At 41.1% G+C, this 288358-nt stretch overlaps 5 protein-coding genes, 1 long non-coding RNA gene and 1 other non-coding gene across 26 annotated transcripts; 4 read left to right on the forward strand and 3 right to left on the reverse strand.

Moving 5' to 3' along the window:
- Positions 1-22245: 22245 nt before the first annotated feature.
- Positions 22246-53510, reverse strand: LOC140845202 (uncharacterized). Of its 3 annotated transcripts, XR_012123973.1 has the most exons (5): positions 52950-53510; positions 49893-49955; positions 29174-30470; positions 22935-23022; positions 22246-22440 (listed from the first exon to the last, which is right to left on the reverse strand). It is a non-coding gene; the product is annotated as an uncharacterized lncRNA (long non-coding RNA). The 3 variants fall into 3 exon arrangements; XR_012123972.1 differs by lacking the exon at positions 49893-49955; XR_012123975.1 differs by lacking the exons at positions 29174-30470; positions 49893-49955.
- On the forward strand, positions 51471-57190 carry DUSP26 (dual specificity phosphatase 26). Of its 6 annotated transcripts, XM_073219015.1 has the most exons (6): positions 51498-51638; positions 53517-53671; positions 53819-53977; positions 55346-55560; positions 56388-56573; positions 56892-57190. In XM_073219015.1, exons 3-6 carry the CDS (start codon positions 53859-53861, stop codon positions 56927-56929), a joined length of 558 nt encoding a protein of 185 aa, XP_073075116.1. In that variant the 5' UTR covers positions 51498-51638; positions 53517-53671; positions 53819-53858; the 3' UTR covers positions 56930-57190. The 6 variants fall into 6 exon arrangements, with proteins under 6 accessions (XP_073075117.1, XP_073075115.1, XP_073075112.1 ...); XM_073219014.1 differs by lacking the exon at positions 53517-53671 and having other exon boundaries at positions 51478-51638; positions 56388-56494; XM_073219011.1 differs by lacking the exon at positions 53517-53671 and having other exon boundaries at positions 51479-51638.
- A 17706-nt stretch (positions 57191-74896) lies between these two features.
- On the forward strand, positions 74897-91461 carry RNF122 (ring finger protein 122). Of its 5 annotated transcripts, none has more exons than XM_017655269.3 (6): positions 74897-75322; positions 80070-80226; positions 88630-88675; positions 88978-89019; positions 90034-90113; positions 90376-91461. In XM_017655269.3, the coding sequence occupies exons 1-6, from the start codon at positions 75298-75300 to the stop codon at positions 90488-90490; spliced, it is 465 nt and encodes a 154-aa protein (XP_017510758.1). In that variant the 5' UTR covers positions 74897-75297; the 3' UTR covers positions 90491-91461. The 5 variants fall into 5 exon arrangements, with proteins under 5 accessions (XP_017510758.1, XP_017510757.1, XP_073075119.1 ...); XM_017655268.3 differs by having other exon boundaries at positions 74898-75322; positions 90031-90113; XM_073219018.1 differs by lacking the exon at positions 74897-75322 and adding an exon at positions 75363-76927.
- A 17635-nt stretch (positions 91462-109096) lies between these two features.
- TTI2 (TELO2 interacting protein 2) lies at positions 109097-121247 on the forward strand. Of its 3 annotated transcripts, XM_017655276.3 has the most exons (8): positions 109110-111096; positions 112176-112362; positions 112885-112977; positions 114687-114874; positions 114959-115102; positions 116821-116983; positions 117888-118013; positions 119670-121247. In XM_017655276.3, the coding sequence occupies exons 1-7, from the start codon at positions 110471-110473 to the stop codon at positions 117990-117992; spliced, it is 1506 nt and encodes a 501-aa protein (XP_017510765.1). In that variant the 5' UTR covers positions 109110-110470; the 3' UTR covers positions 117993-118013; positions 119670-121247. The 3 variants fall into 3 exon arrangements, with proteins under 3 accessions (XP_017510764.3, XP_017510765.1, XP_073075121.1); XM_017655275.3 differs by lacking the exon at positions 117888-118013 and having other exon boundaries at positions 109097-111096; XM_073219020.1 differs by lacking the exon at positions 119670-121247 and having other exon boundaries at positions 109117-111096; positions 117888-119153.
- Positions 109635-109741, reverse strand: LOC118969295 (small nucleolar RNA U13). The gene has a single exon (XR_005057253.1). It is a non-coding gene; the product is annotated as a small nucleolar RNA U13 (small nucleolar RNA).
- Positions 115544-126533, reverse strand: MAK16 (MAK16 homolog). The gene is made up of 10 exons (XM_017655277.3): positions 126417-126533; positions 124603-124652; positions 124403-124512; positions 124229-124293; positions 123888-124039; positions 123104-123158; positions 120440-120514; positions 119595-119714; positions 118750-118815; positions 115544-118577 (listed from the first exon to the last, which is right to left on the reverse strand). The coding sequence occupies exons 1-10, from the start codon at positions 126429-126431 to the stop codon at positions 118386-118388; spliced, it is 900 nt and encodes a 299-aa protein (XP_017510766.1). The 5' UTR covers positions 126432-126533; the 3' UTR covers positions 115544-118385.
- A 4598-nt stretch (positions 126534-131131) lies between these two features.
- FUT10 (fucosyltransferase 10) lies at positions 131132-238687 on the forward strand. 7 transcript variants are annotated; one of them, XR_012123978.1, is made up of 7 exons: positions 131132-132296; positions 145488-145839; positions 147961-148255; positions 199019-199854; positions 221948-222063; positions 222257-222351; positions 223759-223896. XR_012123978.1 is itself a non-coding variant. In XM_073219023.1 (6 exons), exons 2-6 carry the CDS (start codon positions 145759-145761, stop codon positions 235835-235837), a joined length of 1389 nt encoding a protein of 462 aa, XP_073075124.1. In that variant the 5' UTR covers positions 131133-132296; positions 145488-145758; the 3' UTR covers positions 235838-238687. The 7 variants fall into 7 exon arrangements, 5 of the variants coding, with proteins under 5 accessions (XP_073075126.1, XP_073075124.1, XP_073075123.1 ...); XR_012123977.1 differs by having other exon boundaries at positions 221948-222054; XM_073219023.1 differs by lacking the exons at positions 221948-222063; positions 222257-222351 and adding an exon at positions 235819-238687 and having other exon boundaries at positions 131133-132296; positions 223759-223916.
- The last annotated feature ends 49671 nt before the right edge of the window (positions 238688-288358 follow it).

A 288358-nucleotide genomic window follows, 5' to 3' on the forward strand; every position in this document is an offset into this window, starting at 1 on the left:
CTGCTTTTCTGAAGCAGACAGGGCCAGCCCACACAGCGCCACCTATATTACTACCTGATTTGAGCTATAAATTTCCTTCTCCACCTTTGAAAAATGCCTGCCCTGCTGGCCCACTAGAAAGCTGAGCAATGACCCCTGGAGTAATGCATTTGGTTCTTAGGACAGAATTATATTGTACTATAAACACCTCAAAGGGGAAAAAAATGAATAACAGCTTCTAAGCGTAGATTAATGAGTTATATTATCTACTTAAAGGCAAAGTCTTGAGAGAACAGAACGCAAAATATGCAAGGTTTGATAAAGGGGGTTGGTAGAAAAATCTGAAAATACCTGGAAGTGTGAGGCACTGCCTGGAAGATAGATTTCGTTCAGAAGTTCAGAATGAGCAGTCCAAGGGAAGCATGTAAGGCAGGGGCACCAGACTAACAGAATAAACCAATCAACAAGCAGGCAACAAAGACAAGCATCTGCACTGTGCCAGCCACTGGTCCAGGGATTCAGAATACATCACTGACCCAAACAGGAACTCATGGACCCTCCATTCTGAAAGGGATAGACTAAAAGAAAGAAACATAATAATTAAGTTTAATAGTATATTAAAAGGTAACATATCCTAGATAATATATTCTATAGAAAAAAGAAATGGCAAGGATGGTAGGGGGAGTAGAGAGATGGGGAATTCCATTTTAAGTAGGTTGACCAGGGAAATGTAAATTGGGAAGACGACATTTGAGTGAAGAGTAGAAGGTGAAGAGGGAGTCTGCCCCACACACCTCAGTGAGGAGGAACTTTCCAGGCGAAGGGGGCAGCGGGAACAAAGGCCCAGGATGGCAGTGCTCTGGGCTGTTCCAGGAATAAAAAGACCCGTCCGGCTGCGGATGAATGAGAGAGGAGAACCAAGGGAAAGAGGTGGAGAGTTTAAGGGACCAAATCACGTAGGACCCTGCAAGCCTCTGTAAGGACTTCACTTTCACTCTTGAAACGGGGAACTAATCCCAGGCTGTGAGCAAAGGAGTGGCATGATCTGGGTTCTGTTTCAGGCGGATCACCCTGGCTGTTGTACTAAAAGCAGACTCAAGTGTATGGGGATGAAGGTGGAAGCAGGTAAGCATCTAAGAGACTCTTGCAGTTGAACTTGTCAGGTGAGTGTTGACAGTAGTTGGCCCCGGGTGACAGCAGTACAGGCAAGAAGAGTCTTAGATCTTAACTACCTGCTGAGGACAGAACTGCCCGGATGGCCTGCAGGAGTGAATGTGCCAGCTTGGCCGCCAGCTGCTGGGAGGATGAAGGGAAGGCTGCCCCTGGAGCAGACCTGAGGGAAGATAAGGAGTTTGGAGGAAAGCGGGTGAGGCGAGGAGTGAACACAGAGGGGATGCTGAGAGCTCACACCTTACATCCCATCCATCATCTATCAATGCCTTTGGCCTTCAGGCCAGGTTCCGAAGCATTTCCTAAGGCCTCAGTTTCCCCAGTAAAATAGAACAAACAAATCTAAAGACATAGAGATTGAAGGAAGACTGAATGTATTTGGTTGCCCTCTATATGAGGGTTCCCCCATCCCATGCCCACCTCAACCACCACTCCCACCACCCTAAGGCACAGCCAGGAGACTCCAGGAGCCATATTCAATTAGATTATGAAGTATTTCATCAGTCCCCCTAGAGAATAATGCTACTTATCTCCTAAAGAATCCTCCTGCGCACTGGCTCACCCCTCAAACCACAGTCACAGGTGATCTAATAAACCAATATGTAGTTGGGTATAAATGAGTTTTTAAAAAACTGAAAATACTCCCTCCCTCAGAACTATTGGAATTTTAAAGTGGCCAACACCCTAAATCAAGGAACAAAGTAATGAAACGTCAGTCATCAGATTAAAGCAGGTAAGGGGCAGTAGCCATGGATTCACATTGCCCTGTAGCCCCTAGTATCCTGAGATAATAGAGCCACAGGCATCAACTTAAAGTGGCTTCCTTGACTGTCCTTGTCCCATCTGTCCCCAAAGAAGGAAATCACTTCATGCTTGCCCGTATGTCATTCCTTTGGTGCAGAACACCCCTCTGTTGCATGAGTCTGCTCAAATAACTAATAAGTAGCTAAGAGTGGTGTCGATCTCTGGACCCCTGCCCTGTGAGAGCCCAGCAGATACGACTTGTGTGTGTATGCATCTATGTACCCATGAACATGTGAGTGTGCATGTGTGTGTTGGCTGTACATTAACCTCCAGAGTTCTTAAACTCTCCGGTCACTGAGGAGGTCTGTCAACTTGACAACAGCAGTGCTGGAAAAGCAAGAAGGGAGCCCTCTCACCCTGAGACAGCAGGAGCCCCACCAGGGAACTCTTGGGCACCCGTCACTCACTCAGCGTAAAGCTGACAGGCACCTCCAGCAACAACAACAACCCCTGCATGGTCGGTGCAGGCTGTAATGTTAAATCAATCAATCTGGTGTAAGCTCAGGCCGCCAACTCAGCTAAGAGGTGCAAGAGAAGCAATCACCACATAAGCGCCTTCGCCTTGCAATTTTGCTTGAGTCCAGTCCCCTTTGTGGAGCTATTACATGTCAGTCCTCGGGAGAGTTTTTCCTCCCTCTGTGGCTTTGTGCGGCACTTGGCAAATCAGTTACTCCCCGACATGCCACAAACATTCTGAAATGTCCCCACACAGAAGCACAGTGCCCAGGGCGGGAGTGCCCTCCAGCTGACACAGAGAAAGACCCCCGGGTCCTGGGCCACTGGCATCCATGAAGCTTTTCTGACCAGGTCACATGGCTCAGCCCCAAAGGGTAACCTGAGGAAATACCCTGTCAGGAAAGGAGACCAGTCCCCAGTGTCTTCTGTCCCAAACACACAGGCCACTGCAGACAGAAGGACGATGGTTTGTTTAGTTTGTTTTTGTTTTCATAAAAAAGAAACAACAAGGCAGTATAACACAGAGAAGACAAGTAGTGATTCTATAGCATCTTCCTACGCTGATGGACAGTGACTGTAATGGTGGGGGGGGACTTGTTAATGGGGGGAGTCTAGTAACCATAATGTTGCTCATGTAATTGTACATTAATGATGCCAAAAGAAAAAAAGAAAAAAGAAACAACAGACAAGCCACAAAGTTCCCATGTTCCACTGCTTCGAGCTGTACTGGTACCCTCTTCATTTTAGCCCCAGTTTTTTATGTCTTTTCAGAGGTAACTAATCTTGAATCTTATGTTCCACTCCTCCCAAGCCCACTCTAATTCCCTATTGTGACTCACCTGACCGTCCATTCCCCCCCAACCCCCCCACCCAATGCATCTGCATTTCAAAACAAGTTCAGCATCCTTCTGGAAGAGAGCAGAGACAGCCGGATCTTGTAAAATCCTCTTGACTAATTCCACTGAGGCACAGAGGGTATATAATAAAAATTAGTGATAAAGAAGAAGAGGGAAATCTAGACTTTAAGTAACTGATAGGAAAAAATGCATATCCAGAATGAAGTCAGACATGAAGACACATATCTATGGAAACTCCGCATAAATAGGCTGTATGCACACAAATAAAAAATCAGAGCACCTCGCTCCATGCAGTGAGCTCCATGCCATGTCTGAAAACAGGTAAATGGCATGTTCAGGATTCCAGCTTCCATATTTAATTTGTTAACACACAAGACATCAGAGGCATCACTTTGAACTGTAGACATCAATATGATTTAAACGGCTGCCACTTAATGCGGTAAAGAGGAATCAATTGTGCCCTGAAAACAGACGACAAGGAGGAGGTCATCCTGTCGGTTTCCTGGGAAATAATGAGCCCTATTAATAGCTGTTAACATGAATCAACGACTCACTCCTCTGCCAGCGGCTGTCGGCTGTGCCCTGAGTCAATCGGGAAGAAACTAATGATTCAGGAAAACTCTCAGCGAGGGCAGCAGGCAGGGCACCGGCTCCTCCCCTAACCCCGGCGGCCCCTGCGCTCAGTAGAGCCTTAAGGAGAGGATTCAGCATAGCAATGAGCCCCGCCCCCAGGGGATGTGCACCCCCAGGGGATGTACACTAGTTGGAGATGTAAATGTCAACCAGAAAGCCCCTATGGCCTTATATATGAGAGAGGGACTTCTCCTTCCATAAAGCTTGGGAATTTAGAACTTCTAATATCATGCTAATGAAGGGGGTCTATGAGCAAGACTAACAGGTTATATTTGGGGTACAGCTTGAGTGATGATGGTATGTCACCCCCAACCCGGTAAGTGACTATACCAGTATGTTTTTTTTCTCCTTTTGCTATCAGTTCAAAATATACTCAAACAAAACATTTTTGCAGCATCTATGTCAAAGGATAAATAGGCTTAATAATTGAAGTGCTTATGAGCTCTTGCAAATCAGAAAAAATAAGCAAAGATCTCATTAATAATAACTAATATTATGAAACACTTTACTACATGCCAAACTAGGAGCTTTATCCAAATAATCTCCTTTAACTCTCTCAGAAACTTTAGAAGGTTAAAAATTGGTATACGCATTTGACAGGTGAAAAAACTGAGGCTCAAATAATTTAAATAACTTACTCAAGATGGCACAAGTAGCAGATGATAAAACAGTGTGTTTCAGAACCAATTCTGTCTGTTGAAAGTCTATACTTTTAGCTTTGCCGTATCAGTTTCTCACATGCAGCCCACAAAGGAAGAAATACAAGTGACCAGAAAATATTTTTTTAAACCATATTTAATTTTGATAGAAGCTCAAAAGCCAAAGTCAAAAGAATGATTTATTTATTTATTTGTTTATCAGGTAGAAAAGATTAAGAAGACTAATAAAGCCTAGTGTTAATGAGTTTATAAAAATATTGACTTGCTTATGCATTGTAGTTGAGAATGTAAGTTATGAAACCATCCTAAAGGGAATTTTTTTCAAAATATATAAAAATGTAATTTATTCATACTCTGAAAATCTTCACTGCCAAGAGTTACCTTTATGGAATATTTAAATGAGTAAGATAAGATAAAAAGGCATTAATCACAATATTGTTTTATAAAGCTAAATATTGCAAACAGCATAAGTGTCCATTTATAAGAATTGCTTAAGTAAATTATGAAACATCCATGCAATAGAATATTATTCAGTCACCTAAAATAATGGTGTTGATCTATATTTACTGACACAAAGATGTCTATGAAAAATTGTCCAGTCAAAAAAGCAATTACAGAAACATATAAAAAGATATAAATATTTACCATACATACATGCAAAGCAAATTTTCAGGAAGGATGTTTGTGAAAATGATGTTAGTGCTGATTTTAGGTTATGGAATTTCTGGGAGCTTTTACTTTCTTTGTGTATTTTTATGTGTTGTTTGACTCTCTTTGAATAAGATCTATTGTTTTTACAACAATAAGATAATTTCCAAAGGAAAAAATGTCTACATCTTCTATTGTCTAATTTAACTTTGTGTAGGAAAGTGCTGGACTGGGAACATTTCAAAATGATGGAATATAATATAATATGGAGGGCACATGGGCTTTAGAATATGACCTCAGGTGCAATCTTGGCTTTTACTAGCTGTGTGACTACATTAGCTTTCTTTTGCTGCCATAACAAACTATTACAAGCTCAGCAGTTTAAACAACACAAATTTCTTATCTTACAGTTCTGTAGGTCATTCCTAGACTCATTGGGTTAAAATCAATGTGTTGGCAAAACTCTGTTCCCTTCCAGAAGTAAGAATTCCTTGCTCATCCAGTTGTTGGTAGAGTTCAGTTCCTTGTGGTTGTAGGACAGAGATCCCGTTTTTCTTGTTGGCTGTGGCTAAGAGCTGCTCACAATTTCTGGAGACCACTACATGTTTTGACTTATAGTTCCCTTTCCCCATCTTCAAAGCCAGCAACATGGAGTTGAGTTCACGCAAACCTGCCCCACCTTCTGTATCCCTCTTCCATTCTGAGGGTTCACGTGATTAGATTGGGCCCACTCAAATAACCCAGAATCATTCTCCCTTTAAGCACATCTGCAGATTCCCTTGTGCCTTGTAAAGCAACATATTTACAATTTCCAGGAATTAAGACATGGACATCTTTGCAGAGTCACTATTCTGCCTACCACCGTGATTTTGGCCAATTACCTGATTAACTAATCCTCCCCTCTGAAAGGGGTGTGGCAGAATGTCTTATTGACTTACTTCTTTTGTTTTCTTTTGTTGTTGTTGCATTTTAACCTTCTCCATTCTAAGAAGGTATCCAGGCCTCCCTTTTGGGGGAAATTTCTGATGACTGAACACAGCTTCACTTCCTGGCTATTCTCCAAAAACCTAACCTGGCAAGATCCCAAGCAGGATTCAGTACTTAAAAGGGGATGGCTGCATGGTTCACAGGGAGGCTGGACCCTATGCAACTTTGGGCCCAGTCTTAACAAGGATGCCTTCAAAATCCCATGTGGATGTGAGAAATGAGCATATGAGCTGTGATAAGCATGGAGAGAAGAAACCAAAGGGCTTCCTCCAAAGCTTCTGTTTGAGGTAAGACCCTTAATACCTTTTTACTGTCCTGAGGGAGGCACTGGTAAAATAATCTCAACAATGACAGACTGAATTTCCTGCCATTCCAGCTAGGTAGGGGTACCCAAAGTCATATGGATTTGAGTTAGAGAAAACAACATGACATCTTTGGCATCTGTCTGGGGTATAACAAACATATCTATGTGGGAATAATAATAGATGCCATGTGGGAATTTGGGCAAGATAAATATGTGCAAAGCACCTGGCACATAATAAATAGGCCCCTAAAAATTGATATTGATCTATGATGATGTGACAATGAAAGAGTAAAAGACATGCAAACATTATCCCCTAAAGAACTATAAGTAAATAAATACTATGCACACTTTTGGTATTTTGAGCCACACCCAAAGGCCACACAGTGTTCAGCATAAAATACCCTTACACATTGGAAAAGGGAGGAATTGCTCCATGTAGAAATTTTGGAGTCATCTATCTCCCTTTCCTCTTTCTCATCCTCTATATCCAATTGGCCACTACCTACCGATAATCATTCCAACCCGAGAAATACCTGTAGCACCCCTCCCTGCCTTCCATTCCCACTGTCAGTGACATGGCTCAGAGCCCATCTTCTCTCTCCGAGAGGATGTATGACCTTCCCAGTGGGTCTCCTTGCCTCCTGCCTCAGTCCCCTCCAACCCATCTTTCACTTTCTTGTTTAAAATTCTTCAGTGATTTCCCTTTGGCCATTTATCTTGCCCAGTATCCCAGACTTCACCTCCCCCCGGCCCACAACTTTGTACAGGCTGATACTTCATGCTGGGACCATCCCACCCTTCTCTCTCTACTCATACTTCAAGAGGAGAATCAGATATTAACTCCTCTGCTAGAACAGTCCAGCTCCCCCCACCATCAGTTCCATCTCCCTTGGTCTTGACATGCTACAGAATACAATGCCCTTCCCATGCAGCTTTGGTGTGTTTGGTGTGTTTGGGATCCTGCCAATAACCCAGGAACTTACCAAGCACAGGTACTGTGTCTTGTTCAGCTTCAGTCCTTAGCAGCAAACCGTGGTCTATCACACAAGAGGCACTCTCAAGCATTTCCTTAAATAAAAACCTGGGAAGGCACTGTAAAATTGTGAGACCTTTGGTGGCTGTGATGAAGTGGAGAGGACAAATGATGCCCAGCATGGTTCTTTATCCTACAGGGACTCCTCAGGGGACAAAGACCCTTATTTTAAAATCTTTGTCTCTCCCTCAAATGCCAAAACAATGAAAGGGTGTTTTTGAAAAAGAAATGGCAAGTAAATCAAAATGAGGAGAAAGTGAGCAGTCAGAATTCAACTCAGCAAGCATTTTCTTAGCACCTATACTCTGCCAGGCACTGTACTAGGATTACATGTATGAAAAGATACACAGCTCCTCTCTCCAAACACCTCACAGTCTGATGCATGGAAACCACACAGATGGTGCAGGGGATGGAGTAGGCAGTAGAGGCATTTTCAATAGATGTTTAAAAGGCAATGAAGGTACCCATTAGGATGGCTATTATGAAAAACAATTCTTGGTAAGGAAAAATTGGAACTCTTAGGCATTGCTGGTAGGATGTAAAATGGTGCAGCTACTATGCAAAATAGTTTGTAGGATCCCTCAAAAAGTTTAACAGATTTATCACATGATCCAGCATTCTACTTCTAGGATCTAACATTTCCATTTTCAAAAACTTTAAAGTAGGAAACGCAAACTGATATTTGTACACCAAAGTTCATAGTAGCATTATTCATAATAGCCAAAAGGTAAAACAACACAAGTTTCCATCAAAAGATTAATGGAGAAACCAAATGGATACACACGTGTACACATGCAAACTTGAATATTATTCGGCCTTAAAAAGGAAGGAAATTCTGATACATGGTACAACACAGATGAACTTTGAAGATATTATGCTAAGTAAGATAAACTAGACACAAGAGGACAAATAGTGTATGATTCCACTTCTGAGATACTTAGGCAAATTCATAGTCAGAAAGAATAATGGAGTTTACCAGCAGCTGAAGGGACAGGAGGAAAGGGGAGTTTAGTGTTTTATAAGCACTGGGATGATGAAAAAATTCTGGAGACGGATGGTAGTTGCACCATGGTGTGAAAGTACTTAGTGTCACTGAACTGTAGTCTTAAAAATGGTTAAGATGGTCAATTTTAGGCTATGTGTATTTTACCACAATAAAAAAAAAGTGATGAAGGAAAATGCTTATTCTATAAGAATGGGATTTAGGAGGGCACTGACAACAAAAGTTACTGAGAAGTCATGATGGGTGAACTGGGTCCTGATGGGTGAATAGGAGTTCACTGGATAATGAGTAGAAAGTCTGACTTTAAGTCCTGGAGCCACTTACTTTTATGTGGTTCTCTTTGCTCATCTATAAAAGTGAGGGAAGACCTACATACACTTGTGATGAGGATCTCATGAGATAACATGTCTGAAAGGGTTTTATAAACTACAGAAGGAATCTCTGACATAAATTCACTGCTAACAAGCAACTGAAAGTATCATTGCAGCAGGCAGAAACTTTATGATTACAGTAGATCAGTATTGGCTGGCCCAGGATATTTTCTAAAGTCTAAACATGATAAGCACTCCTTCCTGTCAATGCAGGATGAAGTAAAGACGTAAGGGCAGAGGAGGAATAAAGCCTAAAGAGAAAAGTTTTGGAAGGAATGTTCTTATTTTAATATATGAACATTATCCAGCTCTTAAAATTGAGAAACAGGAAGATAGGAAAAAGAAATATGGGAAGGCATTTAGCATTCGGCTCCCCTCACCTAATGTATTATGAATTGCAGCTCTGATTTATAACAGTGTAAATATGCAGATTCAAGCACAAGAACTGGAAATCAATACTCAGAAGTGAAATAGTTGCTGTGCACAGATGGGGGGCCCATGGGTCACGGCTTCCCTTATTTAAATTTCATTTTTTGTTGTTTTGTGCTAACAGATGAGGATAAGAGAAAAGGTATTCTCTTTTTAAACATTTCTCAGCTGGTTTCTTTGCTGACTACTTACCCACTGACCCTGCTCCCATCAACTTTCCAGAGATGCTTGAAGACCCCGTACCCTTAAGCCCTAGGGGCCCAGAGGGTAGCCTTTGCCTCTAGCAATGACAGAGGCATGCACAGAACAACTGGAGAATGCTCCAAGGCCCCTTCAGGGTAAAGAGCTGCTGCCTTCTATAGATTTGTGACTCAGGGCTCCCAGGGACACTGAGGGCACTGGAAGAGCCATCAAATTGTGTTTGGCCTTGGGCTCTGATTCAAAGGCTCCAGTTTCCAAAGCCCTCACCCTTCCCATTCTGAAAGAAAAGGTACTGACTCCACATGCTTGCAAACCCTGGTTTCGATTAGCTCAGATACAGGCTGAATTAGGGGCAGGGCATGATTTCCCACAGCAGGGTTCCCCCAACAGCTTCTCCAGACAGGACTGAGCCGTAAACTATTTTAGCTGCTAAGCTCATAACTAGATCAGGCAGAGAAACTAGGAATGGCAGGTTGATTTTATGCCCTCACGCTCTCTCTCCAGTCTATCAACCTGGAGAACCAAACAAGTATTATCACCCCTGACATACATCAGAAGCCGCAGCCTATAAACAGGAGAAACAGAATCAGAGAGACGTCTCAATTTCGCTTTGCAGATAGAAGGCCACTCTCACAGATGGAGAAAACTTAACTCTGTAGCTACTCGGGCTGCTCTCTCAGCCAAAGCTTTTGGTTTTTCCAGCATCGGGGCCCCTATTCCCAAGGCAGAGGCGTGGTCACACCAGTTGTTTTTGCACCAGACTAAACAGGAGAGCGGAGCTGACCCCCAGCACAAGGCCTGCTCACCCACCACATCCCTGGTACAGGGACAGCTGCCTGGAAGGAGCACCTTCCTCATAAGCACAGGATCTGCTAAGTTTGTGAGGGGACTGCCAAGGGGGCTGTGCCTGCCCTGCTGGGGGTTTCTTTCTAATTCACACAAAGCCCTATGTGTGCTAATGGTGTCAAGCAGCTGTGTCTGGGGAGGTCTCTCCCTGCACACCAGGTCTCTCCCTGCAACCCGGATCGGGAGAGGTCTTGACTCTGATCGGTAAAGAATTCTCAATCAGGTCAAGCAAGTGCCTGTGAGGCAGGAATTCATTAAAGCAAGAGCAGAAGTAAATATCAGCAGCCATGCAGGCAGTAGAGAGCAAGGAAGAACAGAGGGAGAAAAGGGGAGTTCATTGAACTCCTGCTCGGCACTGGGCAAATCCCTTGCCAACTCCTGAAGCCTTGGCCACCTGGCACCCAGTGTCTGCTTGATCTGCACAGCATGGAAATTATATCCCTACACCCCAGAATTTGGGGGAGCCATGGAGCACTGGATAGAGTGAGTTTATGTTCTGAAAACTCCCACTTCCCTACTGGTCTGAAATAAAACAGGGAAAGAGAAAAGGATTGTGTTAAGACTAGAAACTGAATGAAATAACAAAGTGACAGAGACATTTACCACCAGAGGTGGAGGTTGGAGAGTTCTCATTTTTATCATGGAAAAGAGTTCAGAGACAAGTGCAACAGGCTTATGCAGCAAGAAAGTTTATTTAATATAACACAGTATACACTCAGGGGTGCGGGCGACCTCAGAGAGGAGATAAACTTAAGGATTTAGGGTTTGGGGTTTTTAGGGCCTTTTGGGTAGGAGTCAGCATAAGGCATGATGTACACAGGTGATTCATAATTCCTCTGAAGCTTTGTCTTAAGAATAGTGTTATTTAGGTGACTGTGTTGACCCAGATCTTGGCATTCTTTATCCACCTAAGTTCACTTACACTTCAGAGGTCTCTCATTCTGGTTACAAAGTTAATTGATGCAGGGGCTGGAAGAAGAGGAAGAACAACATATAGATTAAGTTAAAGAACAAGCTGGGTCTTTTGCACAGCTTGGTAGATTTTATGATGGCATGACCCTTGTCCCATTTCTGTGCTCTGTCTCACTAGCAGTGGCCCTACCTGAGCAAAAAGAGAAAGTCATCCTTCTTGTGTCTGTGTGTCCTGTATCTGAATAGAAATCTGCCTAAAAAGTATACATCAACTATCCAGGTAGAGAAGCCTAGCATTTTATTTTATTTTCTTGCAAAAGTTCTTTATATGCCAGCAAACTACCCTATGCTTCATTTAACCTTCAGATCAGATTTCATTTTTAGGTCCCATAGTCAACAAGTATTTCACTTTGTGAGATATTCAGTAGAGTTCCCTTATAATTTCCCTGAAAAATGCCAGCCCCTACTTCTTCCTCCTTGACTATGCTGTTCAGATCCTTCTCCATTCATCTTCCTAGCCTAGTGCCATCCCCCAGCCTTAGTAACCCTTTGAAATTAATGTCATCATGGGTCCTAATCAGGCTCTCTTTCTGAATTCACAATTTTAGAACTAGGTTATAGAGTCCTCAGACTATATGATAACTCAAGAATTTGCCTAAAGTGATTATTTCTGTAGAATTAAAAATCCAGTTTCTGGAAAGGGTCTTCATCTGATGTAATTCTGTCTTTTAAAAAGAAAATGGAGCAACTGAGTTTAGAAAGGTGAATGACTTACCAAAATCACACAAGTGTTTGTTGCAAAAATAGGAATAGAAGACAACCCTAAAATAAGAATAGAAAATCCTTGCATCCTGCTCCTCCCCAGAACTTGTACTGATCCATCTACCAAAGAGAGACCAACCTTCCATAGAAAGAAATTATCTCGGATATTCCCCAGAAAGGCAATATCCAACAGACTGTGATAACAGAGATATTGTGCCTTCATGTATGATTGTTAACACTTAGCCATTGGGCCCTTGCTAGAAAACATAGTAAGGACAGTGACATTGAATGCAGACTTTTGAGTCCACTGGCAGAAGAGTCCCTCCTCTGCTGTTCCCTAGCTTCATGACCTCAGGCAAGGGCTGTGGTTTGGAATAATAATAGTCTGAGCACAAAGTGTTAAGGTGAAATTAAATAAGATAACTTATAGAAGTGTTTAACACAGTACTGACACATAGCTTAAAAGAAGTCCTGCCTTCTGATAACCTCCCAAAACACACCTATTTTGTACACATGCCATGCCTGGGTGGGTCATGTTAACATGAGAGCCTAGGACTTGGTCTGATGTTCGTGACTGCTGGCATCATGTAGTGAGTTCACAAATGTCCCAGGAAAAAAACATGCACTGGGCACAGCCAATAAATATAAAAATTGCTTAGTCAAGTTCACTTAAAAATCACATAGTAATCCCCTAATAATTCTGGGTTAATTGAATATTAATTACCACCTTGTTCTAGCATCAATGAGTCATATATTTGATAGGAGAACCTGTAGTAGAGATTAAATGCTAAAATGGACTTTCTCCTATGCTGCAAGAAATGATGCCTGTTCACTCCCTATCACCAAGGCTTTCCAGAAAAACCTCCTATACTACTGCTCCTTTAAAGAGCTCAATAGTTACCTACATTATCTTCCAATGAAGGCTTCTCCAAGTGTAAGTACGTAAAGAGTAGCTAGTAACATCTTCCAGGAGTGACCAACTGCTCCCACCAATCCATGGCTAAAGACTTCTTCAGTGACCAACCCCAGCTTACTGACCACTTCTGGGGTGATGGTTTAATTGACTGCAAGTGCCTTGAGATGTTCCCAAGGTCCTTTCCTCTACTTCCTTCCCAGGCCTTTTGAACTTGACTTTTCTTCATTTCCTGCATTTAAGTATGATCCCCCAAAATAAGTCATATGAGCCCAGCTAAATTTCTTGGTAGAGGAATTATGTATGATAAGGAGGTTGGCAAGGTTATATCACTCTATGAAAGCTGTAATTTCCCTGCAATTGATTTCCTAAAGATAACTCACTGTTTGCGTGCGGTGAAAGCTAATTTAACAAGAAAGATGAGTCTCTTCAGAACACCTTGATTGGCAATTGTGATAAATTCCTATAATTACTATTGACTCAGAGGAGGATTTTCATTTGTTAAGATGTTACTGCAATAACAGACCAGTGATAGTTTTAAAAAGGGGAAATAGGAATACCACGTGCTGCTCCCACCTTCACAAGAGAAGCTTGGGGACCAGCATGGTATTTCAGAGCCCATGAAGACATTGTTAAATCTCAGAGAGACCTCAACATCCTCCTTGGCATTTCCTACAGTTTCTCATAGGAACCATAGTGCTTAGACCAGCGAGTCTGGCTTGTGTTCTCCCACCAGAGGAACAAAGTTGGGTCTGGATCAGTAGTTCCAGAGTGAAGGCAACAAAATGTTAGTATTAATACTGAAAGTTGAACATTATTGAAAGTCCAACTTTAGGCAATTGGTTAAATTAGTTAGTATAAATCCAAATGACACAATATTGTGCAGCCATTAATATGAGTTTACAGAGAGTCAAAGACATAGGAAAATGCCTAGAATAGGTTTTTAAACATAAAAAGTGGGATGCAAAATTACATAGACAGCGTGAGCTGAGCTATAAAAATTATGTATAAAAAAAACAGGAAGAAAATGTGTCCTAGAATGTTAGCAGTCTAGGTGGTGGGATGAATTAAAACAATGAGAAAAGAAAAAAAGAAGATCTACTTTTTAAAAAGTCCACACCTATAATAAGGGATTATCTCTGATATGCATTTGGGTTGGCTTACTAAAGAGAGTCAGACTACGGATATATCTATATAGTAAGTAAAAACTGTCTTTTGCTGTTTGGAAATAATCCATGCCTAGCTCAACTATCATTGATTGTCAGCACCACCAAAAATCTGCCCATATATTTGTTGTTTGTGTTTCTATATGACACATACAACAACTAAACAAGAACTACTTCTTGCCTTCCAGGCCTTCACAAGCTAAGACAGTCTACTCTGACATAAAGTACAGATTTTCTATAAAATTTGCCATATAAATGTAAGGCATTACTAGTATTGATCATCATTTTATAATTACAATCATTAATATTCCTGAGTGCTCTCTTGCCATTAATTCATTCAATCCTTTCAATAACTCTAGGAGATATAAAGGATTACTGTTATTATTATTATTAAAGATGACAGAACCATGGCTCAGAGATATGGAATAATTTGCATGAAGTCACAGAGCAAAGTCATTGTTTAAATGCAAATCTTCTATTTCAAAGTCTAGGACTCTTTCAACTGTACCATATTTATGGCAAAATTTTACAAACTAGGGGTTCTTAATGAATTACTACACTGTGCCTGTAATGAGACTTTTCCTCTCCTTTTAAGAACTGTCTATTAATGTCCGTACTAACCAAAGAAACCTACAGATTCAATGCAATCCCTTTCAAAATCCCAATGGCTTTTTTTTTTTCAGAGATAGAACCATCTGAAAATTCATAAGGAATTTCAAGGGACCCCGAATAGACAAAACATTCTTGAAAAAGAAGAATAGAAGTCGGAGGCTTCCTACTTCCTGATTTCAAAAATTACTACAAAGCGACAGTAATGAAGATGATAGTAATGGCATAAAGACAGACATATAGACCAGTACAGTAAAGCAGAGAGCCCAGAAATAAACCTCTATGTATATGGCCAAATGATTTTCAACAAAAGTGCCAAGATACTCAACAGGAACCCTCTTCAACAGATGGTGCTCAGAAAACTGGATATCCACATCCAGGTGAATAAAATTGGGCCCCTACCTTATTACCCCATATACAAAAATTACTTCAAAATGGATTAAAGACCTAAACATAAGAGCTAAAACTATAAAACGAGAAGAAAACATTGGGGTGGGGAAGCCTCAAGACATTGGATTTGGCCATGGTGTTTTAAATATAACAACAAAAGCACAGGCAACAAAAGTTAGACAAATGGGACTACATCAAACTTAAACACTTCTGTATATCAAAAGAAATAATCAAAAGAGTAAAAAGGCAACTTACAGAATTGAAGAAAATATTTTCAAATCATGTATCTGATGGGGTTAATATCCATAATATATAAGATTTTTACACAATTCAACAACAACAACAAAAGCAACCCAATTTAAAAAATGGGCAAAGAATTCTCCAAAAAAAGACCTAAAAATGGCCAACAAGCACATGAAAAGATGTGATCAACATCACTAATCATAAAAAAAATAGAAATATAAATACAAACCACCTCAAACCCATTACTTTGATCACTAACAAAAGAACAGAAAATAACAAGTGTTGGCAAGGATGCAGAAACACTGGAAACCTTATATATTTTTGGGGGGAATGTAAAGGGAAATGGTACAGCTCTTACAGAAAGCCATGTAGAGGTTCCTTAAAAAATTAAAAATAAAATTACCATAGTCTAGCAATCCCATTTCTGAGTATATATCCAAAAGAATCCAAAGCAGGATCTCAAAAAGATCTACACACCTATGTTCATCTCAGCATTATACACAATAACCAAGAGGTACAAGCAACTCAAATACTGATCAACAGATAGATGAATGGATAAAGAAAATGGAGTATATGCATATAGCGGAATATTATAAAGCCTTTAAAAAGAAGGGAATCCTGTCACGTGCTATAGTATGAATGAACTTAGAGGACATTGGGCTATTCAAAACAAACCAGTCACTAAGGGACAAATACTGTATGATTCCATCCATGTGAAGTATCTAAAGTGGTCAAAATCAGAGAAACAGAAAATAGAAAGGTAGTTGCATAAGACTGGGGTGAGGGAATTAGTGGTTAGTGGGTATAGAGTTTCAGGGCTGCAAAATGAGAAAGTTCTCGATATTTGTTGCACTACGATGTGAATATACTTAAAAGTACTGGATGTACACTTAAAAATGGTTAAAATAGTACACTTAATGTTACATATTTTCTACCACCATAAAAAAAATTTATTAACTCTTCTTACCAAGAGCTTTTGGCTTTTTAAATGGATTTTTTTTAGTTCATTGTTAGAAACATTTTTTAAATATCAGCAAACATGCTACTTTGCTTCCTGGTCTAACAACTATGATTTTAATGTTTTAAGAGCTTCAAATGAAATTTTAATTAACTACAAATGGAATTCACTACATAATGAGAAAATATGATTTGTTTTGTTTGTTTCTCTTGAACAAGTTTCTTTCTTAATTTTTAACTGTGGTAAAAAAAAAATAACACAAAATTTATCATCTTAACAATTTTTATAATTCAGTTCATGTTAAGAATATCCTCATTGATGTGCAACAGATCTCCAGAAATTTCTTGTCTTACAAAACTAAAATTCTTTATCCATTAAACAACTCTCCATTTCTCCCTCCCCGCAGCCCCTGGCAACCACCACTCTACTTTCTATTTCTATGAATTTGGCTACTCTAGATAATTCATAAAAATATAATCGCACAATATTTGTATAAATGACAAATACAATTTTTAAAAATAAGTTAAATGTTGCCTGGCATCAACTTTTAAGAAACTCACACACTTAGCATTCTGAGGGATACTAAAGTAAAACCATTCAGAAACCAAAAAGTAACACAGATTACCATATCCTGAAATGTTTCTACAAGTTTAATTGCTCTGTACCTCAATTCCCTCATCTATAAAATAAAGATAATAACAGTATATTCCTTAGAGCATTATGATGATAGTTAAATGTGTTAATACATGCAAAGCATTTGTAACAGTAGCCGACACATAACAAATGCTCAATAAATATTAAATATCATGACTTTTATACATATTTTATGGGTATCATGAATATGCCATATAGTAAGACACAATGGCTACTCTGAAGGAGCTCATAATCTAAGAATTTATATGGTCTGCATAAAACTCAGAACATGGTAGAAACTTGCCAATTATTATTGTTTAATATGAAGGCATTATTCAAGAAACAGAATCAAGAGAATAAAATATATAAAACAATATAATTTCTCCAGCTGAAAACTAAGAGTTGTGGCATTAGCCAACACAATGAATATTTTCAGACTGTAAGCTCTCCAAGATCATTTTGTAGATAAAATTAAAAGAAGTAAATTTATTTTCACTATGGGTAGGAGTTTAATTCTTACCTCTAATTTAAAAATAGCCGCCCAGGAACTTATAACACTACTACCTTGTTTGTCTGCTCTGGAGACATACTGAAAAATGTAATATGATTGTAACAGCAATAAGAGTGGTCTTTCTCTTCTTAATGAAATTCTAAAGAGCTGCAGTCTCCTGTAATGCAAACAAGCGTTTCTGCCGTGGCGGATTCATCACACAAACTCAGCCAACCGTGGCTGAGCAGTGATTGTGGCCCGCAATGCTGCCATCTGCTGTATGGAAGTAAAATCGCTTTCCTCAAAGGAAAGGAAAAACAAATCGATGTCATAACAAATTGGTCCTCCTCGGTTTAGATAAATAGTTGTATGACCCCAGCAGTTCAGCACATTATTCAAGTAGGTTACTTTTCTATCTATCTAAACTCACCTGGCTCTGTTGCTAACTCACCCCTTTACTCATGCTGTTTAACTAGCTTGCCCCATTATACAGCAACTTAGCTGTCTTCTTAAATTTCAGTTACTGATGAATTAATGTTAGAACACTGTTGTGTCAGAAATTATAACAATGAACCCCGTAACCTGCTGTCTTGGGACAGCTTGTAGGCAAAGGAGCAAGATAATATGCACACAGCAAACCTCCTTCTCCTCTGGGAACATTAAATATGCACACATCACATATCTTTTCTCAAGTTTGATGTATGCACACACTTTGGCAGACTGACTGGGAGACTATTTTTTAAGAACATACAGACATTAAAAATATCTAGTTGAATATAAACATCTATAATACAGACCTTCTATTGAACCTGCAATGTACATGCTCTGACCTCAGTACAATTAAGCAAAAGAGAGATGGAGATGGATTTCGGAAAATGTATGGCATAGCAAAGTTGATCTTTAGCATTCTGTTCATCTTTTGGAGATGTATTTTCCTTTCCTCCTGCTTTCCATGCCCACCACCTTTCAATGAGCCTTAGTTGTCCAAGTTATTCTTCTGAGATACTCAGTGAAATATCTACAAAACCTGGAACCTCTCAGACTAGAGACCTTTCCAAATTCCTCCCCAGCCACCAGCCACCAGCCACCACCCTTTCAAAACCTGCTATTCCAGTTTTCTGCTCCTGAATGATATAGTTGTTTCTGGCAAATCACATACACAGAGAGCCAACTTACTGTGGCTAATTATTTAATAGACTAACTACGCTCAAATGTTTGCATGCTGAAAGAGGTGTCTGTCAGCCCATCACTTAATTAAAAGTCTGAATAATTGACAGAATTTAAGGTGCCATGAATATTGACAGAGCCAGTGGAGGATGTAGATGGGTCAGATGACAGGAAACTTTCAGTATCAGCCTTTAAATCACAAAATATAGATATCAGCCAGCTGTTCTATCTGTATTTGTGGTTTCCTAAACACACACACACCTCTTTATACTGTATACCTATATATATACATACAACCACACCTCTGCACGTGCAAGGACTCCCCCAAGGGGAGAAAACACCTATAAACATAACCATCCTAAGTGTCCCTAGACACCATTCACACAAGAGAGGAGAAGCAATACCTGGTCCAGGTCTTTCTTAAAACTATAGCCACCTTACACCTGCATAGTGGCTCCCATAGCAAAATGCGCAGACTTGAGGGGAAACAGAAATCATTCTGGGCATGAAACATCAGGTGAGTGCCTTCATCATCCTGGGTAAATGCTCCCTGGCTTTCTCTTTTTCTCCTGCTGAATGCAGGAAGTTGTCCCTATATGTCCACAATGCCCCTTTTAAAAGACTTATTCCATCCAGCAGAAGGAACCCCCATAACAAAAGAGATCCCGACTTTAATAGGAAAACCTTGTAGAAGGACCCCTTGCCAGATGATTTTTCCTTATAGCTATGGCAGAAGTCAACCAAATGGTTTCTCATCAAAAAATCGTATTACAGTGTGTAATTTCAGAATTTGCTTTCCTAAGCTCAGAAATAGATATTCTTTGGCATATTCATGCTTAGTTTTTCCCCCCAAGTAACCATTTGCTCACCCACTTGGACTAGATAAGGATAGGATTCTTATAAAGTGGATTATGTAGTTAAAATAAAACTTTATGCTTTGAGATTTAACCATGGAGTTACTAGTACTCCAGAAGAAAGCATCACTCTGCATACGGAAATATTTCAGACAAAAACAGCATGAACAAGATGAATGTAAAATCCAAGGTGTGGATCTGGGCAATAATCTGTAACACTATTTACTTGCTATTCACATTCTCTTTGGCTTTTCTGCTGAGTTCAGTGAGAACAGAATCTATTTCAATATGTATATGGCAATACATATAATCTACATTTCATGTGGGGAACACAGAGAAAAAGGAATGGAAATCCTTAACTTCAAAACATTTAGCCTTGGTGTAATAACCTATTTCCCCAGTCCCCATCAGGCTAAAATGTAAAATTCCAGAATCATAGCTCACACTCATGGTAAATGGTTGACTCATAGTGCCCACCAGAGAAATCAGAGCCTACTAATTCTCCTTCAGCGTTCCTCCATATTTTTTTAATTCAGCCTTGCTAGAAAATGTCACTGAAGCCAAAGGCTACAAATCCTAATTAGCAGCATAATGAGAATCCTTGAAAAGAATTGGAAGACTGTTGAATGAGAACTTTGAAAAGACAAAGTATGCAACTAGATATTCCATCTTGTTAGATTTGAGGAAAAACAGAGCAAACATTCACATACAACATACCATGAAACTTATTTTAAATGTAGACTCGGTCTGTGTCTTGTCAACATCAAGTTGAGTTTCTGCCTAAGAATGTTTACTAAGAATGGCAAAAAACTTTCCTGCAATACTGAAATATTTGTTTTAACAGCCCCAAGAACTGTTGACTTATAATTCTGACACTATAACCATTTGTTACAGGGAACATTTGTTAGAATGTTTTCTGTAGTAAACTGTAAGATCACTAAGGTTGTAAACTATTTTTGTCACAGAAGGCTTATTTTAACCACCTACCTTGTAACAACTGCCTCAGTTTCTGTGACCTCCCTGTGTCGTTAGTTCATTAGTGGCTTGGCATGCCTTGCTTCAAAAAAAAATTTTTTTTTTTAGGCTTTTCCCTGCCACAATCCCTTTTGAACAAATCTTTAGTATTCTAAAAAGTTTTGTCTCTAAAATAGAGTTTAAATTCTTTATATTTTTCAATTTTTATTTTTATATTTTTGTTTTCCTCATGGCCTATATTACTGCTTTGGTAATATTCCCTTTCATCCTCAAACGAATGAAAAGATATTATTCATCCCAAAACACTAGATAAATCAAGGGGTACTTATTGAGCACTGAGAATGTACTGTCTGAACATTTGGAAGGATAAAAATAAGTATTCTTTTTTACTTTAGACTTAGATGCCGAGAGTTGATTTAATCATACTCTTCAAGCATACAATCATAATTTCCTATAAAAAGGCTCCTTTTTACTTTGACTTCCATCGCCCACATAGCAAACATTCTAAAGAGCTTAATATATATCTTTCTGTCTGAATGTAATGTAGCAAAAAATATACTGTTGTTACCTGACTGTGTGTGTGTGTGTGGTGTGCATTTATAAAGTACCATGTTCTATGTCTCATTGGGCTTCTTCCTTTATTCCCTCAGCACCTGGTTTTAAATTCTATCCATGTTGCTTTATATATATCCTGTGTGTATATATAGTCTTTTGCTTCTAAACACCAACTTGGTTTAAAAACCAAGGAAAACTCTAACGTGTGTGTTTAGCCTCCTCCAAAGTGATGTGCTTAGATTATCCCAAGTTCAAATCTGGGGAAACTTGGCCTTCAATTTACCCATTTAAACTAAGTCAGAGGCCTGACTCGCCAATCTTTCCAGAAGAGAAATATGACATTGAGAAGTGGTTCTGTAGAGCAGAGCAGCAGACCCCGGCCTCCCTTGGGGCGAATTGTAACCCACAACATAACTATACTCCACCCGAGCCACCCCACCCACTGCTCCAGGGCAAACGTTTCCCAGACTTGGATTTGGGGCAATCTGAGCACATCACCTTGGAGAAAGGATTTAACACTCACTTTCAAGTTTTTCTTGCTTTTCAAACTTCTCTTCCTCTTCTCCATCTCCCTTCCCTTGATTGAAAATTGTGAGCTCCATTGCCAAGAAGGCCATTAAATAAAAGGAAACAAAAAAGGCAAAGAGACGGAAGGCAATGGGAGAAATTTAGTGCAACCAGCGAAGGCTTCATTAGGCTCACAAAAAAGACAAGCTCAATTTCTTTCTTATTGACATTGACGGGTTTGATAAGAATCCAACATAAAAGCCAGGCAAATCTGCTTGCTCTTACTGGCGGGGCGGGGGGGGGGGTTCCCAGGATCTCTGCAGCTGCTCGCAAATTGCTTAATTCCACAAAAGGTCATCTCTCTTGATTGGTTTTCATTCCTTTCTATGCCCAACCAATCAAGTGCTAGCGGAGCAGATGGCTCTGAGCTGTCCAGCTCGACCAGGTCAGCAGCTGCAGCCTCCCCCACCCCACCCCCCGGAACCCGTGCTCCCTCCCCATCATGGAAATCCTCCTTCCCAGCAGCAGTTTTTGAACTAGACACCACAGGGGCCCAACTGGTACTTCCAGAATGAATAAATGTTGCTGAACAGACTGTGCAGAGCACCATAGTAGGGGCTGGGAGTGAAACAAAGTAATGCAACTTGAGGAATACAATGAAAACAGCTTACACAATAAAAAAATAAATAAACATAGCCAGGGGCAGGGCTGAGATCAAAACTTCCATCTTTATTACATGAGTGTGTAGATGTGTCAAAATTCATCAAGCTGTACACTAAGATTTGTGCATTTTGTGGTATGTACTTCAATTTAAAAAAAGAAAAAGTAATAAAAATAACATTTTGAAGTCCATCTTTATATCCAGAGTTCTTTAACCCGTTGACATGACATCTCTCTGGAATGGAAAAAATGCAAGAAAGAGGAATCTAGCAGAGATAGAAAGAAAGAGATGTGGGGAGGCAGAATTAAACACAGGATCATTTTCTGGTTTTCTTCCATGTGCAAATACTAAACCAGACCTATCATTTATATTTTATCTTACTTCTTAACAACAATCTGAAAGGTAGCCATTGTTAACTCTATTTTTACTGATCAGGATCCCAGAATTAAAAGAGGTTAAACAATTTTCCCAAGGTTATAAGACTTACAAGTGTCAGAGATAGAATTAAAACACCATTTCATCCAATTTCAAAATCCATATGCTTTGAATGGCAGATAAGGCCATCTCTTCCCACTCAAGTGCATCAGAGACCTAAGGGCTGTATTTGTTGTATGATAAAGACATGGTATTGTGCCCATTCTCTGCTACAATTTTTTTACATTTCAGAAATGTTGATGTAAGCATCATTTTATCACAGAGAAACAGATATTTATTTAGAATCTACTTTATTCTGGATATGCATTAAATAATTCAGCATACCTTTACCAAGAGCCAGGCACTCAGTTAGGCCCCAGTGATGTGAAGACAGTCATGACATGGGCCATTCCCTCAAGGAGCTTCGAGATGACTGGAGAAAACAGAGAGAAAAATAGGCAGTTACAAAAGAGTGTGTTCACTGCTCTTTCATTTTCCTAATTTCATAAGCCTCTGCTTTATAATCGGGCCTACTGATATAATAGTATCCACCAAATTGAGTTGTGAGGATAAAATGAGAAAATGCACATAAAAAAGCACCTTGCATAGTCATGCATGGTAAGACTTCAATAAATATTAGTTATTGTTATTATCAATAGCAGCAGCAGCAGCTTAAAGTGAGGAAATTATTAACTAAAGGAAGTGAAAATGAAAAAATATTTATGTATAGAAGCTGAAGATGGGTTGTATGTAAAGAATAAGAAATAGGAACTAAAGACAACTACAGGTTTCTGACTCTGGCAATCCTGGCTATAGAGGAGTGGTAGTTGCTGATTGGCTACATATTGTCCATTTTCCCTTTCATGTATGGCAACATAACTTCAATTTTATCCAGGGTGGCAACATTTCATCATTAATGTTCACATATTTCAGCCTTCCATATAGCCTTAACTGACCTTCCTCATTTCCTCCTTCCTGCTGCCTAGAATCCCACACAATGGTAGGATCTCTGGCAGCTGCACTGGACCATGAGTTAACCCTGAAATCAGATACTATGTTCTATAATACTGAGGCAGAAAGATAGAAGTAGCCTGGATATGTGATTGCTAAGGAGCTACCATACCAGCCTTGATGGACTAAGTTCTGTATTTCTTTTGTGTGAGAGGCTAACATCTATTTTAACCCACTGTTATTTGGTGTTCTCTGTTATTCAGTCTAAATCCTAGCTAAGGCCGGGTGGATAATGATGCTATTCACAAATAGACCTAGGAGAGACTTTGGTGCAGTAAATGTGGGACAGCTTAAGAAAAGTTCTCCTCAATGTTTCTGTGGGACCAAGTAAGGACAAATGTTCATTAAGTAATAACAAAGAGCTTTATTTAAAGACTTTGAAGGGGATTAGATACGCCACCCCAAAATATGCCACTTTGGCATAAGGATTATTTTGAGCTAAATGCAACTGAGAATCAACAGATGTGGGAAGAGTTCTCCGCCCTCCCTTCCTCTGCCTTAAAGCAGGGGATACAGTTCCCTGTGACCGTGTCTCTTTCTCCCATACCAGGAAGAGGAGAGCAGCTCTTGTCACTAGAGATGGAGATGCTTCTGCATGAACAAACCTTACTAAAATCATCTTTATCTTCCATTAGTTTCCCTCACATCTTTCCTATCTACTTCCCCTGGATTTATCATACCCCAAAACCCAAACCCCTTTTCCTTTGTTAAAATTGATATATAGGCCTCCACATTTAACCACTTCTTTGAGTTTGACGTCTATTCTGTGAACTCCTATACAAAAAATAAAAATTTATTTAATTTTATGTAATAATTTTTTATATGTTGCATTTTTATTTCTAGTAATAGTAAAAATATGTAACAACACTAGTAACACAATTAATCAGTTCCAGTTAATAATATGCTGTAAGGCTAACTAATGAATATACATTTCATTTGCCATAAGACACAAGACAGCCAGCCTCTTTCCAACTAATTCTAACTACATCAAGTTAATTAAACTTTTAATTAGTTAGAGTTTGGATTTAAGTGCGGGGCACCCCACATGTGCCACCTCCAGGAAAATGATATTTCCACTGTGATAGTATTAAATGTTTTTTAAAGGAACTACTGGTGTTTATTTTTAAATTTAAAAAATCAGCTGAAGATTTTTTAATTTCTAACTCCTATTTTAATTTCCAATTCTGGTCACTCAAAGACTGTAGTACACAGTCTAGTCAAATAATATTAATGGTATCATACAAACATTTGGCCAAATGTGGAGGAGCAAATTTGTTATGAACTATTCCGGCCATGACAGGTATCCCTAACTGATCTTGGTTCTATTTCTCACTAATCCAGGAAATAGTATAGGTACATTTTGCTTCCAACAGTTACTCTCAGTAGAATAGAGTTCATTTCTGAGATGAAGCGTACTGATTATTGAAACCCTAGAGGAACCACAGAAGGATGAGAAGGAAAATCTTATAGCAGAAGTTGGAGAATGGGAGCTGATGTCCCTCACCCACCGCTGAGGCCAGGGCACAGAGCCCTAGTTGAATGGACTGGTTCTGTACAGACAAATATCTCTGTGGATTCTTGGTCAGGCGGAATTCATTGTCTAAGCGCAACACTTGTAATCTACCCAAACTCCTTCACACAGAAACCCCATAAATTTTTGTGCTGCGTATTTCTGACCGTGTGCTGGCTGGCCCTCCGTCAGGCAGAGGCTGGGTGGGGTGGGACACTGGCCGCAGTGCAGAGCACCCTGCTCCCGGGCACGATGGCTGCAAACAGTCCGCAGCCACTAGGCAGGCCCCTGCTTCAGGGAACCAGGAACGTCCTCCCTAGAGCCCTGCCCACTCCCAACACCTGCTTTCCCTCGACCTTTTCTGATTTCAATAAAAGCCACATCCTATCAGCCACATCCAAAGAACAGGGCGCCATCGCCCTCTTCCCTGTGTGAATCCCAGGCTCTCCAGAAAGGTTACGCCTTTCATTGTCAGACAATGTTCAATATCAGCTGCCGCCTGCTGCCCTTTCTTAAAGTAAATTATCATTTGTTCACTTAGATAGCATTTAGTTTTCTGACTTCCTTCTGTGTCTCTCCTGTCCTTTTAATTCTTTTCATTTTCTTTATAAACTGTTGCCCGTCTCCCACGCCCTACCACTACCCTGCCTCCTCACACACACACACACACACACACATGCACACATCTCTTACTTACAAAGGCTCAACTTGGCAGCTCAGAAAAGGAGCAGGATGATGCTACTCACAGCTTTTGTGTTCCCATTAAAGGTGAGCACAGCCACCATTGTATTATCTGCCTCAAAGCAGAGCTGAAGGACACCTACCTTCTCCCGCCACACCCTTTCTCAGCATCACCAGGCCCAGAGACTCAACCACAGCCACAGGTGGAATAACCTCAGGCCAGGTCTGCACAGCACGGGTTAAGGAGGGAGTGACCACAGGTTCTACTCCCGCAGCAGAGCGAAGCTCCTGGCCCGGTGATGTTCACTGAGACCCACATCCTAGTACAATATTAGGAGAACACCACTAACAAAACCTCATTCAAAGACTGAGCTGGGCTGCATGGCAGCAAAGCCTGGAAAGTGTCTCCCACACCCACAGGTGGGGGGCTGGTTTAAAATTCATATTATATACACTATAGCGGGCTGGGGAGGGGGGTGAGACTGCCTTTACTACCTAACCCTCTGAATTCATTCATTCTGCATTACAATATGAAGGGGTTTAGTATTTGCATGTCCCATATCTAGTTGACAAGATGAGAGAAGGTCATATTTGCAAGAATTTCTCTACAAATAACGATTTTTGGTATAGATAATATTTGTTCCCATTTAATGAAGAGGAAAAATAGGATATGCACACCACTATATTTTCTCTTTTTAACCTATATTTTAGGCCAGAGACATTTAGTGTGTCACTAAAACATTTGATCCACAGAAGATAACTCAAACCAATGATAAAGATCTCCTTAAGGGAATTTGCAGAAATACTTTCAGTTTCTGCTTCTAACTTGTTATGTTTTCAACTCTGTGTTTCTTACCTTTCCTTTCTTCAACCTATGGCGCATTATTGGAATATATTAAGCATTAATTGACTGAGAGTAAAAATCGAAAGTATATAAAGATCATCATGGTAGCTGCTGGCACTGAACTGAGTGGTAACCCACCTGCCATGTGGGGAATCACAAGACATTCATTTAAAACACATTCAGATGATCTCATGTTGTTCCCTTTTTAAAGGGCAAAACATATTCAAATACTATTATATTGAAACTGAAATGCACTACTGCTGCCTTTAATGATGTGGTCAGCCTAGAACACCTTGGCACATCATGCAGCTAGGGGCACTTAGCAGGTGGCAGATCTCACTGTTTCCTCTCTGCCGGTCAATAAATGTTCTGAGCACATCCTGTTGCCTAAGAAGTCATCCATTCCATCCATTCTAAAATCTAAATGGGAAACTACTGCTCTTGTTTAAAGTCTTTCCTTAGCTCTCCCAGAGATCCAGGAATGAAATCCAAACCCCTTTGCAAGAAATTCACACCACCACACAACCAAACAATTCCATCTACGCTTTTGTAGAGACCATCCTGCTGTGCATCTCTCTGCTTTTGCTGGCATGTATCCCCTGCTCCTGGGAATTTTCCCCACTTTTCCACTGAGCTAACACCTTGATAAGTTCACTCTTCAAGGAAACTCCCTGATCAAAATGGCTGACTATCCTCCTCCATTCCTTTCCTCTGTCCCCATGTGTGCTTCATTTTCTGAAAATCATTCACAACACTAATTCCTATATATATAAGGTTATATATAAATATATGTAAGGTTAACTGAGATGTGATGAGTGACACGTTCCTTCTCACCCCCTCTTAATCATAGAGCTATGTGGCAACCACCAAGACTGGAAACTCAAATTCTGGGAACCACAGAGACTGTTCTCACTACCTGTCAGAGGAAGTCAGCTGGGGGTCCATCCTTATGTTCTAGGGCCTAGGTCAGAGGAATAGTCTTCATCTGGGACATAGCCCTTGGCTGAAGGAGAGAAGCAGAAGAGGTGGAGAAACACTCTGGTGGGTTCTAAAGCTTCTACTGGAACCAGGTACGCGGCCCTTTCCAATCATATTGGTCAAGTCAAATCATAGGGCGAAGCCTAGCAGGGGTGAGACAGAGAAGTGTACTCCTCCCAGGACAGGCACCGTAACTCTCTTGACAACAGGCAGAGAGGTATACTCCTCTTACAGGGAAGGAGAGAGAAAATAATCAGGAACAATATGCAACCTGCTACAGGCCAATAGCTCTCCTCTTCCATCTTCACTGATAGAAACTACATCTGTGTGTTGTGCTGTGTTGCTGAGGCAGAGCTCATGGCGCCCACCTCTGGGTAAGCACCTCCAGATTCCCCATTTTCTTGTACTGGGCCCCAAGGACTTACATCTTTATTTTTTCCAATTTCTCTTCAAAATGGCAGCTTGGTTTGATTTCATAGGACCCCATTCCCTATTTCTCCCAAGATTTACTGTGTAAAAGTACTCACTCTTCTCTTCTAGCTCCTTCTTTAAGGTTTCTACCAAAACAAACACACTAGCCCTTCCTTATTCTTGCTGAGCATGAATGTGAACAGCGCAGGGACAAAAATGACCACAGGGGAAACCAGCCAGACTCAACAAGACCACAGTCCCTGGCCTTTGCCCTTCCCCCAGATGCCCTTCTGAAGATGGGCTCGCCCATACTCCTGGGTCTGCCACTCCACCTATCTTCAGTCCAAAGCCCTAAAACATAAAAACAGGTGGATGTGGTGTGAAGCTACTAAAACTTAAGCTTCAGGATTGTATTATTTTCCTAGGCTGTTGTAACAAACTACCACAAATTGAGTAGCTTAAAACAACACACACTGATTCTTTCACAGTTCTGAAGGCCACAAATCTAAAATTAGTATCAGTACACCCAAATCCAGGTGTTGACAGGGCTGTTCTCCCTCCAGGGACTCTAGGGGACACCTGTTCTTTGCCTGTCCCTGCCGCCAGTGGCCCCCAGCATTCTTTGACTTGTGGCCACATCATCCTATCTCTGTCCCCATGGTCACACTGCCTTCTCCTCCTCTGTGTGTCACATGCCTCTGCCCCCTCTTGTGAAGATACATGTGATGGCATTTAGGGCCCATCCAGATAATCCAGGATCATCCTTAATTTAATCATATCTGCAAAGATCCTCTTTCCAGATAAGGTTATATTCACAGGTCCATGGATTAGGATATGAATATCTTTGGGGGGACCATTTCCAGCCTGCCACAAAGGCCCCCACATGTGCAGGGTCTTCTCCATAAGTGGGAGAGGGGATTGCCAGAGGCTCCCCCTGACTTGTGATACCTGCTGGGTCAGAAACAGTGCAGGAACCCAAGAAGGGGAGCTGCCAGTGAGGGCTTGGCTAGGAGGAACCCTGAACTCATTTTTAACCCACTAACTATAGAAAATAAGACAACATTCTCGCCATATACAGAGGCAACTCACTAAGCAAGACCCAGACTTGTGAAAAAGTTTTCAGTCTGTCATTTAAAGTAATAAACATACTGTTTGTATTTTGGATGCATGAATTGTTTCAGTTACAGTTTTGTGACGACCTGGGCTTTGTTGTGATTCTTGGTCTCAGGATGGATCAGAGCGCGCCGTCTCCTAGTTACCCAATGGAACCCTCACTGAGATGCAGCTGTCAAGGAATGTAGCTGAGATAACTAATTTCCAAATCCTTGAGTTAATCAACAGGGATCAGGTGCTGGTCAGGCGTGGCTCAGCCAAGTGGAGGCCATTTAGGTAGCGCATGGATGTTCAGCCCTTCAGGATTGCAGACCGCGGAGACAGGATACGGAAATCAGGTTCTCATTCCCCAGCGTCCAGCTCAATTCAAGCAGCCTCCGTGGAAATAAGAAACTGCAATGTTCCCGTGACAGCTGGGAGCTGATTGAGCCAGCACTTGGGTGAGTTGGATCAGAAAACGAAGGACGCTGAGACAGAAGCTTGTGAAGGAAGAGGCAAGTGGAATTTCTCTGGCCCGTCTTCACCACCAGAAATCTTTCTACAGCTTCAAACTGTTTCGTAGGCAGAAAGCCATCAGCCGAGAACTGCACAAACACTGCCTGGAAGAAGACCAAGCAGATCCAACCCAATGTTGTATGATTTCATTTTCACCTGATTGCCAGGTGGACAACACAGTGTCCTGAGAATTTGTACTGCCTCTGGTACATTTGGACTCTAGGATGCCAACTTCTGAAGCAGCAGCATCTCCCAGCTTCCCCAAAGCCAGGGGAAGCAGGCAAGATAGTGGCGTATGTGTCCTGTAGCTGCAGGAGCTGTTCTGATCCCAGTCGCCGCAGCCTGGATGCCTGGCCCGCCCTGGGTTTCAAACTTCAGTGATGGCTGGGGCCGCACAAAAGCTCTGCGCTCTGGAAGTGATCTACGTTCATGATGTCAGGACCTGTTATAGGTGCTCTGACCCCTGATGAGCCCTCCGTGGTCACCTCCTTGCTCGTATCCCGCGCCTGTCCCAACACGCCCCCAGCCCTCCCCAGCAGCAGTGGCAGGCTTTGGCCCCCTCTGTGCCAGATCCAGAAGTTCAAGACAACTGGGACCTTGATCTCGGTTCCACTGAAAAGACAAGGGGAAACCACAGTTCCATAGATACATGACTCCTTCCTTTCCTCAAATCCAATGTCATGAAGTAGTCGCCAGGAAATAAACACTGACACGTGGCACTTTAGCAACTTCACTTGCAGGAAGACAGCAATCGAGGAACTTGGAGCAAATGCCAAGTTTAAGGGAAGAATCAACCGCGTGCTTCCAGATTCCTGCCACCAGGCGGCGTGTGCTGGGCCTTTGGAAAAAACAAGAATTTAAGATTTTGCCTAAGTGAATTGCATTTCCTTCCAAGTTCAAATAAGAATTTTGCTCTCTAGGAATGTGAAACTAAGCCCAGGAAAAAGGAAACTGAATCCGGGTCCAAAATTACGGAAGAATCTTTTCCTTTGGCCAGCTTCTGCCTTCTCGTTTCCCTCTGGAGCTATGACTTCTGAGTGAGAAGCACAGATTTTCCCTGAACCTTCCTGGTCAATGAATGGCTCAGCTTCACAGCAGTGAGTCCCCTCTGTTCTTGATGCCCTGCAGTAGGGGGTTGGGTGAACTGGCCACTCTTAATAGGTAAAAGATTACTGCTTTTCATCAGCCCTAAATATTCATGCTTGAAACAGAAAGCCTTGCCCAAAACCTTGACTTATACCTTATCATGTAAAAATAGCATTAAGATATCCTCATATTGTAAGGTGCTTAACAACTTACAAAATCAGAAAGGGCACTAGACCCAGAAGTCCTGAATTCCCATCCTAGCTCTAACTCTTTGGGGAAACTTTGATCAAGTCACAATGCGTAAGGCGCCTCAATATCCTCCATACAGGGACACCCATGGTTGTTTGGAAAACCAAGTAAGAAAATGTTTGACTCCTAAGGCCTGAGATGCTCAAATCACTAGTCATTAGGGACAGGCAAATCACAATTAGAGCAAGATACTACTCAACACCCATTAAGGGCCTATTATAAAAAAAAAACAAAACAGACAACAGCAAATGCTGGTGAGGATGTGCAGAAATTGGAACATTTGTGCTTTGCAGGTGGGGATGTAAAATCATACAGCTGCTGTGGAAAACACTTTGGCAGTTCATCAAAAAATTAAATATAGAAATACATGATCCAGCAATTCCACTGCTAGGTATATACTCAAAAGAACTGAAACATGTACATCGGTGTGCATGGCGGCAATATCCACATTAGCCAAAAGGCAGAAGCAACACTAATGTCCATCAACAAGTGACTGGCTAAATAAGATGTGGTGCATTCATACACTGGGATATTATTCAGTCATAAAATGAAATGGAGTTCTGACACGTTACAACATAAATGAACCTTGAAAACATTATGCCAAGCCAGACACAAATGGACAAATATTGTATGATTCCATTATATAAGTACCTAAAATAGGCAAATTCATAGAAACAAAGTAGAATAGAGGTTGCAAGATGCTGGGGGAAAGGGAAATGGAAAGTTATCGCTTAATGGTTACAGAGTTTCTGTTTGAGGTAATGAGAAACTTCTGGAAACAGATACTGGTGTTGGTTGCCCAGTATGGCAAATGTAAGTAATGCCACTGAATTTTACTCTATTTTACATTATGTATATTTTACCACAATAAATACAAGAAATGATTAGGTAGATTTAGATCAACTTAGCATTCAAAATCAAGATCGGATTTGGGATTGGCCGGAAGATTGAATGCTCAGTAGGGCTAGTGAGAGGTTAGGGATGTAAGGCAGAAGGCAGACCAGGAAGGACTTCCCTAGGTTGTTAAAGGAGATAATATACAAAAAGTATAGCAACTTGCTCCGGACTGTATCTTATGCAATGGGGAAAATACTCTGCAGTTGGAAGCTCTTTCCAGTGAGGGATTTTTGCACAAAGACAATTGCTAGCTCCTTGAGGAATGGAAGTGGGCTGTTATTAATCTTTTAAGTGTGGTGCTATATTGAATTGAAGCCCGAATCCAGGCTGTTTTCAGAGTGCCTTTCCTCAGATCATCTCCCCTTTGGTGCCATTTACTTCTCATGTTCTCAGGATGTGTTAGTGTGCACTTAAGTTTGGGGTTTTGTGGTGGTAGCATGTGAATGTCTTGGGGGAAGAGCTGATAACAGCTGTGATTACAGTAAATAAAACAGATGAAGAGCAATTGTTTGTGAAGAAAAATACTTGGCATATCCCTCTGCTATCAGATTGCAGTGAGCTTGAATGGGGGCACGGCAACCTTTTCCTAAAACTATTGCAGATGCGTGGGTGAGAAAGGAGAATGACAGGAGGTGGCAGGGGAGGGGGAAAGGAAGGGGTTAGAGGACGCCCCTTGCCCTTCTGTCCTCACATGCTGAATGAGATGCATGCAAATGTAACCTCTACTTGAGGGCAGATTGTGGAAATGTCTTAGAGAGGCTTGAAAATAACAGATATTCATTCTGAGTGAGGGATCTGGGAAAGCGCAGAAGCGCAGAGGTAGAACTTAGACTCCAAGGAGGGATCAAAAAACACAAGCAAAATGCTTGGCATACAGGGCAGTCACTCACTCACCGAGTGTTCTCTTCTGCCTTTCCCTTCACAGTCTTCTTCCTGCCTTAATACTGCCTTAAGATGGTCCTCTCTGCCTTAAGGCTGAGCAGTGTTCTGAAGGTACCTGTTACCTCTTGTCTCCAGTCCTCTATAAATGTGTTTCTTCTGCCGGACCCTCTGCCTCTGTCACCCCCCTGCTGCCAACATTCTTCTACCTAACATCCACTCATCTTTCACATCACTTCAGATTTCAGGATTAGGCCAGGATTGGAAAAAGGGGAGCTGCATTCCTAGTAAAACAGGAAATCCAGAAGGTGTGGGGAGAAGAAATAAATCACTGTGGCTTGGAGTATTGCATTGCATTTGAGTGTTTGGAAGATAAATACTAATATAAAATCTTCTCATTAGTTTGGGTTCACTGGGCAGAGACTAATTTGAGTTAATAGAAAACGATACACTTTATGTGAAAAATTGTGATTGTGTTATGTTTTCATGTTGTTTTATTTTCTATTTTTATTTTGCTTTGTTTTGTTTTTATTTTTACTGTCTCCTGTCTGACCTACCTTATTGAATCTTCTGCAAACATACGAGAATTTTATAACTGCATGAATTTAAATGGTTATTTTCAAAATGCTTAAGGTACTAGAAAACTTCTTTTCCTGCATATTTTCTAAATGTCCCCTTCTAATTGGTTACATGATGATACATTCACACAGTGAAATAATGCATACCCATTTAAAAAATATTTAATGAATAGGGAAAGAGTCGTGAAATACTAAGTGAAAAAGAGTAGATTACAAAATAGTATGTACAATATGATTCTAATTCTCATAAAAAGTGTATCTATTCACATGGGGAAAATGGGAGGCAAAACAGCAAAAGAGCATTCTGTCTGTCTCTGAGTGTTGGGGGTTTGGAATGATTTTTTATTTCCTTATTGTGCCTTTATGCATTTGCCAAACTCAAAACAATGAATATTTAATATACTAGAGTTTAAAAATTAATATTGTTTCTAACTGTTTAGTCTTATAAATTTATTCTATACCTATAGTGGCAAATCTTAAGATGGAAAATAAATCTACCAAATCAGCAAAAGTTATCCCTGGGTTGTGGGAATACAAGCAATACGTTTTCTTTATAGTCTTTTGCATTTCTTTTTCCCATAATGGAAAGGTTTATAATTAGAAACAAGTTTTTAGGAGGAAATAGATTTACTTCCTTCCTCTGTCTCATAAAAGTTTGCTGTCAGGAAAAAACCTGATGTTAGTCATTTGCACCTCAGTGTGAATTTGACACCTCTCAGTCAGAAATATTTACAGTCCCATTATGCTCTCTAATTAGGAGGAAATCTGAGCTGTAGAGTTCCTGTGCCTTGTGGCTTAGCCCACCTTCTGCCCCACCAGACTTTCACGAGCTTTGCCCTCAAAGGAAATCCTTTCTTCCTGATTTGTCCTTCTCCAGCCAGGGGTGAAGTGCTCTGTTTCCAAAGTTTCCACCTTTGATCCCATTACCCTCGTATTTTGGCTCTTCGGTGTTCACTGTGAGATTCCTTGGCTAGCAAAGCATGTTGGCTGCATAAAGCTACTTAAGAGAAGTCAGAGCAGCCTCCAGTGGCTGGAGAGATGAATTCCGCCTACATCCTTTTCCTTCTCCCCACCTCAAGCCCCTTCTTTTTGCTCTTTTGTCCCAGTTCATCTGCCCCTGCATGTCCCAGATTTTCTGCAGTAGCCTAGTTGCAAATACCCTGACCCATGATCCCCTAATGTACACCCACACTTTTGGCAGAGCGTGCATTCTGATTCTTGGTTCAGATTATGTGGTCACCATGATGACCTCCATTTATCCCTAATACTCCTCTGGCTTCTTTTGTGCCCCCTTACACAAGAGAAGCCTCAAGCATGATGTTATAAGCACACATATTTGAAAAATAAATAAAGGAATGAATGTACAGTCTTTATGGGGGAGGGGTTAGAACATGCTTTACACACATGGAGAAATAATAATGGCTATTTGCCAAGTGCTCACCATGAACACTTGCTGTGTAAGCAATTTACATGCTTTACCTCATTCAATCCTCACAACAGATCAAGTCAGGTATAGATGAGCAAGCTGAGATGAAGAATTTGAAGTAGCTTGTCCAAATCACTCAGGTAGAAAGCCAGGATTCACAGCTAGATATTTGATGTCAAAGCCCATGCTCTTAGTGAATATGCTCTAATGCACTGTAGGGTGATTTGGGAGGAGTCTGGGAAAGGCATCCTAAGCCCCTCCATTCAACTTTAAAAAACCCTTCAATTTGCATTGCACTTCGTAGGTGTATGTGTGTGTGATCTTTGAGCCTCACAACAGCCCTCTGAAGTCAAAAGAGCTTGGCAGAGATACTCCTACAGTGTCTACAGTGAGGAACTAAAGCTTGATGAGATTAAATGATTTGCCATGAACAGTAAAAAAAGACCTAGAGCCAATACTCAGTCACGTGCCTTTGTTTACTCTTTTTTTATGGTCTGAAATTCCGAGTAGATACAAAACCTTCATTCCACCACTGAAAGTCCTAGGTGCCAGCTGAACTTGAAGGAAATGACCCATGTGAACAGCTGAGTTTTCTAGATAGTCAAGGGCTTGCTTGCTTCCCTATCATCCATTCCCACTCCTTCCACCTCCCTTTATCCCCCTTCCTCTCCTCTGTTCCCCTCAATTACTTTTCAGCTATTTGGGATAGTCTCTCTGTAGCTGCCTTTGAATAGGAGCTACAGCCCCCACCCTACCCAGATAGCTACTATGCACTGTGATAAGCCCCCTGGCAGGCCACACATGTATATAATAGCAAGTATATAACACCCAGTTGGGGAGAGGGGGAGACATTGGGCACTGAGTTTTCATTAGCTTCTTCAACAGTTCATCCAGCATTGCAAAGCTTCTTGCCTTTCTGGGAATAAAAGAGATGAATTTACCCTTTGTAACAAGAGATATCAACAACACAAGAATATCATGATAAACCTAATAATAACTAAGATTTATTTAGTGCTTTCTATATGCCAGGCTCTGTTCTAATTGCCTTACATATATTGTTGGATTTTCCCAGAGGAGGACGCCGCCCCAAATCACTCACGAAAGGCGTCTCTTGATGCAATAAGCAAGAGGAATTTATTCAGGAACCAGCTAGCTGGGGTCCAAGTTAGCCCGACGCAGCGGGTCTCAACAAGGACCCTGAGCACACAAAGCCAGAAGGTTTTATAGCATTTTCAAAGGGGGCAACATTTTCCACAATCACAATACAGTGTTTTTTCATAGACACATAAATCTTTGCCTGGGGCCACATCCTGGGGTCTGGTTAGATAAGATTACCTTCGGAATGTTTAGGGTGGTTCTAGCAAGATAAGCTTGGTGTGTATGATTAACTGATTTGAGGTCAGCTAATTAAAGGACACTACATTTAACACTGGCTGACTAACTTGTTTTTCAAGATTCTAATAATTTTCCTCCTTCTAGGTTAGGGGGTGGTATTTAAGCCTTTAAGATGGCTGTACTTATGCTAACTTTTGATTCTTCAGATCCTACATTATGAATCCATTAATAAACTCATTCATTCAATTATTTTGCAGTGCTGTGCAACATTAATTGAAATGTTGAAATACTGGAGACTATTTGTCTCTAAATTGTTTTAGTTCTTGGATTTTTCCCTTCCTTATAGCCCCCATTGCTATTAGGTCGCTAAACATCACCTCTCTGGATTTCTGATTTGTTTTCTTTAATCTCCTACAGATTCAGAAAGATAAACCAAGCATGTTGGAATTATATCCCAAGAAAGGTAAATATGCTTTGATAAGGGCATATAAGTAAAAAATATTAATAATACATGTGTGGTACCCAATAGAAATATACTTGATATATCTATTTCATTCATTTTAGGTGCCAGGGCCATAATTTTTTACTTTTCATGTTGAAATAGTTTCACATTTCCCAAAAAGTTACAACAGTACAGGGAATTCCCATACACCCTAAATCAACCTTTCACTAACTCTAACTAGAAGTGTTAAAGTAGGTGGATTGCTACATATAAGGAGGGAGAGGGAGATGAGCTTCTGGCAGATGCTTGCTTACCTTCTACACATTCCTGGCAAGCTGTCCCCACTGGACATGGAGTAAGACTATCGATGTCAGACTGCCCCAAACCAGCTGGTTCCTGCATAGAGGAGAAGCTGGCCCAAACTTAGCCCCAAAATACATTATACACTCATAAATACAGCAAAAATCACCCCTCTGTCATTAGCATACTAAAAATCACACTGCCCTGTGCCGTGACTGCTCTGATGGGGATCAAATAGAACCAAAAATCCCTTCGCCTGTTGTGAGGGTGGAGCAAGCCCGAATCCAGAGAAACTCCACCTGTTTCCATTGGTACCTAATCCCACTTTGTGTAAAAAGGCTCCCTGTTGAACTGTCCCATTTCTGCTGGCATGTATGTTCTCAGAGGAGCTTACTGGGGTATGGCTGACTTCCCTGGGGGGATGTCCCCCATCTCCACCCCATTTTGCCCACTTCTCATGGGGTTATAACTCTGAGAAACCTCTAGTGTTGACATTATGGCCACACATATTCTTTTCTTTGGCTGTGCTTCCTCTGACCACACACACACACACACACACACACACACACACACACATTATTGTACTATTTCCACATTACTCCAAAGAACAGTACTTGCTCTGTAGAGCTAATAAATTACAATGATGTTAAAAAAAAAAAGGCTCCCTATTGTTCCCTTGAGGTGATGCCCTCTGAGTGTGCCCGTACTCCAACTCTCAGGCATGTCCTCTTGTCTTTCTCTGAACTTTTATTCTTCAAATGAACTCTTAATGCTCAGTGGCTTTTTTTTTTTTTTTGGTATCATTAATCTACAATTACATGAAGAACATTATGTTTACTAGGCTCCCCCTTTCACCAAGTCCCCCCGACATACCCTTCACAGTCATGCTCAGTGGCTTTTTGTGTCCAATCCTGAATTCTTTTTCACAAAGAGACCACAGACCCGTCTCTGGGAACAGGAATACCCCAATGAGTTCATGGGATATAATTTCTCAAGATCTCTGGTAAAGAATGTGTCCTTTATAAGTACTGTTCACTCTATATAACTCTTAACTTTGCCTCCCCTCATGGATAATTAAGAATTGGGTAAATTAATTTTTGTTCCCTATTTTGAACCTGAAATCAAAAGTATGGAAAAGCCCTAAAGATATTGTTGAGACCATTGACCCAATGTACTATAGAAGTTTTCTTAAACCAGTTCAGATTGAGAAAAATTAATCCTGGCTTGAAGCAATTCTATTTATTTATTCATGAGAAATATTTATTGCTAGGAACATTTTGTAACAGTTATAATACTGCTAGAAGCCCTTTTTATCTACCTGTGCCCTCTAATAGGGAAGCACATCAGACCTCATCAAGGATAGAAGATACTTGGATAAACTAAAAAAAAAGGGGGAAAAAGACAAAAAAGTTTCTCTCCAAATCTTCTCTTCTGCAGCCAAATTACAGATCCTTAATCTTTTTTCAGTGATCATATTTTCTATCTCTGGAATCTGTGTTGCTGAAATAAATGATGAAGACTGACAGGTGAGGGCTGTCTGTTTCCCATGCCTAAGTTAATGCTGAATTAAACACTAGACTGATTTGAATTAAATGCTGAATTAATGCTAAATTAAACAGCATGGGGGTTTGACCATTGGTGGGAAAAGTGATCCTCTTACTGGTTTCTCTAGACTACACTCCCTTCATACAACCCAGCAGCCGGCCCACCTTCTCAATTTGTATTTACTCATTCATTCAATATTTATATTGCCAGACTACCTTTTCTCTTTTAAAATACAACTGTGTTGCAGCTATAAATGATGATTGGAGCACTGAAATCTTACCATTCCTACCCAGCTCAAAAACATAAATATGCAAAACATAAATTACATTTTAAAAGTCTATAGCCATCTCTAATGTGCTGTAATAGGAAACATACAACACCATTTATGAAGTGTTCTTGCCAAAAATGTTTAAGACCAATCACAGCTTTTGACATAATTGTAAGTTTACAGGGAATATAGGGGTAAAAGAAAAGTTTAAATGACATTATAATGAAACATTCAAACAAGTCTAGTATGTGGGACATGCTTTAAGACAACTGATCCAATATGTCTAATAAGCCAATGTAATGGAGGGAAATGATGGAAGCATTATATTCTAAATTCAGAAGGCTTAACAACCAAATGCAATTCATAACCCTTGGCTGTGTCATTGAGTAAAAAAATAAGCTATAAAAATCTCTCCCCAATTGGAGAAAGTTAAGATTATTAAAATATGTTAAAGAATTATCATCAGTTTCCTTAGGCATCATACTGACATTGTGGTTTTACATGGGAACGTGTTTATTTTTCAAGAGATATATGCTTAAGTATTTGGGGCAAAAGTATTTGGGGTCCACAACTTAACTTTAAATACATACAAATATACTTTGTAAATATATAATGATAAATATTTAATGATGTAATGTAAATATATAATGATAAATACAAATATACTTTGTAAATATATAATGATAAATATTTAATTATATAAATTTATATATCAATGTGTATTATATATAAATATATGATTGTTATAGAAATATTATAAAAAACCATTTATAATAAATGTATAAATAACATATTCATATTTATTTATAATATTTAAGATATATATATATATATATCTTAGTATATATATATATACCAGGAAATTTTATCTGTTTGTTTATTATAAATGCAGGAAATTACAAATGAACCACATACATGTTTACATTAACTGAACTAAGCTAACATTCCACAATTTGAGGTTGTAGAATGTTAGCTTTCCAGAAATGCTAGCTTTTCAGAAATGTTAACTTTTCCCACTATCCAGAATTTTTAATAATATCAGAAGAAATATATTACAGTACGATTAATAGTAGCAAGAAATTATAAACAACCCATGTGTTCATCAATGGAGTATTGGTGGCATATGCTAGAGTACTAACACACAGTAGAATAAGGAGTATTTTCTATACTGCAAATAAACGATCTCCAGGGTGCATTGTTAAGCTTAAGGGAAAAATATATATATTTTGGAGAAAAATACAAATAGCAAGCTACCATTCATCAAAACAAAAGATGGGGGAAATAAATATTTTTTCTTATCCTAAACAATGGAAAAATAAACCGTAATTTTTTTAATCATTACATATAGTAGGATGAAGGCACAATGAAGGTGGGGATGAAGACAGAAGCCAGACTTCCCTGAAAGCGGTGATTTTGAAACCATGTCCACCAATTCTTTGAATGCTCTTCCCTTCACGAGAAGGAAATTAATTCCCTCCATACAGGGTGGGCTGGACTTAATGCCTGTTTTCAAAATAAATACAATACAACAGGATTAATGGTATCTCTCTCCCTCCCTCCCTCCCTCCCTCCCTCACTCCCTCTCTCTCACTTACCCACCCGCGCCCACACAGCACTTGCTGTAGGGGAAGCCAGCACCCTCATCTTGGAGACACTCAGGCCTGTATCAGATCACATCTAAATATTTCTCCATAAAACAACAGAATATCAAGAATGAAAACTAAAATAATCTGCTTCTATGTAGCTTGGTCACAGAGAACCTAAATCATGTGCTCCTACCCAGCTCACTATGTTAACATGACTTTACTTTCCATTTTCTTCATTAGCATGACTTTACTATCCCAGGTGACTCTTGTCCACAAAAGGAAAAGTTGCAAGTAATTGTTCATCTGGAATTTATCAAAAGACCTGACAATTCTAGAAAGTATCAACATACAGTTTATACCCCAAGCTCTTTGAACTCCTCATTTCAGAATCCTCACCTTGCTGTTTCCACAAATCCTAGACTATGTCACTCGCCCTATCCTAATCAAGGTCCCAAGATTAAAGACCTGCCTTGAACCAGGCTTCAAAATCTCAATTAATCTGACCTTCTCCTTCCCCATGAGAGGCCTTATCAGGCTCTGTCCAGGAAGCATTATCTTACTGCAGTTAAGCAATAAATCTGGGGTTGTCTTATCTACAGGTTGTCCTTGGTGATATTTACATGCCTGGCCTTGGACTGCCTTGAAGCTGCACTGAGAACGCACCAAGACCAAGATGTCTTTTCCATGAAGGTCCAAGACCCTGGGCTTGGAAACATGTCCCTTAAGCTTCCCATTGGAGGACCTTCTGGCCACAGTGGTGGGGTAAGTAGGTCTCACACTGGGTAGAACCCTGATTTCTTTTTGTCGGGCTCCCCAAATGTTGAGTTTATTTTGTCTCCTGAGAGTAAGAGACCCCGTTAAGGAATCTTTTGGTCATACGATTAAGGTTGAAAAAAGAAAAGTAACTTTTATTTTGGTGGTAAGCTGCTTTGGTACTTGCAACACTAGTATTTGTTTCTGTTTTTATTTTGTTTGTGCATCTATTAGAGGAAAGCTCACAGGGAAAGGATGTGCATAGACCCCAAAATAAACTCATTCATCAGACTAGCCTTGGACACTGAGTTATTTAGAAGGTTTCTTCTCAAAGTTTGTTGTGGACAAACTGTCTTGGGTCAAACAGGCCCTGCACTTTTCCCGAGGTCGCTACTCTTAACTCAGACCCTTTTTATCCTCACATGCTTTTGCCATGATTCTCCACTCTTCATCAAACCTAGCATAAAAAACACTCAGGTTTAACCATTTCTTTGGGTCTTCATTGCCTTATAAAGGCTCCCATATCACATAAATCTCATATTAATACATTGGTATGCTTTTCTCTTATTAATCTATTATTCCAGGGGCCCCAACTGAGAACTTGAGAAGGGTGGAGGGAAAAGGTATCTTTCTTCTCCGACCTTACCCACTCAAGGGGAACTCCTAGATTGCTTTCTTTCCTGCCCAAGTCTCTTCATGTTTTACAAAAGGCACAAAAAGTAAGGCAAATCCTACCTCGGAATTTTATCAGACATACAGAGAAGATATAATACCCATTCTCCTTAAAGTTTTCCAAAAAATAGAAGAGGGGGGAATACTCCCAAACTCATTCTATGAAGCCAACATCACCCTAATACCAAAATCAGGCAAAGACCCCACCAAAAAAGAAAATTACAGACCAATATCCCTGATGAACGTAGATGCAAAAATACTCAATAAAATATTAGCAAACCGAATTCAAAAATATATCAAAAGGATCATACACCATGACCAAGTGGGATTCATCCCAGGGATGCAAGGATAGTACAACATTCGAAAATCCATCAACATAATCCACCACATCAACAAAAAAAAAGACAAAAACCACATGATCATCTCCATAGATGCTGAAAAAGCATTTGACAAATTCAACATCCATTCATGATTAAAAACTCTCAGCAAAATGGGTATAGAGGGCAAGTACCTCAACATAATAAAGGCCATATATGATAAACCCACAGCCAACATCACACTGAACAGCGAGAAGCTGAAAGCTTTTCCTCTGAGATTGGGAACAAGACAGGGATGCCCACTTTCCCCACTGTTATTTAACATAGTACTGGAGGTCCTAGCCATGGCAATGAGACAAAACAAAGAAATACAAGGAATCCAGATTGGTAAAGAAGAAGTTAAACTGTCACTATTTGCAGATGACATGATATTGTACATAAAAAAACCCTAAAGACTCCACTCCAAAACTAATAGAACTGATTTCGGAATACAGCAAAGTTGCAGGATACAAAATTAACACACAGAAATCTGTGGCTTTCCTATACACTAACAATGAGCCAATAGAAGGAGAAATCAAGAAAACAATTCCATCCACAATTGCATCAAAAAGAATAAAATACCTAGGAATAAACCTAACCAAAGAAGTGAAAGACCTATACCCTGAAAACTATAAGACACTCTTAAGAGAAGTTAAAGAGGACACTAACAAATGGAAACTCATCCCATGCTCTTGGCTAGGAAGAATTAATATCATCAAAATGGCCATCCTGCCCAAAGCAATATACAGATTTAATGCAATCCCTATCAAATTACCAACAACATTCTTCAATGAACTGGAACAAATAGTTCAAAAATTCATATGGAAACACCAAAGACCCTGAATAGCCAAAGCAATCCTGAGAAAGAAGAATAAAGTGGCGGGGATCTCACTCCCCAACTTCAAGCTCTACTACAAAGCCATAGTAATCAAGACAATTTGGTACTGGCACAAGAACGGAGCCACAGACCAGTGGAACAGATCAGAGACTCCAGACATTAACCCAAACATATATGGTCAATTAATATTCGATAAAGGAGCCATGGACATAAATGGGGAAGTGACAGTCTCTTCAACAGATGGTGCTGGCAAAACTGGACAGCTACATGTAAGAGAATGAAACTGGATCACTGTCTCACCCCATACACAAAAGTAAATTCAAAATGGATCAAAGACCTGAAGTCATGAAACCATAAAACTCTTAGTAAAAAACATAGGCTAAAATCTCTTGGATGTGAATATTAGCGACTTCTTCATGAATATATCTCCCCGGGCAGGAAAACAAAAGCAAAAATGAACAAGTGGGACTATATCAAGCTGAAAAGCTTCTGTACAGCAAAGGACACCATCAATAGAACAAAAAGGTACCCTACAGTATGGGAGAATATTTTCATAAATGACAGATCTGATAAAGGCTTGACATCCAAAATATATAAAGAGCTCACGCTCAACAAACAAAAAGCAAATAATCCAATTAAAAAATGGGCAGAGGTGCTGAACAGACATTTCTCCAAAGAAGAAATTCAGATGGCCAACAGACACATGAAAAGATGCTCCACATCGTTAGTTATCAGAGAAATGCAAATTAAAACCACAATGAGATATCACCTCACACCAGTAAGGATGGCCACCATCCAAAAGACAAACAACAACAAATGTTGGCAAGGTTGCGGAGAAAGGGGAACCCTCCTACACTACTGGTGGGAATGTAAATTAGTTCAACCATTGTGGAAAGCAATATGGAGGTTCCTCAATATGCTCAAAATAGACCTACCATTTGACCCAGGAATTCCACTTCTAGGAATTTACCCTAAGGATGCAACACTCCAGTTTGAAAAAGACAGATGCACCCCTATGTTTATTGCAGCACTATTTACAATAGCCAAGAAATGGAAGCAACCTAAGTGTCCATCAGTAGATGAATGGATAAAGAAGATGTGGTACATATACACAATGGAATATTATTCAGCCATAAGAAGAAAACAAATCCTACCATTTGCAACAACATGGATGGAGCTAGAGGGTATTATGCTCAGTGAAATAAGCCAAGTGGAGAAAAACAAATACCAAATGATTTCACTCATCTGTGGAGTATAAGAACAAAAGAAAAACTGAAGGAACAAAACAGCAACAGAATCACAGAACCCAAGAATGGACTAACAGTTACCAAAGGGAAAGAGACTGGGGAGAATGGGAGGGTAGGGAGGGATAAGGGTTGAGAAGAAGAAAGGAGGTATTATGATTAGCATGTATAATGTGGGGGTTGGGGGAAAAGGCGGGGCTTTGCAACACAGAGAAGACAGGTAGTGATTCTACAACATCTTACTATGCTGATGGACAGTGACTGTAATGGGGTTTGTGGGGGGACTTGGAGTAGGGGAGAGCCTACTAAACATAATGTTCTTCAAAAAAATAAAAATAAATAAATAAATTTTAAAAAATAAAGAAAGAAATAAAATAAAATAAAATAAAATAAAATAAAATAAAATAAAATAAAAAGTAGGGCAAATCCTAGAGCAGAGCAGATGAGTTAAATAATGCCACCACAGCTATGGGACTTCTCACCTGAGAGGCTCATGAAATTAGACCGTGGTGCAGAATGGAGCTGCATTCAAGAGATAATGGCCTCTTGTCGGGGGATAGGTACTTTTAGGGGAAGAATGGCATACTTACATGCCTGCAGACCTCTCTAGAATCTTAAATGTTACTAATGTCTAAGAAACAAACAAATTAGTAGATAAGATAGTTTGGCTAATAATAGCAAGTCTGATTTGGAGAGACCATATTAGGGAGGTGGCCTCTTGGCTCTCGGTGAGAAGTGGACCTACAGACTCAGAACATGACCTTCCTCTTAGCCTGTATTGTGGGGTTCAGAAGCTTGGTCCCCAGAGCTTCAAACGCTGCAGCCCAACAGCCCTCCCAACAAATAATTCAACAAATAATCATCCAACAAAAAAAGCAGGAAAGTCTTATGCGTACACTTAAAAACAAACCTTCAGAATGGTGGGGGTTGAACCAACCATTCTCAGAAACTCGATCGGGATGCTTCAAATAGCAGTGACGATCTGGACTGATCACATACGCACATACTCACAGCCTCTTCTCTTCTAGCTCGGGCTTAAAAATGGCTGCAAGGGAGGACAATGAAATCCAAAACCATCTACCCCATATACTTCAGTGTCTGCATGAGCATGAGTTCACTATTCCATTGTCTTTGTTAGCAGAATTTTGCTACCCTGGGTGACTCTTGTCCAAGAACAGGAAAGTTGCAAATACCTTTATAGTTCACTTGGAACTTATCAAAAACACCAGCAACTCAAGAAAGTATCAACATACAGTTTATATTCCAAGGCTCTTTAACTACCTCATCCCCAAATCCTCACCTTGCTGTTTCCACAAATCCTAAACTCTATCAATCAAGTCCTTGCACTAAAAAACCCACCTTAAAACAGACTTCAAAAATCTCAGTAAATCAGACCTTATAGTTCCTTCTCAGATATCCCTTCCTCCCTTACTCTAGCAATGATCTCAGTTTTGTGTGACCAAGAGCTTATTCAGATACTGTTTGGGAAGCCAGTGTCCTACAAGGACAAAGAGAAAATTCTAAAGCCAACAAAGAGGCAAATAACAACAAAGTAAAGGCAAAAGCCCTGAGAAAAAGATTTCTCATCAGCAAAACTAAATGCTGGAAGGCAATGAAGTAATATCTTTGATGTGCTGAGGTGACAGAACAGGGAACCTGAATTTCTAAAATCAGGCAAAATACCATTTACAAGTCAAGGCAAATTAGACATTTTTTGACAGTCAAGCACTTAGAAATTTACTACTAATAGTTCCTTACTCAAAGAACCACTAAATAAGAAATAAAGGAACCTAGAAGGGATGAACAGGGAAAAGAAGCAAGAGTATGCAAAAGAATTGTTCAAATATGCTGGTAAGTCTAAATAAATATTGAATGTGGAAAAAAAATTAGAATACCAATCATTTTTTGTGTGTTTTCAAAAACCAGCTGGCAGTCCCAGTTAAAGATAGCTTATTAAAAACAAGTGTTTAATTCTGCTTCTTTCCAAAACCCCACAAAATGACAGTTGAAAGAGTAGAAAAATATATATATATATAAAACCTTCCAGAATGAAAAGAACAGGAAATATTTCAATAGCAACAAAATGTTGGATGCTGAGAAGCAGAAGGCAAGTCAGTTGAGAAATATTGGTGATCAATCTGTGTTACACTGCAGAACACCCAAACGGCCAGGCGACTGGCAATACTAGGTGCCCTGGATGTAAGTGTGAAGATGGACCAAAACACAGACTTGATTGAAAGTTTGGTTAAGTTAAAATCCCCAGATGTGTTAGCACTGCACAGCCAGGCTACTGCTCCTTCCCTACCCCAGCACAAGATTGAAGGCCTGTTTCCAGAAGAGCTAAACCAGAGGGTATCTGACTGAGGGGAATTCCAGGATAACAGCTCCACATAGTACGGACAGCAACCACTCCCGATGGGGATAAGTCAGAAGGCTCCAGAAAAGGACTTACAGAAAAAAATGACACTGAGAAAAAATTGATTATGTTTACTGAGAGATTTAGGCCATTGTGGAAAAGCACAGGGCTGAATTAGGGAGATGCCCATTGAAAATTAAGCAACAAAAGAAACAAAAATAATTAGTAACAGAAGGGAAAGAAGAAAGCTGGGCAACAAAAGAAAAGTAATCATGGCATAGTTCGAGCGTGAGTAACTATCATATAGTTTTCATATCTTAAACACGGACTACTTACATAACAAAGTTATGATATAGCATATAAGAAAAATGCATCAAGAGCAGATGTTTACATATATTTTGTGGGGGACGTAATAAAAGAGAAGCAAATTCTCAATGTTTATAGTGAGAAATAAATAGATAATGCCTAAAAGTGAAAAATCAAGAGATAGCCATCATAAATATATTACTGAGAGATACAAAATTAGGGAAATATCTGCTCAATATGTTTGGTTCCAGGGAATGGCACATGTGCGGAGAGAGGGAGACACAGATGGAGAACTACAGGCAGAAGATTGTTATTTTTTTTTTACAAGAATTGCAGAATGCATCGATTCTTTAAACTATGTGTGTTTATGTGACTCATGATGTTTAAAACAAATTTTTGGAAAGCTGGCTTCACAGTACTGGATAATAATAATAAAGAAGATGGGAGAGAAAATATTTTGGAGAGAAATAAAATAAAAACCCTTGTCTCATTCAGGGAGAGGGTAAAAGTACCAATCAAATTTAGACTCCATTTAACTTTCAAATCAACAGAGCTCAATAAAGAGAATAAAGAACACTAGATAAATCCAACCAAAAAGAGAAAAGGAGAAAATAAAAAAGAGAAAGCATGATAAATTTTTTAAAAAGGTAGCAGAGATTATTTTCAATACACCAGTAAGCACAATAAATATAAATAGAGAATCACTATTAAAATACTCTTTTTTAAACCTAGCTATGAACAGTTTGAGTTATACTTAAAATAGAAATGAAGTGTGTATATATATATATATATACACCAAAGAGAGAAACTTTACAGAGTCTTACACTGCCTAGTGACTAAAAAAGGTTTAAATAATAATTTTTTTCAAAAAATAATTTATGTATCTAATGACACAGCCTGGTACTATACCAAACAAAAATAAACAGAATTAGAGGAAGAAATTTTAAAACCCACAAACGTAAGAGATTTTTATCCCTTTCTCAAAAGCTGGTCAATCAAGATTTAAAATTTAAGGACCTAGGATATTTTAAAACTTTATATAGTAGGGAAATAAAGATAGACATTTGTATCCCCAAAGCAGAGATTGAATATTCTCTTCAGGTACATGTAGGACATTTACTAAAATTGCCACATGTGAAGCCACTAAGGAAATCTTAAACAATTTTTACAGACCTAACATTTAAAATTAATTCATACTGATGGTAGAAAATTTGGAAAAAGTAGATATTTTAAAGTACAAGATAAAAATTATCTGTAATCCCATTCTGAGGAGGGTTTATCTCTTTTTATATTTGGCATATTTCTTTTCAGTCTTTTTCAAATGTGCTGTTTACTTTCTTCCTTTTTTGATAATAGTGAGATTTACTGCCTATTCCTTTCGCATCCTGTTTTATTTGCAAATAATGAACCTGGTTTATTTCTGCTATAGGAGTACTAATCTCTAGTTTATTTTCATTACCAAGTCAGGCTAATAATACCTGCTCCTTCTGAGAATGTGCGGTTCTCAGAAGAAAATTAATAATCACAGTGGTAAGATGTGTTCCCCCTTAGATAAATCCAGGGGACTATGGCTTCAGAATGCATTGGCAGAAAGGCAGAGAAGGAAGGTATTAGAACTGAAGCAAAAACCAGATTCTCACTCTACCCAATTCAGGGCCAGCAGGAGCCCAGACAGGGAAACCCCCACTCACACCCGGCTGCCATCCGAGAGGCCAGGCACCCAGATCACTAGTGGAGGACCTTGGGGAGGAGATGCTAACTAGGGGCCAGGAAGAAGCCAAAGGGCAAGGGCTGGAGGGTGGAGATGTAGCAGGTAAATCATTATCCATCCTGGGCACCTCAAAGGGCATCAGAGTCGTTCTCTGCCCCACCTCCCCTCACCACCCTCCCATCACTAACGTCACAATTCTTCATCCTCTGTCTCTTGACCCTTTAGTTTTGTAAAAGCGCTGTTTAGACATGTAGCAGAAGTCAGAATGGGCCAGTTCAGGAAAGAAGGGCACCATGGTCCTTTGGGCATGGTTGGGAGGGAGTGGGTTCCTGTCCATCGGCATTCCTCCATTTAGGGGAAGGATCACAGCACAGCAGGAGGGAACCCCCACACCCATAGAAAGGCCGACTGTCCCACCTCCAGCATGCACACCGCCCCCTGACAGATCCTGCCACTGGGAGCCTAAGGCACAAGTACCCTGGGCTTGAGAATGTCTTCCTTCCCATTCCCACGAGAAACTCGTCTAATTTCTACCGAATGTCTGGCCCTCAGTAGGGCCTGATACATTGTAACTATTACCCCGATTTTTCTTTAGGTACAATTGCCACAGTGGTTTGAGGTACAGTTTTTACTCCAAAACGGTCCTAGGTTTAAATTCATGCTGAAATCCCACTTATTAGCTATTCGGTTGCTATAGTGTGGATTTACCACCACTCTAAACCTGTTTCCTCACCTGTCACATGGAATTAATAGGACCTACTTAATGGGATAGAATTAGTTGATACACCGTATCAACTATGCCATTAACAGCCCATAGTTAATGGCAGCAGTTAGAATTACCCTTGAACACATATTTGTTGTTCTTTCTCGGGTTTTTCCCCCACTCTACTTCTCCCACTCTGTTTATTTAAATATGGGGTAGGGGCAGGCTTTTGAGACCACTAGGAAATCTGTTTCCAGCTTTCAAGTAGCCTTATTTTTCCATCTCTGTTGACCCCGGTGTAGCGATCCATTCATGACTTCTAGCATTGGGAACAGAGAATCAGTAAATAGAGAAATAAGTGAAGTGAAATATAGCTTATAGGTCCTTTGACAGAAGTCTATGCAAGCACAAAGAAGGAAATGGACGAATAAAAGTAGATCTAGAAAGGCCTTACAGAGGAAGTGACTCTCCAGATTCATCTTGAAATATACAAGTTTGGACTCAGATAACCCTGGGTTTGGACCTGTGCTCCACCACTTACTAGCTGCAGGTGAGTTAACTAATTTGGCCTACTGTCAGTTGCCTCCTGTATTCAATGAAAATAACACCTACCTAAAAACTGGGTGGGATTAAATGAGCTGATAAATGCTAACGCCAAACTTGACAGGTAATCGACTTCAGTACATGCTACTTCCCTTCCCCCTTTCCTGGCTCCCCCATCCTGTCTTACCTTCTTCCTGCTCTTCCATCCATTCTCCTTTCCCCTCTCCATCCTGGCTAAGTTTGGTGTCACCTGGAAATATAACAGACCTCCTACTTACAAAGAAAAACATAAAGCCACTGAACTAAGCCTTGGTAAATAATGGTCCTCATGAACATATTGATCCACTGACAACTCGTAAGGTTACCCATAGATTTCTGCCCAGTTTGTCCACAGTATGTTTTAAAGAATATTTACCCAGCTTTTTTGAGAAGAGTGGAATGCAGGACTGAAACAGAAGTCTTGCTAAAGATTGAGTTCAAGTCCATCTACAACATCATCTCAACCCACCAACCCTAAAAGACTCTGTCACTTAAAATGAGGTTAGTCTGATAATAGGTGCTCCTTCACCATTTGACTTGTGACAGTTTTTTTTACCTGAATTTTCCTGGAACTACAAATTGAAATTGCAAATTTCCCAGGTCGAGACTTTATTTTCAATGGTGAGGCTTTTCTTTCTTCATGTAAACTGCCATACCAAGAAGGCAGAAAGAAAAGGAATTGAGTTTGCTTCTCCAGAGAGTAAAAGGCCAGGAGGAGGAAAACTGATCTCGGGTGGCAGCCTGTGATGGCCCTCCTTTTCAGCACAGAACTGACCTGGGGATTGTATCACTATGACCAATACCTTCTCTGACCCCAGATCAAAGCCTGATCTACCACCCCCGCTGGGAATGAAGTCAATAAACAGTTGATAACAGCTTCTCATCCTAAACCAGGTCCAGCCTGACCTTATCTCTTTCCTGCCTTCCTCCTGCCAGACAGATGCCCTGGAGTGCAAGTGGGCCTGGTTCTCAACAGCATGGTCCAGTAACATTCATTTCTTCCCACCTCCCCATCACACAATTTGCTAGGCATGTGGGACAGCCACGCAGTGTTCGCCTTCAAAGTGTTTGCAGTCTTGGCGCTGTCAAGGTGACTACAGCAGAAAAGCAAGTGAAGGGAAGCATCACTTAATAGTCAGCAGAGGTGAAGGGGTACCCACACGAATTTCTTCCAGAGTCCCGGGAAAGTGGCGTTCACTGTGAGCTGAGCTGGTGGAAAGAGCTTTCTAGAAACCCATTGCCTGGGTCCCTGGTTTCGAGAGCAGTTAAGAACATGAACTTGGGGGCCAGACTGCCAGCTGAAGCTCAGCTCAGCCCAGGACATGCGCAAATCACTCAGCTCCTCTGTGCCTTAGTCTCCCCGGGAAAATGGGAACAATAATGCTACCTACCTCAGACACTTGTAGTGAGGATAAAAGGAGTTAAGGTATGGGAAACAACACATGAACTGTGGGAAATACTAACTAGTGTTACCAACCATTATGTATGGCATTGGTGGTGCTGGGAAAGAGAAATACACGAGTGTGCATGCGTCCTGTGTGTCTATGTAGTTAACGCTCTCTGGGAAGGAACCCCAGGCGTTTAAGGCACCGTCTGGGACGACGTGTATAATGTCATCTGTGGGCAACCTGCCCTGTAACTGGCGCGGCTCCGAAAGTGCCCGTGCCCGCGGGCGTGTGTCTGCGCACGGCCGAGCCCCGCTGCGTGTCCGCGCGCGCACACACACACACACACACACACACACACACCGATAGGAGCCCTGCTTCGACGTGCGTGTCATGGCTTAAAAATAGATGCTGATCCGTCAGCCGGCCTGGCGGCGGCGCGGGAAGCGCTCATGGCGGCGGGGCTGCCCGCACCTGCCTCCGGCCGGGGCGCCTGAGGCCGCGCGCAGGTGAGGGGCGGCGGCGCGGGGGTAGCGGGGCGGGGGGCTGCGGGGGCTGCGGGGCAGGGGCTGCGGGGCGGCCGCAGAGCCGCTGGACCCTCCGGGCTGCCTGCGCTGCGCGCCGCTGGGCGGCAGGGGCCGGACGACCGCCGCGGACGTGTTACAGCCGCGCAGCGCGGGGGACCCGGCCGCTCCGGGCCCTGGGGGCGCCCCGGGAGGTGCCGGGCACCGGGTGGCCGCTCCGCCCGAGCGGCGGGAGTCCTCCGCGCCTGCCCGCCCGCCCGCTGCCTGGTGCCACCCGGCGTCGCCCGCAGCAGGATCTGCTTCCAGCAAGGGCCGCGGGGAACAGAGGGACGAGGTCTCGGGGCCTGAGGAGACAGGGGCATGGCGCTGGGGGTGGAGGTGGGGGTGGCTGTGGCGCTGTTCCCGTGCTGCTTCCGACCCAGACCTGGAGGAAACATCTCTCCCTAAACACCCCAAGACCCAGTCTCCGCTCACCAGTCCTGATCCTAAGCCTCTGCTCCTGAGCCCTGGAAGTGCCTGGTCTCCCCTGGCCTGGGGGAAATGGGGAGCAGGGCCCTGCCTCAGAGTGTGGGGGGGCGGGGAGAGTGCAGGGTCTCGGGGGGAGTGTGGGGTGGGCAGCACAGAGTGTGGGGGGAGTGTGGGGTGGGGAGCACAAGGTGTGGGAGGATTGTGTGGGGTGGGGTGCACAGGGTGGGGTGGGGAGCACAGGGTGTGGGGGATAGTGTGGGGTGAGGGTGCAGAGCATGAGGGTGGGGGCAGAGTGTGGGGTGGGTGCAGAGTGTGGGCAGGACAAAGATGGCCTCTCACTGCTGGGCTTTCAGTTGAGGCCCATGGGCAGAAGACAGGGACAGGAGTGGGTGGGGGTTTCCTGGGCCAGCCCACCTTCTCAGATGTGCAGGCCGGGAGTGACTGTGTGTGTGTGTGTGTGTGTGTGTGTGTGTGTGTGTGTGTGTGTGTGCGCGCGCGCGTGTGTGTATGGGGGAGTCCTGCCACAGTCTGCTGTTTGAAGGTCCCAGGACTAGCCCTCCCCAGCTCTGCAGCTCAGCACCTTGTTGCACCTTCTGAAGGGCCCCGCTGTCCACAGAGGCCCATGGCTAACCGCCTCACTGCTGACCGCATGTGCTGTGCAGGGTCCCTTGGCTCCAACAGCATGACTCTAACCGCAGGCTCTGAGCCCCCGGGCCTGGCAGGATCCCCATCCTGCCCTCTCCTCCCCTTTCCAGCCCCCAGACCCTCTGCCTCTCCCTCACACGCAGACACAATACTCCAGCCCTGCTTCAACTCACAAATGCTCACCTTAGAGATGGGTTTTAATCAGTGATTTCTGTGTGCTGAGCAGGGGAGGATGGTCGGCCCATTGTGCACACAGGTTGGCATCCTCTTCCATTAGCTCATGAGTTCTGCAAGTGTTTCTTAAACACACTTCCTCTTTATTACTATTCCCGACTCACCCCATCCCCCAACACACACTCCCCTAGCAGGCTTCTCTCTGAGGCGGCCGCGGCCCTAATGGGTTAAAGCAGCCCATCTCCCTGCACTGAAGAGGCAGGCTGGGCATATGTCACGGCCCCAGCGGCAGGCCCCAGCTGCCGCTGTCTTCCTGCTCATGTTCTCTGATGGGTCCAAAGCCACCCCCGGCCCCGGCCCAGCTCCCTGGCCTCTCTGCACGTAGCCCTGGGCAGCTGAGACCCAGATTCAGGCTGGCAAGAGCTGCAGCAGTAGGCATTGCCCCCCAAATACCAGATGGGTGTGTGCATGTTTATGCACTCGTGCTGGGGGTGGGGGGAGCAGAAGCCAGCAGCTGGGCGGCTCCCTCTCCTCGTAAACAAGGACATGTGACTCTCCCACCTCCTTGCGTGGCAGAGCCCAAGAGCAGGGAGAGGAGCTACGGCAGCTTGAAGGAGAGACTGGAGGCCGTGACAGGGCCCCCTTTCCCAGCCCTCCCTTGAGAGTCTTCTGCCCCCCCGGGGCCCAGCCCAGTTGGCAGAAGGGGAAGCAGTGGCTCTGGCCTCGCTCAGGTGTGTCTCACATCCCTTCCTCTTCCAGCAGCCACCTAGAGACGGAGCCGCCCTCAGGGCAGCCAGGGGTCCTGCCACCCCTAAGATGTGTCCTGGGAACTGGCTCTGGGCCTCCCTGACTTTCATGGCCCGCTTCTCCCGGAGCAGCTCCAGGTCTCCTGTTCGCACTAGGAGAGCCCTGGAAGAGATGCCACCCATTCAACACCCTTTCCTCAACGTCTTCGAGTTGGAGAGGCTCCTGTACACGGGCAAAACGGCTTGTAACCATGCCGATGAGGTCTGGCCGGGCCTCTACCTCGGAGACCAGTAGGTACCTGGGGCCACAGCTGAGAGTGTGTGTGTGTGTGTGTGTGTGTGTGTGTGTGCACATGAGAAAGGAAAAGTGGCAGAGAGGCACTGAGTTATGTTGCTCCCCCAGGTTGAGGATTGAGGGGCGGGGTCCATGGGCGGAGTGGAGGCGGGAGAGTTTGGGCAGAGTTATTGATAACACCCAGTTCTGAACAGAAAGACGCTGTTCAGTAGGTTCATTCATTTAGCAAAATTTATTACGAGTGCCAGAGCTATGTGCTAGACATAACAGAGACTTCTCTGACCTTCTGTCTGCTGGCATATGGCTCTGGGCAAAGGCGGGCACTGGGATCCAGGACCAGTGGGTCGTCAGCCAAGGGATGACCAGGCAAAGCCACAGTATATGCAGAGGTTTGCAGGATGGGGGCCTTGGAGGCAAGGCCACTGGGGGAGGAGTACCCACCCCCCTCTCTAAAGGGCTTTGAAGTTAGCAAGTTTTCACATGTGATTTCTCTCTTCACAACAGCCTTGTGAGGTAGGTACCCTCCATCCCCAGGTTACAGATGAGGAAACTGAAGCTTAGAGAAGCTGTGACTGGCCCAAGGTCACACAGGTCATAAATAGCAGAGCCAAGACCTGGAGGCTCAAGTTCAGTGACCTTTCTACTTGAGGGGTTTGCACTGGACAGGGCGCTTGCCCAGAGATGTGACCATGTGACCCGAGAGGCATCTCCCACTAAGCCCAGGGCTGTTGGCCGGGTGAACACCTGAAGGTGACATCATGACACAGGATGGTGTCAAAAGCGAGCAGGGCGAAACTGGCAAAATGTAAGATGATTTGGGGCATCCAAGACAGTGTAAGGCACCAGGGCAGCTAGAGAGGGGAGCAAGGTCAGCAGCATGCGGTCTCAGGGTGACAGGGGCATTAGAGGTGGCTGGGCCAGCAGCCCACCTGATGTGTGAATCCCCTCTGCCATCCCAGCTGGCATGTGACCTCCCCTCTCGGCTAGAGCACCCGCGACAGGACAGTGACTCTCCTCCAGGGTGCTCCAGTCATCCTTCAGCTAGACCCCACTGTTTGCGTGGAGTGCCCTGCACGCGGTGCCAATCCCGCAAACCCCTGCGGCAGGTCAAATAAGATGTGCTGCCCCAGGGCAGGCTCTCGGGATTTTATCAGGGCTGCTGTTCACCCAGCTCCTTAGTCTCTTCCTGGGCAAAACCCCCCAATACTCTCAACCCCTTCTCAAGGACTAGCCTGCGGGGCACCGCCGCCCTGGCGCTCCCTCTGGGTCGTCAGGATGGCGCCAGCGGCGTTAGATCCCAGCAGCAGGCGGGCCACTGACGAGGGTTGCCCGCCGCCACCACCAGTAACCTCTCCTCCGCACAGGGACATAGCGAACAACCGGCGGGAGCTCCGCCGCCTGGGGATCACCCACGTCCTCAACGCCTCGCACAGCCGGTGGCGGGGCCCGCCTGACGCCTACGAGGCACTGGGCATCCGCTACCTGGGGGTCGAGGCCCATGACTCGCCGGCCTTCGACATGAGCACCCACTTCCAGGCGGCCGCAGACTTCATCCACCGGGCGCTGCGCCAGCCGGGAGGTAGGAGGGAAGGCACGGTGGCCCCCGCCTGGACACGGGTCTCAGGGACAAGACACACAAGGCCAAGACACAGGGTTCAAGGAAGAAAAATGCTCTCTGAGCCATTTTTTTATATCAAGTTCAGGTCTACAACATAGCACCTCAACTGCTGCATCCATTACGGAATGCTCACCGCAGAAGTGCAGTTAGGATCTGTCACCGCAGTGATGACGATGTTGCAGATGTATGCCCTGTGCTGTGCTTTTCACCCAGTAGACCTATTTATTATCATTGCAAGTTTGTACCCCTCAATCCCCGTTTTTAAAGGACAATACATTCTAAGATAAGGAGGAAATAACCCGGAATGTGAAGAGAGAGGCAGTTTGCTTCTTTACATATCTCTGTGGTTTCCAATTATTTTTACCTTTAGTGATCAGAACAATATATTTACCTGTATAAATAAGGAATATATTAAATACCCCTTCAAAATGGTTGCTAGAAAGAGCAAGCTAGGAGGGTGGGAGGCCAGGGAGGGAAGGGCCTGTTGAATGCACTTAGCAGGTATCAGCCAAGTCCCTACTGGCCCGAGGCTGGGTTTTACATCAGTGATGAGCCTCTCCCTCTGTGCCCTTTTCAAGTTTACAGGCACTGGGCCGCTGCGCGTTCTCTGCCTCATTCTGTCCAGCCCTCGCCCGCTTGCCGAGAAGCCACACTGTCACCACCACTAGTCCACCCCCCGCCCTGTCTCCGTGCGCTTCGCTCGCCCTTCTTGCCCCTCGCCTGTCGCTGAGCCCTCCTGCAGCCCACTGCAGACAGGCCCACGCTGCCTCTTGCATCTGTCCCCACAGGGAGGATCCTGGTGCACTGTGCTGTGGGAGTGAGCCGGTCCGCCACCCTGGTACTGGCCTACCTCATGCTGTACCACCACCTCACCCTGGTGGAGGCCATCAAGAAGGTCAAGGACCACCGAGGCATCATCCCCAACCGGGGGTTCCTGAGGCAACTCCTGGCCCTGGACCGCAGGCTGCGGCAGGGTCTGGAGGCGTGAGGGGAGGGCGGGGGAGGTCAGGCCAGGTGCGCGGGGCCCTGGCTCCCCGCTGGGAATGAGGCGCAGGGGGCAGGCAGCAGGAGGCCCAGATGACACATCCTGTCCAGTGGGCAGCAGAGCGAGAGGCCTTGGGGGCGAGTTTGGGCAGCATGGTGGGTGCCCAGGAGGGAGCTGACCGGGGAAGAAAGCCACTAGGCCGTAGACAGAAGCCAGCCTGGGGATTCAGAAGCCAGGGGCTCCCGGTGATTGGCAGCCCCCTTCCCTGCTTTGTGCCCAGTGTCCCCTCTCCCATTCATCCAAACAGAAGGACCATCTCTGTCCTCCCTGTGCGGGCAGAGCTGAGGGTGACGGGGACATGTGTGTCGAGATGGTGGCGTAGAGACAGACGGTGAAACAGAGAGTGTGAAAAGCTGCAAAATCAGAGACACCCGCAGACTTGTTACTCCAAGCACATGAGGAGGAGGTGTTGGGGAGTTGGCACTGTGTCCGTGGCTGCCAATCGTGGCCAAAAACCGCAGAGGTGCCTGCCCGGGGGGTCTTCCGATGATGGCTCGCTTTCTGGATCCAAGTGTCTCCAGGAAAAATAAACATCACGAATAAAAAGAGAGGCTCCTGAAGTCATTGGCAGCTTGTATGAGTTCTGCACCTTTCTCCTGAACCCCACAGAAACAGGTCCTGACTCCCTCCTATTCGCCATAAGCCTCCTCGGGTTCCTCAGGCAGTTTTCCCCCAAGTCCCAAGTACAGTATTCTTGCTGCAGGTGAAATCTTGCACTGTAATTTCCTACTATGTCCACACGAGGGCAGCAGAGGACCAAGAACCATATTTGCTGCTGCTCTCCAGCTGCTCAAAGGGGACACCCTCCACCTCCCAAGGTTAAAACAGGTCTCTACTCACAAGTCCAGGTGTGTAAGAAATATAACTTTATTGTCCCAAAGTCAACCTGATTTCTATATCAAGTTCCCATTCTGATGGGATAGCAGAGTATCTTAAATCAATCCCAGCCCTAAATTCTACATCCAGGGGTTTGGAATTTGCCCCATCCAGGGCACCAAGGAACTGGAGGGACTGCAGGAGAGGGGATGCGATCGCTTCCTCCTCTAATCTTTCCAGGTTGGCCTCAGAGTTGTGTAACAATCTCCTTAGTTAACTAGTCAAAAACTTAGTAAAAAAAACTTAGTCAAAAACTAGGCTTAACAACCAGAGAGAAGAGTATGGACTTTCTCTCATCCCAACTGCCAAACTGCCAGCCTGCCAACCTCCACAGCCCTTCCTTTAAAAAGGAATGTTCCCAGAACAGAATACCCGCCTGAAGGAGAGAGGGGCGTGGGATGGAAGAGGAAATGGAAAATACAGGGGGAAATACCATTTTATACCCAAAGTGTATATCCTACCCAAAGCATAGAAGCCCAGAATCTCAAGGCTGGAAGGTGCCTTCATAGATGAGTCCCTCAAGGCATAAATAAATCACCTTCTCAATATCTTTGACAATAGTCATTAAGCCTTTGCTTGGATATGTCTGATGGTCAGAAACTACTACATAACTCCCACACCATTTTATGGGCTCTAAATTTAGAAAGCTCTAATATTACACATGCATCATGAAATTTTGTTCCAGTGGTAGTGAGATGAGGCCAGACGGTCTTCTAGTCTAGGAACCCTGGCCCAGCTGCAGCACACAGCAGATAGGCCATGTGGGCAAGTCCCTGTGCTGCCTCCCCACTTAGTTTCTTGCAATAGTCTGTCTACTTCCAGGGGATTGCTATGGACACCTAGTTAGATATGATACACAAAGCTCCGAGCACAGTCAGGAGTGACTGTGTTCCTTCTCTTGGTCCATCTTACACGATGGCCCTTCCCATGGACTGAAGCCAGCTCTCATGCCTCTCCTGTGTCCTCTTCCTTTCAGCCTAATGGCACTGATTGTCTTCAAGAGCCTGCATTTGTCATGTCTCAAGATTCCTCCCCATTCTTGCCAGTATTGGCGTCTCTAATGATGGCAACTAGAACTGGTCTCAGTGTTTCAAGCAGACCTATAAGAGAGGTGAGCAAGATCTCTTGATTGGGACCTCAAGTTTTTATTACTGTTAAGGGACACATTTATTTAAAGGACAGAGTGAGGCTTTCATTAGGGATGTTGATTCTAATTAAAATGAATAAATTCCCTGTCAGACCCATGAGCAATAGAAATTAAGTTCAAAAGACCAAAATAACTCAGGCTTTTAGCGGGATTGACAGGATCTCTGACCATCCCAGAACACAGAACTATCAGCTCCTTTGTTCTAATCTAGTAAGCTTATTACAATCTACATGTCCTATAGCCACAGCCTTATTTCTGCAATCCGGATGTGCCTGAGATAAACTCCCTAGACACATTCAAGTTGAATAACTTGATAATTTAATTTTAACTTCTAGTAGGGAAGTATAACTACCGAAGAAAATTTGAGCAAAAGATAGACTCCCAGATTATGTATTTTTTATTATTTAGAAATAATACATCACAATATAAGCTGATAATGAGGGGAAAAAAAGAAAATAAATAATATATTTTTACAGTTCCTGATTCTTCCATATTGCTCATAATCCTCCACCAGTTCTTAGGACTGGTTTCTCCCAAATTCAATTTCCCACTGGGACTGCAATCCAACCATGAACAGTTATTCCCCGCTGTGCCCACAGGAGGGCAGCAGAGGACCCAAAACTTCAGGTTTGTGGTGCCCAGGGGACATTTCATTCATTTGTTAAGAAATAATATATTGTTACAGTTCCTGAATCCTTCTCATTGGTCAAATCCTCCACCAGCATTTAAACCTCCACCAGTTCTTGGGGGAAGTTTCTCCCAAATCAGATTTTACACTGGAGCTGGAATCCAAACTTGAATTGTCATTTCCTCTTATGTTCACAGAAAGGCAGCAGAGGACCAGAAATTGCAGGTTTGCAGCCACTTAGTGCAGCCGGTCAAAGGGCATTTTATATATTTTAATTATTAAGAAATAATATTATTTTTTAGTTTCTGACTCGTTCCAATTGGTCATAAGTCTCCACCGGTTCTTAGGAGAAGTTTCAGATATTTCAACTTGGGCTGCTCTCTATATATTGAAATGCCATTCCCCATTATGTCCACAGGAGGGCAGCAAAAGACAAAAAACTTCAGGTTTGCAGCCACTTGGTACAGCCAGTCAGAGGGCAGATATATTTTTCAATTATTTAAAAATAAATATACATACAGTTCCTGACTACCTGGTATTGGTCACAAGCTCCCACCAGCCTTTAAGCATCCATGAGTTCTAAGGAGAGGTTTCTTCCAAATTAGATTTCCCCGTTGGGCTGCAAGCCAAATCTTGAACTGTCATATGCTGCTGTGTCTACAGGAGGGCAGCAGAGGACCAAAAACTTAGGGTGTGCAGTTATTTAGTGCAGCCGCTCAGAGGGTATTTTATATTTTTAAATTATTTTTAAATAATGTCTTTACAGTTCCTGACTACCTGGTATTGGTCATAAGCTTCCACTAGCCTTTAAGCATCCATGAGTTCTTAGGGCAGATTTTTCCCCAATCCTATTTCACCCTTGGGCTGCAAGCCACATCTTTAACTTTCATTTCCTCCTATGTCCACAGGAGGGCAGCAGAGGACGCAAAAACTTCAGGTTTGTAGCTAATTTGGTACAACTGGTCATAGGGTAGATTATATGTTTTTATTATTTTTTAAAAGTACATACATATATATACATTCTGACTCCCTCTGACTGATCATGATCCTCCAGCTGCCTTTAAGCCTCCACCAGTTCTTAGGAGACTGGGACAGCTGGTCAGATGGCAGGTATACACTTCAAAATAATATGCATACACAGTTCCTGACTACCTGGTGTGGTCATAAGCCTCCAGCAGCCTTTAAACCTCCACCAGTTTTTAGGGGATGTGTCTCAAAAATCCCACTTCACACTGGGGTTTCAAGCCAAATGTTGAACTGTCATTTTCTCCTATATCCAAAGGAGGACAGCAAAGTAGCAGAAACCAGGTTTGCAGCCACTTGGTACAGCCGCACAGAAGGCATTTTTTAAAATATTTCTTAAAAATGATAGAGAGACAGTTCCTGACTACTTGGATGTCATCAGCCCCACTAGCTGTTAAGGCTTCACTAATTCTCAAATCAGGTTTTTCTTAAACCCAATTTCACGTTGGAACGGCAAGCCCTATCTAGAACTGTCATTTCCAGATATGTCCACAGGAGGGCAGCAGAGCACCAAAAACTGCAGGTTTGCAGGTACTAAGTGCAGCTGTTCAGAGATCGTTTTATGTATTTTAATTCTTTGAAAATAATATATTTTTACAGTTCCTGGCTCCCTCCTATTGGTCATAAGCCCCCAATAGCTTTTATGCTTCCACAGTTCTCACGGGTTTTCCCCAAATTCTATGTCACACGGGGGCTGCACGCCAAATCTTGAACGGTCATTCCCAGATATGACCACAAGAGGGCAGCAGAAGATAAAAATTAGGGTTTGCCGTCAGTGCAGCTATTCAGAGCATTTTGTATAGTTCAATTTTAAAAGAATATATTTTTGCAGTTCCTTACCCCCTCATATTGGTCATAAACCTCCACCAGTTCTTAAAAGAGATTCTCTCAAATCTGATTTTAAATCTGGCAGCAAATCGGTCTTTTTCTTTTTAACATATCATTGATATACACTCTTATGAAGGATTCACATGATCAACATTGTCGTTACTACATTCAACCATATTATCAAGTCCCCCCCACACACCCCATTGCAGTCAATGTCCATCAGCGTACGAAGATGCCATAGAGTCACTACGTGTCTTCTCCATGACCCACACACACACCATGTGTGCCAATCACAATGTGCTTTATTCCCCTTCTCCCTCCCTCACCACCGGCCCTCCTCCACTCCTCACCTTTGGTAACCGCTAGTCCCTCCTTGGAGTCTGTAAGTCTGCTGCTGTTTTGTTCCTTCAGTTTTGCTTTGTTGTTATACTCCACAAATCAGGGAAATCATTTGTACTTGTCTTTCTCTGCCTGGCTTATTTCACTGAGCATAATCCCCTCTAGCTCCATCCATGTTGTTGCAAATGGTAGGACTTGATTTCTCCTAATGGCAGAATAATATTCCATTGTATTTTTGTACCACCTCTTCTTTATCCATTCATCTACTGATGGACACTTAGGTTGCTTCTGTATCTTGGTTATTGTAAATAGTGGTGCGATAAACATAGGGGTGCATGTTTGTTTTTGAATCTGGGATCTTGTTTTCTTTGGGTAAATTGCTAGGAGTGGAATTCCTGGGTCAAATGGTATTTCTTAGTTCTGAGGAACCTCCATACTGCTTTCCACAATGGTTGAACTAGCTTACATTCCCACCAGCAGTGTAGGACGGTTCCCCTTTCTCTGCATCCTCGCCAACATTTGTTGTTCCTGCTCTTTTTGATGTTGGCCATCCTAACTGGTGTGAAGTGGTAGCTCATTGCAGTTTTAATTTGCATCTCCCTGATGATTAGCGATGTGGAGCATATTTTCATGTGCCTGTTCGCCACCTGAATTTCTTCTTCGGAGACGTGTCTGTTCATATCCTCCATCTATTTTTTAATCGGGTTATTCGCTTTTGGGTGTTGAGGCATATGAGTTCTTTATATATTTTGAATGTCTCCCATACTGTAGGATGTACTTTGGTTCTACTGATGCTGTCCTTTGCTGTAGAGAAGCTTTTTATCTTGATGTACTCCTATTTGTTCACTTTTGCTTTTGTTTCCCTTGCCTGAGGAGATGTGTTCAGGAAAAAGTTGCTCATGTTTATGTTCAAGAGATATTTGCCTATGTTTTCTTCAAAGAGTTTTATGGTTTCATGACTTACATTCAGGTCTTTGATCCATTTCAAATTTACTTTTGTGTATGGAGTTAGACAATAATCCAGTTTCATTCTCTTACATGTAGCTGTCCAGTTTTGCCAACACCCGTTGTTGAAGAGGCTGTCATTTCCCCATTGTATATCCATGGCTCCTTTATCGTATATTAATTGACCATATATGCTTGGGTTTATATCAGGGCTCTCTAGTCTATTCCATTGGTCTGTGGGTCTGTTCTTGTGCCAGTACCAAATAGTCATGATTACTGTGGCTTTGTAGTAGAGCTTGAAGTCAGGGAGTGTAATTCCCCCTGCTTTATTCTTCCTTCTCAGGATTGCTTTGGCTATTTGAGGTCTTTTGTGGTTCCATATGAATTTTAGAACTATTTGTACTAGTTCATTGAGAATGCTGTTGGTATTTTAATAGGGATTGCATTGACTCTGTAGATTGCTTTAGGCAGGATGGCCATTTTGACAATATTAATTCTTCATATACATGAGCACAGGATTTACTTACATTTATTGGTATCTTCTTTAATTTCTCTCATGAGTGTCTTGTAGTTTTTGGGGTATAGGTCTTTCATATCCTAGGTTAGGCTTATTCCTAGGTATTTTATTCTTTCTGATGCAATTGTGAATGGAGCTGCTTTCCTGATTTCTCTTTCTGTTAGTTCATTGTTAGTATATAGGAATGCAACAGATTTCTGTGTATTAATTTTGTATCCTGAAACTTTGCTGAATTCAGGTATTAGTTCTAGTAGTTTTGGGGAGGATTCTTTACAGTTTTTTATGTACAATATGTCATCTGCAAACAGGGACAGTTTAACTTCTTCCTTGCCAATCTGGATACTTTCCCCTTTTATTTCCTTGTGTTGTGTGATGGCCATGGCTAGGATCTCCAGTACTATGTTGAATAAAAGTGGGGAGAGTGGGCATCCTTGTCTTGTTCCCAATCTTAAAGGAAAACTTTTCAGCTTTTCGCTGTTAATTATGATGTTGGCTGTGGACTTGTTGTATATGGCCTTTAATTATGTTGCAATACTTGCCCTCTATACCCATTTTGTTGAGAGTTTTTATCATGAATGGATGTTGAATTTTGTCAAATGCTTTTTCAGCATCTATGGAGATGATCATGTGGTTTTTGTCCTTCTTTTTGTTGATGTGGTGGATGATGTTGATGGATTTTCAAATATTGTACCATCCTTGCATCCCTGGAATAAATCCCACTTCATGATGAATGATCTTTTTGATGTATTTTTGAATTTGGCTTGCTATTATTCTATGTTCATCAGGGTTATTGGTCTGTCATTTTCTGTTTTTGTGGTGTATTTGCCTTGTTTTAGTATTAGAGTGATGCTGGCCTCATAGAATGAGTTTGGAAGTATTCCCTCCTCTTCTGCTTTTTCGAAAACTCTAAGGAAGATGGATATGAGGTCTACACTATATGTTTGGTAAAATTCAGCGGTGAAACCATCTGGTCCAGGAGTTTTGTTCTTAGATAGTTTTTTTATTGTCAATTCAATTTCATTGCTGGTAATTGGTCTGTTCAGATTTTCCATTGCTTCCTGGGTTAGTCTTGGAAGGTTGTTTTTTTCTAGAAAGTTGTTCATTTCCTCTGGGTCATCCAATTTGTTAGCATGTAATTTGTCATAGTATTCTCTAATAATTCTTTGTATTTCTGTGGTTTCCATTGTGATTTTTTCTTTCTCATTTCTGATTCTGTTTATGTGTGTATACTCTCTTTTTTTCTTGGTAAGTCTGGCTAGGGATTTATCTACTTTGTTTATTTTCTTGACAAACTAGCTCTTGGTTTCATTGATTCTTTCAATAGAAATAAATAATGATTATTTCTGCTCTAATCGTTATTATGTCCATTCTTCTACTGACTTTGGGCCTTATATTTTCTTCTTTTTCTAGTTTCATTACTTGTGAGTTTAGACTGATCATATGGGATTGTTCTTCTTTCCTGAGGTGGGTCTGTATTGCAATATACTTCCCTCTCAGCACAGCCTTCGCTGCATCCCACAGATTTTGGGGTGTTGAGTTATTGTTGTCTTTTGCCTCCATATATTCCTTGATCTCTGTTTTTATTTGGTCATTGATCCATTGATTATTTAGGAGCATGTTGTTAACCATCTACGTATTTGTGGGCTTTTTTGTTTTCTTTCCATAATTTATTTCTAGTTTCATACCTTTGTGGTCTGAAAAGCTGGTTGGTACAATTTCAATCATTCTGAATTTACTGAGCCTCTCTTTGTGCCCTAGTATATGATCTATTCTTGAAAATGTTCCATGTGCACTTGAGAAGAATGTGTATTCTGCTGCTTTGGGTAGTGTTCTGTAGATGTCTGTTAAGTCCATCTGTTCTAGTGTGTTGTTTAGTGCCTCTGTCTCCTTACTTATTTTCTGTGGTTGATCTGTCCTTTGGAGTGAATGGTGTGTTGAAGTCTCCTAAAATGAATGCATTGCATTCTATTTACGCCTTTAATTCTGTTAGTATTTGTTTCACACATGTAGGTGCTCCTGTGTTGTATATGTATAATGGTTATATCCTTGTATTGGATTGACTCCTTTATCATTATGTAATGTCCTTCTTTGTCTCTTGTTACTTTCTTTGTTTTGAAGTCTATTTTTTCTGACACAAGTACTGCAATTACTGCTTTTTTTCTCACTATTATTTGCATTAAATATCTTTTTCTATCCCTTCACTTTTAGTTCGTGTATGTCTTTGGCTTTGAAGTGAGTCTCTTGTAGGCAGCATATAGACGGGTCTTGTTTTTTTACCCATTCTGTAATTCTATGTCCTTTGATTGGTGCATTCAGACCATTTACCATGATTATTGATAGATATGTACTTATTTCCACTGTATGCTTTAGATTCATGGTTTTCAAAGGTTCAAGGGCTGCTTCTTTATTATCTAACAATCTAACTTAACTCAGTATACTATTTCAAACACAATCTAAAGGTTCTTTCTTTTTCCTCCCTTCTTTTTTCTTTCTCCTCCATTCTTTATATATTAGGTGTCTTATTCTGTACTCTTTGTGTATCCCTTGACTGATTTTTGGGGGTAGTTGATATAGTTTTGCATTTTCTTAGTAATTAATTCATCTACTTCCTTTACTGTGGTTTTATTTTTTCTGGTGACAGTTATTTAGCCTTAGGAGCACTTCCATGTATAGCAGTCCCTCCAAAATATACTGTGCAGATGGTTTGTGGGAGGTAAATTCCCTCTACTTTTGCTTATCTGGAAATTGTTTAATCCCTGCTTCAAATTTAAATGATCATCTTGCCAGGTAGAGTATTCTTGGTTCGAGGCCCTTCTGTTTCATTGCAAGCTGGTGCAAGCCAGGAGATAGGAGCAGCAGGCTGTGTATTGCAGTGGGAGGCCTCAGGGCTGCATTGCCAGCCAGGGGGGTGGCATGCCTGAAGCTCCCACAAGTTCCCAACCTGCTGGGCTGAGTATTCCAGGACAATTTTGTCCACCTGTCTTTTCTCCTGAGCAGCAAGCTCTCTGCAATCCTTACCCCTTTAGCAGCCCTCTCACTATTGGGAACTCTCTGAGTGCCCGCCTATCTTTTGTCCCAGAGTGTCTGGTTGTGGGTACACCTGTGCTCCACAAGCAGCTGGAATCTCAGTCTCTCTGAGTATTCTGCCTGTCTTAGTTTTCCAACCCCACTAATCTCCAGAGAACCATGTAATATGGGTTCCTGCTCCTATAGCAGATCTCCAGGGCTGGGTGTTCAGCAGTCTTAGGCCTCCACCCCCTCCCCGCTGTTTCTCTTCGTCCCTCTGGTGACCTGGGGTGGGGGAGGGCTTGGGTCCCACTGGATCTTGGCTTTGTTACTTTACCCTTTTCTGTGAGCTCTTCTCTTTCCCCCAGATGTAGGCAGCCTGTCATAGTCTTTACTGTCACTATTTCAGGATTAGTTGTATTTGCTATATTTTCATGTTATATGTGGTTTTTGTCAGAGGTTTCTGTCTCACTTCTCATGCCACCATCTTTAATTCCCAATCTCTTAGATTTTTCTCTTAATGCACATACTGTAATCATGTCTTATACCATATGCTTATAGAAGTTCCAGAAGCTGGAAGTCCCAGACCAGGGTGCCAGCCCAACTGATTAATGGTGAGAACCCTGTGCAGGGTTGCAGGCTCCTGACTTCTGGTATTGTATTCTCCTCCAGTGGCAGGGAGCAGAGTGAGCAACTAGTTGGTCATTTCCTACTGCGTCCACAGGACGACAGCAGGGGGCCAGAAACCAGATTTGCCCCCATTTAGAGTGGCTGCTTAGAGGTCAGATTATATATCTTTTTTATTATTAAATAAAGCCATATTGTAGCTATGCCCAGACACCCTTCTTTCTTTACAGATATTAACTTATTTAATCTTCATAAAAACCCTGTGAAGTAAGTTTGTCATTACTTGAGAACAGGGAATTTGAGGTAAAAAATTTTCCTAAGGTCACCCAATAGGAAGAGTCCAGATTCAATCCTGGGTGCTCTGGCTCCAGAATCTGTGTGCGTAACCCTCCTGCGCCTATGCCGTGCCTCCCTCCAACTGTTGTGAGCTTGGGTGTGCATGTGTGGGGACCTATTTGGTTCAAGCAAGAGAGGCGGGGGCACAGCCTGGTCATCACACATCAATCCCTTGGAGGAATTGATCCTATCCTCCAAGGGAGGAGAGGATGACACCTGTCACAGGGGCGAGGGGCGGCTCCCTTCTGCCAAAACCGAGGTTACAAGTCCAGTCTCTCTCATCCTGTACTTGACAGTTTGAACCCAAGCAAAGGACTTGAAACTGAACAAGCATAAATGACTCCTGTTAGAGTCAGCCTGTACTTCCGGCCGGCTGAGCCTCTGCCCGGGAACTGAGGTCTGGTCCCCCTCCATGCTTCTGCCCTGGCCTCCTCCAGCCTTGGCCTCTGGGACGTTGACTCAAACCCTAGAGGCAGGCAGTGGAGGCTTGGCTGGCTCTAGGGAGAGGGAGGATTGTTCTCTCAGCCTCCAGCTCCTAATTAATCCCAGATGAGAAGTTCTCCAGGGAGCAAGCAGCGAAGGGAAAACTGCGGCCTCTGGGCCGCGAGGAGCAGGTGCTGGAAGCAGGTGGCCGTCGAGAAGCGCGCTGCGCGGAGGGCGGTGCTGGACGGGGCCTTAACACACAGGAAGCCGCAGGAGCAGGAGCCGCTCAGTCTCCAGGGAGAGAGGGGCCCTGTTTATCATGGGTTTATATCCCCTGAGCTTTTTTTTTGAAAGGAGCAAAATATCCAGGAGTTTAGGGGAGAGCCCTGTTCATGCGCAAATCCCTGGACCCGGCGGCGGCGGCGCCTCCCGTGGCAGAACTGGTTTCGCAGACGTGGTTAAACTAGAACCGGGCCTGGTGGGCCTGATCGCATGAATCTTTTCCAAACTAATGAAAGATTTGGTGTCAGGATCGGACTTTGAGGTCAACAAAGGGGTTTGAGCTAATGAGCACGCGGCTTCTAGAAGCTGGAAAAGCAAGAACGTGGGTTCTGTGCGGGAGCCGCCGGAAAGGAGCACAGCTCTGCGGACAGGCCTTCAGCCCAGTCAGGCCGGAGTCAGACTTTGACCGCCAGAACAGTAAGCTGATACATTTACGTTGTTTAAAACATTAAGTGTGTGGTGATAAGTTACAGTAACAATGGGAAACTAACAGAAGCCCCGGGACTCACCGTGAGGATCTTTGCCAGTGAACAACTAGCCACTTTGTAAAAAGCCAGGACTAATAATCTCTTGCATGGTTTTTAAAGTGAGTCCTGGTGCCGTACCGCCAGGAAGGAAGATTCCTTTGGCAAAGGCTTTGCGTCAGGGAAGCAAACTGGCAGGCTGACAGCAGAACCCTCAACCCACCAGCAGAGGGCGTGTCGGTTTTTGTTTTTTTTTAATGAAATGTTTCCATCAATAATGGGGAACATACTCCGATTGTAGATTTTCAGTTTCTCCTGAAAAGTTGAAAGAAGTGAGCACCCACTGGCACCTGACAGCAGTCTTAGTAAGGGCTGCTCCAGAGCCGGTCACCGCACATCACCATCTATTTTCTCGTGTGAACCTGGTTTGCTGGTTACTGTCATTTGTCTACACACCCTGGAGTAAACTCCCCCGAGCCCTGTAGCCTAACGTCGTACCCAGAAATTTCAGGTAGTCTTTATTCCAAGAAGCCCAGGGGAGTCCACCTTCCCTGCCTCTCCCAATCCCCACCGCACCCCCAGCCATTCTTGGAATGTTCTGTTGGGGCAATGGTCCCTGGCCTCCCAAATGGCCTGGGATTGCTGCCCTGATTCGGCAGACACTTAAGCCCTCTGCCAAATTCCCATTCAGCCTGGGGAGCAGGCGGCCTCACCACCAGGGGCTCTGGAAGGAGCGCCAGATCCGCCCTCAGCAAGAGGGTAGGGGACCCGTTGATCTGCAGCAGCCGCTCCCAAAGGTCTGCGGTCCACAGGATGGCAACTCCCTTCCCCTAGGTAACTTTCCCTGGGGCAGGGAATTCCTGAGAGTGCTGAGGTTAATTTGGGTAGGGAACCACTGGAGAGGAGAGGCATAGGCCCTGGGGCTCACCGACAAGCTGGATCAGGGTTGGGCCGGGCCACATGCGCGCCTAGGACCCTAGCCCAGCGTGAGCCTTCATCTCCGGGGAGGCCAGTGGCAGCCCAGGGGAAGCCAAGGCTAGCGGCGCAGTAAAGTATTTTTTACTCCGCCTAACCAAGGGCGGAGACAGTCCTCTCCAAGAATCCACGTCCCCACCGAGGGGTGGAGCACACGCTAAATTGTACCATCAGCTCAGAACAAGCTTGGCCTCTGGTCCAGAGACGGGGATCCTCGCTTGCATTAAGAGAAAGGAGAGATGTGTCACAAGATCAGGAAAGGGACACGAGGTGAGCTGGACAGCGCAGCCAGGGCCCATTCCATCCCCTCCGCCAGTGGACGGCGGCACCACCCGCTCCCAGCTGAGGCCGACAAGGCTGTGGTCCAGCTCAGCTCGGCGCCCACAGGTGAACGGTCACAGCCCCTAACGCGCCAGGCCTGGAAGGAACCCAGGAGGACTTCTCCTAGGGTGGTGTTCTGACGGTTCTTCTCGGAGCCCTAGTAGTTCAAATACCTTTCCCTGAGGCCCTGATGCGGAGGGGGTCCGGGGAGAGAAACCCTGTGGAGACTCAGAGCAGCTGTTTTCCTCTCTCTTATGCATGCCGTTGCTGTTTTAAATATTTAATATAATAAAAGAGATTCTGCTACCAATGAAGAAGAGGTTTGAAAATCACCGGTTTTATCAAATCCTTCACTTGTACACGAGAAAGCTGAGCGCTGGAGAGGTGACCTGGTAAAGTCACAGAGAATGCAGCAAGGCCAGGCCTGGGGATAGGGAGACTGTCCCATGCCCGCCAGAGGCCATCCTTCACCTCTTCCTGCTGTTAATAGACGCCCCTGAGCTAAAGTAGGACTCATGACAGGCCCCATAAAGACCCCAGCCTCCAGCTTCCTTTGCAAATAGGACCATGTGACTTTGCAAACCATGTGACTAAGTTCTCACCAATGGAATGGGAGCAAAAAGAATGCTGTTTCCTACAAAGAAAATGCTGTTTCTCACTCTTTCGTACCCTCCCTGGGTTGGAACACAAGCTTGGTAACTGGCAGGCCAGCTTCTACCGTATGAACAAGAAAAGAGAAAAGAACCTGAGTCTCTGTGTGGCTTTGTGGGGTTTCTATATGGCTCCTTGTCTTGCACCTCCTTTCCCTGGAATATTTATAAGACACAAATAAACTAGATTGTCTGGGATTCTGTATTTTTAAGTCTCATTACAGTACTTGTGTTATTTAACTATTGCTAAACAACAAATTAGCCCAAAATTCAGGGGCTTAAAATAGCAAACATTTGCTGTCTCAAGGTTTCTGTGGGTCAGGAACTCAGAAACAGCTAACCTGTGTGGTTTTTGCCTCAGGGTCTCCCATGAGGTCGCAGCAAAACACCTCCTTCCACGCTTATCCGCAGGGATGTTATCAGAGTCCTCCAGGCCCCACGGCACATGTCTCCATAAGCTGGTATCTTTGCAGGCGTTCAGCCCAATCTCAAAGCCGTGGGACTGAGGCTCCACATCTTGAAGGGAGGACAATCAAGGAATTGGTAGTCCTATTTTCAAAACCACCACAATGATTCAGCCTGCATTGTAATTAATACACTAGAGGTATGGGTTTCTTTCTGGTCCAAGGCTGCTTCTGAGCCACGATGTTTCATGATGTCGTTTGATGATAATAAACATGAACATTTACTGGGGGCTTTTTGTATGCCAGGTGCTTATCAAACCTCTTGTTCCTATGTGACCCTCTGCAGTAGATTCTGCTACTGGCCCTCATTTTCCCACCAAGGAACTGAGGCCTAGCATAGTTAATACTGCAGAGCCTTCACTCCTACCACTGCACTAGTGTTGGGGAAAGAGCATGTTTTGTGGGGAGATTTGGCTAGACTTCTGTCACCAACACTAAAGAGCTCTGTGCTTTTGACTAAGACCTAACCTTCTTGGGCTTCCATTTTATCTGATCAGAAAGTAGAAAATACTAATACCTGGAAGCCTGTGATGCAGAATAAATGAAAATATGTGATGCATTAAACACAGGTTTCGGAATGCAGTGGGTGGGCACTTAAAAGACGGCTCTCTCCCCTCTGCTTGATTCTCGAATCTCCACTTCCACACATGAACTGGCTCAGCTCTAACCTAGAGTACAGCTTCGTTCCAGAAATCCTAAGACATAGCAGGACTCTGCAGAATTCCTGGGACACCAGGTTAGCCTGAACCCCATAGCCTGTGTTTCCTTCCAGCCTCCTCTGATACATAAGAAAGGCATCAGGGGATGTGTAAGAGATACTTAAGGACAAACCCCTGGCATCATGCCAGAACTGGCCCAATGTCTGGAGAGAGAAAGGGAGATATGGCCCCTGCACCCCAGCATTGCCTTCCCTGCTCCTGGACTTCCCCCTAGGCTGGAGCTGGGGGAGGAGGCAGGGAAAGTCTGTCTCACTTTCCTGGAAAACCACGGACCAGGACCTGGGGGCACTGCCGGGAAGATTTTGAACACATTTGGCCAAGAGTTGCGTCAACCTCTGAAGACCTCCTGGGACAGAGACCTGCAGGGTATCTGGGCAGAGGAAAGCCCGAACTTTAAAGAATCAAGAATCAAAAGAGGGAAGGATCTCATTTGTCCAAATGTACAATGAAAGCTCTCAACCCCTTCAAAGAATTGCCATGTTCCTCTCATGAAAACTGTTCTATTAAGAAATGAAAAGGTTTGGAGTAAATGTTACAACAGTCCGTGTAATTTTGAAGTGTGATATGCTCAGTTGGAGTTGATTACCACTTTTTAATTGTCACCATGGTTAGCATTCTTTTCCCAATTTTTAGGGCTGGGTTTGGAGGCACATGGAACAGAGTCTCTTACCAAAGGTGAAATGGGGCAGTTTTCACATCCGGGCCCCATGCTCCTCATGAATTAGCTGTTTCTCCCCCAGGCATTTCTCTGGCACCTGCAAGGCTTAAAGTGAGGGGGGCTCGGGTGGGATGGGGAGGCAGTAACAGGATGTGGGGTGGGGGCCAGTGGAAATGGGGAGAATCCTGGCTCCTTAGAACTTTTCCTGGAAGCTTAGTATTTCCTTTCCCTCCTCCTATGGAAGATTTAGAAACAATTTTACTTCAGATTTCTCAAGTGCCTTTAAATATACAATCCGTCATCTTTTTTTGACTCTTTCAGTGTCTTCCTCAATAAAATAACCAGAATTGTCTTCCTGACTCACAAGAAGCGGGGATTTTAAACCATCATCTGGTTGGGGGCCAGTCGGGGGAGACTTCTCTTAATCGTGTTGACATGATGTGGGAACTGAGCCTGTCTTTGACAGGACTTTTCAGTCTAGAAAAAGGCTGGGACTGAATTACCCTTTTCAAGGTTGCCCGAGACAGAAGCCCTTCGGCCTCATCCCCAATCTAAGCCATCATCGGAAGCATGGCCCTGCAGCCACACTGCCCAGGATGGGTGGTGGTGAGGGGGGAATATTGGGAAGGGACACGTGGGATTTTCCAAATTTTAGTCCTTCCGTGTCTCAGGAGATTTTATTGAATGCTTCATATGTCATCTTAAAACATAAATTGTTACAGAACATTCTGTCTGACAATAGTACTTGCAGGACCCCGGACGTTCATGGTCCTGATTGTGCAGCTCCATCTCCATGAGAACCTCCACTGTGCCCCTTCAAGGTATCTTCCCACCTTGGGGCTCTCTTTAGTCTAAATTGGGGAGGTAGTTAATTCCTCACTTCCTGTCAATTTTTCCTTCAAAGGTGGAAAATGTGTGCCCTAGAGGCACTTAGCACCTGTGAGGAAGTCCTTAATGTTAAATCCTCACCTATTAACTTTTCTCCTGAGCCAATGAAAAGAAAGAACAATTGGTTAAGTAACAATTATACACATTTTGAAATCTTCAACACTGTACCTAGACCATGGCTTAATATGGTAACTATGCATATGCACATGCAAATAGCCATTCCGAAAATGTTTCCTGAACCAGACACCGAAAGGACAAAAGTAGTTCTTGTCCTGGAAAAATCTCTAATGAGGAGGGTTAGTGAGGAGAGCAAATTCAGGAAGTCATACAGTTATAAACCCATAACGAACCCTTACATTGTACATGAGAAATGTTGAAAGACACACAGAAAGGGAAGTGATGACAATGGTGAGCCACTGAAGACGTGAATTTCTAGCCCAATGTTACAGAATGTCAGGCACAGAAAGAAAAAGGGCGTTCCAAATGTAAATGATACCATGTACGAAATCACAGTCAAGAAAGAATATTCTGTGTTCAAGGAACAACAAAACTTCCTGGCTGGCCACCAGTGTGTATGGAAGGAGAGTGCATTGGCGTTAGGGAGACAGGCAAAGGCGGGACTGAAAGGGTGGGAATGCCACCCTCCAGAGTTAGTCTTTATCCTGTAAACACCAGAGACCAATAAAAGTTATCCAGCAAGATAAATAATGATCAGATTTATGTTTTAGAAAGACAACTCTGAGCCCTCAGAGAGGATTGATTTAAGAGTAAGATGAGAGCATTGTTTCTCTCAACATAACTGCATGAGACTTTATGGAGAGACAGGGCTTGTTAGATTTAATGAGGCCCATGCTTTGCTTTAATGATTGAATCAGAATCTCGGGCTGGAGGCCTGGGAGTCTGGGGAGGTAACATCTCTAACATAAAGTGATCAGACGGACTCGAGTCAGAGGCCAGTTAGGAAACGTTTGCCACTGTCCAATTAAGAGATGAAGTGAGTTGGGTCTGTATGTGATTCCAATCCTCCAGACTAGCTCACAAAGAAAACCATTGTTTTAAGACAACTATCTAATTAAGTCCTAAAGTATGTGATAAACAGACTGCTCTGTGATCTGCGCCAAGTTGTCTAATACCGTAAACATAATGCTTTTAATTGGCGAAGTACCATATCCCTAATGTTATTTGATGTCAAGGATTAGGGAAAGCTGTCACTCTGTTAACAGATTGTTTCACAGGAAGATGAGACCAAATCAGTCTCATTTGTTTGCTGGCTTGTTTGCTGTTTCCCCGGGCTCTGTAAATCCCCGGAGAGTAGAAACCTCGCTGACTCCCGACCGCGCTGATGTCTCTGGTGCACGGTGAATGCATTCTGAATAAATGACAAAGGAAGAAAGACAGAAATAAGCAAAGGAACTTCAGGTACCAGAAAGCGCAGAGGACGGGCAATTAAGAGCTTCAGTCTTTCTTCCAACTACTTTTATTCGACACCTCTGCGGAGTTGGATGCTGAGGATCATGCCCTTAAGGCACTGCCTATGTTGATTTCTAGTTTTGATTCTGCTACTCAGGAGCGTGGCGCCCTGCCAAATGTCTTAAGCTTAAACTTCAGGCCTTAGATTCTTGTTTGTAAAACAAGGGGCTGGCCAAAAATGAAGTGACAACTAGAGCCCTTTCCAGACCTCACTTTTGGTGATTCATCTGCTTCACCCTCCCGCTAAATGCCCCTTTTGCACCGAGCAAAGGAACATTCTGGTGGCCACCCAGTACCAAGTTCTCGTCTTCCGAGCAGAAGTGTAACCCCTCCCCAGAACTGGCTTCTCTAAGAGCTGTAGAAATGCCAAACGTCTGGAGGTGGAAAACAATGTGGCACTAATTGTTCGGTTTCCTCCGGGTCCCCGGCGGGGGAGGCTGGCCCCCGGCTGTTACGGACAGCGCTCGCGCAGCGCGCTTCACGGGATCGGAGTTTCCCGAGTCCTGGGAAGGTGACGCGGAGGCGCCCCCAGCGCACCGAGGCTCGCTCCTCGGGGGGGCGGGCCCGCAAATGACACCCGAGGCCAGGAGGAGGCTCCCATTGGCCGGAGGGCGGGCGACAGGAGGGGGCGGGGCTTCCGGGGGAGGAAAAGGGAGGGGCGTGCGCAGCCCATGTCAGTTTCGGAGCCAGTGGCCGCACACCTTCGCTGCCCGGGGCTGAGCCGCGTCTCCAGCAAAGGGTTCTCCTGCTTCGCGGGCCACGAGCCGCTGCGGCCTGGGCGCCCCCGTCCCTCCTGCGGCACCCGCGTCCCCTCCGGCCCTGGGGCCCTTCCTGCGTTTACTCCGCGGCGCTTTGGTCCGGGGGACTTTGTTTTCTCCTCTTTCCTCTTTGTTGCTCTAAAACCGAAGCCCCCCACTCCGGAGGGAGCTGCCTCGCGGAGAAAGGCGCCGCTGCGGACTGGTACCACCGGCCTTTCCTGAGGACCCCGCAAGCCGGTGCGCCCACCCCGCCTGCCTTACTCGCCTCCTGCGTTCGTTCGCCTGAGGAAGGGTGCCGAGAACTCATTGATGCACCCATTCCAGTGGTGTAACGGTGAGTCCCGGTCCGAGACGCCGAGGGGGCGCCAGGTTTCAGACCGGACGGAGGGCTCGTGCCCCTCCTTGAGCCAAGTTTCTCGTGAAATGGGACCGGCGAGAAGGCGTCCCGGCGCCCGACTCTGTTCTATACTGCGCGGAATTGGGGGGGGGCGGGGAAATCCAGGTTTCAGTCGAGGGCCAGGAAGGGTCTCCGAACGCGCGGCGGGCTGGGGGCGGGAGAGCCGACGGGTTCGCGGCCTTTGTGTAGCGGCCTCACTCTTCTACCCCCTTCCCCTGCCTTTGTGCGCTCAAACTCCCGTCTTTGTTGTGGTTGTTGGATGAGAAGTAAATCCGCGCTCGGGTTAGGATCTCCTAGAGGGAGCTCAAGTTCCCGGCCGAAACTTTGCAGGCTATTTTAAATATGTATACAATGTAGCGTGCGGGACGCGGCGCGGGGGCGGATTCCCCTGTGTCTTTGTTGGTCTGCTTTGGCTGCCGGGCAGCGTTGTGCCTGCCCAAGACGCCGCATTAAAGAGCCTGGCTTTATTGACTTGATAGAGCCTTGCAGATAGCTCGGCTCCCGGCTACCCTTGGGTGTACGGCTAAGCTGGTGGGAGCCGTGCTCTGTGGTCGCCCGGCCAGACACCGCGCTCGCTCCCCGGGCTTCGGCGTTGGCAGCACCTCCGGACCCAATCGCCCCACCCACCCTTTTTCCTACCCCCGCTTCCTGGCCTGGGTGATGCCAGATTGATTCATCTTACCTGGGGCCTTTTAGCGGTTCAGGTGATACAGTTTGGGCGTGAGTCTGATTCCTCACCCAAGCTACCAAAAGGGCATTTCTTAATGGGTCAATCCAAAACCTGGACTACTAATATCCTTCAATGACCCTAGGGTCAACTGCGTCCTAACGCTTGGAGAGTTTCTAAAGAAGGGGGTTAAAAGTATGGTGGGCTGGCAAGTTAGGGGGGAAAATCCATGCTTGAGAGCAGATTCCTACCATGTCTTGGATTAATTATTTCAAGACGCTTGTGTTTTAAGGCAGAGTTTGGGCAGCATGTGTATGAGCGCCCCCCACCCACCTCTTCCTCTTGCTGGTAGGATCTAATTTCCTGAAAATGAACCAAACTGTGTGTGATAGGCGGGCATTTGCGGGAGAGGCGGGGAGCAGGAGGGTGAGGGCATGCCTGCATCTGGGAAAGATACCCGTTGGCTGGGAAGGAGGACCATTTCCCAGATCCGCTGGTCTTTCTTGGCGGGCCCTTCTCTTGACGTCATTCCAGCTCCCAGGCTGCTACGCTGAGATGAGACATTCTGGTGTCAAGTCTTTCATAGGTCTGCTGAAACAACGCAACGGACCCTTCAGGAGAAGAACCCGGGCAGCTGTCAGTAACCCTGGCCGTTCTACTGGGTGGCCCTCTTTCATATGAGATTTATGAACCCAGAGGACTTGCTGCTGGTGTTCTTCGCTTCTTGAAGTGGCTGAGAGATTCTTCTCGTGTAATTCCAATGAGGAGCCAATACCTACCCCCTATCGCTCTGAAAAATGTTTGGAGCCCCTCTTTCCTCGGGTTGGTATTGTGTTTAAGAGGAAAAACTACATTGTCAGCTTGTGCCAATTCAGGTATTTTTTTCCATTTCTTTTTAACTGTAACACAAGCAAATGGATTGTCTCCTCTTGGCTACGGAGCTCTTCTTAACCTACACCCCCTCATCACATGAAGTCCCAAGCTCACTGACTCAATCCTGGAGCCCCAGGGACAGCCTCTATCAGACCAGATAAACTGGTCAAGATAAACTGATCAGAGGGCTGCTGAGGTGAATACGTACACGTACCCTCTGCAAGGTCCCAGAACAGGAATCCAGATTAAGTTCCTTGCGACCCTAAAGACACCTGGACCCAGCTCCTAAAAGCTGCACGCAGAACCAAGGCAGAGTGGGGGTTCTGCCCTCCTAGAGCACCAAATGCTGCTGAGACAGGCATGGGGAGCCTAAAAATTTGCTTCCCGCCGGCATAGCAAAGTTTAGTAGCTAATTGTTTAAGTTTTTTCAACTCAATTGAAGCCTTTCACAGTAAGAACTACTGCTTTTACTTTTTGTTGCCCCACAATGTCTAGGTCAGTGAGCCAGGCCCTCAACAATACTTGCTGGTTGACTGGCTATTCATTAGCTGAGGGCAGTTTCTGGGCAGTTTTCCCAAACATCAGTCTCCTTTTGGAGTGGGAACTTTTGCCAGGGGTAGCAGGTTGTCTTGAGAAACTTGAATTACTTATGTGTTGACTGGTTAATCGAGGACAAGCTGAATGCCAGGTGAGGTGCGGGGGAATATGTAAAAGTCCAAGCCACCATCCTCAGGCCTGGGAGCATGCAGGCTTGTGAGGGCTCTCATCTCTGATACGTGGACTGTGGATGCACCTGCACTATGGTGCCTCACTTTGATGATGAAAACCTTTGTCTCTCTTCTTCCCTAGACCATAAAATAGTCCAGTCATTCTTCTTTTACATGTCCCATGTCTATCATGGTACTTGTTATATAATCAAGAATCCAAAATGGATTCTTGGAACAACTGGGCAGCGTTAAGACAGTTACTGAGCGTGCAGGAGCCGGACGTGAGATCCAGGCTCTGAGCACTGTAGACATCACGGAGGAGTAGGGTCACTGGAGTATCACAAAGGCTTGGTGAAGTTAGGGAGCAGAGAGGGAGTTTCAGGCAGGGAAAGAGGCGTGATCATAGGTACAGAAGCCAGTAAGGACACGGTTGGGCAGGAAATAGACTGCCACATGCTGGTGGACCCTGGACAGGGCAGTGGAGAGGAGTCCTGTGCGTGCATGTTCAAGAGCACTGGAAGCCGGCACGAGTCTGGGAAATACGTGATAGAAACCAAGTGGGAGGATATGTCAGACATGTCTGCTAAGTTAGAGGAGGGCCTAGACCTCAGTTAGGTGTCTGGGATACGGACTTGGAATAGAATTGGGCCCCAAATCTGTTTGGAATAGAGACTTGACAATAGAATTGAGCACAAAATCTGAACGAGTTTTGGAGGGACACTTATTGTACGGTCACTAGATTGATGTAGTGGATGACGAGTGACGAGGTGTATGGATGTCAAAGATGACTTCCAGTCATTCAGGCCACTCTTCTGCTGAGTTGTGGCAGCACTGATAATCATCATGTGGAATTCTGAAATATATTCAAGGGTTCTGGCTTCTAACCAAGATGTCAGGAAAGCACTTAAAACTCATGTTGAAGGCTTGAGTACCCAAGTCTTTGGACCAGGACTTCTTAGCCGTTTGTGGACAGGTTATTTCCTAATTGAGTCTTGTCCCCATTGTTGGGGAAAGTAATGTTTCATCGTGACATTTCAAAGGTTAAATCAGTGGCATGAGAATGTGCTTGGAATGTAGCAGGTACATAGATGATAAATTCTAGTTTTTCATCTCACCACTTTCTGAAATTCAAGAAATATCAGCTTATCTTCAGGATCACTATGATTTTTTTGCCAGCAAGCAGGAAAAATCACTCAACTGGCTTTTGTTTATATCCTGGTTTGTTTTATTCCCCTTATGGTTTAACATTGTAGAAAATGTAGTGACCATCAGAACCAAGATAGAGAGTGGCTCCAGGATTGGTTAACCCAGCAATTTAACTGACAGTCTTCCCTCTTTTCTCCTTTCCCTATGCCCTCTGCCACCGTCTGCCATTGACTTTCTATTGAACTGCTCTCCTTCCAGCTACGACTTGGCTGCTGCTCGCTGTTCAGGTGTTTCAGGGAGATGTGACCCCCCACCCCCCTGCAAAAAAAAAAGGATAAAAACCTTTCTTTGTCTAGCAGACCTGTTGTTTATTTGCCAGAAACCGGTCATATACATACCTCAACACCAAACCCTGGCCGGGGGAACTACCATGATTGGTAGACCATCAGGATTTACCCTGAGTCATATGAGAAGGGGAAGCATCTGCTGGCTGGCCCGTGCTTCCCACACATACAGCAATTGCTGATCCTACAGCAGTTTGCTAATGACCTCGTTAAAGTGTGGGTTCGAATTCATTTCATTTGGGGTGTTTCTGAATTTCTAATGCTGTCACTATGGGACTGCACATCAAGGCTTTGAGCAGAAAGGGGTAAGGTGGGCACTAAAAGTAAGCTGCAAACTCCCACCTCCTTGCCCTCCTGCCACTTTCTGGAATGCTGGCTCAGCTTTAGAGGTGAACAGTTTCTATCCTGGTGAAGCTTGTCTTCTGGAGCAGGTGGCTTAATAATGACAGAGAACCTTTCTGACTGCACTTTGCAATTTACAAAGCATATTTCTCACACCATCATTTTCAGTCCTCTCTGTATTTGGCTTGTTTTCATATGGCAAAGTGATGCCTAGAGAGGTAATTTCTTAAAGGTCACATAGCCAGGGAGAGGGGGAATTGGGATCCAAATACACGTGGCTGTTCATTTCACTGTTGGTACTATATGGGCTTCATTGGAATTGAATTTTCCATTTTCTGCCCATTGCCTGAATGTTGGATCCCCTAGATAGGGGTGCTGTTTTAAGGCCTATGTGTAGTATCCCATTTCATATATTGGTTAAGAAATTTGCCCAAGAACACATAGCTGGTAAGTGTTAGAGCTAGGAAATAAACTTAAGCCCCTGAATCAGGTTTTGGAGCTCCGAGCCTGCCCTTTCTCTCTCCGTCCTTGATGACGCAGACTACCACCAGTCCCCATGGTGAATTGCCAACTCTAAAATTCTTTTTCTTCCCCCTTTCTTGCAGGGTGTTTCTGTGGCCTGGGACTGGTTAGCACCAACAAGTCCTGCTCGATGCCACCCATCAGTTTCCAGGACCTTCCTCTCAACATCTACATGGTCATCTTTGGTACAGGCATCTTTGTCTTCGTGCTCAGCCTCATCTTCTGCTGCTATTTCATCAGGTGGGCGGCTCACTGGCCAACCTGTAACGGGAGGAGTGGGGAAGGAGGCGGCCAACCCACCACGGCTCCCATAGTAGAGTCACCAGCCTCATACCAGGGCCACTGCTTCGAGAACAGGACTCAGCCTGCCCTCCGCTGGGCCCCTGAGGCCTGGGGTTTCTGGGGTTTCTATTTACATCAGCCTATCAAGTTGTCCCAGAGCATATAAGGTCACCACGGGTTGGGCTGCATCCTGCCTCTTGGCCAGTTATTTTTATTCTAAGATTGTGTAGAATTACTGCCTGACCGAGCTACATCATTGGTGGCCCCCCAACTGTCACTCTGCCCCTGACTCACAACCTCTGGGTGACCAGAGATGGGTGGGCACCAGTTAAACCACTGACGTGTTCCTCTGCTCTCCTGGGGAATCCTGTTCGCCCTCCAGATGCTAATATTAGCCGGCTGGTATCTGGAGCACTGCTTGTTTATTCTGCCTTGTAAGCTCTTATTTTTGAGAGTCAAAAAAACCTAAAAATGTCATTTAATTCTTACTGCATAGAGATCCAAAGAAGGACTTGAGCTTGGCAGGGCTAGCCAAGCTCCAGGACCTGTTACTTTACATCCTGTTGAAAGACACAGGGACCAATGCCTGTCTTGTATGAAAAACTGGGGACATGACTGGTATTTAGAGTGTAAATTAAAGCAGTGTTTCTGACTAGGACTTGCTGTTGGTGTTACCAGTTCCCATTGTTCAGGACTGCCCTGCATACTGGGGAAGCTTGAGCGTCCCTGGCTCGGTCCTTGGGGCCACGGTGATAACCAGTCCCCCTCCCCACCACCACACATCACCAAGGCTGAGCTGGGGTCCAGGCTATGGTCTGATCAAAGCATTTAAGATTAAATTCAGATGAAGGAGGAAGGGGTTCTGGCTCCCACCTGAGGTGTCCCACTGGTTTGGGGGTTCACCTGGAAGGAGGCTAGTGGGAAGGCAGACACCTGTCCCTACTCCTGTGGCTGGAAGAGGAAGCCCCTCAGCCCCTGCTTCCCAGCATTGCCATGGGCTGCCTTGAGCCTCTTCTTTCTCAACTTCAAAAAGTCCCTAGGACTGGAATTTGCAGACGGGATAGTGGTTTATTTTCTCTTCTGTACAGATGAGTCTAAAATTTGCTTCTAATTATTCAGTGGGGGTTAGGGTAGATTTCTGGTTTCTCTCCACCCCTCCCTTTTCCCCAAGTCTAAGTTTCTTCCTGACCACAAGCCACCCCCATCTCCCCATATGAAGCAATTTATGCAATTCCCCAGAGACCAAAGATGGCCCCATATCAAATACCAAAGATTTATGTATGATTCTGGGAGGACTCTATAAAACCAACTCCAATACTTGGTACACACACACACACACACACACACACACGCGTGCGCGCGTGCATGCATGCCAAACTACAAAGGTAGTCAAGGAGAAAAAAATCTAGAAAATCACTCTGGGCCAGTAAGTGGGCAACCAGCGTTCATGCCCTGTTTCTGCCACTAATAGGTGAGACTGTAGGTTTTAACTACTCTTTACCTGGCACACACTTTCTGTGTGCCAGGCATGAGGGGTCAGCATTCTTAAGCTCCCTTAGTCCTCAGAACATGCAGTTTAGGTATTAGTCCCCCTTATAAATGAGAAAATCCATGCTGAGCAGCGAAGGATTTCCCCACAGTCCTGTTTAAGGGAAGATACGGAGGTGGGCTAGCCTGGTGACAGTCGTGGTCTCCCAGCTGCCGTCGGTTCGCCTTCTCTGATTCTTGATCCGAGACTGGGAAGTGGAGGAGCAGCTCACTGGCCACCCCCTCACAGCTAGAGTGAGATAGGGGCCCTGCAGAAGGACAGACTGAGGAGCTGGGTAAGGCCAAGTTATTTTTGTTTGTCTGGAGTAAGGGAACAGGAGAGTAACCACGTGACACCAGCAGCTTTCCCCACTGTGGGGCTGCTGGGCACCACCTGTCCCTTCTGCAGTAATCTGCTGCTCACTCCCACCCTCTGTTCTGCAGCCTGCCTGAGCCAATGACCCCAGAGCCTCATGGTTCCAGAGGCCCACTGGTGTGTGGCAGCCTGTGGGTGTCTATATATAGAAAGACACACAAGCCCAGAAACCACTTCCTTTCACTGCCTCTTGGTTTCCTCCTCAGCCAGAATAGGACCATGACCCCCTCCCAGCCAGTGAGCTCATGGGCCAAGGCCAGCTTCCCCTTCCCAGCTCCCCCTGCTCACTCCCCTCTCCCCTGAGGAGCGGACCTCTGCCCTACACAGGATGGAGGGGCCAGGGAAGTATGAACAGGCAGGAAAGAAACAATGACTTTCAGGACCCAGCTGCATTGTTTGCTCCAGAAGGGAAGAAGAAGTCAGGGGTCGCCATTAGCAGTGGCTAGAAATGGTCTCATTGAAATCAGGTTATTTTTAGTAGCTTTGCTCACCCAGCAGCTGAGAAGGCCACCTGTCCCCTGTCCAAAGTTGTAGGCACTAAATTCCTCACTGCGGTGGCCCTGGGTCTGAGCTTTCTGCTTTTGTTTCCCTTGCAACCTTTTGGCCCCATGTTTTCAGGAGCTCTGCCTCCCTGATCTGGAAATGTACATTCAGGTGAGGGTGCCACTCTGAAACCTGTCACTGTTATCATAGTCCAGGGCTCTGCAGGTCAGCCTTCTGAAAGATCCTTGACTCAGACCATTAAATGGAGCCCGGCAGACAAAAGGGACAAGAGTGGGGAAGGGCATACCATGGACATCCATGATACAGCAAGTAGGAAGTACAGCACATGCTGCATAGTTATAGCCATGTTGCAGGTGAGGTGGTACAGGCTCAGAAGATGTGTGGCATCCCCTCATTCTGGGTTAAACAGCAGGCTGCCCACTTCCTCATTCACTGCACATACCTGGTACCGCAACAGGGTCTCCCTGGGAAGGCAGCTGTGAGCACCCTGACAGTGAGAACACTTTCTTCCTTCCCCAGGTTAATTCCACATTGTCCTGGTCGCATGGTTCATTTAAGCTCTGGATGCTTCCTTCCCTGCCCCTCTCATGTCGAAGTGAGGACAGAGATGTATGTGTATACATGAAAGCCTTTTTTAAAAAAACTGAAATGTAGTTGATTTTCCAATGTTACTAGTGATTCCACAATTATATGCATTACAAAATTCTCATGAGGATAAGTATAATCTGTCACCATTCATAGTTATTACAGTATAACTGACTATATTTCCTATGCTATGCTTTATATCCACATGACTTATTTATTGTGTAAATGAAGCATGTACCTCTTTGTCCCCTTCACCCATTTTACCCATACCCCCATTCCTTCTACTTTGGCAACCACCAGTTTATTCTCTGTATTTATGAGTCTGTTTTCTTGTGCATTTGTTTTGTCTTTTTTGATTTCTATTTCCCTTAGCGTAATACTCGCTAGGTCCAACCATGTTGTGAAAGGCAATATCTTATTCTTTTTATGGGTGAGTAATATTCCATAGTAGATATGTACCACATCTTCTTTATTCATTCATTCATCAATGGACAATTTAGGTTGCTGCCTTATCTGGGCTGTTGTAAATAATGCTACAATAAACATAGGGGTGCATGTATCTTTTCAGATTAGTGTTTTTGTTTCTTGGGTATATACCCAGAAGTAGAATTACAGAGTTGTATATTATTTTCATTTTTAGTTTTTTGAGGAACTTAACATACTGCTTTCCAGAATGGTCTTTTTTGCACGTAGCTATCCAGTTTTCCTAACACAATGTATTAAAGAGACTTTTTCTCCCATTGTATATTCTTGCTTCCTTTATCATAATTGTCCATATAAGCATGGGTTTATTTCTGGGCTGTCTATTCTGTTGCATTGATCTGTGTGATTTTTTTTTGTGCCAGGACCATATTGTTTTGATTATTTTATCTTGTAGTATAATTTGAAATCAGGGAACATGATACCTCCACCTTTGTTCTTCTTTCTCAAGATTGTTTTGGCTATTTTGGGTCTTTTGTGGTTCCATATAAATGTTAAAATTATTCTAGTTCTGTGAAAAATGCCTGTGGTATTTTGATAGGGATTATATCCAATCTGTAGACTGCTTTGGGTAGGTGGCCATTTTAACAACATTAATCCTTCCAATGGCTTAGTATTTTTTTCCATTTATTTGTGTCATCTTTGATTTCTTTTATCAGTGTTTTACAGTTTTCAGAGTACAGGTCTTTCATCTCCTTGGTTAAATTTATTCCTAGGTATTTTATTCTTTTTGATGCAATTGTAAACGGGATTGTTAATTTCTCTTTCTGGTAGTTTGTTATTAGTATATAGAAACACAACGGATTTCTGTATATTGATGTTGCATCCTGCAACTTTACTGAATTCATTTATTCAAATAGTTTTTAAATAAGACTTAAGGGTTTTTGATCTCTAATATGTCATCTGCAAATAATGATGATTTTAATTCTTTCTTTTACCAAGTTGTATACCTTTTATTTCTTTTTCTTGTCTGATTGCTATGGCTAGACCTTCTAGTACTGTGTTGAATAAAAGTGGTGAGAGTGGGCATCCTTGCCTTGTTCCTGATTTTAGAGGAAAACTTTGTGCTTCTAACCACTGACGATGGTGTTAACTGCACAGTTGTCATATATTATGTTATATTCCCTCTGTACCCATTTTATTTTAAGTTTCATCATGAATGGATATTGAATTTTGTCAAATATTTTTTCTATACCTTTTGATGATCATATGGTTTTTATCTTTTTGTTAATATGGTATATCACATTGATTGATTGCTGGATATTAAACTCTCCTTGTTGCAGTTCTGGAATAAAGCCCATTTGGTCCTGGTGAATCATTCCTTAATGTATTTTTTAATTTGACTTGTTAATATTTTGTTGAGGATTTTTTCATCTATATTCATCAGGGGTGCTAATCTATAATTTTCTTCATAGTGTCTGGTTTTAGTATTGGGTGATGGATTTGGCCAGCCCCATAGAATGAATTTGAAAGCATTCCTTCCTTTTCTATATTTTAGAATAGTTTGGGAAGGATAGGTATTAACTTTTCTTTAAATGTTTGGTAGAATCCACCTGTGAAGCTATGAAGTCCTGGACTTTTGTTTGTTGTGAGTTTTTTGACTACCAGTTTGATTTTGTTACTAATGATTGGTTTGTTCAGATTTTCCATTTCTTTCTGGTTCAGTCTTGAAGATTCTAGAAATTTACCCATTTCTTCTAGATTGTTCAATTTGTTGGCATATAATTTTTCATACTAATCTCTTATAATCCTTTGTATTTATGTGGTATTGGTTGTTATTTCTCCTTTTTCATTTCTGATTTTGAGTCCTTTTTCTCAATGAGTCTAGCTAAAATAAATAGTTATCAATTTTGTTTAATACAAACAATAAAATTTACAATACAAAATTAATAAAAAATCTTTTAATTTCTTTAATCTTTTCTGATGTTTTATTTAGTCTCTATTTCATTTATTTCCACTCTGATCTTTATTATTTCCTTTGGCTTTGTTTTTTCTTTTTCTAGTTACTTTAGATGTAAAGTTAGACTAAGAGTTTTATTGCTTCTTGAGGTAGGCCTGTGAGCCAAAGATTTTGGACTATTGTGTTTCTGTTATTCAATGTCCTGGGTATTTTTTTAAATTTTCTCATTGATTTCTTCACTGACCCATTTGTTGTTTAGTAGCATGTTATTTAGTCTCCACGTGTTTGTGTTTTTCTTGTAATTGATTTCCAGTTTCATACCATTGTGGCTGGAAAAGATGCTTGATGTGGTTCTTAAATTAATTGAGACTTGTTTTGTGACCTAACATGTGATCAGTCCTTGAGAATGTTCCGTGTGCACTTGAAAAAAATGTGTATTCTGCTGTTTGGGGATGGGATGTTGTATATATATATATACAACTTAAGTATATATATATATATTTAAATCCATATGGTCTGATGTCTCATTCAAAGCCACTCTTTCTTATTGATTTTCTGTCTAGATGATCTATCCATTGATATAAGTGGGGTCTTAAAGTCTCCTGCTATGATTGTGTTAATGTCAAAGTCTCCCTTTATGTCTGCTAATATTTGCTTTAAATATTTGGGTGCTCCCTAGTTGTGTGCATAGATATTTACAATCTGGTTGGATTGATCCCTTTATCACTATGTTATGCCCTACTTTGTCTCTTGTTATAGTCTTTGTTTTAAAGTCTGTTTTGTCTGATGTAAATATTGCTACCCCAACTTTTCTTTTTTGCTTAATTTGCCTGAAATCTCTTTTTCCATCCCCTCTCATTCACTCTGTATATCTTCAGATCTGAAGTGAGTCTCTTGTAAGCACCATATAGATGGTCTTTATTTATTTATTTTTTCAGTCACCCACAGTCTTTTGATCAGAACATTTAAACCATTTTTCATGTGGAGTAATTATTGGTAACTATGTACTTATTGCATTTTGTTCACTGTTTTCTGATTGTTTTTGTAGTTCTTCTCTTTTCCTTTCTTCTCTTTCTTCCTTGTGATCAATGACTAACAATTTCTTTAGTGTTAGGCTTGAATTCCTCTATTTTTTGTGTATCTATTCTAGGCTTTTGGTTTGTGGTTACCATGAAGTTTATAAATAACATCCTAAGTATATAGCAGTCTACATTAAGTTGATGATCTCTTATATTCAAGCATATCCTAAAAGTACTGCCTTTTTATACTCTTTCCTCCATGTTTATGTATATGATGATGTCACAGTTTACATCTTCTATTTTGTGAATCCCTTAACCTAAGGTATAACTGATGTCACTACTTTTGTCTTTTAACGCCAAACTAGTGTTTAAGTGGTTGATCTACTTTTACTATATGTTTGCTTTGTCAGCCTGTCCTACCATGCTGTGGGGTTGTATGGTTTTGCCCCACCTCCTGCATCTTCCGCCTCTCTGGTAGTGGGTCCAGCTTTGCAAGGCCCATGATGCATTACCTCACTCCCCTTGACTGAGGCTCATGATTTTGAAATTGTCTTCTTCTAACTCAGGTCAGCAATCTTTTTCTGCAAAAGGAAAAATATTTTAGGCTTTGTGGGTCATGAAATCTGTCTTAACTACACAACTCTACTATACAAAAGAAGCCATAGACAATAGGTAAACTGTGATTGTGGCTGGCTTCAGTAAAATGTAACGGGCACTGAAACTTAAGTTTCATATAATTCTTGCATGACATGAAGCATTCTTTTGATTTCTGCTTTGAGCCATCTAAAAATAAAAACGAGTGGCCTCTAAAACAAGTGGCCAGGTGGCTTTGGCCTGCAGGCCATAGTTTGCTGCCCCTATTGTGACTTGATGAACTGCCGGTGTTTCCTTCTGATAACCCAGATTTGTGGTAGAAATGATCAATGAGAGAGAAAGCCCCTGTACACTGCAAAAGTTTTCTTTCACTGAAAAATAGAAAAAAAAATTAATGCATAATCATGGTCCAGCCATTTGCATAGTAAGCCATTCAGAGAATTGTAGGCTTGTTGATAAAAAGGTGCTTCTTCCCATATTCTCAGGTTTAGCCCATCATAGTCCTATTTGGTGAAACAGCCCAAATTATGTGTGACAGAGATCAGGCTCTCTAGTCACATAGACTTTGATTCAGATCTGGACTCTGCTGCCAACTAGCTCTGAAGTTTAGACAAGTTACTTATTTGGACTTCATTTTCTTCATCTGTAAGGAGAAAAGTCTATCCCTCTGAAAGCTGTTGGGAGTCATCCGGAACATACAGAGTGTGTTCGCGCAGGGATCAGTGTCTCGCGAGTCCTGGGTAACTGCTGTGCTGTTGCCGTTAGTCACAAGCTGCTGTGTTTTGGCCATTGAGAGTCAGGCTGCATGCAGGCCACCGGCTTGAAGCAAAAAGGAGAAAACAAAGAAGGGCTCGCCCATGTTTGCCACTGTGAGTGGGAGTGTGCTTTGGGTCCAGAGTACTCGTGCTCTCTGGGTGGAAAATTCCCCAGGGTCGACAGAGACTTATTTATCCTGCTACCCTGACTCAATGGAAATAGCCCTTTTAAGAATATCTAACTAATCCTTAGACGCAGTAAGCAGATTTTTGGTCTATATATTTGGGGAGCCTGAAGGAACTGACCTGCTGGAAATGGTGAGGAGAATGAGTGAACTATTCAGGGTACTACTATGCCAAAGAATTCCCTCGTCTGTGGGACCTGACAGTAAGTTTTGGGGTGGCTGAGGCTGAGTAAGAATCTGAGTCCTTAATCCATTCTGGGTGATCTGCATGGGTCCAAAACTATACCCCATGGCAGCTATGGGATGAGAGACCCCTGTGGGGAGCACCCCATCCCCAGAAGAATGCCCCTTGCAGCTAGCTGGCCTCTCCTGCCTTGAATGCCTCTGTTTACACAAAGCATAGTAACCTCTTCTCTCCTTTCCCTTTCTCCCCCAGCAAACTGCGGAACCAGGCGCAGAGTGAGCGATATGGCTATAAGGAGGTAAAGGGCCACATCTTCCCTGGAGACCTCCATGCTCCTTAACTGTAGGTGGGGGGGAGCAAGCCAGCTTAAGAAGTCCCGGGCCTGGAGCTGCCCTTGGCCTCCCCTCTGGCTCTCCGAGGCAAACTCCTTGCACTGTCCTCAAGCCAGGCTGGGCACAGGCAGAGCCCAGAGCCCTCCCTGTTGACGGGAGGGAGAGGGAGGTGCTCCCTCATGGGACTGGGGTCTCTCCTCACTGGTCGATGCCCCCTGGCTTCTGTGGCTGTTTCCTTCTGACACCTTGCCTCTTCTTTTCTGGGCAGGTGGTGCTTAAAGGTGATGCCAGGAAGTTACAGTTATATGGGGTGAGTGTCCTGGGGCAGCATGTGGGAGGCCCCAGCAGGTAAGGCAAACAGCACCTTCTCCAGCTCCCAGCCTGGACCCTTTCAGCAACCTTTTTAGTCCCTGCCTTCATATCTTCACATCAGAGTGACTCAGTTCAGTAGGTTATCAATAAATGGAATTCTTAATGTCTGGAAGCAGTACAGACAGAAAACATAAAGGGATCCCACAGGGTAAGTGGTGACATGTGGCCCCAGGAAGCCTGTTGTACTTTATCTGCAGGGAGAGGGTGGTCGCACCAGTCCATGCCATGGGCAGATTGCAGCTAACTTTTCCGCGTTCAGACTCCATGTCTGACATAGGCTGTTTCCTCCTCCTTTCCTACCATTGCCCCTGAGGTTGCCTGACTCGTCTCCCAGGAATTCCTTCCATGACCAGGGACCTCCTTCCTGCAGGGTGCTTCTCGTCTGCAAGCTGGGAGTATCTCAGATGTCACCAGGCACGAAACAGGAAACATGCCTTATTTTGTCCCTCTTTTTAATGTCCGCTATGACATCTCAGCAAGTCAGGTGCTCTCCAGGCCCTCCTGGAGAGGAGTAAATTCAGCTGAGATCCAAGAGGCTAGTAAGAGGGACGTGAAGCTGGATTTAAACTGAATTAAACCATATACATACCCCCACCCTTGCCTCTAATTATGGATACATGCGTCCTTGCCAAATCCACCATATAGACCAGATTAAAAACCATTCTTCTAGCATAGCTCTGCCCAATGGAAGTTCTGTGATGACAGAAATGTTCTCTATGTTCGCTGTCTAGTTGGAGGGCCTCGAGCCACATGGTGGCTGTTGAGCCCATGTGTGGTTAATGATTCCCATGCTGTCGGTGCTATTTTATAAAACAGGACTAACATCTCTGTGGCTGGTACGGAGAGCATGCTAGAGCTCGGTCTCCTGGGGTGGGGGTGAGCACGGGGTGCCGATGAGTCGGGAGGGTCTGCCCGGCTCTGCTCTCACACAGCCCCCTTCCTTCCGCAGCAGACCTGTGCAGTCTGTCTGGAGGACTTCAAGGGGAAGGACGAGCTAGGGCTGCTGCCGTGCCAACATGCCTTTCACCGCAAGTGAGCATCCACTGGGGGGATGTGGGCCCAGGGGTGCCTTTTGAAAGAAATAAGAGGGAGGAAGCTTCTAGAACCTCTAGGCCCTGCCCTTTGCCAGTGATGCCCTACATCCTGCCTGGAAACCAAGCAAGCCAGAGGGGTTAGATCAGAGTAAGGATAGAGAGGTTCTTGGTCAAAGAAGCTGTTGGGCTTTATGAATGAGACCCCTGGAGCAGGTTGGGGGGTCTTCTTGGAAAAAAAACAGGTCATCCTTTGCCCACAGGTGTCTTGTGAAGTGGCTGGAAGTGCGCTGTGTGTGCCCGATGTGTAACAAGCCCATCGCCGGGCCCTCAGAGGCCACCCAGAGCATTGGGATCCTGTTGGATGAGCTGGTGTGAGGGCTGCCTCCTCACCACGGCCTGGAGACCTCCTGTCATGAGTTCCTGGTCCCTCTGCACAGCCACAGGGAACAAGACCTTGGGGTGGTGACGCTCATGCCTCACCTGAAGGCCGAGGCAGTGCAGGGCTGGTTGCTCACCGTCAGGTGCCACCAGACTTGCCCCTCCTTTCTGCTTCCTGAAGCCTCCTTCCCTGCTCCTCTGAACTGATGGGGTGGCAGGACCCCCCCGAGGCCATTGTGTCCTCGTACTGGACCGTCTGCCTGCCTTGTCCTTGAACTGGGGAAAGCAATCCACCCCACTCTGGCCCAGAACTTGAAGCGTACCCTGAGCCTGCCCCTGAGGAGGACCTGCCGCCATGACCTAGAAGGGATGAGATGGGCTTCGCCCCCGGTGACCTCCCCCAGCCCGCCAACCCCTTCCAGAGGAAGGGCAGATGGGAGGGAACAGGCGGGAGCCCAGTGCCCCCAGTGGAAGCAGGAGGCTCTGCAGGCAATCCGGAAGAGCAGGGCCACGCAAAAGAAAGTCGATGTTTACACGGACCTATGAAAACCCAGGCGGGCTGCCGCCGCTGACTGCAGGGTAACAGGGGCAGATCCCTCCCCCTGCGAGGACTTGAGGTGCTATCCGTTCCTGTCTTGTTCTTCCTCAGCTAATCTCAGAGCCTCCTGCTCCATCGTGGGGTTGGGGTACCCCCTAAGGAAAGGCTGGGTCTACACACAGATAAATTCCCAGGGGCTTTTTCTAAAGGAGCAAAAGGGGCCTGGGGATGGGGTGTCTGACGGTTAAGGCAGCAACAGATACCCTCTTCCCCTTTGTAAATAGTATTTTTGTACTTCCCACCCCCTCAGGCTTTATACCTGGAATCCCCTGAATGGAGAAGATGGGGTTTTCCATTCCTCCCCCTAGTAGGTGAGGGTGGGAGAAAGGTATGTATTTAAGGAAAATTAAATTTAATAAGTTTCTCTAAACTTCTGCCTATTGTTGTGGCCTGTGTTGTTGGCCTTTTTTTTGCCAAGAGGGAACACAGTTCTCTCACCGCCTCTTCTCACATCCCCAAGCTCAAGTCACATGTGCACAAACTTCCTAATCCTTAAAAAGAAAAATTGATATCGCATTCTTTCCTTTATAGCATAGGTTAGGACTAACCTCTAAGTACTTTAAGACCTGATTAAGCCAGGCTCATTCATCTGATTTCTAGAATATTTTTAAGTTGATGGATGCCCATGCAGCATGTCATCAAATGCTGAAATTAATAAGACTTGAAATTAGTAGAATTCTACCTGTGACTCAAGCAGCTGTGTTCATAATACAGCTAAAGGTCCAGAGACTGCCACAGAGGCTTGATCATTCCCTTATGACACCTTTTTTTTACCTACTAGCTGACAATCATGGATACATCCTACCCCACCCACGCCACATCTGAAAGTATTGCTTCATTAACATTTCATGCACCTGTGGGCATTCTGCACCCATGCCTTTCAGCTTTGCTCTCTCAATGTCTCGGGCCATGGGGAGTGCTGAATCAATAATGGGTACGCAAAATGGCTTGAGAGGGCTGGGAGCAGTTTTCTTGGCCATGATAAGCATGGAGCAGCTGGGTTGTGGGTACCCCTGGCTCAGTGACACAGGGCAGTGCCAGTGGTCAGCCCAGGAAGCAAGGCCTGGCTGCTGGGCACAGTAGGAGTATTTGTTGAGGAACATATAGTGTAGTGGAGGGTCAGAAATGTGCATGAGATGCCCATGTACCCAGAGGAGCCAGTCTTGAAGTGCGATGCCATCCCTACCCTGCTGTTGTGCCCAGTCTGTTGGTGCTCATGCTGGACAGACCCGAGGTGCAGCTGGGCTCCCTGTGGGTCCTGGTGAAGTTGCTGGCACAACTTGGTGGAGTCCTTTGTCTGAGGAGGTGCCTATTCTTGGCTCTACCTTCTCTGCACCCTGGGGGGTAACTCCTCCTGAAAACCTCTCCCCCTGCTTGCTGCTGTCAACCCTACAAGGCCTTCTCTTCTCTTCACTGGGCACTTCTCTCCTCTGGCTCTGCCAGCTTGCTTTAGGGTGGGGAACAGAGTGCATTTCCTAAGCAAAGCAAGAGCCCCCCTCTGGCTCCTGCTGTGACCCATGGTGGGTGCTGTTACTGGGATAAGTTGGGGAAGGCAGGTGGTCTATAGATTGGTTTCAATCTTTGTGCTCCTACCTCGCCATCTTAGGGAAAATTCATCAGTGTTGGCTTATTCTGATTAAAATGTTGGCACTAAAACATTTGTGTTTGCAGAGTTGAATAACATTGTCAAAATGATGGTAAAGATTCCTTGTATTACTTCGAGCGCTTCAGCAGGGAGATGGTTCTCCAGCACACGGAAGGGAAAGTTGGTTTTTTTTTTCACTGATTGGCAGTAGCTGGCGACAAGTTAAATAGTCATGAGTCCCAAATTCATAGTCATTAGTGTGGTCTTGTTACTCAGTTCTCTGTCTCCAGAGCAGCTGTCACCCGGGCCAGGCACGGTGCCAGGTGCTGGAAGACGGGCCCGCCCTCACCCCGGGTTGTGGTACAAGCACTCTGTATTGTGGGTGAGCAAGCTCGTATGGTAGGGAGACTGAGCTCCACTGGGGTAGAAGTGACAGCAGGGGTGCCTCTGGGCAGATGAAGCCTGGGCTGAGTCCTGGGAGTCACAGGGACAGAGGTCCCCAAGAACTAGCCAGCATGTTGGGTGGCAGGGTACAAACCATTCAGTGTGAAATCAAGGTGAGGAAAGGCTAGGGGTGAGGGGGTCCTTTGTGGGGCCAGGAACCTAGGACTTGAGAGAGAGAATCCTGATATTTTAGATCAGGCTTTTCAAAGATCTAGGTGTCATTTGGGAGCCAATGTTTTTCTTCTCTGTGCTTGAAATATTCACGGGCAGCTACAGTGTTCTCAGTACTATTCCCATTACTGAAGAAGAATTTGTACCCTAAGTATGTTTCAAAGGGTAAAAAACTGAAGGAAGCTGGGTAATAATCATTCTTACCAGGATTCCAACTTTGACAATCCATGGTGAGCAGACGCCATTTGATCAATCAAAAGATAATGAGCCTTTAACGTACCAAGTTCTTTCACAAAATGTATTTTTCTCTCCTTTCTGTCTGTACCTCTTTTGAGTTTAAGATAGGAAAAGAGTGTTGAGGAAAGTGAATAAATGGCTTACTCACAATTACACAGATAATAAGCATGAGAACCAAGGCACAGACCCAGACTGTACAGATCTAAGTTCGATGCAGGCTTCACCACAATAGTTTTGGAGGCAGGTTGCCCTCCATGAAGTGCCATTAGCTCCTGGGCCGATGCAGTCATGGAAGACCAACCCCAGATAATTTATGGTCAAATGATTGGTGTGCTTGCCTTTATCTAGGACCCTGGATTTTTTCTTTTAAGCTCTAGAGTGGATTACATCTTTTAAAGAAATCTTATATGGATCGGCCATTTACAAGACGTGTAATTGAAGTGGGGTGAAAGACATGGAGCAGAATTTGAAAATCACTGACTGATAAATTGGGGCAGTGGGTGCCTTGCAGCAGGATGGTGCCCACCTGTTGCCCCTTGTCCTCCATGGATTCTTCCATTCCAACTTTGCAACTTGGAGTCACCCATTCCCACCAGGGCCTCTTATGCCTCCCCAGTTTGCCATGTTTCCCCCCACCCCCACAAGTCTAACCCAACTCTGCCTTCATTCTACCACCCTCTTCTGCCTCTCCAGGCATCAGAATAACTTCTTGGATGTCTTTGACCATGTCACTCACTCACTCAGGCGAATCTTCTGTTGAATCCATATGCACAGATTCAGAGCAACAGATGGATTCAAATTGGAGACAGGAAGGACAAATCGGTGTCTAGTCATGCAGGCTGTGTACAACAAATGCCATTCATGGAAAAATACCAATCTGTTTGCCATGCCTCAGACCTTCAATGGCACTGGATTCCTACTGGTCCTGTTTTTTTTTTCTTTAAATCATGCCCATTAATTCCTCCTTTGATAAACTGACATACTGAACAGGCAGAGAGGACATGACCAGTGTCACCTTCGTGTGTTGGCATGGCGCCTGGTTCTGTTCCTATGTGACAGTCTGTACAACAAACTAGGGCTCTGTAGTTAAAGGGGAAACAGTACTTGGAGCTCAAGAAAACATTTCCAATGACTCCTGTGTGCTCTCTACATCTTTACCTGGGCTCTACCTCAGCACATTTTTCTTACCCATCTCCTCTCATTTCTTTTTCCTCCCTGTTCCTTTCTTTACCCATTTTTTCTTCATCCCAGCCTGCTCTCTCATCTTACTGAGAGTGTCCAAACCATGGGTAATAATCATTCTTACCAGGATTCCAACTTAAATGAACCACAGTGAGCAAACGCCATTCAATCAATCAAGAGCCCTCCTATTGGGTGGTGATAGCCGTGCATGGTTCAAAAGATACACCAGTTCCTAAGTGTTTTTGCCCAAATGATAGAAGCCCCCCCAGGGACCAGCTCTGGGTTTCTAAATATTTAATGTTTATACATGTTCACTGAGTCTTGAAAAGGTGGCTGATATCCTCAAAGACAAGCATAGACTCCATTTGAGTTTGCTACATTAAAGACATGATTCAGTGTGAAAGAAGCAAATAAACTGAAACCTGAAGGGAGGAACAACCTAAAAGAAGATTGGGGTCATTTGGTGTGAGAGACATTGACCTGGAAGCATGGTGAATGTCATGTTGGGCATCAGTCAAAAAAAGAAAAAAAATCCAAACACATCAAAAGTGCAGTAGCACAACTCCACCCAGCTGGGGAGTCATCCTCTCTGCTTTCTTCAGTATTGACCACATTTCTCTTGCATTATTTAATTCAGATTTTATGTCTGCATAAAAACAAATTTTAGAAAGTCCCATGAGGAAGAAAAGGAGTATTTTAAATCTGGATGGAGAAAGACCCAGGGGGCAGGCTACTGAGGGCAGTCGCCAGTATATTGTATGCATAAATCTCCATCATGAACTCTCATTCCAGAAGTGGTGTTTTCTTCCCTTTAAATTGCCTTTGACCCTGAGCAAACAGCTTTTTTGCACCTGCAGTGTTTGCCTTCCTCCCCAGGTTATTCATGATTCTCAGTCACACAGATCCACCCTCTACCCGCATCCTGTACACACTACTTAAGCACTGAGTTGTCTGTTCTCTGGGCCCTGAAGATACCGTGTCTGCCATTAGTGCCCAGTATGGAGTATGGGAAGGTTGCCAAGGTGTTTAGGGTCTGGCGTGCCCAGGTCTCCCACTGCCTTGGCCTCCACTGAGTGCTGCGACCTGAGAGCTCAGTGCAGGCCCCCACTCGCCTTGGGACCTGCCACCTTTATCCTATTCAGGTGCAAGAGTAGTGGAAGGAACCACTTGCCTTCTCCAGGGAGTATTTTACTGTATTGTTTTATCCCATATCTATCCATCTACCCAGAATCAATGTATTTTTCAATGTACTTGAAAGCAAGCTTCAGATACCAGAGCACTTGTTTTAAATTTTACAGTTCAACTTCTCTTTTTGCAAGTGTGATATAATGAGTCATAAGAAATACATAATTGGTCATTCATGTGACTGAACACATATTTCCCAGGTATATTTGGTCTTCATCCACAGTTCCTGAAAACACTGCAGTCTTAAAGATGGAATGGCATTTTGTCATGTTAATGAGAGACTTTTGCACCCCCCACCCAAAGGCAGGGGCTGGAGGCTGAATCAGCCATTGGTCAGTAATTTAGTCAATCATGACTATGCAATGAAGCCCTCACAAAACTCCTCGAGAAGAGCTTATGGCTCTGCTCTGCTCGGTTGGATCCTGTTTCTCAATCGGATGGAGCTTCTATGCTTGGGGAACCAGAACGCCTTCATGTGCCGTCAAGCCAGGACCCAAGCTCCACAAGGATAGAAGCGCCCTTATTTGGGACCTTTCCCTATGTACCTCTTCATCTGGCTGTTACTTGTATCCTTTATTAAACTGGTAAAGGTAAGTGTTTTCCTGAGTTCTGTGAGCCACTCTAGCAAATTAATCGAACCTAAGAGGGAGGTTGTGGGAACCTCCAATCTGTCACCGGTAGGTCAGAAGCACAGCTAACTAACTGCCAGGGGCTTGCGACCAGCATCAGGAGTGGGGGGTGGGGGGTGGAGGGCAGTGTTGTAGGACGGAGCACTTAATCTGGGGAATCTGGTGCTGTCTCCGGGCAGATAGGGTCAGAACTGAGTTCTCGGACACCCTGTTGGTGTTCGAGAAATGCTTGGTGTTAATATGTGTGGGAAGACCCCCTTCCACGTGCTTAAACATATAGGAATTGGGTCCAGGGACTTGAATAGTTATACTACTATTACTGCTGTGTATAATATTGTTATATATGTATGCAGGAAAAAAGGACACCATTGTGTTTGGTGTCAGAGGAGTGGGATTAGCAGCAGGTGAAGTGAGAATGACCAGAAACATGCTTGACTATGAAGAAGATAAGTATTTTCTGATAACTTGCTGGTTTAGAAGTAACTGAAATATGAAATCATGTTATATTTAAAATGTGATGGTGATAAAGAGTTCTTCACTGCCTGGGGTAACTTTTAACCTTGCTAAGTTATGTGTGTGTCAAGTTAAAAAGAGAAGAGGATGTGGGAGGAGGTAGGGGAGAAATTCATCAAGAGTAGGTTCCTCTAAAAACCTAAAATAGAAATACCATTCGATCCAGTAGTTCCACTCCTAGGAATTTACCTGAAGAAAACAAAAATCCCTGATTTGAAAAGATACACGCACCCCTATGTTTATTGCCACACTATTTGCAATAGCCAAGATACGGAAGCAATCTAAGGGTTCATCAGTAGATGAATGGATAAAGAAGATGTGGTACATATACACAGTGGAATATTATTCAGCCATAAAAAAAGAAATCCTGCCATTTGCAACAACATGGATGGATCTAGAGGGTATAATGCTCAGTGAAATAAGCCAGGTGGAGAAAGATAAATGCCTTATTATTTCACTTATTTGTGGAATATATAAGCAAAATGGAACAAAATAGCAGTAGACTCACAGACACTGAGAAGTGACTAGTGGTTACCAAGGGGGGAGGGGTTGGGCAGGGAACGGCAAGGGGGGAATAAAGGGGCACAATAATTTGCAATCACGGTATAAGTTGGTCACTGGGACAATAGTACAGCATGGAGAATATAGTCAATAATTCTGTAACGTCTTTCTACATTGATAGTAACCACACTAGCGGGGCTGAGGATTTAATAGTATGGGTAACTGTTGAACCAGTGTGTTGTACATATGAAGCCAATATAAAATTGTATATCAATGATACTTTAATAAAAAAAAGAATAAAAGTGAGTATAGGACATCCTTCCCTTATGGCACATATTAACATTTGCACAATTACACACAGAATATTCTTGCTTTGGATTTTTTCCATACCCTAAATTTAGCAAGCTAGAATTATCTTTTAAGTAAGTATCACTTTAAGCCACCTTTCTGAAAGGAAGAAATGCCAAAGAAGGGGAAATCTACATTTCTTTGTGGTTTGAAATGCAATGTCCTTAGTGTAATTATTCTGCAAAGAAGCAGATTCCTCCATTCCTCCTTTATTGTATGCTGAAGATACAGAAAGACAATAATCCAGCAAATTCATTGCAGGTTTGTAAGATTACAAATGTATGTATTCTGACTGAGGGACAGGCAGTGCATTGCAAACATTCTTTATATGTTCTGGCAATCATCCACAGTGAATTGAATAATTGCCTTAAATGTGCCAGACAGATTTCATTACTTAAATAATTATATGTTTGTGTCCTTTTATGACTAAAAAAAGTCTTTAAAATGAGATCTAATGACTTTTTCACCTTTTAATTTATAAACAGAAACACTAAAATCTTCATATAACATCAATTTTTCTTAAAATGAGACATTCCTATAGAGTAAACCTATTAAACATAATTTAAGTCTGGCTTACAAAGAGAAATGTGTGAAGCTAGCAGAGATGAAGAAAGAGTAGCTTTGAATGAATGATTTTTGTTCATAGTTCATAGTTTTAAAAGGGGGAAGAGCTCAGTATTTGAGAAACAAGTTTCACAGCAATGAACTGTGTCTGTTTGTTGGGAAATTTTTAGTACGTTCCCTTCTCATTATGAGGTTAATTTTACAGTGAAATAAACAAAAGTAGCATCACAATCCAAAGAATGGGTTTTAAACCCAGCTCTGCCTCTAATTAGCTGGGAGCGCCCAATCTTGTTCCTTAATCTAAACCTCACTTTTCTCCTTTGTAAAATAGAGAAGATGCCTCAGAATGGAGTTAAGGAGAATATGTAAAAGAATGTAAAATAAAGACTCGATGTCATATTCAAATATAAGCTATTTTTTTCTAAAGTTGTAAGGATTTAGTTTCCCAAATAAGGAGACTATTTTTTCCTAAAGCTATAAGGATTTAGTCTCCCAAATAAGGAGACTAAATGAGAGGTCTGTAAGAAACAAGAGGCTTGTGTATTTCCCCTGACTGTCCTAATTAGTGCTTTATTGAACACTTGTGTCACGGGTGCAATGAGGATTTGCTTACTTCAATTGGTATAGCTATATCCATTGAATATGCCATCTGCAGAGAAGTCTGCTGTGGATAATATTACTTAGAGTCAAATACTGAGAAATACATATTTTGGAACATTTTGAATTTATTCATCAGCAAATGCACATTAATTGAGTGCTTGCTACATGCCAGTCACTGTGCCAATGAACAAAAGCCAAAATGGGCCTACTCCTAAGATGTTTATGGCCTAATGGAGAGAGAGGTACTAAAGAAACATACCCTATGCATGTGCCATCCATGCTAAAGTATGCAATGCCCTCCTAAATTAAACTTTGGTTGTGGGGGAGTCCAGGCAGGCAGGGCCTTTCTGATTAAAAGCTGAAAGCAAAAGCATTTAGGCTGAAACCAGAAGAATGACAAGAGTTGAGGAAAGACCAGACAGAAGAGCACACATGAGAACTTCGAGGCACGTAGAGCCTGGATGACTGGAGAACAAAATCGGTGTGGATGAGGCTCAGGGAGAAAAGGGGAAGAGGTACAGGGTGAGGCTGAAGGAACACAGGTCAGAGCATATAAGGCTTGTAGCCACAGTAACAGTTTTCACTTATGATAATAGAATTGAGGAAGAGAAGTGACACTATTTGAGTGAGGTTTTCAGTGGTGGACGGGATGGAAGCAAGGCCAATTGGAAGCATATTGGAGTGGTTCAGGTGAGGGAGACCCGGACTGAGATGGTGAGAGTGGTGCCAAGAAGAACTGATGAATTCAGGATGTGTTTTTGGAGATAAAATTAATAGGACTTGCTAATAGTTTGCACGTGTGAAGGGAGAGACTATCAAGAGTGACAGATCTCTGGCTGAATGACCTGCTGGATAGAAAGGTTATCAATAAGATTGAGATTATAGGCAAGCTGTGAAGGGAAAGACTTAAATTTCAGTTTAGAAATAGGAAATTTACCCATGAGACATAGAAAAGGAGACACTATGTGGTAATCTGAAGGCATGATCCCCAAACTCAGTCATGGGCTGGGCTGGGTGTCCACAGTGGGGGTTGAATGTGTAGATGGGATCAAAGGCCATGGGAAGCATAAGATCACCTCAGGAGAGGGGGCTGGCAATGATAAAAGAATCCATGAACAGCCCTGAGGAACTACAACGTCTCGAGACCAGGAGAAAGCAGAGGCTGTGGGAAAGGAGAGACAGAGGTGGAAGGAGAACCAGGAGGGGGTGGGCTCACCAGAGAGAAGAGAAGAGGTTTTAAGGAGAGAAAGATCAAGAGTCAAATCATTAGAGATCAAATAAGATGAATCAGAAAATGTCCATTGACTATCTTACTACACTGATGGACAGTGACTTCAATGGGGTAGAGGAGGGGCTTGATAATATGGGTGAATGTAGTGACCACAATGTGTTTCATGTGAAACCTTCACAAGAGGGTATATCAATGATACCTTAATGAAAAAGAAAAAAAGAAAATGTCCACTCACTTTGGCAATGAGGAGGTACTGGTGGCCTGAACAAAAGTAGTTTTGCTGATTTGGTAGTGGGGAGGCAGAACTGAGTGGGTTGAAAAGCGAATGAGAAGAAAGAAGGCATTCCTAAAAAACTGAAAACAAAAATAAGTGAATCTAAATGTGTATCAAGTTGGTCAATAATCATAAAGAAAAAACATTTTTTTCAAGTGACTTGAAACAGAGACTGTGATTGCAGTTATTTACCAGGTGTATCCCAAAGACAAAAAAGAACAGCAAAGGAATTTGAAATTGTGTTTAATCTTAATGTTTAGTAATAACACTATTGCTATTTTAATACCTTTATGTGTATATTTAAGAGAAAGCAAATATGTAATTATGTTAATGTTAGGAAATGAGAGTTTCAGTAAAAGAGAACAGAGATATATGTCTCATATTTTTAAAGTATAAGCCTGAATCTTACATTTGAATTGGAAATATCAATATGAATTCATTATTATTTTCTTTTTCTAAAGAACATGTATTTCCAAATGTGTCTGCTAAGCCTGGAATTTTAAAATCAATAAAAACTCAGGCGCAATGGCGTCCCACGATTTGGATTGTAGCCTTTAAATAGCATTCCCCCTTAGAAGGAACCATGGTTCTTTGGAGAATGGTTGGTTCAATCTTGCCATTCCAGAAAGAGGAAGAAATCCAAGATTACTGGATCATGTCAAAAAGACACAGGGGCCAAAATACATGTTCCCATTGGGCTAGGCATGTATGAAGGCGGGAACATACGGGAAATCTCTGTACCTTCGAGTCAATTTTGGTGTGAACCTAAAAGTGCTCTAAAAATCAGCTGTGTTTTTAGAGAAATTTTAAAGACTCTCTTTGGCAAAAGATAGGACAATTCAAGTATGAAAAGAACAGTAATAATGGAATAAAACTTATCAAATCCATAAAGTTCCTTGAGAGTGTATGAACCTAATAAGAACAGCAAAATATCAGGTATTCATTGAAGGCTGCTAGGGCATATAGCTCATTATTCTAAAAATTGGAAATAACAGAAGAATCAAGCATTTTTCCTCTACAAACTGGATTTCAGTGTGATCAAATAACTAGTCACTGAGGGAAACAAAGTTCTATGCAATGCTGAATTCCGGGTAAAAAGTGCAAAAGGAATAGTAGATTTGAAAAATTGCCGTTTTGAAACTCCTGATTAAGCAATGGAATTAAGCAATGATCACCTATTGTTCCTACAGCTGCCTGATTGATGGAAAACTTTATATCAGATCTCTCTATCAATAAAAGTGGACATCACATGCCTCCAGTGATAATCAGAAGTACACCGCCCCATCCCCCGAGACTGACCCTGAATGTAATCCTGCCTCTAGATCTAACTTTCTTCTGTAGAAGATGGAGGAGAGATCGAGAAACAAATCAAATGACACCAAGAAGCAACCTGCCAAATCCAGAGTTTTAGTCATTTTGCAGGACAAATAACCTTGTTTTTTCCAATGGCATTTTTAAAAAGAGAGGAGACCTATTGTAAAATTTTAAAACCTTAAGAGAAATAACCAGATGCAAATTTCGCATAATAAAAAAAAATTCCAAGTGAGTGATAGGTGGGGAGTTGGAGACAACATGTGTGGGTCTGTGGTTTTGGTTTGAGTATGTTTTGCTGAGCAGAGAAATAGGGTGGTTTTGCTGCAGAGGACTGAGGTGTAAAGGAGGACATTTTAAGTGGAATACAGTGAGCCTTTTGGAGCACTAAGGAGAACGGTTAAGCACAGAAGGGGAATGTCATTGGAATGAGGGCTTCAAAGAAAAAAAAATCAGTGAGCAGGACCCACACCTCCTGTGGAAGCAATTGCCACTGGGTAAGATGCTTTTAGATCTGTACTATCTTAGTTACAAAATACTTGTAGAAATATTAAATTGATGGTATATACATGAAAGGGAAGCTAAGTGAACCTAGAATTTTAGGAGGGAGAAAAGGTATTTTGGAGACCCAACGGACTTCACACCGTGAAAGCCAGCTCATTTGGTCAGATTTTTAACATGGCACTGACTTTGTTATTTTCGTGGATATACCATGTATATAAGATTCTTTTATTTTTAGCTGTCTTGACACTGTTTCAAGGAATTTCGGTTCATTAAGAGCCATTTGGTGCTTGTTCTACAAAGGTTACAAACCTGTGAACCTTCAAAATAGTATAGTCTTAGCCAAACAGCCTTCATAATCAGTGTTAAAATTTTATAGCCTTATATGCAAAAGGATTTAGTGATCACCTCCTCCTCCACAGGCCTTCAAAGATTGTAAATATTGTACTATCAGTTTTCCACTTGGTCTGTAATCGGAAAAGTCACTCTGCTGAAAGCAGTAATAATCTTAGTGTGTTTCAAAATCCTATTATTCATCATGTTTAGACCATACAAATCTTGAAAGACATAGTTGGGATACTGTTAGGCTGTAATCATGTCAGTTTCTACTCTTAAGAGAATGAAAGAGAACAAACACTTCTTTTTTACTTTTTCTCAATTTTGTTTTTCCTTATGAAGAGCTTTTCACCCCAAATCATTAATCATATGGTCTATGCTGAGAACCTGGGATGTGTCCTCCCATATCTTCTCCTAACTCATGTATTACTCGATCTACGCATAGGTATGTACCTGCATGTACAGGCATTGAGTTTTTAAAGCATTGTCTAATGAACAGGTCATAACGTCTCTTGCATCTTACAATCACCATTGAACACACTTGTGAACAACCCTCCCTGTCCCCTGGATTAGCTCCACTGCATTCTTTTAATAAATGGCTGGAGGATTCCCCAGTGTCCATGAATGAACCATTGATGAGCCTTCGCTTTGTTTTCAGGTTTCTGCGGTCGCGTAATGAGCCTACTTTTTATCCTTGTGGCCTTGAACCCACATCCTTACATACAGTTATTCATATTTGTTAAAGTGGCAGGAGCAGTTGCAGTGAACTCATTTATTCTTTTGAGAGATGGTGCCAGATTACTTTCCAAAAACTGGAGGAAGAGAAAGAGTCAAGCAGAGGGAGGCAAATACAGATGAAACATCTGCTGTATGAATTTCGGCTGTGTGAACTGAATGAGGGCCAGATGCACTGTAAAGACCAATCCAGCTGACATCAGTACTTCCTCTTCCAAAGACTGTGGGTTCCCCAGGTCACTGCCGGGACCTCTTTTGAGGGGGGCAGGTCACAAGGTACAGAGTGAGAGTGAGGTTCTGAAACCATGTCCCTGGGGGGTTTAGAAAGCCAGGGTAGATCTGTGAAGAATACAAGCTTTGGGAGTCCAACGGAGCGTAGCTTTAAGTCACAGGTTTACCACTTCCCACTCTGAGGTCTTGGGCAAAGTAGTTAACTTCTCAGAGCCTTCAGTTTCCTCATCTGCAGAAGGGAGATAATGACACCAGCCTCCGAGGGTGGCTATGAGGAGGAAGGCTACATATGGCCCTGAGCAGGGGGCCTGGTGCTGGTTTAAGATGACATTCATTCTCAAATGCCTTCATTATAAGCTCTTTCCTACACCACCTACCACTGTGTCTCCAGAAGATGAAAACCTGTTGAAGGCAGGAACTGTATGGCTAATTCATCTTTGCATGTTTATTTATCAAATATCTAACTTGGTTTCCCTCCTACCAGCTGCCGAGAAGTCTTTCGCTCAGTTAAACCAGCATTGATTAAAAATAAGAGCAGTAACAGCAATTTGTTATTATTACGGAAAATTTTGGAATTACACTAAAGTAGAAATTAGTATAAAGGCCACTCAAGATCCATCACCCAGATTCAACATTGTTAACATGTTGATTGTCTTTTTTTCATCTACCTCTAGATCATTCCTTCCCCCACCCCTCCCATGGAGTATTTAAAAGTGAATTCCAGGTATCAAATGGCAACTGTTATTATCTCTTTGTGTATTTCTAATATCAGTTCTCAAACTGTGATCTGGAGACCTTATCAGGAGGTCTGCCGGGTCAAAATGATTTTTATAATAATATCAGTATGTGGTCTGTTTCATTCTCATTCTCTCATAAATGTGCAGTGCAGATTTCCAACACAGATTGAATGCAGCAGCAGATCTGAGAATCCAGCTATCTCCTATTAAATCAGAAACAAAACAGAGCTCCAAATTTTTACAAATCTGTTTACAAAAATGCCACTCTTCTCTGTTTTTTTTTTGTCTTGGGAAGTACAGTTACTTTTCATAAAAAGTACAGTATTTAACATGGATTTGTTGTGATTTTTAAAGAATTAAATAGATATTTTTTAAGTTTATCAATTTTAATTTCTAATTTAGGAAAAATCTATCTCTATTTATCATATAAAAGAAAGCTCTTTGGGGCCCTCAATACTTTTTTAAAGGAGTTTTTAAATTGAGATTTAATTCACATAATATGAGATTCACCATTTTAAAATTCTGATATAATTCAGTAGTTTTTAGTATATTTACAAGGTCAGGCAATCATCGCCACTAGGCTAATTCCAGAACATTCTTATCATCCTAAAAGGAAAGCCGATATCTGTTAGCTGTCATTCCCAATTCTCTGCTGTCCCCATCCCCTGACTACCTAGCATCTTTCTGACTCTACTGATATACCTATGCTGGACATTTCATATCAGTGGAATCTTTTGTGTCTGGCTATTTCATTTAGCATAATGTCTTTACAGTTCATCCATATTGTAGCAAATGTCTGAACCTCATTCCTTTTTATGGATGAATAATATTCCATTGTACTTATATACCACATTTTGTTTGTCCATTGATCAGTTGGACTTTTAGGTTTCACTTTTGGCTATTATAAATAATGCTATGAATGTTTGTGTCCAAGTTTTTGCATGAATATATGTGTTTGTTCTCTTGGCTTTATACCCAGGAATAGAATTGCTGGTTCGTATGTTTAGCTCTGTGTTACTCTATGTTTAACTTTTTGAGAAACTGCCAAACTATTTTTCATAGCAGTTGCATCATTTTGCATCTCAACCACGAATGAGAGGGTTCCATTTCTCTGCATCCTTGCCAAAATTTATTTTCAGTGTTCTTGATTCTAGCCATCCTTGTAAATATGACTCAATTAATTTTTAAGAATGGGAAGGGTTCTGAAACTAAAAAGTTTGAGAATAGTTTTTCTAACAAATAGCTTCAAAAAGTACAGACTTGAAACAGAACAAAAAACCATTCTTAAAAAGAAAAGAACTTACAGATACAGAGCAGAGGAGATTGGTTTCCATAGGCAGCAGTAGGGGATGGGTGAAATGTTTGAAGGGGGTCAAAAGGTACAAACTTCTGGTTATAAAATATTAAATGTGTCCTGGGGATGTAATCTACAGCATGGTGACTATAGTTAATAACACTGTATTGCATATTGGAAAGTTACTAAGAGAGTAGATCTTAAAAGTTCTGACCACAAGAAAAAAAATTATAACTGTGTGGTGATGGATGTAACTAGATTCTTATGGTGATCATTTTGCAATATATAAGTATATTGAATCAGTATGTTGTACACTTGACGGTAATATAATGTAAAACAGAAATAAACATAATCTCAAAATTACACAATAATTCTACAAAGTGTATAATGCCAGAGTAATAAAGTTTGCCTTTTAACTCTTAACAGGACTCTTTTAGATGACAAATTATATGAACACCCTAATAATGGATATATGTTCAAATTCCCCCACCCAGTTGTTTTAAATACCTTTTTAAAATTTGTTTATTGAAAACAAGACCCAACGCTGCAGTTGGTTGAGATATCTTTAAACACTGAATCCCTATCAGTTCTCGCTGCACTCTATTTCTTTCATGCTAGCTATTTATTGAAGAAACCAGGTACTTTGTGGAATTTGCCACATCTTGAGCTTGTCTGATTATACTGTCTTGGTGTCTTTTCATTTGTTTCTTTGTCCTCCAAATTTCTTGTCATTTGGTAGTTAGATCTAGAAGTTTGATTAGACATAGAGTCAATTTTTGTGCAAGAATATTTCATACGTGGTATGTACTCCCTACCACATTGCACCACGAAGTACATGGTATCTGATTGTCTCACTTGTAGTGATGTAAAGATTAATCAGTGGGTTCAGGTCTGTGCTAGCTCAATCCAGCCATTATAACATTTCCAGTCCATATTCCACCTCATAATCCCAATGACTATGGGTGGTTGTTGCCCTGTCCTGCCTAGTGATTCATTAGGAGTTGTAGATAGTGACTTTCTAATTCTACCAGTTCTGGTGCATTTATTACTCTTACAAACTATTTGGGTACCCTGAAATACATAGCAGAATACATGCTTGATTCTTTGCTTCTTATTTGCCAATTTTCAAAATAAAGAGTTCCTTAGATAATCCAAGGGTGAATGATGAGGGTTTTCTTTTTTTAGCAGTACTATGAATTCGTGGATGTGTATATATTTAATACATTTAAATCCATTAGTCATTATTATTTTTAAAGCCCAGTTGTTCCATGTTTGGCCAAAGGGTGCCCCTTCATCTTTGCTCTTGAGTTTTTTTGACATAACCTCAGGTAGTATTTGATAACAACCTTGTTTCCTGGCATGATAAAATGCAATAGGCTCATCTTACACAATGCCTGCCCCATTTCTGAAATCAGTAATTTCTTAAGGAGTCTCGGTTTCTTTTAGTGGACAGTGGCATTTAGATTATGAATTTGGACACTAGGGTTGCTTATAGCCATTGGATTGTCATTGCTTCTAATCCTTTTCAGTGGATATAGTTAGGATATACATTATGTGGTGTATACATATATAAGGCATATATATACACATCATATAGAAAGAGAAAAATTAATTATAAATTAATACTGCCATTGCCAATATAAATTTTTGACTATAGAATTTATACCTAACTTCATTGATTTGATACTTGTACCTATTACATTTTTCAGTGATAACCGTTTCTAATAATATAAAGATAATTACTTATTTGCTGCTATATACACACACATATATGTAAAATATACATAATACATTCAATAACATCTAAATAACAATACCAGTATTACTACAAAGAAACACTATTACCAAATGCACTTTGATTGCTTTGCCATCTTTTTTGTCCTTAGAATGTGTCACACTAACGGTATACAGTCAAAATAATGAGTTTTAATGTTAAGTTTCTTATTTTTCCATGCAGTTGTGCCAGTAACTCAAAATATACTTTGTTTTTTTTAGGAAATTCTGTATTATTTTCTTTCATAAAACAATTATGTAAAACATTTATGTGATTCCAAAGTCAGTATATGAAAAGATATCTAGGTTCCATCCCCTATCATCTTGTTCTGTTCTTATACATAACATTTTTATAGTTTGTAACTTAACTTGCATTCCTTCTTCTTTAAAATGTAAGCAAATACACTCATCTTTTTTGGAAGAAATGCAACATATACATGGTCTCCGCCTTGCTTGTCTCAACGATATATCCTGGCTTTCCACAGAGATGGTCTTCATTCCTTCACACAGCTGCACAGAACTGCATTGTGTGGCTGTACCCTGGCTTATTCAGCCATCTCTCTGTGGGTGGACATGTGGGTTCAACAAACATTTATTGCATGACTAAATTGTGCCAGGCACTGAGGACAAAGACATGGTCTCTGGCGTCAGAAAACAGTGCTGAGGAGGAGACCTCTGCAGGACAAGTGGTCTCCTCATAAGGAACTGAGATCTTGGATCCACTTAGGGTAAGGGGTGTTGTGGAACCGGGAAGACAGACTCACATACAAGAGGGATACAATAGCTCTGCTGATTAGCACCTTGCACCCACTGGGGCCTTAAATATGGGAGAATTCCCTTGGGAGGAGATGTTTTTTTTTGTTTGTTTGTTTTTTGGTCAGTTTGAAATTGCTTAGAAAATCACGAGCGCCACCAGTTGGTCAGAAAAGGCAAGGCTAAGTGAAAGAGGTATAGAGGAGGGTTTCTAACAACAAAGTTCCCCTGAATAGAGGAAATGTAACTAATACAGAGGCTGGGTTTAACAATAAGAGATAACACCTGTATAGAATTTACCAAGATAGCTCTCCACGGATTACATATGTTCAACTCCTTTATGTCTCATAACAATCCTAAGAAGTAGGGGCTACTATTACCCACATTTTACCGTTAAGGAAATTAAAGCACAGAGAAGTTACTGAATTTTTGCGCCAGGTCACACCGTCAGCGAGGGTGGGAAGCATCAAGGAATCAAGGAAGGAATCTCAGGACACACACACAATATTTGCAAGCAGGATCCTCCCTCAGGTTTGGACAAAAGTAAGTCTCTGCACCAAAACCAGCGAGGAGACCTATTCTTTTAACCCCCTCCTACGCGCTGGCGCACACGCACATCGTAAAACCCTGCCAGGCTTTCTCTGGACTCCTTGGGGGACTCGGAGACCTGAGAAATTGCAAAGCCAAGAGGTGACCCGCTGGACACACGGCGGAGGCTAAGCCGGCACGCGGGGCTTCCCGCTGAGGGTCCCTCTGAGAAGCGGCCGGGCGGGCTCTCCCACCCTCTCCCACCCTTCCCGGCGTCCGACGCTCTGCGCTCCAGCCCACGAGTTTGCTACCCCGGGCTCCTACGACACAGTGGACGATATATGAAGTCACAAACTCCCAAAGATGGCCAAGCACCACGACCGCCCCTGGGGAACCCAACGTCAGTTTGACACAATTTCACCCTCAGAGAGCCCCCAGTGAAGGGGACAAGCAATGCCGACGCAGCGTGAGACGGGCTTAGCCACCGGGGTCACACAAAACCGTGGCTCTCGCCGCCCCCGCTGAAGACCGAATCAGACCACGGGCAGTGAGTCAATGACACTACCCAAAATGCAGGCAGTAGCCGCCCACACCCAGCACCGTACGCCCGCCCCTCGGGAACACCTGGCACCACTTCTGCCAGGGTAGCCTCTCGCGGAGGTGGGGGTCAGACCGTTCCCAACTTCGTTTTACAGTAGTAGTGTCTTTGTAAACTTACATACTAACAGAACAAAAGCTAAAACGAGTTCAAAAAGCCCCACATCAACAACAGCTACACCACTCAAAGACAGAACAAACCAACTAACTACAAATGGTGTTACACCGTACGGAAGTAACACTGCAGCTTCTCTGTAAGAATTAAAATGATCCTTCAAGTTCAAGTCAGACGGGTAATGTGCCAACGTCGTAACAAAATTAAAGGGAGACACATATCACGCAGAAAGAACGTGAAAACCCAATCATCATGCTTATGAACTACAAAAGGATCGGAGGACACTGCTTGCTAAGGAGTCACAGATATAGTCCACTAACTTTAAAGAAAGGGTGACACATATACTTTGTATATAAAATCTTGACATATGGAATCCTGTACACTTAAAGGATATCACGATATTTTGTGATTTTCCTTTTGTTTTTACCTTAATAAACGAAAACAGAAACAAAATTAGCGAGAGGATCGCTATATATGCAAATATTTCGGCCTAGTTCCACCCTTTTTTGAACCTCAAGTTCAATTGCTTTACGATAGTACGTCGTGAAATGAGGCGGCTTGGCCGCAGTATTGGCGGAAGCTAGCCTTGTGCTTTGCGGCAATGGCGTGAGCTATTTTCGGGGCTGCAGGTACCAGTGGTCGTGTTTGTGTCAGGCTTTAGGGGTTTCTTAAACTCTAAGTTTTTGTGGAGTTTTTTTCTTTTTGTCTTGACCCTGCGGAAAGGCAAGTGTAATTTCTCCACGTCGCTGTTGGAAGTCAGAGATTTTTCTCCCAGAGAGGCGCCTTTCTTTTTCCTGTGTCTTTTCCACACATTTTACTCTTATCCCGTTAGACCCTCCCCACCAGCCCCTCGCAAAACTACTCGTCATCTTATTTGGTTTTACTTCTATGCTTTGGGCGAATTCCAGCCTCGAGGTGATCACTCCTTCCCTCTTTAGCGGATCCCCGCCCACCTCCATCTTCGTCCTCTGGGGGAGAGCAGTCCCTCGCGGCCAGTCTGAGGAATGCGGCGTAGCAGCTCTCGGCAGGACTCCTTGCCTGAAGAGTGGCCTTCCTCCGCCCTCGGACAGGCTTTCTCCCAGATTTTACACCGTTTTACCAGCCAGGAGTCCCTACGGGACAAGGAAAGAAATGCAGCTCTTCGGGACCTCAGCGCTCTAATGGAAGGCACAGACTGTGATAGATTATTTGAGGGGAGTGGCACATCGCTCCGCGGAATGCCAGAGATGCTGGGGCAAGTGGTTAAAGCCCTGGAGAAGTATGCAGCCCCACCCAAAGAACAGGAAGGTAAAAGTGCTGGTTACTCTGAAGTGGCCGAGAAAGCGGCAGCTGTTGGGTTACTATTTCTTAAGCTACTGAGGAAAGTTGAGGCGGCCAAGAATTTGGTTTACCCTGCATGGAAGACAAGCCTACGTCGCTTGGCAGGGCCCGTCTATATCTTTGCCATCACACACAGCTTGGAGCAGCCATGGACCAGCCCAAGATCTCAGGACGTTGCTGGAGATGTGCTTGCCTTACTCCTTCAAGTTACTGAGTGTAGTTCTGTGGCGGGGTTTCTACACGGAGAAAATGAAGATGAGAAAGGGAGATTTATTGTGATAATGGAGCTTCTCAAACCGGATTTGAATAAGTGAGTAGTACCTTACCCATGGGGCCACAACTTGAGCTTCAGTTTAATGTTTTAGACTGTTAGAGCTCAAAGGGATCTTAATTTCTTCATCAGTAAGTTAATAGCAGTGTTGTCTTAGCAGATCTCTTAAGGCCCAGAAAGATTGCAATTTGCTATAAATGATGTAACTAGATAGTGGCAGATTCTACATTAGAAGCCATGTCTTCAGGTGTTCATTCCAGCCCTCCTGACAGCTGTCCTGGGAATTGGATGTTGTCTCATTTACTTAGACTGGACTTCCTTAAATTAGGTAGGGATGGGGATTTGGAGAGCATTTAAACTTAGGGATCTTGAAATGCAGTGCTAGTTATTAGGTATAGTTAGTAGACATGGAAGCAGTATTTGGGATGAAAAAATAAAAGCTCTACAGAGAAAGCTGTTACAGTATTTTCTGTGAGTTCCACTTGCCGCTTTGTATGTTAGTATTTGTAACACTGGAGTGATGAGAAAGAATTGTGTTCATGAGTGTCATTTTATCAAGAACTTGGAGTTACAAGGTTTAGCACTGAGGCACTCTGGTGCTTCTTTTTATTGCTTCTGAGTAGGCCCAGCTCAGACAGCCTCTCTGACTCTCAATTTCATTGTAATATAAAGATGTTATCTGTTACACAGTTATTTTTACGATTAATTGAATAATGTATATAAACTCACATTTTAAGCTAAAAATTGCTGTTCAAATACTGATTTGCTTCTTTATAATTATGTTGAAAACATTTCATTTGCTCCTCCTTTCTCAACACATCTTCACTGTAATAACCACACCACCATCACTACAGGCCCTTTACATAGTTCTAGCTATAAATGGCTGCCTCTCATTGGATAAGCTTTAGAGCCCTGGATGATTGTTAAATAAATTTAGTGTAAGGTCTGGAAGTTATTTTGATCTAAATCTTAAAATATATGTTACAACATCAAGGGTTACCTTACACGAGATGTAATTTTTTCAAGGACAAGGAAATACTTTATCTTGAAATGGTTAATTTTCTTTGCTAGTTAACACCATGTCACTTTGCTTAATATGGTTTCACCTTTCCATTCAGGGAATCCTGGAAGAATAACCCTGCCACCAAACATGTTTTCTCACGGACTCTGCAACAGGTCACTCGACCCTGGCTGAACCAGCATTTGGAAAGAGTGCTTCCTCCATCATTGCTCATCTCAGATGACTATCAAACTCAGAACAAAATCCTGGGTGTACACTGCCTCCACCACATTGTGCTGAATGTGGTAAGCCACCTCTGCTCCTTGTCATCCGTATTGATAGGACAGACTGAGGCGTGGCTGTTCCTCATTCATATCACATCACTATTTTATTGTTGCCTATGATTACGTATTTTATTAACTGGCTTTCTGTTAATGCTATTATGTCACTTAATTATGTTTTTCTCTTTGTATTTTTCCTCTGCCAACCTACTAGAGTTTGTATCTTAGGTAATATATATAAGAAACATGGGCCGTTATCATGTACATGAGGCATGGGCAGTTGCCAAACTGAATAAGCAGACCTTAAGTAACTTAACAATTGATTTTCAGGGGGCAAAACAATAAAAAACTGAAAGGTATTATACTCACACGTGCAAGCTGTCACTCATGGAAACTTGTTTTTAAAATTGTATTACGAAACTTTAAAAATATACAGTAGAGTGGTTTAATGAATCCTATATACCCATAATTTAGTTTAAAAAATTATCAACATTTTGCTGATGCTCAGAAACTTTTCTTTTAATTGGATAATTTGTCTGATTGCAGCCAGCTGCTGATTTGCTCCAGTATAACAGGGCTCAGGTCGTATACCATGCCCTTTTCAACCACCTGTACACACCAGAGCACAACCTCATTCAGGTAATTGTAAGATTTGTGAGTAACTGTGAGTCTGAGTTCTCAAATTTGAATAGGACATGACATATTAATAAGAATAGTTGAGAGACATTTTCTTCTCTTCGAAAGTGAGAATGATAACTAAAGTCTTTGCCAAGTTGAAACTACAGTGGTAGCAAATGACTAATGAAATATATCAATACCAAGCAGGCATCCACATTCCTGAGTCTTCACAGAAAAGCCAGTGTTTTCTGTCTATCTGGGTCAGTTATGTCTTGCCTGAGAGTTTCAGCCCCGGGCAAGTTCACTATGGATTCAGTGAGACTGAGAAATGACAATAGAATGTTCTTGGGGTAAAAGGGTTGATACCCAGCTTTATTCTCCTGGCAGTGGGTTGAGCACTAACATTAAGTCTGCATTCAACAGTCTGCAGGTCCATAATCCACCTCTGTCTCTGCCTCTGCCCAGAGCGCTGGGCAGAGCTCTTTATATAGTGACTCAGTAATAGCTTATTGCCTACCAGTATGGAAGCAGTAGCCTAATAGTAGGCCAATTACATCATCAAGTAGTTTCAGGTCAGATGAGGATCCTGGCCATAGGAACTTCCATTTTCCCCACATTTATGTATCACTTTGGGGCAGCTTTATATCTGAAAAAGTTCTGTTTTATTAATTCCAGTGTCCTTCCTTCTGTGCTGCTTAAAATCAACACATGTGAAACTCCTTGTATGTTGCATATTTTATGTGCCATTCTTTCATCTAATAAGCATTAATTGAGTACCTACTGTGTGCCAGTAACCATTGTAGGTTCTAAAAGTGAATCTGATAGGGTGTCTAGCTTTAAGAAACTCTTTGGAGAGACATTTGTGTAAATGTATGAATATTTATACATATGTCTGCAATACAGAGTGATAAATCTATTAAAGGAGACTTTGTATAAAGTGCACTGGGTGTCCAGCAATAGGCAACCAACCAGTTTGGTGGTGGTGGGTGGTTTTAGGATTCAGGAAGATTTGTTATGAAGGATGGAGAGGAGTTTCTTAGGAGAGGGAAGAACATTCTAAAGACAGAAGAAACAAGTTACATAAAATTCAAGGTAGAAACCTTGTTTCTTACTTTATGCCTGCCCTCCCTCCCACTGCCTCATCCTGCCACCTTTCTTTTTAAAATTTTAAAGTATTATTTTAGGTATTGAGAACCCAAAGCCCTAAAAGACAAAAAGGTTAGGGCTCTGAAGAAGGTGGTTTAGAAAAAACAATAACAAACAAAATACTAAGAGAAAAACTAAAAATCCCAGGAGAGCTAGAAGAGAGTGCCTAGACAGTGAACTTCAGATAGGGTGGTCAAATTGGATACAAATGAGGACCACCTTAGGTTTTACTTAGTAGAGTTTTATTGTAAATACCTGTAAATGCCACTTTGAAATTTTGTGACAGTGGACTTAGATTTCTAAAATTTGGGTCAAAGTCCCAGCTCTACTGTTCTTCTCCTTTTATAGCTTTGCAAAGTAGAGTCCAGAGAAGATATCAGCTTATTTCACTGTCAGATGCAGATAATGTAAACAAGTTTAGAAATATAATGTACACTTAATGTATTATTACTAGTATTTTTAGAATTCTATGACATGGATCCTAAGTATAGTAAATTAATAAATCTACTTAATCACTAAAAAATCAGTGAGTGTTGTGAATGCAAATTGATGAACTACGGTTCCTTTCTGTTGCTTCCTCCCAGGCTGTACTCCTCTGTCTGCTGGATTTATTCCCAGTCCTGGAGAAAGCTCTGCACTGGAAGGGTGATGTGGCTCAACCCCGCACACGCTGTGATGAGACACTGCAGCTGATCCTGACCCACATGGAGCCAGAACACCGCCTCCTCTTACGCAGGACCTATGCGAGAAACCTGCCAGCTTTTGTGAGGAGGCGAGTGCCTGGGCTGCTGGGCTGCTGGGCTGCTGTACTCTCGACTTCATCTCTTTGGTGTCACATTTCCTCTTCTCTTTTTAGGTTGGGCATCCTAAGTGTCCGGCACTTGAAGAGACTGGAGCGAGTCATCATTGGTTATCTGGAGGTTTATGATGGACCAGAGGAGGAGGCTAGACTACAGATACTGGAGACCCTAAAACTTCTCATGCAGTATACCTGGCCCAGGTATGACAGCCAGGCAGACGGGCTTGCCGAGGGGCAAAGCTCTCTTTTAGAACTTGCCTAGATGTACATTCAGTACAGAGTATTAAGGACATGCCATATGTAATTGGATTCACATTTTACATACCTGTTGGAGTTTGAACTGAGAAAACGGCATTGAAAAGATAAAACCCATGTAACCCATGGTTACTTCAGGTGTGTATCTTTCTAGATTCATAATGCCTCTTAAAATTTTAAAGGCCATTTAGAAGTGCTGCAAGAGACATGCTTAACTTTGTTCACCCTGACATTTCTGAAATATAATTGAGAACAGAGCATTTCAGAGCACATTATTGAACATTTGCAGAGCAGTGATCAGGAAAATACTAATGTAGGATATGGTTACTTAGAAAGCATTCCAACTGTGGCTTGAAGTAGGTGTCTGACAGTAAAGTGGAATCCAAACATGTTGAGTCAGCAGAAGTTTAATTCAGCTAGAGTCCAGTGCCCTAACATACATATCTATTCTGATCCTTATAAATTACCTGACCACCTTGCCCTTGGTCACATTTATAACTAGACTGAGTTGGCTCAGTCTTTCTCCCCTACTGAATTATAAGCTTCAGAAGGATGGAAGACCACTTTAGTACACTGAATATATGCAAGTTCACTCAGTACTTAGCAAGAAGTTCACAAATATTTGAGGAATGAATGGATTAGAATAGAATGGATGGATTGGTGAATGAAATTGAATCAAATACTGTCAGCCTTTAAATAGCAGTGACCAAGATTCCAAGTAGGAGATCCACAAGCAAATGTAGGCAAGTTTGAAAATGTCATGTATGAAGTGGGAGGTGGGCCTAAGGGAGTGGAAAACAATAGATGATATGTTTAATGATAACAGATGGAGGGCTGAGTAGCGCTCACATTATAGGAAACTGTTTAATATTTTTTTAGATCAAGGTAAGGGATGCAAACTTTTCTTCTCCCACTCACATTTCTATCCAGAAATATCATTTATTGTGTTTTCACATTACAAGTTTAATTACTTTTCAGCTTTCACTAAGGCTTTTAATTTTTGTGTAAAAAAATTATGTAAGATTTTTACCATTTTAAAGCATACAGTTCAGTGGCATTAAGTACATTCACACTTTTGTGCAACCATCACCACTATCCATTTCCAGAACTTTTATCAAGCTAAGAACTTTTAGAACAGCTAATAAGTAGAAGTAAAGAGGTTGGGCTTATTGATGGTAACCTAGAATCTGGAATTAAATGGCAAAATTCAAACTGATACTTACACGAAGCTTAAGTGTCCCAGAAGCCAAGCTTATTTCTCTCACAAACTTCCAGGCTTAAGATCACATAAGTTAAAGCACTGTGGATCATTTCCTCTTCTCTGGGCCATAGTCCCTTGGTTAGCAGAGACCCATTCTCCCAACTGCCATATCAGGAGGGGCTGTTTCTTCCCTGTAGAAGCAAGCTTCTGGAGGGAGCAAGGTATTCTTACGCAAGCCCAGTTATGCATAAGGGGAGTATATACTGTAGAGGAAAACAGGACTTGAAGTCAGTCTGGAGATTGGACTCTAGTTCTGCTTCCAGCTCTGTGGCCACTGTTATTAACTTTCACTCAAGTTCCTCCATTTATGAATGAGGGCTGTACATTTTGATGGCATTTGAGGCCTCTCTGTTTTAATACCTGATTTAGAGTGTGAAGATAGTTTTTTTCGTCTTGCTTCCAGAGTTCCCTGTAGGCTTGTGGTTTTATTGAAGGCTCTCTTGAAACTGATATGTGATGTAGCAAGGGATCCAAGCCTTACACCTGAGCCTGTTAAGAGCGCCTTGTTAGAGGCGGCCACGGAATGCCTCATTCTCCTGGATCACTGCTCTCAAGGACAGGTGAAGGTAAGGGAGAGTCTGCAACTCAGTACAGTTCTCATTATTCTTAGCTACTTCCTGTGATTGCTTATAATTTACTATTCACAAGCTGGACCAAGTCTATAAATGAACATGGAAGGTTCAGGTCTCCACATGCCAACCCTTTAGCCATCAATAGTTGGATCAATACCTTATTCTTCCTTTAAAGTTGTTCAGTACTTTAGGTCACAAGGCAAGAGGATCAGATGTCTCTGGGAGCAGGACAGATGGGCAAAAGGATCACGATCAAGAGTTTCTAAAATTTAAGTTCTGTTCTACTCGTCTGAATTAAAAAAAACAAAAATAAGAGATGAAATAATAGGCTATAAGCCACCAAGGGGTAATACAGATAAATCGATACCAGAAATGTTCCTAGTTTTTCCGAGGCAACTGTTCTTCCATATTTTTATTTATCCACGAGAATACTTCCTTTGGTATCATATTCCACAAGTTAACTTCTCAAAGCCACAGCAGTGTGGTAACTATATGCATATTTATATATAATAAACGATTGCCTTTTTCTTACTCCATTTAGGAATCTTGCATTGAAAATCACAAGGCAGCATGTAAGAAATTCATATCTTAAAAATATTTATAAATAGTATAGTTTGTTCTTTTCAGTTTATTCAAATTATTTCATCTTAGCTTTTTAATCTCACGCAGTTTTAAACCTTAGATCCACTCTATTTGCCTTGGTTGGTATTAAGTTGCTTCTTCATAAGCCAACAGGACATTTCCAAACATGCCAACAGTTTTTAACATTACACCTGTTAACGTGAACTGTCCCCTGGTGTCCTTCCTTCTTTTGAGTGTGGTCCAAAAAAGAACAAAGGTAAAAGGAGAAAAATAATTTTTAAAAAAAGTTCAAATCCTGTTTGGTTTCATGTTTCAGGATCTCCTGGCCAAAATTTCCCAAAGCTGTGAAGATAGCAAGGTTTTGAACTGTATCAGGAAAGTGCAGCAGGTTTCTGAAGGTGCTCCCTACGATGGAACTTAAAGACATTTTCTTTCCACTCAGGTGTATACATGGTATTTTTTTTTTACTCCCAAAGTAGGGAAAGGAGAACAAGGGAAAACTGATGTCTGGACATTGTTAAATGAAGTCAGGGCAGGGAGGGAAAGAACAGCAAGGAAATGGGTGGGTGGCATTTAAAACTAAACTTCTTGGGCTGAAGCTATTAACTTCAACTCATATGCCAATGCTATAAAAATACTCTGTTCACAATTCAAGGCTTTCCTCTGCTTTCTTCCAGATTTCTTGCCTCACAGAAGTGGCATAAATAGTAAAAACACAAAAACTGTGTTAAAATATAAAAGCAAAAACCAGTGGTGTGTGTGCTTAAGAGAAGTTCGAAATGTTCAGTCCTGTTTATAAACATCCGGAGGGAAATCACGTGGCTTTGGCCTTGGCCACAGCCTCTGTCTCCTGCTCATACTCTATCTCTACGTAGGCTCGTTTTCTCTGCAAAGGTCCTTTCAAGGGTGTTTTGCCTTTGTGTTTGGCATCAAGAGCCTTTTCTTCTTCCTCACTAGAGGACTTATCCTGATCTTCATCACTGCTCACATCTAGTTTATCCATATCCTAATATGGGGAGGAAAAAATAAGAGGTCGTTAGATTCATTCTCCCAAACTCCCTTTATTGTCCTCAAAATTGAGAACAAACTTGAGAACGTACCTGCCTCTGTATGTTCAGAAACCACCCCCTCTTTGTTTGTAAAGGCCAAAGGGCAATTTTTTAACCCATAAATCTCACCTCAAAATCACTTATGTCACTCTCATCCATGTCATCATCTTCCACAAACTCTCTTTTTCCCACATCCTAAAATGAAACAACTGTTAGGTTCAAAATACATCAAGTTCAGCTTAGACATCCAGTTTTCTTCTTTGATAAGTAAGTGCATAAATAAGCAGAATTAGTCTTTTTACTAGGCAGCCAAGATATACTGACTTCCAAGTTTACCACTTCTGAATTGAACATTCAGGGGTATTTTAGGAAAAATCAGGAAACATTTTAGGGATATCAATTCTCATGCCTGGGCATCTTTAGAGGTAAAACATCCTCATTTTAATTGGTTAAGATCAGTATGTAGGAAGGGATTTACAAACAATTCTTTGTACATTCCACTAAAACTATTAAAAGTAAATATTAAAGTTTAATAGGAAAATAATCTGTGTACCTATGTGCGTGTACCATGTAATTAAGCATCTGCTTGCTAAATGTGCTCTTTTATTAAAAATACTATTATTCAAATACCTCTCCTATGTTAATAGTTAGAAATAAAATCCTTTGCAAATTTCAGTAGGTTCCTTAATGGTATGTTCTATGAACACAAGAGGATTTTTCATTTGTCACCTTCCAGGAAAAATTTTAGAATGCTAGTAAGATTAAAATTGTCAATGCATAAATAGTTTGTTGGCTGAATCTGGAAAACAAAGCAGCCACTGTTGAACCAAAATTAATCTCCTATGATAGAAGAAATACCAAATAATTATTTTTGGTTAGGGGACTGAAGATGGTATTGTAGTCTCTCAATTACATAAAATTAGACATGGCTCCACAGATTGCTGCTTGGCAAAGCAAGACCAAACAAGGCTCACTTTGTCCTCGTCGTCGTTGTCGTCATCTTTTTCCTCAGCATCTGAAGAGTCACTCTCTGTCTCCTGCTGTTCTAGGGCCTTGTCAAAGGCATGAATGGGGAAGTTGTAGATGTCGCCATACTGAAGAACATAAACACAGACTGGCTTTTACTACATCTGGATCTTATACTTAAAGTCTACTGTTCAATAAGCATATTATTTTCCTCAGTGTTAAGGAAGAATACTTTGATGAGTAATATTTCTATACTACTTTTTCAAGCCTAGAGGTGGCAATGTCTTTAAAAAGTCCATTTTGACATTTAAATAATTTAGAGGCTAATATCAAACAGGTAAGTCCTATAAGGGAAGGAAATGGATTATCTAAAATTTTTATAGTCTGTAAAATCCTTGAATGGAACAAATTAATTTTGCTGACAAAGGGTGAATAGTAAGGAAAGTAAATTTTATTCATGTTATCTTTGTAAATGACACTGATTTTTTTAAAAAGAAAAAATTTTAAAGACCTTTTGAAGACTAGGGTAATATACAGGAGGATCAAAACTGTGTGGCTTCTGTACAGAGATCTGGAACTGCTGCATTTGGAAACAGGCATTGAGAATAATGGAAAAAGGGAAAGGTCTCTTACTGAACAGAGTACCAAGAGTAACCAAAGTATTTCATGTGCTTGCTTCAAAGGGGTAAAGTGAGGAAGCCAGGGCCTGCTTGATATTTATTTATTCTAGGAATAAAACCAAAGTGAAGATCTTTCTAGTATCTCTGAAAATAAAACACATTTCCCATTGTTTCCTAGCATGATGTTACCACCTAAAAATAACTTTATACCCCAAAGTTCCTAGCTTTCTCACCGTGTCTTGTTTCAGTCTCTCCAGCAATTCCTTTTCAATGGCATTGTCCAGCTGAGCAGCTATCAGTGCCTTTTCCTAAATGAGAAAAAGAGTAAACCCATATACTTCATTAGTACTCATTTTTCAGTACAGACGTGGGTGAAGCTATCAAGTTTTTACGAGGAAGACATAATCACTTTTTCCCTCCTGCTATTATTGGCACTTTAGCAACCAGATATATTTCTTCTTTCCCTCTCAGAACTGGGGAACTTTTTAATTTAAAAAATTATTAGGGTTTTATAAGTAGCATTCTAAACAACTAGATTCTAACAAAGCCTTTGATAGAAATAAAAACCATGTAGGTCTATGTACATTTAAGTGTCTCAGAAAATGAGCGATCGTGAAGCAGTCTTTGTGAAAGCTGAGAAGTGGAAACAGATGAGACCTTAACTCTTTTACATTTTCTAAAACCCTGTTATATTCCATGTGATAGATTGAAAAGTAGATAAAAAAACATAAAATTCTTAACCTCAATGTAGTCTAAGACTACATTAATGTGATAGTGAAGGTCATAGAGGATTTTGAAAAGTTACTTACTGAACTATGTGAGAATATCAAGTGTGCTTGGTAAATTACAGTGCAGGAAGACTGGGGCCATGTGGACCAGTTAAAAGGTTACTGTGATGGTTTACACTGTCCTCTAACCTGGGTGCTTATACCTCAAGGGTGATCCACTGAGATGTAAGAAGAAAATACTCAAAACTTCTGTGTATATAAACTTGTATGTATCTTAAAGAAAAGCATTAAAAATATCTTCTATGCATAACAACACTGGTGCCTTGTCTCTGTCCAAAAAGCAGACAGTTGTGTGTCAGATACAGTAAGACATCCTGAGAGGAAAATACTGCAGAATGTAAAGTGGTGAGTGGTCTCCTTTATTATTATTACAACATACAGCTGTTGATAATTCTTGGGTAACTGATTTATAGATGATACTCAATAGTTTACAATTAAGATAGGGAGTGGTTACAAACGTATGCCAGTGATTTAACGGTTTAGTACTTAAAAAACACCTGTAGAACTTACAGAGCCATTCATTTTTCACAAAAATAAAAGTGTTCCAAATTTGCCAACCTTTTCTATGATAAATGACAGTAGTATGTAATGGAGCAGAAGTTTTAAAAAATAAATACACTTGCTTTTTTTTTCAAGAGAAAGATCATATTAACTGAGTTTCTAAAATAGTTTTTTTTGAAAAAAACCTATCCTGTGGATTGAGCAATTAAAAAAGTGATTACATCTGTATGTGATATTACTAAAAATGTGTCTCCTATAAAAACTGCAACCACACACTTAGAAAATTTGGAAACACTTTTCCAACCTATTTAAAAGTCTTCCAAACCTACATTTTTCAGAGGGCTTCAATCTTGTTTGGTAAAAACAGGAAAATTTAATTTCTCCTGAAAGATTTGCAAAAACAGCTGTTTAACAATCAGGGAAGAAAACTCACTAGCTGGATCTGAATAAAAACTTCTGCATAATGGGTGGTAGAGAATGAAAGTAAAGAGCAAGTACTTAATGCAAACAATCAACAATACATTTCTGTGTCTGAGGTATCTATCAGTTATAAGAACCCTTTTAAAGACAATTTTATACCTAGAACCAGACCCTTTTGCTACATCACAAAGAATTACTTATTCCTATTAGTATGCATATTATACAAACATAGTATTTATAATATATTGGGGAAGATGTTCAAAAATTTTATTGATGGATGAGTAATCAAAATAATTTGGAGACCAATGATTTAACAGATTTGAAATACAACTGTGTTTAATGGGAGCAAAAGCATCAAGATCATTAAAGTTATTTCTTGATAGTATCAAGTAAATGTCTGTTGGTGGAAGGGAGGTAAGGAAAATTAATACCTAGAGTGACTAAAAATTTGAACTTGTCAGGAAAAGCTAATTCTTGGGTCTTGAAAAGCTTAAGAAAATTCAGCTTGAGTGAGGTACCACTGAGGTGGACAGGCTGACTGCTTGCTCTCTGAGATATGAGTTGGAGCTGCCTGCTAGATTTTCCATGAATAGCACAGTATAATGATCACTATTTATTATTTTGTAATCAAAGCTGCCTAGTTTACTTCAAAGAAACAAATAATCCTGATCAATTCCTTATCAGCAAATTCAAAATCCAAAAAACTCAATTTAGTGACCTAGTAAGACCTTAACTACATGTAGCTACTTAAAAATAGTTTTTAAAACTTCCAAGTGTTAACATTCTTGTGTACCACTGCAGAAATACGACCGATCAGAATGCTCAAACCCTGCTGACAGCAATGTGAAATATCTAGGATCAGCACCACACCAAATTCAGAATTCTGAAACACATGATCAAGAATTTCAAGAACTAGGAGTTGGGGATCTATTTCAGGTATTCTTTTTGTTCTCCATTACATGTATCCCCAAAGCATCCCCTATTTTAGCCTGCCCCCAAAGTCATAATCTTAAGATATGGAATATCAGGTATCTTGTGAAATTAATAATGTTATCCATTAGTGACCCATTATTCAGGGACTGAGCAATTTATTGACAGTGGTGACTGAATCTTTCTCCTGAGCCCTAGGTACACAGCCCTACCTTCAATGAAAATACAGAACCTATGAATAGCAGACCAATAAATTACCTCTCTTCTTTTCTCCCTCCGCTCCACCTTTTTACTCAAAGGAACAAGTTTCCTCCTATGGGGAATAAAACACATTATAAGAAAACCCAAGCACATGATCTTCCTTTTAAACAATGAGAAGAGAAAGCTATTGGAATTGATTTGTAGGGTTCAGCTCTGCAAGCAAGATTATGTACTTAGGTTTTCTAGAAAATACTATAAAAAGTCAAGACATTTTTACTATATTTGAATGTGCTGTGTCTGTTTTCTTTAGGCATTCTGACACTTTCAAGGGTACTCACTATGGTAAGATTAATCCTTCAGTGAAGTAAGAAAAAGGAATTTTCAGAAGACTGACATCTTTAGCATTCTCTACAGATCACAGTGAAAAAGAATTAGAGCCTGTCACTCCTTAAAAAGGTATTCAGTCAATTCTTTGGATTTCATATCACTTTTTAAAATTAGTTTTCAATGAACCCAGAGTAAAGTTCTTACATTCGTGTTTACTCACATTTCTGGGGTCATTTTCAAATCCCTAATTTTCACATTCCCTCACAGGGTTTATAAAGAAAATTTTCTGAAGCTGATTTTCAGACAGGGAAGGGATAATCAAGTTGTACTATACTGCAAAATCAAAGGGCACAACTTTAATCTGAGGTAACGTTTCTTCTTAGCATATCATAAAAGATTACCCAAAGTCGAGTTTAATAAAGAGCCCTATGAGATTCATAATCTCTCAGCTGTATAATATGACCCATGGAAAAATAGATTTAAAAATACATGAACGAATGATCTAAATACTTACTGTCGCTTTAGTGTAAGTTTTCGGATTCGAATTAGATACTGGGTGATTTTGGTGAATCTCTGTTTACATTTGTGTCGAATGAAACGGGGCCAGTATATGAGATTTTCATCTATTTGCTCCAGTGCTTTCTCATAGTTTTTATGAAGCCGTACCTATCACACAGAAAAAGGAAACTTGAAGAGCAAGGGTAAATGGTTAGGTCTTCACTGTTAATAACACCTACAGAGCCTAGTCAGTCTGGCTTCAAATGTTAACCTAGCTGCAGTCGAGGAAGAAAGAAAAACACATGGCATTTTTTCTCTTGATCAATAGTCACTGTAAGTTTATGTTCTAGGTCTTACCCGTTCCCAGAGACGCCTAGGAAAAGCTGCTCTTTCTATAACCTTCATATACAAATAGCACTGTCCTGCAAGATAAAGTAATTATCTTTAGTGTGATTTACAGGAGACTAAAGGACATAATTTTAAAAGCTGTTGTGTAGTTAATTCTCTTGGAAGTTAAAATGGAGGAGTTACCTTTCTCTTCTTTGATAGTGGCATACTGACTGTTTGCCAGGGGACAGGATGAGCGATTACACAGTCCTGTCAGGCTGTATTCATTTCTGCAAAAACTCTGAGTTTTGGTTCTAGAATGGGAGGAAAAGAGCAATAATTATAAAATGGGTTACCAAGAGGGCAACTGAAGGAATTTGTTCAGGTTGCAAATCTAGACTCACCTTATTTTGAAGGAACAAAATTGCTTGTTCCCTAGTGTATCCCAGATAACCTGCAAAACAAAGCAAAAACCCATTTCAGTTGCTCAGACCCAGTAGATTGTATATTAATCCAAGAAAACAATGCCCTAGGCAGTGCCCTGCTTTACTGAGGAAAGAAGTCTTAGAGGAAAGACAGGAGGAAGAAGTGGTTCATAAGATGGTTGGTCTTCTTTTCTTTACACAAATGACAGATCCTTATAGAAAAAGTAAATACAAATTAGCAATAATCATAAACCCCCATTACCCAGAGATGAAATTTCATTAGTATTCTGTAAATATTTTTGAGCTTTTTCTATGTGTGTACATTCCACAACTAGTATGCCTGTGTTTTAACAAAAATGAGATATCATATATATTGTGTAACTTATCTTTTTAAATATCCGTTGTCCATAGTAAAAGGCTGCACAGTACGAGGTTTATGCATATATCATGATTTTATCTCATCGAGGGCAAGAAAAGTCACCTATTGCTATCTTTCCTAATGGGCCCTTTATTCATTTAGCATTTATTATATATTGTATTTATGCAAGGCACTGACATGCCTAAGTTTTGACACACAGGAGCCTCTCAAGAACTTGTTAAATGAAGGAAGGGTATAGTTCTTAAACAATGTTATCTATCTAGTTAGGGAGAAAGATATGTAAACAAAACATTCCAAAGCAACAGACTAAGTGCCACAACAGAGGTGTTTGTAAGAGTGTCAGAGTCTTTGAATGAACTGCCATGAGGAACTGGGAAGGGCTTTAAGTAGTTAAAAAGAAAAATATAAAGAAGTGTAAAAGAATAGAACACTTGGAATTTTATGATGTGTGTGTGGTGGGGGATGGTAAGAAACAGATAAAAGAAATTGAAAGTTTAAGTGTAGGAGTTAATTCTGTCTTAAGTATCATCTCTAAGTCGATGACTCCCAAATTGTTATGTCTTGGTCAGGCTTCTCTGCTGAGAGAAGACTTGCATATATATATACCCAGCTGCCTCGACATCCCCACCTGAACCGTCTATAAACGTTAACATATCCAAAGGGACGTTAACATATCCAAAGGGAGCTCTCAATTCCACACCTCTCAATAACGTGTTCCTTCCCTATTCCTCCCTGTTTCCATGAATAAAGCCACCATTGATCTTACTGCTACCTTTTCTTCTCAGTTAGATCTGATAAAACAGATCTCAAGTTCATCTACTTCTGATCTCCATTACTACCGTGGCTGAAACTACTTTCATCATAATCTAGTCTCGTTTTCATTCTTTCCTTCAAAAGCCTTTCATACAACTTTTCACAAACGTCAATCAGTTGTCATTTTCCCATTAAAAGCCACACTTCTACAAAACACTTCATGATCTTGCCCTGCAAGCTTATCCAATAGCATTACCTGTCTCTTACCTTGATTCCTATTATTCAGTCACATTGGTGCCCTTTCATGTATTCCCCCTCTCTCACCTCCAGATCTTTATACTTTACAGTTCCCCACACCCCACCCCGCCCCGCCCCCCAAGTCTGGAGGGACCCCACGCCGAGTCCCTCATTGCTGGGCACCAAGGGCCGGACACGCCGACCCTGTGAACAGAGGCGGCGGAATTCTGGCTCCTTAGCCCAGAGGGGCAGAGGGCTGGAAATCCCGCGAAGACACGTGAGATTCCCCACCCTCGGAAATCGGGCTTCTGAAAGCCTTGTCTGAGGAGCAACACGAGGTTAATGGGCCAGGTGCCTTCTGAGTCTCCTAAAGCAGAGGAGACACCTGCATAAAACCCGGGTGGCACAGCAGGAGGAGACTCACATCATCTGACTGCATGGTATCAGGCGATTCAGCGCGTACAGCCCGGACAGATCTGGTGAGCGATCACGCTGCTTCCGGAGAATCACTTCCGGGAATTTTCGTCTCACCTATCGCGAGAGTTCTGATTTCTCGCACTTGGCCAGCCCCGCTGACTGTGTGACATCCGCACGCACTGGCATGTCCTTGTCTCCTATGGACTGCTTCCGCTCGCTGTCAGTGGCTTGGCTTCCCTTGGTTACTCCCGGGCCGTAATTCCCTACTAATGGCTCCTTTTGGAACCCCGCACGGGAGTCGGCCAAAGCCCGGAGCGCGGAGATCGAGGACACTGGGAGCGCCGTAGTCCCAAGCGCGGCTTGTGACTGTTCCTCGGTATTGGCTGCGTACCCCGGGCACCGGCCGGCGCTGCGCTGGGGGAAGACGCCCACGGCCGGGATGCGTCGTTCTTATTCCTCGCCCGGCTTGTGGAGCTCCAACTTGGTCGTGTTTAACCTGAGACCCTTGTTCTTACTACTTCCTCACCTACCCCACAGACACTATTGTTTGGTGCGACACTCGGTCCTGACTTTTAAAATGGATGGATCAGATAATACTTTAAAACGTTGTTTGAAAGACTAACAACTTTCCCCCGCTTTTTATTCTACGGGGGGTGGGGGAGGCACCTTTACTAGCTCATTTCGTTTTTCAAAAGGAAGGCCATTTTAAGAATAAGGCACAATTTCTAACTAAAGATGGGCTCTTAATTTGCGAATACATAAAATAATTCATCTATCATAAATAATTTTGCAGCATGCAGGTGAAAACTACTAACTAGAACCACCCTGTTGGAAAGCAATGATTTGGTACTGGTTTTTGGAGCCAAATTAGGTTCTAGAAACCAACTGCCATTTACTAAATCTTTGGGCATTTAAGTCACATAACCGTTAGCAAATTTTCCCATTTGAAAAATGGGACTATTGTGAGGACTTGAGGTATGTTACATGCATAGTTCACAGTGCTAAATAAAAATTTTTTTCACTGTTACTGGTCTACTTTCCTATAAAAGGCTGGTTTAGAGATCTAGAGGAAAGTCATACAAGCACATGCCATTTTCTGTTAGTAAAATCAATTTTAAAATAATGTGCAAACAATCAAGAGCTAGACAATACCACCTGCACCACACCATACTTTCAGAATTGGAACGCAAGTGATGTATTTTCTCAGTTTGATTTAGTATAACACTGCTTCCCTGCTCACCACCAACAGGTGAGTCCTGGGAGTCATTTTTTTATTTTAATTGAGGTATAACTGACACATAACATACTAGTTTCAGGAGTACAACAATGATTGAATATTTGTATATATTGCAAAATAAGTCTAACATCTGTCACCATACACAAGTTACTAAATTTTCTTGTGAGAAGAACCTAAGATCTATTTTCTTAGAAACTTTCAATTTTGCAATACAGTATTTTTAACTATAATCACCATGCTGTGCATTACATCCCCATGACTTATTTATTTTATAATTGAAGTTAGTACCTGTTGAACCCCCTTCACCTGTATAATTTCACTGTCATCCCCACCCCCCAACTCTGGCAACCACCAGTCTGTTCTCTGTATGAGGTCTGTTTTGTTTTATTTTTTTCAGATTTCACATATATATGAGATTAGATGGTATTTGTCCTTCTCTGTCTGATTTAGTTCACTTTGCGTAATGCCCTCAAGGTCCATTCATGTTCTTACAAATGGCAAAATTTCATTCTTTTTTATGACTGAGTAGTATATTCCATTGTACATATAGACCTTTTCTTCTATTAATAGACACAGGTTTTTCCACATCTTGACTATTATATATAATGCTACAGTGTACATATGCATACCTTTTCAAGTTAGTGTTTTTGTCCTCTTTGGATAAACATCAGAAGTGGAATTGCTAGATCATATCATTGTCCTAGTTTTAATTTTTTGAAACTCCATGTATTTTTCCATAGTGGCTGCACCAATTTACATTCCTGCCAACAGTGCACAAGGGTTCCCTTTTCTCCACATCCTTTTTTTCCTCCATTATGTTTTGCTGTTTTTGTAATTATTAGAGCATTACTGATATATAATCTTATGTTGGTTTCAAATACACAACACAGTGGTTCAACATTTACCCATATTATCAAGTCCTCACCGCCTCCAGTGTGTTCACTGTCCATCAATGTAGTCAGATGTTACATAATCATTAATGGTATTCTCTGTACTACTGTCCCTGTGATCAACCTATATTGTGATTCTCCACATCCTTATTATCACTTGTTACTTCTTGTCTTTTTCATAGTTGCCTATCTGACAAGTAAGAGATTGTATCTCAATGTTGTGAGGTGATACCTCAACCTTGAACTTGTTAAATTTAAAATTCCAAATTGGATATTCAACTGGAAATGCCAAAAAGGCAGTTAGTATACAACCCTGGAGGTCAGGAGAGCAATAGCATTATAGATATACATTTGGAACTCATTAATATTTAAAACCATGAACATGCATGAGATCACCTGGAGTTGTAACACTGAAATTTTTTTCTGGGGCACTCCTTAAAATAATTCTGGAGAACTAGATGCTCCATTTATATTATTAAACTGAATCTAAGAATTTTCATAATAAATTGAAATAGTTTACATAAAATCACATTATTTATGGCTTATAACATTGCCATTTTAAAGCTTATTATAACATTGTACATTAATGATAGCAAAATTAAAAAATTAAAAAAGATTATTATAACATTATTCTTGGAACCTAAATGTCATAGGGATTTGAAGACCAGAATTTTCAATATTGAAAATGAAATAAACCCTAATAGTTAAAAATATATAGTTTCCTTTTCTTCTTGAACAAAAATATACTCCCTTTCCCAAACAGAATTTTATCCTAATATATTTTTATTTTTGAGAATTTTTATTGATTATCCTATCATATCCCCTACCAAAAAATAATGTTATAAATTAAAGTAGTTTTTTAAAATGCCCTATAACATTGACTCTATATAGTTAGAAAAAAACATTATGGAATACATTATTTCAATTATTATTAGTAGGCAATTGACTAAGACACATTAGAGCTTTTCAACATCTCATGAATCTCCCAAATTTCATCCTCAATTATATGTTATTATCCTTTTTAATGGTTCTGGAACCAATATCCTTTCCCAAAGAACCATGAAACTGTTGAAAGCTCTCTCCAGTATCTCAGCCTTTCAGCTACATATTCCTGCTCAGCTTCTAGGCCTCTGGGCTGCCACTTTCAGATTGGTAAATTCCTTTGGCTATAGCAAAAATGTCACCTCTCTGGCTTCCCTTCAGGATGTAGGTCTGGTAAGTTATCATATTTTGTCACCTTTTTCTCATACATGGTCAGCTTTCACAATTGTTCTTATTCATAGGGTTGGTCAGAAATAAATTAAGACTACTTTGTTTCAAGTGGAACCGTCTTGGATAATTTTTAACATGGCAGTATCAACTACCTTCCAGGGAGGTAGATAGTCTGCTTCAAAACACCCAATTGTGAGGCACAAAGCAGATGAACAAGGTGAACACAATTTCCTGACAAGATATTAAGATACAGAGCTATAGTATTTGCAGCTATGTGCAATGACACCCCAATATAGAAGCAGAATAATGGGACAGAATAGAGAACCTGAAACATTTCCACTCAAATAAGGAAAGCAGATACATGACAGAGGGTCTTGCAGATCAGTGGAGAAGGGATGAGTCATGAGTAAGCTGTGTGAGGACAATGGGTTATTCATGTGGCAAAAAGATTAAATTGGATCTCTATATCATAAACAGAAATTCTTTTTTTATGGGAGAATAAAGACAAATATGAAAACAAAATGTTAAAAATATAGGAGAAAATCATTATGCTCTTAGGGTAGAAAGATTTCTTAAGTGGCATATAAAGTGCACAAACCATGAAGGAAAAGATGAATAATTATGACCCCATAAAAATGAAAGATTTGTGGACATTAAAAGTCTTAAGAAAAATATAGACAATAAGCAATTTGCAATGTCTAGTACTGAAGAAGCATCCGAATCCAAAATCCATGGTGAAGGTTTGCTGTGGCTGGGTGTGTTTGAGGGGCAGCAAGGAAGCTAGCGTGGGTGGAGGGCAATGAGAGAGCAGAAGAGTGCAGGGAAGTGAACCTGGAGAAATAACCAAAAGCCAGATCATATAAGACCTTATTGTTCATGATTTTACTTTAAATGGATATTTTTGAATGGAATGTCGGCATAATCTAATTTATGATTGGAAAGCATCATTCTAGCAGTAGCATAGAAGCAGGGAGAGCTGTTGGGAAGGTTACTGCACTAGATGGGATGACATGAATGGGCTGCAGTGGTGATATTGGAATTTGTGAGAGGTGGTGGAATTCTGGATATATTTTGAGGCTAGAGCCAGCATTTCCACATCTATTGGAGGGGAAAAGTGAGAGAGAGGAACCAAAGACAGCTCTGAGGATTTTGGTACGAGCTACTGGGTAAAGAGTGTACATATGTACATCAGAAAACAGGTATACTGGATCATAAAACATGTACATATGTGTGCATGTCTATTAGGCATACATGTAGTGGTGGAATTTGAGGGTCATAAAGCATGGGTACAGTCAGTCCTAATAGATACTGATAGTTTTCCCAAGTGGCTGTATACATCTCCACACACAGTGAATACAAATTCCATGTGGTCCAGCTTTGCCTTTGCTGTATATTGTCAGTTTTAAAATCTGTAGCCATTTGGGTGGGTATTTGGTGATATATCATTGGTTAATCTGCATTTCCCTGGTCACTAAAGATTAGTTAGGCACTTTTCACATATTTATTGGCTATTTGGATTCCTCTTTGGTGAGGTACTGTATAATAACCCTTTGGTTCCTTCTTTCCATTTTTTGTTGGATTCTTATTGCATTGTAGGAGTTCTTGTTTTATTCTGGATATGAATTCTTTGTTAGATAAATCTAATGCAAGTATCTTCTACTCTGTGGATTATTTATCATTCTCTTAAGAGAGCCTTTTGAAGATCAGAATTTATTTTTAATGATATCCAGTTTATCATCTTTTCCTTTTAGTCTGGTGTTTTCTAGAGGTTGATACCATTATTATCAACTTGTTTTTACAAAGAAGGTAATAGAGGTGCTTGGCACGGGAGCTCCGGGGGCCAGGACTCCAGTGAGGGAGCCTCAGGTTCCCGCGTGTGCCCAACGCTTGCATGACTCTGAGACTCACTGTCTCTTCAGATTTTGAGCCCTAGATGCCACACTTGCCTCAACCAAGTCCCGGCCCTCCCAAGATCTTGAATTACCTTCCTAGGTTTATCACTTCCTGTCTTGATAGTGAAAAATAATTTTAACTGGGTTCTCTGAACTTGGAAGTCAGTAGCTTGAAGTCAAGGTCGTTTTGGTTCACCAGTAAAATACAACTAAATGATCATCCCGCTCAGTCTACCGAACACTAGTACCTGATTAAAGGTACCCAGGCCTCTGTTTTCCTTAAGATGTTTTCAATTTTCCTGAATAGGTGACTAAGAATTTGCTGCAGTTTTAGAAGAGTTTGAGAAGCAGAAAGTGTCCGTGAGCTGCTTAAGAAGAGCGTCTCAGGAGATTCCTACGAACTTTTACGAAGGGGTGTGCGCCTCCGGCTCGCGAGGGAGGGGCGTGCTGTGTTCCCGGGACCCGGGTCCCACTTGCCTTTAAACGAGGCACCGTGAAAACCTGGATCCAGGATCATTCGGGCTGGACGCGATGAGAGTTATCCGGCCTTTCCCGAATCCCTTTTCCGAGTCTTCGCCCGAGCTCCGGAGGGGCGCGGGCGGAAAGTGAAACACCGCCGGCGGCCGTCCGCAGAGCCTGCGTCCTTCCCGGGCGAGGTGAGTGCCCAGCTCGGGGTCTTTTCTGGCTTGAGTGATAGATTGGGGGTTAGGTGAGGTGGGGTGGGGGGCAAGTACTTGGTGCCGAGAAGCAAAGAGACTTTGCTGGTGCCGGTGGGAGCTGGGACGCTGCCCGCGGAACCGCCGCCGAAGGAAAGCTCCTCTTTGTGGCCAGAAGGGAGTTTGCGTGAGGCAAAGACGGAGCTGTGTGCTGAAAAAGAGTTCAAGTCTGTTTTGGGAAGCCTTGGGCAGCGCTTTGCAGGCGCTGCCTGAAATTTAAGCCTATCTGGCTGCTGGAAAAAGCACAGGTGGGAGGCAGGTGATGGGCAAGAGCCTCGGGAGGCAGATGGACTTTCGCCGCCGCCACCCGGGACTGAAGGGTTTTGTTCCTCGCCGTTGCCTCCGCCTTTCGTCCCTGCCATCTCGAGAACCTAACTCTGCCACTGTGTACTGTGAATTGCTTCGTTCTTGCCCATGTCTTCTCGGAGATTCACCTGTTGCTGTAACTGGTGCTGAAGTAGCGGTTCTGGCAGCCCCGCACTTCAGAGCGTTGTGCACTGAATGGAGATGACCCGGAGAGCCCTCAGAACTCTCCAGGCTTTGTTTGATCATCAATGTGCAAACCATTTCTTAGGAATTCTCGTACCTGATTAACGTCATCAAACTAGAACGCATTTGCGTAAGAAGCAGAAATAACATTGGTGTGATTTTAAGACATTTTCTAGGAATCATTATGATTCTGTAATAGCAAATGCTGTGCAAAATGTTTTTAACACCACAGCTCCACAAGGCTGCTCCCTACTCCCTGCCACAGCTCCCTGAAGTAGTTGGGTAGAGTATTATGCATGCAAGGCCTGACCTGGATTGTTTATTTCATTTGTGGAATGCATGCATTCTGGTTGGGTACAGCTTGTAATATGGTAAATTGGTCTTTGGGACCTTTTTCTCCTTTTCTCCTTGTACATCCTTCCTTCTGTCAAGATGAAACACTCCAGAAATTCATGACTAATCTTGGGCTTGCTGGAGGACTCTCAGGTGGTTCCTGGCTGCTGCAGTGATTAAACACCCCAGGTATTTGCATAGTAAGTGGCAGAGCCACCAATTTACACAGCACCCTAGCCTCAGTTTTAGAACTTTCTTCTCCCTGAAAGCCAGAGGCAGTGTCCTGCCATCAGAGGGTCATTAAGGTCTGCTCTATTTTTGAAATTGCTCTAGTAACTCTTCATTTACTGGCCACCTGCTAGATGGATGGCAGTGTGTAACAGGGCATCAAAGCCACGATCTCAACTGTTAACGTCAATACGGCTTATCTTTTATTTTTCCATTAAAAAAAGTAGTTTTATCTTAACAAACAGTACACTTTTGAAAAAAATTCATAGTGCTAAATTTAGGAAGTAAACATAGTTTGGACAAACAATGTTATTCATATATGTGTAATTATTGCTCGCTATGCAGATATTTCCAACCCATATTCAAAAACCTTTCCAATTTTGAATGCAAAGAGTTGATTTCAGCAAGAAATGCAGTACCTAACTCAACTTTCAGCATTCAATGATAAACACTTGTTACAGTGTTCCTGAACGTGGTTTTTAAAAAATCAAACAATTATTTTTATTTACAATGTTTTTCAGATATTTATGTCTTTTGGAATAAAATTTGAATTTTCAAAAATAATAATTACTAAAATAATCTAAAATTTGTTTATAGAAAGATTTCTTGTTTATATTTCCAGAAATCTTAGTTTTTGATGACTCAGATTGTCTTGATTATTATCTCTTTACTCGATTAATTTTTCTTCATGGAGAGTTTTTGCTCCTGGACCCTGTTCATGGGATTAGAGATCTTAATTTTGGGGTGAAACATCAGAGGATGGTCTGGTCCAGCCTCTTGTCTTTAGGCATGTGAAGTATTAGCCACATTTGTCAGTGTTATTTAACCAGTTCCTCATTCATGATTACATAGATGATCAAAGGAGATGAGACATTTTACTTCAAGTCTTCTGCTAAGTAGGAAAAATGTTACTGATCAAACCAATAAGGCTTTCCCAGAGAAATAACCATTACTAATATGAACTTAAAGGAATATGGTGAGAAAGTCCTGCTCTTGATGGGTGGGCTTGTTTTTAGCATGACACACACTCTTCAGTCATGTGCTCCCACCTCCATTTAAAAGGCCTATTCCTTTTGAATGCTTCTATTTGGGGGCTTTATATCAGTTTTTTAAAAATCTCAGTATGTTTTTATTTAGTTTCTACATTAAGTAGAGGAACTAAGTGAGATTGTATTAATAGTGCATAATTTGAGTTCTTCAACATGTGTCTAGAATTTAAGAATTTAAGAATGATGTCACCTGTTCTCCAATTGAAATATGAAGGTGCTCAGAGCTACATTAATCACGTCTTGATTCACATGGCTGTCAGTATCCCTGTCTTGCTCATTATTTTCTATTTGTCTTGCCTGAAATGTGTGCTGGGTTGAAAAGGATGACCTTTCCAAATAGAAATCTGCAACCCAAAGCACTTTACCTAAAAATAAATGCTCAGGAAAAAATGAAGTCCACTAAAAAAGAGTGAGGAACACTAACACAAGTCAATATAAATAAAGAAAATTGGTTGGAGGTGGAGACTGTGGAACCATCACAGCATGTTGGTCACATGCCCGAGGAACTGTGGCAGATACCAAGGAAGGCTTCTGCAAATTAATACAGTGAGTCACTTTTAACTTTCAAGAATTATTTTATATACACCCAATAAGGCAGCTGTAGAAAGTCTCCTTAAATTAAAAGTCTCCAAGCTGCTGTGGTAGAAACAAGCACAGTGAAGTGGATCTCAGTCTCCTGACTTGGTGATGGTGCAGAGTGAGGCTTGCCAGAGCAGGTAGCTTTGGACGTCTGGGAGGATGGCAAGGGTAGTGAAAGAGGAATAGATGTTCTTTGTGGGACCAGAGCACAGAAAGGGAAGCTACATTCCAGGAGCAGCTGGAACAGTGGTATGTGTGGCAGCTAGAGAATTAGGGTGAAGTTCAGGGAGTCTTGTTTCCTAAGCTAATGAGCTTGACTTTTATCTTGAAATCTTTGGGAAGCCACCGATGGATGGTAATCAGAGGAGGGATAGCCAGTCTGTATTCCAGAAACAGCTCTACCTGAGTGGAAAGTGAAGGGGGTCATGCGGGTAGGAACACCAGTTAGCAGGCTTTTGGAGTAACCATGTAGGACTGGAAGACAGGGTGGCAGAGGAGAAGTGGAGTAGAAGGGGTGAGTTAAAAAGTGCCTGGAGAGGTGTCCGAAGGCCCTTCGCCCTTCCTATCAGCCTGCCATCATCTGTCTTTCCTAGGACAGCTACCATTTAATGGATTTTCTGAGGATTTATACATCATAAAATGAAAACACATCTTGGGAGGAATTTGAACAATTACACTTTAGTGTGAATAATTTAAGTTTGGTAATTAGATAACATTCCTTCCAAAGACTCTCCTTGGTATAACCTTAAGCTCAGTGAAGACAGTTGCTTAGTTACTTAATTGGCTCACCAATTACTGGAGGATGGATGAGCAAAGGAGTCTTCCAGAGCTCCCTGCCAGTGAGGAGAGGGAGGGAAAGGTACAGACACACAGTCTGTCAGGGTCCAGAAACCCCTTGTGTCACCTCGGATTACTTTCTCATCTGACATTCAGAGATGCAGGGCAGAAATCTCTTAGTCCCATTTCGGAGACCCTTAACCTTCACCTTGGCCTGGGGCTGCATGGATGAAATTTGAAGCAGGCACGCGTAGGCTGCTAATTCACTTCAAGATACTCGGTTTCTCTTCTGTGCATTTTAGTTCAAAATAAAGTGGAGAAATTTGAAATTAGGGCAAAACGCATTGTTGGCTTTTATGAAAGAGCACTTGCAGTAGGATGAGGTAGTTGTGCTCAGCTCCAGTGCCCTCTCTGGGCAGCGGACAGCCAGACCCAGGCAGTGCACAGGCCATACAGAAGTACCCACGCCTTTCAGAAGCTCAGCTCTAAGCTCAAGAGGGTTGGTTAGTGAGAGTCCATTTCACATGTTATTTAGCATGGTTGTCTAAACATGCACCTTGCCCCACCCCAGAAAGGAGCGTTCTGGGCACCCTCTTGGAGGACTCTGAGATTCACCCTGTGGGCAGTGATGAAACAGAAGGGGGCTCTTCTCTGGAGACCCATTGCTTTGGAAGTTGTTGGCCTTCGCGTGTCCACCAGTGGGGGGAACTGCTGACTTGATGACATGTTCCTGGGTAATTAACACCATATATTAGATTGACGTGCCCCAAGACCTGGTTGATTGCTGCATGCTGTAAATCATAAAGCCCTCTCCACTAGCTGACTATTCTTCAGTGGTGGGTATTTAAACACAGCTTGGTCCTTGAGACCCTACTATCCTTCTGGCTTTGGGAATATAACCTAATTTGAGCCTGCTTAGGTGAAAGGGAATTTGTAACTTAAATTCTTCTGTCTTGGTTCACACAGCTGTGTAAAGACTTAAAAGGGACCCAGGACAGGCCTGAGCTCTGTGGTAGCTTTGGGACATAAGTGTGTCCTCACAGTATCTTTCCATTTTTTGTTTAACCTTTATTCCTGACTTGTTTGTACTTTTAGCAAGCTATCACTGTTTTCCCCATCTCTTACCTTTCCACTGATCTTGGCATCAGGAGACCTGATTTCTAGATCCACTTAAGCCTTTGAAAACTGATATTAGGCAAATCACTTAAAGTCGCCAGGGCTCTGTTTCCTTATTTGTGGGAACTGAGAATAATACACACCTTGCTTACTTTGCAAAGTGGTTCAATAAGATTCAGTGGAGTGATATATATAAAAATCTTTTGAAAATGATATAGTTTTATACCATTTAAGGTTGTAATATAATTTCATTACCTAATCTTGGTTACATTAGTTATAGCTACAATAAATTGCTTTTACATTATAAAATGAAACTTTGATAGCCTTTCTGTTATTCAAGGGAAGGAAGTAATGATAGTTAATATTTATCTTTACTATGAAGAAACTGAAGCTTAGAAATATTTGGTAACTTGCCCAAATTTATATTACATATAAATGTTAGAGCCAGGATTGGAGCCCAAAGTGCCTGCTTCATATTTTGTGTAGTTAATAGCTAATAGCATCTACTGAGTAGAAGGAAAGGCACTTTTCAAGTTTTAACAGAATTCTGTTAATTTTTTCTCTATATACCAACTGACAGAGGGCTATTCTACATAGGCCTTTTTTCCTGTAATTCAGGCAGATAATCTGTGAGTGTTAATATCATTTGGTGGGAATTTTATAGTCAGGCTTAAAAAATATGAAACAATGCATGAACTTTAGAGTTTGACTCATTTCTGTTTAGTATTTACCCAGGTTACAGGTTTGGGTGTAACGTCCTTCAAATTCAGTTTTCTCACCCTTGAAAATGAGTATCATAATTGCTACTTTGTGGAGGTCTTGGGGGTGTCAAATGGACTCATGCATGCTGCATACTTAGGATGGGCCTTGCTCATAATAGGTCACCCTATACATATTAATGATCTCCTTTTCTTTGACAAAATGAGTATTTCTCCTTTTGAAATTCCAATTGATAGAGCAGCAACGTACTTTATATGAATTCACCTTCATTTTCCACTTAGTTATAATAAAAGTTATAATTAAAGTTTTAAAGTAGAATAGCAAATAGTTATTGGACATCTATGAGCCAGACTCTGAAATAAATGTTTTTGGCAGTCTTATCTCATATTCTCAATAACTCTCTATTTAGGCACCATTATTGGAAATCGAGATATCGAGAGGGTAGGTGATATGAGCTGGGGAATTAAGATTTGAATCTTGGCAGACTGAATCCAGAGCCTGTTTTTATATCACTGTGGATTGTGGGAATTCCATGGATAAAGAAGAAAAATGCACTTTTGGTAATTTCTGGGACCAAGAATAATTTTGTTGCTGAGGGAAAAAATATCTTGGACTTAAAAGTAAATCAAGGAAGATGCATGAGAGGGGGGGAGCACACTATTGAAACCAAGGTTTTTAATCAGAATTCTACATCATTTTTGTATTTCTCATTATATCTTCTGTATCTGAGATGTACACCAGCAAATCTTAGACCAAGATCTCTCAGGAATGTTGATCTTTGGTCTGTTCTGAACAGTGTCCTTTGACCAAGACATCTGATGCCTTCATAGAACCCTGGGAATAAAAGGCATTCTGTGAGACTATTTAGTTCATTTAAAGAGCTTTTTGAAAAAATTATCCCTTTTAAGTAGATGAAAATCTAATTTCAAAGCTTACAGAGAATCATAGTAGCCACATGACCCGCTGCTTTATTATACTAGCCAGAAAAGACTACACAAAAACCAATAATCAGAATTTCTTCTGTTGTGGCTGAAGTTGTTTTCCTAGGGGAAGTTTGGGTCAGTTGATCATTATACATTTTTTTATTAAGGTATTATTGATATACACTCTTATGAAGGTTTCACATGAAAAAACAATGTGGTTACTACATTTACCCATATTATCAAGTCCCCACCCAAACCCCAATGCAGTCACTGTCCATCAGTGTAGTAAGATGCCACAGATCCACTATTTGCCTTCTCTGTGCTACACTGATTTCCCCGTGATCCCCCACACCATGTGTACTAAACATAAGACCCCTTAATCCCCTTCTTTCTCCGTCCCCACCAACCCTCCCACACCCCTCCCCTTTGGTAACCACTAGTTCCTTCTTGGAGTCTCTGAGTCTGCTGCTATTTTGTTCCTTCAGTTTTGCTTCGTTGCTATACTCCACAAATGAGGGAAATCATTTGATACTTGTCTTTCTCCACCTGGCTTATTTCACTGAGCGTAATATCCTCCAGCTCCATCCATGTTGCTGCAAATGGTAGGATTTGTTTCTTTCTTATGGCTGAATAGTATTCCATTGTGTATATGTACCACATCTTCTTTATCCAATCATCTACTGATGGATGCTTAGGTTGTTTCCATATCTTGACTATTGTAAAAACTGCTGTGGTAAATATAGGGGTGCATATGTCTTTTTGAATCTGAGAAGTTGTATTCTTTGGGTATATTCCAAGGAGTGGGATTCCCGGGTCAAATGGTATTTCTATTTTTAGTTTTTTGAGGAACCTCCATATTGCTTTCCACAATGGTTGAACTAGCTTACGTTTCCACCAGCAGTGTAGGAGGGTTCCCCTTTCTCCACATCCTCACCAGCATTTGTTGTTCTTAGTCTTTCAATGCTGGCCATCCTTACTTGGTGAGGTGATATCTCATTGTGGTTTTAATTTGCATTGTTCTGATGACTGTTGATGTGGAGCATCTTTTCATATGTCTGTTGGCCATCTGAATTTCTTCTTTGGAGAACTATCTCTTCAAATCCTCTGCCCATTTGTTAATCAGGTTATTTGCTTTGGGGCATTGAGGCGTGTAAGTTCTTTATATATTTTGGATGTTAACCCCTTGTTGGATATGTCATTTACAAATATATTCTCCCATACTGTAGGATGCCTTTTTGTTCTGTTAATAGTATCCTTTGCCATACAGAAACTTTTTAATTTGATGTAGTCCCATGGGTTCATTTTTGCATTTGTTTCCCTTGCTCAAGGAGATGCATTCAGGAAGAAGTTGCTCATGCTTATATTCAGGAGATTTTTGCCTATGCTATCTTCTAAGAGTTTTATGGCTTCATGACTTACATTCAGGTCTTTAATCCATTTTGAGTTTACTTTTGTGTATGGGGTTAAACAATAATCCAGTTTCATACTCTTGCATGTAGCTGTCCAGTTTGGCCAACACCAGCTGTTGAAGAGGCTGTCATTTCCCCATTGTATGTCCATGGCTCCTTTATCATATATTAATTGACCATATATGGTTGGGTTTATATCAGGGCTCTCTAGTCTGTTCCATTGGTCTATAGGTTTGTTCTTGTGCCAGTACCAAATTGTCTTGATTACTGTGGCTTTGTAGTAGAGCTTGAAGTTGGGGAGTGTAATCCCCCCAGCTTTATTCTTCCTTCTCAGGATTGCTTTGGCTATTCAGGGTCTTCTGTAGTTCCATATGAATTTTAGGATGATTTTCTCTAATCATCAAAGAATGCTGTTGGTATTTTGATAGGAATTGCATTGAATCTGTAGATTGCTTTAGGCAGGATGGCCATTTTGACAGTATTAATTCTTCCTATCCATGAGCACAGGATGTGTTTCCATTTATTGGTGTCATCTTTATTCTCTCTCATGAGTGTCTTGTCGTTTTCAGAGTATAGGTCTTTTACTTCCTTGGTTAGGTTTATTCCTAGGTATTTTATTCTTTTTGATGCAACTGTAAATGGAATTGTTTTCCTGATTTTTCTCTCTCTGCTAGTTCATCATTAGTGTATAGGAATGCCACGGATTTCTGCTTATTAATTTTGTATCCTGCAACTTTGCTGAATTCAGAAATTAGATCTAGTAGTTTTGGAGTGGATTCTTTAGGGATTTTTATGTACAAATATCATGTCATCTGCAAACAGGGACAGTTTAACTTCTTCCCTGACAATCTGGATGCCTCTTACTTCTTTGTGTTGTCTGATTGCCATGGCTAGGACCTCCAGTACTATGTTAAATAGAAGTGGGGAAAGTGGGCATCCTTGTCTTGTTTCCAATCTTAAATGAAAAGCTTTCAACTTCTTGCTGTTAAGTATAATGTTAGCTGTGGGTTTGTCATATATGGCCTTTATTATGTTGAGGTACTTGCCCTCTGTACTCATTTTGTTGAGAATTTTTATTATGAATGGATTTTGAATTTTGTTGAATGCTTTTTCAGCATCTATGGAGATGATCATGTGGTTTTTGTCCTTGTTTTTGTTGATGTGGTGGATTATGTTGATGGACTTTCGAATGTTGTACCATTCTTGCATCCCTGGAATAAATCCTACTTGATCATGATGGATGATCTTTTTGATGTATTTTTGAATTCAGTTTGCTAATATTTTGTTGGGTATTTTTGCATCTATGTTCATCAAGGATATTGGTCTGTAATTTTCTTTTTTTGTGTTGTCTTTGCCTGGTTTTGGTAATAGAATGATACTGGCCTCATAGAATGAGTTTGGAAGTATTCTCTCTTCTTCTACTCTTTGGAAAACTTTAAGGAGGATGGGTATTAGGTCTTCACTAAATGTTTGATAAAATTCAGCGGTGAAGCCATCTGGTTCAGGAATTTTGTTCTTAGGTAGGTTTTTGATTACCAGTTCAATTTCGTTGCTAGTAATTGGTCTGTTTAGATTTTCTGTTTTTTTTCTGGGTCAGCCTTGGAAGGCTGTATTTTTCTAGAAAGTTGTCCATTTCTTCTAGGTTATCCAGTTTGTTAGCATACAGTTTTTCATAGTATTCCTTCATAATTCTTTGTATTTCTGTGGTGTCCATAGTGATTTTTCCTTTCTCATTTCTGATTCTGTTCATGTGAGTAGACTCTCTCTTTTTCTTAGTAAGTCTGGCTAGGGGTTTATCTATTTTGTGTATTTTCTCGAAGAGCCAGCTCTTGCTTTCATTGATTCTTTCTATTGTTTTATTCTTCTCAATTTTATTTATTTCTGCTCTAATCTTTATTATGTCCCTCCTTCTACTAACTTTGGACGTCATTTGTTCTTCTTTTTCTAGTTTTGTTAATTGTGAGTTTAGACTGCTCATATGGGATTGTTCTTCTTTCCTGAGGTAGGCCCGTATTGGAATATACTTTCCTCTTAGCATGGCCTTTGCTGCATCACACAGATTTTTGTGGTGTTGAATTATTGTTGTCATTTGTCTCCATATATTGCTTGATCTCTCTTTTTGTTTGGTCATTGATACATTGGTTATTTAGGAGCATGTTGTGAAGCCTCCATGTGTTTGTGGGGTTTTTCATTTTCTTTGTGTAATTTATTTCTAGTTTCATACTTTTGTGGTCTGAGAAACTGGTTGGTACAATTTCACTCTTTTTTAATTTACCAAGGCCTTTTTTAATTTACCACTCTTTTTTAATTTTTGTGTCCTAGTATATGATCTATTCTTGAAAATGTTCCATGTACACTTGAGAAGAATGTGTAATCTGCTACTTTTGAGTGTAGAGTTCTGTAGATGTCTGTTAGAGCCATCTGTTCTAATGTGTTGTTCAGTGCCTCTGTTTCCTTACTTATTTTCTGTCTGGTTGATCTATCCTTCAGAGTTGGTGGAGTGTTGAAGTCTCCTAGAATGAATGCGTTGCATTCTATTTCCCCTTTTAATTCTGTTAGTATTTGTTTCACATATGTAGGTGCTCCTGTGTTGGGTGCATAGATATTTATAATGGTTATATCTTCTTGTTGGATTGACCCTTTTATCATTATGTAATGTTGTTCTTTGTCTCTTGTGACTTTATTTGTTTTGAAGTCTATTTTATCTAATACAAGTACTGCAATTACTGCTTTTTTTTCCCTATAAGTTGCATAAAATATCTTTTTCCATCCCTTCACTTTTAGTCTGTGTATGTCTTTGGGTTTAAAGTGAGTCTCTTGTAGGCAGCATATAGATGGGTCTTGTTTTTTCATCCATTCAGTGACTCTATGTCTTTTGATTGGTGCATTCAGTCCATTTACATTTAGGGTGTTTATTGATAGGTATGTACTTTTTGCCATTGCAGGATTTAGATTTGTGATTACCAAAGGTTCAAGGTTAACTTCCTTACCATCTAAGAGTCTAACTTAACTCACTGAATGTGCTATTACAAACACAATCTAAGGTTCTTTTTTTTTCTCCTCCTTTTTCTTCCTCCTTCGTTCTTTATATATTAGGTATCATATTCTGTACTCTTTGTCTATCCCTTGATTGACTTTGGGGATAGTTAATTTAGTTTTGCATTTGCTTAGTAATTAGCTCTTCTACTTTCTTTACTATGGTTTTATTACCTCTGGTGACAGCTATTAAACCTTAGAAACACTTCCATCTATAGCAATCCCTCCAAAATACACTGTAGAGATGGTTTGTGGGAGGTCAGTTCTCTCAGCTTTTGCTTATCTGGGAATTGTTTAATCCCTCCTTCAAATTTAAATGATAATCTTGCCGGATAAAGTAATCTTGGTTTGAGGCTCTTCTGCTTCATTGCATTAAATACCTGATGCCACTCCCTTCTGGCCTGTAAGGTTTCTGCTGAGAAGGCTGATGTTAGACTGATGGGCTTTCCTTTGTATGTGATCTTATTTCTCTCTCTGGCTGCTTTTAATAGCCTGTCCTTATCCTTGATCTTTGCCATTTTAATTACTATATGTCTTGGTGTTGTCTTCCTTGGGTCCCTTGTGTTGAGAGATCTGTGCATCTCTGTGGCTTGGGAGACTATTTCCTTCCCCAGATTGGGGAACTTTTCAGCAATTACTTCCTCAAAGACACTTTCTATCCCTTTTTCTCTCTATTCTTCTTCTGGTACCCCTATAATGTGAATATTGTTCTGTTTGGATTGGTCACACAGTTCTCTCAATATTCTTTCATTCTTAGAGATCCTTTTTTCTCTCTGTGCCTCAGCTTCTTTGTATTCCTCTTCTCTAGTTTCTATTTCATTTATCATCTCCTGCACCCTCAAATCTGCTTTTAATACCCTCCTCTGTGCTCTTCAACGATTGGATCTCTGACCAGAATTCGTTCCTAAGTTCTTGAATATCTTTCTGTACCTCCATGCACATGTTAATAATTTTTATTTTGAACTCCCTTTCAGGAAGATTCATGAGGATGATGTCATTTAAATCTTTCTCAGGAGCTGTATTAATATTTTTATTTTGAACCAGGTTCCTTTCACGTTTCATATTTGTATATGGCACCCTTTAGTGTCCAGAAACTCTACTCTCTGGAGCTGCTCAGCCCCTGAAGCAATGTCGGGGGTTTCAGGGGAGTGGTATTGGTGCCTGGGGGGAGGAAAGAGCTGTTCCCTGCTTCCTGGCCACTATGCCTGTCTCCACTGCCTGAACCAGCGGGCCGAGCACACAGGTATAAGCCTCTATGCTTTGCATTTGTAGTTGCTGTAGACAGATCTTCCCTCTGGCTGGCCCAACACCAGGGCAGGGTTTGCCAGTTTATGAGCCAGGTGGGGCTGGCTGGGAGGAAGGCACAGTGGGCTGTGTATCATGGAGGGGGGCCTTGCAGCTGTGTAGCCAGCCAGGGAACTGGAGCACCTGAAGATCATGAAAGCTTCCAACCTGCTGGGCAGAGTGCACCCGGACAATTTTGTCTACCTGTTCTTTCTCCTGAGCAGTAAGCTCTGTGAAATTCTTGCCCCTTTAGCAGCCCTCTTGCTAAGGACTTCCTTGTTAGGAAGTCTCTCAGACTGCCGACCTTTCTTTTGTCCCAGAGCAGCCGGATATGGATCGCTGCTTTCCACAAGCAGCTGGAATCTCAGTCTTTCCAGGAATTCTGCCTGTCTTAGCTTTCCAATCCCCTAATCACTAGAGTACCATGCAAGCACCATGAAATGTGCGTTTGTGCTCCCAGAGCAGATCTCTGGAGCTAGGTATTCAGCAGTCCCAGGCCTCCACTCCCTCCCCGCTCTGTTTCTCTTCTACCAGCTGGTGAGCTGGAGTGGGGGAAGGGCTTGGGTCCCGCTGGGCCACAGCTTTGGTATGTTACCTTGTTCCGTGAGGTCTGCTCTTTTCTCTAGGTGTATGCAGTGTGGCACAGTCCTCTTTCCCATTGCTCTTTCAGGATTAGTTGTATTAATTATGTTTTTGTATTATATGCAGTTTTAGGAGGAAGCCTCTGTCTCACCTCTGTTGCCGCTATCTTTTCATCATTATACATTTTTTGATCAAAGCCTGAAACTTTTATTTATTTATTTTCCTAATTGTTATGGGAGTAAATAGGTAACCTGGTAATTTCTACTCCCCTTCTCTCCTCCTTTGGAACCTAGACAGAGGAAGTGACTATGTGTAAATGACTTCTGGAAATCAGTCTTCTAATGGCACAGCAAATTAAATGGAAATGGAATTTTAGACTCAGCACCTAATTTTAGGCTTGTCACTTTCCTCTAATGGGCTGTATGACCTTGAGCAAGTCACTTCACTTCTCTGATTTTAGTTTTCTTATTTATGAGTAAAGTTTTAGGACCACATGATCTCAAAGGTTCCTTTTAATTTTAAAGTTTTGAGTTTCTACATGATAATCCTGAAAGGCTACATTTATTAAATCTTCTCTATGGCTAAAAGATTATTCATTTGTTACAGATTTTTTTGATGCCTTCTGATTTGAAGAATGTCCAGCTGCTCTGATGATAGCTTAAGAAGACTACATGCTGTTCCCTCTCGATGCCCAGCCAGGCCCACTTGGAACCTTGGATCTTAGTCCTTCATGGAGACCAGGTCCCAGCAGGAATGGCAGTGGAGGAAATTAGCACCCAGATGGTTTCTCTGCATGAAGTTGTCTTCAGCTGTGGGCCGACTCAGGAACACCTGGTAGCCAGGTCAGCCCTCTGTCAGTCACCCAGGCCAGGGCAGCATGGTGCGCATCCAGAGGAGGCGGCTTTTGGCATCTTGCCTGTGCCTCACAGCTGCTATCTTTCTGCTTGTCACACTCCAGGTACCAAGAATTGGGTCGTGTGGTGTTGATTCCTGGGTCCTTGCCACCGCCCCCACCCCTACCCTGTTCTCCCCATGTACTTTGCTTTTTGTTTAACCTCTCAGGATCAGGGGTTTTCTATCTAAGGCAGGGAAAATACTTTTTTTTTTTTTTAACAGATGAAACAGGTTTAATGAGTGGTGTGTCAGGTAGAAACAAAATCACTGAGATGGGGGTCAGTCTGTGGCTCCTGTTGGTCCTACTTTTAGAGGAACGTCAAGGGAAGCTCTGTCTATTTTACTGGGTCAAAAATGGCTGGCTTCCTCAAAGTCTTCTCTCATAATCACCTCTGAAAGATGGCGTCCTTGAAGAAGCAGTGACTATTCTGAGACCAAGATAGCCTATTCTTCTGAAACAAGCATCTGCATTCATAAATCTGTCATTCTTGACATATGCTCTAGACCAAGGATGTGTATTCAGGTTCATGAACTACAACATTTCTTTAGTCCTTTCATTTATTTTGTTTAGTCAGTTAATCTGACCTTCAGTTGCTAATTTCAAATTCAAGTAAAAATTACACAGTGATAGTGAAATTACATATATGAATTTAGATATATTTTGCACTCATTCAAGTACCAGCTGTCCATTTTGAAATCCAAAGGACTTTGTAAGATTATTTGTAGATATGAGTGGTTCAGGTGGGTTGATAGAAACAAAGATGTTGTCTGGGCTTTTTCACTCTAGAGTGTGTCTTCTCCTTCTCCTTGATTAGGATTGAATGAGATAATGCTTAGAAAGCACTTTAGCAGACAGTCTGGAGCCGGACTCCTGCCACTGGGATTCTCGTCAGAGGAAACACTTGGCTTCTGTCTTGGAAGTATCCAGGACCTGCTTGAGCAGTAGGGGCTGGAGATTTTTGCTTCTTTCTGTGGGAATTTATGAGAGAGTTTTGATCTTACTATAGACATTTACTTTGACACTTTTTCCATTTACGAGGAATGCCTGTGTCTAAGATAAGAGCTTTCCCTTTTGATATCAGAATAAGTTACCTTGTTTTTGGTACGCATGTCATTTCTAAGTTTCTAGCATATGAGAAATGGTATGATTACTGGAGCTAAGGCTTCCTCTGGGTTTTGGTTTCAGTTTGTTACCAATAGTAAGGTTTGGGCTGTTCCAGTCCATACTGAGAGACTGAATGCTGGAGTATTCAGAGTTGCAACAATGCTATTTTTTTTCAAGCACTATAAATGAAAAAAAACAGCCTATTTAGGACCATTCCTGTTTTCGCTGGTTTACTGATTAGGCAGATAAACTAATTTGCCACATCAATAGTATAAAGGAAGAATAAATTGAAAAGAATAATGTTATAGGCAAATGTTATGATTTCTTTAATTGTAATAAAAAAACCAATTGGTAATTTATAACTAATTTTTCCTAGAGTATAATCTGTAGTAATAGCCAAGTTTATTATTGATTCTCATAGTTTTCATTAGGAGATAGAAACATTTCTGGATATTATATATGTGCCTATGAAATGGAGGAGAAATATACCTGTTATGTTTCATAGAATTAAGCATCCTTGTTAGTGTGTATTTTAAAGGCTATGTCCACGCCATAATCCCTAGATTCTGTGGATATGTTACCTTATGTGGCAAAAGGAACTGTGCGGATTGGATTATGGTGATACACGTTGAGATGAGATTATCCAGAATTATCTGAGTAGGCCCAGTATAATCACAGCAATCCTTAAAAGCAGTGATTGTTTTCTGGCTGTGCTCAGAGAGATGTGACAACAGAAAAAGAGACACAGATGCAACATTGCTGGCTTTGCTTGGATCCTGAGAGCCAAGAATTGTGGGTGGCTCTAAAAGATAGAAAAGCCAGAAGATGATTCTCTTCCAGAATTTCCAGGAAGGAATGTAGCCCTCTTGACACCTTGATGCCAGCCTCATGAGACCCCTGTTAGACTTCTGATCTCCAGAACTATGCAGGAATAAATGTGTATTTTCAATCACTAAGTTTGTGGTAATTTGTTGAAGCAGCAATAGAAAACTAAATGAAGCTAAACCATCAAAATGAAAGGGAAAAATGCAGAAGGAAGTTAGATAGCCTGACTCTGATAATAATTATCTTCTCTTTTAGGTAGTGGTGGAACTGGGAAAATTTGAAAGGAAGAAGTTTAAAAATTCCATTTTGCAAGATGGACATGCAAAAATGGAGGAAGAGCCTACACATCTCTATCCATTCCCTAAGAAAGAAGCACTGACCCTGAATAGGGGAACAAAATTGGGAAGAGATAGCTACCCCATTATGCTCTGGTGGTCCCCACTGACTGGGGAAACTGGAAGGCTCCGCCAGTGCGGGCCAGTTGCTTGTTTCTTCACCATGAACCGGACCTACCTGCATGAGCCCATGACCAGGGCCCTCCTCTTCTATGGTAAGAAGGCCTGTTGCCTTTCTCCCTGTGTTTGCCGACACCCTATTCCAAAGCGGAGGTACTGCTCACCTCCCAAGGGAGAGGTAGTGGAGCTCACCTTCAAATGTTTTGGCATGCCTGATTTCCCTTGCTATTGCTCTGTGGAAGGCCTGAGCTTTTGGCAAATAGAATAAATAAATAAGCTTGACCAACATATCAGTGATTGGCTGGTCCACTTGGTATTTACGGAGGAGGAGAGTATTGTGCTTACTGAATCTGGTATTCAGGGAGTTGGGTATTGATTATATCGCTGATATCAATTCACAATGTCACCTGTGATGACAGCCAGGAGATGTTGATCACCATGCCAGATGTTTAATAGGGCATAAACAAAACACACTTTTTAATTTCATTAGATTAATCAGAAATAAAAATAAAATGATTATTTAGCATCAGCTTCCAAGAACAAGTTGATATTCATCACTTCATGAGGCTGATTATATGTCATGCTGGGACTGGCCCCCAAATCCAGCTAGGTGGAGTTAGCAAGATGCCAGCAGCAGTTGATAATCCAGAGCTCCTGGGTGATGAGTGGTAGAGGGGGATTACAGATGAGCAAAATATAAGCAAGGTCAGTAAATTAGAAAGACAATGAGAGGAAATCTGCTTTAGAGTGGTGTGAATGTGTATACTGTGTTTGTGTGTATGTGTGTGCATGTATACCTACACAATAACGTAAATGATATGTAGTATTTTAGATGTTCTAAAAATTAACTAGTGTATGTTAACTTTCTATCTGTAACTTGCTTTTTCTCTTACATGGTTTTTGATGCTTATTAATGTTGGATCCTTATAGCACCCAACCATCCCTTTTCGCTATTGTATAGTACTCCATCATAGTTGTCTGTGTTGCACTTCATTTAAACATTTTCCTGTTGTTGGACATTTAGGTTATCTTAAAACCTTTATAACAAACCGCTACAATAAACAATCTGTGGGCATGTGTGACCTTTCTTGAGGTTTCATATTTAGTAGTGGAATTATTTGGTATGAATTTACATTTACTAGATATTGCCAATGCAATATCCAAAGTGGTTGTATGACAGTCACTGTCTTTTAATCATTTAAAACTTTTAAATATGTTGTACATGCCCATATATCTCCTGTATTTCCAAATAACATGCTTAGATTGTTACTTCTTGATTTTTCAGTTTTGGATATTATAGATTTGATTCTTACTGCAGAAGATGACTTTTTAACACTCCTTTCCTACCCCTACCCCCTTCCCCATGCTCAATTTTCATCCCCTTAGCCTTCCCAAATAGTCATATCATTTTTGAGAGATTAATATTCAGTGTCTGCACAACTTACTGTTTGCCCTGGAGCAGCCTCATTTTTTCTTAAAGAGATGTCTCCCAGAGATCCCCGGCCTGCTCCAGTCTAGAGCGATTGTCCTTTTTGCCAGGTGCATGGGTGCCGTCCTGGCTCCCCATTATTCAGTGGATTCCCTGTGTCTTGCTCTTGTGTTAGATTTCCTGTTTCTTTTATGCCTCATTTTCCTCTTGGTTTATGTTTTCATTTCAGTGTATTCTGAGGGAGGTTCATGGAAGGTAAGTTTTCAGAGACTTTGTGTGCAAATGTGTTTGTTTCACCCTTATCTGCATTGATGGTTTAGTTCATCATGTAATTCTAAGTTGGAAATTTCTTATCTTTCTGAATTGTAAAGACAGTTTTCCCACTGTCTTTGAGCTTCTAATGTTACTTCTGGATACCGATGAATCCAAACGATTTTGCTTCCCTGTCCTCTGTTTGGAGCATGGTTATGTGTTCCCTTCTCCCTTCTCTGAAAAAAATGAAGAACCTTCTCTTTTTTCACAGAAATTTAGTAATGATTGCTTTGGTGTGAGTTATTTCCTTTTACTGAAGTGGGCTCTGAAATAGCTAGTTGCCAGGAAGGCTACAAAGCTGGATTTAGTCTAGTGACTTTTCCAGGACTTACACAGCTACAGGTTCACACACTTACTTTTATCTGTACATCAAGACTGAGTTCTTTTCTTAGAGATGGACTGGCCTCCAGTCTAGTTCCCAGGAGACTGATGTGTCAGCCAGAATGCTTCTGGTTTAATTTTGTATCTCAGATTTTGTTGCTCTTGAGTTTCTAAAACCATCACTGACTCTCATTAAGAACTGAATATATGCCATTTTTATTACCCTGTCATTCAAGGCTTGTGTAATCTGATTCCAGTCTACCCTCTAAACTTAACCCCTGTGATTCTGCGAGCTAAGCCCAATGTTCAGAATTCAACTGCAGTAGTCACCATCTTAAGCATAAGCCACAAATGTTCCTAACTTAGCACCATCATTCATTCAGTTTCTACATTCTGTAGTGTTCTTATATTTGTCCTGTTAAAATAATCTACTGAATATCTATTATTTGTTTGGTCCTGTGAATGAATAACAGAGTGTCTGACGTCAAAGACTGAGAAAAAGGTATTACCCAACTGGAATGCAGGGCTAACTGGCATATAGACCATGAGAGAAAGGTCAGCAAATCTTATGGAATGTCAAAGACGAGAGAGAGCACACATGATTGGAGGGATCAGGAAAGGCTTCAAAAGACCTCCTTCATAAAAAAAGAGAAATTTAAAGTGGGCCTTACAGGATAATGGAATTGGATTGTGTTGTGATTGGAGGACATTTCAGTATGACAAACACCACAGATGTGGGTATGAAGGTAGAATACTGTAGGTAATACCTGTGGTACAAGACTATAGCATAGTTTTGTGTAAGAGGGAGATGAAGATTCAAGGATATATTGGAACCAGAGCATGGAGAACCTTGAACATTGGCTTAAGATTTTGCATCAAATTACAGGATGGTATCAGGGAGCCACTGAATGGCCTTTTTAAAAAACCAACTCAGATATAAAACCTATGAACCATTCCTAATTCCCCTCCATCAGATGTAGCTTCTCTTTTCTAAATGTCCATAGAAAATTTTATATCTCTTTCTTGTCATTTAATTGAGCATCTGCCACATGTCTGGCACAATGCCAGTCATGAGCAATAACAGATAAATAAGGTAACTGGCATTTGGTTTTCTCCTGTATAATCTTCCCTATTAGAGTATAAAGTTGATGATGGGACAACATCAATTCATCTTTGTACCTCTCTGTGACTATGACTGGCACAGTACCTTGTACATGATAGGTGATCAGGAAACATTCGTAAAGATTTAGGGCCATAAAGAACATGAGAGAGAGTCTAAACTCCTCTTCATAAAGATGAGAAGGACCAAGGCTCAGGAAGGTGCCAAGAGTACATTGGAATTAGCTGAGTTGGGCAGAGCACTAAGCTTCCTGACACCCGCCCCAGGGCACTTTCACCTCTACTGTATTTTGAATGTACACTCATGACTGCAATTAAACGTGGATATTTGTATTTTGCTTAAGCTGTAGTTTTTTTAAAGATTTTTTAAAAAGTATCATATACAATCTTGTGAAGGTTTCATATGAACCACATTGCGGACATTCACCCATATTATCAAGTGCTCCCCCCACCCCATTGCCATCACTACTGTCTATGAGCATAGTAAGATGCTATAGAGTCATTACTTATCTTCTCCGTGCTGTACTGCCTTCACCATGACCTACCGACATTGTGAGTGCTAATTATAATGCCTCTTAATCCCCTTCTCCCTCCCTCCCCACCTACTCTCCCCAACCTCTTCCCCTTGGTAACCACTAGTCCCTACTTAGAGTCTGTGAGTCTGCTGCTGTTTTGCTCCTTCAGTTTTGCTTTTTTTTAATACTTCACAAGTGAGTGAAGTCATTGGTACTTGTCTTTCTCTGCTGGCTTATTTCATTGAGCATAATAATACCCTCTAGCTCCATCCATGTTGCAATGGCAATGGTAGGATTTCTTTTCTTCTTATGGCTGAATAATATTCCATTGTGTATATGTACCACATCTTTATCCACTCATCTACTGATGGACACTTAGGTTGCTTCCATATCTTGGCTATTGTAAATAGTGCAGTGATAAACATAGGTGTGCATATGTCTTTTTGAAACAGGGACCCTGTTTCCTTTGGGTAAATTCCTAGGAGTAGAGTTCCCAGGTCAAATGGTATTACTATTTTTAGTTTTTTGAGGAACCTCCATATTGCTTTCCACAGTGGTTGAACTAATTTACATTCCCACCAAAAGTATAGGAGGGTTCCCCTTTCTCCACATCCTTGCCAACATTTGTTGTTTCTGTCTTTTGGATTTTGGTCATCCTAACTGGAGTGAGGAGATATCTCACTGTGGTTTTACTTTGCAATTCCTGATGATTAGCAATATAGAGCATCTTTTCATGTGCCTATTGGCCATCTGAATTTCTTCTTTGGCAAAATGTCTATTCAGATCCTCTGCCTGTTTTTTAATATGGTTATTTGATTTTTGGGTGTTGACGTGTGAGTTCTTTATATATTTTGAATGTTAACCCCTAATGGGATAATTTTTTTATGAATGTATCCTCCCATACTGTAGGATGCCTTTTTGTCTGCTGATGGTGTCCTTTGCTGTACAGAAACTTTTTAGTTTGATATAATGCCATTTGTTTATTTTTTATTTTGTTTCCCTTGCCTGAACAGATATGTTCAGGAACAAGTTGCTCATGTGTATATTCAAGAATTTTTTGCCTATATTTTCTTCTATGGGTTGTATGGTTTCATGACTTAACATTCAGGTCATTGATCCATTTTAAGTTTACTTTTGTATATGGAGTTAGACAAGAATCCAGTTTCATTCTCTTACATGTAGCTGTCCAGTTTTGCCAACACCAACTGTAGAAGAGGCTGTCATTTCCCTATTGTATGTCCATGGCTCCTTTATCGTATATTAATTGACCATATATGTTTGGGTTAATGTCTGGAGTCCCTATTCTGTTCCACTGGTCTGTGTGTCTGTTCTTGTGTCAGTACCAAATTGTGTTGACTACTGTGGCTTTATGATAGAGCTTGAAGTTGGGGAGCAAGATCTCCCCCACTTTATTCCTCCTTCTCAGGATTGCTTTGGCTATTCGGGATCTTTGGTGGTTCCATATGAATTTTTGAACTATTTGTTCCAGTTCATTGAAGAATGTTGTTGGTAATTTGGTAGGGATTGCATTAAATCTATAGATTGCTTTGGGCAGGATGGCCATTTTGACAGTATTAATTCTTCCTGGCCAAGAGCATGGGATGAGTTTCCATTTGTTAGTGTACTCTTTAATTTCTCTTAAGAGTGTATTGTAGTTTTCAGGGTATAGGTCTTTCACTTCCTTGGTTAGGTTTTACATTTTATTCTTTTTGATGCAATTGTGAATGGAATTGTTTTCCGGATTTCTCTCTCTTCTAGTTCATTGTTAGTGTATAGGAAAGCCACAGATTTCTGTGTATTCATTTTGTATCCTGCAACTTCACTGAATTCCGATATTAGTTCTAGTAGTTTTGGAGTGGAGTCTTTAGGGTTTTTTATATACAATATCATGTCATCTGCAGATAGTGACAGTTTGACTTCTTCTTTGCCAATCTGGATTCCTTGTATTTCTTTGTTTTGTCTACTTGCCGTGGCTAGGACCTCCAGTACTATGTTGAATAACAGTGGGGAGAGTGGGCATCCCTGTCTTGTTCCCGATCTCAGAGGAAAAGCTTTCAGCTTCTCGCTGTTCAGTATGATGTTGGCTGTGGGTTTATAACTCCATTTCTTTAAGGAAATCATGCTCTTCAATATTTGTGACTTGGGAGAAGTTGAGAATGTCTCAGGATGTATCCCTTGCTGGTATCAGAGTCTGTTCTTCATTTATGCAATTGGCATCTAAGAAACATTTATTACATGTATAGCCTGTGTTAGGCGCCTGGATTACAGTGGTAAACACAGCAGGCTGTGCCTTCGGGGATGGGTTTGATGGGACAGAGGGTCAGGAAGAAGGGTACTGTGGCAGGAACACCATGGGTGCAAGAGAAGATAATGTGAGATGAAATTTGAATGGGAGATGGGCCCAGTGATAAAGGGCTCTATAAGACAGCCTAAGGGGTTTGAATACATCAGAAAGTTTTAAGTATGGGTGACAGGACCTGATTTTTATTTTGTTCTGTTAAAATTTATATATATATATATTTTTTTGAGAGAGCATCTCTCATATTTATTGATCAAATGGTTGTTAACAACAATAAAATTCAGTATAGGGGGGTCAATGCTCAATGTACAATCATTAATCCATCTCAAGCCTAATTCTCGTCAGTCTCCAATCTTCTGAAGCATAACAAACAAGTTCTTACATGGTGAACGAATTCTTGCACAGTGAATAAATTCTTACATGGTGAACAGTACAAGGGCATTCATCACAGAAACTTTTGGTTTTGATCATGCATTATGACCTATAAACAATCAGGTCAAATATGAATATTCGTTTGATTTTTGTACTTGATTTATATGTTGATCCCACATTTCTCCTATTATTATTATTATTTTTATTTTTAATAAAATGCTGAAGTGGTAGGTAGATGTAAGATAAAGGTAGAAAACATAGTTTAGTGCTGTAAGAAGGCAAATGTAGATGATCAGATGATCAGGTGTGTGCCTATGGACCAAGTATTAATCCAGGCTAGACAAGGGCAGCAAGATATCCACGGATGCAGAAGATTTCTCTCAAAGCAGGGGGGGTGAGGTTCTGAGCCTCACCTCTGTTGATCCCCAAATTCTCACCTGATGGCCCCCCTGCGACTGTGCCTGTCTTAGGTTGTTCCTCCCTTGAGGAATCTTACCCGTCTCTGGCTAACCAGTCATCTTCCGGGGCCATACAGGGAAATGTAAAGTTGGTAAGTGAGAGAGAAGCCATATTGTTTGCAAAGGTTAGCTTTTTACTTCTTTGCAGATTTATGCCCTGTGGCTTCTATGCCCAGCACTTGTCTCGAGGTATCTTTACCACCTGGAGGAATTATGATACTCGGTAAATTCGATATGAGGCACGAATTCTATTTAAGGGTTGTAATTAGGAAGGAAGAAGAAAAGCTATAGATGTAGCATATGAAGGAAACATGGGAGGATTGATTATTTCTTTGACATATCTTCTTGTAGAGTACCTTAAGTATGTATAGGTTTTAAACTACTAACTAATTTGCACACACATATTAACATAATAGGAATACGGTGACATAAACAAAGCAAATCTATAATTACCATCCATCTCCAGTGAAGCCAAGAAAACCATTTAGGCACCCTAGGCATTTGTGAAAATTTATCTATGATATGATGGATATTGTCCAACTGTACTTGAACCATCAGACAAATTAAAGCAGCCCATTTCTGGGATCTGTTCACATCCCATATGTTCTTTTAACCATAGATAGTCTATAGTCATGAGATTTTGGAGTGCTACAACTTGCACCCCTCCCAACTCCTGGTTGAGTTCCAACAGTACAGATCCGGTCAAATTCGTTGTCTCACTGTATGCACATGCCAGCCTAGACATCTCCCTCCTCATTCCTATGGCAAGTCCAGGAGATGGTGGGCTGGATGCAGCCACAACCGCAGCATCGTCCGGATCCCTGTGGAGGCCTTTTGATGATCATCCCCCGGCACGAGTCCTCCAGAGAGTGCTGATGCCGGAAGCTCCTCCTCATATCGTATCTTAGTTCATTTTCTGGGTATCCAAGCTAGGCCTTGATCTTCTGCATAGAAACAAACAGACCCTTTGCCCACACTTTGACATGCCCTCTATACCACTGTGCAGAACTCATTGGAGGTCAGCACACAATAACTGCTTTTTTTTTTTAATTAAGAGAAAGGAATATTATCAGAAAAAAGTACCTCCATAGCTGATCATCTGACACCCTTTAAGTGATCAACATTAAGGATATTTAAAGCATGCGTTGATCTTTGATTTACCAATAGTTTTATCCTGTTAAGGAGTAATCCCCCTTTTCTTTCTTTCTTTCATTCTTTTTTTTTTTTTTTTTTTTTTTTTGAGAGGGCATCTCTCATATTTATTGATCAAATGGTTGTTAACAACAATAAAATTCAGTATAGGGGGGTCAATGCTCAATGTACAATCATTAATCCATCTCAAGCCTAATTCTCGTCAGTCTCCAATCTTCTGAAGCATAACGAACAAGTTCTTACATGGTGAATGAATTCTTACAGAGTGAATAAATTCTTACATGGTGAACAGTACAAGGGCATTCATCACAGAAACTTTCGGTTTTGATCATGCAATATGACCTATAAACCATCAGGTCAAATATGAATATTCATTTGATTTTTGTACTTGATTTATATGTTGATCCCACATTTCTCCTATTATTATTATTATTTTTATTTTTAATAAAATGCTGAAGTGGTAGGTAGATGTAAGATAAAGGTAGAAAACATAGTTTAGTGCTGTAAGAAGGCAAATGTAGATGATCAGATGATCAGGTGTGTGCCTATGGACTAAGTATTAATCCAGGCTAGACAAGGGCAGCAAGACATCCACGGATGCAGAAGATTTCTCTCAAAGCAGGGGGGGTGAGGTTCTGAGCCTCACCTCTGTTGATCCCCAAATTCTCACCTGATGGCCCCCCTGCGACTGTGCCTGTCTTAGGTTGTTCCTCCCTTGAGGAATCTTACCTGTCTCTGGCTAACGAGTCATCTTCCGGGGCCATACAGGGAAATGTAAAGTTGGTAAGTGAGAGAGAAGCCATATTGTTTGCAAAGGTTAGCTTTTTACTTCTTTGCAGATTTATGCCCTGTGGCTTCTATGCCCAGCACTTGTCTCGAGGTATCTTTACCACCTGGAGGAATTATGATACTCGGTAAATTCGATATGAGGCACGAATTCTATTTAAGGTTTGTAATTAGGAAGGAAGAAGAAAAGCTATAGATGTAGCATATGAAGGAAACTTGGGAGGATTGATTATTTCTTTGACATATCTTCTTGTATAGTACCTTAAGTATGTATAGGTTTTAAACTACTAACTAATTTGCACACACATATTAACATAATAGGAATACGGTGACATAAACAAAGCAAATCTATAATTACCAGCCATCTCCAGTGAAGCCAAGAAAACCATTTAGGCACCCTAGGCATTTGTGAAAATTTATCTATGATATGATGGATATTTTCCAACTGTACTTGAACCATCAGACAAATTAAAGCAGCCCATTTCTGGGATCTGTTCACATCCCATATGTTCTTTTAACTATAGATAGTCTATAGTCATGAGATTTTGGGGTGCTACAACTTGCACCCCTCCCAACTCCTGGTTGAGTTCCAACAGTACAGATCCAGTCAAATTCGTTGTCTCACTGTATGCACATGCCAGCCTAGACATCTCCCTCCTCCTTCTTATGGCAAGTCCAGGAGACGGTGGGCTGGATGCAGCCACAACCGCAGCATCGTCCGGATCCCTGTGGAGGCTTTTTGATGATCATCCCCTGGCACGAGTCCTCCAGAGAGTGCTGATGCCGGAAGCTCCTCCTCATATCATATCTTAGTTCATTTTCTGGGTATCCAAGCTAGGCCTTGATCTTCTGCGTAGAAACAAACAGACCCTTTGCCCACACTTTGACATGCCCTCTATACCACTGTGCAGAACTCATTGGAGGTCAGCACACAGTAACTGCTTTTTTTTTTTTTTTTTTTAATTAAGAGAAAGGAATATTATCAGAAAAGAGTACCTCCATAGCTGATCATCTGACACCCTTTAAGTGATCAACATTAAGGATATTTAAAGCATGCGTTGATCTTTGATTTACCAATAGTTTTATCCTGTTAAGGAGTAATCCCCCTTTTCTTTCTTTCTTTCTTTTTTTTTTTTTTTAAATTTTTAATCTACACTTACCTGAAGAATACTATGTTTACTATGCTCTCCCCTATATCAGGTCCCCCCTAACAACCACATTACGGTTACTGTCCATCAGCTTAGCAAAATGTGGTAGAGTCACTACTTGTCCTCTCTGTTTTGTGCAGCCCACCCTCCCCTTTCTCCCTCCCCCCCATGCATGCTAATCTTAATACCCCCCTTCTTCTTCCCCCCCCTTATCCCTCCCTGCCCACCCATCCTCCCCAGTTCCTTTCCCTTTGGTACCTGTTAGTCCATTTTTGGGTTCTGTAATTCTGCTGCTGTTTTGTTCCTTCAGTTTTTCCTTTGTTCCTATACTCCTCAGATGAGTGAAATCATTTGGTATTTCTCTTTCTCCGCTTGGCTTATTTCACTGAGCATAATACTCTCCAGCTCCATCCATGTTGCTGCAAATGGTTGGATTTTTCCACTTCTTATGGCTGAGTAGTATTCCATTGTGTATATGTACCACATCTTCTTTATCCATTCATCTACCGATGGACATTTAGGTTGCTTCCAATTCTTGGCTATTGTAAATAGTGCTGCGATAAACATAGGGGTGCATCTGTCTTTCTCAAACTTGATTGCTGCGTTCTTAGGGTAAATTCCTAGGAGTGGAATTCCTGGGTCAAATGGTAGGTCTGTTTTGAGGATTTTGATGAACCTCCATACTGCTTTCCACAATGGCTGAACTAATTTACATTCCCACCAGCAGTGTAGGAGGGTTCCCCTTTCTCCACAGCCTCGCCAACATTTGTTGTTGTTTGTCTTTTGGATGGCAGCTATACTTACTGGTGTGAGGTGATGCCTCATTGTAGTTTTAATTTGCATTTCTCTGATAATTAGCAATGTGGAGCATCTTTTCATGTGTCTCTTGGGCATCTGTATTTCTTTTTTAGAGAACTGTCTGTTCAGTTCCTCTGCCCATTTTTTAATTGGGTTATTTGTTTTTTGTTTGTTGAGGCGTGTGAGCTCTTTATATATTCTGGACGTCAAGCCTTTATCGGATCTGTCATTTTCAAATATATTCTCCCATACTGTAGGGTTCCTTTTTGTTCTATTGATGGTGTCTTTCGCTGTACAGAAGCTTTTCAGCTTAATGTAGTCCCACTTGCTCATTTTTGCTGTTGTTTTCCTTGCCCGGGGAGATATGTTCAAGAAGAGATCACTCATGTTTATGTTTAAGAGGTTTTTGCCTATGTTTTTTTCCAAGAGTTTAATGGTTTCATGACTTACATTCAGGTCGTTGATCCATTTTGAGTTTACCTTTGTATATGGGGTTAGACAATGGTCCAGTTTCATTCTCCTACATGTAGCTGTCCAGTTTTGCCAGCACCATCTGTTGAAGAGACTGTCATTTTGCCATTGTATGTCCATGGCTCCTTTATCAAATATTAATTGACCATATATGTTTGGGTTAATTTCTGGGGTCTCTAATCTGTTCCACTGGTCTGTGGCTCTGTTCTTGTGCCAGTACCAAATTGTCTTGATTACTATGGCTTTGTAGTAGAGCTTGAAGTTGGGGAGTGAGATCCCCCCTACTTTATTCTTCTTTTTCAGGATTGCTTTGGCTATTCGGGGTCTTTGGTGTTTCCATATGAATTTTTGAATTATTTGTTCCAATTCATTGAAGAATGTTGCTGGTAATTTGAGAGGGATTGCATCAAATCTGTATATTGCTTTGGGCAGGATGGCCATTTTGACGATATTAATTCTTCCTAGCCATGAGCATGGGATGAGTTTCCATTTATTAGTGTCCCCTTTAATTTCTCTTAAGAGTGACTTGTAGTTTTCAGAGTATAAGTCTTTCACTTCTTTGGTTAGGTTTATTCCTAGGTATTTTATTCTTTTTGATGCAATGGTGAATGGAATTGTTTTCCTGATTTCTCTTTCTATTGATTCGTTGTTAGTGTATAGGAAAGCTACAGATTTCTGTGTGTTAATTTTGTATCCTGCAACTTTGCTGTATTCCGATATCAGTTCTAGTAATTTTGGAGTGGAGTCTTTAGGGTTTTTTATGTACAGTATCATATCATCTGCAAATAGTGACAGTTTAACTTCTTCTTTACCAATCTGGATTCCTTGTATTTCTTTGTTTTGTCTGATTGCCGTGGCTAGGACCTCCAGTACTATGTTAAATAACAGTGGGGAGAGTGGGCATCCCTGTCTGGTTCCCGATCTCAGAGGAAATGCTTTCAGCTTCTCGCTGTTCAGTATAATGCTGGCTGTGGGTTTATCATCTATGGCCTTTATTATGTTGAGGTACTTGCCCTCTATTCCCATTTTGCTGTGAGTTTTTATCATGAATGGATGTTGAATTTTGTCAAATGCTTTTTCAGCATCTATGGAGATGATCATGTGGTTTTTGTCTTTCTTTTTGTTGATGTGGTGGATGATGTTGATGGATTTTCGAATGTTGTACCATCCTTGCATCCCTGGGATGAACCCCACTTGGTCATGGTGTATGATCCTTTTGATATACTGTTGAATTCTGTTTGCTAATATTTTATTGAGTATTTTTGCATCTACATTCATCAGGGATATTGGTCTGTAATTTTCTTTTTTGGTGGGGTCTTTGCCTGGTTTTGGTATTAGGGTGATGTTGGCCTCATAGAATGAGTTTGGGAGTATTCCCTCTTCTTCTATTTTTTGGAACATTTTAAGGAGAATGGGTATTATGTCTTCTCTGTGTGTCTGATAAAATTCCGAGGTAAATCCGTCTGGCCCTGGGGTTTTGTTCTTGGGTAGTTTTTTGATTACTGTTTCAATTTCTTTGCTTGTAATTGGTTTGTTTAACTTTTGTGTTTCTTCCTTGGTCAGTCTTGGGAGGTTGTATTTTTCTAGGAAGTTGTCCATTTCTTCTAGGTTTTCCAGCTTGTTGGCATGTAGGTTTTCATAGTAGTCTTTAATAATTCTTTGTATTTCTGTGGAGTCTGTCGTGATTTTTCCATTCTCATTTCTGATTATGTTGATTTGTGTTGACTCTCTTTTTCTCTTAATAAGTTGTGCTAGAGGCTTATCTATTTTGTTTATTTTCTCAAAGAACCAGCTCTTGGTTTCGTTGATTTTTGCTATTGTTTTATTCTTCTCAATTTTGTTTATTTCTTCTCTGATCTTTATTATGTCCCTCCTTCTGCTGACTTTAGGCCTCATTTGTTCTTCTTTTTCCAGTTTTAATAATTGTGATGTTAGACTATTCATTTGGGATTGTTCTTCCTTCTTCAAGTGTGCTTGGATTGCTATATACTTTCCTCTTAAGACTGCTTTCGCTGCATCCCACAGAAGTTGGGGCTTAGTGTTGTTGTTGTCATTTGTTTCTATATATTCCTTGATCTCTATTTTGATTTGTTCATTGATCCATTGATTATTTAGTAGCATGTTGTTAAGCCTCCATGTGTTTGTGAGCCTTTTTGTTTTCTTTGTAGAATTTATTTCTACTTTCATACCTTTGTGGTCTGAAAAATTGGTTGGTAGAATTTCAATATTTTGGAATTTACTGAGGCTCCTTTTGTGAGCTAGTATGTGGTCTATTCTGGAGAATGTTCCATGTGCACTTGAGAAGAATGTATATCCTGTTGCTTTTGGATGTAGAGTTCTATAGATGTCTATTAGGTCCATCTGTTCTAGTGTGTTGTTCAGTGCCTGTGTGTCTTTACTTATTTTCTGCCCGGTGGATCTATCCTTTGGGGTGAGTGGTGTGTTGAAGTCTCCTACAATGAATGCATTGCAGTCTATTTCCGTCTTTAGTTCTGTTAGTATTTGCTTCACATATGCTGGTGCTCCTGTATTGGGTGCATATATATTTAGAATGGTTATATCCTCTTGTTGGACTGAGCCCTTTATCGTTATGTAGTATCCTTCTTTATCTCTTGTTACTTTCCTTGTTTGAAGTCTATTTTGTCTGATATTAGTACTGCAACCCCTGCTTTCTTCTCACTGTTGTTTGCCTGAAATATGTTTTTCCATCCCTTGACTTTTAGTCTATGCTTATCTTTGGGTTTAAGGTGAGTTTCTTGTAAGCAGCATATAGATGGGTCTTGCTTTTTTATCCATTCTATTACTCTGTGTCTTTTGATTGGTGCATTAAGTCCATTTACATTTAGGGTGACTATTGAGAGATATGTACTTATTGCCATTGCAGGCTTTAGATTCGTGGTTACCAAAGGTTCAAGGTTAGCTTCTTTAATATCTTACTGCCTAACTTAGCTCGCTTATTGAGCTGTTATATACACTGTCTGGAGATTCTTTTCTTCTCTCCCTTCTTATTCCTCCTCCTCCATTCTTCATATGTTGTGTGTTTTGTTCTGTGCTCTTTTTAGGGGTGCTCCCATCTAGAGCAGTCCCTGTAGAATGCCCTGTAGAGGTGGTTTGTGGGAAGCAAATTCCCTCAGCTTTTGCTTGTCTGGGAATTGTTTGATCCCACCATCATATTTAAATGATAGTCGTGCTGGATACAGTATCCTTGGTTCAAGGCCCTTCTGTTTCATTGCATTAAGTATATCATGCCATTCTCTTCTGGCCTGTAGGGTTTCTGTCGAGAAGTCTGATGTTAGCCTGATGGGTTTTCCTTTATAGGTGACCTTTTTCTCTCTAGCTGCCTTTAAAACTTTCCTTGTCCTTGATCCTTGCCATTTTAATTACTATGTGTCTTGGTGTTGTCCTCCTTGGATCCTTTCTGTTGGGGGTTCTGTGTAATTTCATGGTCTGTTCGATTATTTCCTCCCCCAGTTTGGGGAAGTTTTCAGCAATTATTTCTTCAAAGAGACTTTCTATCCCTTTTCCTCTTTCTTCCTCTTCTGGTATCCCTATAATATGAATATTATTCCTTTGTATTGGTCACATATTTCTCTTAGTGTTGTTTCATTCCTGGAGATTCTTTTATCTCTCTCTATGTCAGCTTCTATACGTTCCTGTTCTCTGGCTTCTATTTCCTTCAATGGCCTCTTGCATCTTATCCATTCTGCTTATAAATCCTTCCAGGGATTGTTTCACTTCTGTGATCTCCTTCCTGACATCTGTGATCTCCTTCCGGACTTCATCCCACTGCTCTTGCATTTTTCTCTGCATCTCATCCCACTGCTCTTGCATTTTTCTCTGCATCTCATCCCATTGCTCTTGCATTTTTCTCTGCATCTCCGTCAGCATGTTCATGACTTTTATTTTGAATTGTTTTTCAGGAGGACTGGTTAGGTCTGTCTCCCTCTCAGGTGTTGTCTCTGTGATCTTTGTCTGCCTGTAGTTTTGCCTTTTCATGGTGATAGAGATAGTTTGCAGATCTGGTACAAGTGACTGCTGGAAGAGCTTCCCTTCTTGTTGGTTTGTGGCCTTCTCCTGGGAGAATAGCGACCTCTAGTGGCTTGTGCTGGGCAGCTGTGCGCAGACAGGGCTTCTGCTTCCTGCCCAGTTGCTTTGGGGTTTATCTCCGCTGTTGCTGTGGGCTTGGCCTGGCTGGGGCTGTTCCTCCAAAATGGTGGAGCCCCGTTGGAGGGGGAGCGGCCGGGAGGCTATTTATCTCCGTAAGGGGCCTCTGTGCTCCCTGCTGCCCAGGAGGTTAGAGTGCCCAGAGATCCCCAGATTCCCTGCCTCTGGTCTAAGTGACCTGTCCTGCCCCTTTAAGATTTCCAAAAAGCACTCTCCAAACCAAAACAACAACAGCAGCAATGAGAGAGGGAACAGAAAGGAAGAAAAAAAGGAAAAAACACGCGATTTTTTTTTTTTTTTTTTTGTCCTCAGGTGCCGGTCCCAGGCACCCGCTCACTGGTCCTGCTGCCCTGTCTCCCTAGCACCAGGGTCCCTGTCCTTTCAAGGCTTCCAAAAAGCACCCACCCACCGGTCCCACAGGGAAGGAACGCTCGATATTCTTTGTCCTCAGGCGCTGGTCCCAGGCACCCGCTCACCAGTCCCGCCGCCCTGCCTCCCTAGCACCAGGGTCCCTGTCCCTTTAAGGCTTCCAAAAAGCACTCACCAAAAAGAGAGAAAAAAAGGGGGAAAACGCGCGATTTCCTCCATCCTCAGGTGCCGGTCTCAGGCACCTGCCCACCAGTCCCACAGGGAAAAACGCGCAATATTCTTTGTCCTCAGGCACCGGTCCTAGGCACCCGCTCACCAGTCCCGCCGCCCTGCCTCCCTAGCACCGGGGTCCCTCTCCTTTTTAGGCTTCCAAAAAGCACTCACAAAAAAGAGGGGAAAAAAAGGGGAAAAACGCGCGATTTCCTCTGTCCTCAAGTGCCAGTCTCAGGCACCTGCCCCCCGGTCCCGCAGGGAAAAACGTGGGATATTCTTTGTCCTCAGGCGCCGGTCCCAGGCACCCGCTCACCAGTCCCGCCACCCTGCCTCCCTAGCACCAGGGTCCCTGTCCCTTTAAAGCTTCCAAAAAGCGCTCGCCAAAAAGAGAAAAAAAAAAAGGGGAAAAACGCGCGATTTCCTCCGTCCTCAAGCGCCGGTCTCAGGCACCCGCCCCCCGGTCCCGCAGGGAGAAATGCAGGATATTCTTTGTCCTCAGGCGCTGGTCCCAGGCACCTGCTCACCGGTTCTGCCACCCTGCCTCCCTAGCAACGGGGGCCCGTCCCTTTAAGGCTTCCAAAAAGCGCTTGCCAAAAAAAAACCGCTCCGGTTTCTTTCCACCTGCCGGGAGCCGGGGGGAGGGGCGCTCGGGTCCCGCCGGGCCGGGGCTTGTATCTTACCCCCTTCGCAAGGCGCTGGGTTCTTGCAGGTGTGGATGTGGTCTGGATGTTGTCCTGTGTCCTGTGGTCTCTATTTTAGGAAGATTTTTCTTTGGTATATTTTCATAGCTCTATGTGTTTTTGGGAGGAGATTTCCACTGCTCTACTCACGCCGCCATCCTGGCTCCCTAAAATTTATATTTTAAAAAAGATCCCTGAGGTTTCTCCATGGAGAATGGATTGGAATGCGCAAGTGGAAGCATGACACAGTTTCTATTAAAAAAGTGGAAATGATGGTGCTTTGTGTTAGGATGGGAGGCAGAGTCAAAAGAAAAAGGTAGATTTGAGGTGTGATTTGAAGATAGAATTGCTGTCTTGATGTCTTAGTAGTGTCAGCTCCATATATGCAGGTGTCCAAAGAGAAAAATTAACTGTGGATATTCATTTAACTCTGTGGCCTCTCAGACACTTAGTTCAACCTCATGTTACCAAATTACCACAACTGCAATGCAGAAAAAACATATATGCCACTATTCATTTCCTTCTTGATGGGTAAAAAAAATATGTCAGTAATTATTGATCCCTAGATATTTTGCTTCCACAGACTTACAAATATTTAGTCCTTATGGTTCCTGACATCTGCATATTTTACTTTCTGAATATTAGACATCTAAATTTGACATCCTCATCACTGGTAACTATGTGTTTCATTAAAATCTAAGTGTACAACTGATAGTCATATAATTCACTGCCAAAAACTTTAACATCTATAAATGTGAATGCAGATGCCTCAGACTCATTTGTTAACAGCGATTGAGCCATTGGTACCAATGGCATTTAATCAGTGAATCTAGAAGAAAAACATCTAGTGTCATTTATGTGACTTATCTACCAGAATTCTTTTGTATCACCTGGAAAAATTAAAAGAAAAACATAGTGTTTGTTTCCCACCCCATACCAAATCAACACCTTGGGAAATGAGGTCTAGGAATCCGTGTTCTTTATCAAGTGTCCCAGGTAATAATGACGTGGCCAGTCTGGGGGCGAGAGTGGTGGGGACCGCTCCAGGCTGGCCTCTTCAGGGGGCTCCCCTTCCATCACTAATGTTTTATGACTTAATATAAAATCTCTAAATTCCATCATGGGAATTTGTAGCTGTATTTTTGGTTTTATATCCTGTTGTTGCTTATATATGACAGTGATTTATTTATGCTTAATCTTTGGTAAAAAAAATATCCAATTATAACATTATGCCTTTGGGAAAATAAAATTATCTTTAAGACATCTGTCTTGTGACAAAGTTTCCAAGAATGTTTTATGTTGAAATTGGAAATCTATAATTAAAAATGTGAATTTTGATGATTATTTGAAAGGACTTGTGCAATTAGGGTATTCTTTTGGCCACATGGGCACAATTTCATCTTTCAGAAGCACTTAGTTACTGGGCTAATAGAGCATCTGCTGATAACTGAAAGTCTGAACCAGGGGCTTCTGCTTAGAATAAGATTCTTACTACTTAGCTGTTGCTGAGAAAAAGCCTGGTCCGGGAGGAATTAGGTAGCAATGCTTCTCTGCTGTCTCCACCCAGCAGTGGACAGACCCACAACGCACATTCTCTGGGGGGAATTGGGCATGTTGCCATAAAGCTGTAAAACTATTGAGGCCTAAGGGGTCTTTAGGGTCATTTGAGTTGCTCTCTGCCACAGTGCACACATTCCTAGATTCCTTTAAATTCCCCTATGATTAGTGACTGTAGAACTCCTAGTTTCAGAGACTCATGTCCTGATACATGATTGACTAGGGTGGCCCCTATTCTATTTATCTCAAGGCAACTAAGTTCTAGCTTTCATTGTCATACACGACATCAATCAATTTGCAAGCTTCCTCGTTAAGTTGTCCCAAAGTTTGAAGTGAAGGCAAATAGTCACACTCCAGTTTTCCAAGTTGTCTACTTTCAGCTTCTGCTGTCAGTGTTCCAGGTGCTCCCTGGTCAGGCACCTGGAGAGCAGTTGAAAGCATCAAGATGAAATGAGTGTTTTTATTTTCCTTGGCAACCAAGTTAGTTCTGCTTTTGCTCATCCTGTAACTTTGATCCCCTTTGCCGCTCCTCTGTCTTACTCTTGACATTTGGTACCAGGGACGCCATTATGTTCATACAAGTCGTTGATTTTCTCAGACACAGTCAGTGTATGAAATGGTTGGTAATGGTTTTGGTGGCATAGTGGGTGGTGAGGTTTGGCACATGGGAAAGATTTGCTAGGTTTAAATATGAACTGGATTATTTCTTAAGATGAAGTGTTTCTCCTTGTTACCTGTACTCATACCTGCTCAGCCTTATATACTGCTCAGATTTTTGTCGTCTCTTTCTCCTCTTCCATTGCTTCATGCATTTCTGTCATGAATTGTAGGAAGCATGTATCTTCTTTGTAACGTCCCATTATGCTCTATTTTTACATCACATTATCCCTTGGAAGAAAGAAGCTGACAGTTGTTTTTACTTAGCCAAACTATTATTAAATACTCAGAATACAAAGAACTTCTCTTCATGAACAAAGGCAGATCTAATTTTATACATTTTCATCCTTTGCAGAGATAATGGTGGCATTTTTTTTGGCAGAGAGAGGATATGGTCAATCCATATCATAACCAAACTATACATCCCAAATTGCTTGAAGCACCCAGTAGAGTAATGGAAAGATGGGATGTGAAAGTCATTAAGAGGTAGGCTGAATTCATCTCCACCACTTGTTAGATCTGTGACATTAGCACCATTACTGAATCTCTTTAAGGTTTTTTTCTCATTTGTAATATGAGGATAATTCTAGTTTCCTAGTGTTTTTGTGAAGTTTTAAGATAATTCATGTAAAGTGTATAACATACTGCCTGAGGCATGGTAGATGCTCAATAAGTAATGACAGGGAATTATTAATGTAACCCAAGAGTTAACATAGTATTCCTTTATTATCCTTTGATGTCCATGGGATCTGTGGTGATGTCTCCTTTTCATCTCTGGTATTAGTAATTTGTGTCCTCTCTTTTTTGCTTAGTCTGCCTAGAGGCTTATTGATTCATTGATTTTTTTCATGGAACCAGCTTTAGGTTTCATTGATTTTGCTGTATTGATTTCCTATTTTCAAGTTCATTGATTTCTCCTCTAATTCTTATTATTTCTTTGCTTCTGCTTACTTTGATTTAACTTGCTCTTCTTTTTGTGGTTTCCTAAGGTGAAGATTCATGTTACTGATTGTAGAGCTTTTTTTCTTTTCTAACATATGCATCCATGCTATAAATTTACCTCTAAGCATTGCTTTCTCTATATCCCACAAATTTTTGTAAAGTTATATTTTCATTGATGTCATTCAAAATTTTTAAAATTCCTCTTAAGGTTTTTCTTTTGATTCATGCAATTACTTAGAAGTGTGATGTTTAATATTTTGGGTTTTCTAGTTATCTTTCTGTTTTTGACTTTTAGTTTAATTCCATTGTCTGAGAATACACATTGTATGATTTCTATTCTTTTAAACTTGTTAAGGTATGTCTGTGGTTAGAATGTGGTCCTATCTTGATGAATGTTCCATGTAAGCTTGAGAAGACTGTGTATTTTATTATTCTGGATAAAGTTGTGTATACATGTCAATTATATACAGTTGATGGTGTTGTTGAATTCAACTATATCTTTGCTGATTTTCTGCTTGTGGGATCTGTCCATTTCTGATAGGGGATGTTGGGGTCTGCAGCCATAATAGTGGATTCTTCTGTTTCCCCTTGCAGTTCTCTTCATTTTCGCCTCATGTAATTTGGCAGTCTGTTGACAGGTGTATACATATATAGGATTGTTGTCATGTTTGTATTCAGATGTGCTAATAGAAAGTTAAGGAGCAATGGTAATAGGATTATAATGGGGTTAAAACTGAACCAGTAGAGATGGTTTTCAGATAAAAAAGATGGCTTCCCTTTTGGGTAGGTTTCTGTCTTCTCTGCTGGTCTGAGGCATCCATCTGTTTTTGGGGGAGAGTAGGACTATTACAGAAGAAAAGTTTGACATTTATAACCAACTTTGACATTCATATCGGGTGTTTCCTGTGAGATAATAACAGCCTTCTCAAGTCAAATTTCTCCTGAGGGGATTTACTGCATTTCTTTAGCCCCTGCTTTAACATAACAGGAACTAAGACTGTAGTACTCAGCTCCTAGGTGTTTCCTGTTAGAAACGTCTAGGCCTGGTAGAGTATCAGATGCAGGGTGATTATACCCTGTACTTCATCCAGCATGGCCCTCACCTGCACTCCCAGAATCCTCTCCAGTTAATGCCTTCTGACACTCTTAAAAGAGTCTCAGCTATACCATAAATGATGTGGGTATCCTCAGAGGTGAGCAGTGAGGGGGCCTCGGTCATCCATGGAGCAGCCCTGGGCCTGGCCATGCCCATGGGGACCAGATTACAAGTTACACCAGGTGCCGATATCAGCCCCAAAGCAGCAAATGTTCACTGGCAGATCAGAGAAATCAGAGGGAAACCACAGGAGTTCCCGGACGTCTCTTCCATTGGCAGATGTGGTTATGGAGAAGAGGTAGGGAAGGAGGTCAGATCAGGAAATCCGACAGGTGTTTTTATCTAGAGAGAACGTGTAGTACCCGAGAGGATTGTTCAGGGTTTTTGTTCAATTGGATTGAATCTGTTGTTTTTCCTTTATGCCCAGTGGATGGGGATTTATGAAGAAACTGGATTGTTATACAGAAGATACACTTCATTTCCTCTGTAGGATCTGAATTACACTATGTGAGCAAACTTTGCAACCTGTTTACTGAACAAAGAATTGCCTTTTTCTACGTCTTGGCATATTTTCTGTGCTTCCTTTTCAAGGTCTCAAGCTGTTAGACAAGATTGCTTATAGCTAGTGATCAAAGTAGGTAGTAAGTCTCATAGCTAGTGGTCAAAACTTTTCCAAAAATCTTTAGCGCCAAAATGGAATCCACACAGTTCCTATTTTTCCCTGTCATATTTTCCTACTCATTTAGTACTGAGCACAGACACAGGCAATACTTGGTGTGTGGTCAGAGCCAACCTTATTCAGCAGTCCCTTTGAGAAGTGATCTTCAGGGACACAGTGTAGTATTTAAAATTTGGGAGTGCTTATAGTGTATGTTTAACTTTTTAATTGAGGTATAACATTCATACATTTCACTAATCTTAAGCCATATGTTAAGATGATTGACTATGAATTTCTGTGTAGTGTTTTCTAATGGCCTCCTTTCTGTCTTGGATGCAAGGTGGGAGATAGAGCAGTCTTTCCTACTTCCTTTTCTGTTCAGCTGCTTATAGGAAGCTAGACTGTGAGGGATTACTTCAGAACTCACGGAGTTGAACTTGATTCCTCTTTTTTTAAATTAAAGTATCATTGATATGCAATCTTATGCTGGTTTCAAATACACAACAGAGTGGTTCAGCATTCACCCATATTATCAAATCTTCACCTCCAGTGCAGTCACTGTTTGTCAAAGTAGTAAGATGTTACAGAGCCATTAACTGTATTCTCTATGCTGTACTTCCATCTCTGTGACCAACCTATATTGTGATTGTGAATTATTGTGCCCCTTAATCCCCTTCTCCCTCCCCACCCCAACCCTCCCCAACTCCTCCCCCTTGGTAAGCACTAGTTCCTTCTCAGTATCTTTGAGTCTACTACTTTGTTCCTTATGTTTTGCTTTGTTTTTATACTCCACAAGTAAGTGAAATCACTTGGTATTTGACATTCCCCACTTGGCTTATTTCACTGAGCATAAAAGGTCCTCTATTATGGACCTATCATAATAGGACCTCTACGTCCATCCATGTTGTTGCAAATGAGAGGATTTCTTTTTATGGCTGAATAATATTCCATTGAGTATATATACCACATCTTTATCCATTCATCTACTGATGTACCCTTAGGTTGCTTCCATATCTTGGCTATTGCAAATAGTGCAGCAGTAAACATGGGGGTGCATGTGTCTTTTTGAATCAGAGATATTATTTTCCTTGGTAAATTCCTAAGAGTGGAATTTCTGGGTCAAATGGTATTTCTAGTTTTAGTCTTTTGAGGAACCCCCATATTGCTTTCCACAATGGTTGCACCAATTTACATTCCCACCAACAGTGTAGGAGGGTTCCCATTTCTCCGCATGCTTCCCAGCATTTGTTGAACTTAATTTCCTAAGAGCCATTCAGATGGATTGGGGGCTCTCTGAAATGCTGCATACCATAAGAGGGCGGACAGTCTGAGCTCTGGTTCTGATTCCAGGTGCTGCCCGTGACCCACATGTGCCCTTTCCTCTCTTGCTGACTTCAGCCTACCTGAGCTCCTCCGAGTGGAAGGAGCCTATACTATCAGTTGCCACTGGAGAGACAAAGGTCATATTAACAAATATATGTAAGCAAATCTTTCCTTTAGACAACAAAGCAAAACGAAAAATCCTACTCACTTCTCATGCTGTTTATCGTTTTTCCTCCACAACCTAAAGTCTCCAAAAAGCACATCACAGCCGTCCCCACCTGCTCCAGCCACCTCTGCTCACTTCTCAGCTCTCCGCTCTGGTCACCTCACTGTACTGAAACAGTTCTTGCTGAAGTACCCCTGCTGCCAAATCCCCCATGTTGCTAAGTAAGATGAAGGCATGTTCCAGTCTTCATCTTTTGACTTTGCAGCAACATTTGACATTCTAAACTACATTTTCCTTCCCTAAATAACCTTTTCTGTTAGCCTCTCCAATCCTGCATTTCTGGTGTTCCTCCTTGTAAAGCCTCCCTTCTCTAGCTGTCTATTAAGTGTAGGAAGTCATCAAAACTCAATCCTGTTTTTCATTCTAGACTCTCTCCCTGGACCAGTGGTTCACAGTCCCATCAGCATAAATACGCACTTGTTGTAACAATGTGTAATTAAAAAAAAATACACTGTCTTGTCTGTGATAGAAAAGAAAATGGTTTATGTTTAGTGGGTGTTTCAGTACGTGTGTGCTTGGCTGTATGGAAGGCATAATGAAGTAGCCAAGAGCTTGTGACTCTGTGTGGAATCATAGGTTGTGCATGTGGGTGTCCTTCATGTGGAGTCTGACACTCTAGACTGATAGATGTACGGGTACTGTCACCATGAGCAGCGATGCAATTTTCTGAAATGGCAAGTACACTAAAAAAATACCAAAAGCAGTCAACTCTCCCCTAAATTTACATTCCTGAAAGAGTCAATGTAAATTGAAACTAGGAAAGAAATACAAGACTTGGTATTTATATGGAAGATGAATTTATATTCCAGGCTCAGATAATTAAAAGCAGATTTTTAACTTTCATGACATTTGGGACATGGGACTTTTCTTCTCTGTGAGCTGTGCTGTGCCTTGCAAGATATCTAGCATCTTGGGTTCCCCTCCTACTAAATGGCGGTAGCAATTCCAAATCACTGTAAGACACCTGTTCTCATCTCCCCACACCTGGAAAATTTGAAAAATCCTCCTGGGTCTTACTCAGTAGTTGAGAACCACCACCCTAGGCAGCTTCCTCCTTGACCAGAGCTGCAGCCCAAATGCAGGTATCATGCACACACTGGTGTCTTCACTCTAAACCTCTCTTCTGAGCTCTGTAGCTGAACAACCTGGGGTCTGTGTAGCATCATTTTTATGGATCACAAAGTCACCTCCAAACTTGGGTCATGGCTGCAGTGTCCACCTGTTTATGTGTCTGTTTATCCATCAGGAAACTAGATAGCATTCTTGGAGCCTTCCTGCCCCATCCCCTCCTTACATATCCAATCCACACAAAATTCTTTTGATTTCGTTTCCTAAATACTGAAAATATTTTCTAAATATTTTCTCGAATGTTTGCACTCTCCTAGCCTCTACCTTAATACCTTTAAACTACTATAAGCTCTTATGTGGGCCACAACAGTGGCCTCTGGCTCATCCAGCCACACCATAGCCTCTTCTTTGCCCTTCTTCAGCTCTCCCCCTTCCTCTGGCCACATGGCTTTTCCTGGTCCTCTGTAGTTGCTGTGCTCCCACATAGATCTTAGAACATGTGTGGCCTCCCCTCTGGAATGTTCCTCCTTCCTTTTCATTGTTTATTCTACTTAATCTTCAATCTCAGCCTGTGTCACTACTTCCAGGAAGCCTTCCAGGACCTCTCTGAGAAGATATTCCTTGACCTTATTTTGATAGGCTCTTGAACTTGCATTTCATAATACGTTTGAGTTCTGGCATTACATTTACTTATCTGATTAGTTGATGAGTGCCTGGCTTTCCCACTTTACTTTATTACTTCATGAGAGCAGGGACATTTTCTTATTTTGTTCTCTATTGCATCTCCAATATTTAGCACAGTGCCTGGCACACAGGAGGCCCTCAGTAAACGTTGAGCGTTCCTGAAGACTTTGGTTGGAGAGGAGACCTGTTCCACTTTTTGACGAGAGGGGGCAGCAGAGAGCTGCCAGAGGCGAGACCTCTGGTTTGTGTTCTAGGTTAGAAAGTTGTTTGTCAGTCTGTTTAATCAGGGATGAGGAAAGGGAGAAAAAAATGTCCAAGTGGAAACCGAGAAGCAAAAGAACAGATTATCCATTAGGAAAATGGAGCTAGAGTGAGGAACTTGTAGCTAGAATTAGGTAGAAGAGGCTGGAATCTCTACTGGACTTGGGCAAGTTTGTGGTGATGCACACTGCTTCTCACAATGCCTCTCTAGGGTTGGAAAGAATCCTACCTGTTTACCAGAAAGCTATAATGATGTAAATATGGCTCATAAAGGAGGGCAAGAAGCCCATTTCTTCTTTTAGCACAGCTTTGTTTTGGAAGCTCATGGCACGGCGGTGGTGGTAGTTCTAGGGGTAGTGTGGGACCAACACATTGGGTGTGGGACCCTGGGACGAAGGGAAGGAAACTAACATTTCCCAGGTGCCCTATGTGATCCATCCACAACGTAGTCCTGTAAGGTCAGGGTTTTCCTCACTTGAAGATGAGGGTTCTGTGGCTCAGAGAGTGATAGTACTGGACTCCAAGATGTCTTCATGTGGCTAACCTGAGTTTTTAGCCCTAGCTCCCTTGGCTTAGAAACCCATGCTCTTTCTCTAATACTCAGGTGACTTCATAAAGATTTTGGCAATCACAGTGTTTTAAATTGCTTTGCCCAAGGAGAAACATACCCTTTCCAGTTATGTTCCCTATTGGTAGATGGAAATTTTGTACTAGAAACTATTACCCCTGTTTATGGACTCATTGGCTCTTGGGAAATTCAGTGTAGTGTAAATATAAAATACTGCATCTTCAGTTGACAGTTATGATCTCTGATTGCCAATGAAGACTCAGAATTTGAAATGGCCAAGTTTTATATGACATGTTTGTAAGGGTCAGAAATTGCAAGAATTGTCATCCTGATTTGATATGAAAGGACAAACTAATTGTGAGGTTTTCTTAAAGTGTTAATCAGGTGAATACTCAAGTAGGACATAGGATCCCTGCTCACAGATCATGAGCCACAATTAAAATGACCTTAGCACTAGTTAAAGAAGATTTGAGAGATTTGAGCTTGAATATAACTACTGGGAAGGAAAATTCATGGGAAATCCTCTAAGGTTAGAACACAAATCCACACAGTTGTAGGATCTGACGTTTGTATCACTTGAGTACTCCAGTCCAACCAAGCCTGTCTCTTCAGGTTTAGCAAAGCAAATGTAGGACTGGAGGCCTGGGCCTGGGGAGAAGCAACTAACTCCCCTGCAAATGGAAACCGCTGAAATCAGGGAAGCACGGGGCTCTCTCCTATTATCCAGCAGAGGAAAAAATCTTGGAACTTGTGTCAAAGTTCTGGCAGTGACAAATGTGTCATTTTATCATACAGTAAATAATGCTTAGGAAGAAAGTACATTCTTCTCATTGCAAGGAAGGGGGTGTGGTGAAAAGCAAGTTTTAAAATTTTTTGTTTCTTTTCGGGAGGGGATGAAGGTAGACATTTCCTCATTTAATCTCTGGTTTCTCCTCCAGGAATGTTTAGATTCCATTTTCTGTGTTGCCTTGTCCATATTCATTAAATAATTTGGTCTATACATTTATTAATAACAGTGATCACTTTTCTGTGTGATACTTCATCACTTAGAAGAATACTTCAGATTGCTCACTGAGGCGCAAAGTAAGTTCTGAAACCAGTCACTTGGCAGATTCAATGTGTTTTGAGCATGTATGTATCAAACATATGTCCACCACCACCATATTTGATTTCATGGGCATATACCCTCAAGGAATTGAGGAAATGGCAGACAAAGGAGTTCTTTTCCCCAACTGAATGCAGCGTTTAGAACTCTGAACATGTTTTCCCATTAATCATGACCAGGTTCTAAGGCCCTCCCATCAAAACGTTTCGAATCCATAATGAAGCCATAGTACAAAACTAATAGTCCAGGTCTGAATTCTGGCCCCTAGAAATTGTAGACTGACTGCCTGGAGAGGATAGAAAAGCCAAGATAAAAAGAGAGAGAGTGACATTTGAAGATTGAAGTACATTTCTAGTTTACAAAATTTAAGATGCTTTCCCATGAGATGACACTAGAGGGCAGTATATACAGTAAAATCTTATGGAACAGGCTGCTGAATTCTTAACATTTCCAATTATGCTCTAAAATGTTCAAATGTCACCCCTTCATTCTCTTTATTTAATTACATAAATGAAAGAAAAGGTACATTGAAATTACCTACCCTCATAGCAAAAAATATGTTAAAAGAATGAAGAATTTTGTTAATTTTTATAAAAGTCATACCTAAACTTAATTTAAAAAATCAAAAATCAAATAGCATTAAAAGGTATTTTTTTATTAAGAAAAGCCTAGTTCTCTTTCCCTCTCCACAATACCTCTCATTCCTGTAGCTTCTTCTGTTTCTAAATAATATGTGCATACTTGTATTTCTTGAGACAAATAGCTATTTGTTTTTCTTTAAATGAATTTCCCCAGACACACATTATTTATGTTCTTCCCAAATCTACCTTACATAGTCAAGTCTTATTACATAAGAAATCATTGTTTACTATATAAGTGTTTTAATTTTAAGTTTTCTTCATGGGTTTTTGTAACCAGCTTCAATAACCATCAATTTTGTCCTGTTTGTTTGATTATCCCTCCCCCTAATTATTTTCAGCAATTTCTAAGCATCGTATCATCTCACCAGCACTGTTTATTATGACTGTGAACTATTGCTCAACACAGAGCCAATTATTACATTTCCTTTTTTGATACTTCATTTACCTAGAGGGATTACTTGACTTTAAAACATTTCTTAGGCTTTATTTAGTTCTTATCATTAATTTTAATGGTATTTCATCAGATATATCAGATACCTATATGTATGTACATAGATTTTTTCTGTGTATGAAATAAATAAGTTTTAGATACATAAATAAATTAAGTGGTCTGACATATCAGATCTGTCAGTTTCATTTCCCACTGTAGAAATATTTGTTTCCAGGCAGCCCCCCCTTTAAACTGGACTTGTTGCTCACTAATCCTGCTCCACAGTCTCATGCTGGAGCTTCACACACCCTGAGGATTCTGTGAATTTGTCGTTGCTTTATGATGGGTTCTCTGTCACAGGTCTACTTTCTGCTAGCCTCACTCCCTAGAGTGGCCACAGCCCATTTTCTAAGTGTTGCCTAAGAAGGGTATAAAGGGAGTTTGGAATTTGAGGCCAAGCATCTTCTTCCCTTAGAATTTTGAAGGTTTTGCTCCATTATCTTCTAGAAGTCTAATGTCTTTTCTTTTTCTTTGTAAGTGAACTTTGTGACCAGTCAGTTACATGGGCCAGTTTAATCAGCGGACATTAGGTTGCTGATTTTTGTTAGTGACTAGACTGCTTCATGTCTTTGGAGGAAAGGTGCCATAAATACTAACTAAAGAATACTGGTGTCTGGGATTGGGTTCATCTTTAAATTGGCATCACTCTTTGTATCTGGTAGTATTTTGCTTCTCATTCCTTTGCAGAGAGCCAGTTTTCTGGAAATTCATGATGACCTAACTTGGTGTGGATCTTTATCTTTCATCCAGATGAATCCTTAGTAACCTTTCAGTTTGGAGGCTTGTGTCATTCAGCTGACAATGTATCTCAAACAATTAATTATATCAGATCTCTATTAATCATTCTCAGATCTCTATTTCTGAAATATTAAGTGGATGTATATATTTTTTGGCTCTCCTAGATTAATTTTCTACATTTAAAATTTTTGTCTTTCCGACTACTGTCATTTTATTCTGCCTTCAGGACATTTCTGTTTTATTTTCCATTTATTCTATTACACTTAAAATTTTTGTTACATTTTACTTTTCTTTTACTGTTGATTAAATAAATTATATTAAATTATAATACTTTAAAAATTACATTCTGCATTTTTTAGGTCTTATTTTTGTTTAATTCTCTCTAGTTTGTGTTGGAGGTTTATCGTATACATTGTCTTATGAGCTTGATTATTTTTATTTTAGAGTCAAGTATTAAAAGCTTGACTTTGGATTAGAAACACTGAGGGAGAGATGGTTATAAGACATGAGGGTTTTGCAGAAGGCTGGTTGAACCTGTTTTTTTCCCTTTGGGGACCACTAAATGTTAGTACAGTAAATGTGGGTCATTTTTCTTGAACTGCTCAGTTTCTGAAGGCAGTGTCTGAGGAACGTAAAACCTGCCTGGCAATGTCCTTGGGGTAGGTCTTGGAAATTCGTTCCCATTTTCCTTTAATCCTCCCATTTAGAGCTTTGGATGCCACCCTGCCTTCTATTGTATCTGATGTGACCAAGTGTGGACACTGTCATTTCAAAAATATTGAGAGACTAACTCTCCAGTCTCCTGTCACTGGCTACATGTAAGAGGGTGGGGACCTGGGATTGTACTGCCCTGTAATGGAACTTTTCATTAATCCCAAGCTTTTCTTCTGCATCCCTGCTTCCACAGTTCCTGCCACTTCCTGGTCCTGTGCCGCAGGTGTCCTGGACTCAGGCAGCTCCCTCCTCTTCCTGCACAGCACTCTCCTCCCGGGGGGCCTCCAGCTCCACATTTAAATCCTGAGTCTTCCGACTCAAGCTTTTCTCCAGTCATGTGTCCTTGTACCTTTTTTGGTTTGTTCCTTTTTTTTTTCCTTGTCATGTTAGTGGGTTTTGAAGATGGAGAGGAGATCAACTGGCATTTATTTAGGGAGTGAAAGCATGCTTAACATAATGCACCAGGCACTGAGCCCCTCCTTTATTTACCTTGCCTGTGAATTTAGGTGTTGCTGAAGAAAAGATGATTTATGATATGTGCTAAAGACAGTAAGGAGACTTTATTCCAGGGAGGGCTGTCAAGATAGGTGCAGGAACCATGGCAATGGGGTCTTACAGTGAGGGAGAGAGTTTGGGCTCAGCTCCAAATGCAGCAGGGACCTATAGCTGAGGAGCAGGGAGGGCAGTCGGTGGATAGAAAATTACTGAGTAAATGACAGGTGAGGCGAGTGGTGTGTATTCTGACTAAACCAACCTCATAGGATTCTTGCTGAACGTAGGCAAAGGTGATCCGACATCTATCACCTGTGGGAATGGAGTGGAGGCTGAGGAACCCAATATCAAGGATAATAGATCTGGAGGGTGGGGGATTCTGGCTACACTGACTTAGGATTCTTGGCAAAACTGGACAATGCAGAGACAAACGCAGAAGCTCAAAAGTCAGAGCCAGATTTAAAAAGAGCTCAGGGGAACCTAACTGGAGTTTGGTCAAGGAGAGAAATCTTAGTGTCCAAGTCAGCTTTTGGGGATTTTTTCTTAAATAGGGAAGGAAATAAGGTAATCTATTATTTGGGAATAAAAGAATATAGCTAAATTAAAGAAGATGTGTTAGATTTTGATTAATACCTACAGAGCTTATGCCCTTTGAAGGAAAGATACTTACTAAACATATCAAATTATGTAGCTCATTTTAGAGGGTGTATATGTATATATATATATAATATATACATCGATAACATGTATTAGAACCTGCTTTATTTTGATGGGCTGTTCTGGCAGCATGTACTAATGCCTTTCATATACAGCAGTACTGTGACATTGTGCACTTAAATTCTCCCTGACTTCTTTGATGCAATCAGTACGTTTGCCAGAGTGACTAGAGAAGGACAGAGGTGGTGGAGAAGAGACACAATTGACAGTTTTCCAAGACAGGAGTGCCGGCACATTTTTTTTTCAAAAATAAATAAATAATGAGTAAACAAATGAGTAAATAATATAAATAAAACTCATGTTCTTATATTCCTGGAAATATGATTTTTGTGAAGTATTTGTGAAATATGTGAAATGTTTTTTGTTCTGTGCTTAGTATACTGTCCATTCCCTTGGGCATGGACCCCTTACTTCAATGCCTTGGTGCTCAAGATCTCCTAATATGATGAGTGAAAGGAGAGAAGTTCTTCACTTGAATAGAGTCCTTCTTAGTGGTTGCTAGTTTGATGGGCTTCATGCCAGTGGATCTACTGAGACTGGAGCAAAAATAATGGCCTGGGTCTGAGCAGCTCAGCACGCTAAGCTACTGCTGCAAGGCAGATGCCTGTGAATGACGGGCCCAGGATTTTCAGTCTTTTCTTGTGTGGCTCTGTAGTTGAATAAACAGCTTACATCATTTTGTTGAGGGGTCAGTTTTTGAGGCCTTTTTAAGTTTTCACCCTAGCTTACTATTTACTCCCAGTACTTCACTTTTGTTTCCTTGGCTCTGTATTTAATGTCTTTGAGGACATTTTGATATCTTAGGCAAAAAAGTAACTTGGTCATGTTTTCAAAGGTTGTGAGTTTCACTACTACTGAGGATGTTGCTGTCCCAGTTCTTTACACTAAACTTGATGAAAGTGTATTTTAAGTAAAGGTGAGTTTATATACAATGCATTTTTTTTATTAAGGTATTATTGACATACACTCTTATGAAGGTTTCACATGAAAATACAATGTGTATTTAATCAGTGCTCCAGTCAAAAGGTTTGTGTTGCCTGTCTGATGTACATGAGGAGATGTGACTCTAGCTGTCCAACCAGTGAATGAGAACTCAGAAATTGTCATCTGCCTGTTCTGAACTGCTAATAGTGAATACCTTGGCAAGTACAACGAGTTTTTGCATTTTGGGGCTCTCTGATGCTGCCCAGTGAAATTCCCATGTGCCTTGTTTAGAGCTCATCCGAAAATGGTGTTTCAAATCGCTTCCTCTTAGTTTGGCATATTGTTGTTTTAAATCCAAAATTATGATTATTTAAAGATTTTTTCTTATTAATTATGGTCTTACGCAGTTTTTCACTTTGAGATAGAGCCATATAGTAATGTTGAAACCAGCATACCCTCTTTGGTGTATCTGCTAGGGAACAGATTAATAGAAAATGAAAATATAACTCCGTGGTTCGTTTTGGCCTCATTTCAGCTGTGCTGTAGATTAAAACTCCTTTAGCATTTCCCCATCTCCCTCCTGCATCCTGATTCTGTGTTATTCTATCTTAATTTTCTTATGTACCTTGGATCAGTGAATGTGCTATTTTTCTCATAACGTCATTCACCAATTCTAATCCTCTAATTCTTTTCATGCAAGCTCAAAGATATCTCAGTGGTGCCATTATTTTTCCTCAGCACTAGCTCCAAGTTACTGGGGGAGGATTTATTTTCAGGGCTTGGCATCTGAATGGCTTGGACCATAACACCCAGCAGCTATCCCCTGCTCATTATTAGACAGAGGGGACTTTACTGATATGGTAGGAAACCAGAGTGAAGTGGCTGCTAGGGGTGGTCAGAGCAGGCGGTTTGCCTGAAGGGTCTGGCGTGGGCAGACGGCGCTGCATTGGGGCCCCCTGCGTGCCCACTCAGCTCTCAGGTTGCAGAGGGTAGAATTGGCTCTGATGTTTTACTATGTACTAGACTTCACTACATACCATCAGATGGGAGAGTCAACCCAATAATTTTCCATTTCCCAGTTGGGAAATAATTCTGGGAAGATGTTTGGCTCTATCGGTGCAGTGCAAGAGCTGCCTTACTGGCTAACAGGAACCAGCAGTCATTTGGCACATGGAAATGTACACGCATGCATGAGTCTTACGCCTTGCCAAATATGTATCAAGTGGGAGACTCTGGATTTTCACTTGAGAAATTTCCAGTGCAGGTTCACGGGCACATCCCTATCGGCCTTTTAAAGGTTGGACTGCTTTCTTCTCCCACAATCACCACCAGTAGGCAGCATCTCCCTCCCTGTGGGGTGCTGGACTTCAGTCTCAGGCCCGCTTAGCAGCTAAGCAGATTCCATCAGTTCCAACCTCAGATGCCAGCTATTTGTAGAGCATACCAATCTTCTCTGGGCAGGGTTAGAATCATGGAAGTCAGGGAACTGAAAAATTATGGTTTCCTTGGATCAGGACAAGATAACACTCTAAAAATCTATGATTCAAGGACTCTGTTCCCTATTGAGGGGTCAGTTAATGGTACATCAAAGGAGATCTATTTGGGTCCTCTTATCCCCTCCCAGGTACTTCCATCCTGGAAGTCTGTGCCTCTGTTCCGTGGTATCTAGCTAATTTCAGACATTTCCTTGAAGTAAGTAAATAAGGCATTCAGGTCAGAACGGAGCCTACCTCCTGAACCAAAGCCACTTCACACATTTTTATTAGATTAGGTTTCCCCCGCTGGGATTATCTATGTACTAAAAGCTGTTTATGTTGGGCTGCTCTGTTGCATTATTCAGAGGTGCTGAAATCTACACTGCCTCCCTTTCTGACATGCCTCTGGTCTTCTTGTCCTTTGATGAGTTCATACTTATAACAATGACAAAACAATGTAAAATGGGAGAACATTCAGTATGTTTTTCTTTTGTTTGTTCTATTTCCAGAGAACGAAACTGAACAATTTTCTGAGATAAAGGATTGAGTAAATTTTGCATGTATTTTACATGAGGGAGTGGGTTGATGGATTGCCCCCTTCAGATCCTGCGAGTATTAGAGTTGAAAGGGACCCTAAACTTCCATCAGCCCCAAGTCTCAGGAATCCCTCCAATGGCATCCCTAAAAGATAATACTCCAGTGTGTCCTGACTGTTTTGGGTGATGGAAGATCTTACTCTTGTTTTTAAAAGCAGCTCTTGAAAGGTGATGTTTACATGTAATAAGTGCACACATTTTAAATGAGCAGTTGGTGAGTTTTGACAGAGGTGTCAATCAAGATAAAGAGCATTTACCCACCCCAGAAAGTTCCTTCTGCCCTTCGCCTTTGGTAAGTCAGTCTCCTTTCACTCCCCGCCCCCTCTGCACTCCCGACCCCAGGAAACCACTGATCCTATTCCTATCAGCACAGGTTAGTTTTGCTACTTTAGGGACTTCACATAAATTGAATGATACACTATGCACTCTTTTGTCTGCGTTCTGTCCACAGCATATTTTTGAGATTTCTCTATTTTCTAATCAAGAAGAGACAAAACTGATTAATAACCCCACATTGTAGACTTATATGATGAGGGATAAGACCTGGCTGAGGCATAATCCTTGCCTTTTCTGTCCATGCTGAGGTGACTGAGGGACGGGACACTTTTTTCTTTGCTAGTAGTGTGACCTCTGGGATGATTAAGTGTCCTAAGTTACTAACTCAGGTCGTTCCTGGGATATGGGTTTTCAGTGGTAAACTGAGCAGGTCTCAGGCAAACAGGGGCGAACTGGTCACCCTAGCTCCTTATAGTAGGTACTGTAAAGAACATCAGGCCACCAGAAGTATTATCTTCCACACAATAGAGAAAGGACAAGAAAAATAGGCATTTATATTCCTTTACCTGGAGACTGTCAGCTACAAGGGGCCTGACTGGGAGAAACTCTTTAGAAGCCATCCCAATCTGGGGAAGGAAATAGTCTCCCAGGCCATGGAAGTGCACTGATCTCCCAACACAAGGAACCCAAGGAAGATAGTACAAAGACATATAATAATCAAAATGGTAAAGATCAAGGACAGGGACAAAGTATTAAAAGCAACCAGAGAGAGAAAAAATTATCATGTACAAAGGAAAACCCATCAGGCTATCATCATACTTCTCAGCAGAAACCTTACAGGCCAGAAGGGAGTGGCATGATGTATTTAATGCAGTGACATAGAAGGGCCTCCAATCAATAATACTCTACCCACAAGATTATCTTTTAAATTTGAAGCAGGAATTAAACAATTTCCAGGTAAGCAAAAGTTGAGGGAATTTACCTCCCACAAACTGTCCCTACAGTGTATGTTAAAGGGACTGCTCTAGATGGAAGTGCTCCTACGGCTAAATAGCTGTCACCAGAGAAAATAAAACCATGGTAAAGGAAGGAGACCAATTAATTATTAAGCAAATTCAAAATTAAATTAACTACCCACAAAGTCAGTTAAGGGATACACAGAACAGAATATGACACCTAATAAACAAAGAGTAGAGGAGGAAGAAAAAGAAGGGAAGGAAAAAAGAATCTTCTAGACGGTGGCTGAGGGCTTGCATCACGTTAGTGGTTTTAACTGCGGTTTTTTTTAAGACCTACCTTTTTTTTTTATAGTTTGGTTCCCTTTTTTATTAAGAGCATATTATGTTTTATTACTTTTCTACTTCCCAGAATACTATTTTAAGAGCTCTGACATGGCCAACATTTACTACTTCTAACTGTAATCAAGATTGTGAAGTATGTATTTGGAAGCACTAAGCCTAACAAATTAATAATTATTATTATTTCAAGGTGCTTGGTTTGATGGACTCCAGCTTGACTATTTTGATGTGTTTAATTTTCAAACCCCCACCCATTTTTCAGCTGAATTACAAAGCATTGTTCTAACATGACTTCTCTGAGGATGTGTGTGCTAATTTCTCATACACATCTGAAGTAATTCATTAGTTGGATGTTAGCAGAATACATTCACCTGTTGATGTTCAGATCTGCCAGATTTCCTTTTGAGGTGGATGCAAGCCCTGGCAGTTAACTGTGCCATGTAATTTTCCACATAAATTCTGAAATGTGATACTCATACTAGCATGCAGGAGTCCAATGGCAGTGTTTTCCAAATAGCACTGGGGGTGTTATGGCAATTTGGGAGTGTATCTGTGAGCCTGTACGTATTATACAAAGTTAGTGAGACTTTTGTATGCTTCTCTTCAGTGAGGTGGTTTACTTTTTCCTTTAATTAAAAAAATGTTTTTAAGTTACAGAAGTAATGCATGAATATATCACTAAGGCACAATTTAAACAATAGAGAAAAGCCTACTAAGCAAGAAATGAAATTTTATCTTTCCTTTCTCAATCCCTGACCCAGTCAGATTAATGGCTATTCTTCCTGAGTTTTTACGTATAATTGAATTCAGCCTGTCACTTTTTGTCTTTTTTTTTTCTTATTTTCTTAACTGAATCATACCATAGATATAAATTGGTTTTTCCATTTAAACATGTGTTTTAAAGATTCATTTCAGGTCAGAACATAGCAATTCACTTCATTATTTTTAAAGCTACATTAACTCAGTAGTAGGAGGTACCTGAATTTATTTAACCATTCCCCTGTCCATGGTTATTTAAGTTATTAATGTTTTTTTATTATGTTACCATGAATATACTTATGCTTCTCTCCTAATACGCGCAACTATTTCTGTAGATATCTGAGAATGGAGTTGCTGTGTCAATGGAAAAATTAAAATTTTGGTACATACTGCCAAATTGGCCTTAGAAAGGCTGTACCAATTGCCCCCCAAAGTTAGCATTTTTTTAATATGTGAAAAATTTGAAACAAAGGAAAAATAGCTAATTAAATTTTGCAAGGACAAACAGCAAATTGGGAATTTGCTCTGCTTTTAATAAAATCTCATTTTTACTCACTTATACATTTGATTTATATACAACTCAGAAAAAATTAAGACACTTGGCTTGATTTATGTGCCAGTTATAATTTCATGGATGTCACATGAGCTTAGAATTAGAATGAATTTTAATGTTTTTCCATTGCTGAGTGCTAAGATGTTTCTGTATAATAAACACTAAAGAAAATGTGATCAGCATGGAATAGTTGAAGAAATTATATCCTCCCTAAAAGATCTTCCCTACCAAAGCTCAGGTTAAGAGTTTGGTTTTTAAGTATTTTCCTTAATATCTCATTTTCCAGTTTTATAACTCATAATTCTTTCTGAAATCATTAACTATCAAAAAATTTTTTTTGCAAAGAATTAATAACTGGATGTCAAAGGGCTGCTAAGACTTCATTATTTGTTAGGAGGTGGTATCACTTCCTAGTCTAGTCTACCATGAAGTATTATCATAAATAATTAAAACAAAATTGCTGTATTTGTCTGAGTAAATGAGGCAGGAGAAAGTTCCTAAGATGATATAGTGATTTTCTCATCAATTCATTTCACCTGTCTCTCCCCAAACTACTGTATCCTTTTATGATTATAGAAACCTATTGACCTCGTTGGGTGGAGATACAAGTCATGAAATCAAACAGCTAGGAATGCAAACTGAAATTCCTGCTTATTTTTGATGGGACTGATAGAACTCACAGATGACATTCCTATGAAGGGCTTTTAATGCTCTGATTTAATTTTAAGACTGTTTTTTTAGAACTCCCTTGGGTCCACATTTGAGTTCTACTCCTTTGACAGACACTTGCTGTTAGCACCCATTTTCTACTTTTTTAAAAACTTGAGGTACATAAAATAAAATGTGCAAGTTTTAGTGTACAACTTGATGAATCTTGACATGAAAATACACTATGTAATCATTACCCAGATAAAGACATCAAACCTTCTTGCTAGTTTGATTCCTTTCTTCCTTCCTTTCTCTTCTTTTCCTTCTCTTCTCTTCCCTTCCCTTCTTCCTTCCTTTCTCTCTCTTTATTTTGTATTGAAGTATAGTTGATACACAATATTCTATTGGTTTCAAGTCTACAACATAGTGCTTCAATAGTTACATACATAATTAAATCTTCACCCCAACTAGTGCAGTTACTATCTGTCAACATAGAAAGATGCCACAGAACTATTGACTATATTCTCTGTTTTTATTTCTTGCTTTCTCTCTTATTGCCCACATATGCTAAGGTCCAACTTATGTGAAATAAGGTCTAAAATGCACTTGTTTATTTTCCAAATATCTTTGAGGACCTGCCATACCCCAGGCACTATGTAAGGGTCCTTGAAGGTCTCCCTGTCTGGTGGGGGGCTAGACACATGCACGTACAGTTGCACTTGAGTACGATAAGTGCTGTAGTTCAGATCCCCATGAAAAGCCACAGGATAACTGAATGTGAAACATGGAGCACAAGGAGTTGGACAGCAAAGCTGTTCCTGCAAAGTATTCACCTCCTAGAGGTCCACTGGCAGTAGCAATTTAGCCTGTTTTAGAAAAAAGGAAAGGTCTGGTCTCATCTACAGCACTGCTGCTCAGTACCCCAACATACAGTTTTCCCGGACATCAGGCCACAGACTCATGCCAGCACCATTCAAATGCATTAGACTCTAAGCATCAAAAACCTGACCCAAAGTGGCTTAGCTATCAAGGCATTTATTTGTTAAATCAGCCAGAAACCTGGGGTACATAGAGTTGCTTTTTATTCAGCAGTTCCACTTTGTCAGTGAAGACATCCTTCCCCTCTGCCGTATCCCACATGGTCCTCGGCAGCTGAGGCAGTGGAAAGCTGTGTGGCTGCACTACTTGAGTATGTCCATCCGTCACCCCCACCCTGGGTAGGATGATGCCCCTGCCCGGCATCCTCATTTTCTCACTCATGCCTTGTGCGTTTGCTCCTGTGCCCTGCTCACTTGCAGGCTGTCCGCTCACATGCACTGCGGCCTTGGAGGGCAGGGATCAGCTGAACCAGAAAGCGTGGCACCTTGTCTAGTGGATTTTCCTTCTTAGGATTAGTATATCTGAGGGGATTTTCATTCCCAGTTTGAGGCCCATTCTGTTCTTTCTTTGAGTCAGTCTCTACAGGATTGGGTGTTTGGGACAAATTCCATCTTTCTTTGAGTATGAACAGTATGGCATAAATTAATATCAATATTTCTTTTTTTCAAGACATATCGGTAGTGACTGCACTTGGGGGATTGTAAGAAATATGTTCTTATTTGAATCTTATGCATGCAGTCTTACACATTGACTCACTGACACACTTCTACACACTCATACACTCCTGATGTTAAACGTTGCTTTTCTTTGGGAATATGATTAATAGATGTTTCTCTTCCTCCTCTTCCTCCTCCGTCTGCCTCCCGTTCATTCTTTTGTTTTTTAGCATAGTAGAATTTCTTGTTTTGAGCCTCTATTATACTAGAAATTTGATGAAAAATTTTAAATAAAAATTATAGGAAAATATATCCTTTGCTTTATGCATTTACTCTCTCAATCTTTTTGACTGCCATAGGAGGTGAATCTTATTTGTTCATAATATTAAACTTGTGTCTTAAAATATACAGCTGATGCTTGAACAGTGTGGGGGCTAGGAACCCCAACTTGTGCAGTCAAAAATCTTTGTGTAAATTTGACTCCCTATAAACTTAACTACTAATACTGTTGACTAGAAGCCTTACCAATAACATAGTCGATCAACACATATTTTGTATGTTATATATATTATGTACTGTATTCTTACAATAAATCAGAGAAAAGGAAATGTTTTTTTCAAATTGTCACAAATATCCAAAAAAGTTTCCAGTATATGTATCCGAAAAATCCGCATGTAAGTGGATACCTACAGTTCAAACCCATGTTGCTCAAGGGTCAGCTGTAATTTATACATTGTATTGCTAAGGATTCTTAATGTGGACTTAAAATTCTTAGCCAAGTGTGTCGTTTTGTTGTTTCTGTGATGAGACATGTACGTTAGAACATCAAGCTGGGAGTGTGCTCGACACGATAAAGTCTGGAGGACAGATTTACTCTGCAGTTTCTCTCATCTTAGAGAGAGACTCTAAGATGATTAAACAGAGTGGGGCACTGGAGGTTTTGAGAATCAGAAGAGTTTATTTTTCCAAGTCATAGCTTCCAGGTCAGTTGTGACCTAAAGGCTAAGTGGAATAATACGATTCGGCAGTTCCGTATCTGCCTGGTAGATAACCTTGCTTTGGGAGAAGCACTCAGGTGTCTTGCTCATTGGTTTCAGAGGATATAATTAGCCTAGAGATGGATGTATTCAGGTTTGACTTCTGTAAAGTGTCCTTCCTACCAGGAGTCTAAGACACATGGATGGTGTGCACTGAAATTTTATCTGCTGTTGAAGATGTCAGCGGCATATCAAATGCCTTGGGATACAGTTCACCCAGCTTATGAAAACTGGTGTTTTTTGAGCCATTTTTCAGAGTTTAGATTTTTATCCCACAAAGTGGAAAAATTGGGAGAATATTGAACTGACTACATGTACTCAATAGAATAATCCTATGTAATCCTTAAAGAGAATAAGACAGCGTTTTATGCACTGACATGAAAATATCTCCATGGTAGTTTTCATGGATAATGCCAGGTTCACAACTGTAAGTTTTCATTTATGTGAAAAAAATCTCCTTATGGTTTTTTTTCCTTGTTAAATTTTAGGCTTGCTGAAGTCACCATGTATTTTGCAGTTAATGGCCTCTTTTCTTGTCATTGTCAGCCAGGACGGTTGACCCTTGAACAACATGGGTTTGAACTGCACAGGTCCACTTAAACATTTTTTTTTTCAATAAGCATACTGGAAAATTTTTTTGGAGATTTGGGACAATTTGAAAAACATAATTACATATCTAGTTTACTTTATTGAAGAATAAAGTATTAATATGTGTAACAAGCAAAATATGTATTAATTGACTGGCCAACAGTGGGCTACTAGTAGTTAAGTTTTGGGGGAGTCAAAAGTTACATGTGGATTTTTGACTGCGTGGGGGATCAGTGCCCCCAGCGTCTGCATTGTTCAAGGGTCAGCAGCAGTTGTGATTGCCCTGGTGGGCACGAACCAGGTTGTCCTTCCATCTGGTACAATGAGACAATGCAGCCCTTTGATGTTTCCATCAACAAACCATTTAAGGGCCATTTGAGGAAAGACCATGAATCAAACTGGTGTCTGAAAGCTTCTGGTAATGTCAAGAAAGTATCAGTCCCAAAATTGGGGAAGAGTGTATTGTCGGTGGTTTGGAAGAAAATTTAGAAATGGTGATGGAGCATGCTTTTAAGCAATACTGTATTGCTAACAGTCTTAATGGCACAGAGCAATGTATAGAAAAACACAGACATCAGAGATTAAAAAGCAGTTCAGAAGAGTTGGACTCTGTGAAGACATTTTAAATACTTTAACAAATTTAACTTACATATTGTTTCTATGTATTTGCAAGAATGATAAGCAGAAATCTACAAGAGCTCTCGCAAGCACTGTATCTTACTTAGATATGAAGTGTAATTGGAAATACTTTTCTTGGTGACACAGAAAAATAATGGTATATCTAATAATTTATTTTTCCTAGATTCAATTAATGTGGTATCATCCCTCCTTTCCTCCCTTCCATCCTCCCTACATTTACCCATTTTTTTAAAAAAATGCAGAACATAAAAGACACTGTTAAAAGAGGAGAGGGACCTGGGTTTCTGGTGCATGGGGGAGGGAGTCACTTTTCCTATATAATCTTTTGTTCACTTTAATTTTTATCAAAGCTTTATACGTTTTGGGTTGAGCTGGTCCTCCTTGGTTCTTGTACCTGCCAAAAGCAAGAATTGAAAGGCAGAGACACAATAATGAAGCAAGTGAAAGTTTTCTTTGAGTATACTCCAGGGAAGGAGTGCACCAGAGTCAAGGTAGACAAAGGCACCAGACTTTTAGGGGAGGGTCTATTTATCCTGTCCTAGCTGGGAAGTGCCTCTTTGATTGACAGGGTAAGGTCATTTGATTGACAGCTCTAGTTATACGCCCATTCTTCTTGGTGCATGTGTCTTTCCCCAAAATGCATACAGAAAAGCCCACAGGGACAGATGGGGAAGGGTGGTGGTGAGAGGCAATGCAAAGCCACTATTTTATTTTAATGAGATTTGAGTGGTTCTCAGTTTTGTTCAATGTGCCTGCATTGGGATGTGGTTGGGACTGGTTGGGCCTGGTCCCAATAGGCAAAGAAGTTATCTCCCTGCAAAGTCTTACTTGTCTTCATGTGGGACCCCCTACCTGAATGTTTTTTTCCTTGAACCTTATACTCCCCTTCCCGGGCTGCTCATGACTATTGTTCTACCTAACATATATACTCCCAGTTTACAAAGCAAATATTTATCTCCTGAGGTTACCACTCCTGACTTTTATGTGACTTCATGTTGAGATCACAAGATCTCTACATAGGGTGGTGATACTACTATTTCATGATCTTTTCAGTGTTAAGTATTATCTAGTGATTGTCTTAGAAGATGAGGATGTACTCTTTTACCCTCTCTTTCTCAACACACACTCACCTTCCTTACACTTGGCATTTTTGATAGATCAGTATTCATTCTGCATTTTTATGACTATGCAAATGATATTCATAGATGATCCAGATAGTGCACTGATTACTTTTCTTGTTTGCCCTGAGTTAATAGTTGAGTCTTATTTTTTTAATTGCTTTTCTTAAAACTTATTTAGAAATTCAGCCCCATACTCTTAGGCCAGTCAGAAATAATTATTCCTTTCTTCTGCAAGAGCTATTTGCATTTGTGTTTTTCTACTTTGAATTTCAGCTTAAGGTTGAATATTTACATTCATAATCATAAGATCCTTGGGGCTTATTTTGTTCATCTTTGAAGCCCCAGAGCTCCCAGCTTAATGCTTTCCAAATAGGACTCAGTAAAACCTTGCTTTTTAGGAGTAGCTGCGCTTCTCTGAGTGGTGGTGTATCCTGTCTCCAGGTATGTTGACTGAAATAGAGAATCAGAATGTGAGATGTAGAAACACCTTAATGTGGCTTAACGAGGAAGAACAAATTCTTCACATTCCTTGAGAGAGATATCACAAACCCCAATGCAAGGTTCTGTAGCCTTGCCATGAAAGTTTCATGTTGGAATTTGGCGGAACATTCTAGGACTCTCTGAAGTGGCTTTGCTATCAAGCCCTTGGTGACATGAACTCCTGTCTCCCCAAGGGAAGGGCAGGGCCTTAGGCTGTACCAGAAGCTGTTCCTCTTGCTCTGGTTTCTTCTTGGTCTTCACAACACCCAATACCCCTTTTCTAATTATTACTGTGGAAGAAACTGAATTTCCTTTTGTGTTTATATTTAAAAACTCTCAAGTACTCTGATTTGCTGTTAATCTTACTGCAGACTGCTTGCTGTACCAGGGAAGTAGTAATGTAATAGTTATCTCACATTCTGAAAGTTGTTTGAGCTTTGTGAAATCAATGATTTAATCCAAGGTGGGACATGAGAATAAACCCAGTGAGGTCACTGTGAGTTTAGCTATGGCTGAGGTGATTAACAATAGGTGTGATTTATGAACCATTGCTATCTCCTACAATTGTGTTTTTCCCATTGGTTCATAGGCTTTAACATTTTTTGGCCAGAGGTTTTCAATTCTGTTGGGTAAAAGGCTCTGTAGTAAAATCTTATAGGAATTGAGAAAGTCTTTATCTCTTTTTACATTAAATGTCAATAAACACAGTGGAGTGGATTTGTAATTTGTGATAAAACTAGAATGTGGTCAGAGACAGTTTTACAGGAGACCTTCACTTCTACCTCATCATTCTTTGTAGCTACCTGAGCCGTCAGTATTCTGTATATTTTAATAAGCAGCTCACAGAAGGATTTTACATCACAGGACCTGAATGAGGGATGTGCAATTGGTTTCAAGTAATTCAGTGGTTTCTTTCTTAAAGGGAATCTCTTTGTGATTTTTATATTTTCTCTTCTTGAATAGATGGCAAAAATTTTTCTGCTTCCATGTTCTCACCAGATGGACTAAGAGATAAGCAGAAAGATGAATCTCTGAGGGACAAATAGAAGCCTGGGATGAGAGTAACAAGAGGGGAGAGTAGTGAAGCAAATAGTATTAGAAAAATCAAGGAAAAAGAGAGCAAGAAAGAACTTGCAACAGAACTTGGATGCTAAGTTGCAATCAGGTGGAAGATGCATGCCTTTGAAATGGGCTTCTGTATTAATCAGTCTGATAGGAAAACATTATTCTAGGTGTTTCAAACAGTGGAAGTTTATTAGAGGAATTGGTTACAAAGGGGTTGGAGAGCTGATGAAGCACAGGAAGGAAAGGGGAGGTTACACAAAATAAATGACAGGAAACCGCTACCACCCCTGGGCTGGAGAAGCACAGCAGGGAAATCTCTTTGCCCAAAGTGGCAGCATGGCTGGGAGCCTCTGCTGTCGGAAGTGAGCAGGAACCCTCTAGCTGGACTCTCAGGCCACAGCCCCGGCTGCTGTGGCTCTCACCTCTGTCGGCAGGCCTGGTGTCTCCACTACAGCTGATGTGCTCACTGTCCCTGGGGCTGCTGCTCTTTCCGCTACAAGGGAAGCCTTTAGGAAGGGGTTCCTTCCCCCCACCCCCACCTTCCTGTCTCCCTGCAGTGCTGCCATGATGGGACCTCTTGCAAGCTAGTTGGCAAGGGATGCTGAGAACTGAAGTTTATAGTGTCTCAACCCATACAGTGTAGAGCATAACATACAAACAGGGGAATGGAGCTGAGAAGCTAAGCCAATGACTAAAGCAACCTCCTTTTATAGAAAAGCTCAAGTCTTTCTGCATTCTTCATGAACCCAGGTTTGGCTGAGAGGGCTGTAATCCTGGACAAAAAAACTACAGTAATACTAAGGCTGTTGTTTGAAGTCCTAAAAGAAGGTGTTGGGGGATATTGGTGTATCTGGAAGAAATTAGTCTCCACCAGAGAGGAGGGGTTTCTGCTTTAAACTCTCTGCTTTCTTGATGGATTTATATAAAGCATTAGCCTGTGGATTCCATTTTGGTGGAAGTTGTTTAAAAAACAAAAAAGGGGAAAATCTTCCATGCACGTGATGTTTTGTTCTTCATAGAAATTTGGAATTGGTGCCTTTCAAGTTACTCCAGGAGCAAAATGAACGTAAAAGCAATTTTATCTGTTTGCATATGGTGTTGGTTCAGCACATGAAAGCTTTAGGGTCTGCTCAGATCTCGGGGGCAGTGTGCTCTGAGTGGCAGCTCTTCTAAGTATTCTCAAGTATGTTGGAATTAGGATTCCAAATACCTGTGACATAGAGTTTCTGTAGGTTTATACTCGGCTCATTGAAGTGGGTATGTCATGTACCAAAGATTGTGATTACCCCAGTTCTGTGCACTTGAGATCTTTTTTAGAAAAGAAAAAACAAAGAATCGTGCTCAAAGGTAGAGAGCACCTAGCTTACTCTAAGAGGTTCAGACCAACCTTGGTGGTGATATCAATAGAGAAAAGGAAGACAGGAGAAGAATTGGGTTTTAGGAGAAGACAGCTAGTTTAGTCAGGGCACGGTAATTGGTAATTGTCTTGGGGCTGTCCAAGTGGACATTTTTAGTGTGCCATCAGATATCTGGTTGAATTTCAGGAGAACAGTCTGGGTAGAGTATGAATTTAGGATCCATCAGTAACTAGGTTAAGTCAAAACCTGAGTGGGGATAGAATAACAGTCATGTTAGCATGTTTTAGAGTAAGTAATTTAAAAGGAGTCATCTGGGGGCTATGTGCTAAAAGGAAGGAATCATCCCTCCTACAGCTCTTACTGCTCAACCATATTAGATACCATTCATTGTTCAGAGGTCTTAAATCTGAACTTTTGCCCTTGATTTTAAGGAATCAGAAAAGATACATCAGGCCCCTGTTTAGTTCTGAGTGTGAATTTGAACCTCCAAGTAATTGTGCTTAGAGAGGATGATTGGCAAATTAAATTCAGACAATGGGACTCTCTGACTCTCTTCTGGCCTTCCACCAGCTGTGCCCCTTCCTACAGGGCAAGGAGTCCATGGGCCAAGGTCACATGCCCATCTCTATGGCCACAGAGCCCTTAGACATTCAGACTCCCAAGTACCAGGATCCCAGAACCCAAAGGACCCCAAAGTCCAAAGTGGCCCCACTTCCAGAGCCTGCACTGGCTGCTTCCCTGGTTTATCCTCCCAACAAACTGGGCTGTTGATATGTACCCCCGGGCTTGAAGGTATGAAGTGTAAAAGGAAAATTTTGGACTGGACACTTGTTAAAAATGGTAAGACAGATTTTATTTGAGCTGTTGTAGTAGAGGAGAGAGATTTCAGTGTAGAATTGAGCTCAATTCTGAATACAGCAAAGACAACTGGGGTTGTATAGCCAAAAAGCAGATTGAGGGAGTTAGTAGATGGAAAATTGCTTAGAGTCAAGGCCAGGAAGTTTCTTGCTGAACTGGTCTAACAGGATTCTTGCTAAAGGTCAAGGACTTAGGCATCAGGTATGGGGGATGAGGAACTTGATCAGATATCAAGGGTAGAGGGATTCTTTGCTGAAACTGGGCTCTGGTGTCCAAGGGCAGGATGGCAGACCATGGCTGAGGTGTGGTGAGAAGAGGGATCAGAGGAGCCTGATTAAAGTTTGATGGGAGGTCAGGACAGAGCTCGGACATGCGAGTTGAAATGTCCATGTCCACGGACACAGTGTGGGACAGAGCCAGGGTGGAAGGAAAAGGGGACCAGGCACCAGTGAATTCTAGCTGGGGACTTGGAGGCATCTGAGATCTCCAAATTCAACCCTGGCTTTCCAGCCACAGATTGCTGGGAGGGACTTGAAAGGCTGATGCCGGCAGGGATGGGGCAGAGATTGTCTGGTGGGGACACTTTCAGCTGGGGATAAACCTTAGAGACCACATCTCAGGTGCTCCAAGAGGTGCGTGTGCAGTGCAGGCAGGGAGGGCAAGACCCGGCAGAGGCTGTGAGTGAACCTCTACCCTCATCCCACAGAGGAAGAGAAGATAGGTGTTTCACTTGGGGTGGTCCTGGGTAAAGGAAAGGGAAGGTTTGAGGGACTGAGTGAGGGACGTTCCTCTCCCCTCCCTTTGCACTGTGTGCCAAACCCCAGAGAGAATCATGATTTATGCAAGAAAATGATGTTAATTCTGAATATGTTTTCCCGACTTGGTGTGAACTGTAGCTTTGCACATTGAAAAAAGCTTGTGAAACTAAATATGTTAACGTAGAAGAATAAAACATTTAATAGCTTGTTAGGTTGATTTATAGCCTTTAAATATTTAGGCCTATGGTACCTGGAACTCTGTCCTCTTGCCTCAGGCCCTGCACTGTTAAGAAGGGAACTGCTAAGTTACTGACTTGCCTACAGCACAGGCTCAATGAGGGGGTGAGAAACTTCCCTGCCCAGGGGTAGGATGGACAGATGCCTAACTGAACATATATCATTGAGAGAGGGCCATATGACATAGAATTGATTAAGAGGCAGGTAAGAGGATTCATGAAGACAGATGATGGGAGCAGAGGCAGGAATATGGGTCTAGAAGTTACTCTGAGAGCGTTTTGAGTCCAGTGCCCTACTAATGTCCCTCTGCATTGGCCAGAGCCGGCTCTCTGCAGAGGTGCATGTAAGGCTTTATTAGAATTTAGCCTGAGGTCAGATGGGTCATTCCCAGTTACCAGCACCATTCTTTCCCATTTTTAGTTAACCCTCAGAACATAAAGAAACTAAATGACCTAAAGGGCTGTGTGGGTAAGTGGGGAAAATTCATGTGAAATGGCTTTAAAAATAGCAATGAGCTATACGTAAGTGCTTGATGATAATAGCTGAGGCAGCCCCTGGCCTCAGTTGTTTATCCTTAAATGTTTTAGTTCACTCTATTGGGGTATTCTTTGTGGAAGCCTGTTATATGGGACACACAGTTATATGGTACAAGATCTTTCTAAAAACCGAGATTGCCTTTGGAGGACATTTTGTGGGAGCATTTCTCCTTTTTGAATTAAGGCCTGCCATCACCCTGAGTGGACTGGGTTTAAGCCGGGTAATATTTTTGTGGGTGTACTTGGGGGTGCCCAGAGTAAGTTATTCAACAGAATTAATGTTATCGTAACTGTAGTGATCTTTCTGCTCCTTTACCATTAGCTGGTCTGAGAGTTCTGGTCCCCACCAGGGGTTTTCTGCTCCAGAGAAATGACTCAACCTTTGTTAGTAGAGTGGGGTTATCCGTCATGCCTTCTGTTTTTACCAGTTTGTGTGGGAATAATAAGAGTATAAGCCACTGCAGAGGAAAAGGAGTACATGAACACATATAAAGTATTGTCACTCTTCTGCTTGGCTGCTGTTTCAAATTCAGTCCCCATGGTCCGCAATCTAGCATCATTTGCCACCAATAATTTTACTCCATTTATATGCCAAGTTGCAATTCCCTTTATAGTGCACTTTGGTGCTTAAGATCTGTTTGTCAGCTGTTATTTAAAGGAATAAATTGTCATTATTCAGTAAACACAAAATAACCCAGAGAAATGAAAGTTTTGTTAACTCTATGAGCCAGTGAAGATGACGGTATAAAACTAGTGAAGCAATCACATGCATGTTAGTCACATTTTTTATGGATTTACCATAGTTTAATTGATTTTCATTTCTTTTAAAGACCCCAGTTCCAGCAATTATTATAGCAGGCATTGCTCTGGAGTTAGAGAGAGCTAAATAATTCAGTTATTTCCTGAGCCACATCCAATACCTTTTAGAAATGTCTCAGCATCACCACTTGTATTCAAGGCCATGGCAGGTGTCTGTGATGAAGTTTCTTATGTCTGCCATTGTTCAAATTTCAGGAATCTTGGGTGTTTACCATCTGAAGCTCTAAATTTAGGGTAGGAAGCTCACTGCGTAAAATGACATATATTTTTAAATCTTTTCCAGATAATTTTGGTTTGGAAGACTCTGATAGGAAAAAAAAACTATTTTAATATGATCTCGTGTATGTGTCTGTATGTCGTGTGTGTGTCTTAGGGGAAGTAATTAGGAAATACTTTTTAAGGTAGCAGATAATGGGAAATGTTTCTGTAAAGTTAAGCCCCTTAAACTTTCCTGTCTATTAAAGAGAGGTGCATTCCTACAAACTAAACAGACCTTAGATGGATGTATGAGAACCTCATGCTCCCATTTTTAAAAGCTATGTTGTTTTTTAGAGCATGACTATAAATTAAATTAATATTAATATATATATATATATAAATCTAAATTGGTATTCCTTGCCTAGATTCTGCAGGCATTTTTTTCTCCTACAGACTATATACATAAGAAACCGCATGCCCTCCTCCCATTCCTTCCAGCATCAAGGTCTAGTAGCAGCTCGGCTAAAGGTGTAATGAGCCTGCAAGCCCTTATCTCCTAGTTAAAATGAATGAAAGGCTCACTGTAACTGGTACCGGTTTCAAGTCCCATTCCTATTACCGGTACAAGCTGAGCATGCCTAGATATTGGCATGAAAAGGTCCAGATATATCTATTTTTAGTTCCCCTTATACTTGACCGATGGCAGGCAGAGGCGAATCTCAGGCCCCTTCCATTCTCCGAAGCCCCGGAGACAGGCAGTCTTTCTGCTTCCCTGCTCTGCGTTTTGGATCTTGGCCATCATGCACCCACGGTGGGGCAGATTGGAAGTCACCCAAGTACCCCGTAGTAGTTAGCAGCAGGCAGCCACTGGTGTTTGAGTCACTACCTCAAGACACCTGTGCCTGATCCCCCAGGGAATTCTAGACCCACTTTTGTTTTATTCGTATCCCCTCCAGTCTCTAAGCTTCCATCTTGATCGCTGCCTCCGACTGCTATGGATTGGACTCCACTTCTCTGTCCCATGCAAATGGCCTTGATTCTGTCATGACCGTGGTGGAGACTTTATGTTCTGACTCATTTATGGGTTCCAGTTTCCATCATTGGCCCCTTGACCAGCCTAGAACCTTTTTGAGGAGCAGCCACTTCAGTGCTATAAATTGCCTTTCTTCTCAAATTCTCTTTTCTGTCATCATGTTTGTCTGTTTACCTTTGCTCACCATCCAGCCCTATATGCCGTTAAACTTCAGGTGTGTGAATGACTGTGCTTTCTGACCCTGAAGGTCAAATATAGCAAATGCCAAAGTAAACAAATATATAACCATTTTTCTATGTCAGTCTTTCATTTCTGGTCATTGAGAATATAGCCTGTTATCAAAACGGTAGTACTTTCTTCAGCAAATTCTCTGTGCTCAGTATATGTCTACCATAGAATCAGATCAAATTAGATCAAATCTAATTTGATCTTTAATTGTTTAAAAGCCTTTCCTGATTAATTGATTTTTAGTGATGTGTTTTTGGTACCAAAGCATATTTATTTATCTGAGAGAGTGCACACTGGCATCAAATAATTAATTTTTATGAATTCTTCCAGAGACTATGTTTTATTTGGCTGGAAGCATTTATTTGGTGCTTTTTTTCCCCAGTGGATACTGGAAATGGTTTTTTGTTTGTTTGCTATTTCTTTACATTTACACTCCAATCAGGAGGCCCAAAAAGTCCAGCATCAGGAACACTTTAGAAACGCTGTATTATATTGTCCTAATTCTTCTTTCTCAATTATAGAAAGAACTTCTTGCTGATTGGGTCTCTACCCACAGTCAGGAAACAATCGCTTACCACATCCATCACTTCTGTCTGCACATTATCAAGTTTCAAAGGCTTCTTATAGAAGGTTAATCCTGTGGAAGCTAGAATCACTCATAATTATAATCCTGTTATGCCTCTCTGTTTCTTGATGTGCTTGTTAGTTCATGTCCGTCCTGCCGTGGTCTGTGACATAGTGCTATTATCAGCTCTTTTTGTCTTTAAAAGCCTCGTGTCTCCCATTTTGACTAAGATTGATTCACTATACGTTGTTGAAATCGATCATTTTGGATTAAAAAAATCTATCCTGTATATTTGTTCTGGCTACTTTTGCACAATATCATTTTTTTTCAGTTAATCAATCTGCCAAGTTGGTTACTTTTCCCCTTTTGGCTTCTTCTCTCTTGCTCTTTTCTTTTTAAAGAACTATCCATTTCTTTATTTCTCCTGCCCTCTCTTAGACAACACTTCTGAGAAGAAAAGCCAATTGCAGGAGGCAGTGGAATAAATGCTCCTTTTAGAGCCAGGCTAGACCCTTCTCCCATTTCCCTTTCCATAAGATGAGAAAGAGGGTCCCTGTCTTTGGTGGCCCTCTCCCTGAGTAGTTTCTAGATCGAAAGCTTCATTATTGCTTGCCAAGCATTTTGCAGACACTACAACATGCATCTTGTTTAGAGCTTCAAATTCTTCTGTATTCTGGACTCAAACACCAAAATTCTTTTGGACATACTAATATTTTTTTTTCTTCTCCTAGGTACTGACTTTAACATAGATAGCTTACCTCTGCCTCGGAAAGCCCATCACGACTGGGCCCTTTTCCATGAAGAGTCTCCGAAAAACAATTATAAGCTCTTTCACAAGCCAGTAATCACCTTGTTCAACTACACTGCCACGTTCAGCCGGCATTCTCACTTGCCACTAACTACCCAATACTTGGAGGGCATAGAAGTCCTGAAGTCACTGCAATACCTAGTCTCTTTGCAGTCCAAAAACAACCTTCGAAAAAGACTTGCTCCCCTGGTGTATGTACAGTCAGACTGTGACCCACCATCAGATAGGGACAGCTATGTTCGAGAGCTGATGACTCACATCGAGGTCGATTCCTATGGTGAGTGTTTACGAAACAAAGATCTCCCTCAGAAGCTGAAAAATCCAGCCTCCATGGATGCCGATGATTTTTATAGGATCATTGCACAGTATAAGTTCATCCTTGCTTTTGAGAATGCGATTTGTGAAGACTACATCACTGAGAAGTTCTGGAGACCTCTCAGGCTAGGGGTCGTCCCTGTGTACTATGGATCCCCCAGCATCACAGACTGGCTTCCAAGTAATAGAAGTGCTATTCTTGTATCGGAATTTTCTCACCCTAGAGAACTGGCACGTTACATCAGACACCTGGATCATGATGACAGACAGTACGAGGCCTACATAGAATGGAAGCTGAAGGGTGAGATCTCTAATCAGCGACTTCTCACAGCTCTCAGGGAGCGGAAATGGGGAGTGCAGGATGTCACCCAGGACAACTACATCGATGCCTTTGAGTGTATGGTGTGCAACAAGGTGTGGGATAATAGTAGACGCCAGGAAAAGGTAAGCGAGTCTGTGTTTGGGACAGAGGCACTAGCATGGCTGTCCTGATGGTCTCTGCCCTTCTGCAGCCGCAGCGCCAGAGCTCCTCATTCCTATCAGAGAGTCAGGCTCTGCAGAGGGGTTGAGGATTACTATCCTTTAAGGATTGTCATGAAGTTTACTGGGAATGTCCTTGTTCCTGAGTTGTCCTAGTGGCGCCGACTCATCTACACGTTCAGTCTTTTCACCTTCCACTCATGCTCCACAGGCTGTCATTTTGGAACTTATGAACTTATTTTCATTTCACATAATCATTTAACCCCTTTACCCCCACCCCAATCCTGATTCTTCTTCCTTCTCTTTCTGGCACAGACACATGCTTATTAATCTATAGAGAATATTCAAATATAATGATAGGGATAATCCTTAAAAGACTTTTTTTCTTAAATTATTATAAACAAAGTTCTTAGAAATGTCTTCAGATTTGTAGCTGCGTTTAATGTTGGTTCATCTGCTTACTTTATTTATATTAGGAATAGTCCCACTTTATATATAGCTGAATTTGTTAAAAGGTAATGTATTGAAAGAAAAAAGAAAGATTAGTTTCATCTACTTTTTAAATTTTAAACAATGAGATGGCCCACACATACTACTTGGCTGTAAACCATCATTCTCTTTTCTGACTCTCGTGTACTCCTAATGTTTTATCTAAATTCTCCAAAGGCAAACAATTTTTGTCAAATATTAAAATGTTTATTGGAGAGGAATATTAATTTCAGGTCAAATATAAACCTAAACAGTCTGTGGTATTATCATTATGTATTGCATGTATACTATATAAGGCTTTCATATGTTATATGTGTATATATGTTCAGGCAAATTTGAACTATTTGAAACATTTTCCTCATTTTAATTCTTATGAAAACTTAAATTCTTTTGTCTGGTTCAATGTAACACATTTTTACTCCTAAAATCATTTATTTTAAGCTGAATGTCTTGATTAGCAACAGGAACACTAAATACTGCATCATTCTTCTCAGAGAATACATGATTTTCAATGACTTCCTTTGTAACTGAATTGATAGGGCCACATTACAGCAAAGACCAAAATATATACCCTACTGCAAAAACATGAGAAAGTAGAGATCACATTAACTGCTGGTGTGATACCAATGATTTATTCTGAAAATATATCAAAGCAGAAAACAGGACTCTGAGGGTGATGAACTGCTTGGGCTATCATGGTCCTTCCCAGGCTTGAGAATCACATTCACAGAAATTGCAAAGAACTACAGAAACCCTAGCTTCTGCACCTCACAGACACCCTATTGGAATGATGACTGGGGACTGGAAGAGAGGGCATAATGACATTGGTATATAGCATTTTAAAAGATATGGGAGAATACATATGTTTGCACATTTCCAACAGACATGGTAACTGTGGTACTGCAGAGTGCCTGGAGGTGATGTAACTGAATGTCCCTCTCTTTGGACTCTGAGGAAAAATAGGCAGAGTAGGCTGCCTCTCATGTGCTCTCATTCCTCCCAGAGGGGTGGTCAGTGAGGATGATTAGAGGAGTTTGATGGCATCTCAGTGAACTTGCCGCAGTTCTCAAATGCTAATGTGCTCGTTACTGAAGTAGAACAGAACATGCCTTCAAAGTATATGAAGGGTATTAGACCAGTTGTTTTCATTGGCATTTATTTTTTAAGATTATTACAGTTTATAGTATGCTTAATGTAAGCTACTTAAATGTCAGTGTCTTCATTTTTTCTTTTAGCTAAAGAAAAGCTGAAAGAAATAATTTGACTTCTTCTCACTTGATTATTTACCTTGCAGTTGATAATAGCTTAAATCATTATATTTAGATGTAGAAAATGCTGTTAGACTATCAAATGCATTTCCCCTTTCTTCCTTGCTTCTTCTCTCTTCTCTTTCTCACTACAAACCTAGTGAATTATTTATTGCTCTCTAAACAGTATATCACAAATTTAGTGGCTTAAAACAGCATACATTTGTTACCTCACAGTTTCTTGGAGGTAGGTCATGGCTTAGCTAGGTCCTTAGGAGGCTGTAAATCAAAGTGCCAATCAAGGCTGGGTTCTCATCTGGTGGCTCACCTGGGGACAGGTTGGCTTATAAATTCATATGTTTGTTAGCAGATTCAGTTTCTTGAGGTTATAGTTTCTGAGGGTTTCAGTTTCTTGCTGGATGTAGGCTGTAGGCTGCCCTTAGCTTCTAGAGGCCACCCACAGTTCCTTGTCATGTGCGGATGCTCAAGCATGGCTTCTTATTCCTCAAAACCAGCCAGGGAGTAGGAAATTTCAGCAAGACCAGGACTACAGTCTTATATCTGTAATCAGGTACATGTAATCACCTACATTCTCTCACCTTTGCTGTGTTCTGTGGTTAGAAGCAAGTGACAAGTAATACCTGTACTCAAGGGGAGACAATTACACAGGGCGTGAACGCCAGGAGGCAGGGATTGTGGGTGCCGTCTTGAGTCCGTCTGCCACACCTCCCGCATCTGAGCAGGCTTGTTGTATGTGTTGCATGCTTTAGGGGAAGTCAGTACTGAAGAAGCCACCTCATCAATTAATTTTATTCCGTTAAAGAGCATTTATTGATAATGATTCTATCCTCAAAGAGGCTGTAATAGTGGAGACTACATATAATCATCGAAATACAACTTCATGGAATGGGGATAAGCTTTTAAAAAGTTAGCTTTATTGAGATATAATTTAAGTACAATAAAATGTACATTTTTAAGTGTACAGTTTGACTAATTATGACATAAAGCTGTGAAACTATTTTCATGTCTGGCTTCCTTCATTCTGCATGATAATGTTGATATTCATCCACAATTGTGTGTATCAGTCGTCTATTTCTCTTTATTGCTGAAGTTTGGACATACCAAAATTTCCTCATCCATCCACCTGGTGATGGACATTTGATTTGTTTCCAGGTTTTGGCTATTACAAATAAAACTGCTACAAACACTCATGTCGAAGTCTTTGTATAGACATAGGCTTTCATTTCTCTTCTGTACATACCTGAAAGTGGAATGGCTAGGTTGTAGGGTGGATGTATGTTTAATGTTTTGAGAATCTATCAAAGTGCTTTCCAAAGTATTCTATCTTAAATTCCCACCAGCATTGTATGAGAGTTCCATTAATAGTTGGCATGGTCAGTCTTAAAATTTTTTTCTTTCTGGTTGGTATATCTCACTGAGGGTTAATTTTCATTTCTCTAGTAATTTTAATGATTTTGAGTATCTTTTAATGGGTTACTTGCCATCAGTAACATCTTCAGTGAAATGTGTCTTCAAATCTTTTTGCTCATTTTTAAAAAATTCAATTGTCTGTTAATCTTGAGTTGTAACAATTCTTTATATACTTTGAATACAACTCTTTGTTAATTATAAAATTAGTAGATGTTTTCTTCCAGTCCTTGGTTGTCTTTTTAACAGTATATTTTGAAGAGTAAAGTTTCTACTTTTGATGAAGTCCAGCTCACCAATTTCTTCCTTTTATAGTTTGCTTTTTGTGTCCTGTTTAAAAATCTATGTCTAGCTCAAAGTCATTAAGATCTGCTTCTATATTATTCTAGAAATTTTGTAGTTTTAACTTTTACATTTAAGTCTACAATCCACTTTCAGTTAATTTTTGTCATGTCTGATATAAGAATTGAGATTTGTTTATTTGGATGTCCAGTAGTATCAGTACCATTTGTTAAGAAGATTCTTCTTTCCTGATTGAATTACCTCGGCTTCTTTTTTAACAATCAATTGACTGTGTATGATGGGTCAATTTCTGGACCAATCAGTATGTCTGTTTTTGAGTACTGCTGCTTTATAATAAACCTGGAAATGAGGTAGTGGCAATCTTCCAACTTTGTTCTTTTTCAAAATTATTTTCACTATTTTAGGTCTTTTGCTTTTCCAATTAAATTTTAGATTCAGTGTCAATTTACACAAAAATGCTCAATGGGATTTTCATTGGGATTGTGTTGAGTCTGTATATCAATTTGGGGTGAATTGACAATATTGAGACATTTAATTCATAAGCATATATCTGTCCATTTATTTGGCTCTTCTGTAATTTATCTACACAATATTTTGTAGTTTCTTCTGACATTTTGTAACTCTTCAGTCAAATTTATCCCTCAGGAGTTTAGTTGATACTATAGTCAATGGTATTTTTTTTAACTTAATTTTCTAATTGTTTGTTCCTGGTATAGAGAAGAAAAATTGATTTTGTATTTTGAACTTGTCCACTGCTGTCTTGTTAAGCTCACTGATGAGTTGTGGAATCTTTTTTTGTAGATTTCTTAGGATTTTTCTACAGAAGTGATCATGTCATTTATAAATAAGACAATTCCCCTGACCCCAATCTGTTTTCTTTTTATTTCGTCCTTTTCTTCTCCCACTTCCTGTACTGGCTAGGACTTCCATTACAATTTTGAATAATATTGCTGGGACCATATGTCTTCATCTTGTTCCCAGTCAAAGGGAGAAAACATTTAGTCTTTCATAATTATGATGTTAGCTGTAGGATTTTAGTAGATGCTCTTGATTAGATTGAAGAATTTTCCTTCTATTCTTAGTTTGATGAGGATTTTCATCATGAGTGGATATGGAATTTTGTCAAATGGTTTTCTACATCCATTGAGATGATCATTTGGTTTTTCTTTTTCAGTTTGTTTAATGGTGAATTACAGTGATGACTTCTGAAGGTTAAATGGACTTTGCCTTCTTGAGATAAACCTCATTGGTCATAATGTGTTTTCTTTCTTATTTATTGTTGGATTTGAATAGCTAAAATTTTTGCAAAGAATTTTTGTGTCTACACTCATGAGATATAGTGGTCTATACTTTTCTTCTAATGTCTTTGTCTAGTTTTCATAAGTGGTAATGCTGGCCTCAAGGTCCCTCTTCTCATGTTTTCCAAAAGAGTTTGCACAGTCTCTATTATTTCTTCCTTAAATATTTTCTTGAATTTACCATAAGCCATCAGTACCTAGACTTTTCTTTGTGGGAAGGTTTTAATTATAAATTAAATTGTTTTACTAGATATAGAGCTATTCATGTTACCCATTTCTTTTTGAGTGAGCTTTGGTAGATTCTGTCTTCAGGGAATTTTTTTCCCCCACTTTAAGTTTTCAAATGGGCATATTGTAGTCACTGATACTCCTTTATCCTTTTTATTTTTTTTTGAGAGGGCATCTCTCATATTTATTGATCAAATGGTTGTTAACAACAATAAAATTCTGTATAGGGGGGGGTCAATGCTCAATGCACAATCATTAATCCATCTCAAGCCTAACTCTCGTCAGTCTCCAATCTTCTGAAGCATAACGAACAAGTTCTTACATGGTGAGCGAATTCTTACAGAGTGAATAAATTCTTACATGGTGAACAGTACAAGGGCATTCATCACAGAAACTTTCGGTTTTGATCACGCATTATGACCTATAAACAATCAGGTCAAATATGAATATTTGTTTGATTTTTATACTTGATTTATATGTTGATCCCACATTTCTCCCTTTATTATTATTATTATTTTTATTTTTAATAAAATGCTGAAGTGGTAGGTAGATGCAAGATAAAGGTAGAAAACATAGTTTAGTGCTGTAAGAGGGCAAATGTAGATGATCAGGTGTGTGCCTATGGATTAAGTATTAATCCAAGCTAGACAAGGGCAGCAAAACATCCACGGATGCAGAAGATTTCTCTCAAAGCAGGGGGGATGAGGTTCTGAGCCTCACGTCTGTTGATCCCCAATTTCTCACCTGATGGCCCCCCTGCGACTGTGCCTGTCTTAGGTTGTTCCTCCCTTGAGGAATCTTACCCGTCTCTGGCTAACCAGTCATCTTCCGGGGCCATACAGGGAAATGTAAAGTTGGTAAGTGAGAGAGAAGCCATATTGTTTGCAAAGGTTAGCTTTTTACTTCTTTGCAGATTTATGCCCTGTGGCTTCTATGCCCAGCACTTGTCTCGAGGTATCTTTACCACCTGGAGGAATTATGATACTCGGTAAATTCGATATGAGGCACGAATTCTATTTAAGGGTTGTAATTAGGAAGGAAGAAGAAAAGCTATAGAGGTAGCATATGGAAGAAAACATGGGAGGATTGATTATTTCTTTGACATATCTTCTTGTAGAGTACCTTAAGTATGTATAGGTTTTAAACTACTAACTAATTTGCACACACATATTAACATAATAGGAATACGGTGACATAAACAAAGCAAATCTATAATTACCATCCATCTCCAGTGAAGCCAAGAAAACCATTAGGCACCCTAGGCATTTGTGAAAATTTGTCTGTGATATGATGGATATTGTCCTACTGTACTTGAACAGTCTGAGAAAAATCAGACAAATTAAAGCAGCCCATTTCTGGGATCTGTTCACCTCCCATATGTTCTTTTAACCGTAGATAGTCTATAGTCATAAGATTTTGGAGCGCTACAACTTGCACCCCTCCCAACTACTGGTTGAGTTCCAACAGTACAGATCCAGTCAAATTCGTTGTCTCACTGTATGCACATGCCAGCCTAGACATCTCCCTCCTCATTCCAATAGCAAGTCCAGGAAACGGTGGGGTGGACGCAGCCACAACCGCAGCATCGCCTGGATCCCTGTGGAGGCTTTTTGATGATCATCCCCAGGCACGAGTCCTCCAGAGAGTGCTGATGCCGGAAGCTCCCCCTCATATAGTATCTTAGTTCATTTTCTGGGTATCCAAGCTAGGCCTTGATCTTCTGCATAGAAACAAACAGACCCTTTGCCCACACTTTGACATGCCGTCTATACCACTGTGCAGAACTCATTGGAGGTCAGCACACAGGGACTGCTTTTTTTTTTTTTTTAAGAGAGAGGAATATTATCGGAAAAGAGTACCTCCACAGCTGATCATCTGACGCCCTTTAAGTGATCAACATTAAGGATATTTAAAGCATGCATTGATCTTTGATTTACCAATAGTTTTATCCTATCAAGGAGTAATCCCCCTTTTCTTTCTTTCTTTCTTTCTTTCTTTTTTTTTTTTAATTTTTAATCTACACTTACATGAAAAGTACTATGTTTACTATGCTCTCCCCTATATCAGGTCCCCCCTAACAACCACATTACAGTTACTGTCCATCAGCTTAGCAAAATGTTGTAGAATCCCTACTTGTCCTCTCTGTGTTGTGCAGCCCACCCTCCCCTTTCTCCCTCCCCCCCATGCATGCTAATCTTAATACCCCCCTTCTTCTTCCCCCCTCTTATCCCTCCCTGCCCACCCATCCTCCCAAGTTCCTTTCCCTTTGGTACCTGTTAGTCCATTTTTGGGTTCTGTAATTCCGCTGCTGTTTTGTTCCTTCAGTTTTTCCTTTGTTCTTATACTCCTCAGATGAGTGAAATCATTTTTTTTTTTTTTGAGAGGGCATCTCTCATATTTATTGATCAAATGGTTGTTAACAACAATAAAATTCAGTATAGGGGGGTCAACACTCAATGTACAATCATTAATCCATCTCAAGCCTAATTCTCATCAGTCTCCAATCTTCTGAAGCATAACGAACAAGTTCTTACATGGTGAACGAATTCTTACATAGTGAATAAATTCTTACATGGTGAACAGTCCAAGGGCATTCATCACAGAAACTTTCGGTTTTGATCATGCATTATGACCTATAAACAATCAGGTCAAATATGAATATTCGTTTGATTTTTGTACTTGATTTATATGTAGATCCCACATTTCTCCTATTATTATTATTATTTTTATTTTTAATAAAATGCTGAGGTGGTAGGTAGATGCAAGATAAAGGTAGAAAACATAGTTTAGTGCTGTAAGAAGGCAAATGTAGATGATCAGATGATCAGGTGTGTGCCTATGGACTAAGTATTAATCCAGGCTAGACAAGGGCAGCAAGACATCCACGGATGCAGAAGATTTCTCTCAAAGCAGGGGGGATGAGGTTCTGAGTCTCACCTCTGTTGATCCCCAATTTCTCACCTGATGGCCCCCCTGCGACGGTGCCTGTCTTAGGTTGTTCCTCCCTTGAGGAATCTTACCCATCTCTGGCTAACCAGTCATCTTCCGGGGCCATACAGGGAAATGTAAAGTTGGTAAGTGAGAGAGAAGCCATATTGTTTGCAAAGGTTAGCTTTTTACTTCTTTGCAGATTTATGCCCTGTGGCTTCTATGCCCAGCACTTGTCTCGAGGTATCTTTACCACCTGGAGGAATTATGATACTCGGTAAATTCGATATGAGGCACGAATTCTATTTAAGGGTTGTAATTAGGAAGGAAGAAGAAAAGCTATAGATGTAGCATATGAAGGAAACATGGGAGGATTGATTATTTCTTTGACATATCTTCTTGTATAGTACCTTAAGTATGTATAGGTTTTAAACTACTAGCTAATTTGCACACACATATTAACATAATAGGAATACGGTGACATAAACAAAGCAAATCTATAATTACCATCCATCTCCAGTGAAGACAAGAAAACCATTTAGGCACCCTAGGCATTTGTGAAAATTTATCTATGATATAATGGATATTGTCCTACTGTACTTGAACCATCAGACAAATTAAAGCAGCCCATTTCTGGGATCTGTTCACATCCCATATGTTCTCTTAACCATAGATAGTCTATAGTCATGAGATTTTGGAGTGCTACAACTTGCACCCCTCCCAACTCCTGGTTGAGTTCCAACAGTACAGATCCGGTCAAATTCATTGTCTCACTGTATGCACATGCCAGCCTAGACATCTCCCTCCTCATTCCTATGGCAAGTCCAGGAGACGGTGGGCTGGATGCAGCCACAACTGCAGCATCGTCTAGATCCCTGTGGAGGCTTTTTGATGATCATCCCCCGGCACAAGTCCTCCAGAGAGTGCTGATGCCGGAAGCTCCTCCTCATATCGTAACTTAGTTCATTTTCTGGGTATCCAAGCTTGGCCTTGATCTTCTGCATAGAAACAAACAGACCCTTTGCCCACACTTTGACATGCCCTCTATACCACTGTGCAGAACTCATTGGAGGTCAGCACACAGGGACTGCTTTTTTTTTTTTTTTAAGAGAGAGGAATATTATCAGAAAAGAGTACCTCCACAGCTGATCATCTGACGCCCTTTAAGTGATCAACATTAAGGATATTTAAAGCATGCGTTGATCTTTGATTTACCAATAGTTTTATCCTGTTAAGGAGTAATCCCCCTTTTCTTTCTTTCTTTCTTTTTTTTTTTTTTTAATTTTTAATCTACACTTACATGAAGAATACTATGTTTACTATGCTCTCCCCTATATCAGGTCCCCCTAACAACCACATTACGGTTACTGTCCATCAGCTTAGCAAAATGTTGTAGAGTCACTACTTGTCCTCTCTGTGTTGTGCAGCCCACCCTCCCCTTTCTCCCTCCCCCCCATGCATGCTAATCTTAATACCCCCCTTCTTCTTCCCCCCCGTTATCCCTTCCTGCCCACCCCTCCTCCCCAGTTCCTTTCCCTTTGGTACCTGTTAGTCCATTTTTGGATTCTGTAATTCCACTGCTGTTTTGTTCCTTCAGTTTTTCCTTTGTTCCTATAGTCCTCAGATGAGTGAAATCATTTGGTATTTCTCTTTCTCCGCTTGGCTTATTTCACTGAGCATAATACTCTCCAGCTCCATCCATCTTGCTGCAAATGGTTGGATTTTTCCACTTCTTATGGCTGAGTAGTATTCCATTGTGTATATGTACCACATCTTCTTTATCCATTCATCTACCGATGGGCATTTAGGTTGCTTCCAATTCTTGGCTATTGTAAATAGTGCTGCAATAAACATAGGGGTGCATCTGTCTTTCTCAAACATGATTGCTACGTTCTTAGGGTAAATTCCTAGGAGTGGAATTCCTGGGTCAAATGGTAGGTCTGTTTTGAGCATTTTGATGAACCTCCAAACTGCTTTCCACAATGGTTGAACTGATTTACATTCCCACCAGCAGTGTAGGAGGGTTCCCCTTTCTCCACAGCCTCGCCAACATTTGTTGTTGTTTGTCTTTTGGATGGCAGCTATCCTTAACTGGTGTGAGGTGATACCTCATTGTAGTTTTAATTTGCATTTCTCTGATAATTAGCAATGTGGAGCATCTTTTCATGTGTCTCTTGGGCATCTGTATTTCTTTTTTAGAGAACTGTCTGTTCAGTTCCTCTGCCCATTTTTTAATTGGGTTATTTGTTTTTTGTTTGTTGAGGCGTGTGAGCTCTTTATATATTCTGGACGTCAAGCCTTTATCAGATCTGTCATTTTCAAATATATTCTCCCATACTGTAGGGTTCCTTTTTGTTCTATTGATGGTGTCTTTCGCTGTACAGAAGCTTTTCAGCTTAATGTAGTCCCACTTGCTCATTTTTGCTGTTGTTTTCCTTGCCCGGGGAGATATGTTCAAGAAGAGGTCACTCATGTTTATGTCTAAGAGGTTTTTGCCTATGTTTTTTTCCAAGAGTTTAATGGTTTCATGACTTACATTCAGGTCTTTGATCCATTTTGAGTTTACCTTTGTATATGGGGTTAGACAATGCTCCAGTTTCATTCTCCTACATGTAGCTGTCCAGTTTTGCCAGCACCATCTGTTGAAGAGACTGTCATTTTGCCATTGTATGTCCATGGCTCCTTTATCAAATATTAAGTTACCATATTTGTTTGGGTTAATTTCTGGGGTCTCTAATCTGTTCCACTGGTCTGTGGCCCTGTTCTTGTGCCAGTACCAAATTGTCTTGATTACTATGGCTTTGTAGTAGAGCTTGAAGTTGGGGAGTGAGATCCCCCCTACTTTATTCTTCTTTTTCAGGATTGCTTTGGCTATTCGGGGTCTTTGGTGTTTCCATATGAATTTTTGAATTATTTGTTCCAATTCATTGAAGAATGTTGCTGGTAATTTGAGAGGGATTGCATCAAATCTGTATATTGCTTTGGGCAGGATGGCCATTTTGACGATATTAATTCTTCCTAGCCATGAGCATGGGATGAGTTTCCATTTATTAGTGTCCCCTTTAATTTCTCTTAAGAGTGACTTGTAGTTTTCAGAGTATAAGTCTTTCACTTCTTTGGTTAGGTTTATTCCTAGGTATTTTATTCTTTTTGATGCAATGGTGAATGGAATTGTTTTCCTGATTTCTCTTTCTATTGATTCGTTGTTAGTGTATAGGAAAGCTACAGATTTCTGTGTGTTAATTTTGTATCCTGCAACTTTGCTGTATTCCGATATCAGTTCTAGTAGTTTTGGAGTGGAGTCTTTAGGGTTTTTTATGTACAGTATCATATCATCTGCAAATAGTGACAGTTTAACTTCTTCTTTACCAATCTGGATTCCTTGTATTTCTTTGTTTTGTCTGATTGCCGTGGCTAGGACCTCCAGTACTATGTTAAATAACAGTGGGGAGAGTGGGCATCCCTGTCTGGTTCCCGATCTCAGAGGAAATGCTTTCAGCTTCTCGCTGTTCAGTATAATGCTGGCTGTGGGTTTATCATCTATGGCCTTTATTATGTTGAGGTACTTGCCCTCTATTCCCATTTTGCTGAGAGTTTTTATCATGAATGGATGTTGAATTTTGTCAAATGCTTTTTCAGCATCTATGGAGATGATCATGTCATGGTTTTTGTCTTTCTTTTTGTTGATGTGGTGGATGATGTTGATGGATTTTCGAATGTTGTACCATCCTTGCATCCCTGGGATGAACCCCACTTGGTCATGGTGTATGATCCTTTTGATATACTGTTGAATTCTGTTTGCTAATATTTTATTGAGTATTTTTGCATCTGCATTCATCAGGGATATTGGTCTGTAATATTCTTTTTTGGTGGGGTCTTTGCCTGGTTTTGGTATTAGGGTGATGTTGGCTTCATAGAATGAGTTTGGGAGTATTCCCTCTTCTTCTATTTTTTGGAACACTTTAAGGAGAATGGGTATTATGTCTTCTCTGTGTGTCTGATAAAATTCTGAGGTAAATCCGTCCAGCCCCGGGGTTTTGTTCTTGGGTAGTTTTTTGATTACCGTTTCAATTTCTTTGCTCGTAATTGGTTTGTTTAACTTTTGTGTTTCTTCCTTGGTCAGTCTTGGGAGGTTGTATTTTTTTAGGAAATTGTCCATTTCTTCTAGGTTTTCCAACTTGTTGGCATATAGGTTTTCATAGTAGTCTTTAATAATTCTTTGTATTTCTGTGGAGCCTGTTGTGATTTTTCCATTCTCATTTCTGATTATGTTGATTTGTGTTGATTCTCTTTTTCTCTTAATAAGTTGGGCTAGAGGCTTATCTATTTTGTTTATTTTCTCAAAGAACCAGCTCTTGGTTTCATTGATTTTTGCTATTGTTTTATTCTTCTCAATTTTGTTTATTTCTTCTCTGATCTTTATTGTGTCTCTCCTTCTGCTGACTTTAGGCCTCATTTGTTCTTCTTTTTCCAGTTTCAATAATTGTGATGTTAGACTATTCATTTGGGATTGTTCTTCCTTCTTCAAGTGTGCCTGGATTGCTATATACTTTCCTCTTAAGACTGCTTTCGCTGCATCCCACAGAAGTTGGGGCTTAGTGTTGTTGTTGTCATTTGTTTCTATATATTCCTTGATCTCTATTTTGATTTGTTCATTGATCCATTGATTATTTAGTAGCATGTTGTTAAGCCTCCATGTGTTTGTGAGCCTTTTTGTTTTCTTTGTAGAATTTATTTCTACTTTATACCTTTGTGGTCTGAAAAATTGGTTGGTAGAATTTAAATATTTTGGAATTTACTGAGTCTCTTTTTGTGAGCTAGTATGTGATCTATTCTGGAGAATGTTCCATGTGCGCTTGAGAGGAATGTATATCCTGTTGCTTTTGGATGTAGAGTTCTATAGATGTCTATTAGGTCCATCTGTTCTAGTGTGTTGTTCAGTGCCTGTGTGTTCTTACTTATTTTCTGCCCGGTGGATCTATGCTTTGGGGTGAGTGGTGTGTTGAAGTCTCCTAGAATGAATGCATTGCAGTCTATTTCCCTCTTTAGTTCTGTTAGGATTTGCTTCACATATGCTGGTGCTCCTGTATTGGGTGCATATATATTTAGAATGGTTATATCCTCTTGTTGGACTGAGCCCTTTATCATTATGTAGTATCCTTCTTTATCTCTTGTTACTTTCTTTGTTTTGAAGTCTATTTTGTCTGATATGAGTACTGCAACCCCTGCTTTCTTCTCACTGTTGTTTGCCTGAAATATGTTTTTCCATCCCTTGACTTTTAGTTTATGCTTGTCTTTGGGTTTAAGGTGAGTTTCTTGTAAGCAGCATATAGATGGGTCTTGCTTTTTTATCCATTCTATTACTCTGTGTCTTTTGATAGGTGCATTAAATCCATTTACATTTAGGGTGACTATTGAGAGATGTGTACTTATTGCCATTGCAGGCTTTAGATTCGTGGTTACCAAAGGTTCAAGGTTAGCTTCTTTAATATCTTACTGCCTAACTTAGCTCGCTTATTGAGCTGTTATATACACTGTCTGGAGATTCTTTTCTTCTCTCCCTTCTTATTCCTCCTCCTCCATTCTTCATATGTTGTGTGTTTTGTTCTGTGCTCTTTTTAGGGGTGCTCCCATCTAGAGCAGTCCCTGTAGGATGCCCTGTAGAGGTGGTTTGTGGGAAGCAAATTCCCTCAGCTTTTGCTTGTCTGGGAATTGTTTAATCCCGCCATCATATTTAAATGATAGTCGTGCTGGATACAGTATCCTTGGTTCAAGGCCCTTCTGTTTCATTGCATTAAGTGTATCATGCCATTCTCTTCTGGCCTGTAGGGTTTCTGTTGAGAAGTCTGATGTTAGCCTGATTGGTTTTCCTTTATAGGTGACCCTTTTTCTCTCTAGCTGCCTTTAAAACTCTTTCCTTGTCCTTCATCCTTGCCATTTTAATTACTATGTGTCTTGGTGTTGTCCTCCTTGAATCCTTTCTGTTGGGAGTTCTTTGTAATTCCATGGTCTGTTCGATTATTTCCTCCCCCAGTTTGGGGAAGTTTTCAGCAATTATTTCTTCAAAGAGACTTTCTATCCCTTTTCCTCTTTCTTCTTCTTCTGGTACCCCTATAATACGAATATTATTCCTTTTGGCTTGGTCACATAGTTCTCTTAGTGTTGTTTCATTCCTGGAGATTCTTTTCTCTCTCTCTATGTCAGCTTCTACACGTTCCTGTTCTCTGGCTTCTATTCCTTCAATGGCCTCTTGCATCTTATCCATTCTGCTTATAAATCCTTCCAGGGATTGTTTCACTTGTGGTGTGATCTCATTCCTGACATCTGTGATCTCCCTCCGGACTTCATCCCATTGCTCTTGCATTTTTCTCTGCATTTCTGTCAGCATGTTCATGATTTTTACTTTGAATTCTTTTTCGGGAGGACTGGTTAGGTCTGTCTCCTTCTCAGGTGTTGTCTCTGTGATCTTTGTCTGCCTGTAGTTTTGCCTTTTCATGTTGATAGGGATAGTTTGCAGAGCTGGTACGAGTGACTGCTGGAAGAGCTTCCCTTCTTGTTGGTTTGTGGCCTTCCTCTCCTGGGAGAATAGCGACCTCTAGTGGCTTATGCTTGTCAGCTGTGCGCAGACAGGGCCTCTGCTCCCTGCCGGTTTGCTATGGAGTTTATCTCTGCTGTTGGTGTGGGCGTGGCCTGGCTGGGGCTGCTCCTCCAAAGTGGTGGAGCCCTGTTGGATGGGGAGTGGCCGGGAGGCTATTTATCTCCGTAAGGGGCCTCTGTGCTCCCTGTTGTCCAGGGGGTTAGAGTGCCCAGAGATCCCCAGATTCCCTGCTTCTGGTCTAAGTGTCCTGTCCTGCCCCTTTAAGGCTTCCAAAAAGCACTCTCCAAACCAAAACAACAACAGCAACAATGAGAGAGGGAACAGAAAAAAAAAAAAAAAAAAAGAAAAAAACACGCGATTTTTTTTTTTTGTATTTTCCTCAGGCGCAGGTCCCAGGCACCTGCTCACTGGTCCTGCTGCCCTGCCTCCCTAGCACCAGGGTCCCTGTCGCTTTAAGGCTTCCAAAAAGCACTCGCCAAAAAGAGAAAGAAAAAAAAAAGGGGAAAAATGCGTGAGTTCCTCCGTCCTCAGGCGCCGGTCTCAGGCACCTGCCCACCGGTCCCGCAGGGAAAAACACGCAATAATCTTTGTCCTCAGGCGCTGGTCCCAGGCACCCGCTCACCAGTCCCGCCACCCTGCCTCCCTAGCACCGGGGTCCCTGTCCCTTTAAGGCTTCCAAAAAGCACTCGCCAAAAAAAAAAAAAAACCGCTCCGGTTTCTTTCCACCCGCCGGGAGCCGGTGGGAGGGGCGCTCAGGTCCCGCCAGTCCGGGGCTTGTATCTTACCCCCTTCGCAAGGCGCTGGGTTCTTGCAGGTGTGGATGTGGTCTGGATGTTGTCCTGTTTCCTGTCGTCTCTATTTTAGGAAGAGTTTTCTTTGTTATATTTTCATAGCTCTATATGTTTTGGGGAGGAGATTTCCACTGCTCTACTCACGCCCCCATCCTGGCTCCGCCCCTCCTTTATCCTTTTAATGCTGTAGGATTCATGTCAGCTCTGTCATGTCTGATGAGGCTACTTTGTCTCGCCTCTCTTTTTTCATGATCAATCTGAATAGAGGTTTATCCGTTCATTGATCTATTTAAATAATTAGCTTTTGGTTTCATTGATTTTGTTCTTTTCTATTTTCTATTTTAATGATTTCTGCTCTTTATTTAATTCTATTTAATTTGGGCTTAATTTTTTCTTTTTCAAATTTACAGTGGAAATCTGGGTCATTGATTTTAAACCTTCATACTTTTTGAATATAGATGTTTAATGCTATAAATTTCCTTCTAATCATTATGTCAGGTACTTTTACAAATTCAGATTATTCTATTAATATTAATCTAGTTTAAAATTTCCATTTTGATTTCTTCTTGGACTCATGTATTATTTATTAATCTGTTTTTTGGATTTTGTGTCTTTGGAGATTTTCCAGAAACCTTGCTGATGTTGATTTTTTCCCCTTGTAAGAAATACTTTATTGAATGACTTTAAGTTTATTGTTTTATGGCCAGAATATGGTCTATCATGGTAAAGTTTTTTGTGCAGTTGGAAGAATGTGTGCTCTGCTGTTGTTGGGGAGAGTTTTATAAATCTCAGTTTGGTCAAGTTGGTTGATGGTGTTCAAATCCTCTATATCCTTTGTGATTTTCTGTTTACTTCTGTTAGTCATTGAGAGGAGTATTGAAATCTCCAACCTTAGTTTTGGATTTATCTTTTTCTTCTGTCAGTTCTATCAACTTTGCTTCAAGTATTTTCAAGCTCTGTTATTATATATAAAAGTATCTAGTATTGTGTCCTTTTGATGAATTGACTTATTTATCATTTTGTTCTTTCAGTCTCCTGCCTGGAAGGTGCTGGCTTGGTTGTAATGTTTATTTGCTAAAGGGGAAGAAGAAAGCTGAGCCTGCCAGTATGCAGTATTTAAAGTTGCATGTAATCAAGTTTAGTGAGAGCCTTCCTATGCCCCTAGTGGAAGAGATTCTCTCTCTCCCCACTAGCCAGGAACCAGGGACCTAAGAAAGCCTAAGGTTGCAGGTTTGAGAAGCACAAAATAAGCAAATGTGTCACTTGGGATGACAGTGAGATTAATCTTATTTCTACTCCTTGGTGTCCATAACTGTCTAGTTCAACTGTTTGGAGTACAGTCCCCTATTTGGATCACAGGATTAAAAAACCCATGGAGTATGTCCCTGAGCTGGTGCTTGAGTTGAGCCTTTAACAAGCTTTTCCATAGGTCTTTTAGTGATGGGGTACATAGTAAAACCAATAAATTCTGTGCCCACTTTCACATTGTCCATTGTCATAGTGTCATTTGTCCATTTCAATACCCCTTTCATCCTACAGTGTGTCGCTAGGTCTGAGTCAGTGTGGTTGAAGAGGTCATGTTGCTAAAGAAGGCATTCTGCAAACCCTGAATAATGTTGCTGGATAGAGATATGCGGGAAAAGGAAGTCAAACATGTATCTAGAGTAAATGTCATCTTCACTGTGAGTAAATTGCTAGTCTTCCTAGGGTTAAAAGTTTTCAGTGTATTCAGCCAGTCTTAGTGACTAGATGGTCTCGTCAAGGAATGGTGCCATATCAGAAGCCTCAGCATTGATGATTGCCGCTGGAAGGTTCAGGATTCAACAGTGACAGTCATGAATTCAGCCAGAGCTTTTGGGTTCCATGCATTGCCTCTATCATTGCTAAGATGTCTCGGTTCATGGGCCCATGAAACCAGTGTTGGAATGAGAAAGGACCGAGGCTGGCTAACATCCAAGGATAAGTCATATTGTTTACCTGCTTGATGTGAGCCCCATCTCAGTGGATGCTTATTGTCTGTCATTAATATAAAATGTTGATTAGAGCAGTATTGATCTCCTGTATAGGTACCAAATTCAGCAAGGCAGCTGCAGTTGGGTCTACTGTTAGGTTAAGTTCATGGTATTCTGTTTGTAATGATTTAACTTGTTTTTGTGAAGGGTCATAAAGGTGCATTAAATGGGGAGTGGGAGATACAATGGGGATGATAATCCCTCAGTCTGATGTGGCAAAGGTACCTGCAGTTTTTCCAAGGATATGATATTGCTTCAAGATGTACTGTCTTGAGACCACCCAATAGCCAGAGCAGTCTTGGAAAGAGCAACCATTCTGGAGGTATCATGCTCCCTGATTCAAACTGTATTACAAAACTGTATTCATCAAAACAGTATGGTATTGGCATAAAGACAGAAACGTAGATCAATGGAGCAGAATAAAGAGCCCAGAATTAAAGGCACACAGATATGGTCAAATAGTTTATGACAGACAAACCAAGAATATACAATGGGGAAAAGATATCTCTTCAATAAACGGTGTTGGGAAGACTGAACAGCCACATGCAAATGAATGAAACTAGACCATTATCTTACACCATGCATAAACATTGACTCAAAATGGATTAAAGTCTTGAATATAAATATTGAAACATAAAATTCCTAGAAGAAGCATATGAAATCATTGACATTGGTCCTGGCTATGATTATTTGGATTTGATACAGAAAGGAAAGGCAACAAAAGCAAAAATATACAAGTGGGACTACATCCAACTAGAAAACTTATGCATAGAAAGGAAGCCATCAACAAAATGAAAAGGTAGCTACTGAATGGGAAAAAATAGTTGCCAATCATATATCAGATAAGGGGTTAATATCTAAAGCATAAAGAATTTATATAACTTGATATCAAAAAGAAATCAATCTGATCAAAAAATGGGCAGAGGATCTGAACAGACATTTTTCCAAAGAAGACATACAGATGGCCAACAGACAAATGAAAAGATGCTCAACATCATTAATCATCAGGCAAATGCAAATCAAAACCACAGTGAGATATCACCTCACATCCATTAGAATGTTTAATATGGAACAGACAAGGAATAACAAATGTTGGTGAGGATCTGGAGAAAAGGGACCCCTGTACACTGTTGGTGAGATTGTACATTGATGCAACCACTGTGGAAAGAAATATGGAGGTTTTCCAAAAAGTTAAAAGTAGAACTGCCATATTATCCAGCAATTCCATTTCTGTGTATTTACCTGAAGATAACAAAAACACTAACTCAAAATGACATATTCACCCCTATGTTCATTGAAGAATTATTTACAATAGACAAGATGTGGAAACAACCTAAGGGTCCATCAACAGTTGAATGGGTGATGTATGATCTTGTTTATATATGGAACCTAAAACAAAACAAAATGAAACAAACCAACAAAAAACCCCAAGCTCATAGATACAGATAATGGATTGGTAATGGCCAGAGGTTGGTGTGCAAAGTGGGTGAAGAGAATAGAGGGGTACAAACTTTGAAACAGGTCCTGGGTATGTGGTGCACAGCATGGTGACTATAGTTAATAGTACCATATTACATATTTAAGGTTGTTAAGGGAGTAGTTGTTAAAGTTGTATTATACACATTAAAGTAGTCTGTAATTCTGTATGGTGATAGATATTAACTAGATTGTTTGTGATCATTTCACAATAGACAAGTATTGAAGCATTATGTTGTACACTGAAACTAATATAATGTATATCAATTATACCTCAGTCAAAAAAAATAAATAAACTTAAAGGGAAATTTAAGTGTAGTAGTACAAATCTTTATGTAAGAAAGCATAAAATTGCAGAGTTTACTATTAGCAAGCAGCTATATTTGTTGAGTGTATTTAGTTTCACCAAATAATTAAATGGTTGTATATGAATCATTAATGGAAGCTACTTGCTTCTGACTCTTCAGTTCAGCAGGATACAGCCTTGTATCTGTATCTGTCAGTCAGTACAGGTGAGCAGTGGCCTCTCAAAACCTGTTTTATATCACTTTGGGCCCTTACTTGATTCTGTTCTGCTCTTGCTCCAGATACAGTCTTCATCCAGCCATGAACTCTGGCTAACATAACCCAATTTTGAGTCTACCTCTGGTTCTTTGAACTTTGTATTGTTGTTGAGACTTCCCAGACTTTGAGTCTTAGCGTTTCCAGCTGGTTTACTCTTTGGATTTGTGTCTGGTTTTCAGTGGTCAGTGCTGTCTTGGTAAAGAATCCCTGCTCTAGTTCCAGATCCTTGGGAGCCAAGCTCTATGACCATTTGTCAGGGTTTCGAAGAGAAGAGAGGGTTTGGACAACTCTATCCTGCACACTCTACCAGACAAGTTAATTCACTCTTCTGCTTACAGGCCCTTGAGGACAAGCTATATGTGCACTCCAAGCCTCTTCTTGTGGCTGCACCATGGTAGCTTCTTAAATTTCCTGTGGGAGTTTTAAGGAAAAGAAAATAGGTTAATCCAACTATAGATAGGCAGTCAGATTATTTTATTTCTGAATTGGTTTTTCTGCTTTGCTTTCTAAATTTGGGGTGAATGGAGATTCTAATCATTACAAAACCCAACACATTGTAAATCCCACTATCTTCACTAAAAGTTTTTTCTTTTTTGTAAAAGATACATGTGTACATAGCTGAAAGTATCAAATAATTCTGCAAAGTCAGTAAACAAAAAGAGCCATCTTCTGTTTTTCTCTTTTCCTCCTCCCCAGAAGCAACCACTTATCACCATATTTAGCTAATTAATGTATTTTCTCAATGTTTATAAATAGCATTCTTATACACGAATTTTTTTGATATTCAATATTTATGTGTTATGACTGTGTGATTATAATCAAAAGGTGAGCCATATAGTATAAGATGATTTCATTTCCCTCTAGTTAATAACTGTCTTCTCTTTTGACTGTTTTTCTATGTTCTTATCCTAATTCAATCCTTATTGATCGTTTAACTCTCCTTTGAAGGCATTCAGATGTGCCAGGCGTCCGGTTCACTTCATCTCGCTGTGGAAGCCCTCACGGAGCCTTCTGAGCCACTCCGTGCGTGCTGGCGGCCCTCTGCACTCAGTGTGGCGCATGAGCCGGAGAGCTCCCTGCCCCAGCATTTTGGGAATTTCCTTTCTTGTCTTTTTCTCTTGAGGTGAAACCTCTGCTTTCTTGTATGCTTTTCTCCCTTTTTCCTTATTTTGCTCTGTGGTTTTGGGTGATCATTCTTTCATATAGCTTCCAGAGAAGGGGTGCGTAGGGATGTCTGAGAATGTTTTCATTCTGCTCTAACATTTAAGCAATAGTTTTTCCGAGTGTAAACTGTTAAAATGGACATCAGTTTTCTCAGAATTTTGAAGGCATTTTTCCATTGCCTTAAAAAAACAACTTAATTTTGAAATGATTTTAGATGGACCAAAGAGTTACAGAGTTCCTGTATGCCCTTTACCTGGCTTTCTCTAATGTTAACATCTTACAAAACCACGGTATATTTGTCAACACTAAGAAATTAATATTGGTACACTACTATTACCTGAACTACAGACTTCAGTTCATATTTCACCAGTTTTTCCACTAACATCCGTTGACTCTTCCAGGAGCGAATCCAGGACACCAGATGTAATCAGTGATCATGTCTCCTTAAGTCTCCTGTGGAGACTTAGGCTCAGCTGATCTGGGATAGTTGATCCTTAATTTTAATAACTCTTATTCTTTTAAACAGTATTGGTCAGTGTTTTTGTAGAAGGCCTTTCCATAGGGTTTGTCTAGTGTTTTCCCTGGTTAAGACTTGGGGATTTGGGGAAATAATATTACAGAGACAAAAGGGCCCTTTTCAACACATCATATCAAGGGAGGCGTGAGATCAGCGTGACATGTTACTGGCCATACTAGCTTTGATCAGTTGGTTAAGGTCATATCCCCTAGGTTTTTCCACTGTGAGGTTACTAATTTTCCCTTTCTATGTAGTGAGTCACTAAGTCCAGCCCACACTCAAACAGAGGGGAATTATGCTTCACCTACTTCAGAGAAATACCAGTTTGTGGACATATGTTAACACCACCACAATTACCCATAAATATTTGGGGGGAGACATTTTGAAGCTACGTAAATATGCTTTTTCTCCCTAAAGTTTTCCCCACTGATGTAAACATTCATCAGTGAATTTCACCATTGCTTTTTAACTTCAGTGTTACTGTCAAGAAGTCCAAAACTGTCCCAACTTCTGATCCTCAGGATTGAACTTTTTCTGTCACAGAGCCTGTAGAATCCTGTGTTCGGAAATTTCACAAAAATGTACATTGACAAGAGACTGAATTGCTGAGCTGTCAGTGGGCCTCTCTATCTGAAACCTTGGTCCTTCAGTCTGGGGAGAAGTTCTTATATTGTTTCTCTTGGTATTTCTTTCCTTCCCTCTCTCTTTTCTGGAATTCTTAATATTTAAGAGATTGGTCCTCTAAATGAACCAATCCTGGAGCTCCAAGATTCAAATGCTTTTTCTATTTCTTTATCTTTCTTCTCTAATTTATGGAATGTATCTCAACTTTCTCTTCCAACCCTTCTATGGATTGTTTCACCTCTGCTATTACATATCTAATTTCATTTTTTATGGTTCTTTTAATACTTCTTTTCTAGTATCTTATTCTTTTTTTCATTGATCTTCTTTCATCCTCCTTTCTTTTCTTGAGGTTTTCTAAAATGTTCCCCTTGCCTTGTGTTTTTCACGTAGGTGACTTTTCATGGACGCTCTGTGGACTTGGTGGCCCGCTCATATTAGGGTGGTTTGATTGGCAGCTCTGTGCGAGGGGGACACGCTGGCTGTGAGCTTCGTCACAGGTGATCTGGGTGGGTAGTTTCCTTAGGCACTCTCTGAGTTATGTCCTCCTGGACGTCTCACATTCTCCAGAGAAGGACGCTTCACTCTCCTGTCTGGATTGTGAGGCCTGGCTGCTAGCACTGTGGGAATGGGGTATAGGAAGAGGGCAAGAGGGTCTTCCTCTCCAGTCTTCATATGCTCACTGACGCCTTCTGTTTACAGCACCACACTACTGCCCTCAGCTTTGCCTCATGCTTTCCAGGCCAAAGATCCTGTGTTTTACTTCTGCAGAAAATAAACATCTCATCTTTGGTCAGGTAAGGGAAGGGAAGACACCTGGTCCTGAGAAGGAAGGAATCTGAGTATCTGACTGCTTCACAAACAGACTTTCTATTAATTCTTCTCAAGTATTGTCGTGGCTCCACTTCCAAGAGTATCTGGTGCCTGCTGAGCCTTTAGGAGTTCTTCAGTGTGTTAAAGAGATGGACTCCCAGCTCATCCTGCTACCCTAGGATTTGGTTTTTAAAACAAATCTGTGAAGTGACTTATTGCTTTTCCAATTGTTTTCTAATCTCTAACATGTTGTTATTCTTCTGCCCTCTTCCATTCTCCTAGTTCTTACAGGTTAATATCTTCTGAGAACAGTCCTTTCACTCTCATTTTAATGGTGTTTCAGGAAGGAATGAAATTAGATGGTTGGGTCCAGTCTGCCATTCTGGAGCTTATGTGTCTTGCTCCCTCTCTTCTTTCTTTTCTCTCTTACTTCCTCCTTCTCTTAGAGTACTTCTTGGAGGGCCAGATCCTGAAAGGGTCTTCTGGTCCACTGTAAGGACTTTGACTTGAACATGCCATGCAGATAGCTGCTGAGGTTAGCCTGCCGTGGATCACGGGTGGAATCGGGGAGATGAGCTAGAAGATGATGGAGATAAAGCAAGATAGGCTGGGACCAAGCTGTGGCAGTGTAGGTCCACATGAAAGCATTTGAAAGCTGGGTGGTCTCCTACAGATGTCAGGGATTACTGTCTGGTGGAGGTGTCTTGGTGTACAGACAGTTGAGTGCAGTGGAAATATGTTAAAAACAAGGAATTAGATATACATGTGACAACAGGAAAACACATAAAAAGAATGTTGTTAGAAAATAACGAGCAGATTGAGATACATAATGTAATAACATGTAAGTAAACTTGAAAAGATGCCAAGAAAGTAAGGACACATTTTCTAAAAAGTCACTTGAACAGAAAGAACTGTAGTAAACACATTCAATGTTTGCTGAGGAAGGTAATGGCAATGGGATGTAAGAGAAATGGAAATAAATACATAAGCTCCCAAACAAATAGCAAGAGGGAAGAGCTCGCTTTAGAATCTGGAGAGAACTAGGGTCAATCTTAGGTGTTCTGTTTGCAACAATTTACGTAACATTTTGGAGCCTTAGTTCCCAGCTGTATAAAAACTCTCTATTTAATATATTTGCCATAAGATATAATAAGACAGTTTACGTAAATTGCCTAGAAAAGCATCTAGTGCACAGAACAGTCTCAGTAAGTGCTAGGTATTTTCTTTCTCCTTCAACTACCCAACAGTGTAACTATGGGAGTGAACTGCGGCGTGAAGATAATTGCTTTAGAGAGAGTGTTGCTGGGCTTCATTATTGATGGGCAGGAACACAGGACTGGTGCTTCCTTACTGTTTCTTTATAATTCTTTTTCTCCCTTCTCTCAATGCAGGGCTTACCACCCAAAAGCTGGAAGGCAGAAGCTTCCCACCTGAGTTGCCCGGAGCCTACAGCATTTGCTTTCTCCCCTGTGGCTCCACACAGGAGCTCTTTGCGAACCATGTGGATACCAAGCTTTGAACAATCCAGGAAAGAAGCCCAGGTGCTAAGGTGGCTGGTTGATAGGAATCAAAATTTTTCAGCTCGAGAGTTTTGGGCCTTGGTATTCAAGGACAATTTCAAAGAGTGACAGGATATTGTAGACTAGAGCCATCCTGAGGTTTATTTTCTAGGTTGCCTTAAGGTATGAATGTAATAGCTACTTTGTTGTCTGTCCTGTAGGGTAAGCATTCATTGCTGCAGTACTCATAATGAGCCCTATCAAATAATAGATGTGAATTACCTTTAGGGGTTTCCTGTACATTTTTTTATACTAAAATTTTAAGTATTTCTTAGGGACACTGGTCACCTTCCATTTACATGTCTGGACCCACGTTCCTGCTGCCTTTCGAGGAAGTTCACCTAATGGAGAGTGAGTGCCTTCTTCCCTGCAAGGGAGGCAGAAGGTGTGCAGCTGTGGATTCTTGATACTCACCTCACTATCCGCAGCTTATTGGTATTTGGCAGGCCCAGTGGGCTGATGCTGAGCATGAACACGAAACATATTAGAACTTGGCAACGAGAGATTTCAAGGAAATCTGTGGGTTTCCAGGGATTAAGTGAGTAATAAAAGCTGTGTATAGTTTATCCACTATTTATTCCTCAAGTCAGAAGGTCATGTGCTTGTTTGTTTCTGCCTTTTCCATGCTCCCAGCTACCTCTCTAACTTCCTTTTTATCATCTTGCTTCGTGTCCTCCTCCAAAGCAGAGTGTCTTACGATGTGCCTCCTGTCTGTGTGTTTTGATCAGTGAGATGTTCCCAGTTGTCCTTATACTGCTGAGCAGAATGATAATCATGTAATTCGGCTGGACAGCTCATGCGTTTTGATCAGCGTGAGAGTGGGTGAATACCCCCAGGCTCTCGAATGCTGTTGAAGGTGATTTGTCTCTTCTTAGGGTGAGGCACAGCCTGCTGTGGTGGGCAGCTCCCCAGGTTTGTGAGTGTTCCCTGTCATTTCTGATCCCGTCACAGAGAAGGTGCAGCTGTCTTACCGGAGCATCTGCTGGAACTTCATGAAATGCAAGGAGGACACACTGGCTCACGTCATCTTTCCTTGTGAGGGTCGGAAGGCTTCTGGATGACACTAAAACCTGTTGTCCCTGCTGTGTCATGGCTGTAGTATTCTTTATTGTGGAAAGATGTGACCTCCAGAGGACAGGAGAGTCCCTGATACTCATGTCCCTGGCGTGGTATAAGGAGGAAACCTCAGAGAGCTTTTTTTTTTAAAATCAAACCACATCATTTTACTATGCAGTTTCCTTCGACCAGAAAATTACTAAAAATACAAATATAAAGTCTCTAGAAAATACTTAGAACAGATCTGTAATCTTCTTCCTCCCCAAACTGGGCCAACCTTTGTTCTTTCAGTGTTGTTGGATTACATGCAGGTTTGTCTCCCTGTTAGCCACACACATAACACAGATCCATACAGTCCCCTTTTGTCATAGGTCAGTGCCTTGATGTGACTGCCGTGAGCAATCTCTCTCCCATCCACAGCTTTCTCTGGCTTGTGCCGGAGAAATGGGGACTGCAACCAGTACCTATCTTTTAGCAGCCTGAAGGGTCACATTGCTGGGTGGGAGAAGGTGTCTATGCCTGCCTTCTTCTCAATCCCAGCTCTGCCGTTAACTAAATACTGATTTTTGTCCATGTCCCTTAACCTCTCTGGGCCTTACTTTTTGTTCCTAAAAAGATGTGATGAGCTGGTCTCTGAAATTCTTTTCTGTGTAACATTGTTGAGTTGTTTATCAAAATTTAAGAAGTTTAACTTTTTAGGTGTTTTTATTAAGACAGTAACAAACCATTTCAGAGCCACTGTTTTCCAAGGGAGGCACACTCTTCTTTGGAGGAAAATGCCTACTTACTGCGTAGTTAATGAGGATAGAAAGCAGCGACCTCTCTGCACCTTATCCAATACTGTCAAAAGAGAGAGGATGGAAAGGGATGGTTTGTTGAGACCAGATTTTAAATTGTATGTTCAATGACATTTGTAGCTATTTTACTCATAAAAGAAAGCCCAAGATATGATTTGTGCCTCTGGAGAGATATTGTCAGATAGCTTCAGTTCTCTTCCATAAATGCCTTAAATAAGTACCCAGTACTTATCTGCTGCATGTATGTCTTAAAACTCAACATTTCATGTAGTTTTGTCCTATTTGGGTTCTTCATCTAGAGTCCATAGATAAAATTCTCCCTAAGCCTTTCTCAAGTATGTGACTCTGAACAAATTTAGTGAAGTAGATCATTGATCATCTAATGTGGTGTAAAAATTTTATGGGGGCAGAGGGTAGAGGGGAGGGAATTTTCATGTGCTTAAAAATGAGGTATATTTCAAAGAGGATAAATCAGAATTTCCTTGGGACTCTTTAGGTACCCAAGATTTAAGACTTTTTTTTTTGCTTAACATGTGTGTCTTCTGTAATAGGATTTGCATCAGTAAGATGATTCCCTCTTTTCTGTGATGATTGCTGTCCTGGAGTGAGGGGGTGCCCCTGCTCTATGTAGCATGGTTCTTCTCTGCAAAGTGGGGAGTATGCATTTTCAGTTCTGTATACTGTCCCTCAGCATTTATCTGTGTTGATCACAGATTGTATCTGTGTTGATCCCATCATACCACACCTTTCTCTTTACCTCACTGTCTTCACTTTCGAAACATCATTAAGAAAGTGTCCTACCTCACAGAGCTGTTGTGGGGAATGACCCACGGCTGTGAAGGGACTTTGTACAAGGCAGCATTCTGTGAGTGCTTCAGTGCATCTTATTTGGATTGTTTGCAAAGACTCATTTTCAACGTGGTGTGGCAGGTGGGCAGAGACCTTTGCAGAAATGCTGAAGAAAGTGAATACTAATACTAGTCAATAGTTTTCACTTTTTACCTGGAAATGGAGGCAACTTTGACCTTTGATCTTGTAGCAAATATAGTATTTTAGAACCTGAACACTGACTCGCATATTTGTTTCTGTTAAGGACTAGATTCTAGTAACTAGAATATCAGTTGAGGTTCTTATCATTACTAGTAACAGATTGAGTGCATACAGCATTCTATGCATTACTCAGAAATTAAAGACATAAGTAAAAAATGAGCATGATTCCTTCGGAGTCACATAATGTACATTATATGTAGGAGAACAAGCTAGTGTCTATGGGATGCTGTGTGGACCTAAGCCCAGTACAGACCTGAGCTTGAAATGCCCATGATTTTTTAAATCATGCATCTAAAAAGATCAGTAACACTTAATTCCTGCTGAATGTTACAGTTTATTAGGGGAATGCACTGTAGAGTTGATTTTTGGTGAGTGATGATAATTATATAAAGCAACATGATACAGTTCTATGGAAGTGACATATGTCTTTCTTAGAATCTTCAAAGTACACAGTATAGAAGTTCACAGGCCAAGAATAATAATGGTGGTTATTTTATGTTTCTAGTAACTTTGCAATCCTGACTGTTTTATAAAGAATTTCCTTACCCTTCTTTAGGAAATTTCTTTCCTTCGTACTTTTGTTGTCATTCATAGTACTCTTTACTGCATAATTCTAATATCAACATATATCTTCATTTTCTTCTGATTACAGAAACAAAATATGCTTGCAAAATTCAGAGCACATACAGAATTACAACTCTGATTTCTAGAGCAAGAAAGACCTGGTTTTAGCCCCTGTTCCAGTATACCATCTTTCTTACCTTGATTGAGTAATCTGGCCTTTTGAAGCTTTAGTTTGCCCATCTGTAAAAGTATATTATAATTTCCACCCTCCCTGGACATTGTTGTGAAGGTTAAGTAAGCTACTATTCATACTTAATAAAGTGTAACCTTCATTTTTACAGCTATCTGTGGCCATTCCCCTTTTGTTTGTGAAACCTTGATTGAGATTTGTCCAGAAAAAAGGAATGACTAATGATAGTAGCAGGGATAGTGTGCTAGGTATCGTAGCAGATAGGAATTGGATGTGGGGGAGAGGTGTGAAGGGTTCTGGGTAGGGCTTTGTGGTATGATGATGGTATTAACACCGGGGACTGAAGAGTGTTCAAACTGTGCTCTGCATCTCTCTCCCCACCATGGGGTTTCTGATGGAGTTTTTCACAAAGCTCCCAACAGCATAGTGGGAATCAAACAACCTGTTTACAGTAGCTTTACAAACCCAATAAACCCAGAACAGTGTTCCCTGGTAAAAGCTGGATTTGAACACATGGTTTAGACTTAAAGCCTAAGTAGGATCGTTTATTGCCTTTCTATTTCTCCATTCTCAAACTTGGGACCAGCTTGTCCAATGGGCCTATACCAAGAAAGAAGAGAGAAAGATGGCCAGGTCAGTAGGTTCTGAACCTACTTACTTATTAACTGAAAATCAGAAAACAGAAAAGAGGAGGCACCTGACCAGGTCTTCTGCTAGGGGACAGCCCTGGATTGCTCTGCATATGCATGGAGGCAAAGATACAGGGTGCAAGGTGTGGGGGCTCACTTTTAAGTTACAGTAATTTCTGTAGCTGATAAAATATGGCCTGTCAGTATCCTGGGCCTAGCCCATTAAGCTAGCACCTCCACTGGTGCTGGGGATTATTAAGGAGCTGGGCAAGAGGCTGCGATTGGGGGCAGGAGGGACGCTCTATGGTTTTTGTCTTCTCAACTTCACTGGCCTCCCAGCCAAGCCTGTGGGCAGTCAGAGGTGTGGCTGTGTCCCTAAGGGTGTGGCCAGCCATGACCACAGAGACCTCCTGTCCTCTTCTTGGGCTTCTCCCTGAGAGCTACCCTTGCTCTCTCGTCCGCCTGGGACCAGTGATATGGGCGGTTCAGCTCTTATCCCTGAAGCTTCTGAAATGAGTCAGAACTGGACATTGATTAATGTCTCCAGGGGGTTTTGAGCATTAAGTCAAAAGTATATTCTCTATTTTATTTCCCACGCAAACCCCGACTACATCATCCAGCCTCGCTCACCAGAGGAGGTCATACAACCAGCCCATAGGCCATTATGAATATTTGTGATTTTACTATCATGAACTCCTCAATTTTTAAAAAACCGATTTGAGTCGGTAATTAGAGAAACTCAGAGATCGTCAGTATAGTAGGGGGTGGTGGTAATGGTTTAGAGGCAGGGGCATTGTCCCAGGAGCCTTTGGAATGAGCCTCACAGAAGTTGCTTCTTACGCATACAGAGTGACCCAGACTACAGAGCCTCATCTGATGAGTTACACTCACGGGAAAAACAAAAGCCAGTTTTTCTTAAGAGTGTTGAAGAACGATGAAGCAATAAAATGATCAATTTTATTAAACCTCGGCCTTTGAGTACGTCTTTTTAATTTCCTGTGTGATAAATGGAGTTTATACGTAAAACACTTGGTTGCACACCCAGCACAGTGAGAATCTTAAGGAAAAGCATTGGTGTGATTGTGGGAGTTGTGAGCTGAACTGGCAGCTTTTCCACGGAATGCCATTTTCACTCGAACATCTTGCAAACTATGGATATTCAGGCTTCGATTTTTTGTCAATCATCTTGAAAACAAAGTGGGTCTTTTTACCTTAAAAAAACTGATACAGTTTGTTACCCAGGACAAAATTTCAGCTTTCAAGTGAAAATTCAAATTTTGGAAAACTAATTTCTACCGCTTTGAGCTTAACAACTTCCTGATAGTTTGAGACTTTCCTGATGAGAGTGGTGGTGAGGTCAACACATTTTCCCAGTTAAAACAATAAATTTTGACATGGAAAGAAAACAGAGATGATGATATGTAAGGGTGTTTTTAGTTTGCATATTGGTTTGTTTTTTAATTCTAAGGAAGGAAAGGACAGTGTTGTAAACTGAAGAGAGAGAAATTTTTTTAAAGTTAAGTAATTTTTTAAATAAGAATTCCATAATGAATGAAAATGGAACTTCCAATGAGAGATTTTTAAATTGCTGATTATTTTTAAATTGGGATAAGATGAAAGATAATTGGAGCTTTCAATGAGGGAGAGGAAGCCTTTGTTAGTTGGGAAACAGAAAAATATATTAAGGTACAAGAAAAATATTTTTTAAATATATCATTTCAGTCACTCAGAATGTCAGACTGCCTGGAATTTATCAATGTATGTATTAAACTTTTATTGAGCACTTACAGCCTGTCAGGAATCATTCTAGAACATGGGGTTACAGCAGTGAATGGGACTGACTAAACCCTACCACCACAGATCCCACGTTCTCATTCTAGTAGGGGAAAGAAAACAGAAATGCTTTAGCAAATATATACCACTTCCTGGAAGCTTTTATTTCTTTATTTTGTAAGAGCCTCGTGAGCTGGAATTTACCTCCTGAATCCCTACCACTCCATTTGAAACAGATATGATAGAAATGGGTTATACTGATAAGAGTTTATTAAACGTGCTATATGGACAAAGATGTGTTGAGAGTACAAATCTGTCGATGTTGGGTGATGGACAGTGACAAGGAACAGAGAGGTTATGGACAATGAAGATGTGAAAAATGCACTTCCTGAGGAGGTGTACAAGTAGTTTAAGGTGATGAGCCCAAACTATATAGGTGAAGCTGATGGACACAGTTAGATAGTTCCAGAGAAAAAGGCTTCCTACGGGTTTCTTTACAGAGGCCAACGCCTCCTCAGTTTCAGGAAATTCCCAAGCAGGAAATAAGATGTTGCAAGCTTTGGGCTTTGGGGACAGACCCATGAGAGAGACAAATTTCAATAACCTAAGAGTTGCTGGTGACTTCTTGGCTTCTGAGGACATGTAGCTGAGCCAAGGTGAAGCCACCCTTCCTTCCTCTGTCTGCAGCCAGCTCAAGTGCCCATGGCCTGGCCGCCCATCACCCATGAGAACCAGTGTTTCATGAGCACAGCCATGTTCCCCCCTCTACACAGGACCTCCACTCAGATTGCACAATCCGTTAGCCAACTGCTGGAAGGTCATTCATGAAGGGCACTGAAAATGAGAAAACAACCTCTAATCTTGTGTGCAATCAAAAGAGTCTGTTTTGATGGGAACAGGATGGGGTCCTCCTGTGGAGTTCATTCCAGTAGTCTGCTCTCAGTGCTGGCAGCTTCTGGGATGACCTTGGAAAAGACCTTGTGTCAACTTGATCAGAACCTCTAGACAAAATATGTGAGTTCAGCCATATGTTTGAATGGTTCTGACATTTGCCAGTTTGCCATAACCTAGGGACAGTCTTCACTGTGCTGGACTGAAAACTGTTGGGAAGGGGCCCCTCTCCCATCCCTCCTTTTCCAGCACTCCCACAAACAAATTTTGGGGAAACATTGGACCATGCAGATATATCAAGCTATTGTATGATTCACATATTACCTGGAATACAGTGGAGTTGGATTTAGACTAATTTGGGGAGGACTGGGAATCTGACTGTGTCCACCAGGATTTACAAATCTTTTAAAATGTTGTCATATGTGCTGGCTGCGTCCCAGTGAAGCAGAAAACTTCATCTCAGGCTGTGCACAGCTTCTCTCGTGTTTACATGTGTCATATATTTCTACAGGGCACTGCCCGCTGAGATAATTGATTAATCTGAGATAGTCATTAATTGTTTGGTGTCTGTTATCTAGGAGGATAGGATGGTCACAGGGCAAATATAATTTGAGAATAGCCAGGGGGTGAGTAACAGCATAACTGTTCTGTGATCTGCCCCTAACTCCAGACATTCAACATGAGCTTGGCAATTATCTAAGAAAGAAAGGAGCGACATGTGGTTTTTCCCAATGGGGGATTTCATTGTCCATTTGGGCCCCTTGTTTACTACATCTCCAAGAAACCATGACAACCATATTTGCCTCTATTTCCTCTCCCCTGGATGTTTCTAGTTCCATCTGTTCAGTATTCACTGATGAAGGCAACTTTTTTGTTTCTTTTCTCATAAATGGAAGTACACTTATTTGAGTTCATTTAAAAATTTAAGAAAAGCAGAAACACCCTGAGGCTGGTCCTAACCTCTCAGGCTGCCTGCCCTCCCTTTAAGAGTGTACTTTCTCCTTGCTCAATAAAGCTGTCTTCTAGCCTTCAAACAAAACAAAAACAAAAACTAAGAAAACCTGAAAGGTGGTGCTTGGCTTGATAAATTGTTAAACACTTTCTCTATACTTCCTTCTCCTGAGATTTCGCCAGCAAATGGTCCAGTCCTTTATTTGATTTGTCAGAAGTGCCTGTGCTCTGTGCAGAGATATATCAACCCAGAAAACAAAGCCAGGCAAAAAGCCCTGCTTTGTAGGTATACATTTGTGTAGTAGAAAATGCTTCCTCTTTCGACTTCCAAAATCTCAGGTAGTGGCAGCTGGGAACACCTCTGTCCTTCCTCATAAGGTGGTTTATCTTCTAAGGCATTTTACAACGTTGGAGGGTCACATAGCTCTTTGCTGAGCTCCGCACAAAGAAAACAGTAACTCAGAGGAAGAAATATACAACTTGACTCAAATGAGACATCAGTGGGACCTTTTTGTGGTGTCAGTCGGGTGTCCTTTTACAATTGGGGCCCACTGATGGACTGGTGGCTATCCCAAGACACAACCTTCGTGGTTCAGGACTCTTGGCTAGTATCTGATTTGGCCTTTCCTCTTAATTTTGTGACCTTGTGCAAAGCATTGCACTTCAGTATGAACCCCAGATTCCTCCTATGTAAAGGGAAGTTGGACTAGATGACATATAAGGCCCTGAAGGGCTTTAAAATGACACCATTCTGTTTCATGGCCAAACACTAAACACTGGCTAATGATTTTGCTATTTTTCCTCTCTTTATAAAAAATTCTAGCCTTTAAAAAATTTTTTTTATTGGAATGTAGTTGATGCACAATATTACACTGGTTTTGGATGTCCATAGAGTTCTAGCCTTGATCATCTTACCTCACTCTATGACCTTTCTTCTCTGTCTTGTCCACTTCACTTCAATCTTCATTAATGTACTGATGACTTAAAATATTTTTTAAGTTGAACTTTACTGCAGTATAATTACATAAAATACAGTGTGCTATTTCAAGTTCAGTGAGTTCCTTCAGCTGTGTATATACTGCTACAATCAAGAATATTCATATCACACCCATGCCCTAGCTCCCCTTTGCAGTCAGTACTCCCCATTCCTGGCCCTAGAAAATCACTACTCTGCTTTCTGACACCAAACATTTGTTTCTCCTTAAAGCCATGCTCCTAATTGTGATCAAATATGTTATGTTCAACTGCGCACTGGGAAACTTGACTTAGATGCATGAATAGAAATCAACACCTTTTCCCATAAGTCTGTGTAATTACTAAAATTGCACATCTGAGAATCATCTGTATTCCTTCCTTGCCTTCTTTTTCCATATTAATCCATCCCACTAAGTAGTCTATTCCTTTAATGTATTCACATCTGTCCCTTCCTCCTGCCACTGTTTTAGTTTAGGACCTCACCAGCCACAATCTCGTCCCACAAAGTTCAGGCGCTCCATGGATCTCTTCCAAGGTCATGCCCCAGTCCTTCTACCTCCCAGCTCAGATGACCTTTGCATAGCCTTTGCCAATATATTTATATGGTGTAAACTTTATATTCTGCTCACTTCAGGGCTTTTCTTTCAATAAAACATTTTTCTAAAAGTCAAACACTCCCTAGCTTGACATCCTTTAATAGCTGATCATCTCCTTTGGGATACAGACTCAGATATAATCTTTACCTCACATACCAGGCTCACCTCTTCTCCCCCATCGGTATGCCCATGTGCTCTGCTCTGTCAGACTAATTCTGTGTTGCCTGAACACTTCATGCTTGCTTTATAATCTCTACCTCTTTGTATACACTTTTTATTTCCTCTGCCTGGAATATTAGCTTGATAGGGATTTATTTTTTAAGGCTCAGCTCAAATTATTTCCTCCACGAAGCCTTTCCTAATACTCTAAAAGGCTATTAGTTACTCTTTCTTCTTTCATTACACATTGTGTATTTCTCCTTGGTAATCACAAAATTACACTCCAATGTGGAAAAGGAGGAAGCAGCACAACTCATTTCCCAAATGGTCTTAACAGTTAACAGGAGACGCTCATGTGCATGGTCCACGTGTGCACATCCACACGGCCGCAGGGGGCCAAGGAGGACGTGCTGCTCAGTCTCTGACTTTTGGTTCAAGTTCTACACTACAGCTCATTTGAGAGTTTTAATGAGGAGTAAGAGCTTTGGGAACTCCTCTTCTGCCACATTATATTAGGTTCTCCTGTTTCTTTCACTGGTCTGGTACTCCGTATGTTCAGTTATTTTTGTTCCCACTCAGGGCCCTGTTGCTTCTCTGCAGGTGTGGCTTGAGCATTGTCAGCCCTTTGCTGGCTGCCACCCCAGTGTTCTGGACTCTAGCGTCTGCAGTCCACAGGCATGTTCTGTAGGCCAGCTTGCTAAAATAATGCCTATCTCCTGTTACCTTCTCTTAGTCTAGGCTGGGATGCTCCTGACTACAGGAGAAAAGCAAGATGGGAAAATCCTACAATGCAATGTCTTTTAAAAGGACTTATATTGTAATCTTTATGTTCTGTTTGTGTGTTTGCCTCCTGTATACTGTCTCTGGAGGGTCAGATGGTGTTTTTTTTTCCTCCATTTATCCCTACTGCCTAGCACAGTGCCTGGCAAAATCAATGGATGAGTGAATCTCATTATGAATTTGAATCCCGCCTATACTTGCATTACCAAAGTCAATGATTTATGTTACATAGCCTGTTCTGCCTTAACAAAAACCTGCCTGTAAGTAAATGAAAATGTGTTTGAATATCTACAAATATGTTTGAATTTGCTACACATAAAATTTTAAATTAGCAACAAATATAGGCTATGTTTTCATATGCTGGTAGCTCTAATTCAATGTACTGTACTTTAAAATAGAAACTAAAGCCAAGCCTGAATAATTAACTTGGATAATTAATTTGCTGAGTCTTACTGCTGGTGGTAAATGTGGATATACAGGGCAAGCAGTATTTGGAGAACCTAGGATACATTAAAAGAGAAGGAAAGAAACAATCAGAGAAAATGCAACCAAACAGTGCATTCTTTTCTCTTTAGCGCATTCAGAAGAGGAAGCCGAGTGTCAGTTCACAGTTCTGACTGTGAAGATCAGGTGACTGCTTGTTTTCCTGAGGAGGTAGAAGGGCCTGGGCTGGTTCTCTTGTTTCACCTTTTCACTTGTGCAAAAGTGACAGGCCTAGAATGAGGAACACCTGGAAATCAGCTGGCTTTTGATAAATGTTTGTTGAAAATAGACTGTATTGCTAAGTGTCAGAAAGTTGGGTAAAGTCTTCCAGAAGACCTTTGGAGATATAAAGGACAACAGTGTACTACAATTACAGACCATACTCCTTAGCCAGGGGCTAAAATCTCTCAGAAGTTTTCTCTGACTCATCTCCCTCATGGTGATGGCTTTGCTTGACATTCACATGTGCTGCTGTGTTCTCTGTGTTTATGTGATGTATATCTGTTTATGCCTTTGGATATTCCCAGACTGTATCTCACCTGCTAGATTAATCCATCCTAGGGTTCATGTCTTTCTTTGCATTCTCTGTAGCTCAATATATATCTATGATGTTCCAGACATTTTTACATATGGCTGTGATGTGATTTGAATCTCCAAACAACTTTGTAAAGTAAAGATATTATCATGGTTTTTGCAGATGGGAAAAGAGGTGCAGAGGGTCCAGTAACGTATCCAAATCTACACAGCAAATAAGGGGCAGATTCCAAATTTAGATCAAAGTTCATAATCATTCTGCAGTATACTTCTTAAGGAAACAGAACTCTTCTAAAGGATGTACTTAGAAGTCCCTTTATCTGACAAAATCAAATGGACAGGCAACGTTTTTTTGGCCATGGAACTGGCATATTTTTCATGTCATCTAAATATTATATCTACTCCATGTTGGTCATTCATGGAGTGTGTAACTCGAGGTCCCACTTTTAATTCGTGTTTGATAGAGATGAGTTTGTTGGCTGACCTTGTGAACCAAACCCTCAGATGGTAGAAGATGATGGACATCTATTGATCTGGAAGTTTATCCAAAACAGTAAGGTAAGTACTCCAGAAAGGAAATTCAGCTTGCTGTTATTAGGCGACTTGAGTGCTGCGCACAGTTTTCTCTTTTCCTTTCCCCTGTATTGATGGGTGGGTTACTATTTTAAAATGTCATGAATACCAACTTCCGTAATTGCCGCACTGCTACCATTTTTCCTCTTTCACTCTCACTGTTCGTCCTGCCATCATGATGACGCAGCCTTCAGACCCTCACAAATTTCATCCCTCTACAATGGAATATAAAAAATAATAATAAAATGTTCCCCACATGGTAATTAATTGTCAGAAGAAAATCACCCAGAACCTTGATCTCATACAGACCTCTCTTTTAAATGATGTAAATCCAATTTATCTCACTCTCAAGCTTCTTTGAATTTTAGTCTCAATCACCCTATGGTAAGATTGCTCTCGTCTTCAGGATAACTTAATGAAAAGGTGAAATTACTCCATGTACATTTTTAATTGCATCTCTTGATATAAAATAGGTTGATGTCAGAGAGTCTTCTTTCCTGAATCAACTGCAAATGTGTTTTTAATACAAACTATATTAGTCCATAAGAAATCTACTAGAGCAACAGAATACTCACAAAACATATGCCCTGTTGGCTAAATCATGAGTCCCAATTGCATTAGACAGTTTCACATTAAATCTTTTTTAATGCCTCTTATTATTCAGCTCTGTTTATTCCTACCCACAGAGGGTGTCACAGTTATAAAAATGTCACAGTACTGGGCCATAAGTGAATTATCTTTAGGTACAAAGTCCCTTATCCTCATACAAAGGTAAATTGTATTGCTGACATTTACTGAGCAAGGGATTTGCATATTGTCTCTGGGATAATTTGGTAACTGCTATCCTGGGTTGTTTTCTGGGCTTTTGATGTATGTCTAGAGTCTCTAAAACACCTTAGATTTTAGCGGGAACATCCACCCTGTGGCTCGGAAGCCGAGCTAATTTGCTTTTCTGCACCACAGCCTTCATCTGTGTTTTTGTTTTGCTTCAGTAACTGAAGGAAAAAAATCAGGCATTAATCTCTCACTCCATTAGAAGGATGCATTTCCACTTTCATCCAATTACCTGCTGTAATTTGAAGCTTTTGGTGCCTGCCGATAAGGGGGAGGCTGGCAGCAGCGAGGCCATGGAAAGCTTTCAAGAGGCATACTGTGAGCTGTTATCATGAGTTTCACTCAAAAGATCAAGTGTCAGGCCTGTTCACCCTTGCTTGATCCTGAAATCCTTACATATTCATTAGCCATTGATACGTGATTGCTCAGGGATGTTATAATGAGGCTGCTGACAGGTTCTGTAAGGTCTGAGGGCAGAAGGAACCAGAGCAGCCGGTAATGAGTTCAAGTTTCTTAGCACAGCTTGTTCTCAGGGGCAAAGGGTTTAAGCCGCTGACTTCTTTCCCTCTTTTAAAAGATAAGAGCACCAAAACCTGGAAGTTTTAATTTGACTCCATTTATTCATTTTCAGTGATCTCGATATTAATAGGGCAGAGGAACTAACGGGAAATGGAACCTGTTATTTCTAGAAGTCTGAAAAAGACTCCTGTAAATTCTCAGCACATTGAGGTGATGATTTGCTTAGGCAAAAAGACTCAGAGGGCCTAACACCCCCTTTTTATAGCTCTTTTCTATTTCCTGCAATATGAGTGGGAAAAACACATGTAAGGCCTTAAAATAAGGCCAGGTAGTCTCAGAAAAGTTTAGCCTGGCTAGCAAGATGATGAATATGGAAGTGATTCTGCTCCAAATTTTGGAGTTGGATATTTTCTCTTCTAGAGTGATCACCTATATTTCCTAGGACAACTCTAGCACCAAGAAGCTGTTTGTGAGAAATAACTATAAATTTATTTGTAAAATGATTTGTGAATAAAATCCCTTCCACACAAAAAGAAAACTCATGGACTTGAAATATCTAGTCAATTACTTCTAAGAACAAGGATGGACTGATTTGGTGAAAGAAAGATCAGATAATAAACTTGGGGTTCCACTTGCTCTTATTTACTTCTTTGGTTTCCTCATTTGTAAAAAAAAAAAGATTGAGTACTTGGTAATTGCTAATATCTCTTTTGGTTTTAGTAGTCCCTGATTGGTGAGACCACACAATTCAATATAACACTGGCAAATATTAAACTTGTATATTGTCATTCTTGCTGGTTATATTCATGACAGACACCTCTAATTAATTGTGAAAATTTTCCTGTTGATCTCAGAATTCTAAAGCTTTAGAATCCTTCTCAACACAGAGTTTCAAGCAGACTCTGTCCATCAGATGAAGATGGATCTTTAATGACTGCTAAGTGCCATTCCAGATATAGCTAACGGAGATGCAGTGACCAGACAGACGACAATATGGAGATCTGGTCCCGTATCTGCTTTTACACTTCTGTGTAACCCTTCAGAAGTCAATTAAATATTTTAAAATTAAATTTGATATAGGTTTTTATGTGAAAATAAGTTTTCATTTCTCAGGGATGAATGCCCAGAAGTGCAATTGCTGGGTCATAGGGTATTTAGTTTTTTAAGAAATTGACAGACTTTTTCAGGGTGACTAATATTTCAACCAAGTATGTATGAGGGATCTAGTTTTTCTGCATCTTCACCAGCATTTAGTGTTCATACTATTTAAATTCTCACCATCCCAGTGGGTGTGTAGTGACTTCTCATGGATCAATTGCAGTTTCCTAAAGACTAGTAATGTTGAACATCTTTCATAGACTCTTTTGCCATGTGTAATCTTCTTTGATGAAATGTCTTTTCATGCCTTAAGCCCATATTCTAACTGGACTGTTTCCTTTTTTACTGTTGAGTTTTGAGAGTTATTTCTATATTCTAGATATTAGAACTTTGTTGCATAAGTAGTTTGAAAAAATTTTCACTGCTCTGTAGCTTGTCTTTAAAATTTCTTTTTTTAGAATGTATAAAATTTTATTTGCCAAAAAGATTTTTCTGCTTAAAAAAAAGGAAGTTTGAAAGCCTCTTATATTGAGTCAAAATCCCTCATTTTGCACTTATAAAAATGCAATAGGGTTGATGTTTCCCCCTTCCTCTTTCGTTCGTTTTCTTTTTTAAAAAAATTAAGGTATCATTGGTATACAATCTTATGCAAGTTTCACATGAGCAACATTGTGGTTTCAACATTCACCCATATTATCAAGTCCTCACTCCCCTCCATTGTAGTCACTGTCTATCAGCATAGTAAGATGCTATAGAGTCACTACTTGTATTTTCCTTGCTGTACTGCCTTCCCCGTGACCTACCTATTTGTGAATGCTAATTATAATGCTTCTTAATTCCCTTAGCCCTCCCTCCCCACCCACCTTCACTAACCCCTTCCCTTTGGTAACCACTAGTCCCTTCTTGGAGTCTGTGGGTCTGCTGCTGTTTTGTTCCTTCAGTTTTGCTTCATAATTATACTCCACAAATGAGTGAAGTCATTTAGTACTTGTCTTTCTTCGCCTGCTTATTTCACTGAGCATAATACCCTCTATGTCCATGCAAGTTGTTGCAAATAGTAGGATATGTTTTCTTCTTATGGCTGAATAATATTCCATTATATGTACCACAGCTTCTTTATCTTCTGAGGGCACTTAGGTTGCTTCTGTATCCTGGCTATTGTAAATAGTGCTGCAGTAAACATAGGGGTGCATATGTCTTTTTGAATCTAAGAACTTGTTTCCTTTAGGTAAATTCCTAGGCATGGAATTCCTGGGTCAAGGTATTTCTACTTTTAATTTTTTGAGGAAACTCCATACCTTCACATTGCTTTCCACAATGGTTCAACTAATTTACATTCCCACCAACAGTGTAGGAGGGTTCCCCTTTCTCTGCATCCTTGCCAGAATTTATTGCTTTTTATCTTTTAGATGTTGACCCTCCTAACTGGTGTGAGGTGATATCTCACTGTGGTTTTAATTTGCATTTCCCTGAAAATTAGCAATGTGGAGCATCTTTTCATATATCTGTTGGCCATCTGAATTTCTTCTTTAGAGAAGTGTCTGTCCAGATTCTCCGCCCATTCTTTAATCAGGTTGTTTGTTTTTTGGGTGCTGAGGTGTGTGAGTTCTTTATATATTTTGGATGTTAACCCTTTATTGAATAAATCACTTACAAATATATTCTACCTTATTGCAAGATACCTTTTTTTTCCTACTGATGGTGTCTTTGCTGTATAGAAGCTTTTTAGTTTGATGTAGTCCCATTTGTTCATTTTTGCCTTTGTTTCCCTTGCCCAAGGAGATATGTTCAGGAAAAAGTTGCTGATGTTTATATTTAAGAGATTTTTGCCTATGTTTTCTTCAAAGAGTTTTATGGTTTCGTGACTTACATTTAGGTCTTTGATCCATTTCAAGTTTACTTTTGTGGATGGAATTAGACAAATTCAGTTTCATTTAGACAAATTCAGTTTCATTCTCTTACATGTAGCTGTCCAGTTTTGCCAACACTGGTTGTTGAAGAGACTGTCATTTCCCCATTGTATATCCATGGCTCCTTTATCATATATTAATGGACCATATATGTTTGGGTTTATTTCTGGGCTCTCTATTCTATTCCATTGATCTATGGCTCTTTCTTGTGCCAGTACCAAATTGTCTTGATTACTGTAGCTTTGTGATAGAGCTTGAAATTAGGGAGCATAATCTCCCCAGCTTTGTTCTTCTTTCTCAGGGTTGGTTTGTCTATTTGGAGTCTTTTGTGGTTCCACATGAATTTTAGAACTGTTTGTTCTAGTTCAATGAAGAATGCTGTTGGTATTTTGATAGGGATTGCATTGTCTCTGTAGATTGCTTTAGGCCAGATGGCCATTTTGACAATATTAATTCTTCCTATCCATGAGCATAGTATGTATTTCCAGTATTTAGCATATAATTTTTCGTGGTATTCTCTAATAATTGTTTGTATTTCTGTGGTGTCCATAGTGATTTTTTCTTTCTCATTTCTAATTCTGTTTATGTGCCTACAGTCTCTTTTTTTTCTTGATAAGTCTGACTAGGGGGTTATCTATTCTTTTTATTTTCTCAAAGAACCACCTTCTGGTTTCATTGATTCTTTTTATTGTTTTATTCTTCTCAATTTTATTTATTTCTGCTCTAATCTTTATTATGTCCCTCCTTCTACTGACTTTGGGCCTCTTTTGTTCTTCTTTTCTAGTTTAATTAATTGTGATTTTAGACAATTCATTTGGGATTGTTCTTCTTTCTAGAGGTAAGCCTGTATTGCCTTTGCTGCATCCCACAGATTTTTGGGCTATGAGTTATTTTCATTTGTCTTCATATATTGCTTGATCTCTGTTTTAATTTGGTCCTTGATCCATTGATTATTTAGGAGCATGTTGTTAAGCTTCCATGTGTCTGTGGGCTTTTTGTTTCATTTGCATAATTTATTTCTAATTTCATACCTTTGTAGTCTGAGAAGCTTGTTGCCTCAATTTCAATGATTTTGACTTTACTGAGGCTCCTTGTGGCCTAGTATGGAATCTGTTCTGGAAAGCATTACATGTACACTTGAGAAGAATGTGTATCCTGCTCCTTTTGGGTAGAGTGTTCTGTAGATATCTGTTAGGTCCATCTGTTCTAAGGCGTTGTACAGTGCCTCTGTCTCATTATTTATTTTCTGTCTTTTGCTGTGTCTTTTGGAGTGAGTGGTCTGTTAAAGTCTCCTAAAATGAATGCATTGTATTCTATTTCCCCCTTTAATTCTGTTAGTATTTATTTCACATATGTAGGTGCTTCTATATTGGGCGCATAGATATTTATAATGGTTATATCCTCTTGTTGGATTGACCCCTTTATCATTATGTAATGTCCTTCTTTGTCTCTCATTCCTTTCTTTGTTTTGAAATCTATTTTGTCTGATATAAGTACCGCTACTTCTGCTTTCTTCTTATTATTATTTGCATGAAATATCTTTTTCATCCCTTTGCTTTTAGTCTGTGTATGTTTTGGGCTTGAAATGAGTCTCTTGTAGGCAGCATATAGATGAGTATTTTGTTTTTTTTTATCCTTTCTGCAAGTCTGTGTCTTTTGGTTGGTTCATTCAGTCCATATACATTTAGGGTGATTATCCATAGATATGTCCTTATTGCTATTGCCGGCTTTAGATTTGTGGTTACCAAAGGTTCAAGGGCAGCTTCCTTAGTATTTAACAGTCTAACTTAATTGCTTATTACACCATTTCAAACACAATATAAAGGTGTTTTTTTTCTCCCTTCTTTTTCTTCTATTACATTCTGTACTCTTTGTGTATCCCTTGACTAACTTCATGAGTAGGTGATTTAATTTTGTGTTTGCTTAGTAATTAATTGGCCTACTTCCTTTACTGTCATTTTATTTTGTCTGGCAACAGCTATTTATCCTTAGGAGAACTTCCATCTATAGCAGTCCCTCCAAAATACACTGTAGAGATGGTTTGTGGGAGGTAAATTCCTTCAGCTTTTGCTTATCTGGAAATTGTTTAATCCCTGCTTCAAATTTAAATGATAATCTTACCCAGTATAGTGTTTTTGGTTGGAGGCCCTTCTGTTTCATTGCGTTAAATATATCATGCCACTCCCTTCTGGCCTGAACGGTTTTTGCTGAGAAGTCTGCTGATAGCTAGATGGGCTTTCCTTTGTACTATGATCTTTTTTCTCTCTCTGACTGCTTTCATTACTCTCTCCTTGTCCTTGGTCTTTGCCATTTTAATTATTACATGTCTTGTTGTTGTCTTGCTGGGGTTCCTTTTGTTAGGAGATCTCTGAACTTCTATGACCTGAGTGTCTATTTCCTTCCCCAGATTGGGGAAGTTTTCTGCATTTTTTTCCTACTCTGTCCCTTTTTCTGTGTCATCTTCTGGTACCCATACAATGCAAATATTGTTCCATTTGGATTGGTCACACAGTTCTCTTATTATTCTTTCATTCTTAGAGATCCTTTTTTCTCTCTGTGCCTTCTCTACTTTGTTTTCCTGTTCTCTAATTTGTATTTCATTTACTGTCTTCTCTACTTTATCTAATCTACTTTAAATCCCTCCATTTTATGTTTCATTTCAGATACTATATTTTTCAAAGTTTCTATGTCTTTCTTGAAGTCCTCCCTGAGATCTTGAATGTTTGTCTTAGCCCCATGAGCATGTTAATGATATTTATTTTGAAATCTTTATCAAGAAGATTGGTGATTTCAGTTTCATCTAGCCCTCTTTCTGGCGTCTTCTGCTGTATTTTTGTACAATTTTTTTTTTGCCGTTTCATTTTTTTAGTGAATTCTATGGAATAATAACTCTGTAGGTAGCATCCTCTAGTGTCCAGAAACTCTGTTCTGTGGAGCTACTGAGCACCTGTAGCAACTGAGGAGGTTACAGGCTCTCAGAACCAGTGACCGCTGGGAGGAAAGAGCTCTTTCCTGCTTCCTGGCTGTGGTGCCTGCCTCCACTGACAGGTCCAATTGTTCGAGCATGCAGGGAGGGGCCTCTTTGCTATGCCCCTGTAACTGCTATAGGTGGGGCTACCCTCCAGCTGGCCTGCTGTGTCATAGTGGTAGCAGGTGTGCAGTGCCAGTGCCTGACAGGAGGAAGGAGCAGCAGGCTGCATATCACAGTTGGGGTCCTTGGGGCTGCATTGCCAGCCTGGGCATGAAGCATCTGAAGCTCCTGAGAGGTCCCAACCTGCTGGGCTGCATGTGCTGGGACAATTTTGTCCACCTTCCCTTTATCCTGAGCAGAGAGCTCTGTGTAATATTTGCCACTTTAGCACCCCTCTCACTGTTGGACATCTTTTAAAGTGCTCTCCTTTCATTTGTCCCAGGGGTGCCAGTTGTTTGTACCTGTTCTCCACAAGTGACTGGAATCTCAGTCTCTCTGAGTATTCTGCCTGTCTTCACTTTCCAACCCCAGTAATTGCCAGAGCACCATGTAATGTGGGTTTGTGTTCTTGGAGCAGATCTCCAGGGCTGGGTGTTCAGCACTCTTGGGCCTCTACTCCCTCACTGCTCCTTTCTCTTCCACCTCTGACCTGGGGTGCAGGGAGGGCTTGGGTCCCACTGGATCACAGCTTTGCTGCTTTACTCTTTTCTGTGAGGTCTTCTCTTTTCTCCAGATGTAGGAGTCTGTTCTGCAGTCTTCAGGTCACTCTTTCAGGATTAGTTGCATTTGCTATATTTTCAGGTTATATGTGGTTTTGGGAGGAGGTTTCTGCCTTTCTTCTCACACCACTATCTTTTTTACCCTCTGTCTTTTAAATTTTTTTAAAGGGTCTTTTATAAAACAAATATTTTGATTTTGAATTATCATTTTGTGACTTTATTTTTGTTTATTTATTTGGAGATCATTTAAATTTTTTAACTGAGTAATAGGTGATACACAATCTTTTAGTTTCAGGTGTACAACATAGTATTCAATGTTTGTATTTGTAATGATCACCATATGTCTAGTTACTATATGTCACTATAAAATATTATTTACATATGCTTGGCTATATTCCCTATACTTTGCTTTTCACCCCTATGACTTATTCATTATATACCTGAAAGTTTGTACCTCTCAGTCCACCTTCATCTATTTCACCTATTCCCCTACTTCCTTTCTCTCTGGCAACCACCAGTTTTTTCTCTGTATTTATGAATGTGTTTCTATTTTATTTTGTTTGTTCATTCATTTTGCTTTTCAAATTCCATGTACAAGTGAAATAAGACAGGATGTGTCTTTGCCTTATTTTAATTAACATACTACTCTCTAGGTCCATCTGTGGTGCCCCAATGAAAAGATTTCATTCATTCTTTTTATGGCTAAATAATACTTCATTGTGTGTGTGTGTGTGTGTGTGTGTGTGTGTGTGTGTGTGTGTGTGTGTATTTTTCTTATCCTTTCATCTGTCAATGGATAGTTAGGTCACTTTCATATCTTGAATGTTGTAGGCACACCTCATTTTATCATGCTTTGCTTTATTGCATTTTGTAGATACCACATTTTTTACAAATTGAAAGGCTTGTGGAAACTCTGTGTCGAGTAAGTCCCTTGTCACCATTTTTCAGTAGCATTTGCTTACTTTGTGTCTTTGTGTCACTTTTTGATAATTCTCACAATGTTTCAATCTTTTTTATTCTTATTGTATTTGTAATGGTAATCTGTGATCAGTGATCTTTGATGTAATGCTTTCATGTCTACTAACACAAGATCCCATTCTGCAGCCCATGGATCAAAGACTAATTTCAACTTTCAAGTCTTTTTATTGAAGAAATAAATTTTGTGTGGCTATTGCTACCATAGATAGTGATTCCTCTGATGGACCTGGCTAAAGTCAGGTGAAAACTCTCTGAAAAGGATTCACCATTTTAGATGCCTTTAAAAACATTCACAAATCATAGAAAGAAGTCAAAATATCAATATTCATAGGAGTTTGGAAGAAGTTGATCCCAACCCTCATGAAGAACTTCGAGGAGGAGACTTCAGTGGAGGAAGTCACTGCAGATGTGGTGGAAACGACAAGAGAAGTAGAATTAGAAGTGGAACCTAAACATGACTGAATTGCTGCATCTTGTGATAAAACTTTAATGGTTGAGTAGCTGTTTTTCATAGGTGAGCAAAGAAAGTAGTTTCCTGAGGTAGAAATTACTCTTTGTGAAGATGCTGTGAAGATTGTTGAAATGACCACAAAGGAATTAGAATATTGCATAAACTTAGTTGATAAAGCAGTGGCAGGGTTTGAGAGGACTGACAGTGATTTGGAAAAAATTCTACTATGGGTTAAATGCTATCAAATAGCATTGCATGTTACAGAGAAATCATTAGTAAAAGGAAGAGTCAGCTGGATGCAGCAAACTTCATTGTTTTCTTGTTTCAATAAATTGCTACAGCAACTCCATCCTTCAGTAACTATCACCCTGTCAGTCAGCAGCCATCACCACTGAAGCAAGACCCTCTACCGGCAAAAGTTATGACTCCCTGAAAGATCAGAAGATGGTTAGCATTTTTTTTAGCTATAAAGTATTTTTAAATCATTGTTTTTTTAAAGTGTTTTACACACTTAATAGATCACAATATACCATAAATATAACTTTTATATGCACTGAGAAACCAAAAAATTCATTGGACTTGCTTTATTGTTGTATTTGCTTTATTGTGGTTGTCTGGAATAGAACTAACTAGATATATGACACATGCCTGTATGCATAGATCATATTTCTTTATCCATTCATCTGTTGATAGATATTTAGGGGGCTTCCACCCTTTTTGCTATTGTGAATAATACTACTATTATGTGTATACAAATATCTGTTCTAGTTCTTACTTTTTTTTTTTTTGGTGTTTATCCAGAATAGAATTGCTGGATCATATGATAATTCTTTGTTTTAATTTTTTGAGGAACCATCATATTGTTTTCCACATTGGCTGCACCATTTTACATTCCAGTTAACAGTGTACAAGGGCCCAATTTCTCCACAGCCACAACCACCTCTTGTTTGTCTTTGAGAATAGCCACCATCCAAATGATGTCTCACTGTGGCTTTGATTTGTATTCCTCTAATGATTATAATGGTCATCATGTTTTCATGTGCTTACTGGTCATCTAATATATTTTTTCTGAAGAAATAATTACTCAAGTCCTTTGCCTATTTAAAAATTGGGTTGCGTTTGTTGAGTTTTTGGAGTACTCTATATATTCTGGATATATATATATCTATATAGATATATATACTCTGGATATAAACCCCTTACCAGATGTATAATTTGCAAACTTTTTTTCTCATTCTGTAGGTTGCCTTTTCACTCTGTCAATAGTGTCCTTTGATGCATAAAAGTTCCTAATTTTGATAATGTCCAGCTTACCTATTTTTTCCTTTGTTGCCTGTCATATCCAAGAAGTCCTTGCTAAATCCAGTGTCATTAAGCTTTCCCCCTATGTTTTATTCTAGGAGTTTTATAGTTTTAGGTCTTTCATTCTGGTCTTTAATCTATTTTAGACCAAAAAGAAAAGTTAACTTTTATATATAGTGTAAGGCATATGTCCAACTTCATCCTTTTTTATGTAGCTATCTGATTTTCCCAGCATCATTTGTTGAACTGGCTATCCTTTTTCCTTGGGTGGTCTTGGCATCCTGTTAAAGATTATTTGGTCATATATGCTTGGGCTTATTTTTGGACTCTCAGTTGTGTTCCACTGGCCATGTGTCTGTTTTTATGCAAGATCCATGCTATTTTGATTACTGTAGCTTTGTAGTAAGTTTTGAAGTCAGGTAGTGTGAGAAGTCCAACTTTGTTATTTTTCAAGATTGTTTTGGCTATTTGAGATTTTTTGAAATTCCATATGAATTTTATGATGGATTTTTCTCTTTCTGCAAGAAGTATCATTGGGATTTCTATAGGTCTTTTTTCTATAGGGATTGCATTGAATCTATAGATTGCTCTGGGTAGTACTGCTATCTTAATAATATTAAGTTCTAATACATGAAGATAGGATGTCTTTTTATTTGTGTCTTTCAGCAGTGTTTTATAGTTTTCAGTGTATAAATCTTTTGTCCCTATTGATTAAGTTTTTTCTTAAGTATTATTTTTGATTCTATAAATGGAATTGTTTTCTTAATTTCCCTTTTAGATCATTGTTAGTATATATAAATGCAACTGTTTTTGCATGTTGACTTTATATCTTTTGAATTTACAAAATTCTGACAATCTTTCTATTTGTGAAATATTTAGAGTTTTGTACAACATGTCATCCTCAAACAGAGATAGTTTTAGTTCTTACTTCCCAATTTGGATGCTTTTTTTTCTTTTTCTTGCCTAATTTCTCTGAAAAAGAAAAAGCAGACAAGAATTTCCAATATTATATTGAGTAGAAGTGGCAAATATGGGCATCCTTGTGTGGTTCCTGATCTTGATGGAAAAGCTTTCAGTCTTTCCCCGTTAATGATGGTGTCAGCTGTGGGTTTTTCTTGCATGGCTTTTTATTATATTGAGGTGATTTCCTTCAATTCATTTATTTATTTTTTTATTTTATCATGAAAGGGTGTTGTTGAGCTTTGTCAAGTGCTTTTTCTTCATTAATTCATTAATACCCCCCCATAATTCTATGAATGTAGTGTATTAATGTGATTGTTATCATATGTCAAACCATCTTTGTATTCCAGGAATAAATCCCCCTTGATCAATGGTATATAATCTTTCCAATATGCCATTGAATTCTGTTTGCTATATTTTGTTGGGGATTTTTCCATCAATATTCATCAGGAATATTTGGCCTTTAGTTTTCCTGTTGTGTTTTTGTCTGTTTTGTATAAGGGTAGAGCTAGCCTTATAGAATTAATTCGGCAGTGTTCTTTCCTCATCAGTTTTTGGAAGAATGTGAGAAAGATTGGTGTTAAATTTGCTTTGAATGTTTGGTAGAATTCACCCATGAATTCCATGAAGCCATCTGGTCTGGAGATTTTCTTTCCTTCTTGAAAGGTTTTGATTACTGATTCAATCTTTTTATTACTTATGGGCTGAATTGTGTCCCTGATATTCATATATTGAAGCCCTAACTCCCAATACCTGCGAATGTAACTGTATTTGGAGATAGGACCTTTAAAGTAGTAATTTAGTTAAAATGGGGTCATCAGAATGGGCACTAGTCCAATATGACTGTTGTCTTTATAAGAGATGAGGATGCACAGAGACACCACACACATGCATGCACAAAGAAAAGCCATGTGAGCACACAGTGAGAAGGTGACCTGCAGGCCAAGGGGAGAGACCTCAGAAAAAATACCCCACCCTGCTGACAACTTGATCTTTGATTTCCAGTCTCTAAAGCTACAAGAAAATTAATTTCTCTTGTTTAAGCCACCCAGTGTGTGATATTTTGTTGTGGCAGCCCTAGCAAATTCATCTAGAAGTCTATTCACATTTTCTATTTCTTCATGATTCAATGTTGATAGGTTGTGTATTTCTGGGAATTCATCCATGTTATCTAGATTATGCAATTTGTTGGCATACAATTGTTTATAGTACTCCTTCATCATACTCCTTTTTATTTCTGTAAAATCAGTAGTAACATTCTCTCTTTCATTTCTGATTTCAGTTTCTGTAGTTTTTGACATGGAATAGAAGAGTTTATTGTCTAACAGTTCTCCATCTTGCTAAGCTGTCCGTCTCCTGGTCTCCTGGTATTTCTTGATTCCTGCTTCTTCAGCTTTAAGTTGGGTGCATATTAGAAAAAAGAAAAGATGAAAGAAGCCCTGGGAACTGTCCACTGTGTAATTCTTTGGATTCTGAGCTACCTAGCGGGTCTACCTTCTCTCCTTCTTTCAGAGTCTGATTATGTTTATTTTATTTATAGTTTGAAGAGTGTTTAGTTTTACTTTTCAGGATGAACATTGGGAAGTACTTCTGCTCCATCTTCCTGGACATAGAAGTCTTAATTAATTTTTATAGTTACTTGTGGAATGTGGGGACAGGGCTAAATTATCTCTAAAATTCTTCCTTGGTCTGTTGATGTTCAGATAGGTTTCCTGGTTTTAAAATGACTAAATCCTAATTAAGCAAACAGCCACTCATGCCTTTAGGTTGGGAGTAAATAGATTAAGAATCATCACAACATCAAATTAAGGCAGAGCTTCATCATCTCCTTCTTTAGAGGAACTGAAAGTTTCCTTAAAAACGAGGCTGGATATTTTTGCTGAAATGTCTAACATTCTGGTCACCGTATTGTCAATCAGAGGCCTATCTACTGGCACCAGAGGTTCTGGAAGGAGTGCCGGCACCAGGATTTGTCCTCTCCACCTTTTTCCCCTTTGGCAACCATGTCATTGCCTCGGCCCCCTGCTTTGTCCCTTCAGTGTCCCTGCTAAGGTCCACTGTTGAGTAGGACAACTTGTTTCAGTTTGATTCTCACATCAGGAATAGTTCTTCAAACACCTATGATTCCGTGACTTCATCTGCCATTTTTTGTCAACCTCTTCAGGAGCTGGCATTGATCTTTCTTAGCTCTAAATTCCTAGAGTATTTCCCCTAAGCTCCGTGAATCCCTTTCAATGGTATCCTCAAAATTCCCCATCCCCCAGACCCAGAGGTGTGTCAGCGCCGGCTCTTCTTGGCTCATGGGAGTAAGCTCTGTTAAATTTTGAGGAATTTTGTGAGTTTGGTTGTTAAAACCAGTCATTATTAAAATTCAACTGTGTAAACTTACAATTAAATCATTTGAAACTAGAGTTTAAAAACACTCAAAATTATCCACTTCCTAATTATTTTGCTACAATTTTCTATTACCTAAGCTCCTAAGGTTATTTACATCTGTTTTACTGTATGGTAGAAATACTCCGGAATGTTGTTACCACTCTGTGAGTTCCCACCTTCACAGTAAGTGGTGTCGACACTGGTAGCTTGAAACTGGCCCTGGTGAGAGGACTTATTCGCATGGAAGGTGGAAAGTGCCACAGATCAGGGTTGGATTTATTGTCTTATTGACTATCTAGTCTTTAGAAAATGATGGGATAATGTTACTAATGCCGATTAAATTTAAAACTATGCTATGTCTATAGCTGTTACATTTTGAACAGTTCCAAAATTGAAGAAATCATCTTTCAGGATTCAAAACTGTCATCCAGTTCCACGGTCATTCTCATGTCACTGATGGAGGAGTGGCCCTAATGTTGTTTCACTGTTTTACTCATTAAACAAAAATATCAGCTGACATTCATGTCAGAACTACATTCATGCCATCAATGACATGAATGGCTTTTTGCTACATTGCATGCTAGAGAAGCTTTCTTTTAAAAAAGTTCTTTTTTTGTCAGTGAAAGGAGATTGCAACTATAGGTTGACTATCAATACCAGTTGGGCAAAAATAAGCAGAAGGATTCTGTAAGAATCAATTTCTATATTGAATTTGCAATAAAATGTATTGTAAATTTTATTACTATTTATAACTTACGTGCTACACATCATTTATATCAGTAAAATTGGTTATATGCACACACACATATATGTATGTATATACATACCATACATGTATATATATGTATGATTCTTTTCTGGAGAGCTGGTCGTTAAACATTTATCAGCATACCACTGCTCAGACACTAATCTTTATCAAGGTACAAAGCCATGTCAAGGTACTGTAGACACATTATTTTAAGGTTCCTTTTAAAACCAGAAGATGCACTTTAGGCAAAGTTACAAGGAGAAAGTTTGCTCACTTGACTCTCAAGTTATTCTCAAAGCTTCCGTTGTAATCCGTCGGGTTACCAGCAGATGTCACTGTGGTGTAGGGTCACAGAAGGGCTTCAGAGTTGTGCTTCCCAGAGGAATCTTGTTAGAGTTGACTTGCTTCCAGGGAAGTTACGCACTGAACATCTCCTATAGTGTCTTTACGGAAAGACATGCCGCCTTCAGGTTCTCTAAAAACAGATGGTGCAGTAACGGGCATAATCTGCTTGTGCTGTTTTTTGGCTTGTTTTGTATTTTTAACTCTGCTGTTATGTAAAGGTTCAGAGACCCTTTTCAAATACCTTCTGTTTGGTTCTAGAATTGTATATGGCCTTGCTATTCAAAGTGTGGTTCATGGACCAGCACCATAGGCATTGCCTGGGAACCTGTTAGAAATATAAAGTCACAGGCCCTGACCCAGACCTACGAATAAGAATCTGCTCTTTCATAAGGTGACCAGGGGATCCCGGTGCACATTCAGGTAAGAGAGGCACGCGTAGAAGTGCCACATATGTTGGCTGCTACTGTGAAGCTCAGAACAAGATGGAAAAGTAACACAGCCTCCTTGATCAAGAGAATGAAGTTAGTGGGAAGGAGAAGGACCTCTCCTGAGAGATATCTGGTATTTTCTTTTGTGCATGATGGCGGACCTACCCTTTTTCTTTTTCTTTGTTTAATTCTTGAAAGAAGAACTTTTCTGGATCTTTTCCCGCATAACCCAAGCCCAGCTAACTTCTCCGGTGTCATCACTTGCCATCTCCCTTCCACCCTGTGTATTTCAGCCACACTAACTTGCCTGCCAGTGTGGCCTTAGAGCTCCAGTCGGATTATCGCATTCTGCTGCCTCTTGCTATGAGGTTATAGACCAAAGTCTCTGCCATGTTTTACCAGGGCTCTGGGGATCCAGTCCTGTCTTGCTCGCTGGTCTTCCTCTTCAGGACCGGCCCCTCCGCAGACACGGTGCTCAGCTCCACGAGGCTTTTTGCTTCACATGCACTCCATTCTCTCTCTCTGTTTTGGGCTTTGACCCTTTGGTTTCCTCTCTCTGGAATGCTCTACCCCTTGCCCCAATTCATCTATTGCCAGACACTTTCTTTAAGGAACTTGGGAAGTCTTGGCTACACTCCTGAGATGCATTCAAGTCCTTCATTATATGGTGCTCTGCATTTGCGTTTTCATTTCATATGCTCATGATGACTCTTCTTTAGATGTCTGTCTTCCCTGGTAGACTATTTCTCTATAAAGGAAGGGAATGTCTGCCTCCTTCATTCAAAGTCTCTACCGCGCATGACCTTCAACACCCTGTGTGGTCCAGTCCCCTCCTGTCCCCTCCACTGGCCCTGGGGCTCTGTGCTTCATCATCTCTTCCCACACTCGCCTCCTCCCCTCCCGGAGCTCTTGCTGTTCCCCAAACAAACCAGGTACCTCTTGCCACAGGTCTTTATACTAGCTGATCTTTCTGCTTGGGCTCCTTCCTCATTTTTTTCAGACCTTTCAGTCTTTTGGCCCAACACTAGCCGTACTTCTGGAGCCAGACCTAATGGGAGGTCTGCTGGTTTGCCTTGATTTAGGTCTTGTTCTGCATCTGCCTTTTGCTGGATTATTCTGTTGTCCACTGACAAATAGGAAATAGCCGATCTGTCTTCTATACATTTTACAAAGATGTGACTCTGGGCAAAATTTTCTTGCTCTGGAACATCAAGTTGCTTGCTAAGGTTTGCTTCTGCACAACCTCAGACATGAAGGTGAAGTGGGAGAGGTTGGAGATGTCACATGGTCTATGGGAAATAATGAGCTGGGGCAAGGGAGACTTGGCCAGTGGGGGACTTAATGGTAGTGAGAGATGTTTCTTGCTTTTTGGCCTATTAAAGTCTGAGAAATAGCGAAGGCCCCTTCCTTCCTCATTACTCACTCATTTACAAAATAATATTATTGATACAAGGGAGAAGGTAAAATGAAGCCAAACAATCCAAGCTGGGCTTTTTCTTAGCCTGAAAAACCCCTTTTTCTTAGAGAACAAATGCGTTTCTCCATTCCTTCCTTCATGCAGCTCCCTGCTGCAGAGCGCCCGCTCTGTGCAATGCCTGGCATTTGGGACCACACTCTTATTTTTCTTAAGCCAACTATAATGCTATAACGCACTAAACCTTGATCCCCATGAAGAATTCATCCTTCAAAGCTTGTAAGTTAAACTGTCTGCACCTGTGGGAAATCTTCCATGCTGCATTCCTTATGAAGAATTCCTCACTGTCTTCCTACTTTGATGTCTATAGTTTTTTCCCCACATTATTTAGTTTAATACACAGTTAATTCAATTGAACAAATATTTTTAAAATACACTGTTCCAGGAAATGCACTAGGTGCTGGAATTATAAATGTGAAAAGTCCAGTGCCTCCCCCAAAGAGTTCACAGCCAGTTTGGGAAGACACTTTAGATAGACAACAGGGTAAACTCACAGATCCAGAGACTTGAAATGATATCACGATGTGTCTGGGAAGCAGCCCTTGGTTTGGTATGACTGATGGATAGGTTTTAAGGAAGGGAAGAAGAAGGGACAGGAGGGGAGAGGTAGGCAATAACAAGAACATTAAGATAAACCACTACTACATTTATTTGCCAGGTGCTGAGCAAAGTAGTTCACAATAAGTAACCTGAGCAGTGCCACACAGCCTGTTAACTGTAGAACCAGATTTGACCCAGGTATGGTGCAGTGTGAGAATTTGAATTTTATTACAGGTCAATAATCATTTAGTAGATATGCCTATGTGTGAGATAGTTTTCTAGTTCATGTGCAAGTCTATCTTCTCTACTAGTTTATGATTTCTCTGCAGGCTGGCAATCTTTTTATATGTGTCTTTGTTGACCAGATATCTTGAAGAGTGCTTGGAATGAAGCGATCATTTAAGGAACTGCACTGCTTTTCCACCCTCACCTTCCTTAAAGCCATGGCTTTCTTCTTCAGGATGAGCACTCCCTCTAATAGCTAGGCCCCACCGTCTTCATCTCTTCCCTTTCATGGTAAGTATTTTCAGTGAGGCAATTTAGAAGGTAAAAGGATTGTTGTTCTCTTGTACTCCCTCAGGTCATGTTTTTGCCTAAGGGAATCTCTGGACAGAAAGCAACTCAAACGTTCTCTGAAGGGAAAGACTCATTTATAAGAAATACCAAAGGCCTGGTGTTACACTGATGGCAGACGAGAAACACAAAATCTTAACCAGAACACCTGATTATGAACACTCATAGCTCTTGGCTGTCTGCTTTACTTAAGAATGAAATTAAAATGAAGGGGACCTGCTCTTCTCTGGGGCATTGCTTGTAGCACAGGGACCTCCAAGTCACATCAGATGGTGGTAGGATGATGTGTTTCCTTTACAGGGTCAAGAAGTTGCATCATGGACATAATGCTTGTGAGTCCAGTGGCAGGAGAATAAAAAGTATTAAGGACAAGGAAATTCCCAGCTTCCCAGGTCCTACATGAAGATAACAGCTGCTCTTTTAGCAGACTTTGTAAAAACTATTTTGTTGAAGAAAATTCTACTGTTGCTTTGCTTTCTGAAAATACACTTGAAAGTAATCAGTTACTCACAGACCCTGTAAATGGCCTACCTTTCAAAGTTTCCCATAAGTATGACTAATTAGTAGCAATACACCCTCCCCATCTTTCCCATTCTGAAATACTTACTTATTCTAAAAATATTCCGTGTGATGCTAGAGATGGGAAAGGAAAGGAATTGGTTAGGAAAGATAGGATACCTGACCCAGAAATTAATAGGTGGTACATTGCTGCAAAAGCACAGAACGCAGCCAGTGTGTGCAGTTGTGTACACAGCCTAACAATCTTTGGAAAAGTGTGATGTATTTTAATATCATGTCCACTAGGTTCACGAGGCATTACATAAAATACCTAAGTATTAGGTGAAATAGCAAAATTATCTTAGGTAATATGTTAATGAGTGAATTTAAGAATATAAATTAGGAAAGGCATAAGTGTTTTTATTGATGTATAGATGTCTCTACAGCATCCCTTCTTCGGGGGCATCCCCTCTCTCTTGCTTGCCATGTCTCTGGGGTGCCTCTCTGCCATTTGCTGGGTGCTTCTTGCCCTTCGCAGATTTGGGCATAGGCACATGATACAAAATGGCCAACTGGTGCTCCAGGTCTTTCTGGCGGTGGTGATTGGTTTGTGTTCAGGCAAAGGCCTTACCAGGGACAAAGGACTATGGTTTCAATTTTTCTACCAAGGAAGGCTTTGGGCTGGGGGTATATTTTTAGATCAGGCCTTACCCAATGCATGGAGGTGAGCAAAACATATAGGTGACTCTGCCAAGGGGCTCTTGAGTCATGAAGTGCCCCTTCAAAAGGGTCTGTGCCTGGTGACCATTCTCCATCACAAACTGCCCAGAGTCCTCATATAGAACCACCCTCACATGGAAGACTCTGCCCGCAGCTGTAGGCTTCTTCTTTCCAATTCTCTCCTTTCCATCCTATTCTGAGATTTCTGAATAGGTGAGCTACTTGTTTTATGCTTGCAGACAGAGCAGAAGAACTATGCCACCCCACCCTCCCCCCATACTATCTCAGGTTCCAACCACTTCACACGATCACAGATGGAGTGAAATGTGGACACAGCTGGGGGTGAGAGGAAATCTTGTATCAGCTCTGATCACTGTGAGTTCGTCAGGTGGCACTGGAAGAATTACCCTTATCCCAGTGGCCTGCCTTGGAAATGCTGTTTCACCAAGAAACATTTGGGCTGTCTTGCAAGAGTTCATCAGCCCTGGATCCACATGAGTGACAAGAGAACAAAGCTGCTACTTTTCTCAGAAAAGACTGAAAGGGTAAATGAGAAGAGTTATTTGTACTTTTGGCTGTCACAGTCAATGGGCAGTTAAGATTGCCCTATTGAGGGCCTCTGCTCATTAATAGAAAGAGTAAAGAAAGAAAAATGGAGTTAACGTGGCAATAAAGATATGACAGCTTCCGGTTTCCACGATCAGCCTGAAATGAATTAAAGCCAAATCATGCCAGCAACTGTCCTGTCACCCTGAAAACAGGAAGCGGAGCTGGGCCGGCAGGAATCAGTCACGGCACACACTGGCAAAGCCTCCCAGACCAGGGAAAGGAAAATGTGCTTCATCTGCGAAAATTAACGTGTGGAATGTGTACAGTGTTTTCCATTACCCACTTTTTTTTCTTCCAAAGGCCAGTCATCAAATGTGCTTGGCTAACTTAGGCTTCTGCAGTACCATTAGTGTAGGAATTTGTATGTGAAGTGGAAGCCCAGCTAGCTGTGTGCCCTTGGACAAGTGACCTCATCTTTCTGGATCTGAGTTTTGTCTTCTGAAAAAAAAAAAAAAAGTTGAGGCTGGCAGCTCATGATCCCAGGACTTCAGCTTTTGGGGGGAGTAGGAAGTAGTGTTTTGGATGTGTATTGTGCACCCGCACTCAGTGCTGTGCTGAGAAACGGTGGGACAAAATGAAGAAGATACAGTCTTTTTAAGAATTTCCAGGGTCTGCAGGGAGATGTACATTTAGAGAAGTGTGTTATAAAAGTAGTGATAAGGCCAACAGAAGTGTGCGCATATGTAAGGCGTTTAGCAGTGTGTCAATGTGAGTTTTTCTCTGTCCTGGAATTGTAGCCAAGGCCCCAGCCTGGAGAAAGGCCCTACATCCACCACATTCCAAGGAAACTTGAACAAATGAGGCCAGCGCTGCCTCCTGAGGGCTTATTCAGAGAGGCCAGAGCTATGCTGGCCTTAGGTCTTGGCTGAGTGAGCCGCATGGTGTTCCAGGTGGCAGACTATTGCCTCCCATCCCTAAAGCCAGCTGAGCGAGTGCGGGTTCGAAGAGGATTTCTTGTAAAGGCTGGAAGTGACTTGCTGATGTGGAGACTGGCATCTCATTCCTTTACTAGTGTGTGCTGAGCTGCCATCCCAGAAGCGCTCGGATGCTGCTGCATACAGCGAATGCCTTAGGGGTGTTGGCGGGACATGCTAAATCCTAGAGCAGAGCCTACCTTGTCCTTTTTAGTTTCAGAATCTCACATGTGCCCTGAGGTTTGGGGACATACTTGAACCAAGAGAGTTCAGATCTAGAGATATCTGAGGATGAAAGGCCCACTGGCATAGCCTATACATTAACAGCATGGATGGATTGTAGTGTCATGTGTTTGCGGAGAAGATGGGACACGTCACATGTCATCCCAGTTCCTCGTAGACCTGAAAGGAGGTAGGGGAGGACTCCAGTGCTCCTGGTGGCCCTGTGTGAGGAGCACCAGGGTTCACTGAGAAGCAGCATCTGTGGGCCAGCCTGGTGAGTCACTGCCCCAGATAGTACGCAGCTGGGCCATGTAGAGTTGGCACCGTTCTGGGAGACATCCTCAGTTACACAGGGTGCTGGGGTAAACCCAGCATTTCTTTGAGAATCCTGTCACACCATGTACTCAGAAGCCACCAGCTGGATGGAGTAGATTGAGCCAGAGTCCAGGGAGAGCCCCTTACGATGCAAGGAGAGTCCCTCCACTGTGCCTTCTCCCTCCTCTCAACACTTGAAAAGGAAGGCTAGAAAAAGAGGGAAAAGGTGTCTTAGATCCAGGTCACAAGACTTTCTGGTATCTACTGGGTCCTGAAAATTCATTGAGTCTGCTCCATGTTGTCAAGGGAGATACGCCCAGTGGGGAAGAGGGAATCAGTGCAGCCTAGTTGAAAGTAGTTATTGGAGCAAAAATAAAACACTTCAATATTTATGCCCAGGAAACTGAGAAACTTTAAACATTAAAAGTATCATGGTGGTGAGACCACCTCTGCCTGGGAACATTCCAGGACTCACAGTCCTCATATAATAGAGAAGAGAGGCTCCATTAATTTGAGGACAAATTGTAATTGGTAAGTGAAAGAAGTGTGAAAAAAAACTGATGGAAATACTGGTAGACCAGATGGATCCTGATTGGAGGTAGTGAGAGAAGTAGTAAAGGCTTTTTAGATACAAGGACAAGAATCAACAATACGGAGAAAGTGAAGGGCAGAAGTAGTGGCTGTGGTTGGAATAGAGGCAGGGAGGGGAGTGAAGGGTCTGGAGTAGAATTGAAGGCTTTCCAATGTGGCTTGACTCTCCTTCTCAGCTTTAAGGATTGTGACTTGTAGACAATCAAAAGCCATTGAAGTGCTTGAGAACATATTGTAGAATACTTTAATGATACTATTCTGGACATACTATAGTGGGAACATTAGAGGAAGAAGAGGCCAGAGAAAGGGTGAGCATTTAGGAGGATTTTGCTTTAGTTCAGTTCAGAAGCAATGAGGTGTCTGAGACAGAGCATAAGGATGAAAATTAAGTGAGACAGCGGCTCTGAGAGTTATTTGAAAGTGACTGGATCATAGTAAGAGCTGAGTAAGGAGCAGCTGACTGGGACTTCCAGCTGGGCCTCTTAAGTGGGTTGTTGTGCTATGAAACATGGAAAGGGGAACAGGTTTGTGGGAGAGGAAGGAGGGAGGGCAAATAATAAAAACCAACATTTATTAAGCACCAACTATGTACTTGTCTGCGTGCTTTATACATATTAAGTCATTGAATCCTCACCGCAACCTTGTGAATAGATATAATTAGTATCTTCATTTTTCAGATGGCATTAGATAACATTTATATGTTGCAAAGTTGAGGTGCTTAGTTGGTACAGTGGGGTTTTAGAAATCTCAGTCATGAATTCAGGAGGTGAGTTTTGAGAGTTTCCCCTACATAGTAATCTTCGCTTCGTGAAAGTATCTGTGAGAAGCAAGTCCTATTACAAGTGGGCAGTCTGCCATTAAAAGAACAGGGAGGAGAAGAATGAAGCAGAGACAGCTAGTTGCTCCCCATAACCCATGTCCTCTTCTTCCTGGGCGCCCAGTTAGGTAATGTCTCCCAGCCTCCCTTGCAGCTAGGTGTGTCTCATCTCTAGCCAGAGGAATGTGTGAGCAGAGTAACGTGCCGTAATCCATGCAGCTTTCACGTGGGTTTGACCACGCTCCTTTCGCCTTCCAGCTGACTGAGATGGAGACATCCAGGGAGACTGTGGACATCTTAGGTAGCTGACAAAGTCTCCAGCAGCCTGGGTCTCTGAGTGACTGTGTGGGGCAAAACATTCCTCCCCATTCACCACCACTGTTGATGACTTGAAATTGCACTGGGCTGTTATGTGAGCAAGAAATGCATGTCTACTGCATTCGAATCATCACATATTCCCGAGTCTACTTGTTACAGTAGTTCCCTACTTAATCAAAGCAGAGAGACACGCACAAGACACTGAGAAGCACTACAGAGGTATAAGGATTTATTTAGGCAGCTGCTTCTTTAGTTGAATTCACATTTACTTCATGAGGCAGCACATGCTTAGGTTAAACTTCTGGAATAAGCCAGTAAAGTGACTTCACTTATTACAAAATTTTTTCACAAAACAAGTGAAGACCTAAATCCTGGGGTGACGTTTTTTTTTTTTTAAACTCTTTTCCCAAAGTCCCTCTCTGAACTTCTGATTTGGTCTGCTCTCAATCCTGAATCGGGAACAAGTCTAGAGTAAAACCTTGCATTACATGCTGGACAAGCTCATTGCTTTTTTTCAAGGCACCTGACTTGCACATGCTCTGCTCTGTGCAATATCTCAGGAGTCCCTTTCTTTGCAGTCACAGCACAAAATGAAGGTCAATCAGCACATAATTGTTGGAACGTTGCTGTGTTGAAAGCAGACTTCATTACCCTTTGTGAGTGCTACCTGATATTGACTGAGGCATCCTAGGGAGAAAAAAGCTTAATGCATCCTGCATATTTCACAATACAATGTACTGTGATTACTGCGGACGATGTATTAGAACTTTGGTTGAAGACAAAGCACCTTTCCAAAAGCATTTGCATAGGAATATTGTAATGGGGTTTGCAGACACAAAGCACACTTTCCAAATCATCAGGACACACATTTCAGACATTTCAAGGACCAGCTGCTAAGTCATGACTCGACACATGCGCTACTGCAAATTCCAGCTCCAGGCACCTGCAACTTCTAACTCCTGTGTGTGTGTGCATGCGCATGCTCGTCCCTGCAAGCAGGAGATCCATAGAGACCAGACAAAGGGTCACCAAATAGGCCTCATCCACTTGTAAAATGGGCATCCTCAGCAGTAAGATGACCTTTGGTGGCAAAGCGCTTAATTGTCTTTTAAAAAGGCATTTTTGGAGAGGAAAGCCCATCTTGGGAACAAGACCTAATTCAGTATGAGCTCTAAAGGAAAAAAAGGAGGAATTGAATGCCCCCTCTTCATCAAGTATTATCTGAGAGACAGCCAGTCTCGTAAATTTCACATCAACTTACTTTGGCCTCTAAACCAAATCTGCCTTAATGCTATTTGTAGATATAGATTGCTGTCTTTTTCATTACTGTTATCAAATGATGCATTTGTGGCTCAGCTCTGAGCTCTTTGACCCACTAAGTGGATTAGGTTGCCTGTTGCCTTTGTCCTTTTGGCTTTTGCTTTACCCTCAAATGTTCTATCTTTTCATACTATGTATATAATATGCATGGATTAGTATGTATGGCACGCATGTACACACGCCCGCAATCCCGATTAGCCCGACCACCCCAGCCCTTCTGTTTTTAAGAAGACTGTGTTCAAATCTCTTATCAGAGTCATCAATCCTTGCTGTAGCAGCAGGAGCTGAAATCCTCTGAGAAATGACATGTCACAAGCCCAGCTCAGGGCTCCTTGTGGAGCTTCACTCAGCAAATTGAAGATCATGCTCCCCATTAAGCTCCTGGCTGGTGCTTCATGTAGATTCATTTTCACGAACAGCTTATGCCCCCACCCTCTGTCTGTCTCACGCATGATAATCATTACTCCAGCCCATGAGTGCTGCAGTAGAATAAACTGGCCAAGTCTTGATGGTGTTATTACCGTGACACTAGATGTTTTTGTATGTTTGGGAAAAAGTTAAAGGGGGAGATATCAAAGAGGGAGATCAAGACCAAAGATTCATTCCTGACTCTTGGATGCCTCCAGCAAGGTTTGCTGTAGACACAATCAGCCTCCATGATTGGCTAAATATTTACCAGAGGTCCACCACGTGTGATGTACACCGGGGATGCAGCTGTGAGCAATACAGCTGCTTTTGGCCGCAGCTAATCCAGGAGTCACACAAACGAGTAGTCTTAACAAAGTGTACTAGCAGTTGCAGTGACATGTGCGCTTATTATGTGAGCACTGTGGAGGGGCCTCTAACATGTTCAAGGGTACAGTGGGCTCTGGACCTAGTTCCAAGGTGGTGTGTGGGTGCGATAGCTTCCCAGATACCACCAAGCAATTCTCAGACATGAGCTGAGTGTCTTACAATGAACTCAGTTCCGACACTATCGACCAGGAGGTAGCATAAGATCCTGCAGTTTAATGGCTCAGTCCCACACGTCTGCCTCCTCTTAGGTGCCAGTTGCAAGTCCAGGTTGTCACCTGTGCTTCTGACTGATTGACTGTGGATTGGATGTTCCAAGGACTCTCTCCTTGGGTTGGATTAAGTTGCCAGAGTGGCTCATAGAACTCAGAGGTACATTTTGTTTACTAGATCACCAGTTTATTATAAAAGGATGTAACTCAGGAACAGCCACATGGAAGAGATACACAGGGCAAGCTCTCCCATTCGCTTTGGATGCTGCCAGTCTCCCCCCATCTCCATGCGTTCACCAGCCTGGAAGCTCTCCTGAAGCTTGCCATTTGGGGTGTTTATGAAGGTCTCGTTCATAGGCATGATTGATTAAACCACTGGCCATTAGTTATTGATTCCACCTCCAGCCCATTTCCCTTCCACCGAGGTGAGTGGGGTGGGACTGAAATTCCAACCCTCTAGTCACCTGGTTGCATATCCTGGCAACCAGCCCCATCCTTGGGTGCAGTCCAGAAGCCACCTCATCAGCATGACGGAAGACACCTTTATCCCTCTCATCTGGAAATTGCAAAGGTTTTAGGAACTCTGTGCCAGAAATAAGGGCTGAGGACCAAATATACTTCTTTTTTTCCCAGTTTTATTGAGAATTGATAATACATCATTGTACAAGGTGGATTGATGTATACATTGTGAAATTATTATCATAGTAGGTTCAGCTAATATCTATCATTTATAGATACAATAAAAAAGAAAAGAAAGAAGAAAAGAAGACCAGAAACAAAATGGTCTCCTTGTAATTAGAACTCTTGGTACTTTTAAGATTTACTCTCTTAACAACTTTCCTGTATATCGTACAGCAGTGTTCACTGTTGTCTCATGTACATTACATCCCTAGTACTTATTTATCTTATAACTGGAAGTTTGTAGCTTTGAACTTCCTTCTTTGAATTCCCCTTTCCCCAACTCTCTTCCTCTGGTAACTACAGATCTGATCTGATTTCTTTTTCTTTTTTTATTCTGTGTGTAAGTGAGATCACATAGTATTCTGTCTTTAGCTATCTGACTGACTTCATTTAACATAATGTCTTCAAAGTCCATCCATGTTGTCACAAATGGTAGGATTTCCTTATTTTGTATGGCTGAATAATATTCTATGCATACACCACAACTTATTTATGCACTTGTCCATCAATGGACACATAGGTTGTTCCACATCTTGGCTATTGTAAATAATGCTGCTATGCACAAGGGATGCATATATCTTCTAGAGTTACTTTTGGATATATTCTCAGAAATGGAATTGCTGGCTCATCTGGTAGTTCCTATTTTTGTATTTTTTTTTTGAGGATCCTCTATACAGTTTTCCACTGTGGCTGCACCAGTTTATGATCCCACCAACAGTGCAACGAGATTCCCTTTTCTCCACATTCATGCCAGCATTTCTTGTTTCTTATCTTTTTGATGAAGGCTATTCTAACCTGCGTGAGGTAATATCTCATGATTTTAATTTGCATTTCCCTAATGGCTAATGATGTTGAGCATCTTTTCCTGTATCTGTTGGCCTTTCGTGTATCTCTTTCGGAAAGCTATCTATTCAGGTCCTCAGTGGTCCTCATTCGGGATCTCTCATACCAGATGGGTGTGTAGCCATCTGCAGCTTGATCGAGCTGAAGACCAAGGTGGCCACTCCCATGGCTGGCAGTTGATGCTGGCTCTGGGCTGGGGGCTCCTCTGGGACTGTACACCACAGTGCCTCTAGACATAAACATGTACATCCGATTCCTTTCTTCACATGTGCTGGCAATCAAAACATCAGTCAATCCACCAACAAATAAAAGTTTATAATGATTCCCTATATATAACATATACGAGGCACAGTCCCTTTTTTAGGTCCCCCAGGCCTTTCCTAACAAAGTCTTTCCAGGCAGTGGGTTAGAAAGCACAATGCTCTGAGCAGGAGGCAACTGCAGCCTGTCACCGTTGTTCCTCAGTGGCTCTCTGTTGAATGACTCATGTGGGAACTCAGTGCCAAGAGCCAGTCGCCAGTTCAGGTCCAGGTCCTGCTGAATCTTTGGCAGCTCTTAAATATGATATGCCTCAGGGGCCTGCCTGCATGTCTGAATGTTCTTCAGTCAGTGTCAGTGTCAGGGAGGCCAGAACTGAGAATGTTTTTTTTTTGTGTGTGTGTGTGTGTCTGTGTGTGTATAATTGTATATAAATAGATCTCTCTTGCTCTCCTTCCATTTTGTCTGAGGTAATACTTAGACATTATAGGGTATACATAGATGTCTGTTCCTAGCCTGAGCGCTTAAGAGTGCCCAAGGTTCTAAATTACTCGATTCCCCCTTTTTAAAAGGTTGAGAGAAGTGGTATATGGTGGAGTAGTTTATACTTCAGAAGGAAAGATCTTAGTTTATACTTCAGAAGGAAAGATCTTCAATAAATATAAACAGCGTGAAGTAAAATAAGGCTAAGCACTTTGCTGCACTATGGAATTCTTATATGGAAACTCAGACATAGAGACATGGGGGCTGCTCCCAGACAGAAGGAAACAGGTAATTTATCCCTAAAGCATCATAAGAGCCAACTCCCCAGTTCATCTCACTCTCTCCTGGAATTCCACCATTGGAGACATTTCTTTGGGATTGGCATTTTATTTGTAAGATATTTGTTTGCAAACATACTGCACAAAACAAGTAACTTAACCAATGGGATATCAACAGAGAACAAGACCATGAAACGCTGGGAGGCCAATGAATTGAGGATTAAGAATGGAGAGGTAAGGGTCGAAGCATCTGGAGTCCTGTTGGGGAAAATGAGGACCCTGGCCCGGAGCTCCACCTGGGGTGGTGGGTGCCAAGGGCACTGTAATGGGAAGAGGGAGAAGCACTGGACACCACCACACTCATTTGCTCAAAAGTTGCCTTCACCTGGAGAATTGGACAGGATAATTGTAGTGAATCCCTCAAGGTAGGAACATAGGACAGTGGGGAGGGAACAGTGGAAAATGCAGGGAGAGAACAGGGACTCATTGCTCTCCTTGAGTTGGTGTTTCCTTTTCTTATTCACAAACAGGCCTAATTTTTGCTTGAACAAAACAGTTTTTAAGACCTGCTAAACCTTCCTATATTATTTTCCCTTACTGACCATACCTGTTCCTTCAGGAAGCAGATGCTTCCCCTTCGTAGCCATGGCCTCTCTGTGCTTACCAAGGAAAAGTAGAGAAGACAGAAATTATTGTTGCGTAGAGAATCTTAGGAACCTTCCTGACCTCATGACTGCCATCAGCTTCACAGGAGTACGCAAAGCAACTTTTCAAGTCTGGTCAAAGAATTATCCATCCATACAGACCCTCTCTGATCCCCGTAATGACCCATGTTGCACAATAACTAGTAAGTCGGTGACAACAGAGAGAGGATGAACAAGCCTGTGCTACTAGCATTGCTTCCCTTGTAGCACTGGCTATGCTTCCAGGCAGATCCAGATGTTCTTGACATTTGGCAGCCAAGATAATCCACACAACTAAACAGTACCAGTAAAAGCCAAGATTGCATGAAAACTAGGAACTTCATCTCTATAATATACTTTTCTTTAAAGAAAAAATAGGACATGTCTCTGGACTTAAATGATCCACCATAGAGTCAGTGTCAAAGGGAAGAAGGAAACATATTTGCTAGGATTTTTTTTGCCTGCAGTGCCAGGTTCCTAATTAGCTTAAGGAAAAAAGGGACCTTATTCTTTAGATGCCAGAGAGTCTCATGGAATCTAAGAAGAGGAGCGCAGGTGGTTCCAGGAACAACTTCAAGAAGCAATAAAACTCTTTGCAACCATCTCTGTTCATTTTTCATTTGCTCCTCTCTTTCTTCCTCATTTTTTCTCTTTTCTCAGGTGGGCTGCCTTCGTTTCTCCTGCAGACAAAGCAGCAAGCATAGTCACAGGTACACTGAGACTTGAAGCATGTGCTTCCGGCAATGGGAAGAGATTGGCTTTTTAAGCTCTGGCCTCAAGTTCCGAGAGTTGTAGGAAGGGGCTCTGATTGGTGTACCTCAGATCAGGGGTCAAGGCTGGCCCAGGCCACGTGGGGCTAGAATCACAGTGTAGACTTGCTGCTCCTGAGGTAACTAGAGGCATGATGGTTGTGAGGATGGAGTTACAGCTGCCAGAAAAACCAGAGCCGGGCAGGCAGTACAGACCTAAATGGTGATATGGGCATAACATGACCTCTATGAGATCATTTCTCCAAGAACTGAGTACCCCAAATCCTGTTTAAATATCCCTCTGTTGAAAACTTCCCAACAGAGATGCTTGTTCAATCAGGAACAAGACTTCACCTAAATCCTCACCGGCCACACGGAAGTGCTTCCGCACCAGCCCTTTCTCTCACACGCCCCCACTTCATTGCGCTGTCCGGGAGAGAATGAGAACACGCTTCCCCTCACCTTCAGACCTCCGTTTTCCCAGGACTGTCCTCTTGACTTCTCATTCAGCGCGCCCTGGGATGGAGGGAGAAGTGTGGGAGTAGTGGTATGAAGGACTACTTCTGCTATTAGCCAATATGGCAGATTTGCTCTGATGTTTAATCACCCATGGAAACCATTTGTTTAAGCAATTAAGGATTTGGGTTTAGGGCATTTCTAGGGATTAATGACTAGGCGGTAAAACCTGACTGCTTACAGCCTTGTCAAGGGCTGTTTATCAGCAGGAAATGACCTGCTTCAAGGTGATGGATGATATTTAGCTGGAAAATTAGATGAATAAGAGCATATATTCATTTAGAGTGATTCAAGGATGACAGTATAGTGAAAGCTTTTCTTGGGCAAGACTGGTTTCTGGATTAGAGATTTGAAGCATTTTGCTCTTGGTTTTATAAATACAGGGGTACCCTCAGAACATGAACATTCTTTTGTTTAAGTGTGATGTAAAGGGCTGAGATCATGAAATGAGAAAAATGTCTGCATCTCTGTTGGGCAGATATTGAATCCTAAAGTTCAACAGGAATATGTGGTTTGCATGATGCATTGGAAAGCATAACAGACCAAAGCTGGGACCAGAGTTCTTGGCCTGACTCTGTCCTTCCTTACCTTTGTGACCATGCAGAGATGACTTCCCTTCTCAGTCTATTCATGTACAAAATAAGTCAAGTGGAAGAAGTGATCTCAAAGGTGCTTCTAGCTTTGTCATTTTATAGGTATGGCTATAGACTATTATCATCTAGGCTTCTAGAGAAAATTTGATACAGTCAGAAATATGATTTTGTGCTTGTTTTTCCAGGTGGGGCATTCTGTACACACAGGTCACACGGGCTACTCGGGAACTTCCTGTGGTGACTGAGTGAGGTGCCCGTGGAGTGCCATGCTTCCCGCTCTTGCTATTCCCATCTCAGTGCCATCTTGCTGCCCTCCAGCTGATCTTGTCCATAGAAAGCCCTTACTGTTGGCAGATCAGGAAGAGTGACCTACATGCCCACAGTCATTGGAAGTTTTATTTCAGGGATGCCAGATTTGGAAGAGGGGTCCTGATAATGGATGGGCTCTTGGCAAAGGGAGTCAACCTGGGTGACAACATCACAGTAAGGAGGCTTGGGCAGCTCCCGAGGCTGGACAGGAAAGCTGGCACAGCCTAGGCTGCCAGGAAAGCTGGACAGTCTGGACAAGACAAACAGCCCCTTGTTAGAAAAGGCAAGTCAGGAGCTAATGTCTCCGTGGCATTAGGAAAATGAAATTCTCTTCTTCAAAGACAGGATGGACGTTACATTTTGTGCATCTGAAGCCATAAATTCAACAGGCATTTTATAGAACACTATGAGCATTTAACTCACGTGGATCCCACAGATAGCTCTACGAAGGAGGTGTTATTATCACCATTCAGCAGATGAGGTTTCCCCGGGATAAATAACATTTCCAAAGTCATTGCAACTGAGCTCAGATACTATTCCTTGTCTGTCTGACTCCAGAAGCCGTTATACCCCACTGTTGCTCTGGGAGGGAAAAACACAGAGCCGATAATCTGTCTCCAAATAACTGGGAGTGAACTATGAATTTATGTGTTTAATTTTAACCCCAAATAGAAGCTAACACTTCCATGGTATTCACTATGTGCCGGTTTCTGTCCCAAGTGCTTTCTACATGTGAACTCATTTATGTTTACAGTGTGCCTTGGATATAGGTACTACTGTTAAGTCCATCTTATGGAGGGGAAAGGGGGTCACAGAGCAGCTGAGTGACTTATCCACAATTCCACAGCAGTAATTGGTGGATTTTAACCCTCATGACGGAAACAAACTATATCTTAGGGCCTCTTTTGGTGATTTGTCCCTGTTGATTTTGGAAGGTAAAGAGTAAAAAAGAACACCTTGGAATTGGATGTAAGAGAGGTTTAATTTTCACACCACATGGTTTAATTTTCCCAAGAGGAGCAGGTCAGGGAGAAGAGAATATGAATTTTCTTTGTGATCCCACCCTCAGCTGGAGAGGCTGCAGGCAGGCATGCAGCCTGCTCTTGCTCTAAAACAGTGGGATTCACCTCTGGCAAGGGAAGCAAAGGACAGAAACATAAGCTGCCATTAATTGATTTCTTTTTAAACATTAGATGGGAAAAAATAGGCAGATGATAACTCAGCACTTTAAAGCTTTGCAGATCAGGAGAGTGTTAATCAAATCTCTAGGTAAAGCAGTCAATTAGCGGGAGCAAAGAAGGATACCCAGAGGTCATTGCATGCTGTGTGTCCTGACTGCCACAGCTACTGCCCCAACTCATTTAGTTTTCCCCACAGCAAATGAACTTGAGAGGGAGGAGACACCACAGAGTGGAAAGAGCCTGGGGCTGAAGAGTTGGAAGACATAACAATTTTTTAGCAATCTTAATGATTTTGGGCTCTGTATGAGTCAACAATGCAATATGGTTAACAAAACAAACAAACAAAAAAGGGTTGTTGGGACCAATCCTCTTTGCACCATTATGAAGTATGCAGAAGAAGAAGGTCTGAGGTGAGGTCTCCACCTTGCTCTGTGTTGGTCAGAGCCCACCTGGAATAGGGGATCAGTTCTGGGCACCATATTCTGAGAGAGTAACAGCTGGGGCAGAGCCACTAGAATGCTTGCAACCATTAGCCCTAAAGAGAAAAGGGAGGAATATGACTAGGGACACGGCTAGGTTGGTAAGAAGCTCTCCCAGAGAGGAGAAAAAAGGTGTGGATCTTGGGCACTGAGGGATGACACTTACTGGAAAATCAAAAGGAAAAATCCATTACCATTCAGAGCAACAAGTAGAGTTTGTGTAGCCCACCACTCCTGGGAGTTGCATTTCACCATGAAAGCTGGCAGTAGGTTTTTCCTGACTACTGTTGTACAACTGCACTCCCACGTGACCCCTTTCTCTATCCCATGGTCTTCATCAACACCTGGCATTCTCTATTCATTTACTTATTTATGATCTTCACCTATTAGAAAGTACACTCACGAGGGCACTCACTGTCCAGTCCCTCCTGCTACATTCCCAATATCTTTGTTTTTTTTAAGTATCTTTTTGGGGGACATAATTTAACTTATAACAGGTATCTTATGATTGGTTATATGACCAGTCTTCCTTGGGGACCCAAATATTGCTAAATATTGTAATTTCTTCTTTACTTGTTAGCAACACATTAGGGATCCCTTAGGATCATATTCAAGAATTCTGTGATTCTATTTGTCAGAGATAGAACTCACCTCAAATCTGAACCTGGTCAACAGATCCACATGAAAGTAGTGTTTCTCAAGTGGTCACAGAATTATAGTTTGGGATAAAGCCCCTCCTATCCCCCTTCCTATTTTCAGTCATCCAGGCATAAAGAAGACATTAACAATAAAAGCGTAAATCATACTAAATTAGTAATTGGGATTAGTAGGCTTTCTGCTAATCCCAATTACTAATTTAGTATGATTTACGCTTTTATTTAGGAGAATTGGGTCTTGAAAACTTCCCTCAATAGACCCACAAATAGAATTGTTTGTAAGTAACCATGGTGAAAAGTAAAGAATCATTAGATAACTTCAATTTTATGTACTTTAATTTTCCCCTGCCGAGTAGCTGGCTAACTTTATTTGTAACTAGGAGTTGGATGAAACATTTTTTTTTTTGTTCGCAATCACCTAAAGATTAATATAATTTCATGAGACGTATTTTAATTTATTTCTGGATACTGACTAAAGGCCTTGGAACAACTGAGGAAGAATTGTAAATTTAAATGTTGGAGAAGACATGGGCCCAAAGATTCATTAATTATCTCTCTTTACAAGTGAGGATCCCAAAACCTAGAGGCCAACAGTTATTGGGCTAGTTGGCAGAAGAGAAGAATTGAATCCAGGTCTCTTGACTCCTGGGTCCAATCTTCTTTTCAGAGGGATGTTCTAGTGGGGGTTTCTCTCAGCTTCTCTTACATCTCCAACAGAGCCTCATCTCTAAGATCTCAGGTGACATTCTGGTAAAGAGGTCAGATCCTCTAGAATGTTAGCGCACAGTGGAGTCTGGTAGATTATCTCGTAACCAAAATAAACTCTAGTCCAAACACCTCATGTTACAGAGATGGAAAATGGGATCCAGAGAGAGAAGCTGACTGGGTTCCTGCCAATAGCCAGAGCCAGAGCTGGGACTGGAATCAAGCTCCCCTGGTGGAGCTTGGTGCTCTCTTTCCTAACATCTGGTAGACTGAGTAATTCTTACTGAATCACTTATCTCCATTTATCTCCTTTGTTGGCTAATTAGCTATATCTCTTTGTTTTGCTTTGTTATTTAATCGCTTAAGATTTATAGTAACCATATTTTATCTTATCACTGGCTGTGTTCAAGTGATATTGTACCACCACTTCATGCATAGTATCAGAACTTTTCTCTCTTCTCAGCATTTATGGTACTGTGGCCGTACATTTTACTTATACATATGCTATAAACCCCAAAATACATTGCTACTATGTTTGTTTGAATAGTCAATTTTATTTTAAAGAGATTAATTGATAAGAAAAAGACTTACATATTTATACATGTGCTTACCATTTCCTGTGCTCTTTATTCCTTTATGTATATCCATATTTCCATCTGGCATCATGTTCCATTGGTGCCACATTTTGTTTTAGCTTTTATGGGTCTTAGAAAGTCTTTATTTTACTTTCATGTTTGAAGGATTTTTTTGCTGGATATAAAATTCTAGGTTGGCTAGGGATAAGGCTGCAGTATAAGAATCTAGGCAGAAACCTCCTCCCAAAATCACATAAAACATGAAAATGCAGCAAGTACAACTAATCCTGAAAACTACCTGAAGACTGCAGAACAGACTGCCTACATCTGGGAAGAAGAGAAGACTTCACAGAAAAGGGCAAAGTGGCAAAGCCATGATCTGGTGGGATCCAAGCCCTCCTCCTTTCCCAACCCACAGGTGGGGGGAAGAGGAGCTAGCAGGGAGGGAGGAAAAGCCCAGGGCCACTGAACACCCGGCCCTGGAGATCTGCTCTGAGAACACGAGCCCACATTACATGATGCTCTGGAGATTACTGGGCCTGGAAAGCAAATATGGGTGGAACACTCAGAGAGGAAAAGATTCCAGCTGCTTGTGGAGAATAAGTATGCACTACCAGCCCCCCTGAGACAAAAGAAAAGCAGGCAGCTTGAAGGACTTCCCAGCAGTGAGAGGGGCACTAAAGGGGTGCTAGAGGGGCAAAGATTACACAGAGTTCACTGTTCAGGGAAAGCGCAGGTGCACAACACCTTCTCAGCCTGGTCAGCGCAGCTGGTTGGTAACTCTCAGGGGCTTCAGACACTCCATTCCCCTGGCTGGAACTCACCCCTGCAGTTCCCCCCTGCGGTGTGCACTCCTTCCTACTGGCAGGCACCAGTACTGCTCACCTGCTGCTCCCACCATTGCAGCAGGACAGCTGGAGGGTGTTGCTGCCAATGTCAGCTCCTGGGACAGCAGTGAGGCTCCTCCCTGTGCACAAGGCCCATTTAACCTGGCAGTGGAGGCAGGCATTATAGCCAGGAGGGCAGGAAAATCTCCCAGCCAAGCTGTTTCCTCCCTGCAGGTACCAGTGCTGTATACCTGTGCCCCGACTGTTGCAGCAGGCTGGAGGGGGGGCAGCTACACCCACAGCAGCTCCAGCAGCACTCCCAGAATATTCTACCTGCTTGGGAGATCAGCTGATGGCCCACATAGCTCACCTGAAATCAGATCCTACAAGACAGACAGGTACTACACCCACAGCATGCCAACAGCTGGGGCTCCTACTCAGGATATTGATCTTCTTGGCACTAGAGGGCACCTCCTACACAAAGCTATAATCCAATAAGAAACACTAAAAATAAAAAATAAAAAAAAGAAGAGGCACAGGATTTTGGTCCAAACAAAATTACAAGAAAAAACACCAGAAAGAGGGCTTAGTGAAACTGAAGTCACTAATCTTCTTGATAAAAATTTCAAAATAAAAGTCATAAACATGCTCATGGATTTACAGAAAAATACTCAAGATCTCAGGGAGGGCCTTAACAAAAACATGGAAATCTTGAAAAAGAGCCACTCAGAGCTGAACAATGCAGTATCTGAAATGAAGCTTACAATGCAGGGATTTAAAAGTAGACTGGATGAGGTGGAGGAGATGGTAAATGAAATAGAAATTAGAAAACAGAAAAACAGAAGCTGAGGAACAGAGAAAAAAAGGGAATGAAAAAATAATAAGATAAGTGTGTGACCAATCCAAACAGAAAAATATTTGCATTATAGCAGTACCAGAAGAAGAAAGGAAAAAAGGGATAGAAAGTCTCTTTGAGGAAATAATTGCTGAAAACTCCCCCAATCTGGGGAAGGACATAGACACTCAGGTCATGGAAGCATAAATATCATCCAACAAAAGGAATCCTAGGAAGATAACACCAAGACATATAATAATTAAAATGGCAAATATCAAGGACAAGGAGAGTATTAAAAGCAGCCAGAGAGAGAAATAAGATCACATATAAAGGAAACTCCATCAGGCTATCAGCAGATTTCTCAGCAGAAACTTTATAGGCCAGAAGGGAGAGGCACGATATATTTAATGTAATGAAACAGAAGGTCATCTAACCAAGAATACTCTATCCAGTAAGAATATCATTTAAATTTGAAGCATGGATTAAACAGTTTCCACATAAGCAAAAGCTGAAGGAATTCCAAGACTAAACCATCCCTGCAGGATCTCTTAAATCAAGTGTTCTAGATGGAAATGCTCCTAAGGCTAAATAGTTGTCACCAGAGAAAAGAAACCCACAGAGAAGGTAATAGACAATTAATTATGAAGTAAATATGAAATAAAATCAACTACTCACAAAGATAGTCAAAGATCCACAAAGAATGAAGAATATGACACCTAATATATAAAGTGTGGAGGAGGAGGAGGAGGAGGAGGAGGAGGGGGAAGGGGAGGGGGAGGGGGAGGGGGAGGAGGAGGAAAAGAAAAATAATAGTACCTTTAGATTGTGTTTGAAATAAAGTGATCAGCAATATAAGACAGACTGTTAGAAACTAAGGAAGCTGTCCTTGAAACTTTGGTAACCAGAACTCTAAAGCCTACATTGGCAATAAGTACATATCTATTGATAATCACCTTAAATGTAAATGGACTGAACGCACCAATCAAAAGACATGGAGTGACAGGATGGATAACAAACAAGATCCACCTATATGCTGCTTATAAGAGACTCACTTCAAGCCCTAAGACATACACAGACTAACAGTGAAGGGATGGAAAAATATTTCATGGAAATAATAGAAAAAAGCAGGAGTTAACAGTACTTGTATCAGACAAAATAGATTTCAAAACAAAGAAAGTAACAAGAGACAAAGAAGGATGTTACATAATGATAAAGGGGTCAGTCCACAAGAGTATATATCCTTTATAAATATCTATGTACCCAATATGTGAAACAAATACTATTTAGCAGCACCTAAATATATGAAGCAAATACTAATGGAATTAGAGGGGGAAATAGAATGCATTGCATTCATTTTACTCACACCAATAGATCAATCAGACAAAAAAATAAGTAAGGAAACAAAGGCACTGAACAATACATTTAGAACAGAGGGACCTAACAGGCATCTACAGAACACTCCACCCCAAAGCAGCAGAATTCATATTCTGTTCAAGTGTATATGGTTTACTCTCCAAAATGGATCATATACTAGGCCATAAAAAGACTCTCAGTAAATTAGAAAAGATTGAAATTGTGCCAACCAGCTTCTCAAATGACAAAGGTATGAAACTAGAAACAAATTATGCAAAAAAACCCAAAAAGCCCACAAACACATGGAGGCTTAACAAGGTGCTCCTAAATAATCAATGGATCAATGACCAAATTAAAACAGAGATCAAGCACTGTATGGAGACAAATAAAAACAACAACTCAACACCCAAAAACCTTTGAGATGCAGCAAAGGCAGTTCTAAGAGGAAAGTATATTACAATACAAGCGTACCTCAAGAGAAGAACAATCCCAGATGAACAATCTAAACTCACAATGAATGAAACTAGGAAAAGAAGAACAAATGAGGCCCAAAGTCAGTGAAGGAGGGACATAATAAAGATCAGAGCAGAAATAAATAATATTGAGAAGACTAAAACAACAGAAAGAATCAATGAAAGCAGGAGATGGTTCTTTGAGAAAATTAACAAAATAGATAAACCCCTAGCCAGACTTATTATGAAAAAAAAGTCTACACACATAAACAGAATCAGAAATGAGAAAGGAAAAATCATTACATACACCATGGCAATAAAAAGAATTATTAGGGAATACAATGAAAAATTATATGCCAACAAATTGTATATCCTAGAAGAAATGGACAACTTTCTAGAAAAATACAGCCTTCCAAGACTGACCCAGGAAGCAGAAAATCTGAACAGACTAATTACCATCAATGAAACTGAATTGGTAATCAAAAATCTACCTAAGAATATAAGCCCTAGGCCAGGAGGTTTCACCGCTGAATTTTATCAAACATTTAAAGGAGAGCTAATACCCATTCTTCTTAAAGTATTCCAAAAAGTAGAAGAGGAGGGAATGCTTCCAAACACATCCTATGAGGCCAGCATCACTCTAATACCAAAACCAGACAAAGACATGCCCCCACAAAAAAATTATAGACCAATATCCCTGAGGAATATAGATGCAGAAATCCTCAACAAAATATAAGCAAACCAAATTCAAATATACATAAAAAATATCATCCATCACAATGAAGTGATTTATTCTAGTGGTGCAGGGATGGTACAATATTCAGAAATCTGTCAACATCATACACCAAATCAACAAAAAGACAAAAATCACATGATAATCTCATTTGACATGAAAAAGCATTTGACAAAATTCAACATCCATTCATGACAAAAATTCTCAACAAAATGGGTATAGAAGGTACATACCTGAACATAGTAAAGGCCATATAACAACAAACCCACAGCCAGCATCATATTGAACAGCAAAAAGCTGAAAGCTTTTCCTCTAAGGTCAGGAACAAGATAAGTATGCCCACTCTCACCACTTTTATTCAACACAGTACTGGAGGTCCTAGCCATGGCCATCAGACAACACAAAGAAATAAAAGCCATCCAGATTGGTAAGGAAGCAGTTAAACTGTCACTGTTTGCAGATGACATGATATTATACATAAAAAATCCTAAAGAGTCCACCTAAAAACTACTAGAATTAGTAACTGAATTCAGTAATGTTGCATGATACAGTATTAATGCACAGAAATCTGTTACATTCCTATATACTAATGAACTAGCAGAAAGAAAAATCAGGAAAATAACTCCATTTACATTTGCATCAAAAAGTGTAAAATACCTAGAAATAAACCAAACCAAGGAGGTGAAAGATCTATACCCTGAAAACTACAAGACATTCATGAAAGAAATTAAAGAAGACACTAAAAAATGGAAATCTATCCTGTGCTCCTGAATAGGTAGAATTAAAATTGTCAAAATGGCCATCCTGCCTAAAGCAATGTACAGATTCAGTGCAATCCCTATCAAAATACCAACAGCATTCTTCAATGAACTAGAACAAATAGCTCTACAATTTATATGGACCCACAAAAGACCCTGAATACCAAAAGCAATCCTGAGAAAGAACAAAACTGGGGGCATTATGATCCCTGACCTCAAGCTCTAGTACAAAGCCACAGTAATCAAAAAATTTGGTAGTGGCTAAGAACAGACCCAAAGATCAATGTAACTGAATAGTGCATATAAACCCACACATATATGGTCATTTAACATATGATAAAGGAGCCATGAATATACTGTGGGGTAAAGACAGCCTCTTCAACAACTGTGCTGGCAAAACTGGACAAGTACATGTAAGAGAATGAAACTGTATTATTGTCAAATCCATACACAGAAGTAAACTCAAAATGGATCAAAGACCTGAATGTAAGTCATGAAACCATAAAACTCTTAGAAGAAAACATAGGCAAAAATTTCTTGAATATAATCATGAGCAAATTTTTCCTGAACACACCTCCTCGGTCAAGGGAAACAAAAGCAAAAATGAACAAGTGGGACTACATCACACTAAAAAGCTTCTGTACAGCAAGGGACATCATCACCAGAACAAAAAGGTATACATACTACAGTGTGGGAGAATATAATCATAAATGACATATCTGACAAGGGGTTAACATCCAAAATTTATAAAGAACTTATATGCCTCAACACCAAAAATGCAAACAACCTGATTAAAAATTGGGCAGAAGATCTGAACAGACACTTTCCAAAGAAGAAATTCAGATGGCCTACAGGTACTTGAAAAGATGCTCCACATCACTAATCATCAGGAAAATGCAAATTAAAATCACAATGAGATCACATCACAGCAGTTAGGATGGCCAACATCCAAAAGACAAGAAGCAACAAATGCTGGTGAGGATGCGGAGAAAGGGGAACCCTCCTACACTGCTGGTGGGAATGTGAATTAGTTCAACCATTGTGGAAAGCAGTATGGAAGTTCCTCAAAAAACTAAAAATAGAAATACCATTTGACCCAGGAATTTCACTCCTAGGAATTTACCTGAAGAAAACAAGAGCCCTGATTTGAAAAGACATGTGCACCCCTATGTTTATTGCAGCAGTATTTACAATAGCCAAGATTTGGAAGTGACCTAAGTGTCCATCAGTAGATGAATGGATAAAGAAGAGGTGGGGCATATACACAGTGGAATATTATTCAGCCATAAAAGTAAAAGAAATCCTACCATTTGCAACAACATGCATGGAGCTAGAGGGTATTATGCTCAGTGAAATAAGACAGGCAGAGAAAGACACGTACCAAATGAGTTCCCTCATTTGTGGAGTATAACAATGAAGCAAAACTGAAGGAACAAAATAGCAGCAGATTCACAGACACCGAAAAGGGACTAGTGATTGTCAAAGAGCAGGCATTGGGGAGGGTGGGTTGGGATGGAGGGAGAAGGGGATTCAGGGGCACTGTAATTCACAATCACAATATAGGTAGATCATGAGGAAGCAAGTACAGCGTGGAGAAGACAATGCCTGTAACATCTTACTATGCTGATAGACAATGACTGCGATAGAGATGATAAGGACTTGGCAGTATGTGTGAATGTTGAAATCACTGTGTTGTTTATGTGAAACCATCATAAGGTTTATCAATGATACTTTGATTTAAAGAAGCTTTCTGCATATTAATACATAGCAAAAAATGTTTGTGTATTTAAATATTTGTGAATACATTTACCCACTCGCATCACATTGTAAAGAATAAAAAGTAAAGTGAGAAAAAAAAATTCCAGGTTGACAAACTTAGGCTGCCTCATTCTCTTCACTTCAAGGAGTCTACTGGGCTGTGTGTGGGCCTCCCTCCCCGGGCTGCAGCCTGAGAACTCTAAGGCAGCAATTTGGAACAAGCACAGGGCTCATCTCTTTCATTTCCCATTTTGTACTGATCACTCTCCTTCATTAACTAATGTTCAATGTGTTAAAAAACAAACGTTTCATATAATTTATTACTGGGTGTTTTTTTTTTGTGGGGGGTAGTGTTGAAATAGGAGGATTTGGCCCCTATTAATCCATCTCAGTTCACCTCAGAAGGCTGATGGTAGAAGTTTAATCTTAGTGAATTTAGAGGTTTTCCGCTGCTCTAGGTTTTGCTCAGGGCACATCGTGTAGTATTGAGATGCGGACTGGAGGGAGCCTTTCTGGTCTTCAGCCACTGGTCTGTGCAGGTGCCTGCTGAGGCATCCTTTGTCTCTATGGCCCTTTGATGCTTTGGCAGCCCTCTTGCTGCTTCTGGGCTATGCCTGACGTCCAGGAGACTGTCTTGGCCCCAGGACGCCTGAGACCCAGCGCCAGCCAGCCATTCCCTCTCTTTCTCCGATTTGTTCACCTGCCCGGGCCTTTGCTTGGAAGCACATGCTGATTCTTCTCCCAGGATCACACTGAGTTCTTGGGTCATACTGCTTCTCTCTCCTTCTCTGTCTTTCTTATCACTTCCTCCATACCGTTGGAGAAATTTTTCTTACCTGGAGTGAGGATAGATACTGGGGTTTTGTCTGTAAGTGCATCCTTTAAGTTCTCCCAATCGTGCTTTCTGCCTGTTGCATCCTTCCCCACAGGCAATATAATGAAAGCTGATTATTTGCATGAAGAGAGGACATAAAAAGGAGAATGGGGCCATGATAAAAAAAAGTTTCCAAATCAATTTTGCCAAAGTAATAAGGACTAATCCTCATTTTGTTGGGAAATTTACCTTTTGAATTTATTCCATTTACAGCAATTTTAAAGGTAGCAAACTATTTTTTAGGAAGGGTGCACTAAAAAGAGACTTAACTTCTTTAATTTTTTTTTAGTATTACTATATTTGTATAGTAAACATAAGCTAGATTTTGGAAATATAATTACTTGTCCATATTCAACAATAATGTTCAACATGGCACAAAATTTATTTTTAGCCTCCTGTATAAAGATGTTTTCTCTTCTTTAAATCTAGTCTTCCCTGCTACATCCACTCAAATTAACCTTGATACATTGTTGATGTATCCTCAACACTTGGTTTCTATACTTAATTATTAACCAATAAAATTTTTTAAAGGATTTAAGATGCTTAATCGCGTAACTGTGGACCTCTGAGGTTTTCAACCTGGCTTCTAGCCTCTGTGGTTCTTCTGTCCTATACCTGTGGGGTCCTGAGCCCCATGGGCTTTAGAACTAATTCTGACCTCAAAACAGGTAGAACTTAGAATTTTTATGCCCATGTTGTGAGACAGATTTCCAAGTGGGTCCTACGTTGCCCCTGACCTTGTCGTCCAAGGTTACAGACTGGGCTTTTGATCTGCTTCTGAGACCCAGACCCACTCTGTGTCCCAGTTCTGGTGCACGAGCCCTCTTTTAACAACAGCTCTGGTATTTTTGTTCACCTAAGCTCGGATCATTGCCTTCTGGCACAGTGAATGGGCCCTCCCATCTCTAGACAGTCTTCTCCAGGCTAACCATATGCCACACACCTACATTTATCTATGTCTCTATTTCTCTATGTCTCCTATTCTTGGATAGGAGCTCAGCCTATTTATTTAACACTGGTAGTCTGAGGCTTTTCAAGCATTCTTTCCCCCGTTACACCATTTAAAGTGATATTTTTTCTTAAGAACTCTGATTGTAGCTCATATATCAAAGCCTTTGCCCTAGAAAGCAGACCTGTGTAAGCAGTGCCTTGTGCCAACTATCTCAGCTGTTGGAGATATATGACTTCCCAGCATGCTAGAGGACAGACAGTACAGCCCTATGTGTAACAATCTAACCCAGAGTTAGATGTCGGATGTGATATATATGTATATGTTGCACACACCCACACATATGCATATTATGCCTTACTCTGACATATATTTAATCTTTTTCAGTTCTGTGAGGTCCAAAGTTATTCTAGCAGCAGTCAACCCCTGACTCCAAGCCTCACTACTTTACCCTTCCACTCTTGATCCTGTCTGAAATTCATCTAAAAGCCTGGTTCATCACCACTACCTCCTAGCAGCTGGAATAGTGACCACCATCATTTGGCAGAGAAGGCAATGAAGGGTTAGTGGAGGTGAGTCTGGGGCCACTTTCTTTCCATCACTCATTTATTCAGTCTTTCTACAAGAATCCATCGAGCACACACACTATGTGCCTGGTACTCTCTAGGCATTCTTCATATGGAAATGAACAACATAAACGAAGTTCCTTTTTTCATGGAGTTTACATTCTAGTGGAGGGAGTGGACAAAAAATCAAACAAATAAAATTTTGAGACATCAGATCCAGAACAATATGATAAAAAGAAAGTAACAGGATAAAGTTATGGAAGAGAAAGGGATGTGTGTGTGTGTGCGCGCGCGTGTGTGTGTGTGTGTGTGTGGTGTGTATTAGATACAATATTAGATTCAGTGGTCAAGGACAAACTATCTAATATGATTTCATTTGAACAGTGACCTGCCCTGTGAATGTCTGGGGAAAAACATTCCTATTGAATTTTGTCAAAGACTTTTTCTTATCTGTTGGGATGACCATGTGATTTTTATCATGCCAGCTCTGATTTCAAAGATCACCAGTCTTCTGCTATGAGAACAGTGTGCTATTCTCTATGGGGCCTTGAATCACAAGTCTAAAGAGAGACTTAGGTCAGACATGGTGAAAAGCAATCCTCTGAAGTCATATGTTGGATTCTTTTAGCATCCCCTCTTGTTCAGACCTTTGGAGAATTGTTTTTTGGGAAGATATATTTGCATCGACATGTAAAAGGACATAGAGAAGACCAGGAATGACAAAAGCATAATCCTTTACTGGGATACCTTAGCATGAAATGGTTGGAAAGAGCATAAGCTTTAGAATTAGAACATTCTGGATTTAATTCTGGATTTTCTTCTTAGCAAACCTTTCTCCACCTCAGATTTCCACTCTTTCAGAGGAACCTTTTGTTGATTGAGATGATGTTTGTGTTTGCAAGAGGCCTTATTACATTTCCTGGGATACATGAGCTCCTTAGCAATGTCTTCATCATACTCTATCCTTTGGACAAATTTTATAAATGCTTATTCTGGAATTGTATGGTGATATTGATATTTATGAAGAAAAACACTGGATTCAAAACAGATGCATCTGGAGATGTCTAGTTTCTACTAACTCTCAAATGTTTTTGGCATATGGTTCTAAGCAGAATACTGTTAATAGACCCACATCATTTCTTGGTTTCTTTGTGGCCACTTATAAGTTACAGAAGCAATGCTTTATGGAGTAGAATTAGTCATAAGTTCTGCTCATTTATCCCCTCTGAGGTAATGGACTGTAACTACCTGTGGATACTGAAGATTCAGCAAAAAATTATATTCTCTGTAGACATTGAGTTTTGAGATAACACCAGTGCTAAGCACCTCTCCCTCATGGAATTGGTTATACTGGAACAAATTATGTTAAATTATGTCATAGAGATACACAGATGTTAAACCTCACCTCTCTCATCTTTCCTTTAACTTGCATAAGTGAACAACTGTTCAGGTTCCTGGACTCTTATATTTATCACTTTATTACTTTTCAGAAAATATGTTACTTTCTACTCATGAATATGCACAGAGACGCCACAGTCACAATGATAACAAAGAAAACCAAAAGGAATAGAGACAATTCGGAAACTTGTTTGGTTCAGGAAACATCTCTGCCTTGTCAAGAGACAGCAATGATTTCTGTGAATAATGTTTTAATTCAAAATAGACATGGAGCAGAAAAATAAGAATATGTATTCATCTTTGCTTATGATTACATAAAGAAATACAAAATATGTGAAAAGTTAATAAAACTATTTATCAGTAGTGGGAATAAGGTTGAGGTGAGGAACTGAAATGAGACTTCTCAATGCTCACCTTTTTACACAATTGTGATTTGGAAGTCATGTGAAGATACACAAAACTTGATCTGTATGTTATCACAAGGTTGGGCCTGAGCTATTCAGGGCAACTGTGGGTGTAGATGTGGAGTCTTTTTCCGTACTCTACTGTACTGAGATCCCCTTTAGAGAATCGTGTGCCTTGTTGAGGACTCTGTTTCTCCATATCCGCAAAGGAGAATTATAGCTGCTCTCTCATGGATGTTACAGGCAGAAATGAAGGTTATTAAGAGGATATTCTTCAAACTGTTAATGTGATTGCTTCTGAAGACTGGCATTGAGTATATATGTGGGTATGTGGAGAGATCACTTTCAATTTTATTATTCTGTAATAATGGGAAAATATTGCTTTCACTATCATTATCATCCTGGTAAAAAGAAGAGGAAAACAAGATTGAAAGAATAATTCATTGGGAAAAGACAACCAAACAGCAAGAGGGCATTCTAGAAAGGGCTACAGAGTCTGAATAGGAGAAGATGGGTCAGAACTGCTAGACTGACTTCTGTCCTAAACTAAAGCTTAGACCTTTTCACCAGAGGTCCCACTACGAGCTACTTAACTGCGCTTCTGGAGCTTCTTATGCTCCTGCTGCTCCCAGCAGGTGGAAAATCTGTCCTGTTCTAGGGAGGGACCACCACACACTCTCAACATCCATTGCGTATCCCCCAAGTAGTTACATCACTGCTCATGAGGCTGAGGGAGACTTGCTAAGCTCACCCTCTGTATTCTAGCTGTCATTTCCACCTGTCACCACAGACTCCAGGATGCTTGACTGAAGGCACAAAGCCATCAGCCTGGAATCATCAGAGTTGTATTCAGATATTAGCCTTGCAACTTAAAGACTGAGTATTCATGGGCAAGGTATCAAACCAATGTGTGTATCATTTTTCTCTCTATAAAATGGATATAATTATAATCCCACTTTATAGGGTTGCTATGAGCATTCAGTGAGATTATGTAAAGGACTTAGCCAAGTGACTAGCACATGGAAATGCTCATGAAAAATGAGTTCTTATTATAGTTGTTATATCCCTAAGAGACAAAACACTTAGTGACTGAACAAGAGAGTGGTAATATCCCTAATCCTCATTATTTCCCTGTTAGAATATCCACGTGGAGCCTTCTCCTAGGATTCAGTGGTTTCTCGTATAAACAGATTCCTTGTTTTCCTTAAAGACATGATTCTCTCAGAATAATGTCTCTGTAGTCTTCAAGGTGCCCTGTTTGTGGGGTTGCATTGTACTGCTGAGTCAGACCACACCTTGCTGAACCATCACTCTTGCCAGAGGTGTCCCAACAGTGGCGCTGTGCCCAGGCAGATAGGGTAACCCGGTGTCTCTTCTTTAGCCTGTGCCCCACTTTTCAGAATGGTTCAGGTTGAGAGTTAAAAGGAACAACAGTTGTGTAAGTTAGTCCAGAGAGGCAATCTGTATGTCAGGGAACAGTTTTATATTTTCAGCTCTTAGGAGTTAAGAATTTAATATGTACCAGGCACTGTCCTGGGTGTTGGGGTGTACAGAGGTGAATGAGATCGACGTGGCGCCTGCCCTCCCTGGGGCTCATGTGGGGTGGGGGTGGGGAATGGAGGCATGCAGGCTAAGAAGTAGGTAAACAAATCCATAAATCCATAGTCATAAAATGAGGACGTCCAGCAAAAGGAAGCTAACAGCTAGCTGTTACAAAGAGCAGTGGGGGAAGGATCAGAGAAGGCCTGTTTTACTCAGTAATATTTAAGAGGCCACTTCAGGGATAAGAGGCCATCATTAAACAGCATTCTGGAGAAAATGGCAAAGCAGGGGCTCCAAGGTGGTGATCAGCCCGGGCAGTGCAAAGTGTTAAAAAGAGCCAGTTGGGTCAGAGTGAAGTGAGGGGAAGAGTGAGCCAGGTGAGGTGGTGTAATGAAGCAGGGGCACAGTCAAGGTGGGCTTTCTGGCTGTAATATTGATCAAGCATTAAAAAAAGGAAAAGGAGAATAGGTTAAAGGAAAGGTGAAAAGGAAACTTTCTTCCTTTCCTCCTCCCTTTCTTCTTCCCTCTGGAATTAGTTAACAAGTGCTTACCAGGTGCCAGTGTTACTCTAGTCACTGGAGATACGGAGCTAAACAAAAGAGATAGAACTTGGCTATTGCCGTGGTCCAGTGTAGAGGGGTGGGGACAGGATGGAGGGGTGCCTGTGAAGATGGAGACAAATGGATGTTACATCCCGCTTCTCACCCTCTACCACCCCACATGCGGTACTTCCACTGAGGCATTTCATCTCGCTCCTGGCTTTGGTATTGTAGAGACCATCCCTGTAGCTCTCCTTCCGGACCCCTTCCGTGCCCAGCTGTCATCGGAGTCCATGTCTCATTTTCACAACATGATGATGATGAGAAAAGCAAGACAGAAACTGAAAGTACAAATCAATATATGAATTAGAACATGAACCAAATGAAAGGGAAGAGATGTTTGGGAAGAATGACTGGTGGCAGAACGCCAGTACCCATGTGCCCATGGAAAGAAGGGATGGATGACTGGGAAAAGGATGGATTAACCTGGTCCACGTGGAGAGATGAGGTGTAGGATTTTGTAAACTCAGGTTCCCCATCAGTTTTCCAGTTCTGACACTGACGGTGGGCTGAATCTTGGGACCTCTACTTTTGCTTTAAAGAAAACAACATAAATTTTAAGAAGCCATTATAATCTAGAATCCAGGTCCCAGAATGACAAAAAAGGGCACTTCCCCATGGATTTCCTCTGTTGCAGTCACTAGTTACATGCGACCCTGGCGCACTTAATAGTATGTCTAGTCTGGATTGAGATGTACTATAAGTGTAAAATGCTCCCTGGACTTGGATGCCTTAGTACAAAAACAAGAATGTAAAATACTTCATTTTTATATTGATTAGATGTTGAAATGATCTTTTGGACATTGTGCTGAATTAATTATATTATTAAAAATACACTTCACTTATTCCCATTTATCATTTTAAAATGTGACTACTAAACATTTTTAGTTGTATGTAAATAGAATTTAAATAAACAGAATTTAAATGTTAAATCCTTTTGGATAGCACCGCTCTAGATAGTAACAGTAGCTGACTTTTACTTCCAGTCTGTTCCTGATACTGCTCTAGGCAAGTTACAGGTAATTTCTAACTTGCATCCTCACAACAAATTTGAAGGCGCATACTAATATAGTTCCTTTTTTACCAATAAAGAAACCAAGGCACAGAGGGATTAAGGAACTTGTCTGAGCTGTACAGTTGGATAGTGGCAGAGCTGGGATTCAAACCCGGCCAGGCTTGCTCCAGAACTCACATTCATTCACCTCATGGCCCTGCCTCTTCATGCTGAGAGTTGCTTTGACCTCTTATACGGAGCTAGGCAGGTGTAAGGAGGTCAACAAGGGCTCAACAACTTTTGTGTCTTAATTAGCAGTTTTAGGTCGAAAGAAACAAAGAAACACTCAGGTTTCTCAAATTGATGGGGATGTAGTATAAAGCTGGAGCAAAGAATCCTAACAATGTCAACATCAGGTTTTGTGGAGAACTGCAGTTATTCAGGACAGCACAGTGAATCCAGATTAAGACAAACCCCCCAGGCCACCATTACCGGTCTTGGCTTTGTTCTGTCCCTCTGAATCTCTTACTAAGTGCCTCATGGCTTCTATTTACTCAAGATTTCTACCAACTGCCTTCAGTCAGCCATTTTTTATTTGCTTCTACACATTCCTGTTGTCTGTAAGGTTTGTATTCTGAGTTGCAATCCATGGGCACCTAGGTTGGGCTTGATGGACATTCTCCAATACAGACTGTCTAGTAGGCAGAATTTTCTGCCAGGCTTCCTCATAAGCCACTGGCCTTCCTTATGTTTAGTTACATTTGGGACAGTAGCCATCACTGATTGGCAATATGTATATATATATAATACATATATATAAGCAATATATAAAATAAGTGTATTTTATTTATATTTAAATATATTTATATAAATTTATGTTTATGCAATATGAATTTATTTAAACAGTACAAACGATATAAATTAAACAATACAGGTTTATTATCTTACAGTTCTGTAGGTTACATATTCTGCATAGACCTCATGGAGCTAAAATCAACGTGTCAGTGGGGCTGCATTCCTCGGCAGTCTAGGGGAAAAGCCATTTTGATATGCTAACAATATTTGTAATGTCAGTAAGAGCATTTACCTACATTCATTCATTCACCAAATATTCATTGAGTATCTGATAAGTGTCAGGCACTGTTCTTGACATTTGGAATTCAACAGTGAAAAAAACCACAAATATCCTTGTTCTCATAGAGCTTACATTCTAGCTGAGGAAAGTAAACAATAACTAAGAAGCATAATGTGAAGTAGAAGGTCTGTTAGAATGTGATAAGGGCTATGGAGAAGCAAATAGAATAAAGGGGTTAAGAGTATTACTGGAATGGGGAAGCCGCTTGCAGTCTTACATAATGTGATCAGGGTGGGCCTCATGGAGGAGAGCATTGTGCAAAGCCGTGAAGGAGGAGAGGGTGTTAGCTAAGGAGCTGGAGGTAGAGCCTTCAGGCAGATGGAAGGGCTAGAGCGAAAGCCCTGAGCCTGGCATGCTCAGGAGCAAGTTGGTTAGAGTGATGGGAACAGAAAGGGCAAGAGGAGAGAAGAAGGGGATGTAGTCAGAGAGGTCAAGGATTATGGCTCTTATTCCAAAGAAATGGCAGTTATCACAGGGTTTTAACAAAGTGACATGATCTAATTTACCTTCTAAGAATACTCTGAATGTTGAATTGCAAGTAGACTGTAAGAAGGTAACATGAAAGTGGTGGGTCTCTAGCAGGCTATCGCAATAGTCTAATCTAGAAATGGTGGTTATTTGTACCCAAGTGATAAGACTAGAGGTGGTTAAGAAGTGGCATATTCTGGATATATTTTAAAGCTACATCCAAAGGATTGGTTCACGGATTGGATGTATGGAATCAGAGAAAGTATGAAGTCAAAGATAACTCAGAGGGTTTTGGCCTGAGCAATTGGTAGGATGGAGTTAGCATTTACCAAGATGAGGAAGGCTATAGGTACAGCAGATATTGGTAGGGAAGGTGAGGTTCAGCTTTGGCTACACTGAGTGTGCTATGTACATAGATATTCAAGTGGACATGCCGAGTAGGCAGTTGGATATATGAGTTTGGTGTTTGCAAGGGAGTTCTGGGTTTAAAATACACATTTGAGAGCTATCAGACTGTAGATAATATTTAAAACCATAAGACCCAATGATACTATCAAGATAGTAAAGGCAGATAGAGAAGAGAAGAAGGGTCAAGGACTAAACCCTGGGGTAGTCCAACATTAAGGGTGCAGACAGAAGAGCAAAATCCAGCCAAGGTCACAGAGAAGTCATTGGTGATGTAGGAGAACAACACAGAGTGGTGGTCTGGAAGCCAAGTGAAGAGAATCGTTTAAGAAGGAAACAGTGAGGAACTATATGAAATTCTGCTAACAGGTCAAGTAAGAAAAGGGCTGAGAACTGGCCATTGGATTAGCAATGTGGAGGTCACTGGTGAGTTCAACAGGGCAGGTTTTGTGGATTGGGGTGGTGGTGGATGCTGACCGGACTGAGTTTAAGAGCTAATGAGAAGAGAGGAATGAGAGAGAGTAGAGATGACTCTTTCAAGGAGACCTGCTGCAAAGCAGAGCAAAGGAATCAGATGTATGTTGGTGAGGGAAGTGGAGACCAGAAGGTTTACCTTTTCCTTTTCTAGGTTGAGAGAAGGACTTACCTGTTAGGAGCCTGAAGGGAATGATCTGGCAGAGGGTGAAAAATGGATGATATAAAAGAGAAATGAGAATTCAGGAGTGAAGTCCTGGAGCAGATAGAGTGGATGCGATCTAGTGCTCATGTGGAGGGCATGGGTTTAGACAGGAATTTGAGAAGTTGACCCATTAGTAGGTGGGAAGGTGGGAGATTTTCTTGGAAGTCTGTGGATGGCCACTTCCTCATGAAGTAGGAAGTAATGTCATCAGCTGAGAGTGAAGGTGATGGAGGAGTTGTGAATTTCAGTAGATAAGAGGAGGTTGGGAATAATCTAGGAAAATGGGAATGAAGGGACTCTCAGCAGCAATGGGATTCCGTAGGCAGCAAAGCCTGACCTTTGAGGATGATAAGTGGCTGTTTCCTTTTTTTTCCCTAATGAAATGAAATTTGCCATCGACTTGTTAGAAATAGCTCTAATGCTGGCCAAGTAGGGCTGTTGGGGAAGGCTAAGGATGGAGATGGTTTTTAAAAAGCTGAGTCCCAGCTGGGCATCAGTGATTAAAATAAGTGGGCAATTCATCTCCTTTATTGCACTTCTAGTAGATATTTAACTAGCTCTGAGAGAAAAAGAGAGAAAGAGGGAATGGCATGCAACCATATTAGAAGTTGGAGACCTGAAAAGGTATCATTCTGCAGGACTGAGCTCCTGGCTGTGGCCTGGTGGATCATAGAAATAGATGAACAGCTCCCTAATGGATCACAGTGTGAAATGAAAAATCTCTCCAAATGTTCTGCCTGCAAGTCTGTCATATTAAACTTTATTTCCAAGCTTGCACCCTCCATAGACTCTAAATAAGAGGGGAAAAAATAAGGAAGAAAAGAGAGCCAGGGTGAAAAATGAGGATGACAGCATGGTGAGGATAGAATGTTCGCTCACTGTCTGGGTCTCCTGGCAGTAAACCTGATAAACCAGAACCTCTGCATGATGATTTCCAGAGGGTTTGGCTATGAATATAAGACATAAAGTAATATCAGAGGACTGGATGCTATCAGAAAAACCTACTCTGATTTTCTCTAGAGAAAATAGGAGTGATTATCAAGTTCCATTGACGTTTGGGATTTGTGAAATCCTATTAGCAAGCTTCTGTAATGTAAAGATCTGGGGAGAGCAATCTTCTGGGCTCTAAGACCCTTCACCCATGTCTCCCAATCTGGCT

This window comes from Manis javanica, chromosome 12, assembly GCF_040802235.1.
Source record: "Manis javanica isolate MJ-LG chromosome 12, MJ_LKY, whole genome shotgun sequence".
Taxonomy (NCBI): Eukaryota; Metazoa; Chordata; class Mammalia; order Pholidota; family Manidae; genus Manis; species Manis javanica.

Coding starts and splice junctions, on each gene's coding strand:
- MAK16 (XM_017655277.3), bottom strand. Junction 124,040..124,228: donor CTAGGCGTCTCTGGGAACGG/GTAAGACCTAGA, acceptor TCTGTGTGATAG/GTACGGCTTCATAAAAACTA. Junction 118,578..118,749: donor GTGACATAAGTGATTTTGAG/GTGAGATTTATG, acceptor TCCCCATATTAG/GATATGGATAAACTAGATGT.
- DUSP26 (XM_073219011.1), top strand. CDS start 51,538: ATGCTGATCCGTCAGCCGGCCTGGCGGCGGCGCGGGAAGCGCTCATGG. Junction 55,561..56,387: donor GGCGCTGCGCCAGCCGGGAG/GTAGGAGGGAAG, acceptor CTGTCCCCACAG/GGAGGATCCTGGTGCACTGT. Junction 56,574..56,891: donor GGACCGCAGGCTGCGGCAGG/GTCTGGAGGCGT, acceptor TCATCCAAACAG/AAGGACCATCTCTGTCCTCC.
- RNF122 (XM_073219017.1), top strand. CDS start 76,813: ATGAGGAGCCAATACCTACCCCCTATCGCTCTGAAAAATGTTTGGAGC. Junction 89,020..90,030: donor GGAAGTTACAGTTATATGGG/GTGAGTGTCCTG, acceptor TTCCTTCCGCAG/CAGACCTGTGCAGTCTGTCT. Junction 90,114..90,375: donor CAACATGCCTTTCACCGCAA/GTGAGCATCCAC, acceptor CTTTGCCCACAG/GTGTCTTGTGAAGTGGCTGG.
- TTI2 (XM_017655275.3), top strand. CDS start 110,471: ATGCGGCGTAGCAGCTCTCGGCAGGACTCCTTGCCTGAAGAGTGGCCT. Junction 114,875..114,958: donor CTGCCAGCTTTTGTGAGGAG/GCGAGTGCCTGG, acceptor TTCTCTTTTTAG/GTTGGGCATCCTAAGTGTCC. Junction 115,103..116,820: donor ATGCAGTATACCTGGCCCAG/GTATGACAGCCA, acceptor TCTTGCTTCCAG/AGTTCCCTGTAGGCTTGTGG.
- FUT10 (XM_073219022.1), top strand. CDS start 145,759: ATGGTGCGCATCCAGAGGAGGCGGCTTTTGGCATCTTGCCTGTGCCTC. Junction 145,840..147,960: donor TTCTGCTTGTCACACTCCAG/GTACCAAGAATT, acceptor CTTCTCTTTTAG/GTAGTGGTGGAACTGGGAAA. Junction 199,855..223,758: donor ATAGTAGACGCCAGGAAAAG/GTAAGCGAGTCT, acceptor CTCTCAATGCAG/GGCTTACCACCCAAAAGCTG.